Raw genomic sequence first — 288,358 nt, 5'->3', positions numbered from 1 at the left:
CTCTATCCCAGTTTCAGGGGAAAATGCCTTCCTGCTGGTATAAGGAGAAAGCAGGGAGAGAAGGAGTACTTTACAACAAAGAATATGGATAAGGAGGAGACTGTAACACGTATAATCAGTTCACAGTCTCCCTACTGGGTCAAGGCCAAGAAGATTGTTCGGCCTTTGCCTTGCCTACACAGACACACACACACATACACACACACACACACACACACACACACACACACACACACACACACTGCCCTTTTGAGATTTCTTTTCTGCTTTCTGGCTGCTTTTGACTCAATTTGAACTAAATAGAACCTGTGTTGGGTAAGGGCTCTGGTAGTCTTAAATAGTGGTATCACAGCAAGCATGGTCACTCCCTAGCAAGGTCTTGTTAATAGCTACACAGTGCCTCTGCATAGTCACAGATCATTGAATGCAAAAGTTCCAGCGGAATGTTCGAGTGTTCGGTGCGCTAGCACAGAACTGCTGGAGGTGGCAAGGACACACAGGGACCTCCCAGTACTGGTACTCTCTATGAGGGCAAGTAAGAGGGAAACCAATAGAAATGTTATGAACCAGAGAGTAACCCGAAAACACAACAAGAGCCATTTAGAAAGTCTATAAATATAAACATAACAATATATTATGAATATAAAACTATACCTACTGAAAAATTAGAAAGTCGAACTTTCTTGTATTTAAGGAGACATTCATTCATTTATTGGTTCAGTTATCACTAAACACATTTGAGAATTGTATTAATCTATATAATTAACACTAAGTCTTTTGAGTCTAGTCTCTTTTCAATGGAAAAAAGAGGAAGCAAAATTATAACTTAATTTTTATTCTTTGTATTTCAAATATATAATGAATAAACTAGAGTTCCCACTTTGGAAAGGAAGGAAGAGAGAAAGCACATTTTGAAGTTTTCCTCTAAAGGACAATGGAATGCAAACGTTTTGTTAACTGGGACATTATTATGACACACTGCCATAATATGAATGTTATCACCTCAAGACTGACCTGAAAACCAACTAAAGAAATCCCTCAAGACCAGATTGCAGCCTACACCCTAGAACTGACAAATGTTGTGCAAATGTCCTCTAGAGAACCTACAAGTTAGTAGTTGGTGATTATAAAACAATAAAATTTATATTTCTGCTCTTGGCAATAATTATATACCAGTAAATAAATACAGTGTCTAAAAATAACCATGTTTGAGGTCTCATTAAAAGTACAACCATAGGGGCTTCCCTGGTGGCGCAGTGGTTGAAAGTCCGCCTGTCAATGCAGGGGACACGGGTTCATGCCCCGGTCTGGGAGGATCCCACATGCCGCGAAGCGGCTAGGCCCGTGAGCCATGGCCGCTCAGCCTGAGCGTCTGGAGCCTGTGCTCCACAGCGGGAGAGGCCACAACAGTGAGAGGCCCACGTACCACAAAAAAAAAAAGTACAACTATAGATATTAAGATGAGAGGACTTCAAGTTAGAGGGGAAAAAAATTCAATTGAAGCAATATAAAATGTATTACTTTGGGGGAAAGTGTGGTCTGGGGATCCCTGGAGTGAAGACCCTTTCAGAGAGTCTGTGGAGTAAAAACTATTTTCATAACAATGCTAATATTTTCTTGCTACTCTCATTTTTTCCTATATGTATAGTGGGGTTTTTCCGGAGGCTCCGTGATATGTGACGGCATCATCACTTTGTCAGCAAATAGAATATATGCTTGCATGTATCTGTATTCTAACATTTCTCATTTTTAATTTATAATACGTTAAATATTGATAGATATGACCCACACAAACAAAAGCTTTTGAGGATCCTAAATAACTTTTCAGAGTAAAGGAATCTTGAGACCAAGAAGTCTGAGAACTACTGTTTTAGGTGATACACCTCAAGTTAAATGGCACAGCTCATCAAATTTCTTCCTGTTTTATATTGAAGAGACTAGATTGTAGGCTTCACGAAGACAGTGACTGTTTCTGTCTGGCTCACTGTTTTCTCCTCATAATCTAGCATGGTACCAGGCACACAATAGGCATTAGAATGTTTCATAAAATAATAAATGAATGAATACAGTTAACACTCAAACAGCGCAGGGGTTAGGAGTGCCAACTGATCTTCCAGTTGAAAATCTGCATATAACTTTACAGTTAGCCCTCTGTATCCAAGGTTCTTGCATCTGAGGATTCAACCAACTACAGATGGTATAGTACCGTAGTACACATTTAGCGAAAAATGTGCATATAAGTGGACCCTCTCAGGTCAAACCCGTGTTGTCCAAGGGTCCACAGTACATATATACATGCATACATGCATTCATAAGTGAAGGCTTTGCCAAATGACTTATTCAAGGTCACATAAAATGTCAGCAACAAACCCGGAACTATATTCCAGATCTCCTGTCTGCTACTCCTATACTGTTACTCCCGGGCTCAAGGATGCTTTTGTTTTTGTTCATTTTTGTTCTGTAATCTATTGAAAGCATGGATAATCAGGTATTGCCACTGTGAGATGACTACCTCTCTCATGCTGTTATGTGAGTTGAGCACTAGACAATTTTTTTCTGGCCTTAAGCATAATCAGAACAGTGTGTTACCAAAGGGCTATCATCACAAGGAAGTGGCAAGAGTGATCAGATAAAATACAACTTTCTGGTTTTTTCCCACAGCAGAGTTGAAGTTTTCATGATTCATTCTTATTCTAATTCCTAGTCTCCTCCTTTCTTTGGCCACATCATTAAACTTCTGGCAAGCTTTTACGTTAATGCACTCAGTAGTTCCCAGACTGCAAAGAGTAAAACCATAAATGTTTTTTGGGAAATATGCCTTGTACTCTCAAAGTTGTTTTGAAACATCCCCCCTGGTATTTGTAAGAGAGAAGAGAGAAGTTTGCTTCTTACGTTACTTATGGTTACAGAAATGTAAGGCCCACCCAGTACAAAGAAGCACAGTGGGAAAGAAAAATACAAGTCTTGTGAAGAGGTGAACTGGCCACCTAAATTGACTCCTGTGAGAAACTGCTTTCAAAGATGGCAAACCTAAGACAAAGCCAATAAGCTGGTCGGCCATGCCCTCCCAACAACTAGAAGGAATTCTCTACTTACTCATCCTAATGACACAGTCCTATCTTCATGAAAGCAGCCAAAGCCAGACCTCCAGCAGTCAGACCACGGTGAAGGTTCCTACTGCTGGCGAACCTTCCTGCTCTGGGGCCTTGGGAAGGTTGCTGTCACTGACACTGGAGAAGGCGTACATGTTCTTGAAACTTCTTGAGGACCTCTTAACTCATTCATTACTGATGTCTAGAGGCGTTGATTGAATATAGTTGATTCTCAATATTCGTAGTAATTACGTTCTATCAAGTCACTGCCGACACTGAATGAGTGATTACTGAGCCACTGCTCCTAGGGGAAACACAAGGTTACATCCTGTCAGCATCTGGTCACATTTTCGTCAACCAATCAATATATAACCTTGTTTTAGGTGCATTTCTGTTTTAAAATATCTTAGTTAATATATATTGCTGATTCATTAACATTGGATTCACAGCCAAAAGCCCTATAACTGAAGCCTGAACAAAGCTTACATAACACACATATTTTTCCATAAGGAAATTTTTTCCTAAAGTTCTATCACAACCTTCTTTTTCAACAATTGTGGTAAAATACACATAACAAAATTGACTATTTAACCACTTTTAACTGTACAGTTCAGTGGCATTAAGTACATTTACACTGTTGTGCTACCATGAGCAACAGCCATTGCCAGAACTTTTTGATCTTCCCAATTTAAAACTCTGTATCTATTGAACAGTGGCTTTCGTCCATCGCACCCCACCCCTCCTCCAGTCCCTGGCAACCACCATTCTATTCACTTTTCATCACAGCCTCCCTGTGCCTAGGAGCACAGCACTTCAGCACTATGCTTGGGGGCCACTTTGAACAGCAGAATCACCCCAAAAAAACCATGCAAAAATGTGAAAAAAAATGGTGCTATATAGATTGCAAAAAGGGCACTTATTAAGCATGAGTGCTGAAACAAGGCAGAGAATTGCCTTGGTTGACCTGAACTGGGATCCTGTGTGTTGGAGGCCTCAAATTTTTTGCTGCTCTGTGCATGTGCGTGAATGACTATAAAAGCGCTATGAGTATTGATTACAGAGTAAAAAATAAGTTTCAGCAATGAGACAAATTTGCAAACATGGAATCCGTGAGTAATGAGCATCGACCATGTGGAAATGACGACCTTTGTTTCCTCTATTCCAGGTAGTAAGAATAAACAGCTGAAATGTGCCTTGTGATAGGGCTGCCTTAGAACATTTTACTAGAGAGCTAGCCTACGTGAATGGGTAATTGGCAGCTACAAACTGAAGCAGTTCTAGTTCATATGGAGGATAAATTTAAGCATAATCTCAAACCCCTCTGCATGAAACAAAGACCAAGTGCTCAAGTACTAGTTATCAATCACTTACTGTGTGACAGGCAGAATACTCAGCAATTTACGTGTATTATTGAATTACATCCCCTCCAAAACTCTATGAGGAAACTGAAGGTTAGAGAAGTTAAGTATCTCATCCATTATTACATAGTTAGAAGTGGCAAACTTGAGATTTGAACTCAGGTCTATCTGACTGCAGAACCTGAGGTCCCAACTGCTATGCAATTCTAATAGAGTTAAAAAAAAAAAAGATTTGATTTACTCAGAAGTATATAGAAGCATATGTTACAAGCATTATAACATTACAAAGATTTATATGCTGAAAAATAAATTTACCAAACAAATAAAACTTTATAAGCCTGATCTAATACTGCTCCACAACAAACAATATCTGAAATCTTTCAGGGCATCTGGTTTGTGTCTGGTTTTCCTTAATCTTTAATGATGGGCAAATCTAATGCATTATGTAAGGCCATTTTTTCTCAAGAGATGTAGATACCTCTTAAGAATTTGATGAAAATGCATTAACTTTTCAGGCTACTGAGTTGCATTTTAGTGCACTGAGGCAGTAAATTAGTGTACAATGTGCAAAAGTAGTGACCTAAAAAAATGAATATTTGATATGAACCGCTGCATTCTCTTGGAAAAAAAAGTAACGGATTAACTCTCTCAGGAGTCCTTAGCTTCCCCAAAAGAAGTAGGAAGAATAAATCTCCTGTGGCCTGGAAACAGCTTCTTGTTTCTCGCTGGCTATGTTTGTTTAGCTTTTTAATAGTTCATTTGATTAGATCTTGTGGCTCCCAAAGCTAAGGTTGAGAGTTTGATCCCTACAGAGGCCACTTAAATTTAGAGAACAAAAAGCTCTATTCTCTGCTCCCAGACCTTACCCCAAATCCCTGCCAGGTGTCTGCCCTCTGGTCAAATGAGAAACTGGCAAAGGGGTGCAAACCTAGCACAGTATCGGGAAATAGAAAAATGGGCACCCTTTATTATGGTGCTCCTTTCCTTTTATGTGTCCACAATATTTGGATATAATTTATAGAGAGTAGATACTACGGTTTTTCTTTTACCACTGGAAATCTGAGGAAAACTTCATTACCAGTCATAAAATTCATTATCTTAAGCTTATTCTAAGTTCTTCTAAGCTTATTCTAAGTTCAGATAGCTGACATTATCCTCTTGGTAATAAACAACGAAAAAACACATCCTCAGAGCAATATTAATCTGCAACTTTGGGATAGGAAATAATAGTAATCAGTCAAAAACTGAACACAATTTTCATATGAATAAAAGATATTAAATTATTTAAAAATAATTTCATGAGCAGTTTAATATTAAAGTATGATTTTCATTATGTGTTAAGAATTTATTCAGGAAAACAAGTTTCTCAAATTATAGCCAAAAATCTTTTACTAGTAGCACTATTTTAAATTTAAAATTTAAATCTGTATTTCCCTAATTACACAGTACTAAAAATAATTTACTACAACAAATAAAATCCTTTTACTTCAAATCCTTGCCTAAATAATATAAAATCATTTTATTTTTTGAGGAAAAGACATTTCAACTTTTTAAGTATGAAGTGTAAATTAAGATTTACCTATTTAAATTATAATTTTAAAGTTTCACATATAAAGATAAAAAGATCTAAGTGTAGTTTATATTATTGTTAAAATAGATTTTAATTTTTCAAATGTCACATATATCTTTCATTATTTGTAGATTTATTTCTTTTATGAAGTAGTCAAATGAATCAGCTCACCCTTGACTGTAACAAAATACTGTTTGGTGACTTGTGACAGACAGGGTTTTAACCTCTGACAGCGAGATTCATTGTGGAGCAAGAGCCAATCATAGATCCTGACGACACTTGTCTCATCAAAGTTGGAATATAAAAAGCCACTTGGAATACAGTATAAAAGATTCACTGGTGTGGCAAGTTGTCTCTCAGACTGTGCAGGCATTAACATTTTGCTTGGCATTACTCAAAAGCAAAAGAAAAGTAAAAGGAAGAAATAAGAACAAGGGAAAAGATTGTATTGATTTTAAAATCATGCAAAAACTGCAAATCTATGTTTGTATTTACCTATTTATGCTGATTGTTGCTGGTCCAGTGGATCTGAATGAGAACAGCGAGCAAAAGGAAAATGTGGAAAAAGAGGGGCTGTGTAATGCATGTATGTGGAGACAAAACACTAAATCCTCAAGACTAGAAGCCATAAAAATCCAAATCCTCAGTAAACTTCGCCTGGAAACAGCTCCTAACATCAGCAAAGATGCTATAAGACAACTTTTGCCCAAAGCTCCTCCACTCCGGGAACTGATTGATCAGTACGATGTCCAGAGAGATGACAGCAGTGACGGCTCCTTGGAAGATGATGATTACCACGCTACGACGGAAACGGTCATTACCATGCCCACAGAGTGTGAGTAGTCCTATTAGTGTAGAGCAACAGTTCTGCTGACTGTTGTTCTAGTGTTTATGAGAAACCGATCTATTTTCAGGCTCTTTTAACAAGCTGTTGGCTTGTATTTAAGTAGGAGGGAAAAAGAGTTTCTTTTTTTTCAAGATTTCATGAGAAATATACTAATGAGACTGAAAGCTGCTGCATAATTTGTTTCCTTAGAGAGCTAAAAGGCTAAAAATAAAATGCTTGCATAGCATTAATGTTATACAGTTTAATGTGACAACTATAACATGCTTATGCTTTCACAGCTTAATACCACCAAGGTAAGGACTGGGAGATACTACAAGCAATGTGAAAAACTTGAAATTTTTTAACTACATGAAATTTCATAACTGCATTTGGTTGTCTGAAATATGCATTTATAATAACAGGTTTTTTCATAATAAAGAGAACCGGAAAGAAATTTGTAGATGTTGAAGCCTATGTGGGCATTTGCTGAACACCTAGAATGACTTCTGTTGTTCAAAACTATTTCTCACAGTGTTTTTATGTTCTTCACAAATTAGAGTTATCTAATTTTGAAAGCTATTACAACACTGGAAAATATGAAAAAATATTTTTTATAAATTTAATGTATTACTAAGAGCAATGATGAAGTAAACATAGCATAATAATAATCATGAGCTAATTATCAGAAAATGCTAAGAAATAAACATTTTAATTGAGTAGGCTATGGCTCACAAAGTCCCACTTATACCTTGACCATGGTACTATTGTTGAAAGTACCCGATCTGCATATTTCCAGGCAGGCACATGCTTAATAACCTCCTAAAGTATTATTTTACTCTTCATAGGAGGGAGGACTATTACCTGTAGTATCTACATTGCTTCTGGAAGATAATATACGTCATACCATTCCTGTTGCAGGCAGTTCAAAACTATACTCAAGGAAAGCGGGACAGGCACCTTAACAGGGAAGGCATGACAAGAAAGAGTTTTGTGCCATATGTCTGTGATCTTGCTTTATAGAGTGGCTTACCCACTTTAAACTGGACTCAAAACAGTTTCAAAATACTGCTTTTCTTATTAAGTAATTAGGTTATAATGCAACAAATAATTTTCCTTTAAGACTGTGCTATCAGATAATCCTGGAGTAGATCTGCCTTATTTATAAACAATCTTGGAAAACCAAAAGGAAAGAAATTTCTAAGTGCTTCTGCTTACAATGACAGCCTGGCCCTAAAGACAGTGTTTTCTAAGTTTTGAGATAGCCTGAATGCAACATTTAGATTTTGGTGCTACTTACCTGCTAGTTTTGTTCCTTTAAAAGGCTATCCCAGCACCCAAACATAACAGATGTACTATATTTTCTACTAATTCCTGAGGCTCAGTTGCTCAGTGTCTTGTCCCCAGGTAATTCAGGCCTGGGGGAAGGGTTCCTTCTTCCAGACTGATTGGTACAGCTGCTCAGTAAGTGTAACTACTCAGATTCCCAAAGAATTCTAAGTGGATGTTCCTCCACAGTTTCTCTTGTTCTCTCTAATCATCATCATCTTAAAATTTCATCCACTTTTCATTCCTTAATAGAATTTTCCTTAGTCCACAGTTCTCCGGAGAGGAAGTAGGTTCCTCCTAAACAGCTGAAAAAACATACATCTAAGAAAATCTGAAAAGCTATAGTAATTATTTTATTTGATAGTTTTCTGAGTTATGAATGAAATACTACATATTTTTTTCATTTTAAAAGACTAAATGTACACACATTATTCCAATAAACATGCTCATTGATTAATATGGAGGAGTTTATGCATCTGTCATGAAAAATGATTTCAGTAACTCTTTTTTTTTCTTATTCATTTATAGCTGATCTTCTAATGCAAGTGGAAGGAAAACCGAAATGTTGCTTCTTTAAATTTAGCTCTAAAATACAATACAATAAAGTAGTAAAGGCCCAACTGTGGATATATCTGAGGCCAGTCAAGACTCCTACAACAGTGTTTGTGCAAATCCTGAGACTCATCAAACCCATGAAAGACGGTACAAGGTATACTGGAATCCGATCTCTGAAACTTGACATGAACCCAGGCACTGGTATTTGGCAGAGCATTGATGTGAAGACAGTGTTGCAAAATTGGCTCAAACAACCTGAATCCAACTTAGGCATTGAAATCAAAGCTTTAGATGAGAATGGTCATGATCTTGCTGTAACCTTCCCAGGACCAGGAGAAGATGGGCTGGTAAGTGATTACTGAAAATAACATTCTAAAAACCTTATGTTTTTATTCATAATGTGAATGAATAGTAGTGGAAAACAACTACCAATTTCCTATGCTCATAAGCTGGACAAAGGTATCTTACCCCGATGGTAGCCCTGTACCCAATAAAAGTAGGTGTCCAATTTCATATCCTATGAAACACTCTCTTGATACTTTTAGTTTGCATGAGGACTTAAAGAAAAAAGTTACACCATAGTCCTTAACTTCTTAAGGAATTCTTTTGAATTGGGAATGAAATATAAAGTGCTTTTCATTGATGTGCTATATGATTATATAAATAAAAACATGAAGTCTTCATAGTGGATTCTAGGACATACCCAAAAAAACATTTTTTTCCCTAGAAGAGTGCCAAAGGTGTTAACATTTTTTTTGGCTTAATAAAGTGGAAAATAATAAACTCTAAAAATTATAATTGAAATAAAATGCTTTTAATTATAGCAACTAACTAAATACAATATGTTTAGACTTATATGCTATTACATATATTTAAGATCCCTCAAGATAAATGTTCCTTATTTTCTAGGCTGTTAATGCACTGATGTATATGTGGATTACTCTGTGAATTACCCCTAATAAAATTTAAAATTTCCGGGTAGTTAACCTGTACCAACAAGCTTATTTCTGAACTGTCTTACTATTCTTCTGCAAGAGTTTACTTAGGTAATGCCAACTAATTTAATATCAGGTCAAACAGAAGACAATGCCTTATATATTATAAAAATTAATAAAAACCATTTAAAACCTAGTATAAATTTAGAGTTACTCACTCTTCTGGCTTATCTATGCTTGTGTTTACTTCTGTTTTCAAAAACTTATTTAATGTGACCATACCTTTTACTTCCATTTATTGATATAATTTACAACAAAAGATTATACTTGTAAGCAATGTGTTAGCTTTTCAGTTTTTAAATGGTCTTGTTTGTAAAGAATATATAATTAGTAAGCATATCTACTTTAAATGAAAACATATTCTTTAAGAGATTATACAATTTTCCAAGTGATCTATTTTTCTTTAAATATGGTACATAAAATGTTACTGACTCCCAAAATGATGTTATTATTTTTTATAATCTTAAATACCAATAATTACCAGGTCTATTTTGATTTTGATACAGGATAAAAACTATTATTAATTATTTAGGAATATGTTCTTTTTTATAGACAGCATTTTAATGATCAAAGTTGGTGATGTGACAGAGGTTTTATTTATTATTAAACAGATGGTTAATACGATGTATTCCTCAGACTTTTCCATATAAAAGGAAAAATGTCTCAAATGCATGAAAAGATTGGGGTGGGGGAAGGATTAGCAAATTATTGTTTAAATATCTGAACAGCAACATTTTCAGTGAAAGAATAAAGGAAATATTATCGTATCTTCTTCTGAATCTGTCCCTCCCTCTCTTGGAGTTGGTTATTCCAACCCAATATACCTACCACTACCTTCATCACCCTACCTTCCTTTTTCCCATTACAATCTGTACAGTGCTGGGTGGTAACTATTTTGGTTTGGCGTTAATATCCAAGGATCCCTGAATAAGATCTAGTGAATGGAGGATGGATGAGTATACCTATCCCTCCAGCAGTCATCAGACATATTTAGCCACCATATTTAACCAACAAGCAGGAAGAGAGAAGCTAGCTTTTCCCCTTCCTCCTTTCTTCCCTCCTCCCTCTCTCTTCTGCTCCATCTCTCCCTTTCTTGCCATCAATATTTTCAGAGCATCTATTATGTGCCAGGCATTCAGATACTCAAACTGGGGAAAACAAGAATAAGCAGGACAAAGATTTGACCACAGGGGAATCCGTATTGCTGCTATAGTCTTTTGAGCCATAAGGGAAGTATCAAGCCTAGTATAAATTAAAATTCCTTAATGCTGTGGCAACATTAAAACATAAAAACAAATGTGGCAGAAGCAAAATGATTAGTTTCTTTCTTCAACAACGACTGCTTGAGGTAGGAAGGTGTTTCAGGATCTATTACTAACTCTTCTTTCCTTTTCATACAGAATCCCTTTTTAGAAGTCAAGGTAACAGACACACCAAAAAGATCCAGGAGAGATTTTGGACTCGACTGTGATGAGCACTCCACAGAATCTCGATGCTGTCGTTACCCTCTAACTGTGGATTTTGAAGCTTTTGGATGGGATTGGATTATTGCACCTAAAAGATATAAGGCCAATTACTGCTCTGGAGAGTGTGAATTTGTATTTTTACAAAAATATCCTCATACCCATCTTGTGCACCAAGCAAACCCCAGAGGTTCAGCAGGCCCCTGTTGTACTCCCACAAAGATGTCTCCAATTAATATGCTATATTTTAATGGCAAAGAACAAATAATATATGGGAAAATTCCAGCCATGGTAGTAGATCGCTGTGGGTGCTCATGAGATTTATACTTGTTTCATAGCTTCCTAAAAAGTGGAAGGTCTTCCCCTCAACAATTTTGAAACTGTGAAATTATGTACCACAGGCTGTAAGCCTAGAGCATGCTACAGTCACTTACGCACAAGCTACAGTATATGAACTAAAAGAGAGAATATATGCAACGGTTGGCATTTAACCATCAAAACAAATCATACAATAAAAAGTTTTATGATTTCCGGAGTTTTTTAACTTGGAGATCAAATTCCATTTATGTTCATATATATCACAACATATGCAGGTAAATGAAAGCAATTCTCCTTGTGTTCTGGTGAATTAAAGGAGTATGCTTTAAAGTCTATTTCTTTACAGTTTCATTTAATATTTACAGAAAAATCTATATGTAGTATTGGTAAAATGCAGGATTGTTATATACCATTATTTGAATCATCCTTAAACACTTGAATTTATATTGTATGATAGCATACTTGGTAAGATAAGATTCCACAAAAATAGGGATGGTACACCATGTGCAAGTTCCCATTCCTATTCCGATTGATACAGTACATTAACAATTCATGCCAATGGTGCTAATACAATAGGCTGAATGGCTGATGTTATCAGGTTTATCAAATAAAATACATTCAGTAAAGTAATGTTTCTCCTTTCTTCAGGTGCATTTTCATACTCCTCCAAATGGGGAATGGATTTTCTTTAATGAAAGAAAAATCATTTTTCTAGAGGTCTGGATTCAATTCTGTAGCATACTTGGAGAAACTGCATTTACAAGGCAGCCAAAAAGTATTCATTTTTATCAAAATTTCAAAATTATAGCCTGCCTTTGCAACACTGCAGTTTTTATGATGAAATAATGGAAATGACTGATTCTATCAATATTGTATAAAAAGACTTTGAAACAATTGCATTTATATAATATGTATACAATATTGTTTTGTAAATAAATGTCTCCTTTTTTATTTACTTTGGTATATTTTTACAGTAAGCACATTTCAAATTAAGTATTAAGGCATAGAGACATTTCATGTATGACAGAAAAGCAAATGCTTATATTTCGGAGAAAATTAGCTGATTAAATGTGGTCTTAAAACTCCATATGCTAATGGTTAGATGGTTATATTACAATCATTTTATATTTTTTTACATTATTAACATTCACTTACGGATTCATGATGGCTGTATAATGTGAAAGTGAAATTTCAGTGGTTTACTATCATTGTATTCAAATCTCAACGTTCCATTATTTTAATACTTATAAATATTATTAAGCATACCAAAATGATTTAACTCTATTATCTGAAATCAGAAAAATAAACTGATGATATCTTAAGAATTGTTAATTTTATTTTATAATTTGATAATGAATATATTTCTACATATATTTACTTCTATTTTGTAAATTAGGATTTTGTTAATCAAATACATTATACTTATGACTAAGTAAAATTATTTCCTACATCTAATGTGTAGAAACAATATAAATTATATTAAAGTGTTTTCATGTTTTTTGAAAGACACAACAGTTTTATGTTATAATGATTAATTCTGGAGTTTTGGTTTTCACTTTATTGTAAAAGTTTAATGATTTAGCACAAAAGTTTGGTTTAGAAATTTTAGGTCTGCTACTCTAGTTTCTCATGAGTGAAATTCCTGTTAAATTGGTTCTGGTCAAGTTGCTTTAAACATACAAAAGCAAGGGCTAATTACATCTGTTTCATTTCTCTTTATCTTGACCTGAAAACTATTTATATGTTTTCATAGGTTCAATTTCCAAATGCATTGCAGTTGGCAAGGGTATATGGTCCTAGAGTTACAAGTTCTACTGAAGCCACAGGGACACAGGGAAACTGCATTTTTTTCCTAGCACTTAATGATACTGGCACATTTATCTGAGTTTTGGGGGCACAAATTTTCAAACTGAATTGAAAAATAATTATAAAGTGCCTAGAATCCATCCCTGGCCAATTTAATAGCTTAGCTCTAAAGCAGTGACTATGTCTAATGGGGGAGGCGATTAAAATTTTGTTTAGTGTTATGGTTCTTAAATAAATAATTTATAATTATTATAACCATGAAATATATTACAGCAATTTACACTCATACAAACGAAGTGCAGTACTTTTTCTAATTCTGATACTGACATATTTAACACTGACAAGGCTGGAGCTGTAAGGGAGTTGCCCCTGTGGGGGGAGGAGCCAGCTGCGGTGACGGGGTAAGGCCACTTTTCAGTTACACATATCAGAACATACTTCTTCCAGGGCCATGAATATACATGACCTCAAAGTCTGGATCAGCAGGCCCATTAACACACCTTAGGCTCTGGAGCACAAATAACTGGGGACCGTGATCCCTACAGTGGGAACTGTGAGGAAGGAACACCCTCCGTTTCCAAGGACCCAGTTTCAGGACTCCCCAACCTTTATATTCACCCTTACCATGGAGCCCCAGGATCACATCACTAACCTCTCCATTTGGTGGCCCACTTCAAAACCCATATGACCATGAAAGAAAGCATCAGGACCAATTTGTTTTGTGACAAGACCTAGGCATTTCTTTTTCTATTTTGCCTAGGTCCTAGGAATGGCAAAGGTGCTCTGCTATTCTGCCTATGGGCATGTCACTTTCATTTTCAGCACCCCAAGAATATCCACTTGTGATATGTGACACTAACCCCTGAAATTTTCAGAAAACATTATGTAAAGTTCAATGTAGTATATCAGTTTTAATATTCTGAATGTTTTGTAATACTTCTCATACTTCCCACAAACCTGTGTTAGTTAAAAAAAAAAACACAGTAAAAAATAAAAACAAACAAAAACCCTTTCAGACTCCATGGTTCCTTTTGTATTCAAGTTGGTTTTCGCACTTTTGTAGAAAATTTTATTTTCTTAAAATAAAAAGGCAATATTTTGACATTGACAGTAGCTAGATTAGAACTCAATTATTCTATACCCCAAACGAAAACAAATCTATTTCACTTTAAACCACCATATACTCATTTAAGAATGTCAATGACCCTTTTGGGTCTTGTGGGACACTCTCACCAGGAAAAAGAAAACTCACAATTTTGCATATAATTTCAGGGAGCTCAGGGTCTTCTTAGAGCTCATTCATAGAATCTAGTTTATTTTCCTTCTTAAGATAAAAATTATGAAGTAATAAAGTATACTTATAAGGGCCTGCTTCCCAATTAGTTTTAATACTTAACCAATTGAATGTTTGAAAAGGAAAATAAGTATCAAATCAGCCTGGATGTCTTAACATGGCTAAAACACTTGCTAATTACCAAAACATTCTGTTTCTTTTTTTCTTTTTTTTTTTTTTACGGTACACAGGCCTCTCACCGCTGCAGCCTCTCCCGTTGCGGAGCACAGGCTCTGGACGCGCAGGCCCAGCGGCCGTGGCTCACGGGCCCAGCAGGTCCGCGGCACGTGGGATCCTCCCAGACCAGGGCACGAACCCGTGTCCCCCGCATCGGCAGGCGGACTCTCAGCCACTGCGCCACCCGGGAAACCCTCTATGTTTCTTAAAGATCATCCAGTCATCAACTGGCAAGTCTGTGATAGATTAAACTAGACAACTGAATAAAAAGCACTTCAAATTATGAACTCACATTCTTCTTATGTGTCAAAACCAAAATCATAAATCATCAGCGCTTCTGATGTCTGGATGTCAGAATTAGGAGGGTATGAGATGATAATATTCACTGAGCACCAGATCTGTGCTAGGAACTTTCCTGACACACTCAGTGTAGGAGACATTACTGTTCCCAGTTTACATTAGAGAACTCTGAGACAATAGGAGGTACCTCAGTGGCTGGTCTGAATTTGAATTCAGAGCAGTTCAACACAATGATTCATTGCTCTGGTTACACCAATTCTTCAACAAGTACTAATGAAAGACTGAAACTATATTTTTTAATGTATAATTTGTAATATACCCTTATATATGTTCAGCATTGGTTTCTGCAAATGTTGTGTGGCTGCATTTTAATAAGGGAAGTTAGAGTTGGTATTATGAGAAGGTGGAAGAAGAGCAGGTGATTAGCAAAGCAGAGAAATGTACAAACAGATAGAAGTGTGTCAATGTCATAGGATGTGACAGATGGAATAGACCTTAGAGATCATCTAATTTACACATGACAGAACTGAGGTCTAAAGAGAGGGTTGCCCAAAGTCATAAAGTGAATTGGTTCAAAAACTGAGACAAGAGTTCTGAAATGCTAGAGTAGAGTGGATGGTGGGTCAGAGTGAGAAGAATGATTCCAAAAGACAAAATGCAGGAGAGCTAAAAACAAAAAAAAAGCTCTGAGTCATGGTTTGTCAGCTGGGGAATGTCAATACTGGGCACTAACTAAAAGTCCGTAGGATTATAACAGTTCACATCTATCTTTTATCAACCTGGAGATTATCTTGGACAAATAGACTCTAATGGGAAATCTATGGTAGTATGTGATTAAAACCACTACTTTACTGTGTACAGTAATACAAATTGAAATAATAATAACTTTCAAAGTCCCCTCACATTAATCATGTAATTTTATCTTCAGAATGCTGGAAGTATAATTATTATGCCCATTTCATAGAGGGAACGGAGGTTAAATTAAATTAATCAAATTGCCCAAAGAAATGTAGCATTTATATTTGTACATTAATTATATAAGAGATAGATATAGTGAGCTTCCCTGGTGGCGCAGTGGTTGAGAGTCTGCCTGCCGATGCAGGGAACACGGGTTCGTGCCCCGGTCCGGGAAGATTCCACATGCCGCGGAGCGGCTGGGCCCGTGAGCCATGGCTGCTGAGCCTGCGCGTCCGGAGCCTGTGCTCCGCAACGGGAGAGGCCACAGTGGTGAGAGGGCTGCGTACGGCAAAAAAAAAAAAAAGAAATAGAAATAGAAATCAAATAAGTTACACTTGTTTGATCATTCATTCCAATACTACTCATTAAAAATGTAGCATGATAAAAAAATTCCATTTAAAATATCAAATGATCACTTTAAAAAATAAGACACATGGATACTATCCAGTAATATAACTAAGAAATTAAACCATAGGCTAAAATGTGATAAGCAAGTCATGACTTGCCTGGCACATGACGTATAGTGTTGAAATTTCATTTGCATGGTCATTCAGTTCCAATTTACACACTGCAAAACATATCAAATTAAACTATACTAATTTTGGTCATCCCTGAGTACGATGTCGAGCAATGCGAAGTGGTACTAAATTTAGTTCATTCATGCCTAGGTGGAATTTTGCAGAGGAAGTCTTTGAAAAATTAATACATTTTCATTAGATAGCATTCATTTATAGCAAGATTATCTTTGTTACAATTTAAAACACTAGATAGAGGGATTATTTACATATATTTTACTAGATTACCTACCAAAAACTTCAATGAATACCACATCCTGTCAAGAACACAGGATGTTCTTGAATGTAAGACTTGACATATGAAGCTGCCTAATTTATCTGACAAGCATAAAATGTATGTGTAATAATAATGATAGACAACTCCCTAATCCTCTGTTACAATGGTTGAGTAGTTCACTTCAGCTATGGTTTAATATTACACTAAGTATTCTTGATACAGAAATACACAGTTTGGCAATGAAGCAAAAAAATACATATTAAGTTTTCATTGATTATAATTTTAGATTACTGTAAGATAGAAAAGTTTTTTTAACAGTATGATGCTATTATTTTTATTCTATAATAAAGGTGATTATTAAACACACATATATTTACTTTCTTGAAAAACTGACTTTAATAACATTTTCTTTTATTAGTTCTGCGTACTCACTATAGGCAAAACACTATTCACTGGACTTAATTTACAGAGATCTAAAACATATTCCCAGATTCTGATCTTAATGAGATCTGTTGGAGAGTTCTCCTGAGAAGGGCCAACAGATAAACTTGATTCAATTAATCTTAAAGGTAAGCTTTAAACCAAACATATGAAGAGATTAACCTACTAATTCATATTTTTAATTTGTCTTCCTAACCATTCAAGATTATTTGATTAAGAAAATTTTCTTCCTATAATGTTATGTTCTTTTTTTCTTTTCTAACATCTTATGAAGGACCCTATTCAGAACAAAATCTGATTATGCGGTTTTGGCCATGGATCCTCCACAAGACTTTCCCAGATCCGCTCCCACGGACACTAACTCTGACTAAGAAGCCAAACGTCTCTTGGCTCTATTCCCATGGAACTCAGAATTTTGGCATTACCTCTCCACTAGCCAAAAACAAAACATGTCAATACAGGAACGTTTGCCTACATCATGACATCAGATCCTCATAATGCTCAGATAGAATTCTGAAAGTGAAAATCAAGCATAAAACACCAATTTACTGAGCACACTAAAGTGACTGTGGGAGAAAACCCAAATTGTTAAATGGAAACAATCAGGCAGTCATTGAGGCAACTGCTTGGCCTGAGCTCCAAGAATATCTTCCTGAAAAGCTGCATACTTCTCAGCAACTCAAGAAATGGCATGAGTTATGTGGCTTCCTGCACCCTAAGTAAAGGATTCAACTGAGGAAACTTAGCCATCTTGGGCTCTGAACCAGGCCAGGTGCCATGGGATAGAAACTAGAGCAAAAAAGAACAAATGACAGTACTGCTTCCCACTTGTAGATGTTCCCTGGCAGCAAGTAAAATTGTCCCAGCAAGTCTAAAATCTATCAGGACCTATGTCTTATGCGTTAGTGAATTTAAGTTCCTTACAGCTCCAGAGTCAGAAAAAATTCCAAGGAAGTTGCATAGGACTGATGGGAAGGAAGCTAGCTAGGTTCCCATCTACTCATAGGCCAGGATGCTTCCCTATGACTGAAATACCTTGCACCAACTGGGACTCTCCTGGGTGAATAGCCCTGCACTGCAGTGCCAGCAGAGCTCTCTCCTTTGCTGACAGGTGGGTAGACTGTGAATAGTGAGCCCCACCTTGCTTTTGCCAGAGGTTTGAACAAAGAATCCTGGTATTGGCCAAAGAGAGAAGTGTCATTTCAGAATTTGTGCCAAAGGCTGGAATTTGGCTTTATATCTGTTGGTACAACACGTATTGTGTTGACACAATGTATCTGTTAACCAGGTACATTACCTGGTTAGTGTCCTTGGGCCTCATATATCCTGTTCAGACTGGCAAGAAATAAACTGCCTGTTGGACCTTGGACAAGAAGCATAAGCATTTACTTACAAGGGAAAAGCGCATTACATAGATATTAATATCTCCATTTTTAGAATGATGAAGTTGAGGTTCAGAGATGATTGTAATTAAGTGACTAAGACAGGTGCATACATGATGGGAGAAATACACATACAAATGTAGAACTAACACAACATTGTAAATCAACTTTACTTCAATTAAAAAAGTAAAAATTGGGCTTCCCTGGTGGCGCAGTGGTTGGGAGTCCGCCTGCCGATGCAGGGGACGCGGGTTCGTGCCCCGGTCCGGGAGGATCCCACATGCCGCGGAGCTGCTGGCCCCGTGAGACATGGCTGCTGAGCCTGTGGGTCCGGAGCCTGTGCTCCGCAACAGGAGAGGCCACAACAGTGAGAAGCCCACGTACCACAAAAAAAAAAAAAAAAAAAAAAAAGTAAAAATTAAAAAGGGACCTACTCTCCTTGCTAAGCAAATAAGTAAGTAAATAAATAAAACTAAAAAGTGACATACTATATAGTATGGGAAACTATACTCAATATTTTGTAAAATATAAGGGAAAAGAGTCTGAAAAATAATATATATATAGGAATATATAAGTATATATATATAAAATAATATATATATATAAACTGAATCACTGTGCTGTACACCTGAAAGTAACAATATTGTAAATCAACTATACTTCAATTTTAAAAAGATAAAATAGAATAAAATAGCCAAAAAAAACCCCCAAAATGTAGAAGTACAGTTTTTCAGCTATTAGTTCAGGTGTGAAAAAAATGTAATTTTCTACTTGTTGTAGAACTGACATCAGCTTTTACCTCAAGCCCATTTGTGCTGTATCACCATTTCTACTTTACAGAGGCACTGTCATGTCAATGGGAACTGCTCTAATAATGCTTGTCATGTCCATGGATCTCACCCAGAAAATGATGAACGATATCCCCTTACCCTCAAGTCTCCAAACTCAGAGGAGGAGTGTAATGTGTCTCTCTTCTTTACGTCCAGCTCAACCTATGAAGTAGGGCATCAAAAAAGATCACTGTCTAAAACTTCTCTCTTCCCATCAAATTCACTCCTATCATAAGCTCATGAGATCTTTATGTGAGAAGATATAGGAATAGGTTCTGGCTATCTGGATCTATTTACTAACACTTTATATTTCATACCTGAACCCTAGACCTTTGAACTTAAAATTTTGTTAAATACTACTATCTTTTTTTTCCTGATTCTGATCTGAAAAGTACCTCCTGGAAAAATGTAACCTTTTAATAAATCACAGTGTTCATTCTAATAATAAAAATGTAAATTAAAATTACATACTATCCTTTCACCTACAAATGTACTAAATTTTTATGTTAATATCTATTGTTATTAGTAAGGTGATCAGCAATGAACACTCTAAATAATATTGCCTATAGAAAGGCCCTGACCAGTTGCCTTCCAATATTTAACAAGATCCTTAAAAGATTCTATACAGTAATTTTACTTCTAAAATTTTATGCAAAGAAAACAAAGATGCAAATGTTTATGTAAAATCACAATGTTATTTACTATTTTTTAATATTGGAAATAATGTATCCAACAATAAGGAATGGTTACATTGATTATGATAGGTAACAATAGCATATTAAAATTTAAAGTCAACCTGAGGGCCCAGTGAACACCAGGAGGATGAAAGAGAGAGGGAGAAAGAATCTAAGTCTTCACTGATATTATTGAGCTACTGATCTTACTTTACCTAGAGCTGCCTTACATCTGGACTTATATGAGATAATGGATTTTTCTACTGTCTTAAGCCATATTTGAATTGCGGTTTCTATTATTTACAACTGAAAGTATTCCAAATAAATAAACATGTGTATAGCATATGTGTACACACATGTATCAGGTATATATGATTATCTTTAATTCTGATATTGCCAATTTGTACCCTGTAGAGGTTGTACCAATTTATATTTCTATTAACAATGTATGAAGTTACCTATTTCCGCACACCCTCATCATTCTTAGTTCTAGTATGATAGGTAAAAAATGATCATGATTTTCACTGCATTTTTCTTATTTTGAGTGAGGTTATTAATCTTTTTATATTTAAGGATTATCTGTATTTCCTTTTCTGTTAACTATTTGCTTTTATCCTTTGCTTATTTTTTCTATTACGTTGTTAATATTAAAACAAAACCTATATATATATGTTCTTAGGAAATCAGCTACTATTGGGGAATTCCCTGGTGGTCCAGTGCTTAGGACTCAGCACTTTCACTGCCGGGGCCGTGTTCAATCTGTGGTCGGGGAACTAAGCGTTCACAAGCCCCAGGGCCCAGCCAAAAAAAAATATAAAAAATTAGCTACAACTATTTCTTCCCAGATTTTCATCTGTCTTTTGACTTTGTGGTTTATTGTTTTTTAATGCAGAATTTAAAATGTTTGTATGATGTTACATATTTTAGTCTTTTTTTATGGTTTCCAATTTTTTTCTTTTTCTTCTTTTTGGCCGTGCCACGTGGCTTGCAGGTTCTTAGTTTCCAGACCATGGATTGAACCTGGGCCACGGCAGTGAAAGTGCTGAGTCTTAACCACTGGACAGCCAGGGGAATTCCCTGGCTTCCATTTCTTTTGCCATACTTAGAGCTTTTTACACTATGTGTTTATATTTTTAATGTATCTTATAATTTCTTCTAATACATTTATGGCTTGTTATTTACTTTTGAATTCTTTAATCCATCTCAACTCTTATTTCATCATAGTGTGATGTAGGAATCCAATTTATTTTTCTTCAGATGACTATCCATTTGTCACCATTTATAATACTATCTTTCCCCTAGTGATTTGAAATGTGGAATGGTGCTAACTGGCCACTTACCCTGACCACATGGATCCTTAGAGGCAAAAAGTCATTTTTATAGAATTTAGCCATAATAGAGGATGCCTAGGGTCAAATCAGTCATCCTCTTGAAATCTAACTACAATCAGTACAGATGAATATGAAAACAGTAGCATGATTGATGATAACAGGTTTTCTGTCCAGTCAAAAATGACCAGATGTATTCATGCATATTCATATTCACGCATTTATTCCATCAAAATTTTTAAGAGTCTGGTATTGTCATATTTTAATTCCTGCTTCATTTTAGGTGTGGGACATTTAGCCCACAACAACCAAGTCTAACCAGGACAGTGTCCCTCACCTCTCCTGAAGCTAAGCCCTACTCTCCAGGGAAAAAGTATACATCCCTCCTCCCCCAGTCACAAAGACTTCTCGGTCACGCCACCCAATATATCATTCAGCCTCCTGAAGGAGCAATATTTTTCCCTCCACTGTCATCTGAAGAGGAGGGCAAGAGAATTATTCAGAATGTCTCTGGTACTTTTCCTCTGAAATAACATAGTAATTCTGTTCATAGTTGTGTGATATCCTATCAGATTTTACCCATTCACTGAGTCCTAAATACTACTGTAGGAACTGTAGAGAGAGGAGAGGAGAGGAATAAATCATGCTTCTTTTTCGAGGAACTCACAGTCTAGTGAGAGCAGAAAAGCACACAGTCAACTTTACTAAAATGTGACAAATGGTTTACACAGGGTGCTGTGGGAGAGAAGAGGAAAGTCATCTCAGCCACACTGGGAGTTCACCGAAGACTTAAAGGAGAAGGTGACATTAGCAATGTCTTTAATAATGAATAAAAGTTTTATGGATGAGTAAGGAGAATAAGATAAGTGAGAAAGAAAAAGGAAGAAGGGCATTCCAAAGCAAGGCCCCCCCCTCCAACACACATACACATGAATGCAGGCATGAAAGAGCATGATGCCTTCCAGGTCCTGTGAGTATTTCAGAATGGCTGGAGGGATAGGGCCTTGGGCAGTGAGTGACAAGCAATGAGGCTCTAGGGGAAGACTGAATAGACTGAACCAGGACATGCCTTGTATGTCTTTCTTTGGAGTTTGTACTTGATATTGTCAGTGATGAGAGCTAGTGAAACATTTTACATAGGGAGCAACATAGTTAGAAGTGCCTTTTTTTTAAAACTCATTTTTTTTTGAACTTTGCAACAGGTTTTTATTTTTGCTTTATATCTATTACAGTGTTTGAAACCTAATGAAATACATTTTTTCTTCAAATTTGGATGTGTATATAAATAGCATTTGTCTGGACTCAGCACACTCAATGCCATGGTTTCTTGGCCTGTACCTGCTCTGAAATCATCAAGCTTTGTCTGTCTACCCACAGGTCCTGAGAACACGGAAGACAAGAGCCAGAGTAAAAAACCCACTTTAAATAAGGTATTTACAATTTTTTGTGCCAAGGTCTCTCCCTTTCAATGTCAGATGAAGCCTATATATCCCTCCTCAGAATAATGATTTAAATTATTTTTAATTGTTTAAATAAATGGTTTAAATTATAATATATAATTATGTATATAATTATAAAATATTTTAAATGTGTCATATAATAAAATCTGATAGCACAGAAACTTACTAAAATGAATAACAACATCTAGTAGTTAGTTGAATAACCATAATAATTGAAAAGCAGTGACATGACCGAAAGGAGTTAATACCCCAAATACATAAACAATTCATACAGCTCAACATCCAAAAAACAAACAACCTAATTAAAAAATGGGCAGAAGATCTGAATAGACATTTCGTGAAGAAGATATACAGATAATCAACAGGCACATGAAAAGATGCTCAACATTGCTAATCATCAGAGAAATGCAAACCAAAACCACAATGAGATATCACCTCACACCTGTCAAAATGACTATCATCAAAAAGCCTGGAGGGGTGGGATAGGGAGGTTGGGAGAGAGGGAGACGCAATAGGGAAGAGATATGGGAACATATGTATATGTATAATTGATTCACTTTGTTATAAAGCAGAAACACCATTGTAAAGCAGTTATACTCCAATAAAGATGTAAAAAAGACCACAAACAACAAATGTTGGTGAGGATGTAGAGAAAAGGGAACCCTTGCACACTGTTTGTTGGGAGTGTAAATTGCTGCAGCCACTATGGAAAACAGTACGGAGGTTCCTTAAAAACCTAAAAATAGAACTACCACATGATCCAGAAATTCCACTCCTGGGTATATATCTGTAGAAGATAAAAACACTAATTCGAAGATACATGCACCCCAAAGTTTATAGCAACATTATTTACAATAGCCAAGATATGGAAGAAACCTAAGTGTCCAGTGACAGATAAATAGATAAAGAAGATGTGGTACATCTATACAATGGACTATTACTCAGACATTAAAAAAAAATGAAAATTTGCCACTTGCAACAACATGAATGGACCTGGAGAGCACTATGTTTAGTGAAATAAGTTGGACAGAGAAAGACAAGTACTGTATGGTATCACTCATATGTGGAATATAAAAAATACAACAAACGAATATACCAAAACAGAAAAAGACTCACAGATATAGAAAACAAGCTAGTGGTTACCAAGGTGGAGAGGAAAGATAGAAGTAGGGGATTAAGAAGTACAAACTACTATGTATAAAAGAAATAAGTTACAAGGATATATTGTACAGACAGAGAATATAGCCAATATTTTATAATAACTTTAAATAGGGTATAATCTATAAAACACTGAATCACTATGTTGTACACCTAAAACTAATATAATATTGTAAATCAATTATGCTTCAATAAAGATAAATAAATTAAATAAATAAAAGTAGTGATGAGCATATATGAGATACCTGCAACAGCTACAATTTGATATGAAATATTTGTGATTTATGTTGGTGACATGGTGATAGATATTATGAAGAGTTTTGTGCTTTCAAGCCTATATTCAAAATGGAAAGAAATACTAAATTTTAATTAAATGTGAGCAAAAATAAAGATATAATTGTTCCCATCCAACTCTCAGATCCTCTGAATTCTACACAATAGTATAAATTAAGGAGCCTAGGGGTGGAAATAGGGACAATGAATTCAATTAGAAATCTATCTGACTAGTCTAGAGGAGAAGTGATGATGGTATGAGTAATAATAGCTAATATTAATTGAGCAATTACTATATTCCAGGCACTGTTCAAAGTGCTTTATATGGTATTTCATCTATAGACTTAGGGCCATTATTAACCTGTATTTTACAGGCAAAGAGACAGAAGAACAGAGAGCTAAGGAAATTTATTCAGTTCACACAGCTAGTTAGTAACAGAACTAGGTTTTGAACTGGGATAATTTGACTCCAGAACCTCACTCTTATCCACTACTGGGGCAGTAGAAATAGTGGTAGAAAATGAATTAGAAGCATGTGGGAAATAGGATGAACAGGACCCGGAGAAGGAGGGTGAGAGGGGAATCTACAGAGAAGTCCAGGTGAAGTGGGGACATTGTAAAAATATTTGCCACCCATTTTTTTTCCTTCTTGGTAATTCTTCCCTCCCCTCACCCATTTAGTCACTAAGGGTAAATCATGAGGCTGAGGATTATTGCTCCTGGAAAAGTTGAGAAAATACTAACTAGGAAATTGAGATATGATATTATTTTTTTTCTGGACCAAAGGAGAGAGAAAGGGAGTGAAAAAGGGAGAAATCACATCCAAATATGCTTGCTCCTTTTGGGGGTCAAAAATTGGCTGAAAGAGGTAAGTAGAGTAGAAAAATCCAGACAAATCTGAGAGAATCTAAGAACGTTGGGGCTGGTGCCCTGATTCCTATGTAGCAATGGAAAGTCAGAAAGCTTTAAGAGAATTCCTCTGCTTGACATGGTCCTATATCTAATATGATGTCAGAGCAGCTGAGTAGCAATGACTAAGAAGGTACCTAGACTAAGGGCATCCACATTTGATCCTGAACTCTCCAGATAGTTTGTGAGAAATTATCCAAGAGCCACCAGGTCTCCAGGGGAGGATAGCTTGTTGAATGTGCTGCTGGATTGGTTGCTAGGTAGAGATGAGGATGACAAAGTACAGGGGCCTCTTAACTGAAGTCAATAGTGCTGTCATCAATAACACGTGTCAGAACAATGCTCCAAAAACCAGGTGAAAACAGCAATATATCAGTGCCCATACATACAGGATGCTCAGTCACCAGGGAGCCCAGCTAAATTAAAGCAGATGCATCAAGAGGAAAAGATGAGGCCCTGAGACCAGGCAATACAAACCATGTAAAGAAGAAGGCTAGGAGGGAGGACCAGAAAACACTCTTTAATGCCAGGAAGCTGGGTGAGCTTCTCTGCTCAGATTCATTTAGAAAAGCAGAATAGGGGGAGGGGGAGAGCCTTTCTGAAGTGAGACACACTGAAAAAGTAATAAGGCCCCCTAAACCCTAAATTTTTTGTGATGTCTAATTTAGTTGTATTTTTTAAATTGTGGTAAAAAAAACACATAACATAAAATTTACCACCTTGGCTTCCCTGGTGGCGCAGTGGTTGAGAATCTGCCTGCCAATGCAGGGGACACAGGTTCGAGCCCTGGTCTGGGAAGATCCAACATGCCGGAGCAACTAGGCCCGTGAGCCACAGCTACTGAGCCTGCGCATCTGGAGCCTATGCTCCGCAACAAGAGAGGCCGCGATAGTGAGAGGCCCGCATGCTGTGATGAAGAGTGGCCCCCGCTTGCCGCAACTAGAGAAAGCCCTCGCACAGAAACGAAGACCCAACACAGCCAAAAATAAATAAATAAATATTAAAAAAAAAAAAATTTACCACCTTATACATATATACAATGCAATATTACTCAGCCATAAAAAGGAACGAAATTGAGTCATTTGTAGGGACGTGGATGGATCTAGAGTCTGTCATACAGAGTAAAGTAAATCAGAAAGAGAAAAACAAACATCATATATTAACGCATACATGTGGAACCTAGAAAAAAGGTACAGATGAACCCGTTTGCAGGGCAGAAATAGAGACACAGATGTAGAGAACAAACCTATGGACACCAAGGTGGGGGAAGCGGCGGAGGGGGGTGGTGGTGGTGGATGAATTGGGAGATTGGGATTGACATGTATACACTGATGTGTATCAAATGGATGACTAACAAAGACCTGCTGTATAAAAAAATAAATAAAATTAAATTTAAAAAAATTTTACCACCTTAGCATTTTTAATTGTGCATTTTGGTAAAGTTAACTATATTCACATGTTATGCAACGATCTCTAGAATTTTTTTTTATCTCATAAAAACGGAAACTCTATACACATTGAACAACTCCCTATTCCCATCACCCTCCCCACCACCACCACCTACAACCTCTGGTCAACACCATTCTACTTTCTGTTTCTATGAGTTTTGAGTACTTTAGATATGTCGTATAAGTGGAATCATACAGTATTTATCTTTTTTTTTTTAAGTCTTTATTGAATTTGTTACAATATTGCTTCTGTTTTGTTTATTTGGCAGCAAGGCACGTGGGATCCTAGCTCCCCGACCAGGGATCGAACACGCACCCCCTGCATTGGAAGGTGAAGTCTTAACCACTGGGCTGCCAGGGAAGTCCCCAGTACTTATCTTTAAAAAGCCTAAAAATTTCCCTAGAAAACAGGTAACTTTGATTGGCAAGCTTAAGCATTTTCCATCATTAGAAGGAGAGGAGGTTTAAAAGCAAGATGAGATCAGTTAAAGAAAATAATGAAAGCTACATCTCTTCAACCCCAGTTTCTGACATTACAGCTCTAGCCCACTAGATGTGGGGTCACATCACGGACCCTAAGAAAGAAAGTGATTCATCAAACTCTGGCGCTTGACTCTCAGGCTCAAGAGCAGCATGAATATCACTGAGCCCTGTCTCATGTGAAGCTAACATAGCTCCACTATCGTTTTTTCAGTCCTTTTAAACTGTTTTTTAACTCCCACATTACTAGCTGTAGGTATTCCTTCTACCCTTGCTTTGGAATTCATTCTCTAAATATGTCCCAATTCACTGCATTTAAGACTTTAGTTGTCTCTGCCTTCCCCCTCAAAAAGTCTCAATACTTTGAAAATGCAGTGTCCAAGCAAAGGTCCAAGTTCCCCATAGGATTTTTTTCCCCCAAATTTCTGGCCCTGGCCTCAGGCTGACTTGGATCTCTAAGATTTATAATCACTCTATGTTGCAGATGTAGGCTGTGTCTAAAATCTTGGGCATCCTAGAGAGGTTCTAAATGACTACAGCATTTGGTGTAAATAAATATTACTGTGGGACCGTGTCCATCTTCCAGTCTAGGTAGCTACGGCAAAGAAACAGATCAAGTCTTAGAAAGCCAATCAAGTCTGATTACTCTGTGGGTAGACTTCAAGGATGTCTGATCCCTGGGGGTTGAGTCATTTCAGGTCTCACTGGAACTTTCTCTCAGTTCAAGGAATCATTTGGCCTTCTCTGAAAATAAAATGAGACTTCATACCTTCTTAGTTGACAGTTGCATTGTGCTATGGATTTCAAAGATAGATATAATATATAAATGTTTCTTTTATAAATTGCCAAAATGTATTTAATAGCAGAGAGTAATTCCTATGCGTTTATATTGCAGATTAAATAATGCTTCACCTTGCAGTTCCAGCAGTTTTAATTTTATCTGTTATGTTTAGAAGGTACACTAGATACAGATCTTGCATAGGGTCTTATGGTCTGTAGTACTCAAGTAATGGTAGTTGAAAAGGAAATTTTGCTAATAATAATACATCTGAATCCATTCTACACCATACCAAAGGAATAACTAAATAAAGTACTTTTAATTTTCTAATAAAATTGAAAATAGGTCATAGTCTTAAATCCAGGACCTTTCAAAACTTTGATGACAAAAAAGAAATACTGACAAGAATCTGGAACTCTTGACTTAATCAAATTATTTCACCACGTCAAAGGATAATGTACTAGGATGCCACTGTTTACACTTTCTTTCCAAAATACTTAATGAAAATGATAGTGTTTAATGTAAAAAGAACCTATTTTAACGCTACAAATAAGGCTTGTTTCTTCAGTGGCAGCTTCATTTAACCAGAAAAATGAATCTTCTGGGTTCTGCAGTCTTGTAGGATATAGCCTGATGCAAGCCCTGACTTTCCTAAATCCAAACACGCTACAAAGATCAAGTCAGCTGCGCTGTGCTGTGGCTCACCGCCACATTGTGATTTGGGGAGCACATAGTTGGCCGGGTTGCACTGTGCTCTGTCCAAGACAACTCTAGCCAGGATCTTGCCAGCAGTAGGCAGCAATATGTCTTGATAGTTGCCTCAGTGAGTCTTATTGCTTGGAGTAATAAAAATAACCAAGCACTTTAGATCAAAGATTTATTATAACAGAAATGTAAAACTCAAAAAAATTAGATAATTTTCTTAAACTTTTGCACTGAAGTGCACTGAATTTTTCACTGCAGTGGTGTGCCCACTTTGGAAAACAGTTTGTCCATTTCTTATAAAAGTAAACTTATTTATCCTATGAGCTAGAAATTCCATTTACTCAAGAGAAATAAATACACATATCTACGGAAAAGCCCAAATGCGAACATTCAAAGTTGTTTCACTCATGATAGCCTAAAACAGGAAACAACCTGAATGTCCATTACCTGCTGAAAGGATAAACTAATTGTGGTACATCCATAAAACAGAGAACAACTGAACAATGATTGATACATGCAGCAACGTGGAGGAATCTCATAACATAATCTCTTATGTTCAACGGAAGAAGCCAGACACAAAAGGCTCCATACTGTTTGAATCCGCTTATATTACATTCTAGACAAAGGCAGTATACTAGGAACAGAAACAAATCAGTGGTTGCTAGAAGGTGAGGGTGGGTAAAGAGATTGACTGCAAAGTGGCGGGAGGGAAATTTTTATGGTAATGGAAATATTCTATATCTTTAACACATGCACAACTGTGTATGTGTGTCCCAACTCTTCAAACTTTACACTTTAAAAGGGTACATTTATTTTATACAAATAAGACCTCAATAAATCTGCCTTTTGGAAAATTGGGTAGGGACAATGAGTTGGGGAATAGATGAAACAAGACTGGCCATGGGCCGAAAGATTAAATCTGGGTAATAGGTCACTGGGGATTCACTAAACTATTCTACTTCTGAATATGTTTAAACTTTTCAATAATTAACAGTTAAAAATTTTTTTGCACCATAGACTGCTAGGCTTGTGTCATTTATAGTCCTCCAATAATCTTGCCCCACTTTTTCCTGGGCCAAAGTATAAAACTTGTGGAACCCCACACAACTGATCAAAGAAAAAAGTCCATTAGCTATTTTTTCAACATTTGTATATGTATATATACAAATACATATATACACACACACACACACACACATACACACACACATATACAAATTAACAATCATGAAAACTACCTTAAAAGACACAGTCAATTAAATTATGGTCAGGATTTTTTAAATTAAGTTCATTAGAGGCAAAAATACGTAAATACACCTCTATATTTATTGCTATAGGTCTTTAAATTTTGTAAAAATTTTATTTATTTATTTATTTAGTTTTGGCTGCGTTGGGTCTTTGTTGCTGTACATGGACTTTCTCTAGTTGTAGCAAGTGGGGGCTACTCTTCATTGCGGTGAGTAGTTATGGCTCACAAGCTCTAGAGCACAGGCTCAGTAGTTGTGGCACATGGGCTTAGTTGCTCTGCAGCATGTGGGATCTTCCCAGACCAGGGCTCAAACCCGTGTCCCTGCATCGGCAGGTGGATTCTTAACTGCTGCACCAGACAGGAAGCCCTAAAAATTTTTTTAAGTTAGTTGATTTTAAAAGTTTTATTGAAACATATATTTCTTTTTTTCATTTTTACATTTTTATTGAAGTATAGTTGATTTACAATGTTTCAGGTGTACAGCAAAGTAATTCAGTTATACATATATTTATCTATTCTTTTTCAGTTTCTTTTCCATTATCGGTTATTACAAGATATTGAATATAGTTCCCTGTGCTATATAGCAGGTCCATGTTTATCTTTTTTATATATAGTAGTGTGTATCTGTTAATCCCAAATTCCAAATTTATCCCTCCCCCCTTTCTTCTTTGGTAACCATAAGTTTGTCTTCTATGTCTGTGAGTCTATTTCTGTTTTGTAAATAAGTTCATTTGTATCATTTTTTTTAGATTCCACATATAAGTGATATCATACAGTATTTGCCTTTCTCTGTCTGACTTACTTCACTTAGTATGATAATCTCTAGCTCCACCCATGTTGCTGCAAAAGGCACTATGTCATTCTTTTTTATGGCTGAGTAATACTCAGTTGTATGTATATACCACATCTTCTTTATCCATTAATCTGTTGGACATTTAGGCTGTTTCCATGTCTTGGCTGTTGTAAATAGTGCTGGTATGAATACTGGGGTATGTGTATCTTTTCGAGTTAGAGTTTTCTCTGGATATATATGCCCAGGAGTGCGATTGCTGGATGATATAGTAACTCTGTTTGTAGTTTTTTAAGGAACCTCCATAGTGTTCTCCATAGTGTCTGCACCAGTTTACATTCCCACCAACAGTGTAGGAGGGTTCCCTTTTCTCTACACCCTCTCCAGCATTTATTATTTATAGACTTTTAAAAATATTTATTTATTTGGTTGCATGGTGTCTTAGTTGTGGCAGGTGGGTGTCTTAGTTGTGGCAGGTGGGCTCCTTAGTTGCAGCATGAAGTCTCCTTAGTTGTGACATGTGAACTCTTAGTTGTGGCATCCATGTGGGATCTAGTTCCCTGACCAGAAATCGAACCTGGGCCCCTTGCACTGGGAGCGCTGGGTCCAATCCACTGCACCACCAGGGAAGTCCCTATTTATAGACTTTTTGATGATGGCCATTCTGACCAGTGTGATGTGATACCTCATTGTGGTTTTGATTTGCATTTCTCTAATAATTAGTGATATTGAGCATTCTTTCATGTGCCTGTTGGTTATCTGTATGTCTTCTTTGGAAAAGTTTCTATTTAGGTCTTCTGCCAATTTTTTAATTGGATTTTTTAAAAAATGTTGAGCTGTATGAGTTGTTTGTATTGAATATATTTTGGAGATTAATCCCTTGTTGGTGACATCATTGCAAATATTTTCTCCTATTCCATAGGTTGTCTGTTTTGTGTATGGTTTCCTTTGCTGTGCAAAAGCTTTTAAGTTTAATTAGGTTTTATTTGTTTATTTTTGTTTCCATTTCTCTAGGAGTCGGATCCAAAAAAAATATTGCTGCATTTACATCAAGTGTCCTGCCTATGTTTTCCTCTAGTAGTTTTAGAGTATCCAGTCTTATATTTAGGTTTTTAATCCATTTTGAGTTTATTTTTGTACATAGTGTTAGAGGATGTTCTAATTTCATTCTTTTACATGTAGCTGTCCAGTTTTCCCAGCACCACTTATTGAAGAGACTCTCTTTTCTCCTTTGTCATAGATTAATTGACCATAAGTGCCTGCATTTATTTCTAGTCTTTCTATCCTGTACCATTGATCTATATTTCTGATTTTGTGCCAGTACCACACTGTTTTGATTACTGTAGCTTTATAGTATAGTCTGAAGTCAGGACACCCAATTCCTCCAGCTCCATTCTTCTTTCTCAAGATTACTTTGGCTATTCAGGGTCTTTTGTGTTTCCACACAAATTAAAAATTTTTTTGTTCTAGTTCTGTGAAAAATGCCATTAGTAATTTGATAAGGATTGTACTGAATCTGTAGATTGCCTGGGTATTATGGTCATTCTAACAATATTGATTCTTTCAATCCAAGAACACAGTATATCTTTCCATTTGTGTGGTCTTCAATTTCTCTCATCAATGTGTTATATAGTTTTTGGAGTATAGGTCTTTTGCCTCCTAGGTAGGTTTAAACCTATCTAAACCTACCTACAGGTCTTTCAGAATTCATCTATGTATGAGACAAAACATTTATTTATTTATTTATTTATTTACTGAATATTTATTTTTATTTTTTTGGCTGTGCTGTGAAGCTTACAGAATCTTAGTTCCCCGACCAGAGATTGAACCCAGGCCACAGTGAAAGAGCTGAGTCCTAACCACTGGATAGCCAGGGAACTCCCACAAAACATTTATTTAAATGCAACAGAAATGAAAAGAATTAAGCTGTAATTATTCATGCAATCATTCATTCAATAAACAGCTCTTAAGTGTCTACTACATGTTAAACACATAGTAATATCTCCTTCAAGGAACCCATAAATACAAAATACAACCAGCTACAACACAATTGCTGAGTGTGTGGAAAGAAAAGTTAATACTACCTAGAGTGCAGAGTGGATATGGTTGAGGAGAGATGGTGAGAGGTCCAGAAAAGAATCTACAGATAGTCTAAACCTAGAAATTTGAGCTAGAATTTTACTTGGCTGGGAGAGAGGTGTGGATGGGAGGGTAGGGAAGAAGGGAGAAAGAAAGGGAGCAGATTCTAGAGAGATATGAAGTCAGAAGCACAAAGCACATCTGGGGACTGCTTGGAGTAATTACACAGAAGCAGCAAAGCAAAACTGAATAATTCATTTATAATCAGCCCAATCTGTTACTGTCAAGTCCATGAACTGTGCAATTTATAAGTGCATATTGCTAATGAATTCATGAATTTATTCCACAGATAAATTGGTTTTGTCCCATGGTCACAAGATATGTCCACAACTCTTTTTTTGCGGTACGCGAGCCTCTCACTGTTGTGGCCTCTCCCGTTGTGGAGCACAGGCTCTGGACACACAGGCTCAGTGGCCATGGCTCACGGGTCTAGCTGCTCCGCGGCATGTGGGATCTTCCCGGACCGGGGCACGAACTCGTGTCCCCTGCATCGGCAGGCGGACTCTCAACCATTGCACCACCAAGGAAGCCCTGTCCACAATTCTTGTCAGCTAGTCTATGAAAGTATGCTACTAACCTTGAGGCAAGACTCTGGATATACATTTATTGCCTCTGTTGGAAAACCAATGAAAACTTCATGCCATCATTATATTTGCCTGTGAATGCATGTATTTAAGATTTGTTCTTCTTAGCCTTTCCTTAGCATTCTGGAAGGAGTTGTAGAAGGAGAGAATAATTTGCTAGTTAAATTTAAGAGACTACATAACCACTAACTAGGAGTACTACTCAGTCACTTCCTAAGCAGACAATCATGAGAGTAGAAACTTGCAACTGACAAAATTATTAGATTAGCATTAAAGTACTAATTGGCTTCTTTGTTCCACCCGGCTAAAATCTTGTTGTTGGCAGGGTTGAGACTAAATTCATGAATATAGCCCTGCATACCATCATGCTCCTTTACTGAGGAAAAAGAATTATTTTCACTATATGATACCAGTGAGGATGAACAGTTTTCTTTCTCCTCTCCTTCACCCACTACCAACTAGGGAGGATTAAGTGGGCTGCTTTTATTTCTGACTCTCTATTATGTAAAGCAACAATCTTTGAATGACAAATATTAACTACACTGGAAGACAATTCTTTCAGTAATATTTAATTATGAATGAGGTAAATTCTTAAACATTTAAGAGTATCTTGATGCTTCTAAATTAAATTCCAAGGAGAGAATAAATTAGAGGAATGAGTCTACTAATCCCTGTAGGTGATAAGAAGTAGCAACTTGATGCTTTATATTATTTGATGGTTCAAAAGATAGACAAAACATTTCACCAACAAAAAGAACTTCAGATGTAATAATAAAGGACTCTACTGTGAAAAACCACACATGGTCAATTTTAGGAGTAAAGTAATCTAGTCAAAGGAGCAGGCCCAAAGACGCTTTTCTACTACACAAGCACACTTGAGCCTATTTAAAAAGGAACATTAGTAGGGGTGAAGAGAGTTCAGGTCAGTTAGTCCTTGGCACCTCAATCAAGATTGCCAGCATAGTTATCAATTAATGTTGCAGTGGTTTCAGTAATGCATACACGTGTCAAATAGGAACTATACTGAGCCTGCCACTTCATTTTACACACAATCCTGAACACCTGTCAGGTCATGATGATTTTTCAGTCAGTACTGACCCAGGATACATTTTAACAGGTGACAGGCTTTGGATCAAATTACCAATTCCCTGAGGCATCCAGTCCTCCCAATCCTAAGTATTTTTGGCATGATTTATATGTTCTTTAGCTTCCTTTATAATGTAATTTAGAGTTATGTCAATTCTAGTACTATTCTTGAAATGTGAGAAAATGCCTAGTGTTCGTTTTTTAAATCTCCTTAACAGAAAACTATAAGCAATAGGACATAAAGGAAAAATAGTGGTTTTTTATTATTCTTTTAATACTCTACTAAACAAAAGCAGGCAGTTCTTGCTGGTCTCATAAATTAGATATGAAATTTCAGCAGTCTGAATTTAAATGTCTGAAGACTGCTGATTTATAAAGATAAGGTAAAAACTAATTATCATGGGATTCAAGACCCTTCACAATCAGGATTTTGATTGCTTTCCCAGACTTTACCTCTCTATACTGACCTTCCCTACTGCACACCTCATACAATTGACTACTCAAGTATACATAATTTCCAGGAAACACTGATCATTTCCATACCTTCAAGCCTTTGTTAATATTATTCCTTCTGCCTGAAATACCCATCCCCACTCTGCCTGGCAAAATCCTCAAACTTCTTACCTCTCACTTCTTTTGTTTCTTAGCAGATGAAGATAACTTGTACACCATGAGGAAAAGGGTACCCAGTGTCCCCCTTTTGTACATGCTAGAGAACTGAGTTATCCTTGATGACATTCTCCTTTACTGCTCCAAATCTAGTCTATCACTAAAACTTGTTAGTGTTCTTAAAGTCTCAGAATCCATTCACTTTTCATTTCCACTGCAATCTAGCTAAGCAAAGCCACCATCATATCTCGCCTAGACAACTACAGGTAAGATTAACTGGTTTCTCTGCTTTTACACTTCTCTGTCTCCAAATACAAATCCAGAAGGCACCAAAGTGCCTCTTCCAAGGCTGATATTGGAAATCCAGGTTCACAATCTAGGCATATTGCAATGAGCCAGATGTTAAACCTAAGTTAGTAAATCTAAATTTAGCACATCTATAGGAGGAGTTTGATGGAAAGCTAAAGTCTATGTGAGGAGCTGAAAGTAGTTATGGGGAACTGGTGATTTTAAGTAGGTGTGAGTTTGAATAAATTCCCAAGACAGAACTGGCTACCTGTCACTTCCACAAATGTCCAGATGAGTCTTCTTGCCGAAGTGGTATCTGAACCCAAAAGAACGCCAAAGGAAACAATGTAGTGAGAGACAAGAACAAGGACATACTTGGGGGACCCTAATATTAAAGGGATAGGAAGAGAAACCAGAAAGCTGGCAATAAGAGAAAGAGGGGAGGCAAGAAAGTAGTGTGTGTGTGTATTTATTTTTATTATAAAATTCGATTATTCTAGAAGGCCTAGATAATAGAATTCTAGATTAAAAAATATATACTGAGGTAAAGTAAAAAATATTTACTTAGGTAAATATATACTTAGGTAAAGCTGGCATTTGTGTATGGGAAGAAGAAGGGCTATAAAAATCAGGGGCAGGGGTATTATTAAAGAAACAAGTACAATAATGCTGGCATGAGGTGATTCTGTACCAATAAAATGGTGACTATATTTAAATATTACTGTATTTGTTATATACATATGTAGCATAGAGGATCTTAGAAACAGAACTCTCAGACATGTTATCCTATGAACCTGCTTTTCTGAAGGATAAACAGTCTTTTAATGAAACAAGAGATAATTTTTAAAACTTTTTCTAATGCCTATAAAAACCATACAATACAAAAAATAGAAAGTAAAAATCATCTAGAATCCCCCTTACATGGCCATAATGTTAACATTTGGGTAAACATTCTTCTAAAACATGTATATTCTTCCTCTCCGTCTCTGTCCCACCCCCACCCCCCACCCCCCACCCCCCGTGCCCCGCACACACTCTTTTACGTATATCGTAGGGGTCAGTAAGCTGGTTGTCTCCTTTTGTAAATGAAGATTTATTGGAACACAACCAATGCTCACTTGTCTACGCATTGTCTGTGGCTACTTCCGCACAACAGGAGAGTTGAGTAGTATGACAGAGACTGTATGACCCACAAAACTTAAAATATTTACTGCCTGGCCTTTTACAGCAAAAGTTTGCCAAACTTGATAGAATCATACCACACATGCTATATTATAACCTGTTTTTTTGCTCAACAATATATCATTAATATTTGTACAGATCAGTAAATATAGATCACCATTTTAATAGCTGCATGGAATTTCATTATATAAAGGAGCCATAGTTTATTTAATAAATTTCTACTGATGGCTGTTCAGAGTTCTAATTCTTCTATATTATAATCGATGCTGCCACAAAACCTGTACATGGACATCTGACCACACTTGATTGTCTTCTTAAGGTAAATTCTTAGAGATAGGATTGTGGGGTCAAAATCTCCATATATTTTATTGATACATTTGATACATTTTTCCAACCTGCTTTCCAGAATGAATTGAAATAATTTTCATCCTTATCACTAGAGAATGAAAGTGTACATTGTTTCTATTCCCTTGCCAATCCTGAGGATAAGCAAGTATTTTGAATCTTTGAAAAACAAAGATATATCAGTTGTTTCCATTTGTATTGTTTGATTCTTATGAGGTAAAATATCTTTCATGAATGATTATTGGTCATTTATGCTTCTCTCTTTGTGAATTATGGATTGCATTACTTTATATTTACATAAAAATGTACTTCATTTACCTTGCCAATTTTTCTGTTGGAGCATTTTTAAACTGATTTGTAAGTGTGCCATATGTTAAATGATTCAACAAATATCTACTGAAGATTTAGAGACATAAGGGATATGGCTATACTCCATACAAAGAGGAAAATAGGTATGGTTCCTGCCTTCACAGTCACATCTAGTAAAGAAAGGAGTTGTCATTTTGTCTGACATATAAAACGCAAAGACATTCCTAAAATTCAGTGAGTTGTTTTATAAACATTTCCTAGAAGAGCAACATCCTGAAAAAGTCAAATCAATTCATTTGACAATTAATCTAATCGTGGGAAACCTGGCTTTTCTCTAAAGCCTGTACATTAATTAAGAATCCTACTGATCAAGTTCTTAAAAGCTCCTAGCAAGTTAATTGTAGTTTTTTGCAGTCATAATAGTCATTTTTTTTTCATTTTTCTAATTCTTATATACCCCAAACAATACAGAAAAAATATAAGGGAGAAAGTAAAAACCACCTAAAATATGCTTTTATGTTTCTTTTCACTTCTCCTCACTAGTTATCGTCACGTCTGAAGCATATGGCAGGGAACGAGGATAATCAAAAAGCTAATCAAAGAAAGGGAAATTAAGGAAAACCAGAAGATAAGGCAAATCTGTGCAGAGAGCAGCAGAATATAATAGAACAAGCACCCTCTGCTCCTGAGGTTTCTTCTGGGGTTACGAAAAACAGGCAGTTAAGAATTGAATTTCATACACAAAATCACATTTTGAAATTCTACAATGCTTGGTCTGATCATTTGCTATAATTTCACAAAATAAAAGAAATAAAAATGCATCCTCACATTTACATGTATAGATTCTGAACAATATTGTTACACATGAAAGAATTTAAAGAAATTCCACTCTTTCATTACCTGTTATAAAACTTAATAGCAGGCTACCATCTGCTTATAGTTCTTGCAAAATGTATAAGGGAAATTGATAATCAAATGCCACTGATGACAGATATTTATATCAAATTCACATAACTATTCCTAATTATAAATATAGATATACATTCCAGGATTATCCACAAGTATGTACTCCTATTAATACTTATTGCAGTTACATATGCACATTGAAAGGAGATATGCCCTTTCACCTTTCATGTACTACTTAGAAATATTAGAGTATCACCAGCTGCCATAAAGGTCACACTGAATTTTGGGTGCTAACTGTGGCAGACTTATGTATATCACTTTATTTAAAAATAAGGGTGTTGTTTTAAATCTTCATTATAATCTAATTGCTCCTGCTTAAATGGAAACTAAAACAAAGTTTAGTTAGAGGCCATGTTTATATGTACTCCTCCCTCTATGAAAAATGTGATTGGTATATACAGCATGCGAAACCTGATAGAAAAATTAGTTAGCTGAAACCTCAAGTCAAGTTTGATCTCTAGTACATAGCACCACATGACTCCCACTGACTCTCTTAAGAGTAGAGCATTGTGCATGCATGTCCCAGGCTTGGATTTGGAACATAATGTGGCATGTGGGGTGAGGGCAAGGGTTAGGGGGCAAGAAATATTACTCTTTTAACAAATGGTGTTGAGTATAAAGTTAATGCTAAGGTACATAATCTTTCCAAGGGCCAATTTAAGTACTTATATTTCAGTGCATGCAATAACATTGTTCCCAAATTCTAATCGTGGAATTTTGAACCTGGGTTACACTGAAGTTTATAGTTGAAATGTATATAAAGGATGTAAGTAAGTTAATGTTTCATTGAAAAATCAAATTTCTCACATTTTTAGAAACTTAAATACTTTAACATGAAAAAATTCATTAAGTTACAGCTACGCTATACTGACTCCCCCAAAATGCCATTTGCTTTCACATCTTGGTGCCATGGCTCCTGCTTTTTCCTTTCAACTGAATTTCCTCCAATATTCTCTGTTTCAAAAGCCTTTTCAGTGCCTAAAATATAAACCATTTCCTCTAAGAAGGCATCCTCTTTCTGTCCTCCAAGCTGAATTTATTCTTTCCTCTGTCTTCTTTCAGGACTTTACCTGTAATCTCTATTCACCACCTAGTACATTCACCACCTAGTACATTCACCACCTAGTACTACTACGCCTCAAGGCGTAGTTTGCACTTCAGTCCCTCTTGCTAGCTTGGCTTACAAGTAGTAGATTGTAAACTACTTGAAAGAAATGGTTTTCTTAATTTAGGCATTCTGTGAAGTGCCTAGCACACTAAATGACCAAAATGTTCATTCAATTTAATTCAATAAACCTTTACTAAGAACCTGCTGTGTGTAAGACAGCATGCCAGTGTGCCAGGAACTTTTCATTGACACTCAGCTCCTCCATATTCACACTTCTGTATTCCCCCTTGAATCACTGGGACTAGTAGCTTGAAAATGACATTTTCCAAAGCCTATTGCCAAGTTAGTTCTGGTTAGATTCTGTCATTTGAAGGCATTCACATAATATCACAAGGCAGGAATTAGATAGGAGCCATTCCTTTGTTTGTTTCTGGCAGCTGTAAAGCCTCCCAGGTATAATAAGGCCATTAGGAGTGTGGGCTCCCAGTCTCTGTTAAACACAATCTTTCCTCTATGTTCCTCTCACCCTTTGAACCACTCCCCTATGTTAAAACCTTCTATGTTGAAATACCTAACTTGTTTTCCTAACTGAACTCTAACTAATATAGCTGGATACCAGGGATGCAAAAATTTCACAGCTAGCTAGAGTAGGAGATGACAAACTTTTTCTGTAACAGCAACTTAGTAAATATTATTTTAGGTTTTGTGGGCTACATATTGTCTCTGTCATATATTCTCCCTCTCTCTCTTTCTTAACAACTCTTTGAAAAGTTAAAACCAATTAAAAAACAATAAATTGTTCTAAAAAGAAAAATATTTAAAGACATTCTTAGTTCCAGGGTATATAAAAATGGGGAGCAGGGGGCTATGGGATTTGGCCTGTTCAATGTAGCCCACACTCCTAATGGCCACATCAGAGGACAAGAGGATCTGAAGGTAATAAGGGGCCAGATTCTGAAGCACCTGTGTGTCCTGCTTAAGATTTTGAACTTTATCCTGTACTAAATAGTGGGTGACTGAAAATTCAAATTTGCAAGTAGTCCAAATACTTTTAGAATCACTCTAATATTAACATAGAGTATTAATAAAAAAGAGATAAGACTTGAAGCAGTGAGATTAAATTTGATGTTGACACCCTGAATGGATATTTGAGAGATAAAACTGATAGATGTGAGAGCTAAAATGGAAAGAGGTGTCTAAAAAGAATATACCTCCACCATGGACAATTGGATAGAGAGAGTGACATCAAAAGTAGAGACTAGAAATACAGGAAAAGGAGCAGGTTTCACATCTAAGATAAAAAATTCTTTTTCTGAGATGTTAAATAAGCACTGAATACAGAACAACCAAGAGAATATGCCTAATAGAAGGTGAGAAATATGTCTAGTAAGATTGAGCAAAAGATATAAATTTGGCAGGCACTAGTGTGCAGAGGGTAGCTGATACACTGGGGACTTCAACATTCCAAGGAAAGGCTGAAGATGGAAGGTAGAAGGCATAAGAGGTTTTATGAAGACAACCAGGAGAGTAATATATTTCAAAAGAGAAGATATGGTGGCTAAGGAAGATGGTAGTGGAAATCTGAATCACAAAACCTCCCTTCCTTAAAAAACATAATAAAATGAATAACAGCAAAAGCAAAATAAACCAAAATTAAAACAACCAAATCAGAAAAATATATACCAACAGCACTCAGACTAAGAATGACACAAAACCTCATACTATAAAAATGAATAATTATTATCCAGATAAGAAGAAAGGAGATTCTAATAACTAACGGTTGGTAACAAATCCCACTGCCATACTTGGCACAGGAGGAATAAGATGAGTGGGTAAACTCTGAAAACTCTCACCAATACTTCCTAACTTGAAGGGAAGCAAATTGAGAGGATTATTATACAACCAAAGGAAATAGCAGAATATTCCTTTTGCAATACATGCCACTCCCCACTATCAAAGATAAATAACAGAGAGATAAGGGGAATTTGGGGATTTGCCATTTTGGTGTTTCTTTTCCTGTAATTTTAAAAAATATCTTTATTGGAGTATAATTGCTTTATAATGTTGTGTTAGTTTCTGCTTTATGACAAAGTGAATCAGCTATGTGTATACATATATCCCCATATCCCCTCCCTCTTGCGTCTCCCACCCACCCTCCCAATCCCACCCCTGTAGGTCGTCACAAAGCATCGAGCTGATCTCCCTGCTCTATGCTGCTGCTTCCCACTAGCCATCCATTTTTACATTTGGTAGCGTATATATGTCAATGCTACTCTCTTTTTTTGATTGTGTGTGTGTGCATGTGTGCATGTGTGTACACGCACCTGCATGCACGCACTCCAGAAACAGAAATATAATGACCAGAGCTAACTACCTCCAGTAATAAACAGTGATTTGCCAGATAAAGAAATAAAAACAAGAAATACTAAGGGGACAGCCCTTGAAAATAAATCTTCATCTGATAGAATGAATAGCTGTGTACTATAATGTACTAATAACATCTTTAACCAGAACCCTTAGGTTTTTGCTCATCTCCAGAAATGACTATCCTTGTTAGAATCAAAAGTTTGACATTCACCCTGAATAGGAGATTATGAAATCCAAAAGATTTCTGTCTAGGTAAAGTAAAATCTAGTACAGAATTATTAATTAATTACCAAAAAAAGAATAGAAAGTAAATAGTAGAGAGTAAATCCAACTATCATGATTGTCTACAGACACAGCTAAGTATTCTCTGACCACCCACACCTCCACTTTGAACAGCACAAATGAAAAAGAAAAAACTTTTTTCGTAAATGAGTGATGAACACATGGAAGTTCATTATATTATTTCCCAAACCCCTCAATTAACGAATTAAAAAAATGTAATCAGATGGGATATAAGCCACAAATAACGTGCCTTCAAACTGAAGTTCTATGGGAAAAATATAAACATGGCCTTTCAAAGTGGGAAGGAATTGAGGGATGAAAAGAGCACAACTGCTAGAAATAAAGGAAAACTTATGGAGGGAGGGAGAGGAGAGAGGAAAGATAACATGCAATAAACAGATAAAAAATACATTCTGAAAGTAAACATCCCTCCAGGAAACAGAATAAAAATTTCAACAAATCTCTCATATTAAAGAGAGCATGAAATCTGTAAAGTAAGAAAAAATTTAAAAGATCATAACACAGTCGAATTAGGTTAGAATGAAGACTGATGAGCTAAGAAGAGGAACTGAGGATGAAAACAATAATACTATGGTACTAATAAATAGAAATACTAAGATTAAAATAGATAATACTGTAAACTTAATTGCTAAAGAAGAGGAAGGGCTTTAAAAATTGCCAAAGAATGACGGAAAAGGCAGAAAAATCAAATCAACTATAGAGAAAACAAATACACATCTAATAGAAGACAAACACACATTCATTAGTGAATGGGGGAAAAATGGGCTGAGGTTTTATCGTAGAGAACTTCAAACACAGGGCAATAAACCTGCGCTTCATATTATATAGGAAATGAGGATACACCAAGTATTTTGAATGTGTGTGGAAAGGGTAGAGGTGATAGGAAGGGTAGTTAAAACTAACGTGATAAGAGATGTATGTTAACAACAGTAAACTGGCAGATGTATCAGAGAAGGCATGAATTGGAGGTTGGAAGATCAGTAAGCAGATGGTTGAATTTAATAAATTTGTGTGGTTTAAAAGAATAAGTGTGCTTGGGCTTCCCTGGTGGCGCAGTGGTTGAGAGTCCGCCTGCCGATGCAGGGGACACGGGTTCGTGCCCCGGTCCGGGAAGATCCCACATGCCGCGGAGCAACTAGGCCCGTGAGCCATGGCCGCTGAGCCTGCGCGTCTGGAGCCTGTGCTCCCCAACAGGAGAGGCCACAGCAGTGAGAGGCCCGCGTACCGAAAAAAAAAAAAAAAAGAATAAGCGTGCTTGACTTTTATTTTGCCTTGCTTGGTAGTTCCTTATTTGCCCAGACATGGAAAAATCTGGGCTAGTTTCATCTTATCTATAACCTACTGATAAATGATTGGACCTTGTAGAAAAGTATTTTCCAATGCAGTTAGAATAGTTATTTGGATCTTCAAATCTTACTTAGAAACTAGAAAAGTCCCCCAACCAATCTCAACCTTGTATTCCATATTAGTAATAAGTATAGACAGAAGAGATAGCAATGTAAGAAACAGTTGGGAAGAAGTAATTATATTCAACCCAAACTAAGATGTGCAATTCAAACACAAAGATACAAAAAGAAGGATTAATTTTTAAATAATTACAAATTCTCTGGTTTGCAATGCTGCTGATTCCCTGGTTTGATGACATAACTGTAATTTCTCTAGACATTTATCATTTTAAAGGGATTATAAATATATTTAGAGTTTCTCCTTTACAACGAGGCAAAAGATACATAGGTATAGTACATCAAGAGTCTAGGTTAGAAATAATGAAGGATTGGATTATTAGATGTATGTGGGATTAGAACCAGAAGTTTATAGTTGACTCTAGAATCAATCTGACTGAATTCAAGTGCACATTGGGGGTTCTTCAAGCCTAGAATAGGACCTAAACAAATGATATGTGTGCACTGATCTTCAATGACATAATTTTGAATATGCCTCAACATGCTTTTTCTCAGGACCTGCAGTCTAGATATACTTAGTACAGTTTAGCATTGCATAGCATTTGTGCCCATTCTACAGTTACACAAGGTATATATAAATATGGCTTTATTTGTACCCTCGTACATAGTAGAAAGAACTGGGCATCTTGAAAAATTAATATAAATCAGTTTTGCAAATCTTATCTTGGTTTCTCACTCAAAAAGACTTTTAAGATTCCAAGTGTATATCAGCCAGGTAACTGCTTGATCTAGGCTCATATCCCTAGGAAGCCCACATTTACCAGGATGCTGTCCAGTGACAACAGCTCCAGTAGGAACACCATAGTAGTCAGAATGATTCCCTCCCATCTCTTGCTTACACACACATGCCATTTACATTGGCATGACATCAAATACATTTACTACTGTATCTAGTGCCCCCTGGAGGATATCTTGGATTTTATAAGGCAACAATAGTATAGATTTACAGGTATGGGTAAATTATCATAAGGAAAAATGGGTATTTTTCCCTCTTACTTTGATGGAGTTTTGACAGCCTCTCAGAAAACATCTAAAAATTACAATTACAATTAAATTAGAAAATTTTATAACCTAACTAATACATCTTCATTTAAAGCTTTTAAAATACAAACCAGGAAATATATATACATTACTTACAGGATAGTAAATATGATCTTTTGAGGCTCTGTTTATGCTCCAAAAGAAATCTAAGCAGCTTTTCTTTTTCCTTAAATTTCTGATAAAATAATCCTGTTAAAACTAAAGAGCTTGTTCTAGTATGAGAAATTTAAATTTTAAAATTTTGACTTTTTAAAATAAAAAGAGAATATTGGAATAAAAAGAGAAGGATTTTTCTTCAAAATGATTAATACCTATAGTATTTCTCAAGCTTTCCCATCAAAGTATCTCTTTTTTCTTCAATTTTACTGAGGTATAATTGACATACAACATTGTATTAATTCTCGATGTACAACATGATCGTTTGATCCACTGGAAAATGGTTATCACAATAAATTTTAAGTAAAATGTTAGGAAATACAACACAGCAATGTTTCAAAAGAACAGTACTGTATCATCAAGTAAGTTTTTTTTTTTGCGGTACGCGGGCCTCTCACTGTTGTGGCCTCTCCCGTTGCGGAGCAACAGGCTCCGGACGCACAGGATCAGCGGCCATAGCTCACGAACACAGCCACTCTGCGGCATGTGGGATCTTCCCGGACCGGGGCACAAACGCGCGTCCCCTGCATCGGCAGGCAGACTCTCAACCACTGCGCCACCAGGGAAGCCCATCAAGTAAGTTTTAATTCCAAGAATACAAGGATTGGGGTCTTGCCTGGTGGTGCACTGGTTGGGAGTCTGCCTGTTGATGCAGGGGAGGCGGGTTCGTGCTCCGGTCTGGGAGGATCCCACATGCCGCGTAGCGGCTGGGCCCGTGAGCCATGGCCGCTGGGCCTGCGCGTCTGGGGCCTGTGCTCCGCAACGGGAGAGGTCACAACAGTGAGAGGCCCGCATACCGCAAAAAAAAAAAAAAAAAAAGAATACAAGGATCAAGAAATCTATTAACATAACTTCTTTTATTTTCACATCTTTATTGGAGTATAAATGCTTTACAATGTTCTGTTAGCTTCTGCTGTACAACAAAGTGAAGCAGCTATATGTATACATATATTCCCATATACCCTTCCTCTTAAGCCTCCCTCTCACCCTCCCTATTCCATCCCTCTAGGTTATCACAAAGCATCAAATTGATCTCCTTGTGCTATGCAGCAGCTTCCCACTAGCCATCAGTTTTACATTTGGTGGTGTATATATGTCAATGCTACTCTCTCACATCATCCCAGCTCCCCCTTTGCACCCTGTGCCCTCATCCGTTCTCTGCATCTATGTCTTTATTCCTGCCCTACCACTACATTCATCAGTACCGCTTTTTAAAATTCCATATATATGCATTAGCATACAGTATTTGTTTTTCTCTTTCTGACTTACTTCACTCTGTATGACAGATTCTAGGTCCATCCACCTCACTACAAATAACTCAATTTCGTTTCTCCTTATGGCTGAGTAATATTCCATTGTGCATATGTGCCACATCTTTATCATTCATCTGTCGATGGACATTTAGGTTGCTTCCATGTCCTGGCTATTGTAAATAGTACTGCAATGAACACTGCGGTACATTTCTCTTTTTGAATTATGGTTTTCTCTGGGTATATGCCCAGCAGTGGGATTGCTGGGTCATATGGTAGTTCTATTTTTAGTTTTTTTTATTTTTTTATTTTTTATTTTTTTTTATTTTTTTTTATTTATTTATTTTTTTATTTTTAGTTTTTGAAGGAACCTCCATACTGTTCTCCATAGTGGCTGTATCAATTTACATTCCCACCAACAGTGCAAGAGGGTTCCCTTTTCTCCACACCTTCTCCAGCATTTATTGTTTGTAGATTTTTTGATGACGGCCATTCTGACCAGTGTGAGGTGATACCTCATTGTAGTTTTGACTTGGATTTCTCTAATGATTAGTGATATTGAGCACCTTTTCATGTATTTCTTGGCCATCTATATGTCTTCTTTGGAGAAATGTCTATTTAGGTCTTCTGCCCATTTTTGGATTGCGTTCCTTCTTTTTGTGACATTGAGCTGCATGAGCTGCTTGTATATTTTGGAGATTAATCCTTTGTCAGTTGCTTCGTTTGCAAATATTTTCTCTTATTCAGAGGGTTGTCTTTTCGTCTTGTTTATGGTTTCCTTTGCTGTGCAAAAGCTTTTAAGTTTCATTATGTCCTATTTGTTTATTTTTGTTTTTATTTCCCTTACTCTAGAAGGTGGGTCAGAAAGGATCTTGCTGTGATTTATGTCACAGAGTGTTCTGCTTATGTTTTTCTCTAAGAGTTTTATAGTGTCTGGCCTTACATTTAGGTCTTTAAGCCATTTTGAGTTTATTTTTGTGTATGGCATTAGGATGTGTTCTAATTTCATTCTTTTACATGTATCTATCCATTTTTCCCAGCACCACTTATTGAAGAGGCTGTCTTTTCTCCATTGTATATTCTTGCCTCCTTTGTCAAAGATAAGGTGACCATATGTGTGTGGGTTAATCTCTGGACTTTCTATCCTGTTCCACTGATTCATATTTCTGTTTTTGTGCCAGTACCATATTGTCTTGATTACTGTAGCTTTGTAGTATAGTCTGAAGTCAGGGAGTCTGATTCCTCCAGCTCTGTTTTTCTTTCTTAAGATTGCTTTGGCTATTCAGGGTCTTCTGTGCTTCCATACAAATTGTAAAATTTCTTGTTCTAGTTCTGTGAAAAATGCCACTGATAATTTGATAGGGATTGCATTGAACCTGTAGATTGCTTTGGGTAGTATAGTCATTTTCAAAATATTGATTCTTCCAATCCAGTAGCATGGTATACCTCTCCATCTGTTTATGTTATATTTGATTTCTTACATCAGTGTTTTATAGTTTTCTGAGTACAGGTTTTTTGCCTCCTTAGGTAGGTTTATTCCTAGGTATTTTATTCTTTTTGTTGCAATGGTTAATGGGATTATTTCCTTAATTTCTCTTTCTGATCTTTCATTGTTAGTGTATAGGAATGCAAGAGATTTCTGTGTATTAATTTTGTATCCTGCAACTTTACCAAATTCATTGATTAGCTCTAGTAGTTTTTTGGTGGCATCTTTAGGATTGTCTATGTATAGTATTCATTGGCAAACAGTGACAGTTTTACTTCTTTTCCAGTTTGTACTTTTTATTTCTTTTTCTTCTCTGATTGCTATGGCTAGGACTTCCAAAACTATGCTGAATAATAGTGGTGAGAGTGAACATCCTTGTCTTGTTCCTGATCTTAAGAGGAAATGCTGTCAGTTTTTTACCACTGAGAATGATGTTTGCTGTCGGTTTGTCGTATATGGCTTTTATTTTGTCAAAGTAGATTCCCTCTAGGCCCACTTTCTGAAGAATTTTTATCATAAATGGGTATTGAATTTTGTCAAAAGCTTTTTCTGAACCTATTGAGATGATCATATGATTTTTATTCTTCTTTTGTTAATATGGTGTATCACATTGATTATTTTGTGTATATTGAAGAATCCTTGCATCCCTGGGATAAATCCCACTTGATCATGGTGTATGATCCTTCTTTTTTTTTTTTCTGTACGAGGGCCTCTCATGGTTTTGGCCTGTTCTGTTGCAGAGCACAGGCTCCGGATGCGCAGGTTCAGCAGCCATGGCTCACAGGCCAAGCTGCTCCGCGGCACGTGGGATCTTCCTGGACCGGGGCACGAACCCGTGTACCCTGCATCAGCAGGCGGACTCTCTACCACTGCACCACCAGGGAAGCCCTTATGATCCTTTTAATGTTCTGTTGGATTCTGTTTGCTAGTATTTTGTTGCAGATTTTTGTGTCTATGTTCATCGGTGATATTGGTCTATAATTTTGTTTTGTGATAACTTTGGTTTTGGTATCAGGGTGATGGTGGCCTCACAGAACGAGTTTGGGAGTGTTCCTCCCTCCACAATTTTTTGGAAGAGTTTGAGAAGGACAGGTGTTAGCTCTTCTCTAAATGTTTCATAGAATTCACCTGTGAAGCCATCTTGTCCTGGACTTCTGTTTCTTGGAAGATTTTTAATTACAGTTTCAATTTTATTGCCTGTGATTGTTCGGTTTATATTTTCTAATTCTTCCTGGTTCAATCTTGGAAAATTGTACTTTCCCAAGAATTTGTCCATTTCTTCCAGGTTGTCTATTTTATTTGCATATATTTGCTTGTAGTAGTCTCTTACGATCTTTTGCATTTCTGAGGTGCCAGTTGTAACCTCTCCTTTCGCATTTATAATTTTATTGATTTGAGTCCTCTCCCTTTTTTTCTTGATGGGTCTGGCTAAAGGTTTATCCATTTTGTTTATCTTCTCAAAGAACTAATGTTTAGTTTTATTGATCTTTGCTATTGCTTTGTTTCTATTTCATTTATTTCTGCTCTGATCTTTATGATTTCTTTCCTTCTACTAACTTTGGGTATTTTTTGTTCTTCTTTCTCTAGTTGCTTTGGGTGTAAGGTTAGATTGTTATTTGAGATTTTTCTTGTTTCTTGAGATGAACTTGAATTGCTATGAACTTCCCTCTTAGAACTGCTTTTGCTGCATCCCATGGGTTTTGGATTGTCGTGTTTCCATTGCCATTTGTTTCTGGGTATTTTTTAATTTCTTATTTGATTTCTTCAGTGATCTCTTGGTTATTTAGCAGTGTACTGTTTAGCCTCCATGTATTTGTTTTTTTTACTGTTTTTTTTCCTGTAATTGATTTCTAATCTCAGAGCATTGTGGTCAGAAAAGATGCTTGATAGGACTTCAGTTTTCTTACATTTTCCAAGGCTTGATTTGTGATGGAAGATGTGATCTATTATGGAGGACGTTCCGGGTGCACTTGAGAAGAAAGTGTATTCTTTTACTTTCAGGTGGAATGTCCTAGAAATATCAATTAAGTCTATCTGGTCTATTGTGTCATTTAAAGCGTGTGTTTCCTTATTTATTTTCATTGTGGATGATATGTCTATTGGTGTAAGTGGGGTGTTAAAGTCCCCCATAATTATTGTGTTACTGTTGATTTCTCCTTTTATGGCTGTTAGCATTTGCCTTATGAATTGAGGTGCTCCTATGTTGGGTGCATAAAAATTTATAATTGTTATGTTTTCTTCTTGGATTGATCTGATCATTATGTAGTGTCCTTGCTTAACTCTTGTAACAGTCTTTATTTTAACGTCTATTTTATTTTATATGAGTATTGCTACTCCAGCTTTCTTGTGATTTCCATTTGCATGGAATATCTTTTTCCATCCCCTCATTTTCAGTCTGTATGTGTCCCTAGCTCTGAAGTGGGTTTCTTGTAGACAGCATATATAAGGATCTTGTTTTTGTATACATTCAGCCAGTCCATGTCTTTTGTTGGAGCATTTAATCCATTTACATTTAAGGTAATTATCGACATGTACGTTCCTATTACCATTTTCTTAATTGTTTTGGATTTGTTATTGTAGGTTTTTTCCTTCTCTTGTGTTTCCTGCATGGAGAAGCTCCTTTAGCATTTGTTTTAAAGCTGGTTTGGTGGTGCTGAATTCTCTTAGCTTTTGCTTGTCTGTAAAGATTTTAATTTCTCCATTGAATCTGCTATAAACGAATTGGTATAGGAACTGTTCTTTAATTTTTTTGAAATAAGGTAGGAAAAAAAATTTTGTTAGATGAAATTAGGTGATGATTGATTATAAATGGAATAAATAATTCATCAGATTTACTTAATAAAATAGGTTTTAAATACTTTGTCTAATATTACAAAATGTGAAAGAAAGTAGGTGAAAGTCTTATTGGTGAGTTTTATCTAATGTGTTTTGAAAAATTTGGTAGCACCAAAAAATTTTTTTTTCAGTTACATTTTAAAAAGTCAGCACCAGTAAACTTAACTGCTTTGGCTTTTCAAAGAGGCTTTTCTTTTCTGCTACTGACATGTCCCAGGAATAAGTAATGAGAACAGCTAGAATTTTTAATGCTTAACTGTATAAAATCACTGTTTTTAGCTTTCAATATTTCTTAATAATGCTTTCCTTGCTTTGCTCCTTTTGTGTACATATTAACTGATAATAACTGGGGGCATGGAAAAGTCACAGTCCTTAAATGGAAATCATCACTAGTCTCACCATGCTATTCTATGATACATATGCATTCAAAACATCCCAACTTGGGCCAAAATACCACACTCCTAATCCACTTTTTACCCATAACATAAATACAGAAGACAGAGAAATTCCCTGTGGATTGTGGTAACTTGATTAATCATTAAAACTAAGTCCTCCCATAGACTTCCTTGGTGGTGCAGTGGTTAAGAATATGCCTGCCAATGCAGGGGACATGGGCTCAAGCCCTGGTCCGGGAACATCCCACATGCCGTGGAGCAACTAAGCCCGTGCGCCACAACCACTGAGCCTGCACTCTAGAGCCTGCAAGCCACAACTACTGAGCCCACATACCTAGAGCCCATGCTCTGCAACAAGAGAAGCCACCACAATGAGAAGACCACGCACTGCAACAAAGAGTAGCTCCCACTCGCTGCAACTAGAGAAAGCCCATGCGCAGCAACAAGGATCCAAAACAGCCAAAAATAAATTAATTTAAAAAAAGAAAAACTAAGTCTTCCCCTTTGGTCAGAGCTTAGAGTGTGAACCATTTATGTGTGTGCTTTTGTAAAGTGAGACAAGGGCTGTTAGGAACTCAGGCAAGTTCACACTCAAGTTAATCTTTGCAAATAGCTGGAAGTGGAGAATCTGGAAATTGATTCTTTTTAAATGATCCATGTCTTTGTATCCCTAGAAAGTTTTCACATCTCTAATAGGCACCCTACCGCAGCTTGAAGATTCCTGATAAAGTGCATTTCTCTCCTGTGGTAAAATGTATACTGTGTTGTGGTTATCTGATATTTTCAACCAAATCATTGAAAATTTCATAGTAAGATCTTGCTCAGAAGGTCTGCTTATCTAAATTCTTATATTAGGACCTCTTCCTAATACATTATACGAATCCTGTTCCCCAGAATTCTGCTTCCAACTAGCTTTTAAGTAGAGCTGCTCACTGAGTCATCTACTTTGAGAAGGAAGTTGTGGCTTGTTGGCTCATATATTTGACTGTGAGTCTGGGGGAGATCTATCTCAGAAAATGTCTATTACTCAGTTATGCTCCAGAAATGGTGTCAAGGAATGCTAACTCTATAATTGCAATTTTTCCAGTTCTCTGATAGAATCTTTTCACAGATCAATCACTCATTCATCTTATAAGTGATAAGAACATTCTGCTATATTTATTTTTACTTCTAACTAGACATACTGGAATGTTTAAATGGTCATCCTTAGATAATTTTAGTGCTCATTTGCACCTACAGTGGATGATAATAGAAACTCATATGTACTGAGCACCAGTAGAGTACATCAGATATTATAAAGAAAGAAAGCTAAAGGGACAAAAATTCAGATTAGAAACAATGTCTGCCTCCTTTCTTCCCAATCCCAACTAAATTGACCAAGGAAAATGTAAAAGTAAGGAAAAGTTGAGTTGGCGCTTAAAGCTAAGGGAAGAAAACCAGATGCTACAAATGTTGAAAATATTTAGACTTCTAACCTAAAGGAGGACACTCAAGAAAGCTTGGCGTTCACTTCCACAAGAAAACAGCATTGCCTTTTGAGAATACAGGAAGGTACACACTAAACGCTACGGTCATCTCTTCTAATTTAGGAGTAGAGAAAGGAAAAACCATGAGATTAATAGTGAACATGCCCTACAATGAAAAAATATAAAGACTGTGGCAGGACTTGGTAGGTACCAGCATCTGGGGTAAGTAGAAGTCCTGTCCTAACGGGACATTACTGTGGCAGAGATGGGAGTGGAAGGAGGCTGAGGAAAAGGTGGTGAAATTAGTCCCAGAGTGGCAGACCTAATACCTTAAGCAACTAAACCTAAAGCAGTGTCCTTTGACCTGAACCCACCAAAACAACCAATAAAAATCAGTGTCTCTCCCTCCCCGAAAGGGATACCCACTCAAAATTTTGCACTAGAATAACCTCTTCCTCTTCCTCTTCCTCTTTTTGCATCTGCTGCTTCTGCTGCTGCTTCTTTGCTGGTTCTGATTCCTCTGCAAGGGAGGGAAGTAGAGCACAAATGCCCTGAAGCCCATAATAAAATAATTACAATCATATGATATAATCACATAATCATATGCTCTAAATGGAAATCAGGTGACATCTGGGGCAAAGGTATGTAAAACAGGTGCTTTGTTGCTCTCAAAATAAAAGGATGAATAAACATAAACAATAAAACAATATGGTTTAAAAGAAAATATTTCTTGATACAAAAGAAAGAGAATATTATTCCTTAAGAGGAAGGAAGGTACACTTTTGAAATAGATCTGTTGAAGAATTGCAATAAGTGATAAGGTAAGAGATATAAAAAGGAGATCATAAAAGGCCTTAATGGGTCATTGTAAAGGTTTTGACTTTTATTCTGTATTAGATTAAAACCAGAGGAGGATCTGGAGTAGAATACTGAGATTATCTAACTTACATTTGCACATACTCACACTGGCTGCTAGGTTGAATGTACTGATACACTGAGAATAGACTTTTCCACAAGAATGGAAACAGAGAGATGGATCATATGTCGCTGCAATAACCCATGCCAAAAAAATAAATAAATGGTGACATCTTGGACCAGGTTAAATCAATGACAACTGTGAGAAGTGATCAGATTCTGGAAATCGTGAAGTTAGAGTTAAAAAGATTCGGTGGCATAATAGATCTGCGGTGCAAAAGTCAATTAAATTTATTATATAACTACTAATAATAGCTTGGAAGACAATTTTAAATGGAATATATTTCTTTCCCCAGTAATTCTATTTTAGGAGTTTAATCTATGGAAATAGTCATATAAATCCCTGAAGATATACTATTTACAATAGCAGAAATTTGGAAATCATATACATGTCAACAAAGGAACTGTTTAAATAAATTATGGTAGAATGATATAAGTGAATAATATGTAAATATTCTGAAAAAGCATTAGCTCTATAAGCACTGACATGGAGGAATATTAATAAACGTTAAATTAGAAAATATGGAAGAAAAATGTTATCTACATAAGTGTCTTCCTAAATACCCAAAATGAACTTTAAAAAATTGTAAACTAAAAAGGGGTCAGTAAGGAATCCAGATGAAAGAGCAAATTACAAGAGCCAATAGAGTTCCTATTAGAAAATGTAATGAGAGATATCATTTTCCATTTTTAATTGCAATTAAAAACCATCACATATCTCAGGAATAAAACTAACAAGAAACACTGAATACCTTTAAGAAAACACACTAGAAAACTTAATGAATAACCTAAAAGACCCAGGACTCCAGGAAGATGACAGTAATGGAGCAATGGTGGCATAGTTTTTGAATATTTCTGAATCCCCACATGAAAACAGAAAGAACTAAATAGAAAAATTAAAATCCTATGGACACTTATCAGAAAACTGGGTGACAAAGTATTCCCAGAAAACCCAAAAATCAAACACTTGAGGACAGACCTTAAGACCTGTAAAAATTTGGCATCTATGAAAGTAAAGACAGAGAGAAAAATAAACCATCTGATGGATCTGAGAACCAAAGTAAACAACAGGTATTCAATGGAAAGTGGTGAGTCAATTTGAGAAAAGCAGATAATGGGTGAATACAAGGGGTTCATGATAAGGGTTGGAGCTGACTAGTCCTACTGATTCATAAAATGGAGCTACTAGTGTTGCCTTCTGGGATAGTTCTCCACACTGAGGAGAAACTAACAAGACTAAGGATATGAAAAATAGAGATGAAGAAAAGAGAAGGTCCAGATAAAAGCAGAGGGAGGGGTTTCTGGCTATGGTCTACTGATGAACTCAGCAAATACTCTACCCAAAAAGTATCTATAAATCTGGAGAAATTTACAAAAATAACCATTTCGGTACTTTGAAAATCAAAGACATATGACAGTCTGAGAAGCATTTTTATGCTTGTAATACTGCTAAACTTCAGGTAAGAACAGTGGGAATCTGTGGTGTTCTGGTCTGAGGCTGCTCCTACCACATCTCCTGCCTTGATCTGTGAGGAAGTTCTGCCAGATGGGGCAAGTTCTGAGGACTGGCAGCTTCTCTGCTACCTTCAGTGGGGGACCACTTGATTTGGAATGCTGGATGATGCCCATGATAAGTGGTACTTCTGATGGAAGAGACTTCCAAAGACTGACCAGTGGGAGAGGGCAACAGCTTGACTCTACTTGCCTAAGGTTGTGGTCCTGTTTGGGGCAAGCATATTATTGACTGAGGATATATATATATATTTTTTTTCAACAAAAACAGAAAAATATGAGACATGCAAAGAAATAGGAAAGTGAGATCCATACTTAGAAAAAAAGTAGTCACTAGAAACTTTGTCTAAGTGTCCTCAGGTGCTCCAGATGTTGTATTTAACAAAGATTTTAAAGCAGCTATTATAAACATGTTCAAAGAACTAAAAGAAACCATGTATAAAGGAATTAAAGTATGAAAACAAAGAATCAACAGACAGAAATTCTTGATATGTATACAGAAATTATTTTTTAAAAAAGAAACAAATAGAAATTCTGGAGTTGAAGATTACAATAAATAAAATTCACTATAGGAGCTCACCAGCATATTTGAGATGGCAGAAGAAAAGATGAGAGAATTTGTTGATAAGCAATGGAAATTATACAATCTGAAGAACAGAAAGAACAAGGGTTGAAGAAAAGAAAATAGAGCCTCAGAGACCTGTGGGACAACATCAATGGTACTAACATACATGTAAAGGGAGTCCCTGAAAAAGTACAGAATAAAAGGGCAGAGCTCACCAGGAATTCTGGTCTGAAGTGTCGGTGCAAGACCTCTGCCCATGGCAACCTATGAGCAAGTGAAACTAGAGGGAGCACAAAGGAAAACACAAGGTACTACAGACCTGACTCTCTGCTCTGGAAGCATGCTTGCAGCCTGTTTCTCCAGGCCTTCAGACCTGGGTCTTGGACTGGAACTAAACCACCAGCTCTCCTGGACCTCCAGATTGAAGAGGTACTTCTCATCCTCCAAAACTGACCACGTGGCTGACGGGTGTCACAGCCGGGTGTCAGGCCTGAGCCTCTGAGGTGGGAGAGCCAAGTTCAGGACATTGTACCACCAGAGACCTCCCAGCCCAAGTAATATCAATTGGTGAGAGCTTTCCCAGAGATGTGTCTCAATGCTAAGACCCAGCTCCACTCAACGACCAGCAAGCTCCAGTGCTGGACACCACATGCCAAAAAACTAGCAAGACAGGAACAAAACCCCACCCAGTAGCAGAGAGGCTGCTTAAAATCATGATAAGTTCACAGACACCCCAAACACACCACTGGATGCAGTCCTGCCTACCAGAAAGACAAGATCCAACTTCATCCACCAGAACACAGGCACCAGTCCCCTCCACCAGGAAGCCTGCACAACCCACTACCAACCTTACCCACTGGGGGAAGACACCAAAAACAACAGGAACTGCAAACTTGCAGCCTGTGAAAATGAGACCCCAAACACAGTAAGTTAAGCAAAATGAGAAGACAGAGAAACACACAGCAGATGAAGGAGCAAGACAAAAACCCACCAGACCAAACAAATGAAGAGGAAACAGGCAGTCTACCTGAAAAAGAATTCAGAGTAACGATAGTAAAGATGATCCAAAATCTTGGAAATAGAATGGAGAAAATACAAGAAATGTTTAACAAGGACCTAGAAGAACTAAAGAACAAACAAACAACGATAAACAATACAATAAATGAAATTAAAAATTCTCTAGAAGGAATCACTAGCAGAATAACTGAGGCAGAAGAACGGATAAGTGACCTGGGAGATAAAATAGTGGAAATAACTACCGCAGAGCAGAATAAAGAAAAAAGAATGAAAAGAATTGAGGACAGTCTCAGAGACCTCTGGGACAACATTAAATGCACCAACATTCAAATTATAGGGGTCCCAGAAGAAGAAGAGAAAAAGAAAGGGGCTGAGAAAATATTTGAAGAGATTATAGTTGAACTTCCCTAATACGGGAAAGGAAAGAGTCAGTCAAGTCCAGGAAGTGCAGAGAGTCCCATACAGGATAAATCCAGGGAGAAACACACCAAGACACATTAATGAAACTATCAAAAATTAAATACAAAAAAAAAATATTAAAAGCAGAAAGGGAAAAACAACAAATAACATACAAGGGAATCCCAATAAGGTTAACAGTTGATCTTTCAGCAGAAACTCTGCAAGCCAGAAGGGAGTGGCAGGATGTATTTAAAGTGATCAAAGGGAAGAATCTACAACCAAGATTACTCTACCTAGCAAGGATCTCATTAAGATTCGATGGAGAAATTAAAACCTTTACAGACAAGCAAAAGCTAAGAGAATTCAGCACCACCGAACCAGCTTTAAAACAAATGCTAAAGGAACTTCTCTAGGCAGGAAACACAAGAAAAGGAAAAGACCTACAATAACAAATCCAAAACAATTAAGAAAATGGTAATAGGAATGTACATATCGATAATTACCTTAAATGTCAATGAATTAAATGCTCCAACCAAAAGACATAGACTGGCCGAATGGATACAAAAACAAGACCCACATATATGCTGTCTACAAAAGACCCACTTCAGAGCTAGGGACACATACAGACTGAAAATAAGGGGATGGAAAAAGATATTTCATGCAAATGGAAATCAAAAGAAAGCTGGAGTAGCAATTCTCATATCAGACAAAATAGACTTTAAAATAAAGACTATTACAAGAGACAAAGAAGGACACTACATAATCATCAAGGGATCAATCCAAGAAGAAGATATAACAATTGTAAATATTTATGCACCCAACATAGGAGCACCTCAATATATAAGGCAAATGCTAACAGCCATAAAAGGGGAAATCGACAGTAACGCAATCATAGTAGGGGACCTTAACACTCCACTTTCACCAATGGACATATCATCCACAATGAAAATAAATAAGGAAGCACAAGCTTTAAATGACACATTAAACAAGATGGACTTAATTGATATTTATAGGACATTCCATCTGAAAACAACAGAACACACTTTCCTCTCAAGTGCTCATGGAACAGTCTCCAGGATCGATCATATCTTGGGTCACAAATCAAGCCTTGGTAAATATAAGAAAACTGAAATCGTATCACGCATCTTTTCCAACCACAAGGCTATGAGACTAGATATCAATTACAGGAAAAGATCTGTAAAAAATACAAACACATGGAGCTAAACAATACACTATTAAATAACCAAGAGATCACTGAAGACATGAAAGAGGAAATCAAAAAATACTTAGAAACAAATGACAATGAAAGCACGACAATCCAAAACTTATGGGATGTAGCAAAAGCAGTTCTAAGAGGGAAGTTTACAGCAATACAGTCTTATTTCAAGAACAAGAAACATCTCAAATAAACAACCTAACCTTACACCTAAAGCAATTAGAGAAAGAAGAACCAAAAACCCCCAATGTTAGCCAAAGGAAAGAAATCATAAAGATCAGATCAGAAATAAATAAAAAAGAAATGAAGGAAATGATAGCAAATATCAATAAAACTAAATGCTGGTTCTTTGAGAAGATAAACAAAATTGATAAACCATTAGCCAGACTTCTCAAGAAAAAAAAGGGAAAAGACTCAAATCAACAGAATTAGAAATGAAAAAGGGGAAATAAAAACTGACACTGCAGAAATACAAAGGATCATGAGAGATTACTACAAGCAACTACATGCTAATAAAATGGACAACTTGGAAGAAACGCTCAAATTCTTAGAAAGGCACAACCTTCTGAGACTGAACCAGGAAGAAATAGAAAATATAAACAGATCAAACACAAACACTGAAATTGAAACTGTGATTAAAAGTCTTCCAACAAACAAAAGCTCAGGACCAGATGGCTTCACAGGCGAATTCTACCAAACATTTAGAGAAGAGCTAATACCTATCCTTCTCAAACTCTTCCAAAATATAGCAGAGGGAGGAACACTCCCAAACTCATTCTATGAGGCCACCATCACCCTGATACCAAAACCAGACAAAGATGTCACAAAAAAAGAAAACTACAGGCCGATATCACTGATGAACATAGATGCAAAAATCCCCAACAAAATACTAGCAAACAGTATCCAACAGCATATTAAAAGGACCACACACCATGATCATGTGAGGTTTATCCCAGGAATGCAAGGATTCTTCAATATACTCATATCAATCAATGTGATAAACCATATAAACAAATTGAAGGAGAAAAACCATATGTTCATCTCAATAGACACAGAAAAAGCTTTTGACAAAATTCAACACCCATTTATGATAAAAAACCCTCCAGAAAGTAGGCATAGAGGGAACTTACCTCAACATATAAAAGGCCATATACAACAAACCCACAGCCAACATTGTTCTTAGTGGTGAAAAACTGAAAGCATTTCCACTAAGATCAGGAACAAGACAAGGTTGCCCACTCTCACCACTATGATTCAACATAGTTTTGGAAGTTTTAGCCACAGCAATCAGAGAGGAAAAAGAAATAAAAGGAAACCAAATCAGAAAAGAAGTAAAACTGTTACTGTTTGCAGATGACTTGACACTATACATAGAGTATGCTAAAGATGCTACCAGAAAACTACTAGAGCTAATCAATGAATTTGGTAAAGTAGCACGACACAAAATTAATGCACAGAAATCTCTTGTTTCCTATACACTAATGATGAAAAGTCTGAAAGAGAAATTAAGGAAACACTCACATTTACTGTTGGAACAAAAAGAATAAAATACCTAGGAATAAACCTACCTAAGGAGGCAAAAGATCTGTATGCAGAAAACTATAAGACACTGATGAAAGAACTTAAAGATGATCCAAACAGATGGAGAGATATACCATGTTCTTGGATTGGAAGAATCAACACTGTGAAAATGACTCTACTACCCAAAGCAATCCACAGATACAGTGCAATCCCTATGAAACTACCAATGGCATTTTTCATGGAACTAGAACAAAAGATTTCACAATTCGTATGGAAACACAAAAGACACGAAATAGCCAAAGCAGTCTTTTTTAAAATTCTTTTTTATTTACTTTTTATATAGCAGGTTCTTATTAGTTATCTATTTTATACATACTAGTGTATATATGTCAAACCCAATCCCCCAATTCAAACCACTGCCACCCCCCACCGCCACTTTCCCCTGGTGTCCATATGTTTGTTCTCTACATCTGTGTCTCTATTTCTGCCCGGCAAACCGGTTCATCTGTACCATTTTTCTAGGTTCCACATATATGCGTAAACATACGATATTTGGCCAAAGCAATCTTGAGAAAGAAAAACGGAGCTGGAGGAATCAGGCTCCCTGACTTCAGACTATACTACAAAGCTACAGTAATCAAGACAGTATGGTACTGGCACAAAGAAGAAATATAGATCAATGGAACAGGATAGAAAGCCCAGAGATAAGCCCATGCACAGATGGTCACTTTATCTTTGATAAGGGAAGCAAGACTATATAATGGAGAAAAGACAGCCTCTTCAATAAGTGGTGCTGGGAAGGCTGGACAGATACATGTAAAAGAATGAAATTAGAACACTCCCTAACACCATACACAAAAATAAACTCAAAATGGATTAAAGACCAAAATGTAAGGCCAGACGCCATGAAACTCTTAGACGAAAACATAGGAAGAACACTCTATGACATAAATAACAGCAAGATCCTTTTTGGCCCACCCCCAGAGTAATGGAAATAAAAACAAAAATAAACAAATGGGACCTAATGAAACTTCAAAGCTTTTTCACAGCAAAGGAAAGCATAAACAAAAAAGACAACCCTCAGAATGGGAGAAAGTATTTGCAAATGAAGCAACAGACAAAGAATTTATCTCCAAAATATACAAGAGCTCATGCAGCGCAATATCATAAAAACAAACAACCCAATCCAAAAATGGGCAGAAGACCTAAACAGACATTTCTCCAAAGAAGACACACAGATGGCCAACAAATACATGAAAAGATGCTCAACATCACTAAGCATTAGAGAAATGCAAATCTAAATCACAATGAGGTATCACCTCACACTGGTCAGAATGGCCATCTTTTAAAAATCTACAAACAGTGAATGCTGGAGAGAGTGAGGAGCAAAGGGAATCCTCTTGCACTGTTGGTGGGAATGTAAATTGATACAGCCACTATGGAGAACAGTATGGAGGTTCCTTAAAAAACTAAAAATAGAACTACCATACAACCCAGCAATCCCACTGCTGGGCATATACCCTGAGAAAACCATAATTCATAAAGAGTCATGTACCACAGTGTTCATTGCAGCACTATTTATAATAGCCAGGACATGGAAGCAACCTAGGTGTCCACTGACAGATGAATGGATAAAGATGTGGCACATATATACAATTGAATATTACTCAGCCATATAAAGAAATGAAATTGAGTTATTTGTAGTGAGGTGGATGGACCCAGAGTCTGTCATACAGAGAAAGTCAGTCAGAAAGAGAAAAACAAATATCGTGCCAACACATATATATGGAATCTAAAAGAAAAGAAAAAACAAGGTTCTGAAGAACCTAGGGGCAGGACAGGAATAAAGACACAGATGTAGAGAATGGACTTGAGGATGGGGGAGGGGAAGGGTAAGCTGGGACGAAGTGAGAGAGTGGCACTGACATATATACACTACCAAATATAAAATAGCTAGCTAGTGGGAAGCAGCCACATAGCACAGGGAGATCAGCTCAGTGCTTTGTGACCACCTAGAGGGATGGATAGGGATGATGGGAGGGAGACAAAAGAGGGAGGGGATATGGAGATATATGTATACGTATAGCTGATTCACTTTGTTATACAGTTTAACACAACATTGTAAAGCAATTATACTCCAATAAAGATGTTTAAAAAAATAATAATAAAATAAAGTAAAAAAGCACTCCCCCCTAAAAAAAAGGTACTACAAACAAAAATGAGCTTTAAAAAAAAAAGGGCAGAAAAATATTTGAAGTAATAATGGTAAAAGTTCCTGAATTTGAAGAAAAACATAAATCTATAGATCCAAGAAGCTCAGCAAACTCCAAGTAAGACAAATACAGAAAGATCCATAGAAATATCATAGTTAAAATACTGAAAGACAAAAAGAAGTCTTAAAATCAACAAGAAGAAAACAACTCACCATATACAAAGGAACATCAATATAATTAACAATTGACTTGTCTTTGAAACACTGGAGGTCAGAAGGCAGTGGAATGATATATTCAAAGTATTGAAAGAAAAATCAGTCAACCAATAATTCTATATCCAACAGAACTATTTTTCATGAATGAAGGTAACTTTCCAGAAGAGAAAGAATATCCTTACCCTAATATTTCCAAGAAAAGTCACAGAATTGAAACTTAGTTTGAACTGGCCTGGCTAGGGTCACATATGTATGCCTGGACCTCCACTCATAGGAAATGGACACAGAGAGGGTTCATCAAAGAATAATGGGATACTGTTACTCTAAGGGGAAATGAATTTGGGGCAGGCAAAAATAATAAGTTTTTGTCAGGTCACCTGTGGTGTGAGGATGAGCTGACATTGTGAGTTTTGAGGATAGCTGGCTTCGTTGTCTGTCCAGTGTTCATTCTCTCCCTCTTTTGGTAACAGCGAAATTTTTATTTGTGGAAATTATTTACCTCAAGTAGTTAGTGAAACTGCCAATCACAGGATTCTCACCACACAACTTGGTCATGTTACCCAAGTTATCCAATCTCTCCTGGGAAATGTAATCATTAGGTCTGAGGTACAAGGACAAAAGGCGGTTGTAACTAAGTCACTCAACGGTATTGCCAGTAATATCCTGAGGATATCAAAAGGGATGGCTCAAGATATCCTATTTCTAGTATATCCAAAGGTATCTTGAATCCTGTACTTCTAGAAGTCTAGCTACTTAACTCTTACTTCGATTCTGTGAGCAAATAAGTATATACCCATAAATCTCCTTTTATGGTCTATATTAGGGCCAATTTCTGTTGCCTGCAGCCCCAAACTCTTACTACAACTGGACTGGTTTCATAGGCTTTCCTGAGCCCACATTACCTTAGATGTCAAAGAACAAAGTCAGGCTTTTGTTAAAATCCATGCCCTGTCCTGAATAGTAATAAACCAAGAATCATTCTGTCATAGAAGGAGAACTGTGAGAGGTCATGGTCCAATAATGGACAGTACACTGACTTCAAATCTGGACTTGTGTACCCTTTACCTTCTCAGATACCTATTCCCGTGTGTGTCAAAAACAAAACAAAACTAGTCAGAGGCAGGACAAAATCAAATCAAATCAAATCAAATCAAATAATTCCCAGATAAACAAGTACTGAGAATATTCATTGCTAGTATACTTGCTTTACAAAAAATACTATAGAAAGTCCTCCAGGCTGACACCACACTATGACTCAAATCCACAGAAAGAAAGAAAAGGCACTATAAATTGTGAATTTGTATACTAATATAAAAGACTCTAAAAATATTTTTTTCACACAAAGTTATGTTCTGACCGCAAAGGAATTCAATTTAAAATTAACAAAGAAAAATATCTTTGAAATCCTGCAATATTTGGAAAGTAAAGACACTTCAAAATAATCCAGAAGTCAAAGTATAAATCACAAAGTATGTTAGAAAATATCATAAACTGAATGAAAGCAAAAACACAACATACCAAAATTTATGGGATGCAGCTAAAGCAGTGCTTACAGTTACACTGACCAAGAAAATAAAGAGAAGACACAAATTACTGGAATGAGGAATGAAAGAGGTCACATCAATTCTAACTGTCTTACAGAAAGAGACTAAATAAAGGAATATCACAAACAACTTTATACCAATGAATTAGACAACTTTTATGAAATGGAAAAATGTCTAGAATGATACAAATGACAAAAATTAACTTAAAAAGAGGTAGAAAAACCTGAACAGATCTGTAACAAGAAAAGAGATTGAGTTAGTTATAAGTTTTCCCAAAAAGAAAAGTTCAGGCCCAGATGGTTTCTCTGGTGAGCTCTTATCAAATATTAAAGAAGAAATAATACTAATTTTTAAAAACTCTTTCCATAAACAGAAGGGAAGAAACACTTTCCCACTTATTCTATGAGGTCAGTGTTATGCTGATTCCAAAGCTAGACTAAGACATCACATTAAAAGTAGAGATGAATATCCCTCATAAACAAGATATAAACATCCTTAAAAAATACTAGCAAATGCAATCCAACAAGATATAACAAAGATTATACACCAGGACCCATTGGGATTTATCTCAGCAATGCAAGGTTGGCTTAACATTTGAAGATGAATTAGTGCAATATACTATATTAATATTATAGAATAAAAGACAAAAACCACATGATCATCTCAATAGGGGCATCAAAAATATTTGACAAAACCAAATATTTAATTCATGATAAAAACAAAAAACTCTCAACAACTCAGGAATAAGGAAAACATTCTCAATCTTATAAAGAACATTTACAAAAAATTCATAGCTGACATCATATGTAATGGTGAAAAACTTACACCTTCACCCTAAAATTTAAAAAAAACAAGGCAAAAACATCTGCTTTCATCATTTATATCAACATTGTAATAGAGGTCCTGAAAGCTAGTGCAGTGAGAGACAAAAATAAGTTGATGGCATCCAAATTGTAAAGGAAAAAGTAAAATTGTCTTCTTTTTCAAATTCTTTTGTTTATTCTATGCCCTTTGCAAGTCTATATACATTTTAGCATCAGCTTGTCCATTTCTACAAAAAAAATCTGCTAGGATTTTGATAAGGATTGTATTGAATTTGTAGATCAATTTAGACAGAGGGTCATCTTGACAATATTGAGTTTTCCAATCTATGAATATAAAATCTCTCACTACTAATTTAGATCTTTAATTTCTCCCAGCAATGTTTTGAAGCTTTTCATATACAAGTATTGCTATTCATTTCTTAAATTTGAGTTCCTTGCTTGATTTATTTAGAAGTTGTAGTAAGTTTTTTGAGTATTCCTTGAGATTTTCTATATCCAGAATCAAGAAGACTTTCCTAGATAAGCCTGAACCTCTCTTAAAACAATACCCATATATATCATGGCTCTGTTATTAGGGGAATATAAGTTTAGAGTTGTTATACTTTCCTGCAGAATTTGTCTCATAGAAATATAACCACCTCAGTGTTATTTTGATTATTTGCCTCATATTTTTTCTATTCTTTTTACTTTTAATCTTTCTATAATATGATGATTTTAATTGGTGAATTTAGTTCATTACATTTATTGTGATTACTTATATTTATGGACTTGTTACTATAATCTTATTTTGTACTATTTGTCAGTGCTTTTCTCCTTTGCTTCTATTTCCTTCTTGTCTTTTTTTTTGGTAGTGGGGGGGGCGAGGAGGGGAATTAAGATTTTTAGGCTAGAAGTTATACACTGAATTTCCATTCTTTTTGTGGTTACCCTTAAGATTTTATCATAGGTGCTTAACAAAGTCTAACATAAGACACTGTCTTAGCTTTCTGAATTAATTAGGGAAAAGGCTAAGATACTCAAAGACACAGTGGCTTAACAAAAAAACATTTCTCTTTTTGGTCCTGACATGAGCAGTCCAGATTAACAGGATGGCTCTGCTCCATAATATCACTCAGGGCTCTAGCCTGCTTCCATGTCATTGCATCATCATCTACTAGGATGCTGTCCTCATCTGTGTGGTTAACGCTGGATTGCTGCCACATCTACATTCTATAGGAATGAGAAAGAGAGAAAATCCCATGCAGGCAATTTTCTTTCAAGCCATTGAGGCAGAAGTTGCACACAGCATTCCTAACAGCAAGTAGTTAGTCACATGGCAATATCTTCCTGCAAGTCAGAGTGGGAAATGTAGTCTCTTGCTGCTAAGACCAAGGACCTAGGAAGAAGGGAAGAATAGACCTTTTGGGGACAACTAGGAGGCTGGCCATCTAAACACCTATGCCTGCTTTCTTCACACACATTAAAAAAGACTGACTGCCTCTTTATGAACCATAATCCAAGATCCTATCTAGTCCAACGTCCAAGACATCTAGGTGCTGCAAAATTCTCTCCATTCAGTTCATATGAGGTGCCTCTTAGTCCTGTGAACAATATACTAATAGACAACTTATACAAACCTGAACCCTAATATACTATGATCTTTTGGATAAAGTAAGAATTGAAGATCTTTTAGATAAAGGAAGAATTGAACTACAGAGTAGTCACCTGCCCATAGAAAGGAGAAAAATTATGCTGAGCAGGAATTATAAAGAATCCCTTAGCCTAGCAGTAAAGAAGGTTTCTTGGTTACATGCTGGTTCTAATCTATTAGAAAAATTCCCCTATCACCTGTGGACTCTGCCTTTGCCTTCTAGACATTCTTCATTGTTCCCAATCTTCTGTGGCCATACCTGATTTTGGAGAGAATGTAGTAGTGTTAGATTGGGAATGGAAGAGTGTAATGTTTTAATAGCCCACTTCATTGCTAGAGTAGGTTTGGGAGCCTGAGAGTTGCATCAAGGACTGAACAACCACAGCCTTTCACAAGATCTTACTTATTGACTCATTGGCAGTGTAATTCTCAAAACACCTTTTCTGGCTTTGGTTCTATTTATTTCCTATTTGTCTATATGCCAGTAACCCCATCAAAGTTTCTTTTCTGTTCTTTTTCTAGACAAAGTCTCTAAGCCAGCTTTTTCTTATCTTCTTGTTTCCCTCTCTCCCTCTTTCTCATTTTAATGATGGCTACTTTGAGGCTATCTGAACAACAGGTTTAGGTTGGAAGGCAACACCCTCAATCTGATCTTTGTCAAAAGATTGCCTTTCTTTCTTTGAGGAAGATTTATGGAAAGGTTTTGAGTCAGTTTTATCTCATGCTATTTCTTATAATACCTTACTAAAAGCAATAAGGAGTATGTGTTCTCTACCCTTGCTGCTTTATAAGAAAAAGATGAGTTAAGGCAAGAATATGCCAATTTTCAAGCAGAGAAGGAAAGGAATAAAGAATCCAGAAATTTGAGCCTCACAAGCTGGAAAAGCCAACTGCTTCTGTACCCCAAACATAAGATCTATTGCCTCACTGCTAAGCCCTAAATTTTGCTAAGCCAAATGCCCCATAGTTTAGGTTCCTATGATTGTTGCATTCCAGCTTCAGGGACTAATTTAGTTACTGTTAAGGTTAAGCTGTTCTAAGAAATAAATGTAAAAATAGAAAGAGTTAAATAATGTGGATCTCTACCTCATGTGATGGTCCCAAGTCATAGACAGGTTAGCTGTATGGCTCTACTCTACTTAGTCATTTAGGGAACCAGATGATTCCATTTTGTTGCTCCACCATCTCTTATGGTCTGTATTTGTGTGTTCAAAGCTGGGTCTCTATATTGTCCATGTCCAAACATCAGAAAGGAGGAAAAGAAGTCTAGGGCAAACTGTTTCCTTTTAAGAAAATAAGGTGAAAGGTGCACACATGACTCCAACTCATGTAACCCTGGAGAGAACTCAACATATGGCTATCCAGTTGTATGTGAGTCAGGGAATTATGGTCTCTGATAGAATGGCCATTTGCCCAAGAAGGAGGGGAGATCGGATTTAGGATCTGATCCCCTTTTAGGAGGGACACCACACCTACAAATCTCTGCTTCTCAAATATATAGATCTTGGAATATTTTAACTACAGTCAGCCCTCTTTTAGTTTATATGCTTTAGCTCAGAGCTTTGTTTTTGTCATTCTTGAAGACACTCCCAAAGAGATAATACTGTTATTTTTTATACATATATTTGTTTAGATTTACTTACATGTTTACCAATTTATTTGCACTTCTTTGGTATTGTATTAGTTCCCTATTGTTGCATAATAAAATACCAGAAGCTTAGTAGCTTAAAAACAACATCCATTCATTAGCTCACAGTTCTGTAGGTCAGAAGTCTGACAAGGCAAGGAGAGATTCTCTGCTATGAGTATCACAAGGCTGATGTCAGGTTGTCAGCTAGACTGAGTTCTCATAAGGAGGCTTTGGGGCTCATTGTTGGAGCTTGAGGCTTCCAAGCTCACTCGTTTGTTGGCAGAATTCAGTTCCTTGGGGTTGTACAGCTGAGATCCCCTTTTCTTGCTGGCCATCATCCATAGGCCACTCTCAGCTCTTTTCCACATGGCCCCTATAGGCAGTTCACAGAATGGATGTATGTTTTTGAGGCCACACAGATGGTGTCACTCTGACTTCCTCTTTTGCAGCAAGCTGAAGATATACCTGTGTGTGTGTTACACTAGATTCTCAACTGCTCTTTGAATCAGTCATAACATCTTAGTGAGTCAAATAAATTCTTTGGCACTTGTCATTTTTATGTATACGAGCTGTATTCTTTAACCTTTTTGAAAGTTATACTTTAATAGTGGCAGCCAATGAAAAAGCCAGCTTGCTGCAGATTGTCCTATGGAAAACCTGCTAGTCATCAAGCCCATAGATAAATAAGAGACTGTAATCAGATTTTCGGTGCCTCACTATTAAATATGAAAAATGAATTTACATTTAGCCTCCAATATGAAAATATAGCAAAAAGAAGAAATCAAATCAAGAATAAACTAAGAGTATGTTAGGAGCAGAAGAAAACTTTAAAGAAATGATATTTAAATTCTCAGAGAAACTTTCAGCTCTGGACAAGATGGAGTAAGCATATTCAACCCTATTCCTCTTGCTGATTACAGTGAAAAGCTATGGATAAAATACACAAGGCAATTATCAGAAGACTCTGAAAAAGAAAAGAAGATAGATTGACTAGTACCAAGGAACTTGAGAAATGACCTGTGTTGAGTATGATGATTTTTTTTCCCTGTTTGTTGTTTGTCTCCTATGTATGCAATGGGCACAGACCAAAACAAAACAAAACAAACAAAAGCCCCAAGGAAAACCCATTCTCTCTAGTCAAAGGACTAGAAAAAGGATGGCTCTGCAGAATACAACTCGTCTAATTATATCCTCCCAACTGCAGACAAACATGATGAAAGGAGTAGTGCCCCTCTCCCTCCATACCAGGCACTGTGGGGATGGAACTCTGTTGACCATTTCCATCCTGCTAAGCAAAAGAGCAAAGAGCAGCAACCCATCCCCTCCCAAACTAGAGAGGGGGAGGAGGATTAGAGAGAAGAGAGGTAGAGAAAGGGATTCCTGAAGGTCTACGAAGTCCTGGGCACAACCCCAAGTGGCTCTGGCATGAAACCAACAAGAATCAACACAGTAAGAGCTGTGAGAACTGAACTACTATTACCAGGTTTCAAAACTACCTCTGGATAGTACTGAGGCAGATTTGCACAATAATTGCTTTGGAAACTAAATTGACATTCAAGCCACAGCCAACAAAAATGGGTCAGGATGTATGTTCTGAACCTATATAGGATGACTGCCTGCTAGAAGAGAAGACTTAAATAGAAACTATATTCTCATAACATAATACTCAAAATAACCAAAATTACACATCACATCAAGAAGCAGGAAAACCTGGGCTTAAATGAGAAAAGACAATCAATACATATCATTACTGAGATAATACAGCTGTTGGAATTATCAAACAATGATTTTAAAGAGCTATCATACAAATGCTCCAAGAAGCAATTACAAACACTCTTGAGACAAATGGAAAAAAATGAAAATCTCAGAAAAGAAATGGAAGATATAAAGAAGAACCAAATGAAAATTTTAGAACTGAAAAATACAATAACCAAACTAAAATAATTCACTACATGGGCTCAGTGAAAGAATGGAGATGATGGAAGAAGGAATCAGTGAACCAGAAGATAAATCAATAGTAACTATCAAATATAAACAAGGGAGCAAATAGATTTTAAAAAAAGAACTGCACCTCAGGGACATGTTGAGACAATAACAAAAGCTCTCACGTCCATATCACTGGAGTTCCAGAAGAAGAGAAAAGGGAATGCTGGGGTAAAAAAAAATCTCGAAGAAGTAACGATTGAAAACTTCCCAAATTTAATAAAAGACATAAGACATAAACCTACAGGTTCAAGTAGCTTAGTGGACCCACTAAGAAATCAGTAAACAGGGTAAACCCAAAGAAACTGATGCTTAGATATCATAACCAAGTTTCTGAAAAACTAAAAACAAAGAAAAACTCTTGAAAGCAGCCATTGAGAAACAACACAGTATCTGAAAGGGACCAGTAACAGTGGAGTTCTCATAATAAATCAAGAGGCCAGAAGGAAGTGGCACATAGAGGAAAGCCTTTGTGGCATTGGTCTTGATGATGATTTCTTGGATATGACACCAAAAGCATAGGCAACAAAAGCAAAAATAAACAAATGAGACTACATGAAACTAAAAAAGGTTCTATACAGGAAAGAATCAACAGAGTGAAAGGGCAACCTATGGAATGAGAGAAAATATTCGCAAAGCATATAACTGATAAAGGGTAAATCTCTAAAATATTGATACATGAGGAACTCCTACAACTCAATAGCAGAAAAAACTAATAGCCAAATTAAAAAATGGACTTTCAAAGAGTCATACAAATGGCTAACAGGTAAAGGAAAAGATGCTCAATGTTACTAATCACCAGAGAAATGGGAATCAAAATCACTGTGAGATCACTTCACACCTGTTAAGATGGCCATTATAAAAAAACACAGAAAATAACAATGATTGGTAAGGATGTGGAGAAATTGGAATTCTTCTGTACTGCTGGTGGTAATATAACATGGTGCAGCTGATATGGAGAATAGAATGGAGGTGCTTCAAAACAACAACAGACCCAGAACTACCATATGATCCAGTAGCTTACTTGCAGGTATTTATCCCAAAAAATTGAAATCAGGATATCAAGGAGATATCTGTACTACCATATTCACCAAAGCATTGTTAACAATAGCCAAGAAGTAGAAACAACCTAAATGTCCATCAATGGATGACTGGATAAACACAATATGGTATATACACACAACAGAATATTATTCAGTCGTTAAAAAGAATGAAATCCTGTAATATGCTACAACATGGATGAAACTTGAGGATATTATGTTAAATGGAATAAGCCAGTCACAGAAGGACAAATACTGAACACTTCCACATAAATGAGTTATCTAAAATAGTCAAATTCATCAAAGAACAAAATAGAATGGGGTGCTTGGCAGATGCTGGAAGACAGGAGAAATGGGAAGTTGCTGTTCATTGTGTATAAAGTTTCAGTTATGTAAGGTGAAAAACTTCTAGAGATCTTCTGTACAACATTGTGCTGATAGTAAATAATACTGCACTGTATACTTAAAGAATTAAGAGGATAAATCTTACGTGTTTTTCACCACAACTGAAAACAAAAATCGACACAACATTTTTGAAGTGCTGAAAGGAAAAAACGGTCACCCACAATTGTATATATCAAGTGAAAGGTGCAAAAGTGATTCAATGGGGAAAAGATAGTATTGGAACAATTTGATAATTGCCCGTGGGACAATTTCCACAGCAGAGAGAGAAAGAGAGAGAGAGAGGGAGAGGAGAGAGACAGGGAGATATTGCGGAACTCAACCTAAATCTCACACCTTATACAAAAAGTAATGCAATATAGATCATGGATATAAATGTAAATGTATAACAATAAAACTTTTAAAAGAAAACATAAGAGAAAATCTTCATGTCCTAGCATTAAGAGTTCTTAAACATGATAACTAAAGCACAATCCATAAAAGAAAAAAAATTAATTAGATTTCATCAAAATTAAAAACTGCTCAGTGAAAACTATTCATCAGAGAATGATAACACAAGGCAGAGACTGGAAGAAAATACTCACAAATTACATATAGACCATAGGAGAGAAAAAAAATAAGACAGAGAATCCTTTCAGGTGGTCCATCATCTAAAAGAAGTTCCAGAAAAAGAGCAGGACTTAAATTGGAAGAAAAGTATCAAAGAAATAATAAAGAAAACTTCCCAAAACTGGAAAACATAAATCTTAAGCCTAAAAGTACCCAATGAATGTCCACGAAGATGAAAGACAGGAGATCTAGAAAAAGGCATATCATCATAAAATTTTAGAAAACTGAGAACACAGAGAAAGGCTTAGAAGCTTCCTGAGAGAAACAAGTAATATACAAAGGACCAAGAACAAAAATGTCATCAGACTTTGCACCAAAAACACTGGTTTCCCGTGACTACTAGGATAATTTCAGAACAAAAGCCCATTATGTGGCCTGTAGGCTATGCATGGTCTAGCTCCTGCCCACCTCTCAAATCTCGTAATTTTTCCCCTTTCATTTCTCTTTAATTCAGCCACACTGGCCTATTTTCTCTTCCTTCTACCTGCAAAGCACTTGAAGCTGTTATTTCCATTAAATGTAAGACTCTTCTCATACCAACTCTTTTCTTCTCACATTAATAGTTTATCCCATCCACTCGTCACATCTCAGTTCAATTATCCTAATTATCCTAATAGGCATAACACATCTCTCTAGACAAACATCATTTTCAATAGCAGCATTCAGTATCTGAAATTATAACATCAGTCTGAGATAACTTTAATTATGAAAGGCTTCTGGAAGTTAGTCCAAAGGAAAACACTATAAGCTGAAAAAGGTAAAAAAAATCACTTTGTAAGCTCCATTAGGGCAAGGACAGTGGTCTATCTTATTTACTATCATATATTCAGCAGCTAGCACAATGATAGAAGGCACTCGATAAATATTTGATAGATGAACTTGTATTAATACTAGCCTCTCAGTCTATTTTTGAGGACTAAATACTAATGTAGAATGAAAGGCAATTCATGAAGAAAGAAAACCAAATGGCCAATAAATATATGAAAAGTTGATCAACCTCATGTGTAATTAAGAAAATGCAGCTTAGAGTCATAGCGAGATATAATTTCATTTCTGCTATAATTATACATTTTAAAATATCTTACAATACTGAGGATGTATAGAAATAAACTTTTATATGCTAATGAGTATAAATTGGTACAAATACTTTGGTGAGCAAATTGGCAATATCCTATGAAAATGTGTATATTCTATGACCATTTCCACTCATAAGCACATAACTCAGAAACTCTTGATAAGGGCCTAACTATTGCATAGGGGCATATATAGAAAAATATTCATAGCACTATTGTTTAAAACAGCAACATCCGGATAACCTAAGTGACCACCAACAATAGAATAGATTAATAAATTAAGGTAGGGCTTCCCTCGTGGTGCAGTGGTTGAGAGTCGGCCTGCCAATGCAGGGGACATGGGTTTGTGCCCCGGTCCGGGAAGATCCCACATGCCATGGAGCGGCTAGGCCTGTGAGCCATGGCTGCTGAGCCTGCGTGTCCGGAGCCTGTGCTCTGCAACGGGAGAGGTCACAACAGTGAGAGGCCCGCATACCACAAAAAATAAATAAATAAGTAAATAAATAAATAGATTGAGGTAGCATATTAATGCAATGGAATATTACTCAGCAGAGAAAATGAATGAAATAGTTATTTGTTTCAACACAAATATATCTTATAAACGCAATATTGACCAAAAAGGCAAGTTGCCGAAGAATACACAGTGATACCATTTACATTAAGTTAAAAACATGCAAAACGATACCATATTGCTAAGGATACATATTTAATAAAAGTATTCAGAGAAATATGGGGATGATAAATACAAAATTCAATACAGTGGTAACTATTGGAGGAAAGTTTGTTTCTGTTAATAACAGTAGCTCCTTTAAAAGTAGTTTGTCTTTTCTTCTCTTTTTGGTTTTCTGCAGTTACACTCTGACATGTCTAGGTGTATTACCAGTTTAGGGAAACACTAGATGTGTAACAAGGAAAACTAAAAATACAGTAGTTCAAAATGACAGGTGACAATCTAGGCTGTCTATTCCAGGTTGATGCGTGGGCCCTTGTCCACATTGTTACTCAGGAACCCAGCATCCTTCCATCCTGTTTTAATGCCATCCCTATGGTCACAACCAGGTCACAGGCATATTCTTGCTTTGGTTTCCAAGAAGAAAGAAAACAGAAGTAGCCTGTTTATTCCTTAAGGTCCCCAGCTGAAAACATTATACAGGCAAGAAATTAGGCACTAAGTCACACTTAAACATATGGAAGATTGGAAAATGTAGAATAGTTGAAAATCATGTCTTTGGTACTTTACTACTAAGCAAGAAAGGGATATTGCAAACTGGTGAATTTGCAAGTTGGTAAAAGCTGTCCTTACCACTCTACTTGTAGATTTCCTTTATTTTGCTTGGGCTATCTGAGCTCCTTGAATTGTGGAATTTTTCATAATTTCTGGGAATTTTTAGTTATCCTTCATTTTATTTGAAATTGTTGAGATAATTGTAGATTCACATGAAATTGTAAGAAATAACACAGCCAGATCCCATGTATCTTTACCCAGTTTCCACTAATGGTAACATCTTGCAAAACCATAGTTCAATATTAAAAACAATATATAGACATTGATATAACCACCAATCTTCTTCAGATTTCCCCAGTTTTATTTGGACTTATTTGTGCCTTTATTTCTACACAGTTTTATCACTTGTGTAGGTCTGTGTATCCACCACCACAGTCAAACTATAGAACAGTTCCCTTAGCACAGGAATGTCCACCTTTATCTTTCAACACTAACATCTCTTTTCTATTCCCAGAAGTGACTACTGTTAATAGGTTAAGGTGCATATTTATCTTGGATCTGGTCAGATCTAAAAGTTTTTCAGTTGATAATTCTTCTTTTGTGAGAAAACATATTATCTGCTTGTAGTAGTTTTTTCTTTCCCAACATTAATTCTGCTTACATTTCTTCCTTTGTAACAACGCTGAAAGTGAAAAAAATAGGTAGCACCTTTAATTCCTGCCTTTAGTATTTCTAACTTTTACATATTCATATATTCTAATATGGTTTTCATTGTTTGTATTGGACTGATAAAATTCTCTATGAAAAGATTCATGTTCAATCCATTTATCTGAGAATTCACTGTATATCAAAATAGTTTTAAATATAGCCTAGTTGAGTATGATACTTTGTTACAAAGCACCTTATAATGTCAAGACCCTTGGACTGGATGTAATGATCCATCCACTAGGAGGTAGATGAAATCAGGATTTTGATCTATTGAATATATGACCTTTACAGACCTTTATATAAAAGTATGATTTTTCCTGGAAAAGGAGTGACATATCTTTAGTGTGTATATATATATATAAACAACTGTTCTCTGACTTGTATGCAGTCCCTACTTGAAGTAAATTTCGATAAGAGCAATAAGCTAGTCTAAGTGCACTCCTAAGCTGTGAAGCCAGTATACATGGTAATGTCTGGCACAGCAGATTTAGTCCTTTGGGTAGAGAACATGCTCCAGCTCCATCTCCATCTCCCGGCCCTCCACACTCCTTCTAGGGAATACTTGTTAATCTGATTAGTCATATTCCAAAACAAATTTTGGGCTACGTATGTGTGTAAAGATCATGGGTATGGCCCTCCCCGCCCCTTCTCTTCTTTTCTATAAGGCTGGAATTGGTATGAGGGCCTGATTAGAAGGAGTAGAAGGAATCCATGTTTATTCCCTCACTTGTCTTATGTGCTAGACTCCCTCTGATACCCATGAGTCAGAATTTGGGCATTTCTAAGCATTGGCCAAAGACAATAATGGTCAAAGACTGGACAAAACCCCAGTGTCAAATTCTAAAATCTGACGTAGGCTGGAGTGCCAAGCTGAGCATTATTTCAAACAGGAAATAGAACAGGCATACATTTTTGATCTAGTCTGGAGTTGGAGTTAATCAGTAACTTTTTATGGCTGGTTTCAAAAAAGGCATCTCTACAGGCCTGGTATACTTCTATAAAAAGTAGTAATAAATATCAAAGGAGCAGCCACACAGAGGTGGGGTCAGGGACCTCACTATCCTGACCTTACTATCTCCTGGCAAGCCACATGATAGGTCTCACTCAAGAAAATTCGAAAGCTGTTTGCATCAGTGTATTTCTTTTTAAAAACAGAGAGAGAGTCTGCCAGAAGTTAACAAGGCTTAATTAGTGTCCAGGAATCTGACCAATTATGTTAAGTTATTCTCTTCTCCAGAAAAAGGCAAGGAAGAATCTTCCCTTCCAAGGGGGTAGAGTCCCTCTTTTGCTTTACCTTAAGACTGGATACTTGTAATGACTGGGTTAACAGATGAGAATTAAAAGCGTGTGTGATGGCAGGGAGGCAGGGGTAAGGGAGCTCTATCAGTTCTTTTCACTTTCAGCTCACTCCACTTTGCTCTTCCTGAGTTTATTTCTTTATTTTGGAGTGGAGGGGCCATATATTTCACTCCAGTTTGTCTGAGCACCCTAGCTTCACATTTGGAGTTTCAGATACAAGATAATCTAATAGTAAAATGGATTTGGATTTTTCCACTTGCAGTTGACTCTCCTGTGTATATTCTCCCTCAGGAACCTTATGAGAATGGGTAGTTTAGTCAAGAAAGATTTAAGCATCTGGGTCTCTTGAGCTAACACCCAATAGCAAGGTATTCAATAAAGAGTAATTATTTTCAGATAATGATCAAACATATGACACATACCAAAGATAAAAATTAATATAAGTTCAATTTGAACTGGGTTCTGCCAAGGCAAGCTGAACTTTGACTGAATAAAAAGAATATTTTCATTCATTTTTTAAAATTCTTTTTGATACCTATAGGCAGAAGTAGCTCAGTAGCTCTTCTCCTGTGAAAAGAATGTGAAAAAAATCTACACAAATGTTACATTAAAATTCTTTTCATTTTATGAAGAGACCATTGAATATAATAAGTAATGATACCACAAATATTTCTGGGTATGTATTTTTTCATTTCAAATGAATATAACATTATCTACTCCCTCCAATAAAAAATTATAAATGGATTTTTAAGCTAATGAATCGTGAAATATTTTTGTTGAGTTACAAGTGAACCAAATGGTCATATTTATTTTAACACCTGGAAAAAGTCAGGATATGCACAGCTGGCTGTGAGCTTGTCACACATTCCTAAGTTTACAATTACTACTAGTGTTCTCAAACAAAGTCCACTGACAAACAGTTGCAGGTGGCCAAGATGTTTGTGTGCAGGAACAGCTCTACTCATCAAAATCTAATAATGTATCAATAACAGTATTTACTTTTGAAACTATCAGTATTTAAGAATGGCAATTTCTATTTTCTTTAAATTATTTAAAGCATGCTTGGGTCTGCTAATGAGAAATTTACAAATATCTCTAAATTCGAAAAAATTTCAGTAAATAAAAGAAGATTTAAGAACACTGTCAAAGAACAAGTTGATCCGTTAAATAAAGTCTAATTATTTAGACTATTTCTTAGGGTGGAAATAACCACACCCTTATAGTATAATGAAGGTTACCTATAAAACTCATTCTCTAGAGCATTATTTCTAGATGAAATGCAGCTAGTATTCCAGAGTAGGGAAAAACATATTATTTTACAAAAGAGTCATTTTCATATTTTGAGATAATATAAAAAAGCCAAATTTCTACAGTAATTTAAATTGTTTTATATAATTTATTTTAAAAATTAATCAACCCTCTGACAATGTTTTCATTTTGGCAATGCACATGTGGGTTTCATTCATTCATTCAACATCACAAACAATATACAAACAAACAGTGTAGTTTAGTAGTTAAGAGCTAGATTCTGAATCCAGATGCCTTGTATATATCTTAGTTCTGCCAGTTACTTATTGGTGATTAGACCCTGGAAAAGTCATTTAGCTTCTGGGCATCAATTTCCTCATCTGTAAAAATGAGGGTATTAACAAACCTATCTCATTGGTTGTGAAGAATGAATGAATCAATATATGTAAAAGTCTTATAAAGTGCCTAAAATGTATGAGAATCACAAACTGTCAGTTGCCTTTATCATTAATATTATTGCTGCTGCCAATGAGATATCACCTCACACCTGTCAAAATGGCTATCATCAAGAAGACCAGAAAAAAATGTTGGCAAGGATGTGGAGAAAAGGGAATGCTTGTACATTGTTGGTGGGAATGTAAGTTGGTGGCAGCCACTGTGGAAAACAGTGTGCAGGTTCTTCAAAAAACTAAAAATAAAACTACCATATGAGCCAGCAATTCCATTCCTGGGTATATATCACAAGAAAATGAAAACACTAGTTTAAAAAGATACATGCACCCCAATGCTCATAGCAGCATTAGTTATAGTAGCCGAGATATGAAAGCAACTTAAGTGTCCATCAACAGATGAATGGATAAAGAAGATGTGGTATATATTTACAGTGGAATATTACTCAGTCATAAAAAAGAATGAAATTTTGCCATTTGCAATAACATGGATGCAGCTGGAGGGTATTATGCTTAGTGCAATGTCAGAGAGAAAAAGACAAATACTGTATATTATCATTTATATGAGTCTAAAAAATAAAACAAACTAGAGTTTATAACAAAAAAGAAACAGACTCACAGATATAGAGAACAAACTTGTGGTTACAAGTGGGGAGAAGGGCAATATAGGGGTAGGGGATTCAGAGGTACAAGCTACTATGTATAAAAGAAATATGCTACAAGGATATATTAAACAGCACAGGGAACACAGCCAATACTTCATAAACAGAGTATAACCCATAAAAATTTTGAATAACTATTATACACCTAGACCAATAATGTAAATCAACTATACCTCAATAAAAAATATTGTTATTGCTATCTGAGCACCTGTGTGCCAAGCGTTCTACTACACATTTTGATTATATTGGTGAAGTAGACAGACAAAGTCTTTGGGAAAGTCCTTTTATCAACAGATGCAAACTGTCCCCAATTTCCCTATCTCAGACTCTTAAATGGACCCTGGACAAAAAGTCTTTGACTAGGAATGCTATCACACTTAACAGGCACCAAAAATGTTAAACCATCAAGAAAAGATGCAATCCCCTGGACTGATACTGATAACAAAGTCAGCTGACCACCTATTACTTATTTCTGTTGCTATTACCACACTCTTGTCCTCTGTTTTGACATTAATTCTAGCTCATATTTCCCCCCCTTTCCATCACTAGAGCCTACAATTTTTAAGTCCTAAACTGGTGTAACTAAAAAGTAACATTTATAGTGAAGATTGATGATTATTATAGTTATATAAGAATCAATTAAACAGCCAAAAATAAAAATGAAACACCCTCTGACTCTATATTCAATACATTATAGAAGATGTGACCAAAAAAGGGGTGGGAAGGCAAAAGTTCTTAAAAAGATACATGCCTGTAATTATCCAACAGTTGCACATCCTAGGTACAGTGGAAGTATCCTGCTTCAAAATGACCATAAACACAACTGTAATGAGAAGGCTTTAGATATTGAAAGGTTGGTCTTTCCACTCCCTATCGTTCTTCTTTTACCCATTTCTCTTGATTTACAAATATCACCCTCAGGGAAGAGAGCAGATAAAGCCTAAAATAAAAGAACTAAATTCTTGGCTTAGAATTCCAAGACAGGATCTCCATAGCATGGCTTTTATTTCTAAGATCTACGTACACATTCAAGAGAAAATTGGTTTTGTTTCGATTCCTAAAGGGCCTGATTTGGAAGATCAGAACCTCAAGCTCTGAGGATGTATCTATTATTGACCACCTTAGGGCAGAGTAAGAAATAGGGGCTAACCTAAGCCCTTCTTGCTTTGAGCAAATTTTATACTAAAGACTAAGATAATTATGTCTTGGAAGGATGTTTGGGGAAATATTTCAGACAATGAAATGTAGGTAATAGCTGTCTGGCTTACCTACACATCTATTTCCCTACTCCTTAGATCTGGCTTTCAAAGTCCTTAAAGCACTTACCAAAGAGGAGAAATAGGTGCATCGAGGTTACTGAAAGAAGATGATTCAGATAATTAAACTAAAATTTCCTCTAGGGAAGTAGAGGGAAAAAACCTAATACTGAGGAAGCTTGGTGAAATAGTCACAACAGAGTGACAGAAGAGGTCTGAAATAACACCCCCAAACTCACTCTAGGCTTCCCTTATCTCCAGCAAAGTGCAGAAATGATCCAGAAAAGTTCCTCAGTGTTCTACCACTCCTATCCCTGGGGGCATGAAAGACAGTTGAGATTTCAGTCAGCATACTTGCCAGGAGTAGAGAGCCAAATGGCACAGGCTGATAGTGGGCAGCCTCAAACTGAGTAGGACAGAAGGGGCCTAATTAGTAAGGAACAGATGAGCTCTCCAAACAATCACTATACTCTGCTCTTGATAAGATGATGATGAGGACTATAATAAAGCAGATATTTATTATGCGCTAAATTGTTTAAATAATTCACATGGATGAACTCATTTAATCCTCACAATCCTATAAGATAGGTAGTAATATATTCTCCTATTTTAAAGATGAGAAAACTGACACACAGAGAAGTAAGAAACTTTCCCACAGCTAATAAGCGGCAGATTTGAATGAGACTATACCAAGAATTATATTGGCCATGAATATTTTATAGTAGGTAATATAGACAAAAGAGGTTTATTATGCCCAGAGACCAGGTGTGATAAGACACCTCAACCAGGGGCAGTAAGGATCAGATACCCCTTCCCCAATGCCAGACAATATATAAACTCTTCGGCGAACTTAGACCATTAGCGGGAAAAATGGGCAAAAAGGAGAGGGAGAACCCTGCATGCTTATATACACGTAAGATACATTCGTGTTTCATATCTACATCTTTGAACATTTGTTTATTTATTTAGTGTGATGTTTCTAGAAAACATATAAGCAAGGGCTGTCCTCTAGGCTTTTAAAAGCAATGTTGGGAAGTAAACTGTCTCTCTTTGGTGGTCTTCCTTAATCTCTTTCAGACTCAGGCCTTCTAAGCCTGTTTCTTACTTTCAGCAAATGCTGTACTAAAGACTAAGATTTTCAGCATATGCTGTACTAAAGACTAAGATAAGATGATTCTCTAACCTTTGACTTGTAGGCCTTGGAAGGGTACTTAGGGAAATATTTCAGGACAGTGAAATATAGGTAATAGCCATTTGGTTTACCTACAGATACACTTACCTGCTTTGCAGATTTGCCTTGCAAAGTACCTAAAGCATTTACTAAAGAATTAAATGTAAAAATACAACCATAAAAGAACTAGCAAAAATATAAACAAATACTTACATAACTTTGGGATGAAAAAAAATCTTTCTAAGCCTAATACCAAAGTATACCAAAAAGAAAAAAATGATGCATTTTACTGAATAAAAAATTAAAATTCATAAGTCAGGAAAAAATACCATAAATTAAGATTGTTTCAGTACTTTGTTATGTATATGCTATATACATGTTAACATGTTATATATCTTTTATAGAAAGAGCACTTAAAAATAAACTATAAAATAGAGAACCTAACAGAAAAAGTCAAAGGACAATGTAAGGTAACTGATAATTAAAGTGACACTTTAAGTTTAATATATTAACATGGAAAGACATGTTCCTAGCAGGTTTAGTGGGGTGGATATATATGTGTGTATGTATATACATATATAAGTATGTATGTAAATACATGAAAAAAAATTGAGCCCATAAGAGTACAAATATTGACAGTGAGTATTGCTGGGGAGTAGAACTATGTGTACTTTTAATTTTTTTCTCTGTATTACCTAAAGTTTTGTTTTTTGGGGTGGTGGAGAGGTAGTATATGTTACTGTAGCAATAAGAAAAAACTTATTTAGAGTTAAATGTAAAAAATGAAACTGCAAAAGAAAATAGAGATGTACAGAAATCCCTATGTCTGCTGAACTGAGGCAGAGACAACGTAATAATTCTTCTGACATAAATCTCATTTTCAGAATGTGTGACAATTAAGACATGGTAAAAAGGATTTTTAATAATTGTGAATTAATTTCTTAAGAATGCTATACATTTAAAATTCTCCCACCTTACTAGCAATTAAGTTAATATTAACAAATTAATATTTATATACTGCCTGCAATGTGCTTGCTGCTGTGATAACTCCCATAGGAGGTAAAGAAATGTACCGATAATATGATAAATATTTCATAATTCAAACTTTCCACCAAGACAGTCTGGCATGACCCAACAATAATGATAATTTGGTAAATTTCCTAGTCAAGAATCTCAACAAAATAAACATTGTTTCAAATTTAAATGTAACATGCCATCTTTAATAAAGATAGTACTATTGGTCCACCATCAACAAAGTATGCACTTTTGAGTAACGGTAATAAATTCATTATTCACACAAATTTGAACCTCTAGTTAGAATCAGAAATCAACAATAGTCAGCTAACTTAACCCATATAGGACTACATCTGTAACTGTCATCTAGTAATGATGATGATGGTTTATAACTAACATTTTTTGAGTGCTTAGTATGTTCCAGGTACCAAGCTAAGCACTTAATCATTATCACCATCTAATTTCTTGGGAACTTTAGCCTCAGAGGTTATACAAGTAGCCCAAGTTCACATATTTATTGGTACTATGAGGATTCAAACCTACTACTCTCTGGCTACAAAGTACCACACTGTACCTTCATTAAATATTTTATACAGTTAGCCACTAAGTAATGCTAGAGTAAATGGAAATGATTTGAGCACTAGTAAAAGTTTAAAATTGTATGCTTATAAAAAATATCTGAATACTTACAAATCCTTGCTTGAAAACTTCAGAGCCAGCAAAGTGCAAAAAATACAAAAATAGTCACACATCAAGCCTATGCGGATGTACAGGATGGAACTTAAGGGATAAAATTAATCTTTTTTTCTGTTACTAGTTCATCATATGTGGCAAAACAAAAATTCAACTGGTAGGTCTAATAGTTGATGCACTGTTAAATTTGCTAACTTTGGGGAATAAAAGAAAATAGTTTCTCACTCCTAGGTACTTTTGTTATGTTTGCTAACTTAATCCTTAACTAGTCAGCAATTTCATGAGATAGGTATTAGTACTACATTTAAAAACAAAAGAAACCAGATTCAGAAAGTTTGCATAACTCTTACTCAGCTGATAAGTGACAAAGATGAGATTTGATTTTAGGTCTAAATGACACCAAATTTGCACTAGGCATGGCTAATGTCAGTACAGGAAAACACAGTTAGAAAGTTAATGAGCTGTACTTTAAAATAACATTTATGTGCATTGATCACTGACTACTACACTTATGTAACTAACTTACAGAGCAAGCTAGCTTTCTGATATGATATTCAAGACCTAGGAATAAAAACATCTGCAAAAGTTTAAAAACATTTGTTTTAAATTCTCTATTTGAAGATTTAAGAAATAACTCCCTGACCCTGGTACAGGTACCCATTTTCCAAGACTAAAAATCTAGTAATAAAAGAGATAAAATCAGATTATTTCAGAACTTTAAAACTGAAAAGATTTTAATGGCTAAAAAGAGAAACAGGATGTCTAAGGTAAGTGTCAAAATAGACATTTTATTTTTTTTACTTTTTTGTACCACAATGCTCCAATGCTCCAATAAAGCCTACACTTTCAGGTTGTTAAATCAAAATTCTCTCTCTTAAATACTTCTCTTAAAAAACCAGGAATTTAAAAAAACAGAACAAAACCAGGAATTTAGGGACTTCCCTAGTGGTCCAGTGGTAAAGAATTCACCTTACAATGTAGGGGACCCGGGTTCGATCCCTGGTCAGGGAACTGAGGTCTCACATGCCTCGAAGCAACTGAGCCTGCATGCCACAACTACTGAGCTTGTGCACCTCAACTAAAGAGGCTGCCTGCTTCAAACTACATGGTCTTCCCTGGTGGCGCAGTGGTTGAGAGTCCACCTGCCGATTCAGAGGACACGGGTTCGTGCCCTGGTCCGGGAAGAGCCCACATGCCACGAAGAGGCTGGGCCCGTGAACCATGGCCGCTGAGCCTGCGCGTCCGGAGCCTGTGCTCCGCAACAGGAGAGGCCACAACAGTGAGAGGCCCACGTACTGCAAAAAAAAAAAAAAACTACAGAGCCCACGTGCCCTGAAACTCATGTTCCACAACTAGAGAGAGAAAACCCGCAAGCCACAACTAAAGAGAAGCCCATGTACTGCAGTGAAGAGCCTGCATGCCTCAACAAAGATCCTGCATGCTGCAACTGAGACCCAATGCAGCCAAAAATAAATAAATGAATAAATTTTTTTTTTAAAAATCAGGAATTTATTAAAGCACCACCCTGAACTATCTTTGAAGGTTCATTGCACCTAAAATCATCATATAAAATCAGAAATAGAAGCATCTTTTTAATGCTACATACTAAATTCTCATCATCCTTTGTTTCCTAATTCATAGAATTATAGATTTTAAACACGTTAAAACCACCTAGTCCAATAACTTCATTTTTATGAAGGAGGAAATTGGGATCCAGGGAAGTCTGACTAATTTCTCCATGATCGTTTTGTGAATTAGTGCCTGAGTGGAGCCTGAACCCTATGCTTCCTGATATTGAGTCCAAAACTTATTACATTATACCACCATACTGCCTCCATTTCTATTTTGGAAAGTATCAAGCAATAACTATAGCATATTTAAATCCTAGGTCCCCAAGCAAAGGGTTCATAAGTCCCCACTCTTCTACTGGGCAAGTTAGTTAGACATATTCTTAGAGTGGTTGTCTACTTAATATTTAAGCTAAATGTATACTGGTCAGATATAACTTCAGAATAAACAGTATCCTGATGAAAGGGGTGTGGATTACTACTGACCCTACCTACAATGTAAAGGACTCTTGGGAAGTACTTAAAACAACATATTGGACAACATATTTGGATACTGATTTATAATTTATAATGTCATTTCGCATATTATCTTAGCTGAAGACCCTCAAATTTTTTTTAATTTACTTTATTGAGATATAACTTAAATACAATAAAACAAAGCACACTCATTTAAAGCGTTTGGCTTGAGTTTTTTGGTTTTTGGCTTAAGAGAACAAAGATTTATTATCAGTATTTAGGAATTTGGGAATGTCTTAGTTGGGTGCTTCTGGCTCCAAGTCTCTCATAAGCTGCAATTCAATTGTCAGCCTGGGTCTAGAGTAATGTGAAGGCTTGACTGGGGCCAGGAGATTTGCTTCTAAGATGGCTCACTCACTTGGCTCTTGGCAGAAGGCCTCAGTTACTCACTGGCTGCTGGCAAGAGGCCTTAGTTCCTAACCATGTAGACCTCTCCACTGGGCTGCTGAGTGTCCTCACAAAATGTAGGCTGGAGTCCCCAAGTTTGGTGAGTTTAAAAAAAAACATGTGTCACTGAATAACCACTACCACAATGAAGATACAGAACATTCCTATCTATCATCCAAACAGTTCCCTCAGGTACCTCACTTCTGGCCCCCAGTGTGTGTGTGTGCGTGTGCATGTGTGTGTGCGTGTGTGTGTGGTTCTTCTTTAGCATTGTTTCCCGTGTGTGTGTTTGTGTGTGTGTGGTTTTTCTTTAGCACTGTTTCCCGAAACCTGTTGCAGTCATATATACAGTTACAGAAACATCAGTGTACCAGGTTACCATTCAAACTTATTTCTTGCTGTGCAGTCCATACTTGAACAACTCTGCATCAGAGGGATGAAAGAACTTTAATATGCATGGAGTAAGAAGGAAGGCAGGATGGAAGATTAATCCTCCCAACAAACTTGCTCTAATGTAAGCTGCTTAGAAATGGTATTATTCCCCAGTTTTCTAAGTTTTCATCATCAGTTTGTTGACCTGAAATCCTTGCTCCTCTTCAAGATGCTATTCTATTTGGGCTTTCTCATGCTGTGAATACACCCATTTTTTGGTAAAGCTCATTAGTGGGGAATTATTCTTCCTTCTCATAATTTACACCCAGGGTTTCTTTCTCCTTCTGTAAAGGAGAAACTTGGCTTCCTGTTACTGTTGATTAGTTTGCATTTTCTAGAACTTCATATCAATGAGTCACACAGTATGTAACTTCTGTGTAGGGCCTCTTTCACTAAGCATAGTATTTTTGAGATTCATTCCTGTTGTGTATATCAGTAGATCACTCCTTTTAATTGCTCAATAATGTTCTGTTATATAAATATACCACAAAAAGTACTCATTGTTATATTTTAAATTTCATCAGTAAAAATTTGTGGACATTTTCCTCTTGTTATGTAAATACCTATAAATATCCTCATTTTGCTTCTTGTCCTACAAAGTCTAAGATATTTACTACCTAGCCCTTAAAAGAAAAAGTTTGTTAACCTCAGACAGACTAGCAGAAGAGTTATGAGCTGGGAGCTTGCTAGAAATGCAGAATCTCAAACCCTTCCCCAGAACTATAGAATCAGAATCTGGATTTTAACAAGCTCCCAGGTAATTCATAAGCATATCAAAATTTGAGAAGCACTGGTGCTTTCTTCTTCTTTTTTTTTTAAATAATTCTAACAAGAAACAACACATACTGTATATGTAAAAGTGTGTGAAGCTGTGCACGTGTGTATTGACAAGCCTAAAAGTCATATCCATGACTTTCAGAAATTATTACTGGTATCTAAAATAAGCTCATAAAAGAAACAAACAAAATATGGGGACATATACAGGTTGAAAATTCTATTTCTTTTGCTTAAAATGTTTTTTCTAGATATAAAATATTAATTATTTTACAATCCTAAGAGTATAAAAGGATTTTAAAAAATTCCTTGTGAAAGCATTTTCCAAAAGAGCAAATGTAGCACAAATAAAAACTGCTCTGTCTTCTGTACAAGGATGTACCAGTGATTAATAGAGATTAACAGATGATCATGTTCATGCATATGATCAACAAGACCAAAAGGTCAGCAGGGTTTTAATTTACCATATGTTGCAAAATTCATGTGGCAAACCTACTTGGCATGTGCTTCCATTATACACACCTTTTAATTAACGGATTAGAAGAAAAAAATCATTCGCTTGCATTCCTATTAACATTTGCTCAATAAGTATCTGGAATATGACAATTTTTCTCTCCTTTATGTAAAATAGTATGATAAAGACATTTTCAAAACCAGAGAAAACTAGTTTATATATATGATTATTTTAAATTTACAGTAAGCAGTAACAAATAGCATTTTATTACTAAACTCAGATAGACATTGTTTGTAATCATCTCATATAACTATCAGCTGTAAGCTTTTTGGGTTTCTGAGATAATATTTGAAATTAAATTATATTTATTTAGCTGCTATTTTAGATAAAGAGCTTCATACTTTCACTGATTTTATTCTAACAATTCTAAGTTACTATTTGAGGCTCTTAATAAAATTCTTCAAAATAAAGAAAACATTTAAATCTCTTTATTTAAATATTTATTTCATCAATGCTAGCCAGAAAATAGCAATTTTTCCTTTTCAAACAATCTTTTCCGGAATTTCTTGATTCACTTTGTATCTTTTTGCACACATGTTAGTTCTAAATATATATCTGAACTCTAAATGACTTCTGTTCATATTAATAGTCCATAACAAGCTATTAAATCTTCCTTACAGCAAGCAACAATATGCCAAAACACTTACTCTGTATTTTGGTACTTTAATGAAAAGAACTTATAAACACTGAAAAAATAATTATAAAACAATCATTCCTTCATTAATAAATACTGTGTTCTCTTTTCATATGACAAAATTCAACAGTAGTCAGAAACTGTCAAAGGAATTGCTCAAAGATCAGGATTAGGGGTTTTATTCCATAATACATATGAAACTTCACATGTATTATGCCTAGAATGAGATTATTTGGTACCTTTGAGTCCTTCAGATATTCACCTAAATGAGTTCCACTTTGGCAAGTGAAAATTGTTTCCATGTTATTATCAAAATCTTAGAAAAAATGTAACATGAGAGAACATCTTTTTATTACTCTTTGGGGTTCTACTAATATTTATTATTCATTCTTCAGATTGAGTTTAATTTGTGAAATAACAAAATATATATTATATAAGATCTAGTTTAATAACAAAATTTTAATGGTAGGAAAAATGTAATAAAAAGAAGGGTTACATTTAAAACTGATGTGCTTCTCTGGGAAATACAAAGGGGAAATGAAAAAGATTATATGAAGTCAAATACCAACAGAAATGTAAAAAAGGACATAGTAAAATAAAATTATAGGTTTAAATATAGGTGATTGGAGAATCTATAATTCATATGAAATAAGCCCTGATTTTAAAAAGTCAATGAAAGCTTTTCACTCTGAAAGATACCCTTTCAAATTTCTAAGGTAATAATAGAGAACAATAGAAATCACTAATGATGCATGAGTCAGAACATTAGTTTAGAGTAAAAGCCAATTACAATTATGGAATCTGCATCTGTTCATTACAACTTTGTCAGTTTTCCAGAATATGAAGCTAGGCAGTTTTTACAAATGACGTAAATGGAAATGTGTTTAGAAACGGCTAAACAATGTGTGCAACATGCAAAAAATGCGATGTTACAGCTAAAAAGGAATTCACTCTTCTTCACATTACTATTTATATAGACTCCTCTTGGTTCTATTTCTATGGACTTTTTTCTTACTCTGTATAATTCTGCCATTAACAGTCTGACTCAAGATTTCTTGAATGTTTAAAATTTCTGCTACTTTGTCTATTAGAATAGGAAACATCTCCACCATGGTGTATAGAATGGCTTACAAAGAACCTAAATGATTTTGAAAAATCGCATTAAATTTGCCTGATGAGTGTGTGACAGTGTTTAGAGATGGGTAATCTTCTTAAGGCCATTTCCAATTCATGGGCTCAGCTTTTTGGGAAATCAATGGCCTTCCTAGGACATGTCATATTTATCTGAAAAGAGGCTGTCTGGATGACTGAGAAACAAAATTCATTAGGGTCACAACAAGTAGACCCAAAATGACAAAATGATACAAAATAATAAAGGAATCAGCCTAAAGAAAGTTAAAGTTAAAAGAATTTTAAAGATCAGATAAGCATTTTCCAAAGTATGATATCATAGTTCCTTACAAACTGAGAAAAAATGGGTTTTATCATTAAATAAGCTTCCAAAATGCTGAGTATTCTCCTTCCTCTAAGAGATTCACACTGTACATTAACATATAAAAGGCTCTGTGAGCAACGTGCGGGAAAGAAAACCAACCTGCTTTTTGTACATGAAATTCCCAACCCTTTTTGAAAATTTCAACACACATATTTTTCCACAGCAGACAATTTGGTAATGCTTTAATTGATGATTATACATATTTAGGCAGCAAAATGTTCAATGTAAAAATGGCCCACCCATGAAAAATTATTAAGTTAAAAAAATGACCTAAAGGAATTTAAGATTAAGGAAACAGTAGGGAGTTGAGACCTTTCTCCAGATATTATTCATTAATTCAACAAATGTATATTGAGTACTAACAGTGCCAAACATAGTGCTAGGCACAGGATGAAGCTTTGATTTCTAGGAAGTTGCTCCCACCCCCACCCTCACATTCCCCCCACAAAAGACCAGGAATCTTTTTGAGAGATACTTCTGTTACATAAGTAAACTGCCAGTTTCAACTCTAGTGTAGTGATAACCTTGTTTCACAAGCACTGACGTTAGTAAAGGTACTTAATAAACAAAAATTCCTAAATGCTAATAACAAAAGCAAAAATAAACAAGTGAGATTACATCAAGCCAAAATTCTTCTGCACAGCAAAGGAAACCATCAACTAAATGAAAGGCAACCTACTGAATAGGAGAAAATATTTACAAATCATATATCTGATAAGGGGCTAATATCCAAAATATACAACGAACTCATACAACTCAGTCTCAAAAACACCTAGTTAAAAAATGTAAGCAACCTAAATGTCCACTGACAGATGAACAGATAAAGAAGATGTACACACACACACACACACACAGACACACACACAACAGAAGATTACTTAGCCACTAAAAAGAATGAAATAATACCATTTGTAGTAACATGGATGGACCTAGAGATTATCATACTAAGTGAAGTAAGTCAGACAGAGAAAGACAAATGTCATATGACATCACTTATATTTAGAATCTAAAAAAATGATGCAAATTAACTTATTTACGAAACAGAAATAGACTCACAGACATAGAAAACAAACTTATGGCTACTAAAGGGGAGAGTAGGAAGGGAAGGATAAATTAGGAGACTGAGATTAACAGATACACACTACTATATATAAAATAAACAAGGACCTACTGTAGAGCACAGGGAACTATATTCAATATCTTGTAATAACCTACAATGTGAAAGAATCTGAAAAAGAATATATATATATATCTGAACCACTTTCCTGTACACTTGAAACTAACACAACATTGTAAATCACATATACTTCAATAAAAGTAAATAAATTTTTAAAATAAGAAAAAAACATGAAAATGGGCAGAAGGGCTGAATAGACATTTTCCCAAACAAGACATACAAATAGCCAACAGGTACATGAAAAGATGCTCTATATCATTAATCATCAGGGAAATGCAAATCAAAACCACAATGAGATATTACCTTACACTTGTTAGAATGTCTATTATCAAAATTACTAGAGATAACCAGTGCTGGTAAGGATGTGGAAAAAAGGGAACTCCTGTGCACTGTTGGTGGGAATGTAAATTGGTTCACCCACTATGGAAAAAAGTATGGTTTTTTCTCAAGAAACTAAAAAGGGAACTACCATATGATCCAGCAAGGAATAAACTGAAAACAGTAGCTCAAAAAGATATATGTAGCCCCTGCCCCTGGCCATGTTCATTGCAGCATTATTTACAATAGCCAAGATATGAGAACAACCTAAGTGCCCATAGATGGATGGATAAAGAAAACTGTGGTGTGTGAACGTGTGTGTGTGTATGTGTGTATATACACACACAGACACAGATATATATATATAAAGGAATATTATTCAGCAATAAAAAGGAATGAAATCTTGCCATTTGTGACAACATGGATGGAGCTTGAGGGCATTATGCCAAGTGAAATAAGTCAGACAGAGGAAGACAAACACCACATGATCTCTCTTAAACTTGGAATCTATCTATCTGTATACATATATTATAATTATTTATATATGTATAAATAACCACATAGATACAGAGAAAAGATCAGTGGTTGCCAGAAGCAGGGGATAGGAGAAATGGGTGAATTAGTTTTGGTTTTGGTTCTGGTTTTAGTTAAAATAAACTGAATTAGGGGAAAAAAAAAAAGAACCCAGGTAATTTCTTTTAAGCAAGGGAAGCTGAAGTTGCATCACTTTTGCTCACATTTCATTGGTGAAATCTTTGTCATATGACCATGGCCTTGCTGCAAGAAGACTGGGAAATGTAGTCCAGGCTAGGCAGCCACATCACAGGGCTCTATTGTTATTGAAGAAAAGAATGGAATTTAGTGAGTGTGGCTCCTCAAGGTCTGTATACCTATAAACAAAAAGACGAGCTATCTGCTTCCTCCATACCCAATGTCCAATGGTGATATGGGAAAAGAATAACCATAATGAGACTCCTATTGGAAAAAGGAAGAAATAGAAACACTAATAGTCATTGAGCCATAGTGATTGCTAAGCCCACTTGCCAGGTAATGCAAAGACTCCCACCCCTGACAGTAGATTAAATTCCTTGACTAGCCAGACTACTCTGATTTTACTGATAGGGAGAATTCCCATGGGGACCTGGCTTTGTTGGCTTTGTTCTCTAGGAGTTTCTTTTTTGGCCATTATTCTCCATGACCACATATGAAAAGGAAGTTGGGAAAATATTCTTATTGGGAGCTGTATCACTTTCACAACCTCATTCTTGCTGTTGAAGGTTTTTTCAAACATTACCATCCTCTGTTTCATCTGAAGGGTTGGTAATGCTGCATTAGTTAACACTCCACTGTTGTGGCTGGGATTTCCCAGGCCATTGTCACCCATTTCGCAAGTTTTGATGCTGGCACTTCTTGATCCTACCAAAAGAATTGGAACTTTCACTAATATCAAATTTACACCTTGTTTCTCTCTGCCTTTTACCAATACAATTATTTTTCATTTCAAAGGCAAACAGTGGTATAATATTTTTGAAAACTTTTAAAATGGCAACTGACCTGGCAAACAGTGGTATAATATTTTTGAAAACTTTTAAAATGGCAACTGACCTTAACATATATAATATCAACAGTGCATACAACTCAAGCAAAGTGATGACAATATGAATTACTATGGCTAAATTCCTGCATGTTTCAACAATTACAAATACATCAGGATACTTGAAAAACAGGGATTGTAATTCAGTATCAATTGTAAGATACTCCTCTAGAAGGCCAAAATGTAAAAAAGGCATGCCTTAGAACTGATGAAGAGATAGCTGCACCCCCATATTTACTACGGCATTATTTACATTAGCCAAGACACGGAAGCAACCTAAGTGTCCATCAACAGATGAATGGATAAAAAAGATGTGGTACATACATAATGGAATACTATTCTACATAAAAAAGTAAATACTGCTATTTTTGACAACATGGGTGGCCCTTGAGGGCATTATGCTAAGTGAAACAGGTCAGACAAAGACAAATACTGCATGATTCCATTTATATATGGAATCCAAGAAACAAAACAAAAGCCCCCCCACCTCCACCCCCAAACCCAAAATTGGAAAAAGAGGTCAGATTTGTGGCTATCGGAGGCAGAGAGTGGTGGGGTGGGGGTAGCTGGATTCAGGTAGTCAAAAGACAGTCTTCCAATTATCAGAAAAATAAGTACTGAGGATATAACGTACAACACGATGACTACAGTTATCACTCTGTACGGTGTATTGTAAGTTGCTAAGAAAGTAGATCCTTAAAGTTTTCATCACAAGGAAAAAATATATATTTTTTTCTTTTTCTTCTATCTATATGAGATGGTAGATGTTAACTAAACTTATTGTGGTAATCATTTCACAATGTATATTAAAAGTCAAGTCACTATGCTGTACACCTTACAATTATACAGTGCCATATGTCAATTATATCTCAGTAAAACTGAAAGAAAAAATTGATAAAAATAAGTGAATGCTGATTATATGAAAGCTCTTTTCAAAACTGAAAAGGGAATAAATCAGTGAATGTCCAAGTTAAACAGTAATAAAGCAATGCTAGTGAAAACATCTTGTTCTAAGTAATGGGCATGAGATATGGGATAATCTAGAGATTAGATACAGGTAATCATATGATAAATAATCTTTGATTTTTAGGAGTATAGTGATGATTCAGGTATTTTAAATAGCTTTAAGATATTCAGCAGATAAACAATACCATAATCCGTATAACTTTTTTTTTTTTTTTATGGTACATGGGCCTCTCACTGTTGTGGCCTCTTCCGTTGTGGAGCACAGGCTCCGGACGCACGGGCTCAGCGGCCATGGCTCACGGGCCCAGCCGCTCCGCGGCCTGTGGGATCTTCCCGGACCGGGGCACAAACCCGTGTCCGCTGCATCGTCAGGCGGACTCTCAACCACTGTGCCACCAGGGAAGCCCAATCCGTATAACTTTTAATTAAATGTTACCAATACTGCGAAACAATCTCATTTTTATCAGGTGACATGTTCAGTCTGAATCTAAACTAGCCTGAAGGGCTCTCACTGGTCAAGTCTTGGATAATTCGAACATCAAATAACTGAAAATAGAGATGGATTTTAAACACAGAATGAAAAAATCCATAAGTTGATACCAACAGAAGTAAATAAATAAAGAAGGGAAAGTTCTTTCTTTCTTTTTTTTTGTGGTACGCGGGCCTCTCACTGTTGTGGCCTCTCCCGTTGCGGAGCACAGGCTCCGGACGCGCAGGCTCAGCGGCCATGGCTCATGGGCCCAGCCGCTCCGCAGCACGTGGGATCTTCCAGGACCGGGGCACAAACCCGTGTCCCCTGCATCAGCGGGCAGACTCTCAACCACTGCGCCACCAGGGAAGCCCAGGAAAGTTCTTTCTTAAAATAGAATTCCAACTAATAAATGTGGTATAAATGACAGAATTAGAAAAAATATCACTTGTCCTGAAATGAAAAGAAAGACTGAGGGATTATCCCAAAGTGGAGGAGATTAACAGAGACATGACACTAAATGCAAAAAGAGATCCTGGACCAAAGTAAGAACAGTAGGATGTTGAACAAAACTTAAAACAACTTTTTCTTCTGCTACATAGGCTGTTAGTGAAACACCTGACACAATTTGAATGTCTAGAGCATTACTGTCTAATAGAACTTTATGCAATGATGAAAATGGTCCAGACCTATGTTCTCCAATACAATAGTCACTAGACTGCTGAGTGCTTGAAACACGACTAGTGTGACTAAGGAACTAAATTTCTAATTAAAGTTTAAATAGCCACATGTGCTAGTGGCTATCATATTGTAAAGTACAGGTTTATAGTTTAGATAACAGTACTATGTCAATGTTAATTTCCTGTTTTTGATAATCGTATTCAGATTGTGCAACTTTCCTCGTTTTTAGGGAAAGAACAGTGAAATTTTTAGAGGTTAAAGGACATTATGTGTGCAGCTTCAAGACTTTAAAAAGCTTCAGAGAAAAGAGAGAGAGAATGCTAAAGCAAAATGCTAATATTTGGAGTATCTGGGTGAAGGGCATACAAAATTCTTTGTAGTATTTTTGCAATTTTTGGTAAGCCTAACGTTACTTCAAAAAAGTTAAAAGAGAAAAGGATAAAATAGCTGCACAGAGCCAATGTCATTTTCACTAGAACTTAACTTGTAAATATAAAATTAGTGATCAAGTTTTTATTTGTTTCTGTATTTTTTCACTTAGTTTTTGAAATGTAAGTGTTCAACTACTAATTCAATTTTCTTAAAAAAAACAACTCTTCCATCACTCTATAAACAAACTATTCACTCCTTGACCAAAACTGTATAATGTTATTTCAAACTTTTGTAGTTAGCAAAGAAGAAAAGAGGATAGAGCTCAGATTTCAGCCTGAGTATTGAATATGAAAAACAGCAAACTTATTTAACAGTTAAGGCCACTCAGGAGAACACAAACAACATTTTCGGCATCTTTCTGAGGATGTGGGATATATACAGTCATCCCTTCTGAGTAAAATGGAGAGCACTGTGAAGAGTGAGATTTAGTGGGTTCATCCTTGGGAAGATAATCAAGAACAAAATGACTAAAATTCTTCCCATATGTGATCAATCATATGTCAGTGATAAATAATGCAAAAGCTGCTGAACAGAAAACCTGGAAGGTAAGGAAGAAAAGGTATCTATATTAATTTCAAATCAGATTTCTCTTTTTCTACATACTCCTTCATCCAGTATAATAAGGTTTCTATCATCACCTCACTGAAACTATTTTCAGGAGGGTCATATATGTACTTTTCACTCGATCTAACAAATAATTTCCAGTTCTTAATGTTTGGGTAATGTTTGATAATACACACTATACTTTCTTTCTTGAAACATTCCTTTCTCCTGGCTTGAATGATGTACATTTTCCTGACTTTCCTACCTCTCTACACTCTGCTTCCAGTATTGTTTGCATCCTCCTCTTCCTTTATTCATTTCTTAACTATTGTTATTTCTCGAGATTCTGTCCTATACCATCATCTCTGTTCATTATACATGTCCCTGGATGATTTCATCCCACATTCCTGGCTTCAAAAACCATGTATTGTGGGGCTTCCCTGGTGGCACAGTGGTTGAGAGTCCACCTACCAATGCAGGGGACATGGGCTCATGTCTCGGTCCGGGAAGATCCCACATGCTGCGGAGTGGCTGGGCCCATGAGCCATGGCCGCTGAGCCTGCGCGTCCGGAGCCTGTGCTCCGCAACGGGAGAGGCCACAAGAGTGAGAGGCCCGTGTACCGCAAAAAAAACCCCAAAAAAACAAAACCCATGTAGTGCACATAAGGGAATGAATCCAAAGAACATCCTATCCTAAGCCAGTGCTGAGGTCCATATCCACAAATGGACTCATGGGCATATCTAGCTGGATGTCTTTTAGGAACCTCTAACTCCACCTATCAAAAACTAAACTTATTATCTCTGATCGCTATGGCTACAGCCTCTCCATAAACTGCTGTTCCTCTATTTCCTCTCTTAAAAAATGGCACCACCTTCTGCTCAAGATAGAATCTGGGAGTTACCTTCAATTTTTCCTTCTCCATTATCTCTATTTAAAGGCTCATCAAGTTTTGTACATTATACCACTGAGAGTAGATTCTTGTTATATAAGTAGTTATACACCACTAAAAATATAAAGTAAATGTTATCAATCTGGAATTTTTCTCCCTTTTTTTTTTTTTGCAGTATGTGGGCCTCTCACTGCTGTGGCCTCTCCCGTTGCGGAGCACAGGCTCCGGACGCGCAGGCCCAGCGGCCATGGCCCACGGGCCCAGCCGCTCCGCGGCACGTGGGATCCTCCCGGACCGGGGCACGAACCCGCGTCCCCCGCACCGGCAAGCGGACTCGCAACCACTGCGCCACCAGGGAAGCCCTCTCCCTTTTTAATGTAGGCATTTACAGCTGCCAGTAGCTTCTTATACTTAAGAGAACGAACGCCAAGAGCAAGAGCAAACATACTGCTTCAGATGGCCTGTTAGTTGAGGCAGGGAATGGGCAAAGCAGAAAGGCCTGAAATAAAGACCAGAGTTTTTAACTATAAAACCTATTTAGGCAGTCTCATCAAGAAAAAAGGGAGAGGATTCAAATCAATAACATTAGAAATGAAAAAGGAGAAATTACAACTGACACCACAGAAATACAAAGGATCATAATAGACTACTACAAGCAGCTATATGCCAATTAAATGGACAACCTGGAAGAAATGGACAAATTCTCGGAAAAGTACAATTTTCCAAGACTGAACCAGGAAGAATTAGAAAATATAAACAGACCAATCACAAGATATGAAATTGAAACTGTAATAAAAAATCTTCCAGCAAATAAAAGTATGGCTTCACAGGCAAATTCTATCAAATATTTAGAGAAGAGTTAACACCTATCCTTCTGAAACTCTTCCAAAAAACTGCAGAGGAAAGAACACTACGAAGCTCATTCTATGTGGCCACCATCACTCTGATACCAAAATAAGACAAGATATCACAAAAAAAGAATATTACAGACCAGTATCACTGATGAACATAGATGCAAAAATCCTGAACAAAATTCTAGCAAACCGAATCCAACAACACATTAAAAGGATCATACACCATGATCAAGTGAGATTTATCCTAGGGATGCAAGAATTCTTCAATATATGCAAATCAATCAATGTGATACACCATATTAACAAACTGAAGAATAAAAACCACATGACCATCTCAATAGATGCAGAAAAGGCTTTTGACAAAATTCAACATCAATTTATGATAAAAACTCTCCAGAAAGTGGGCATAGAGGGAACTTACCTCAACATTATAAAGGCCATATATGACAAACCCACAGCCAACATCATTGTCAATGGTGAAAAGCTGAAAGCATTTCCTCTAAGATCAGGAACAAGACAAGGGTGTCCACTCTCACCACTATTATTCAACATAGTTTTGGAAGTCCTAGCGACAGCAGAGAAGAAAAAGAAACAGAAGAAATACAAATCGGAAAAGAAGTAAAACTGTCACTGTTTGCAGATGACATGACACTATGCATAGAGAATCCTAAAGATGCCACCAGAAAACTACTAGAGCTAATCAATGATTTTGGTAAAGATGCAGGATATAAAATTAATGCACAGAAATCTCTTGCATTCCTATACACTAACAATGAAAGATCAGAAAGAGAAATTACAGAAAAAATCCCATTTACCATCACAATAAAAAGAATAAAATACCTAGGAATAAACCTACCTAAGGAGACAAAAGACCTATATTCAGAAAACTGTAAAACATTGGTGAAAGAAATCAAAGATGACACAAACAGATGGAGAGATGTACCATGTTCCTGGACTGGAAGAATCAATATTGTGAAAATGACTATACTACCCAAAGCAATCTACAGATTCAGTGCAATCACTATCAAATTACCAAGGGCATTTTTCACAGAACTAGAACAAAAAATTTTATTCTTTGTATGGAAACACAAAAGACCCTGAATAGCAAAAGCAATCTTGAGAAAGAAAAACGGAGCTGGAGGAATCAGGCTCCCTGACTTCAGACTACACTACAAAGCTACAGTAATCAAGACAGTATGGTACTGGCACAAAAACAGAAATATGAATCAGTGGAACAGGATAGAAAGTCCAGAGATAAACCCATGACCCACGGCCACCTAATCTATGATAAAGGAGGCAAGACTATACAATGGAAAAAGGACAGTCTCTTCAATAAGTGGTGCTGGGAAAATTGGACAGCTGCATGTAAAAGAATGAAACTAGAACACTCCCTAACACCATACACAAAAATAAACTCAAAATGGATTAAAGACCTAAATGTAAGGCTGGCTACTATGAAACTCTTAGAGGAAAATATAGGCAGAACACTCTTTGACATAAATCACAGCAAAATCTTTTTCGACCCATCGCCTAGAGTAACAAAAATAAAAACAAAAATAAACAAATGGGACCTAATTAAATTTAAAGGCTTTTGCATAGCAAAGAAAACCATAAACAAAATGAAAAGACAACCCTTGGAATGGGAGAAAATATTTGCAAACAAAGCAACTGACAAGGAATTAATCTCCAAAATATTCAAAACAGCTCATGGAGCTCAATATCAAAAAACAAACAACCCAATCAAAAAATGGGCAGAAGATCTAAGTAAACATTTCTCCTAAGAAGATACACAGATGGCCAACAAACACATGAAAAGATGCTCAACATCATTAATTATTAGAGAAATGCAAATCAAAATTACAATGAGGTATCACCTAACACTGGTCAGAATAGCCATCATCAAAAAATCTAGACACAATAAATGCTGGAGAGGGTGTGGAGAAAAGGCAACTGTCTTGCACTGTTGGTGGGAGTGTAAATTGATACAGCCACTATGGAGAACAGTATGGAGGTTCCTCATAAAACTAAAAATAGAACTACCATATGACCCAGTGATCCCACTAGTGGGCATATACCCTGAGAAAACCATAATTCAAAAAACACATGTACCACAATGTTCACTGCAGCACTATTTACAATAGGCAGGGCAAGGAAACAACCTAATCGTCCACTGACAGATGAATGGATAAAGAAGATGTGGTACACATATACAATGGAATATCACTCAGCTATAAACAGGAACGAAATTGGGTCATTTGTAGAGATGTGGATGGACCTAGAGACTGTCATACAGAGTGAAGTAAGTCAGAAAGAGAAAACAAATATTGTATATTAACGCATATATGTGGAATCTAAAAAAATGGTACAGATTAACCTATCTGCAGGGCAGGAGTAGAGACACAGACATGGAGAATGGACATGTGGACATGGGGCAGGGGGAAGGGGACGGTGGGACTAATTGAGAGATTAAGATTGACATATATGCAATACTGTGTGTAAAACAGATAGCTAGTGGGAACCTGCTGTATAGCATAGGGAGCTCAGCTTGGTGCTCTGTGATGACCTAGATGTGTGTGATTGGGGGTGTGGGAGTGAGGTCCAAGAGGGAGGGGATATATGTTTTTATATAGCTAATTCCCTTTGTTGTACAGCAGAAACTAACACAACATTGTAAAGCAACTAAAAATAATGAAGAAATCTTGGACTATCAGGAAAAAAAGACTACAGTCAGCAAAAGATATGGTTAAATTCAACATATTTTACTTCTCTTGAGTTTTCTAAATTGTATTTGATGGCTGAAGTAAAATAACATTGTATACTATATTTCTAAATGTATGTAAGGAAATACTTAAGACAATTACATTATAAATGGGAGAAGGTAAAAGAATATCAAGGGAAGTAAGGTTTCTACACTTTACTTGAACTGGTAAAATGACAGAACCAACAGACAACAACAGGGGTGTGTGTGTTATGTGTGTATACATATACAGCAACCTCTAAAAGTTTATACAAAGAGATACTCAAAAACAATAAAGATAAATCAAAATGCAATTCTAAAAATGTTCAAGTGATCCAGAGGAAATCAGAAAAAATAAAACAGAGAAATGAAAAACAGATTTAAGTCTAATATATCTACAATTATATTAAATGTAAGTGGTCTTACTACATCAATTAAAAGAGATGAGCAGAGAGGATTAAAAAACATGACCCAAGTATATGCTGTCTACAAGAAATTAAACCTCAAATATAATAATATAGTTAGGGTGAAAATAAAAGGACAGAAAAAGATACACTGTGCAAACACAAATCAAAAGAAAGCAGGTGTGGCTATATTAATATCAGATAAAGTAGTCTTTAGAAAATTACAGAGTGACATTCATTCCATTAAGACAACAAAACAATTTGAAATGTGCATGCACTGAACAACAGAGCTGCAATATATGTGAGGTAAAAGCTGATAGAACTGAAAGAAGAAATAGACAATCTACAACGACAGTTGGAGACTTCATCATCTCTTTCTCAACAGTGATAGAACTAGACAGACGATCATAACGAATATAAGATCTGAACAACACAATAAACCAACAGGATCTAATAAACACTTATGGAATTCGCCACCCCTAACAGCAGAATACACATTCTATTCAAACGCCCACAGAACATATGCCAAGGTAGACCATATCCTGGGCTGTAAACCAAACCTCAACAAATTTAAAAGAACTGAAATATTTTAAAGAACTGAATCTAACTAGAAATCAATATCAGAAAGATAACAGGAAAATCCTCAAACACAATGGAAACTACAAAACACACTTCTAAATAATAGATCAAAGACAAAAGTCTCAAAAGAAATTCTAAAAAATACATTGAATTGAGTGAAAATAATAAAACATATCAAAATACACATGACATAGCTAAAGAAGTGCTGAGAGGGAAATTTATACCATTAAATGTATTCATGTGAAAAGAAAAAAAATCTCTTATCAATAATCTATGTTCTCACCTCAAGATCCTAGAAAAAGATCAAAATAAACCCAAAGTAAGTAGAAGAATGGATATAATAAAGAGCAGAAATCAATGACATTGAAAGCAGAAAAAAATAGAGAAAAATCAAATAATTAGTTGACTCTTCAAAAAGAGTAATTAAATTGACTAACCTCTCACAAAACTGACAAAGAAAAAATAGAGAAGACACCAATTACCAATATCAGGAATGAAATAGTGATATCATTATAGACTCTGTAGACATCAAAAGGATAAAAAGGGAATATTACAAAGAACACTGTATACATAAATTTGACAACTTAGGTAAATAATACAATATCTCAAAAAACACAAACTACCATAACTCACCAAATATGAAACAGATAATTTTCATAGTCCAACATATCCATAATCACATTGGGTTGAATAACCCAATGACTGTTAAAGAAATTCAATTCATCATCTTAAAAACTCCCATTGAAAGAAATCTCCAGGTCAGCATTCTACCAAATGTTTAAAAAAGAACTGACACAAATTGTGCACACAATCTTTTCCAGAAAGCAGATGAGGATGGAACACTTTGCAATTCATTTTATGAAGTTAATAATACCCTGATTCCAAAACAAATACAGTACAAAAAAAACTATAGACCATTATCCCTTGTAAATACAGATGCAAAAATCCTTAACGAAATATGTATCAGCAATTAAAATTCAGCAATATATAAAACGATTTTTTCACTATGGCCAAGTAGGGTTTATTCCAAGGACACAGGCTGGTTCAATATCTGAAAATCAATGCATGACTCCATATTAACAAGATAAAGAAAAATCACATGATAATACAAATCATGCATAAAATGCACCTGGCAAAATTCAACACCCATTTCATCATTTAAAAAAAAAAAAAAACAACTCAGAAAAGTAGGACTAGAGAAGACTTCTTCAACTTGATAGAGTATCTACAAAAGCCTACCGCTGATATTACAATTAATGGTAAAACAACATGTTTTCTTCCTAAGACAGGGAATAAGGAAAGAATGTCTTCTCTAAATCACTCCTATTTAAAATAGTGCTAGAGGGACTTCCTTGGTGGTGCAGTGGTTAAGAATCCACCTACTAATGCAGGGCACATGGGTTTGAGCTCTGATCCAGGAAGATCCCACATGCCGTGGAGGAACTAATCCCATGCGCCACAACTACTGAGCCAGCACTCTAGAGCCTGCGAGCCACAACTACTGAGCCCACATGCCACAAACACTGAAGCCCACGTGCCCAGAGCCCGTGCTCTGCAACAAGAGAAGCCACTGCGATGAGAAGTCCACACACTGCAACGAAGTGTAGCCCCTGCTCGCCACAACTAGAGAAAGCCCGCACGCAGCAATGAAGACCCAGTGCAGCCAAAAATAAATTAATTAAACTAGTGCTAGAAGTTACAGTCAGGGCAAAAAGGTAGGAAAAAGAAACACACAAAGGGGGGCTTCCCTGGTGGTGCAGTGGTTGAGAGTCTGCCTGCCAATGCAGGGGACACGGGTTCGAGCCCTGGTCTGGGAGGATCCCACATGCTGCAGAGCGGCTGGGCCTGTGAGCCACAATTACTGAGACTGCACGTCTGGAGCCTGTGCTCCGCAGCAAGACAGGCCGTGACAGTGAGAGGCCCGCGCACCGTGATGGAGAGTGGCCCCCGCTTGCCACAACTAGAGAAAGCCCTCGCACAGAAACGAAGACCCAACACAGCCATAAATAGATAAATAAGTAAATTTTAAAAAAAGAAACACACAGAGAATGAAAAGAAAGAAAACTGACTCTATTTGCAGATGACATGATTGTCTACATAGAAAATCCCAAGGAATCTATAAAAAAAATTCCTAGAACTATAAATGAGTTCAGCAAGGCTACAGCATACAAGATAAACATATACAAACCAATTGTATTTCTAGCTACTGATAATGATCACACAGACATCAAAATGTAAAAATACAATACCCTTAAAAATCATTCAAGAAAAGTGAATGTTATAAATCTAATAAGACACAGAATACTTGTGTGCTAAAACTACAAACTGCTGATAAAAGAAATAAAAATTCTAAATAAATGGAGAAACATGCTGTGTTAATGAACTGGAAGACTCGATACAGTAAACATTTTAATACTCTTCACATTGATATACAAGCTTAATTCAATTCCTATCAAAATCCCAGCAAGAATTTTTGTAGATATAGATGAGATTCCTAAAATTTATGTGAAGGGTAAAGGAGCTAGAAAATTTAAACAATTTTGAAAAAAATAACGAGAGAGGAATAAAGTATTCAATTTTAAGACATTATATAGCACAGTAATCAAGATTTTATATTGGTGGAGGGATATACACACAGATCAAAGGAACACAAAAAGAATCAAGAAACAGCTACACAAATGTGCTCAACTGATTTTTATTTTTACTAAGGTGCAAAAGCAATTCAGTGGAGCAAATAAAGTTTCAACAAATGGTGCTGGACTAATTTAGTGTCCATTAGCCCCTTGCCCCCACAAAGACAAAACAAAACAAAAGCCTGGACCTAAGTTTCACATCTTATACAAATATTAATTCAAAATTAGTCACGGACTTAAGCATAAAAATGGAAAAGTACAAAACTTTAGTACTGTGGAAGAAACCAAATTTATGTTGTTTTGGAAACAACCCAGATGTCCTTTAATGGGTGAATGGTTACACAAACAGTGGTACATCCATATTATGAAATACTAGTCAGCAATAAAAAAGAACAAGCTACTGATATGTGCAACAACCTGAATGAAATTCCACAGAATCATGATGAGTGAAAAAAAAGTCAATCCCAAAAGGTTACACACTGTATGGTTCCATTTACATAACATTCTTGAAGTGATAATATTATCAAAATAGAGAACAGATTAGTTGTTTTCAGGGTTAAAGGAAAGATGTGGAAAGGAAGTAGATGTGGCTGTGTAAGCTTTACACGAGGAATCCTTGTGGTGATGGAAATGTTCTGTATCTCGATTATTTTAGCATCAATGTCCTAGCTGGGATATTGTACTACATAGTTCTGCAATATGTTACCACTGAGGGGAAGTGGGTAAAGGGTACATGGGATCTCTCTGTATTATTTCTTAAAATTGCATGTAAATCTATAATTATCTCAAAATAATTTTTCATTAAAAAAAATATCTTCAAAATCATAAAGAAAAAACCAAACTACCGAATAATTCAAACTGATCTCTGTACTATACAAAATAATAATTTTATTGTCTATCTCTTGCATTCTCTGTGTTAGGTAGTTCGTTTTGATGGAGACACTCATAAAAATAATCTGAATAAAATATTAATGTTGGATAACTATAGGACAGCTGATTAAATTTATCAAAATTGTAAAATCTTTATTCATTTAAGGCTCTGGTAACATGAAAAAGATGTGTCTGTTCTTCTTTTGATACTTCCGACAGCTTGCATGCAACAACGTTTTGCCTCTTAAGAACAACCTTATAATGCATTTCTACTATATTAAATTTTTTCCAGCAATACCTCATGACATTGCTGATCCTAGTTAATCTTATAAGCATTCTCATCAGTGTCAAGGGAAACTACAAGTAGCCATCTGTTAGAGATGGAAATCTTAAGGCTCTCTACAAAAATAATTAGCTGGACACTTTTAGATTTCCATGTAGATTTTTAAAGAAAAAAATCAAATGCTTACAAACATCATTTGCTAGCTGTGATCTTGACCAATTTATTTACTACCTCTGAGTCTTAGTTTCTTCATATATAAAATGGGATACTTCCTACGAAAAATGACACAATAAACTGAGTATGTTAAGTAGTTAATAATAATATCTGACAGATATCAGTCATTTAATGAGTTTCAACAATAAATGATAGTTCAATTCTAGGTTAAGGTATAAATAAAATAATATAACATAGGTAGAAACTACATCATGTTGCTCTTTAAAATCTTTTGAACCAAAGACAGGTTCTTTTTGGGAAGGGAAATAGATTGTTAGAGTTGTCTCCACAAAGTGGCACAATTAGAGTAAAATTATAAAGCGGTATTTGAAAACCTTAAACTATGTCACGATACCTGTGTTACGGGACATTCCTGATGATGTTGGCAGAGCACTGACACAGTCATCATGCGGTGAGGTACCAAGAATTGGAGCGCTCCATCTTTCCATACATGTTTTGATTGTGTTTTCTTTTTAGGCAAGAGGACTAAATGATATAATTATCACTTGGGGGTGCACACAGGGCTTCAAAAAATTACCCCTCTGTATAATGTTGACATTAGATGCTAAAGGCAGGAAAAATGCAAAGTCGTTAAGAACAAGAGGCTTGAGAGTGAAAATGCCTGCGTTTAAAAGCAATCTCTACCACTTCCCAACTGGAAGACCTTAGTCAATTTACTTCATGTCTCTTAAGATTGAATTTCCTCACCTACTAAAAGGGGCAAGAATGTTACAATACATATAAAGTTCTTTGCACAATACCTTTCAGATATTAAGAGCACGATAAATGTTAGCCATTAGTCATAATAATAATCTTAGCTAATACAGTTGTTCCTCAAGCTTAAGTATAAAAGTGATAAATACTGAAGTGGTATCTAAAATATATTTTGTGACAAAGTGAGATGTGAGGAATAAAATATAATTAAACTGCAAAAGGGTTACTAGAATTGAAATAACTTGCAGGGTGTTTTGCCTGAATATACTCATTATTCTAAGAAAGTATTATGTACTCTGCTTCATAAATATTTGATAAAAGAACCATTATTTCCTCTTTAGCTCATTGGTGGCAGTTTTCAAGCGTAAAATTAAACAAAATTTGTCATATTTAATAATTACCTTCATACTCATAAACAATTTAGTTTTAAAAATACTTAAAAATTGTTTATCCTGCCTAGAATATTAGTCAATTACCAAAAAAAAAAATAAGAACTTTATGAGCATATTAATTTGTCTCCATAACAAATAACTTATCTTTAGAAATCAAATTGTAATAAACAAACTACATTAGAAATTAGATCTCTAAATATTAAAACATTTGGGCATGGGAAGGAGAAATTAACTAAGAAATTCTATAATTGTAAGTAACAGCTGCACAGTCAATATTTAATCACTATATTGTGAGACAGTTCAGTAGTGGAAGACAGGATTAACATATTGCTTTAAAACATTCCATTACTTTCTCCATCTGTTTACTGATAATAAAAGACACAGCTGTTCTAAACGAAACGCACTAACAGGTGTAAAGTGCCAATTTGGCATTTTACATAAAACGTACTCATTATTTCCTTTTGGAATACTCTAAAATTATACTCTAAGCATAGCTACCAATAACTTAAAGAATTTTTTTTATACTAACTTGGATTATTCTAGTCATTGAGGAAAAGATACGCTTCTTTCTCCATGAATTCAAGATTATTTTTAAACAGTACACATCCTGAACTAATTATAATTACCCCAGATGTTTTCCATAAAAATGGTCACACATCTGAACTGGGTTTCGTTAGCAACTGTTCTATATCAAATGTACTGCAAAGAGCATCAAAATTATGAAGGAACGCCGTATCAGATTCACTATGTTTAAGCTACAAATGATAATGAAGCTTGAGCTTATAATTTATTTTGACAAGTACTCTAGCTAATCTGTAGCCATATGTAATCCAAGGCCACCATGAGGAAATTCAGTATTATTTATAATAAATTCTCTATAATCACTAACTTAAAACATGTGAAAGTTACCAAAATTTGTGAATACTATAAATGTAACTATAGTTTGAGGATTTTGTTTGTTTTTAAAACATAATATACACCACAAACCACTAAAAATGTCCTGAGTAAAAGAGCTGACCCCATTCTAGTAATTTAAATATCTTTGATAACAATTTTTAAATTTTATAACAGTGAAATTTTAAGACAATTACAAAATCAATATTAATGATTAATGTATTGGTGATAAAAAAGAGCACTGTGAAATATTTTCATTTGGCCGTTATATTTACTTTAATATATAAAACTTGAAAAGTTAAGGGAGAATGTCAAAGGAGTCCAAAGCATTCCAGTCGCTTTCATTTCTTTCCCTAAAATAAAAACATTTGTCAAATTAGCTTTAGAAAAAGAGGTTCACTAACACGTACATTTAAGAGTCCTTGAGACTATGTCTGTATTTTGAGATATACACCTGAGGAAAAACATATAAAATATACACATTTTGCTTAAGATTTTACAAATCATTAAGTTTTTCCTCCAACAGTTCCTTTTCTTTGGTGGCTCAGGTTTACATGATTTTAAATTCAAATAAAATACCCTACAGCTTTGCAGTAAGGTATCCTCAGCCAGGTCACTTGGTGACAACAGTTTTTCTGGTCCTCTGGAAACAAATTATGATCAATACAAATTCTATCCGTTTGCTGCTTAACTTTTGAAAAGAAACATAGGAAGAATTTTTTTCAACATCAAAAGAATGAAGAAAAACATTAATTTTATTGTGCAATCTAATAAAGCTTAACTCTGCCTATTATATGGTAAAATGATGACATGTTACCTTAGAAACACACCATCAGATTTTCTGATTTGTAAAATAAATCAGAGTATATAATCCAAATAATCAATAATCCAAATCAGATGATTCAGAAATTCGTGAGTTGTTTATACAGACTTCATAAGGCTCTTAGTCTTCATAACGAAGACAACCCACAGAACGGGAGAAAATATTTGCAAATGAAGCAACCGACAAGGGATTAATCTCCAAAATGTTCAAACAGCTCATGCAGCTCAATACCAAAAAAACAAGCAGCCCAATCAAAACATGGGCGGAAGATCTAAATAGACATTTCTCCAAAGAAGACATACAGATGGCTAAACAGCACATGAAAAGACGCTCACTAATTATTAGAGAAATTCAAATCAAAACTATAATGAGGTATCACTTCACACTGGTCAGAATGGCCATCATCAAAAAATCTACAAACAATAAATGCTGGAGAGGGTATGGAGAAAAGGGAACCCTCATACACTGTTGGTGGGAATATGAATTGGTATAGACACTATGGAGAACAGAATGGAGGTTCCTTAAAAAACTAAAAATAGAGCTAACATATGATCCAGCAATCCCACTACTGGGCATATACCTGGAGAAAACCATAATTCAAAAAGATACAGGCACCCCAATGTTCACTGCAGCACTATTTACAATAGCCAGGACACAGAAGCAACCTAAATGTCCATCAACAGAGGAATAAAGATGTGTTATATATATACAATGGAATATTACTCAACCATAAAAACGAAAGAAATAATGCCATTTGCAGCAACATGGACAGACCTAGAGATTGTCACATTGAGTGAAGTAAGTCAGACAAATATCATTTGATATCGCTTATATGTGGAATCTTAAAAAACGATACAAATGAACTTATTCACAAAACAGAAATAGTCACAGATGTAGAAAACAATCTTACAGTTACTAGGGGGTAAGGGGGAGAGGGATAAACTGGGAGATTGGGATTGACATATACACACTACTATATATAAAACAGATAACTAATAAGGACCTACTGTATAGCACAGTGAACTCAATACTGTGTAATGACCTATATAGGAAAAGAATCTAAAAAAGAGGGGATACATGTATATGTATAACTGATTCGCTTCGCTGCGCAGCAGAAACTAACACAATGTTGTAAATCAACTATACTCCAATAAAAAATTTTTAAAATAAAGCAAACACAATATGAGTGAGCTGGGGAATCACTTCAAGTGGCAGAAAATACATGTAATTGGATTCTTTGAAAGAGGTGGAGAAATGGACAAAAAAATTTGAAAAAATAATGACTAAAGTTTTTACAAATTCAATAAAAACTTTAAATCAACAGATACAAGTTCAATAAACCACAAGTGCAAGCAATATGAAGAAAACAAAACAAAAAACCAACCAACAAAAAACCCCCAATGCTCTAAAGCAATTAATTTAATTCAGGGAAAAATAAGACAAAATGGCAACTAAGAAGGACAAAATGACATGTCAGTTGATTAAACATAGCAGGAATGACAGTTTAATGCCTTTAATAAACCTGTCTTTAAAGAAATTAGAGAATGGGTATTTCTAATAACTAAAAAACTGAACTTTAAAAAACCACATTTTATAGTCAAATTTCTAGATTAAACTAAATTTAGTCAAACTTCTGTATATTTCTACTCTTGACTCTTTTCCTAGTACATATGAGTATGGTCAGAATCATGATACATTTGCATAGGGTTTTACTTAAGTAACCATTGCAGTCCATCTAACAATCAAGAAACACGTTACAGCTGTGGCTCGATGTTAAGCGATCAATAAATTCTCTAAATCTCTCTCATCATTTAATAATCTTATTGCAGGTATCTCCTACTTCAATCTCAAAAGCGGATATATTTCCTCCAAAATTAGTAACAATACATAATTATAACCGTATGTTCAAATAGGTTTTAATAAAATGGTATATTAAGACTAATAAAGCTCAGTTGTCCTGTAAAACTCCAAAAATTGCGAAGTATTGATTTTAATTCCTACAAGCACAATGTGGCTGTCCATCTGGTAAATTCTGAGGGAATTAATTTAAAAGTCTAAGTGGTGTGCTTTCCTTCCATCTTATGCAATATTTCTTCAGATTTCTTCTTCCCGTTATTTTCTAGTTTTCAAAGCTTTTCAAAGTTTTCAAATAAAAGGTTTCCTCAATATGTAAATCCATATAGAGTAGCACACAGGGAATTTTATTTAGAAAAGGTATATTAGAAGCTTAACTTAAATCCATGGAATGAATTCTGTCTCTCCTTTATTTGAGATGTTAACACTCTAACACTCTAGTGCTTAAAAAGGAAATAGATATGGAGGTATGACATCAGATAACACCCAATTTATAGTGAAAGGAATAAATTACAAAATAGTGCTTATAAATATTTTTTAAAAAGTTACATATGCTATGTATCACCTTGTCTTACACCCAAAAATAAAAGTTGTGTCCTTGTTTTCACTGAGAAATAAAGAGCTTTTATTGCCACCATATTCGCAACTTAATTTCTGATTCCAATTTTAAATAATGATCAACTGTAAAGAAAATCTGGTTATGTGTCAATTTTTACAATTAAATAAAACAAGACAATCAATACAATAATAGATTAGTAATGCATATTAATCCAAAGAAACCTCTATTTTATGTAGTAAATAAGTGAATTTTAAAGAATTAGAATTTTATTGTTAGGTACCTAGTCTCAGAATAGGTCAAAATATTACCTATTAAAAATCAAGGGCTTCCCTGGTGGCGCAGTGGTTGAGAGTCCGCCTGCCGATGCAGGGGACACGGGTTCGTGCCCCAGTCCGGGAGGATCCCACGTGCCGCGGAGCGGCTGGGCCCGTGAGCCATGGCCACTGGGCCTGCGCGTCCGGAGCCTGTGCTCCGCAACGGGAGAGGCCACGGCAGTGGGAGGCCCGCGTACCGCAAAAAAAAAACACCAAAAATCAAAAGGAGTTTTCAAATTGTTCTATGACTGTGTGTTTTGAATTTACCCAGGTTTAAAAAAAGAAAAGAAAAATTTAAAACTCAAATGTCATATATGACAGAGTAGAAGATCATTAATGCATTATTTGGTGTGTTAAAGAGGGGGGCAGAGAGAGAAAGATGAGAGTGGAGATCAAGAGACTGAAAGAGAACAGATACAGACCTTGGAATATGTTTTCTTTTTCTGTTTGATGATCTCTGCAAACATTCCAAATTCTTATGACAGTACAGTTGAATAGAAAAGAATAGTCTGGCATGAAGTTGTTGGTTTAAATTCAGATTGGTCTGCCCAGGTCCACTCTCAGGAGAATATTCAAGTGAGTGTAACAATACTGTGAATGAAGACTTTTGTCATACTATAAAGCCAAAATTTTAAAAACTATAAGAAATATACTGCATCCCATGCTGACTAAGGCTGCAAGTGTTACCTTAACCTTGCTAAATTAGCTCCTAAAAACATTCTCTTATTTTCAGAGATTTCCTATATAAAAAGTAGATGTTATTAATTAACATGGCTTTTATGCAAAGAGTGGTTTTTTCTAAAGTAATTGAAATATCTTTCATTTGCATATTAATTTAACAAAGTTTCATAATTCAAATGTAAGTGTCTGCCCTATCCATTTCAAATGATAAATTCTTAAATGAATAAAAGTTGGACCATAAGGCTAAATTCAGAATATGTCCAATTTCAGAATAATATATACATAGGAAGCTAATCCAAGCATAGAGCTAAAGCAAAACATATACTCTAGATATCTGACCTGTGTTACAGAAACCATTTTTATAATTGAAAAATACCTTAACAAATTCTAAATGTAAAATTATTATAATTATCACTATTGAAATCAGTACTTACTCATAAAGGGTTTGAGGTACATGAAAACATAGTAATTAACCATTAATAAAATATCAATTCAAATTTTTTGTACATAAATATTACAGCTTACCATGTCGGTGATGACTTCTTTGCCTAAGAATAAAAGATAATTCAGAAATCAAATGATATTAAAATACTGTCAAAAAATGGGTTCAGTTTTAAAAAGGCCTGGGAGAAAAAAACCAGTATTTACACATGCAACCTAAGCTGTTCCTTGATACCTACCATTATTGAGCATGTACTATGTGTGAAATACCATCTATAACTCTTTACGTGGATTATTTGTAACCCTTAAATCATCCCTACAAGACTGGAATTTTCCAAATTTTATAAATAAGGTGACCATGTGATAACAAAATTGGTACATTTCTGAGAATAAAGGCAGTGGGCATAATTAACAATTATGCTAGGAGGACAGGTGTAAATCATTACTGTTATAGAAAAAGTATGATACATGATCACTATACAAATGAAGAAACTGCCTCAGAGAGGCCTATTTTGAAACTCACTCTGAAACACAGTATGAGATAGGGTTCAGTCTTTTTGTACAAATTGATAATGTAATGCATGAATATGGTTCTGAATAATCCATTACACTTCTCCAATGAATTATAGTACTTGCTTTTTACATTCTCACAGGTTAAATTTGAGTCACCTACTTAATTACATTGATACCTGCTTAATCTCATGTTATTAATACACTGTCTCATTTACTGAAACTATATAATTATTACTTGGCCCCACCACTCCTTCTACACTTGATATTGTGGCTTATTTGTTTTTCCAGATTAAAGTTTGAATCTAGATAATCAAATTCCAAGAAAACAAAAAAACAAGATTGAGAAAATAAAAATTCAGAGAAAACAAGAAAGTTGTTAGAAACAATGGTAAACAGAAACTGATAAAATGTTGGTTAATTTAACAACTGACATGATATTAAGTTTTGGGTTAAAATATTGAAGTAAATTCTGGGTAATTATAATAGGAAATTGCCTTGGAGGTTCTGTGGGTTAAGTTAAATTTGTCTTATTCCAGGGCAAGAAAGATGATAAATAACTTCGCTAAAAAAAATTTATGGTCAAGAATTTATTTTAAATATTTAAGGGTAACCATTAAAACAAACAAACCACTACCACCACCACCAAACAAAAATCAGAAATATAAACCACTACATCCAAACCAGGGGACATTGAAACAGGAAATTAATTTTATTATTTCCAACAGAAAGCATTAATAGGAGAAAAGAAAGACACAGACATGGACACATACAGACACACACACAGACACACACAGACACAGGCTTGATAAACAAAAAGCACAAAATAAGATGATGGCGATATGTCCTAATAGATCAGTAACCACAATAAATGTAAGTATTTAAATTCATCCACTAACCAACAATATCACACTGTCAAGGAGATGAATAAAGCTATATACCCAATACTGCTAAAGGGCTGGAAGTAGAGAAAAGCCATGCTGCCATCTGGTTTCAATCTTCTACATAAAAAAGGATGACAATCTAGTATAAGGTGGTATAGACTCTCTTTTATAGAATAATATTATTATATAATATAGAATAGAATAATATAGAATAGAATAATATTCCCACTTTCCCCACCAAAATACTATCATCCATACTGAACAATAAGATCTCCCAGCCTTACTGGGTTTCCAAAATGCTAGTAACCAGGCTTACCCATTAGGAAGAAGATTAAAATATTCTTCCCTTGGGAACATGACCAGCCCAAACAAAAGGCCTTAAGATACTTGTATCCTGGACTCCCCAAAGAAACAGACAGATAACCTTCTAATGAAGCCTTCAATAAACAAGCCCCACCCAGGCAGCTATTTAATACCTCTTATTCTTAGTATAAGCAGGCAGCCAAGGATCAGAAGACATCCGAGAAAAGCCACTAACAAAAGACTGAAGGGAAAAACTGAAAGAACAACTTGTAGGGAACAAAGGAATATGAAACCTTCAAAAGAACCAACACTGCCTATGGAGAAAAAGGCAGGCTCAATGGTACGATCCCTATGGATGAGAATTTGGGTATATCTAACAAAATTACAAATGTATATACCCTTTGACCTAGAGGTCTTATGTCTAAAATCCATCCTGAATAGACATCTCCACCAGTTAAAAAAAAAAACCAAAAAAATCCAAAAACATATACACAAGGTTATTCATTGGGTCATTACTATAATACAGACCAGGACAACAGAAATCACTATGTCAGGGTACTAGGTGAAGAAACTGTAAAATATCCATATAATATGACACAGCTACAAAAAGAGTGAGGAAACTATGTACTGATTTGGAACAATCTCCAAGATACATCGTTAAATGAAAAAAAGCAAGGTACAGAACAGTGAATAAAATGCTGAACCTTCTGACTAAGAAAGTAGGGAGAAATTATATATGTATGTATGTATACAAGTATGTCTCTGTATATTTTTTACAGAAGGAAGCAATGGAAAAACACAAACTAATGAAAATACAAAATGTCTATAAGAAATAGGAACAGAAAGGGATGGTGGAGGAGAGAGATGAAAGCAAGACTTCTCTAAATATCTTTTTATTTACGTTTTGACTTTGAACATTATACAAATGTTTTACATAGCTTAACATGAAATTCAATGCAAGTAAACTCTGAAACTGAGAACTGAAGCAAAAACAAACAAACAAAAACTCCAACTGTATAACAAAACCATTAGTAAAACCAGATGAAAACCTTATTAAATATTCTCAGAATGCTGACTTTCAGACATATTTAAGGTCAAACAAAACAAGCAAAGAAATCTTAAATTTCATTCCGTACTTTTATAGTTAGTAATAACCTTGGTATTAACTTTTAAAAACTATTGTACATATATTGTAAAATAAAACAAAGTAACATGTTAATGTTAGAAGAACCAAGATTTTTAGGATAAGAGAAAATTTTAAAAATATAAAAACAAAGCAGTAAAGGAAAACCCTGAAATATTTAAACTGAGTTGGGAGTATACGTCTGAACTCATGGTTTTCTTTAAAAATTATATATGTATGTGTGTAGAAGGGTGTGAACGTGTGTGTATATATATACATCCACCCTAGCTATAGTCATTGAAAAAGCTCAGAATTATTAATATCATCCTAGTAAACAATGAGTACACTTAAAACACACCTGGCATTAGTATCTATATGTCATGCTGACAAAAAGGAACCAGGAAAAACGGCTAATTGCCAAGGTCAGAAAAAATACAAGATGAGCCTGGGACATCATGTATGTGAAAAAACTAATGTGCTCAACAACTATAAAAGGGTATGTCAAAAGGACACCAGGGCTTCCCTGGTGGCGCAGTGGCTGAGAGTCCGCCTGCCGACGCAGGGAACACGGGTACGTGCCCCGGTCCGGGAAGAATGCCGCGGAGCGTCTGGACCCATAAGCCATGGCCGCTGAGCCTGCGCGTCTGGAGCCTGTGCTCTGCAACGGGAGAGGCCACAACAGTGAGAGGCCCGCGTACCGCAGAAAACAAAAACAAAAACAAAAACAAAAACAAAAACAAAAGGACATCAAACCAGCCTGAAGGAACTCTTAATGGTCAGATCTGAGACTATTTTAGGGTTAAAAAGTATAATCGATTGTAAGATACTGAATTAATAAGTACTCAAGAATCCACAGTGCCAGTAAAAGGGAAAGGAGAAAAAACCTCACTTGCCACCAAAGGAGATGACTGTCACCTCACTTTTAGAGTGAAAAATGGTAAATATTCAAGAATTAGGCATTTACCCTACCTTTTTCACCCTAGTTGATGAGGGGGAGCTCTACTTCACAGGAAAAAAAGTCAGCTAATAAATATCAAAGGAACAATAGAATTAGAAAATTAGCATTTTGTAACCTCCAGTGTAATAACTGATTTAGGAACACTTCCATGATGTCAAAGTATCTTCCCACAGATTACCTGCTAATTGCAAAGGGAAAGTATATCTTTATAATGCAGAGATCAAGTAGTCACCACCTCCACCAAATAATCAAACTTGGCATCATCAATATTGGAACAACCTGATATTACATCCTTCAATCACATATGATGAAATACCCAGTATCACCTACAAAGTATTCTTAACAAAGAGGTTTAAACTGAGCCGAATCAAAATGCTAGAGTTTACAGAGTATAGAACAAGTAAAAGAAAACCAAGAGAAAACAATGAGACCAATCCAGAATATGATTCCTTCCTCAAGACAACTTTCTTGGTCTCTTTAAAAGGGCACTCTGCCATTTAAAAAAAAAAAAAAAAAAGGTGAGAGGGTAGTGGTCAAGATGAGGGAGTAGGAAGACCCTGAGCTCACCTCCTCCCACAGGCACACCAAAATTACAACTATTTATAGAGCAACTACTAATGAGAAAACATGAAGATTAGCAAAGGTTTTCTACAATGAAAGATAAAAAGGAACCACAACAAGATAGGTAGTAGAGGCAGAGACACAGTATAGTCAAGACCCATACCCTGGGTGGGTGACCCACAATCAGGAGGATAATTACAATCACAGAGCTTCTCCTCAAGGAGTCTTGCCTGGGGGTCTTGCACCAGGAAGATGAGCCCCCAGGACGTCTGGCTTTGAAGGTAAGTGGGGCTTATTTTGGGAGAGTCAGAGGGCTGAAGGAAATAGACACTCTACTCTTAAAGGGCACAGACAAAATCTCACACACTCTGAGACCCAGGACAGTAGCAGTAATCTGAAAGAAGCTTGGGTCACACCCACTGCTGATCTTGGAGAGCCTCCCAGAGAGGCAAGAGGCAACTGGAACTCACCTTGCGGACAAAGATGCTGGCAGCAGCCATTTGGGGGAGCTCATTCTACCATGTGGACACCAGTGCTTGTAAGCACCATTTTGGAATCCTCCCTCTAGCTTATTAGGCTTAGGACCCAGTCCTGCCCCCAGCCACCAGCCTGTCAGCACTTGTATTGGAATGCCTCAGGCCAAGCAGCTAGCCGGTGAGGGACACAGCACCACACACCAGCAGGCCAGCGTTCATAGAAGCCCCTGAGCCCACAGCCACACCAGTATGCTGCCCCACCCACCAGAGAACCCAGGACCCGTCCTGCCCACCAGTGCACCAGCACTAGCCCTGGGACCCCTGGGGCCCTGCAGCCAGCCATCGGGATGGGTTCCTGTACCAGCAGGCTAACACCAGCTCCAGGACCCCAGGACCTGCAGCCAGAGACCTCAGGACCTGGCTCTGCCCACCAGGCACAGACAGCAGACCCAGGACACCCTAGACCCAGCCCCGTCCACCAGCAGGCTGACACTAGCTCCAGAAACCTTGGGCCCTCTAGCCAGAGACCCCAAGATGTGGCTCTGTCCACAAGTGTGCCAGCACTAGCCACAGGACCCAGCGTCAACCACCGGCAAGCCAACACCAACTCTGAAACACTTTGAGACCCTCAGCCAGCTACCCTAGGATCCAGCCCCACAGTGGGTCAGCACCAGCTTGGGGGTATCCCAATCATGAAGACAGCTGTGTCAGGAACTGGCCCTGGCAACCAGCAAGCAGACACTAGATCTGGAACCCCCAACCCAGAGTCAGCCATGCTGAGACCCAGCCAGTGGGCCAGGACTAGCCTTGGGACCCGCCCACCCCCGCCACACACACACCCAGGACTCTGTAGCCAGTCTCCTTGTGACCTGGTCCCACCCACCAGCAGCTAGCACCCTCTGCACAAGGCAGGGCATGGCAACCAACCAGTATGGGGGCCAGCCACACCTACCAGCACACCCACAGTAGTCAGCCCACCACAACAGAATGACCTACACAACCCACATAGAGGGTACTGCTAAGGCATATAGCACGTGTGACCAGAGGGGGTGTGCTACTGGGCCCATAGGACATCTCTTACAAAAGGCCACTTCTCCAAGATGGGGAAATGGAATAAACCTACCAAATACATAGAAATAAAACCAGTAAATTAGGCAAAATGAGGCAACACAGAAATATGTTCCAAATGAGGGAACAAGATAAAACCCCAGAAGAACTAAGTAAGGTGGAAACAAGCAATCTACCCAATAAAGAGTTCAAGGTAATGATCATAAAGATGCTCAAAGATCTCAGGAGAAGAATGAATGAAAACAGTGAGAAGTTTAACAAGGAGTTAGAAAATATAAAGAAGAACCAGAGATGAAGAATACCTGAAATGAAAAATATATGAGAAGGAATCAATAGTAGATTAGGTGATACAGAGGAACAGACAGATGAGAGAGCTAGAAGACAGAGTAGTAGAAATCACTGAAGCTGGACAGAAAAAAGAAAAAAGAAACAAGGACAGTTTAAGAGATCTCTGGGACAACGCAGAGCATACTAACATTCTCATTACAGGGGTCTCAGAAGGAAAAGAGAGAGAGAAAGGGGCAGAGAACATATCTGAAGACGTACTAGCTGAAAACTTCCCTAACCTAGGAAAGGAAACAGATATCCAGGTCCAGGAAGCACAGAGAGTCCCAAATATGATCAACCCAAAGAGGACCACACCAAGACACACTGTAATTAAAATGGCAAAAATTAAAGATAAAGAGAGAATATTAAAATCAGCAAGGAAAAAGCAACAAGTTACATACAAGGGAACTCCCATAAGGCTATCAGTTGACTTTTCAGCAGAAACTCTGAAGATCAGAAAGGAGTGGCTTGATATATTTCAAGTGATGAAAGGCAAAAACCTACAACCAAGAATACTCTACCTGGCAAGTCTTTTGTTCAGATTTGAAAGAGAGATCAAAAGTTTTACAAACAAAAGCTAAAAGAGTTCATTAACCAAAACCAGTTGAATAAGAAATGTTAAAGACAACAAATAACAAGTGTTGGTGTGGACTGGAAAAAAGGGAACACTTGTGCACTGTTGGTGAGAATGTAAATTGGTGTAGCCACTATGAAAAACAGTATGGAGATTCCTCAAAAAATTAAAACTAAACCTAACATATAATCCAGCAATTCCACTTCTGGTATCTGAAGGAAATGGAAACACTAATTTGAAAAGATACATAACTCCTACTTCATGGCAGCACTATTTATAATAGCCAAGATATGAAAGCAACCTAAGTGCTCATCAACTGATGAATGGATAAAGAAGATGTGGTATACATATAGAGTGGAATATTACTCAGCTGTAAAAAAGAATGAAATCTTGCCATTTGTGATAAAACAGATGGGCCTAGAGGGTATTATGCTAAGTGTAGTAAGTCAGAGAAAGACAAATAGTGTATGATTTCACTTAAATGTGGAATCTAAAAAACAAATGAACAAATATACAGAGAACAAACGTGTGATTGCCAGTGGGGAGATGGGCAGGGAAGGAGAGACACAGGTAAGGGAGATTAAGAGGTAGAAACTTTCAGTCACAAAATAAATGAGTTACAGGTATGAAATGTACAGGTGGAGAATACAGTAAGTATGTAATATCTTTGTATGGTGATCAATGACAACTACACTTATCATGGTGATCATTTTGAAATGTATAGAAATATCAAAACATTATGTTGTGTACCAGGAACTAACATAGTATTGCAGGTCAATTATACTCCAAAAACAAATAAACAAACAAACTCACAGAAGAAGAGATAAGATTTATGGTACAGGGGAGTTGAGTGGGCTGGGGGCAAGGGGATGTAATATGCAACATGATAAAGATAATTAACACTGCTGTATGTTATAGATGAAAGTTGTTAAGAGAGGAAATCCTGAGAGTTCTCATCGCAGGGAAAAATATTTATTCTATTTCGTTCTTTTTTTTTTGGCCACATCATGTGGCCTGTGGGATCTTAGTTCCCCGACCAGGATTGAACCCGGGCCCTCTGCAGTGAAAGCGTGGAGTCCTAACCACTGGACCACCAGGGAATTCCTGTCTATTTCTTTAATGTTGTATCTATATGAGATGGCTGTTCAATAAACCTACTGTGGCAATCATTTCATGATGTATGTAAGTCATCATGTTGTATACCTTAAATTCATATTGTACTGTATGTCAATTATATTTCAGTAAACCTGGAAAAAATACCATTTTTTTCAAAGAAAGAAATAAGAGAACTCAATATGAAATGAGACTAATGAGCCAAAAGTAATGCATCAATCTGACTGGATTCTGATTTTTAAAAAACAGCTCTAGAAGGCATTTTTGGATTGGGAATATCTGAATATGGATGAATACTAGATGATTTAAGGGATTAATACTAATTTTCTTACATGTGATGGTAGTTTTATTTTTGAAGAAAAATATTATTTTTAGGGAACACATTCTTTTGGGAAATATATTCTGAAGTATTGAGAGATCAAGTGTCATGATGACTACATCCGTCAAATGGTTCAGAAAAAAAATACAAACACATGGATTACTCTGGCAAATATTAACACATGTATATCTAGAGGGTGAGTATATGGATAATTATAGTACTGTTCTTTCAGTTCTTCAATATGTTTTAAAATGTTCATAATAAATTATTTGAAAAAATACATTAAACATCCCCACAAAGAAAATATACTACATCCATGAATACAATGTGAGCACTTGGTATTAATACCAGATTAGCAAAAAGTTTTTTTACAGTTGGAAAATAAATTTGAGGAAATCTAGAAAGTAAAGCATACAGGAAAAGAGACAGATAATTATCATTCATATATATATGTATATGTGTATTTGTATGTATGTGTGCTTCTGTATATGTGTATGTATGTATATATGTATATACATATACACACACACACATGTATATCTCCAACAGAAGTTTCATAAAACAAATCAGAGAAAACACCTAGAAAGCAACCAGCTAAAAAATAACTCAAGAAAATACCTCAGAACGAAAGAACATGAATTTAAAATTGAAAAGGCTGACGGAGTGCTCAGCACAATGATAAAATCAAATCCTCACCAAGACACATTACCATGAAATTCCAGAATATTAAGGATAAAGAAAAGATCCTACAAGTTTCCAAAGAGAATAAACAAGTCAGATAATAAAAGACCAAGATTTAAATGGTTTCAGATAACACTACTTCTGGAAGCCAAGACAAAAAAAGAGTAAAGTCTTTAAAGTTCTGTGAGAAAATTTTTTCCATACTAGAGTTCTCTATCCTGCTGAGTATAAGCAGTCGAATGTGATTTCAGATATGCCAAGTCTCAAAAAATTTAATTCTCATGCACTATTTTCCAAAAAACTACTGGAGGATGTACCTCCCTAAAATAAGGTAGTAAAATAAGAAAGAGCAAGACATGGTATCCAGGAAATGGAAATCAACTCAAGACAGATATAAAATGAATCCCCCAGATGACAGTATTATAGATCCCTGGATATAAGCTGTGTATGAGGCACTGATGTCAATCAACTGGTTAGCTGACTTTAAGAAAATAAAAACAATAGGCTACAAGATGTATGTAAACATATTGAGAAGCAATTTAGACAACTGGGCAGATTTGGGGGATGAATGAATGACAGATGTAAAAATCTCAAAACAATGCATAGCAAATATATTTTTATTTACTCTTAGAATTTAAAAAAGGGCTCTTTAAAAAACTGCTATTTATTAAAGCTGTTACACTGTACAAGTAATAGTATTTGCCCAACATAGCAAAAAATGTTAGAAAGTATAGAAAAGTATTTGGGAGAAAATGAAAACCACTTAAAGTTCTACTACTCAGAGAAAATATTCATTCATTCAATAAATAATTATTGAATGCTCTTTACATGCCCTACTCTGTTTTAGAGTCTATGATTCAGCAATGACTAAAATCTGTTTTCATGAAGTTTAAATTCTAGTGAGTAGATGATTAAACATAGACTAGGTCACTGGTGAAAAGAAAAAGTAGGATAAGTAGCACAGAGTGATGGAGAGAAAGTAATGCTATTTTCTATAGAGTGACTAGAGAAGTCCTTTCTGATAAAATGACATTCAAGCAGAAACTTCAAGGAAGTCAGTCAACAAACAGTGCAGGTATCTAGAGGGTTTTGGAATGAAAAGCAGCTGGAAAGAATCTGAGAAAAGAACATGCTTGATACTTTGAAGGAACATCCAAGGGGCTAGTGTGGCTAGAGGAATGAAACAGCGAATCAGAGGTAGAATATTAGCATCAGAGAAAATGCAAGTTGCAGATGGGAGGCATAAATAATGTAAGACTTTGCAGGCCAGTTAGGACTCTAGATTTTACTCTGACAAAGTCACTGGAAGTTCTGTGCAGAGAAATGATTTTAAATGGTTTCTGTAGTTAAAAGCAGCTCTGGCTGCAATGTGGAGACAGATAAGGAAGAAGAGTGAAATTAAAAGGTCAGTTAGGAAGTTGTTTTAATAATCCAGGTGAGAGATGATAGCAGCTTGTTAAGACTTTAGTGTAATTCCCTCTAGTCTTTTCTGGTGTATGTATAATTAACACAATTGGGATTAAAAGATATGCATAGTTAAGTGCCGTACTTACATGAGAAATTAAAATTTTCATATAATTTAAAACTCTCATACAAAGTAGCAATTATGTATCCAACAAATATTTTTCTTGGTTTCTTGTTTGTTTGCCAATTTAAGCATTAAATGATGTCCAGAACGTTTAAATTAAAAAGTTGGGGAAATTATAACTTAAATATTAAGAAATAAAGGAATGTTTTAAAAGATGATAGTATATCTGTATGCTAGAATACTACACAGCTATTAAAAATAATACTTAACGGCTTCCCTGGTGGCGCAGTGGTTGAGAGTCCACCTGCCGATGCAGGGGACACGGGTTATGCCCCGGTCTGGGAAGATCCCACATGCCACGGAGCAGCGGGTCCCGTGAGCCATGGCCGCTAAGCCTGCATGTCCGGAGCCTGTGCTCCGCAACGGGAGAGGCCACAACAGTGAGAGGCCCACGTACCACAAAAAAACAAAAACAAAAACAAAAACCACTTAAAATTACTTTTAAAACATAGAATAATGTTTGTATAATAGAAAGAACAAAAAGCAGAATAAGACTCTATATACCAAATGTTCTTAACTATGTAAAATATATATATCAAAAATACTGGAAGTAAACATTTTTTTATGTGGTAAGATTATGGATATTTTATTTTCTTTTGTATCTGTAGTCTTCAAATTTTCTACAGTGAACTGGAATTAATTTTATAATTAAAAAATACTTCCATATTTTCAAAAATTAAGTAAAGGGGAGCAGAATCTGTGACCCCCAAAGTATGCCACTTTGGCATGAGGATTAATTTGAGCTAAAGGCAATCAAAACTCCAGCAGATTTAAGAAAAGCTATTTTCCTCCCCCTAAACTGCCTAAATTTACACTGGAAAGGGGGGCCTGTACCAGGAAGGGAGCTATTATCAGAGACACTTTTTACCTAAGAAACTTATCTGCATAACAGCACAGCTTTTGTTTTCTAAACATCTCCTCTGCTTCCTGTGAATGGGCCTTCCTCCCCTTTGTATCCCCAGACCCCTACCCCTTTCTTTCTCTCTGGATGTTTGGCTGCCTTTTGAGTCTTTACATTTTTATGGGGATCCTGTACGTATGTAATTTTGTTTGTTTTTCTCTTGTTAATGTCTTTTGTCAATCTGATTATTAGATCAGCCCAAGAACCTAGAAAGGTGGAAGGAAAAATTTTCCGGCCCTTCATAGGAACACAGAATTGAAAGACATAGGTTAGGTTCAAATGCCTGATATGGCACTAATCAGCTATTTCTTGGACTAATTTCTCCCTTAAACATCCATTCCCTCACTTTTAAAATGAAGACAATATCATACTCAAAGAATAACTCTGACGATTACACATATCAGTGTACTCAACTCAGTATAGTTCTTAACATATTAAATGCTTGATAAATATGTTTAAACAAAAATGAAAATTTGACAGTCTGAGAATTCATATTTCAAGTAAAATGCAAAATCTCACTGTTAGGGAACCACCGACTGAAACTGCCCATCCTTGCCAGGCAGGATAATAACTGCTTGCATGAATTATCTCACAACAGGAGGTCCCGATAAGGAACACAGAATTGATAAGCTACCTACCACCAGCTGGAAGAATTCTGGAGGGGCCAAAAGGAGGGAGGAGATGCCAGCCCATAATATGTCCTGCCAACTTCCCAGAAACCCTCATGCTGGAAACCATCCTGACTAAGAGATGCACACACTGCCAGGAAGGGCCTTGAATCGGACCAAATATGGGCACAAGTGAGGTGATTGGCCAGAGACAACCCAGAAAGCTAACCCCATTACCATAAAACCTGAGACTGGGAGCCACATGGCAGAGCAGTTCTTACCCCGCTGTTCGCTGCTCTCCGTCTGGGCGCCCCTTCCCAATAAAGTCTTTTGCTTTGTCAGTACATGTGTCTCCTCGGACAATTCATTTCCGAGTCTTAGACAAGAGCCCACTCTCACACCCTGGAAGGTGTGAGAGTAATACCATCATGAAGACCTGATTTAAAATGAGTGAAAAATGTTATTTGCTCTTTTACTCTGCTCACTCTTGTCTGCAAACCAATTCAAACTGGAGAAAAATATATCACTCTAAAATTAATGTAAAAGGTGAACCAAATTGTCACCTTCCTTCCTTGAGACATCTGCTTGCCTAAAGTCCTTCCCAATACTGGAAAGAAATGTTCAACTTTTGCTGTAAAAATCTATATTCCTAAAGCTGAATGTAAATGTCAGAGAGGAATTCTCAAGTCCCCTCTTGTTCAAACACATGCTAAATGAGTGATTAAAGCACAGCTTCCCACTGCTGATGAGAACTTAGAAATCCATATGTTGTTCTGACTCAATTTAATAGATGATTATCAACTGACTATAGATTGGAATAGGAAGCACTTTTTAACACAATAAATATCCAAAATCTCAATACTGGCCAAAGATTCAAGGTAATCCTGTAGACTATAAACCTTGAAGACAAAGGATAAAAATTTCCTTTCACTAGAGGAATCTAAAACTACCTTAACAGCTACAGATTTTTTTCCCAAATGGATGAGGTTAGACTTTGATGAGTGTGGCAGGTAGGGGGATTGTGAATATCAGTCTTGTCCTAGGTACCTACTTCTAGCGATATCCTTTATTCTGTCAGCCTTGGACTGAGGTAAACTCCCTCATTTTCACATTTTTAAAATAAAATAATAAACAATATTTAAAGTTCAAATTATTTCTCTAAGCAGCTTCATATGAATGGAAACATGGTATACTGTGTTTGGCAACTAAAATATCGACTTCTTAGGAAAAAAAAAACTGTCCTTACTTTCAAAAGACTAAAATTCTAGATTTTGAGAACAAATAAATTATGAAATAGTTGTAGTACCCAATGTATCTTATTCTTTTTTTTTTTTTTTTTTTTGCGATACGCGGGCCTCTCACTGTTGTGGCCTCTCCCGTTGTGGAGCACAGGTTCCGGACGTGCAGGCTCAGCGGCCATGGCTCACGGGCCCAGCCGCTCTGCGGCATGTGGGATCTTCCCAGACCGGGACACGAACCCGCGTCCCCTGCATCGGCAGGCAGACTCTCAACCACTGCGCCACCAGGGAAGCCCTATCTTATTCTTATCAAAGACTATATCAAGTCTTCTTTTAGGTGGAAACTTCAGTCCTGTATTTAAGTATTTATTTGTAAATCTTACTTATTGGTGACAGAGTTTTAGAATCAGAGAGGCCTATTTAACCCCGTCCTTCTCTTTTGGATAGAAAAGTGACAGAGATACATAAATATATACCCTTTTGGTAGCAATAAATTAAAATAACTATATAGTGCTTTGATATATATGCTCTTGTTCCATCGAATAATCCCGTCATATGATAACAGTATTCTTTTCCCCATTTTTCAAGTGAGAAACTAAGGATCAAAGGGGATAAATGATTTTTCTACAGTCACTGAACTAGTAAGTACCAGAACCATTGTCTGAACACAGGCCTTATCACTCTAGATCCAGTGTTATTTATAGTACACAAAATCATCCTTCTTTGCCATATTTTCTTTTAATGTATGTTCTCTTGTAAATGTGAGGATTAAGGACTGAAATTCACTACAGTCAGTTATAGCACAAAGATTTAGAAAACCATTCCTTCTTTTCAAATATCTTAACCCAAAAGTAACTTTAAAGAACAGGTTCTGCCTTCAACATGGCCAAAATGACTCCCCAGGAAACTGTGTTTACATTTCACATTAAGGAATCCAGTTAGGTGATCTTTTCCCATGCTGTGTTAACAGCTTTAACACATTTAGAGTTAACTAAAAGAAACAAATAATTTGTCTTTATAACAAAGTATAAATGGGACCATAATTCTGTAAGCAACTCTGTAGAAGAGAAGTGAACCAAGAGTACAGAGATTTGCAGGGACAAACCTTGGATTAGTCATTTAAACATTTTGTGCTTCATCTGAAAAACAGTAATACAATATTCCTGCAAGGATTACATAAAAATGTATGTGATGGCAATTTGTAAGCCATCAAGCATTATCCATAAATGTGAGGCAATGGAGTTACTGATTTGCTCATTATATTTCCTAATGTAAATACTAATCACAATTCAAGCAACATGAATAGTTAAAACTTATTTTAAGCTATAGAAGTGTTACTGAAAGTTGTACATAAATCAAAGAAAACAAGTTTTGAATAATCTTCTAAATAATCACTCTCACTCAATACTTGTAAATTAAAAGTTTTACATAAAGAATGACTATAATATACAAAGTTTACTTTCCAAAAGTCATATACATATTCAGTCTTGCTGCCTTATCATCTGAAGTATCTTTATAGGCAATGTATCATCCCCCTTTCCAATACAGAATGCTCTAATAATTTAACTTAATGTTTACATATAAAAGACATTCAAATATTTACTGATTCTAACAGTGATGATGTTGGCTACCAATTTTTAAAGAACTAAAATACAATGAATAAAATATACTTAAAACAAACTACAATGAAAAAAATTTAATCTTCCTTAAATGATTAAAAAATTGCTTCAAGATCTTGTCTTGCTCTAAGAATCCTCATCATGAATGTAAATTATTGTGTAGTATTTTAGCAATAATTCAGCTATCTAAGCATAGTGGTAAGGAATTTATTTTAAAATGTGTTTGGCACAAGTTAAATACATGCAATCATATTATTTTCCATATTGTTCATACTATTTTGGATTAATTTTATCAACCTATAATCTACTACCATAATTAAAATTAAACCTAATAACATATTCAGTATTTAAAGCTTTTATATCTTTCAAGGAAAACTATTTAGTTAAATATATAGTTATATTAAGTTTTAGCTATCTTGCTCAATTTTTACTCCTTGATCTTCCATTTATAAATGCTTCCTCTATAGTTCACGCTTCTAATTTTTCTTATACTAAAATCCTCAAGAAACCTATTTTAAAATACCTTCTACTACCTATCCTGTTAAATCCATAGTATTTCCTTCCTTCCTCATCTCCCAATGGTTGGTTTCTATCTCTTTAGTTTACCTCATTAGCTCCTTAAGAGATCACTAATAATCATTTTTATTTGATGCATTTGAACAATGAAAGGGAAGGAAAATATATATGCTGCCAAGTTGTGCAGTAAAAATTGATAACATTCCTAATACTAATCTATATTGGTTAAACGCAAACAAAATTTTTTGATTCATGAAAAAAATAGAAAGCAAAAGTTGAACACTGAAGTATGGATTTTTTAAGGCTGACCAAAAAAGGATAATTCTGAGACTTATTTACTTATAGTGTTTATGTCCTACACAAGTTTACTTTAACAGCATATTTAATTTTTTTTTTTTTTTTTTTTTTGCGGTACGCGGGCCTCTCACTGTTGTGGCCTCTCCCATTGCAGAGCACAGGCTCCGGACGCGCAGGCTCAGCGGCCATGGCTCACGGGCCCAGCCGCTCTGCAGCATGTGGGATCTTCCCGGACCGGGGCACGAACCTGTGTCCCCTGCATCGGCAGGCAGACTCTCAACCACTGCACCACCAGGGAAGCCCCTAACAGCATATTTATAAGCACTCATACAATCCTTTTAATACTGACAGTACATACCAGTTGACATACTGAATCCAAAGCTTTAAAGAAAAAATAAAGAAATGCTTTATGAGAAATTTCTAATTATGCAATAAGTGTAGAAAATATTTTACATGTTGCATTTTAAAAAAAGACTTTAAATTAGAAAAGCAGAAATTACCAAGAGTTTCCTAGTGATTTTCTGAATTCTTCATTTGTAACTGTACCAAATTTCTTAATTCTCATATTAAGCCTCTGAAAATGTATGAATAAAATATTTTATAAATTTAAGAAACTGTAGCATTGGAAATAAAAGATAACTAAAGAAGACAACATATCTAGTAATCTTTCTACGAAAAATAACATATCTAGTTATTTTTCTCAGGAAAAAACAAAAAATAAGATAATTAAGAACAATATTTAGAGCATCTGGTATCAATATAACTTATACACAATAAGCAGTTAATAAAGATAGATGAAATTTTAACATATGAAGATGAATATAATCTCCTAGGCTTCAAAGAATCATAAAGTTGGAAATTTTGCCCTACCAGATATTAAAATTTATTATATGGCAATAATTATAAAAGTATGGTTCTGATAACAAAATAGACAGACTCATCAATATTAATAACAAAAATAAATAACAATAATAACTCATTTATTGGGTATATACTGTGGGTCAATCATTGTGTTAAATGATACATGTTTTATTCATATTTGCATTTTATTTTAGGACTTATATTTAGTTCTTACAATAAATTTATAAGTATTATCTGCATTTTACAGATGAGAAAAGTGCAGAGGTTAAGCAACTGTCAAGCACACAGAGCCAATATACTTGAGTATATATAATTGTATATAATAATTTAGCATATGATAAAGGCAGCATTTCAGTTAAATGATGATTTACCTGAGTTATTTATTAAGTTAACGGGCTAATATTTTAGAAAAAAAAGGTAGATACCCATGTCACTTCTAATACCAAATTAATTTTCATATGAATTAAAGATTTTTATTAAAAAGTACTAGAAGAAAATATAAATTTATATAATTTTGAACTGTGATTATTTTCTCTGAGAATACCGAGAATAAAAACCTAAGAGAAACTTCTAATACATTTGGTTACAAAGAACCCCAAAACATCTACGTGGCAAAATATGCCATCACCAAGTTAAATACACAAAATGAACCAGCAATATTGTTTCCAATATATAGAACAAAGTCTATTCTCTCCAGTATAGGTGTTCTTACAAATAATTAAACTACTGGCACTCTCAATAGAAAAAAAAAAATGGTAGAGAACTGAACAGGGCATTACAAGAGAAGAAACAGAACGACCAATTAACGTGTGAAAATATTTTTATATTTAGTAGTAATCAATGAAATGCACATTAAAATAATAGGGAGGTATTTTACTTGCCTGATGAGCAAAGATGGCTGGTGTTGGCAACAGTATGGTAAAATCTCCACTCACAATTATTGCTGATGTGGGAGTTAACTGATACCATCTTCTAGGGGGATAAGTGTGTGATGCATAAAATATCTTTTTTAAAGTCATATTCTTAGATCCAAAATCTCATATCTTATGAATTTAGCCTAAGCAAATAAACAAATAGGCATACATTTTTGTAAAAATATGTCTGTGGGCTGCATTATTTAAAATGGGGAGAAATACTTGGAAGCAAACTAAACTGCAACAATTCAATACCGTTTAAATAAGTTCTAGCAAATCTGTATGTATAAGAATGTACTATGCTATGAATAAAATAGTGATTCAAATCTCTATTTACTGACATAAAAATGGGTTCAAGATCATTGATAAGAAAAGCAAGATATAGACCAACATGTTTAATACTATCCTAATTTCATGAATACTGTACATGTTCACAGAAAAAAATCTAAAAGGACAGAAATTGAGTCTGGGTGGGAATATAGATAATTTTTTCCTTTTTTTAACAAAATTTCCTACCTTTTCTAAAATAAATGATAGCACTGACACAATTCATAAAGTAATCTAAAAAAGTCAACAGGAGGTAAAAAGAGAAAGAATATAGACAATTTTTTAGGATAGCAAGTTATAAAGAGAGAAGGAAGGTAATAACGAAAGGTATAATATACAAAGAAAACAGAGAGACAGCAGACTCATAGATAACAGGGATGAGAAAGGGCAACAGCCAAACAAAGGAAAAGACACGTAGTTTGGGTCGTAGAAGTAAGATTTCAAAATTATTATAGAAACAGGTTTGAATCTATGGTCAAAGATCTTGACTATGGATCAAAAAAGAGTGGAGGCTGAAAAACATTTTTATCCCATTTCTGATAATACAGTCACCAATTACCTCAATGAAAATAATAATGTGGTGACTCAGGAAACATGAGTTAATATTTTTTCCAAGAGTCTATACAAAGAACAGAAAACAAAATGATTAAGCTGACAATACATGAACGTACTTTGTATACAACTGCTCATATTTACAGCAATGACATTACTAACCTACAAAAACTGAGTCCTTGAAGTTAGCCCAGAATAAGAACTGCTTATGAAAAATATTTGAGGCAATATAAGAAACTTTTTAGATATGCTTAGAATAAGAAGGTGAACAAAAAAGGCCTATTTGTTTCTAATGATACATAACTCTTAGGAAGTTGACAGAGACAAAATACCACAGATCAGCTTCTGCTTTGCTTCTCTTTTCTTGTTATATAAAAAAATTCAAATTGGTAAAGGTAGAACAAATATGCAAAGCTGATACTACAGATAGTATGTAGATACATTACAGAATTCTTTAAATTCTTCGAATTAACAGTTGCCAAGTAAAGCCCAATCACCCTGACATGAAATATAAGTGGTATTGAAACAATGGCAGCTCAGCCTGATCCTTACACCTCCAGAAACAGGGTTTTATATATGATAAGCCCAGTTCTCTACAAAGAAAAATGAATAAATGGTATCATCTAGAACCACTGTAGGTTTCATGTTCATGGGTACTTGGGCACAATGCATTGCCTAATTGAGAAGAATAACTAAATCTTGGGACCCTACATGACTGAGGTCTAAAGAGAAATCTCCATTTCTCACAGCTAGGGCTAGTTAAAAGTACTGTAAAGAAGCTAGACAGTCATGAAGAAAAATGAGAAAAAAAAAAAAGCTAAAATCTGTTCTTCCTCTGCTAGTAGTTAAAATGTTTCCCCCAAAGTAAAGGCACTATATGACATACAGCACTCCACAATTAAACATAGCTAGGGTATGTACCTGACCTTGGAGAGAAAGTCGTCCTCAATACTCCATTCCTGTAATCACTTCCTATTTTATCTCCTCCTACTCTGTTGAATCCCATCTCTATCTTAGTCTATTAATGATTCTCTCTTGTAGACAGTATATATACAGGTCTTGTTTTTGTATCCATTCAGCTCGTCTGTGTCTCTTGGTTGGAGCATTTAATCCATTTACATTTAAGGTAATTATTATTTTTTAAGATTTTATTTTATTTGGTTGCACCAGTCTTAGTTGCAGCAGGCTGGCTCCTTAGTTGCAGCAGGTGGGCTCCTTAGTGTGGCATGCAAACTCTTAGTTGTGGCATGCATGTAGGATCTAGTTTGACCAGGGATTGAACCCAGCCCCCTGCGTTGGGAGCATGGAGTCTTAACTGCTGTGCCATCAGGGAAGTCCCTAAGCTAATTATTGATATGTATGTCCCTACTGTCATTTTCTTAATTGTTTTAGGTTTGTTTATGTAGGTCTTTTTCTCCTCTTGCGTTTCCCGCCTAGAGAAGTCCCTTTAGCATTTGTTGTAAAGCTGGTTTGATGGTGCTGAATTCTCTTAGCTTTTGTTCGTCTGTAAAACTTTTGACTTCTCTGTCAAATCTGAATGAGATCCTTGCTGGGTAATCTTGGTTATAGGTTTTTCCCTTTCATCACTTTAAATATATCTTGCCACTCCCTTCTGGCCTGCAGAGCTTCTGCTGAAAAATCAGCTGATAACCTTATGGGGGTCCTCTTGTATGTTACTTGTTGCTTTTCCCTTGCTGGCATACGGGAGGTGCTATTGAGTGAACAGGCAAGAAGTTACTGACTGGAGGAGGGAGAGGAGGTGGGAGATGATAGAGCTGAAGGATCATCAGCAATAGGAGATGGAAGGCAAGCTGCAATTTCTCTCATGCCTGACACTGATGAAACACACATCCGCATCTTTGAAAGTTCGCAACTTGAAGGTTTGTACGAAGGGGACTTACTATACAGGAAAAAGCAGTAAAAAACAAACACGTGGAGGCTAAACAATATGTTACTAAGCAATCAATGGATCACTGAAGAAATCAAAGAGGAAATGAAAAATACCTAAAAACAAATGACAACAAAAACACAACAATCCAAAAACCTATGGGATGCGGCAAAAGCAGTTCTAAGAGGGAAGTTTATAGCAATACAATCCTACCTCAAGAAACAAGAAAAATCTCAAATAAAGAACCTATCCTTACACCTAAAGCAACTAGAGAAAGAAGCACAAACAAAACCCAAAGTTAGTAGGAGGGAAGAAATAATAAAGATCAGAGCAGAAAAAAATGAAATAGAAATGAAGAAAACAATAGCAAAGATCAATGAAACTGAAAGCTATTTCTTTGAGAAGATAAACAAAATTGATAAACCTTTACTAGACTCATCAAGAGAAAGTGGGAGAGGACTCAAATCAATAAAATCAGAATGAAAAAGGAGAAGTTACAACAGACACCACAGAAATACAAAGGATGATAAGAGATCAAGCAACTATATGTCAATAACATGGACAACCTATGGGCTTCCCTGGTGGTGCAGTGGTTAACAATCCACCTGCCAATGCAGGGGACACAGTTCAAGCCCTGGTCCAAGAAGATCCCACATGCTGCGGAGCAACAAAGCCTATGTGCCACAACTACTGAAGTCTGTGCGCCTAGAGCCTGTGCTGTGCAACATGAGAAGCCACTGCAATGAGAAGCCCACACACTGCAACGAAGAGCAGCCCCCACTCACCGCAACTAGAGAAAGCCCGCATACAGCAATGAAGACCCAACGCAGCCAAAAATTTAAAATATTAAAAAAAAAAAAAAAGGACAACCTAGAAGAAATAGACAAATTCTTGGAAAGATACAGCCTTCCGAGACTGAACCAGGAAGAAACAGAAAGTATGAACAGACCAATCACAAGTACAGAAATTGAAATTGTGATTAAAAATCTTCCAACAATGTGCATAAGAGATGTCCTTGCCCCTGGGTAATAGGACACATGTTCAGAGCAGCACTGCCATGGACTGAATGTCTGTGTCCCCCTAAATTAGGTTAAATTAGGTTAGGTTGAATCCTAACCCCCAATCTGATGGTGTTAGGCAGTGAGGCCTCTGGGAGGTGATCAGGTCATGAGGGTGGAGCCCTCATGAACGGGATTAGTGCCCTAATAAAAGGGACCCCAAAGAGCTTCCTCACCTCACACCATGTGAGGACACAGCAAGAAGACAGCCGTCTATGAACCAGGAAGCAGGCTCTACCCAGACACCAAATCTGCTAGTGCCTTGTGTTAAGTTCTAGTATTCATGGACTTCCAGCTTCCAGAACTATTAGCAATAAATTTCTCTATGCCACCCAGTCTGTGGTAGTCTGTGATAGGCAGCCCGAGTGGACTAAAAAACCAGTGCCACTCACCAGAGCATACCCCTGACAGCAACCCAATGCCAAGCATAGGAACCCAGGTGAATAAACTGTAGAATGTACTCTACAGTTCCATCATACTCCATGGAATATGATGATGCAGCCAAGAGAATGAGCAAATGAAAAATATGGATGGGTCTTCACAGTAGAATATGGAGTTTAAAAATGTACCAGAAATAATATTAAGTAAAAAAATAAAAAATAAGTCCCCAAACACTGTATACAGTATGATACCCTTTGAATACAGTTAAATGCAAATAAAATAAAGATACATTATGGGAATTTGAATAGATACAATAAAACTACACAACATGGAAAGCAAGGTAATATTGAGTATAAGCTTGGAGATGCTATGGTGGGAAGGATTATAACAATTGGTAATTATTGTTAAGGACTTAGCTGTGTTGTGAGTGGTGACTGACAGGTGCTTATTTTGTTGTTAAAAATAACGAACTGAACCAAGTAAATAAAAGCATGCTAAAGCTGGAAAGAAAACGTTTTCCAACAAACAAAAGTCCAGGGACAGATGGCTTCACAGGCTAATTCTATAAAACATTTAAAGAAGAGTTAACACCTACCCTTCTGAAACTCTTCCAAAAAACTGCAGAGGAAGGCACACTCCCAAGCTCATTCTACAAGGCCTCTATCACCAATACCAAAACCAGAAAAAGAAATCACAGAAAAAGAAAATTACAGGCCAATATCACTGATGAACATAGATGCGAAAATCTTCAACAAAATTCTAGCAAACTGAATCCAACAATACATTAAAAGGATCACACGCCCTGATCAAGTGGCATTTATCCCAGGGTTGCAAATATTCTTCAACATACACAAATCAATCAATGTAATATACCACATTAACAGACTGAAGAATAAAAACCATATAATCATCTCAGTAGATGCAGAAAAAACTTTTGGCAAAGTTCAACACCCATTTATGATTAAAAAAACTCTCCAGAAAGTGGGCATAGAGGGAACCTACCTCAACATTTTAAAGGTCATTTATGACAAGCCTACAGCTACCATCATACTCAGTGGCGAAAAGCTGAAAGCATTTCCTCTAAGATCAGAAACAAGACAAGGACGTCCACTTTTGCCATTTTTATTCAACAGAGTTTTGGAAGTCCTAGCCACAACTATCAGAGAAGAAAAAGAAATAAAAGGAATCCAAACTGGAAAAGAAGTAAAACTGTCATTGTTTGCACATGACATGATACTATACATAGAGAATCCTAAGGATGCCACCAGAAAACTACTAGAGCTAATCAATGAATCTGGTAAACTTGCAGGATATAAAATTAATGCACAGAAATCTCTTGCATTCCTATACACTAACAATGAAAGATCAGAAAGAGAAATTACAGAAAAAATCCCATTTACCATCACAATAAAGAGAATAAAATACCTAGGAATAAACCTACCTAAGGAGGCAAAAGACATGTATTCAGAAAACTATAATACACTGATGAAAGAAATCAAAGATGACACAAACAGACGGAGAGATGTACCATGTTCCTGGACTGGAAGAATCAATATTGTGAAAATGACTATACTACCCAAAGCAATCTACAGATTCAGTGCAATCACTATCAAATTACCAAGGGCATTTTTCACATAACTAGAACAAAAATTTTATTCTTTGTATGGAAACACAAAAGACCCTGAATAGCAAGAGCAATCTTGAGAAAGAAGAACGGAGCTGGAGGAATCAGGCTCCCTGACTTCAGATTACCCTACAAAGCTACAGTAATCAAGACAATATGGTACTGGCACAAAAAGAGAAATATGAATCCATGGAACAGGATAGAAAGTCCAGAGATAAACCCACGGCCCATGGCCACCTAATCTATGATAAAGGAGGCAAGAATATACAATGGAGAAAAGACAGTCTCTTCAATAAGTGGTGCTGGGAAAATTGGACAGCTACATGTAAAAGGATGAAACTAGAACACTCCCTAACACCATACACAAAAATAAACTCAAAATGGATTAAAGACCTAAATGTAAGGCCAGAGTCTATCAAACTCTTAGGGGAAAACATAGGTAGAACACTCTATGACATAAATCACAGCAAGATCCTTTTTGACCCACCTCCTAGAGAAATGGAAATAAAAACAAAAATAAACAAATGGGACCTAATGAAACTTCAAAGCTTTTGCACAGAGAAGGAAACCATAAACAAGGCCAAAAGACAACCCTCAGAATAGGAGAAAATATTTGCAAATGAGGCAACTGACAAAGGATTAATCTCCAAACTTTACAAGCAGCTCATGCAGCTCAATAACAAGAAAACAAACAACCCAATCCAAAAATGGGCCAAAGATCTAAATAGACATTTCCCCAAAGAAGATATACAGATTGCCAACAAACACATGAAAGCATGCTCAACATCATTAATCATTAGAGAAATGCAAATCAAAACTACAATGAGATATCATCTCACACCAGTCAGAATGGCCACCATCAAAAAAATCTAGAAACAATAAATACTGGAGAGGGTGTGGAGAAAAGGGAACACTCTTGCATTGTTGGTGGGAATGTAAATTGATACAGCCACTATGGAGAACAGTATAGAGGTTCCTTAAAAAACTACAAATAGAACTACCATACGATCCAGCAATCCCACTACTGGGCATATACCCTGAGAAAACCATAATTCAAAAAGAGTCATGTACCAAAATGTTCATTGCAGCTCTATTTACAACAGCCAGGACATGGAAGCAACCTAAGTGTCCATCAACAGATGAATGGATAAAGAAGATGTGGCACATATATACAATGGAATATTAGCCATAAAAAGAAACGAAACTGAGTTATTTGTAGTGAGGTGGGTGGACCCAGAGTCTGTCATACAGAGTGAAGTAAGTCAGAAAGAGAAAAACAAATACCGTATGCTAACACATATATATGGAATCTAAGAAAAAAAAAAAAAAGTCATGAAGAACCTAGGGGTAAGACGGGAATAAAGACACAGACTTACTAGAGCATGGACTTGAGGATATGGGGAGGGGTAGGGGTAGGCTGTGACGAGGTGAGAGAGTGGCATGGACATATACACACTACCAAGTGTAAAGTGGATAGCTAGTGGGAAGCAGCGCGTAGCAAAGGGAGATCAGCTAGGTGGTTTGTGACCGCCTAGAGGGGTGGAATAGGGAGGGAGGGAGACGCAGGAGGGAAGAGATATGGGAACATGTGTATATGTATAACTGATTCACTTTGTTATAAAGCAGAAACTAACACACCATTGTAAAGCAATTATACTCCAATAAAGATGTTAAAAAAAAATACTGTTCAGTGAAAAAAGTTGCAGGAAAAAAATCTATGTTTATATATTTTCATAAAGTTTAAAAACAGTATGTGTGTACATGTATTATATATAATTAGGGATACAAACCTATGTGACAAAAATATAAAAATATGGACAGGAAGAATACATATCACCTTTAGGATAGCTTTTGTGAGAGAGGGAGGGGAATAGGGTGGGAGAGGAGGAGTTTAGCCGGAAATATATCTTCCTTTTTAAAAAGATTTACAGCAAAGTTTCAAGTAACTTGGGAATTTTGTTAAAATGCAGATTCTGATTCAATAGGATTGAGGGTAGGGGTGGTATTGAGATTCTGTATTTCTAATAAGCTACCAGGTAGGTAATGCTAAAGAAAATATGGCTAACTTTATTAAACCTATGTGATGAGCACAAAAGAATCTATTATTTTTTACATGTGAGAAATAATTCATTAACAAATATAAAGTTCAGGAGAATTTCTAGCAACCTCCATAAGGTGCCACCAAACAGTAGTAAATAATCCCTCTTTTAACTGTACATACAGTTTAAGGCTGCTCTCCTTTTGTGAAACATAAATAATATTTAGAAATATACAAACACATAAAAATAAGGAAAGCATTTGGGATTCTAAGAAAAAAGTCAGAATTGTAGCTTAAATTCTTATAAAACTAGTTTATAGTGAATTATTAATAAAAATTTTACTGTTTTGTCATTTAGTCCCTGAAAGTTGACAAATTTCTCAGTTAATTTAATCCTAACCTCTTCATCTGTCATTGATGAGATACTCCTGAAGGAGACTTTTTGAGGTGTTCTTAAACTATTAAAAACAGAAAAAAAGAATATAATAGCATTAATTCAGATTAATATTTAGAGGAACATAAATAAACGACCCCACACACAAAAAGAGCAAACTCTGCTTCATGAATGGATATTAGCAAGTTTACATTAATTATACAATCGCTAAGCATAGAATATAATAAGGTCTATAAAGGCCAGGACTTTGGTGTGATTTGTTTTCTGCTATTGTGTCAGCATCTAGAATGCTCCTGGTATATAAAAGCTCTCAACAAATACCTGTCAAATGAATAAGTAAAATTTCATTTAGTGACTTCAATATACCAGGATGTTATAAGACATATAAAGATAAAAACAAAAGATGGCCTTACCCTTCAGGGTGTCAAAATCTAGCAAGGAACATAGACACATAGACTTAATACATCATACATTACAATATTATATGTGTAATATATAATACTATTTAGAAATCTATTTATATAGTTTTATATAGTAGAAAGAAGTATGGTCATGGGAAAATGAAGGAAAGAGTATTCAGAGAGAGGATCTACATATAAAAAAGTATATAATGTGAAAAATAAATGAGACAGCATGGATGGTAAAAGTATATACAGCTGCTATGAAAACACATTAAGGAGTGAGTGTTCAATTTGCTCAGGGAGATCAAAAATTAATTCTCAAGAATTAACATCAATTCTGAGTCTTGAAGGATAAGTAAAAGTTTGATAGGTGGCCTTGGATTGACGCGGGGTAGAGCAGGAATTAGGTAGCAGGAAATTGGAGACATATTCTGAAGAGAGGAATATATAGAGAATCAGGAAAAACAGGTTTATTCTGGAAAGCTTCAAGTAATTTAGCACTTCAAAGTTCAGGGTAGAGAAAAAATGATTGGAAATGAGGCTGAAAAGAGATACAGAGGCCAGACTATGAAGTATTTGATATATCATGCTAAGAAATTTGACTTGTAACTGATTATAATCAAGAGAGTGATTTGATTAGATTTCTGTTTGAGAAAGATTCTTTGGTAGCAACATGAAATATGGACAAAAAGTGGCTAGGACTAGAGGAAAAGAGACTAGAAGTTTTTAAAAATGGTTGAGGCCAAAAGTAATTAGAGCTTGAACTAGGGCAGTGGCCTTGGAGGCTGAGAAGACAAAAGAGACTCAGGAGATTTTAGGAAGTAGAACTGACAAGATCATCAGGGAGGTGTTAAAATGGCTCTCATATCCCTGACGTGGGAGATTGCCTGGAATGTGTAATAGTGATTACATGTACACACATGCACGTGTTTGTGGAGATGCCTTTTTAAAAGCAGTCCTCATTTTAATTTCAAGCTGTACTTACAATTCAGGCAACACCTAGTTCTCTGAGTTAATTTATATGTATGTGTGTGTGTGTGTGTGTGTGTGTGTGTGTGTGTGTGTATATATTTATATAGATAGATAGATAGATACACATATATATATGGTTTAGAATAGAATCTAGCAAATAGTAAGTTTTAAATGAATATTAGCTATTTTATTATTACCCTGAACCATCAAAGAGATTTAGTCCCTATTCTAACTTTTCTATTTTATTCAATTCTGAGTTCTAAAGAGGATATGGTAAAATCTCTGGGAAACATAAAACTTTCAAATTCTTCAACACTGTCAGCCACTTAAAGCTTTTGTTGAAATAAAGATGATCTGTTTACTCAAAACAAGAAGCTGGAATAGGAGCTTTCATTAATTACTTATATGCCCCAGGAAATATATAAAATTTACCCACCCCAAGTAGGTATTACAATAACAAGAGTTTCGGATCTACCTTAAAAAGATACTTTGTGTCATTGAGAGTTGATGTAATCTGTTTCTAAAGTGGAGTTGTGAGTGAGAGAAGAATTTGAGAAGAAAAGGATAAAGAAATGTAATAAATTTCCAGAGTTGCTTGAGTTGGACCTTCAAAATGTTCTCAGTATTTTCTTTGAAGAACTATAAATAATCAGACCAAAAATATCCATAATCTAAAACAAACTTCAAAGAAAATATAAATTATTTTTAACTATGCAGGGGCTCTCTTTCATTAGCTTAATAAAAAGTTAACTATAAATTCATAGTATTGTTGTCAGTATCTAATTATTAAGATGGCATCTGAATAAGATACTGTTATGATGAGTAACTTACCAAAAATGATATACATCTGTTATACTTAGGTGCACAGACTGAGCATTTTTAAAATGCTTTATTTTTTTTAAACTGTAAAATTTCCTTCAAAAATAGATGAAAACATAAGGGATGGGCACTAATAATTGCTGAGTATCTACTATGTGGTAGGCATTGTACTAGATGCTTTACATTTCCTCTCACTTAATCTTTACAAATCTCTGCAAAGTAAATATTATCTCTATACAACACAGAGGAAGCACATAGAAGTTAGTCTATAGTAACATAGCTAGTAATGAACAGAGCTGAAATTCAATCCTGAAGCTGTCCAACTCCAAGGCCCACAGCCTTACATTATACTGTATTATTGATTCATAAATACAGAACATATGTGCATTATATTTGAATAAAAGTTATAAATTTAAAAGCAATTTATATATTTATTTCACTGACATATCATGTACTTCTTTTGAACTACTATCTTCACTTATAGTTTCTGTTTCTTCTTCCTTTAAGGAAAAGAAAAATGTAGTATTAGGGCAGTCTTAAAATGTATATAAGAGTAGGTAGTTTCCCCAAAAAACGTATATCCCTAAACTGCCTGAAATTCAGTCAATCAGAGATTAATTCAGGGAAACTAATTCCTTTTAAAATCCAAATATCCAAGTCACTCACATTATAGTTTTTCGCCCTTCATGTATCTTTATATCATTCACATTGATATAAATACTTTTTCAATCTAATTCCTTTTCCTTTAACACTTAGCCAGGATCAACCAAATTAAGGGAAAAGGAAGTATACTTGGTGGTTGGGAAAGAGAGAAAAAACAAGAGGTTATCTGGAAATATTTAGGCCCGTGTGGAATGCGGGAGAAAGTACAGGAACAGCAGTAAGTATAAGGAACATACAAGATCTACAAAGAAGGATAACAAAATATGCATTTTCCCCCAGGCTACATATCAGAATATTTGCTGCTATGAAAATCAAGATAAAATTAAATAAATTTAAAGCATCTTTTTGTCCATGTGCACCATAAACTCAACATTCTTGTTAAGTATGGTTTTGTCATCCTCCAAAGTCACTAACATATTTTACTGGAAATATTAGGACTAGAAAATGGAAAATAAAAATATATGCTTTAAAATTTTACTTTGATTGAGTTTAAGTTTAGAAATAATATATTTTTACACCTCAAGAATGTCAAATTCTTCTTCAAGTTCTTCTAAAGAAACTTCTTCTTCTATGTTGAATGAACATAATGAACACGAGATGACTAAGACATTTATCCATAACAAAAATGGAAATTTACGTTTGACTTTTTTTCAACTGACCTCCCCATCTCTATTCTTACTCATTTCAATTCATTTTCAACACAATTTTAAACTAATATTCCTAAAGTTCAGTTCTGATTATTTTATCTTCCTGCTCAAAAGCTTTTAGCTGCTCTTACCAAAGTTGAAAATCTTTAGCCTTATATTCAGGGCCCCTCAAAGTCTGTTTCCAAATGAACTTTTAATTTTATTTCCCACGACTCTCCTTTGGATGGGGAGTAAGACTAGTATTGCTTTGTCAATATCAGCAGATTTGAAATTGAAGGGAAAGAGCGCTAAATAAAATGCCATCATTCAAATTTACAGAAGACTGTAGATGGCCTTCTAGGTTAGGCACAACTTTAGGTGATGTAGATAAACAGGTAAAACTAAACCCAAGAAAGTCACGATACTTAGTGACTTTAATGCTAAGTATACCAAGCATTGAATATACACAAGTGGTAGGGTACAGGAGTTATGTCATTGCTCCGGGGGAAAAGAAAGAGGAGATTTTGGCCAGCTGAAGGATGTCCAGACAGTGGGAATAATTATTAGTGCATTGTCCCATAAAGTATGAGTGATGAGGAGAAAATGAGAGAAGAACTTTTGTGGTGATCAAACAACAGAGTTTCCCCCAACTCTAGGGCTTCTTCCTTTTGACTCTGGCTGTAGCTCTCCATTCAGATTAGTTTCATTTTGTCTTTTCTGTATTCTTCCACATTCTCTTTCCTTTACTATTTAGAATTTTTTTTCTACGTTAATGGTTTTGATCTCATTCTATTTGTTCTTTAACTGTAACCCACTGAAAATCCTTTTTGGAAATAAATGGTGTTCAAGTCCACCTTTTCTTTCCTCTTGCAGAGACTTATTTTTCTCCTCATAAGTGTTGTTGTCTTAGTTGACTGAAATTCAGTACTGAGATTTTTTTTTAATTTTTTTTTTTTTTTTATTCCTTGGCCGTGCCGCATGGCTTGTGGGATCTCAGTTCCCGACCAGGAATTGAACCCGGGCCCTCACTGGTGAAAGTGTGGAGTCCTAACCACTGGACCACTAGGGAATTCCTAGTACTGAGATTTTTAATATTAATTTTAATGTTTAGTATTCAGTATTTTACATTTGAGTCTAAATTTTCTAAATTTCAATTGGTTCTTTTGATTAAGAAAGTTTTTAAATGTGGGTTTAAAATTTTAAAAAATATAAATCACATTATAGGGAAAGCATAAACCTTTCTGACATCTGAAATAAAATATTATGAAAGAGAGGCAATTTAAGGAGAGATGCCAAAATCCTTTCACATTAGGAAAAGGAGACTAATTTAGGCATAAGAAACAATTTAGGAGGAAAACTAAAAGTAGAAGAAGGATTATACAAATAAAATTTAATTGGTATGGTTAGTAGAAGAAGGAGAACATATGAAGTGATATGAAAAGAAATGGATCTAAAATTGATGCAGGAGCCTCAAGTACCATTGAAACACTGAGCTTTGGTTCTTGGTTCTAATTCAAAAAAGAAGATTTTATTTGGGGATGCCCAAAAGATGTGGATGTCAATTCTACCTGTAGATGATATAAGCAAAATAGTAAAAAAAAAAAAAAAGCTATGAATATTCATTCTAAGGGGCACTATGATGTTCAGAGAGATTACACTGAATGTTTGTTCATAAATGTATTACAATGTGGAAAAAATTATTTTTATCTACCCTTAAGCTGGTGCAAAGTTCATCCATCTTTCAAAGATTCTCAGTATAAGTATCCGATGTTAGGAGTGTTTATTCTGTTTTAATAAGACATGAGTGGTCATACTAACTTTTATTTTTAAAAGCATCTAAAGTCATTTTTGCTCTATTTCCTAATGTATAAAGGATACATTTATATGGAAAACAGGTTCATTTTCTGAGAGAGCTACTTTTATTGCACCATCACTCTTCCACCAGTGCTCCTTCTACATAATGTAGTCTTCCCTAGTGGTACTATAATTTATGCACAGACTCAAATTGAGCCGGCTGTAATGCCTAAGATGCACTGATCATCTATCTGTCTATCTACATACATAATTAGGCATTAAGTTCAATTGAGTCTATTTCCATTTCTTTTTTCCTCCTTTTAATTTCCAAGGTCATTGCCTTAATTCATGCATTATTTATGTTCTGCCTACAGCAACAGGCCTCTAACTGAACTTGACTTTCTCTCTCATACAAAGAATGTCACACCTGGCTGCCACAGTTAATCTTTCTAAGTCATAATTCTAACATGTTTCATCTCTACTATCTCTACCCTTTTCTCCCCTATGTCTAAAATATCTTCTTTGATTTCTAATTAAAAAACATGCATTTTATTTGGAACTCTCTGGGCTTCCTAGATCTGGATGTCTATTTCTTCCCCAAGTTAGGGAAGTTTTCAGCCATTATTCCTTCAAATAAGATTTTTGTCCCTTTCTCTCTCTCTTCTTCTGAGAGCTCTATGAGAATAATAGTCTATTTCATGTTGTCCCATAAGTCCCTTAAACTATCTTCATATTTTTTCATTCTTTTCACTGCTGTGATGAGGTAAGTTCCACTGTCTTGTCTTCAAGTTGACTGATCCTTTCCTTTGCTTCATCTAGTCTCCTGTTGAACCCCTATCATGTATTTTTCAGCTCAGTTATTGTATTCTTCAGCTCTTTGACTTCTATTTGGTACTTTCTTATGTTTTCCATCTCTTTGTTGAGGTTCTCACTGTGTTCATCCACTCTGTCCTTCTTTTCCCCAGTTCAGTGAGCATCTTTATGATCACTACTTTGAATTCTTTAACAGGTAAATTACTTATCTCTGTTTCATTAAGGTTTTTTTCTGAGGTTCACCTTGTTCTTTCATTTGGAACATATTCCTCTGCTTCTTCATTTTGCGTGACTCTCTGTGTTGGTTTCTGTACAGTAGATGAAACAACCACCTCTCGCAGTCTTGAAGGAGTAGCCTCATGTAAATGAAAACTTTCATTCAGCCCTGTCCCAACTCTTGATTGACTCTCAAACCTTTGTTTGTCCAAGCAGCCTATTATGTTTTTAATAGCTCCTAGTTGTTGAGGATATGCCAAGACCTGTCAGTGTCCCTAGGGGAGGATCTCAGCACCTAGATTCAGGCTGACTGGAAGCCAGACAGTCAGGCAGCAACTTTTAAAAGTATGCAAATATATATTGTCTTGAGGGGCCACAAGTGTAAGCCCTACCAGCCACCAGAGCCAGATGATCTGGAGGTGGCCCCTGGGCAGCAATCACAAAAATTGAAACTCCAGACAAATGAATAAATTCCTTTCTGGGAGACACTGGTGAGCGGGAACAAGGCAGCAGGGGAGTGTCAAGACAGTGTCCACAGCCTATGTTCCTTGAGAGCAGCTCTGTAGGCCAATAAATGTGTGCCAAACCTGAGGTCTGCCCCTCAGTATGAAGCTCCAGGAAAAGCAAAGTGCCCTTCCTTTACAGAAAGACTGGGGGTGTATGCCTCAGTCTGCTGTCTGTGCAGTGTCCTGGTGGTGGTAGCCTGCCAAGAACCATTCCTCTGATTGCCACAGTCTTCTGGGACCCTAAAATGCCAGCCTTTCTGGCCACCAGAGCCAGTGATCAAGGGGTGTCTCCCAAGCCATCAGTCATAAAAACTGGGCACCAGACATTTGCAAAGCTCCTCTCCAGGCAACGCTGTGCTCTGGAGCTTGGCAGAGGGTGAGTGTGAAGACAGCATCCACCCTTTGAGGTCTTTGAGAAGGATTACGGTCAGCCCCTAGATGTGTGTTTAAATAGAAGCCTGCCCCGCTCCCCTCTCACCTACCCCACCGAGCCATAGTTATGATGATTAGCTAATAGATCTCCTTCACAGAAACACCTAGCTCTGGGTCTGTTGCCTCTTGAAGTGCCCTGAGATGGTAGCTGTTTAAGAACTCTCCCTCCATTGGTTACAGTCTTGTGGGATCTGTGAGTATAAGCCCCACTGGCCACCAGAGCCAGGCAATGTAGAGGTGTCTCCTGGTAGGAATCATAAAAATCAGGACACCAGACAGGGGTATGAGCTCCTTTTTGAGTGACACCATTAATTACAGTCCCATGTGTAGAGAAATGCAAGCTCCCCTGGCCTCCAGAGCCAGGTGATCAGGAGGCATGCCCTGCATGGCAGCTGCAAAAATCAGGGCACCAGACATGTGTAAAGGCCTTTTTCTGGGAGATACTGGCTCTGTGAAGCATGGCAAAGGGAGAACATGAAGATGGTGCCTGCAAGTCTCCACCTGGGAAGAGTTCCAGCAGGCTCACAGAAGTGTATGTTAAATTAGATGCCTGACCCTTAGACCAAGGTTGTAATATAAGCAGGTGAGCCTCTTTCACTTTAAGTCTAGGCACAATCAGCTAGCTTCCTCTGAGCTGGGCCCTGGGGTGGTGAATCTGTGTTCATGAGCCTTTTAAGAGCTGTTTCTTAGATCACCACCATCATGTGGGTCTCCGGATGTGAGCCCTGTTGGTTTTCAAAATTAGATTTTATGGGGGGTCATCTCTCACGCATATGTCTTAAAAACTGGGGAACTCCACTTGGGGTTGAACCCTTTGCTCCTCAGAGAGAAGCTCTGGGTTTTGAGTTCCCTCCAGTTGTGGGTCATCACACAGGGGGTGAGATTGACGGCAAAATCGTGTCCCAGCCTCTCCAGCCCATTTTGATGTGGATTTCTTCTTGTCTGCCTGGTGCAGAGTTGTCACTCAGTCAGTCTTTAGGGTTTTTTTAAAGAGGAAATCGTTCCATATGTAGCTGTAGACTCAGTGTGTCCGTGGGAGGAGATGAGTTCAGTATCTTCCTATATCACCACCATCTTGAACTGGCCAGTTAAGTAAACCCAAAGAAACCACACAAAGACACATAATTGAAATATCAAAAATCAAAGACATGGAGAAAACCTTAAAAGAAGCAAGAGAAAAATGACTTGCTATGTACAAGGGAACCCTCATAAGACTATTAGCAGATTTTTCAGCACAAACATTGCTGGTCAGAGGGAGTGGCATAATATATTCAAAGTGCTGAAAGAAAAAAATTCCAACCAAGAATACTATACCTGACAAAGTTATCATTCAGAATTTAAGGAGAGATACAGAGTTCTTCAGAGAACCCAAGCTAAAGGAGTTCATCACCACTAAACTGGCTTTACAAGAAATGTTAAAGGGACTTAAGTTGAAAAGAAAGGGTGCTAATTAGTAACAAGAACACATATTAAAGAATAAATCTCACTGAAAAGTAAATATACAGTAAAGGTAGTAAATTAAGTACTTATAAAGCTACTATGAAGTTTAAAAGACAAAAGTAGTAAAACTATGATCACAATAATTAGTTAAGGGATACACAAGATAAAAATATATAAAATGTGACTTTAAAAACATAAAACATAGAGGTGGGGGAACAGTAACAACTTTGAGTTTCAGAATCAGATCAAATTTCAGTCATTATCAACTTAAAATAGACTGTTATAGATATAAGTTGTTATATGTAAGCCTTATGGGAACCACAAAGCAAAAACCTATAGTAAACACACAAACAAAAGAAAAAGGAATATAAGCATACCACTAAAGAAAGTCATTAAACCACAAAGGAAAAGTAAGAGAAGAAGGGAACAGAGAGAAACTACAAAAACAGTTAGAAAACAATAAACAAAATGGCAATAAGCACAGATCTATCAATAATTACTGTGAATATAAATGGACTAAATTCTCTAATTAAAAGACATAGACTGGATGAGTGGATAAAAAAACAAGACCCACTCATATGCTGCCTACAAGAGACACACTTCAGATGTAAGGACACTTGCAGACTAAAAAGGAAGGGATGGAAAAAGATATTCCATGCAAGTGGAAATCAAAAGAAAGCTGGAAAAAAAAAAAAAAAAAAAAAAAAGAAAGTTGGAGTAGCTATTCTTAAATCAGTTAAAATAGACTTTAAAACAAATACTGTAATAAGAGATTAAGAAGAGCATTACATAATGATAAAGGGAGTGATCCAACAAGAGGATATAACATATGCAAATAGTTATGCATCCAACATAGTGGCACCTAAATATATAAAGCATATATTAAAAGACCTAAAGGGGGAAATTGATAGTGATACAATAATAGTAGGGGATTTTAATACCCCAGTTACACCAATGGATAGATCACCCAGACAGAAAATTAGAACGAAAACATTGGCCTTAAACAACATGTTAGACAAGTGATTAACAGATATTTACAAAGCATTCCATCTAAAAGCAACAGAATACACATTCTTCTCAAGTGCACAAGACAGCTCATATGTTAGGTCACAAGACACATCTTAACAAATTTAAGGGGACTGAAATTATACCAAGCATGTTTTCTAACCATATGGTATGAAACTAAAAATTAATGAAAGAAAACTGGAAAATTCACATTAAACACATTAACAACATTAAACATTAAATACACTAAAAACATTATACTGAATAACTAAGGGATCAAAGAAAAAAATAAAAAGAGAAATCAAAAAATACTTTGATACAAATGGAAATGGAAATGTAACATACTAAATTTTATGGGATGCAACAGAAGCAGTTCTAAGAGGGAAGTTCATAGTGATAAATGCCTACCTCAAGGAATAGGAAAAGTCTCAAATAAACAACCTAACATTACACCTTAAAGAACTAGAAAAAGGAGAACAAATGAAGCCCAAAGTTAGTAGAAGGAAGAAAATAACAAAGAGCAGAAATCAATGAAATAGAGACTAAAAAGACAATAGAAAAGATCGATGAAATTAAGAGCTAATTCTTGGAAAAAATAAACAAAATTGATAAAACTTTCCCTAGACTTACCAAGAAAAAAAAAGAGTGCCCAAATAAATAAAATCAGAAATGAAAGAGAAGTTATAATTGATACCAGAGAAATACAAAGAATCATAAGAGACGACTATGAACAATTATATGCTAACTAACTGGACAACCTAGAAGAAATGGATAAATTCCCAAAAACATATAATCTTACCAGACTGAATCAGAAAAAAGAGAAAATCTGAACAGACTAATTACCAGTAATGAAATTGAATCAGGAATCAAAAACTCCAACAAATAAAAGTCCAGGACTAGACGGCTTTGCAGGTAAATTCTGCTAAACAGTTAAAGAAAAGTTAATACCTATCTGTCAAATTATTTCAAAAAACTGAAGAGGAAGGAATGCTTCCAAATTCATTCTACAAAGCCAACATTACCCTGATTCAAAACCAGATAGAGACCCTAAAAAATAGAAAATTACAGGCCAATATCCCTGATGGGTAAAAATCCTCAACAAAATATCAGCAAACCAAATTCAACAATACATTAAAAAGATCATATACTATGATCAAGTGGAATTTATTGCAGGGATGCAAGGATAGTTCAACATCCACAAGTCAGTCAATGTGATACACCATATTAACAAAATAAAGGATAAAAATCATATGATCATCTCAACAGATGCAGAAAAAGCTTTTAACAATATTCAACATCCATTTATGATTAAAAAAAACTCTCAATAAAGTAGGAATAGAGGGAACATACCTCAACATAACAAAGGCCATACATGACAAACCCCAGCTAACAAGCTATTGGTTAAAAGCTGAAGGCTTTTCTCTAGGATCAGGAACAAGACGAGGATGCCCACTCTTGCCACTTTCATTCAACATAGTATCGGAAGTCCTAGGCACAGTAGTCAGAGAAGAAAAATAAAAGGAATTCAAACTGGAAATGAAGAAGTAACACTGTCACTGTTTGCATATGACATGATAATACATGTAGAAAACCCTAAAGACTCCATCAAGAAACTGTTAGAACTAATAAACCAATTGAGCAAAGTTGCAGTATGTAAAAATCTGCTTCGTTTCTTTATACTAATAATGAACTATCAGAAAGAGAAATTAAGAAAATAATCCCATTTATAATTGCATCAAAAAGAATAACGTACCTAGGAATAAATTTAACCAAGGAGGTGAAAGACCAATATATTAAAAACTACAGGGCATTAATGAAAGAAATTGAAGAAGACACAAATAAATGGAAACATATTCCATGCTCATTTGAAAGAATTAATATTGTTAAAATGTCCATACTACACAAAGCAATATAAAAAATTCAATGCAATCATACCAAAATTCCAATGGTATTTTTCACAAAAATAGAACAAACAATTTTAAAATTTATATGGAACTACAAAAGACCCCGAATATCCAAAGCAATCTTGAGAAAGAAGAACAAAGCTGGAGGCATCATGCTTCCTGATTTCAAACTATATTACAAAGATTAGTAATTAAAACAGTATGGTATTGGCATAAAAACAGACACATAGATCAATGAAACAGAATAGCCCAGAAATAAACCTACACATATATGGCCAATTAACTTATGATGAAGGAGCCAAAAATATAACAATGGGGAAAGAACCATCTCTTGAAAAAATGGTGTTGGAAAAATTGGACAGTCATATGCAAAAGAATGATACTGAATCACTAACTTACACCATACACAAAAATTAACTCAAAATGGACTAAAGACTTGGACATAAGACCTGAAACCATAAAACTCCTAGAAGAAAACACAGGCAATAAGCTCCTTGACATAGGTCTTGGCAATACTTTTTGAATCTGGTACCAAATGTAAAAAGTAACAATAGCAAATATAAACAAGTGGGACCACATCAAACTAAACAAGTGGAACCATATCAAAGCTTCTGAACAGCAAAGAAAACTATCAACAAAATTAAAAGGCACCCTATTCAGTGTGAAAAAATAATTGCAAATCACATATCTGATAAGAGGCTAATAACAAAATATACAAAAAACACATACAACTCAATAGCAAAAAAAAAAAAAAAATCTGATAAAAAATCTGTAGAGGGCTTCCCTGGTGGCACAGTGGTTGAGAGTCCGCCTGCCGATACAGGGGACACGGGTTCGTGCCCCGGTCCGGGAAGATCCCACATGCATGGCTGCTGAGCCTGCGTGTCTGGAGCCTGTGCTCTGCAAGGGGAGAGGCCACAGCAGTGAGAGGCCTGCGTACCGTTAAAAAAAAAAAATCTGTAGAAATCTAGAAAAATGGTACAGATGAACCTATTTGCAAAGCAGAAATAGAGACACAGATGTAGAGAACAGACATATGACACCAAGGCAGGGAAAGGGAGGGTGGAATGAACTGGGAGATTGGGATTGACATATATACACTGCTATGTATAAAACAGATGACTAATGAGAACCTGCTGTATAGCACAGGGAATTCTACTCAGTGCTTTGTGGTGACCTAAATGGGAAGGAAATCCAAAAAAGAGGGGATATATGTATACATATAGCTGATTCACTTCGCTGTACAGCAGAAACTAGCACAACACTGTGAAACAACTATACCCCAATTCAAGAAAAATTAAAAATGAAAAATGGGCAGAAGATCTGAATGGATGTTTTTCCAAAGAAGACATAGAGATGGCCAACAGGTACATGAAAAGATGATCTATGTCATTAACCATCAGGTAAATGCAAGTCAAAACCACAATGAGATGTCACCTCACACTTGTTAAAATGCCTATTACCAAAAAGACAAAAAGAAATAGCAAGTGTTGGCAAGAATGTGGAGAAAAGGGAATCCTTGTGCATTGTTGGTGAGAATGTTAACTGATACAGCTGCTGTGGAAAACCATAAGAAGGTTTCTCAAAAAATTAAAACTAGCATTACCATATGATCTAGTAATTCTACTTCTGGGTATTTACATGAAGAAAATGAAAACACTAATTCGAAAAGATACATGTACTCCTATGTTCATTGCAGCATTATTTACAATAGCCAAGATATGGAAACAATCTAAGTGTCCATCAATGGATGAATGGATAAAGAAGATGTGGTATATATAAATACAATGGAGTATTATTCAGCCATAAAGAAGAATGAAATCTTGCTATTTGAGACAACCATGGATGGACATGGAGAACATTATGTTAAGTGAAATAAATCAGACAAAGAAAGACAAATAACGTATGATGTTTCTTACGTGTGTAATCTTAAAACAAAAAACCAAGCCCATGGACACAGAGAACCAATGGTTGTTGCAAGAGGCAAGGGGCTGGGGATTGAAGATATGTATGAACTTTTTCTTTAGTTTAAATAAATTAAATTTAAAAAATTTTAAAGTACACTTAACATAACATAACCTGTGATGAAAGAATGTAAAAATATTTCATGTAACATAGGAAATGTGAAAAAAAAACCATGCAAACAAGAAAACTTCCCCACTCCCACATCCCAGCTCAACTGCAATTTTCTTCATGAAGCTGATCACCCTTGCTGTTGTGATTTTTCTTTATTCTGAACCACCCCTGCATTTTCATTCCTTTCATTTAGCATTCATTCTAACAGAGTTATGTGTGGACTATTCTTTTAACTGACTACATGTTCCTGAGGAGGAGATTATGTTTTTATTTAATTTTGAATCCCTGTGTATTGAGTTTCCCAGGGTGTTTCTGATAGATGTCTGGTAAAAACTGAGTGAATGAATATGTCTTTACATGTCACTAAAATCATTTTTTATGAAAGAAATAAAGCCCCCTTAAGAAGCTATTGTGGGGAACAATATCTAGACAAATCATGGCATGAATCTAAGATACAAGAAAAGTTAATATTCAGTAAAGAACATTAACCTATTTCTCACTCATAGTTTGATCCCATGGATAGGTGACAGTATCGACTGGTAAGAATGGGAAATTCTAGTGATTATGTGGAAGAGCTGAAAATCAGATCTATAAATAAACAATCCTCTAAATCAATATTATCCCTAATCTCAAAGGCATGATCATAAAACATGACTCAAATATGTTATTTAATACTAGAACATTTTAATGAAAATAAGATGCTAGACATTACATGAGTAAGTTTATAATAAAAAACCTAGACTGCAATATTATTTATGTGAAAATTTCAGATGAATCTGCAACCTCTACACTGATCATTTTCTGCAAGAACAACATGACATTTCGGTAATAACACTCAAGTTGGCATAACGTAAATGTTCTGTTTATCTACCTCTGATAACAAACCTCAAAACTTTGTGGTTTGACAATTTATCTTTCATGGTTCTGGGGGTTGATAAGCTCAGCTGGGCAGTTCTCACTTGGGGTACCTCAAATAATAAGATGGCAGCTGAGGCTAGAGTTGTCTAAAGGAGTCTCCACTCAACATCTGGCACCTGAGCTAGGATGGCTGAACAACTAGAAACCCATTAGTCAGGCATTTCTTTCTCCACACGGCCTCTTCACCTGGCTACCTTGTACTTTTTTACATAATGGCAGACTCAGGGTAGGCTGACTTCTTATGAGGTGACTGACCTTCCCAGAGAAAGGTTCAAGAGAGCCAGGAGGAAAGTTGCAAGGCGTCTATGACTTCGCTTTGGAAGGCATATAGCCTCACTTCTGTTATAATCTAATTAATGATCAGAGTAATCAAAAACTAGCCCAGATTCAAGGGAATGGAGGAGTGGACTCCACCTCTTAATGAGGGGATGTCTTGTGTGTATAAGAAGGGAACAGTTGATGGTGGTCACTTTGAAACCAATATTTTGAGAATATAGTTGACCCTTGAACAACATAGGTTTGAATTGTGCAGGCCCACTTTTTTGGGACTTTTTTTCAATAAACATACCTTAGTATTAGCAGGTTCCACATGTATGGAAACAGAGGGCCCACTCTGGGACTTGAGCATCCATGGATTTTGGTATTCCCCCCTGCACCACCCGCTGCCCCATGGATACCAAGGGACAACTGTATATAGAATGGGACAACTTTATAAAGAATGATGTTCCAAAAGACATCCTAAATCTGTCTTCCCAACAAGAATGGAGAGCCATTAACACACTCAATTCTGATTATTTGACTTGCAGCACGTTTGGATTAAAAACATACCTGTATTCTATTGCAAGAATCTAGCATTTGGCCAAAAATTATGTGCACTCTTCTTAACCCAAGTATGGTTCCTGAACCAGCAGCACCTGGGAACTTGTCAGAAATGCAGACTATTAGACCCTACCCCAGACCTACTCAATCAGACATGTATTTTAATAAGATGCCTAGGAGATTCATATGCACATTAAAATTTGAGAAGTGCTGACTTAGGCCATACTCATATATAGTCATCCCTCGGTATCCGTGGGGGATTATTTCCAGGACTCCCCACAGATCCCAAAATCCAAGAAGATGCTCAAGTCCCTTACAAAAAATGGCATAGTATTTGCATATAAACTATACAGATCTTCCTGTATATTTTAGATCAACTCTAGATTACTTATAATATCTAATACCATGTAAATACTTTGTAATAGTTGGAAGTACAATGTAAATGCTATGTAAATCGTTGCTGGTGTATGGCAAATTCAAGTTTTGCTTTTTGGAACTTTCTGGAATTTTTTTTCCCGAATATTTTTGATCCATGCTTGATTGAGTCTGCAGATGTGGAACCTGTGGATACTGAGGGTTGACTGTACTAGTATACACAGAGTAGCCTCAAACTTGTCATCTGAAGAAACCTAGGAAACATGGGGTACTCTTCTTCACCTTTGGGGACAGAGAAGGATTGTATATTTCATTTGGGTTTTAAATGGAAAAAATAGCTAAAACTTGATTGCTCCTATAAAATCTTTGACAAGTTAGAAACCGCATTGTGTGAAGGTTTGTGTTTTAATCTTGCTTTTATCTGGGACATCAAGGATCTCACTATGTATGGGGGAGAATTTTTGATTTATGAGTTTTTTATATGACCAGGGAAGCTAAGAAGAAAAGACCAAAAAAAGTGCAAAGGACTTTCAAATAGATAATAAGTACATTATACACATGTAGTTATTTACACATAAAGACACATGGAAAAAATTTTCACTATTATTATTAGCGAAATACTTAAAATATTTTTTTAGGCAGGATAGCATCATAGTTTTGTCATAGATAAAACGAAAGCAAATTTAGAAACAAAAATGTTCTTTTTAAAGAAATAAAGTTAACTTTTGAAAACATACCATTTTCTTCCAAAAATACGTTCAATCCATTCACAGTTTCTTGCCTGTTCTTCTTAATTCATCATTCATTTCTATGATCTAAATTACAAAACATAATTAAAATGCCTATGAGAAAGTTCTTAAAAATCAAATAAGTTCAACATTAAAGATAATTTAAAATTTTCCAGCCATTACTTTATCTTGTTAAGTATCTGTCATGTTATCTAGAAAATTACATATGAATATTTAAGTCCTTTATAGATAAAACTATTTCATTTAAGGTATAACTAGAAACTTTAGGTTGGTTTCCAAATGGCACTTATACAAGCCTAGATTAAAATTTAAGCACCGGATTTAACAATTTTTTTAAAAGATACTGAATTTGAGTAAGGAACACAAAAGGATTAGCCGAAATTATACTGACTTCTTATATAGACAAGAAAGGGAAATGACTCTACATTCTTCCAGTAATCTATTATCACCACAAATTAGCCAAATGGAGAGAGACCTCATTTTCTACTTTAATTCTATTATGGCATTATCCTAGAGAATCTAAACTGAAGACCACCACAAGGCTATGAGGGCCTCAATAACTATCAAATAGACTTTCTCTATTTGTTACCACAGAGTCAATTATCTCTTTTTGTTTGGATCATTCACATTGTCTGAATTCTCAAGTAGCCTGCTTTCTTTATCTGCTTTTAACTTGGCTAAAGTATTCTCTAAACCTTAATGTGTACTTCCCTGCTGAAAAACTTTATTGGCTTCCCACAGTCCTTGGGATAAAATCTACAAAATACTTAGAGGCCTATGAGACCCTTTATGATCAAGGTACTGCCTATCATTCTACTCCAGTCTCCATTTACTTCTCAAGATACAGCAATGTAGAATTCCTTGCACTCACCAAGGCACTGGCACATGCTATTCCTCCTGCCTGAAATACCTTTCTTTTCTTTCTCCTCCTGGATAATCCTTAACCTTAAGATCCAACTTGCTAGCTTCTTCCATAGGTTTCTCAAAGGCAGTGGGTGGCCCTCTACACTTCTGTACTACATACTATTGATACATAGTCTCATAACACTTATATTACATTGCAGTAATTTTTCTCAACTGGAGGGCAAGGAATGTCTTTTCTCTGTATTGTGTTCAGCACTGAGTATGGCACTCAATAAATGTCACTGAATAAACAAAGAAATGAATATACAACTAAAATAGAGATGAGGGAGTTATAGTGACTCTGAGTCCAATTTGAGTAGGGTGGAAGAAATCTACTCCTCAACCCCCACTGATTAGTTTAAAAGATTTTATGGGGAAAAATGGACCTCTTCAGAAGTAGTTAAATACGGTCAATAGTAATAGAGTGATAATTAACTGAAAATAGGTCATTCCAGGTCCTGCTAATGAATATTCATGACACAACAGGAAAAAACAAAATTACAGAATGTTAGAAATAACTGTGCACTTCAGGGTCAGGTTCAGCATCTTCATTGCAGAGATGAAAAAATATGGGCTAAATGAAATGGACTTGAGATTGTTAGGGGAACTTTGATATAGGATAGGGCAGTGGTTCTCCTACTATGGCTCAAAGTTGAAAACTACTGAAACAGGATTTTAAAAACTAGAAAAAGTTTTACATTAATTTGCAGTCGCTTAAGGAGGAATTAAAAAGTGTGATTAAAAAAATAAGCAAGTAGGGCTTCCCTGGTGGTGCAGTGGTTAAGAATCTGCCTGCCAATCTAGGGAACACAGGTTCGAGCTCTGGTCCAGGAAGATCCCACATGCCGCAGAGCGACTAAGCCCATGTGCCACAACTACTGAGCCTGTGCTCTAGAGCCTGTGAGCCACAACAACTGAGCCCACGTGCCACAACTGCTGAAGCCTGTGCACCTACAGCCCATGCTCCACAACAAGAGAAGCCACCACAATGAGAAGCCTGCACACCACAATAAAGAGTCGCTGAAACTAGAGAAAGTCCATGTGAAGCAATGAAGACCCAACACAGCCAAAAATAAATAAATAAAATATAAATAAATAAAAACAAAAACGAGCAAAATACCTGAATAGACATTAAAAAAAAAAAAGCCAGCAGAGAAAACAATCTCAAGGCAGAAGTGGAGAGTGCTCAGTACTGTGTTGTTAGCATTACTGAAAACAATGAAGGTTTTGAAGATTAAAAATGTTTAGGGCTTCCCTGGTGGCGCAGTGGTTGAGAGACCGCCTGCCGATGCAGGGTACACAGGTTCGTGCCCCAGTCCGGGAAGATCCCACATGCTGCGGAGCGGCTGGGCCCGTGAGCCATGGCCGCTGAGCCTGCGCGTCTGGAGCCTCTGCTCCACAACGGGAGAGGCCACAGTGGTGAAAGGCCCGCATAACCCAAAAAAAAAAAAAAAAAAGTTTAAAGCTTGGGTGAGATCAACCAAACGCTCTAGAATAAATTAATAGGTCACTTAATTATTCATGTTTATGAAGAGAAGTAACTGACAATCTTGAGTCACTTTTTATTTGGTTCTGCAATAAAATGTATGATTTTTCTTTCAGTACTTACCCTTCTTTGTTTTGTTTATGGTAATATCAACATTTGAAGTGGAACTGGTAAAGTACTAGATCAGCTGTGGGTACTCAGGCAACTCACAGTTAAGTATTCTGGTTTCTATTTTCTCATCTGTAAAATTGTTTGGATTATATCACCTCAAAGATTCTTTTTAGCAACTATGAATCCAAGAACACTGGTTTGCCAAAATTAATATAGAATTGATTTCAAGAACAAGTCTAGTTCACTTAAATACCTTAATATCATTATTGGTATTTTTAATTTGCTTGGCAACGTCGGTTTTTAAGTTAGTGAGTCACCTTGGGTCTCCAATAAATAGATCATATTTACATTCTTGGTTAAGAAACATAGGCTGCAGTGGAATGGCCTATAATTCCTGCAGTCTGAAGCCACAAAATGTGGATGATCATCGAGAATCAAACAGCCAATGAAAATAACAACAAAAATCTATCCACCTGAATTCAGGTCTAACACTTTTCAGTACGTTAAATATCTGAAACCTCGTAGGCACTGCGAGACCGCACACGGCGGGACCACACAAGGTGAAAGGTCCATCCAAAGGGGACTTCAGGCCTCACCACCGCATGGGTTCGGCGTCACCCCTGTTATGGCCGAGGGTGGAATGCTAAGCAAGGCCCTTGGGTCTCAAGAGCACTTTGGGAGGATCAAACCTTAAGAATCCTCCCTCTTCCCGGCCAAGCCGTAACCTAGCGAGAAAAATGGGCAATTTGGGAGGCTTTCCTTTCCCTCCAGATCTCCTCGCATCGCCCTTAATCCCCACCATCAGCTTCCTAAACTGCAGCGGCCGTTACCTCCATCCTAGGAGCCAGAGCTTCGCAGACGCTTCCGCCTCCTCCAGCCATTTTGTCCCGTGGCAGCACCTACTGCTGCCAATGCTGCTGCTGCGGCTGCCGCCGCCGCCGCTGCCGTCAGGGCCTATGGGGGATGGGGAGGGTGGTGCGTGGGGGCGGGACTTCTGCGCCCTCTTCGGGAGCCAGGAGGCGGGGCCTCAGCAGAACTGGCCCCGATCCTGCCCACCAGAGTCAGTAAATTGCAGCTCAAAGTTGATCTAGTATTGCTTAGAGTGGCATCAGGGGCTGCTTTATAATTTTCTTCTTTTCCCAAATACTTCCGTAGACTCTAACGAATAGGGCCTGCTTCCCATGGCAAGCAATGAACGTGGTAAGGAACACGAGCTCTGGGATTGGAGACTCAATAGTACCTACAATCCTAAATCTGATGTGAACATTAATGAGATCATACAAGGTAAGTGCACAGTGGATCTAGTGAACAAGTGATAAATACCTGCTGTCATAATTACTACCTTGACCTGATAGAATCCAGGACTGGAAAGAAAACGCAAAATGAGTTTATTCATCTAAGAAGCCATTGTAGGACCTCTTAACAGATTACGTCAGCTGGAAAATGACTCCAAAATTTTGCTTAGGATTGGTACAAAGGATGATGCAAATTTTGTCTTTCTCAGTATCTCTCTGAACTTCTCTTTCCTCAATTTACCCAGTAAATTAAAAAGGATTACTCCCAGAAAGGTCTTCCAGAGAGGGGCCCCAAGTAATTAAAGGGATTAATGGGGGAAAAAACCTCTAGTATTTGGGTTGTTGGAAACAGGACAATGTTAGGAAAAAAGTCCTGGCTACAGGTATAAATTATCACTATTTGTACCTCTTAACACAAGTGTCTTTAAGAATTTTAAAATTCTCCTTGAAAACTACAGGTGGTGTGAATGTGGGGACACTGTATCCTGTATATTATTTTATATAACAAATATATTCACTAAAAATCATGTTGCAACTTTTTGTAAATTAAGTACTTTGGTGCACTTGTGGGATCTGTTTTTTTATTTAACTATTTTATAATTTTTTTTTAACATCTTGGGATCTGGTTTTTGAAAGGACACATGCACAATGAATACTCAATCTAAATTTTGTTAAAAATCTGGATCTTCCTATGTTCTGACAAATTTTAATCCCAGAGCCCAATAATTTCCATATAAGAGACAGCAACTTCTCAACTGTTACTCCCAAATAGAGGTAAATAGCAGGGTTTTCGAATCTATGTTTTATCTTCTTTCTCTGAATTTCATTTTCTTACTTTTTCCCCACTCCCTCTCAATCCTACTTTACACAAGATTGATAACTTCTGCCATATATACCAGTTGAGTCTGTGATTCTCCCTGCACAGGACTGACCCATTGTATTAGATCAGGCTGCCATAACAAAATACTATAGACTCGTGGCTTAAAAGCACAAGACATTTTTTCATAGTTCCAGAGGCTAGAAGTCCAAGGTCAAGGGGCTGACATGGTTGGTTTCTGGTGAGAGCTCTATTCCTGGATTACAGAGGGCCACTTTTTCTCTCTGTCCTCACATGGCAGCTGGGGCGGAGTGGTGGTGGTGGTGGGGATGGGGGGGTGGGAGAAGAAGAGAGAATGGGCAAACTCTCTGTTATTTCTTCTTATAAGGGCACTAATCCTACCATGAGGGCACCACCTCATGACTTCATCTAAACCAAATTACCTCTCCAAAAGGCCCATCTCCAAATACCATCACACTGGGGGCTAGCGCTTCAATGTACAAGTCTGGAGGATACAATTAGATCCATAGAACCTAGCAAATCAACCACCCAAGAACAGTAAGTATTTTTCAATTTGGAGTTTACAACCAATAATTATTATGAAGGCTGGTTCTTGAGAATAAAATGAATAGTCTATATTAGTTTATTTAAGATTTTTACAGTTTTGGAAAATTTTTTTCAGTATACAAACAGGCCAGTGAATCCTTACTTATAAAACAACCATTTGACACATGATAGTACAAAGACAGTTTGAAACCCAACTCATATTATTTTATGACCATATCGATTTCAATAGTAACAAATTTTCTTAAACATATTTAATCATGTAGCTTCTGGGAGATGGGTTAAATGATGAAAAAATGGGCGACCATGAACACAGCCTTTAATTTCATTTCCAAATTGGTGCTTCATTCTGTAGATAATATCCTGGATGTCCTCTTTTGATAAGTACATGGGTAACTGTCTAGACAGACGCACTGCTTCTCCCTGTGGAGAGAAAGCAATACATTTTACTGTGATATACCCTGAAGCAGAAAAACAGGTTTTTACTGGCAAGGAGGAAGACAGAAAATTGATTATATTCTTTTATTATTTACTCACTCAACAAATATTTATTAAACACCAATTATATGCTAGTCACTGCTGTAGGTTCTAGGAATACAGCAGAGAACAAGACAAACAAGATCCTTGCTCTTCTAAAACTGACATTCTAGTGCAGAGAAGCAGAAAGATAAAAATACAAAGACAATTTCAGCGACTAATAGTGCACAAAATTAAACTGGGCAACGTGATAGAGAGTGATTGTGTGATTAGGAAAAGCTTCCTCCAGGTGACAATTAAGCTTCAATTTAAGGAACTATGATGCAAAGATGATGGGGAAAGAAAAGCATTTCAGACAGAGGGAACAGAAAGAACTGAATGGTCAGTGTGGGAGCAGCAGAGTTACTAAAGTGAAGAGATAAACGAGAAACGGAGTTAGGCAGGGGCCCCATCACCCTTTGGGACAGGGTAAGCAATTTGGGTATTAATCTGAATGCACAGGGAAGTAACCAGAGGGTTTTTAAGCAAAAGCCTGACATTCGTTTCACATTTTAAAACCATCAGTCTGGCTACTTTGTGCAGTATGGCTTGAGGCAGGTCAAGAAGAGAAGCAGGAGTCTTGCAGGCAATCACTGCAGTCCTGGTGAGAGCTGTTTTTAAAAATTAATTAATTATATATATATATATATATTTTTTTTATTGAGTGTAACATACAATATTATGTAAGTTACAGGTGTACAATATAGTATTCATAATTTTTAAAGGTTACACTTCATTTACAGTTACTATAAAACCTGGCTATATTCCCTGTGTCATACAGTATATCCTTGTAGCTTATTTTATAAGCTAATCATTAATCCCATACTCCTATATTGCCTCTATATTACCTCTCCCCACTGGTAACCACTCAATTGTTCTTTATATCTGTGAGACTGTTTCTTTTTTGTTATTATATTCACTGGTTTGTTGTATTTTTTTAATTCCACATATAAGTAATATCATACAGTATTTGTCTTTCTCTGTCTGACTTATTTCACTTAGCATAATACCCTCCAAGCCCACCCATGTTGTTGCAAATTTTCCTTCTTTTTTATGGCTGAGTAGTATTCCATTGAATATATACCATATGATAACCTCAACAGATGCAGAAAAAACTCTTGACAAAATTCAACATCCATTTATGATAAAAACTCTCTAGAAAGTAGGCACAGAGGGAACATATATCAACATAATAAAGCCCATTTATGACAAACCCACAGCCAACATCATACTCAATGGTGAAAAGCTGAAAGCATTTCCTCTACCATCAGGAACAAGACAAGGTTGCCCACTCTCACCATTTTTATTCAACACAGTATTGAAAGTTGTAGCCACAGCAATCAGATAAGAAAAATAATAAAAGGAATCCAAATTGGAAAGGAAGAAGTAAAACTGTCACTGTTTGCAGATGACATGATGCTATACATAGAAAATTCTAAAGATGCCACCAGAAAACTACTAGAGCTCATCATGAATTCAGCAAATTTGCAGAATACAAAATTAATATACAGAAATCTGTTGCATTTCTATACACTATCAGAAAGAGAAATTAAGGACATAACCCCATTTACCATTGCATCAAAAAGAGTAAAATACCTAGGAGTACACCTACCTAGGAGTACACCTACCTGTACTTGGAAAACTATGACACTAATCTAAGAAACTGAAGATGACACAAACAGATAGATATACCATGTTCTTGGATTGAAAGAATAGTTAAAATGAACATACTACTCAAGGCAATCTATGGATTCAATGCAATCTCTGGTGAGTTTTTGACTAGGGAGATAGTAGTGGAGATGGAGGGAGTTATAAAAGACTCCTGACATGAGTTGGAGGTAAAGTCAAGACTTGCTGATGGACTGGTTATGAAGGATGCAGAATCAAGGATAATTTTTGGTATGGTAGTGCTGTTTTCTGAGATAGGGAAGACTGACAGTTTGGGGGTAAAATAGCATTAGTGAAGTTGGCTTGTTTTAAGATTTATTTTTTTCAAAAACTGTTTTACTTCAAAGATCCTGAATGCTAACATTATTCTAACCACATACTCTCTCCCATTATCTTTCAGATCATCCGGCTTCCTTTATTCCAACTAAATCTATTCTTCTTCTTCACTTTGACCTTTAATCTCCTCAATCCTTCCTAATTCTCCTGGCCCACAAGCACCCTTCTGTCATCTTTCCATACTTCAGGTGTGAATAGTTAGTGAGGCATTAAAGATACTATCTCTAGCTTCGCTTCCTGCATTCCCTCTAGATTCCAACTAGAATCTAAGGGCAGGTTCTTACTAGAATCTAATTCATCTTTATATCCCTCTAGGATTAAACAGTTTCTTATGTATAATATGTGTTCAAATTTCGTTACTCACCCTTTTTCTCTTACACCATATTCCTCTTGCTAATCCTTACACTTGGATAAATTCTACCGAGCATTGTTGGAGAATCACAAAACTCGCTGGCTGGATCCAATACCAATATTAGCTCTTATGAGCCTTTAATGTCATTTGAATATCCTATTCTTCTCTAATCAACCTTCTCTTGAAGTACCTGCAGCTCTTATTTTCACATCGTTTCCAATATACTCAAATCCTCAAGTGCCTCCCCAGCCTCTTCACTCTCAGCAGATAACCTCTCCTATTTCATTACCACATATATCATACATGACTTCTCTCAAGTTTACCTCAAAATATTTTTACTTTCACTTTAAAGCTCTCCCCCTCGTCTGCTCTTGATTCAGAGAATGGTTTCACCTCTCTAAAGCTTATATTGTTAACTCATCTCCCTTCCTGCCTCTTCTGGAACATCTGCTCTTCAATCTTTTACTGTAAGACTTTTTCAATGAATTCAATACAAACATGTTCTCTTTTTGTCCCTTCACCACCATGTAACTTGCTGCCTACACTTTTCACCACTGCTCCCACTCTTTCACTATCACTACTACTTTTCCGTTATGGCTCTCTTGTAGGATGTAACTGCCATCTAGCAGCCACACCTGCTGGTCTTCTAGCAACTATACCCTATAGAGAATGTGATACTACTTATTTATTTTTAAGTTTCTTTCCTCCCTTGACTTGTATATCCACTCCTCCCTTGATTCTTTTTTTACTCTTCTATCGTTATCTTCGATTCATCTTATTCAGCTTGACCGTCAATGGAAGTATAACTATGGTTCTGACAGAAGTTCTCTTTTTCCCTTAGACTATCTTCCCTAAGAATCACATCCACTATTGCCTTAACATAATGAGAGGTACAGTATTAGTAAAAGTATTTGTAACTAATCCCAATCATTTTTTTCCTCTTATTTCTGAAATCTTACTTCTTCCCATGTTGTTCTTTGATACACAAAACACTACCCACAACTCCCTCAACCTTTATTTAGTTTATACCAACTCCTTCACAAGAAAAGTTTCAGGTCCCTAGAAACTATCAGTGTTGAATTGCCTCCACAATAGGTTGGCAAGTTCCATAGGACAAACCTCTTGAAGTATTCACAGAATGCTACTGACTATAATCTTCAGGAAGGGTAAAGAATGGACTTTCCTGTTGAGGAAATCTGACCCTCAGAATTCACGGCCCACCATGATCACAGTCTAAACAAAAATGACTCATTTTTTAAAAGGAAGAAAATAAACTTTATTATAAAGTTCAAAATAACACGAGTCAACCTTGAGGGACAGAACCTCAATACAGAGACAATCACTATTGTTTTACCACCAAATGCCCAACACTTGGACATTTAAAACTTTATAACCTGCCTCCATCCTCTATTACTTTTGAATTTATTTTTTAATCCACTTTTACTTCTCATCTGTGGTAGATACTGCTAGAAAATGAAAATTTCCATTTATTCAATAATCTACATTTTTCATTCCCCCTCCCCTCTTTTGCTCTTGAAGAGATCAGGGCTTAAAAATCACATACATTACAGTTCTTTTTAGACAAGTGTTTGGCATCAAGGTGGAGCAATTTTGAATCCCTTCTAAACAAAACAAAACAAAACAAAACAAAACAAAAAACTTCACAGAGTGTCTCATGCATAAGGCTCTTCCTCAATATGTATTCAAGAAATAATGTTATAGTAAGGATCCATGATAGAGTTTACCACAACCAGTCCATGATGTGAAACTTTTAATGGAATTTTTTTTTTAAAATAGTATTTCCTCTTGCAAACAGATAATAAGCCTTATAGAAACTTTACTATTTTGAAACCATTTACTATTTTATTAAGGAAAAGTTAAGTATCTTAAAACCTAGACAATCTACATAAGCTAATAATGCATACCTCTAAATAACTTATCACTTTGCGAGGTCTACATTCATAAACTTCCTTTGCATTTTTGTTTAATATAGCGTTAAGAATTTCTTTTAAATCCATCACTCCATAGAATGGAAGACAATTAGCCATTCCTTCTATTTCCAAGTAGTTTTCAGCAATGGAAACTCCTAAAGGAAAAAAATAAATAAAACCACATATATAGTTAGTTTTGTTTAAACTATATTCCAGAAAATGTCTATTAAAAACAAAATCACTGTTAAAATATTTAGTTAACCTTCATTAGAATTTAATAGAGTCAGGAAAAAGTTTTGTTCCTTAGTTGAAGAACAAATAATAATTTCGCATAGGATTTCACATTCACATTAAGTCGTAAGTGCTCAAGTGCTTTACATCATTTAATTTAATCTCAGTTACTGTTGTTCTGTTCCCTACATTTATTTAGAACATTTCTTACTTTGGAGAGAAAATGGAGCCCCATTATTATTTATTAAAATAAAACTGGTTTAAATGTTTTAACAACTGCTGCTGTTCAAATTCTAGCCTACTGGTTTAATATCTAAAAACCTGAATTATTTCTATGATTAGTTTAACTTAACAGGTTATTATAAAAATACTCACATAGTAACTTATTTTCTTCCAGCTTTATTGAGATATATTTGACATATAATACTGTGTAAGTTTACGGTGTACAAAGTGTTGATAAACACATATAAACTACAAAATGATTACCACTATAGTAACTTATTAATATATTAGCAATTTGAGGAAATGAAATACTAATGTTTATTTTACTAGAATAATGTTTAAATCTGACATATTATCTATTATTTAAACTAAATGATTTAGTGATTAAAATAAAACTAAAAAGTAGCAACATGAGTGGATATATAGTGGGGTAAAATATCCATAACAGCATATATTCCCAAGCATCAAATTTGGCTTTAGAATGCATTTTATGATTTTAGAAAATAGCAGAAATTTGTTTTCTTTGGTTATATCTGTGTAACAGTGTTCTTAATATTGGAGACCACAAAATGTTACCTATAAGTACCTATAAGTAAAAAAACAAACAAAAAAAAGAGACAGTCCCATGTTGGTAAGTGGTAGCTATCAATGGAAAAATTTTAAAAGAGGAGTGATGTAGCTTGAAGAGTTTCAGGTCCTGAGATGTCAACGACCCTATTCCTAACCTGTTCCCAGTTACAGACTAGTTCCTTGACCTGAATGGCAGATGAACTGGTGGTATACTAAACAGAGAAGGCATCCTAATGTTATTCCCTGGAAACAACTGGAGAATAATATAAGAAATACGTAATCAAGTGTTAAGGGGTAAAATACAGAGCTCAGTGAAGGAAGACAAAATGAGAGTTTGAGCAACCAGGGGAACTTAAATGGGACTTGAAACAGGGTTTAGATAGGCAAAGAGGAAGTAGCAGAATATTCCAGTTCACATCTTTTTATACAGATAGTAAAATTTATCAGTCAAGAGACTTTTCACTATTGTTGCTTCTATACCATTTACAGTATGATTTGACTGAAAAGTCTAATACTGTCTACATGAATGCTGGAAAATTATACACATTTCACAGAATTATTTGTGGATATGGGTAAAAAGTATATGGCAACAAACAAGGAAATGGAGCAATATTTTAATATCTGTGCTTGCAAAATTTAGATATGGAAAACTTAGAGACATTTGGAATCATGTTCAAGAAGTTTCCATAAAATTCTGTGAAATGCTTCCCAATTTCCCGAAAATACTTCAATAAGTGGTTTGACAAGTTTTCAGTTCCTAAAATGTGTAATTCTTATTGATACAGAACAAAAGCTATTCTCATTAACAAGCAAAGTTCTTAGGGTCACATTCAGAATCTTTTTCCTTAAAGCCAGATGTATTCTTCCTCTTTCAAGTGCTTTTATCTAAAGATGTTTTATGACAACTGGCAAACTGCTGATCAAAAGTTAGTCCAATACAACAAAACTCTCACTAAAAGACGGAGAAATGGTCTTTAAGAAAACATGACATAAAAATTAATGAATGAAAAAATGGTTTTAAAAAAATGAAGGAAAAAAACGAATGCCTTTAACTTGATCTGTTACTGAGAAGAGAAATAATGCTGATGATAATTGAAGTAAAGTTAATTCCGATCAAATCAAGTCAGTTCGCAGATGACTGGCTTATTCATTTCCATATCTTTGGTACCATGCAAAGTACCTGGCATTTACAGGACTTAAAAACATTCTCTACAAGCTGAGAGCTGAAAGCATCTGTGACACAGAAACTTACTGGGTAACTCAAAAACAAACATGCTCTTGGAACAGGCAGGTAGTTATCCTAACTTAAAAAAAATTGTTGTGATAACATCTTTCATGAAAAAAAAAAGTACCTGCCACCAATGCCACATAATTATGAAAATAGATTAAGAAAAAAAAATCTTGCTACACACACACATACACATACATAAACTCCTTGCTTCACGCTTCAAATAAATTTTTAAAACGTCAGAAGTCCTGAGGATGAAAGATTTCTAGGAGGACCAAAAAAATGACTACAAGTCAGTTCAGGTCAGAAAGGGGGTGCTGGAAGAAAAGAGAATATCTGAACACATACCATTGCCAAGTACTATGCTGATTTACCTAAGTACCTAGTTTAGTGCTAACAACTTCATGAAGTAAATACATCAATTTTAATAGGAAATCAACATAAATTAGTTAAGAGTTGGTTTTAAAGGCAGATTGCTTGGGTTCATATCCTGGTTCTACCACTAGTCTGTACCCTTAGGCAAACTTAGTTTCTCCATGCCTCAATTTTTCTATTTATAAAAAATGGGCACAGTAACAGAACCACAGGGCTATTAGAAAGATCAAATGAATTAATACATTAAATACTTAGACTACTGCCATGCACATAATAATTATTAGTTGTTATTGATGAGGTAACACTGAGGCCAACTGACTTTCCCTACAACATGTGTTTTTAAATGGCAGAGGTGGGATTTGGACTAACTCTTTACTCCAAATCTAAATATCCAGGATTGAGGTTAGGAGGAAAGAAGTTCTGGGTAGGTTTTCTTAAAACTGCTAGTCAATAAAGTTAAAGTTTGGAACACCAAAGCATTTTCTGTATATATTCCATTTCATGGTTTTGTACATTGTTTTTACTTATTTTCTTTTCATGTCTCAGTAAAACAATCCTTTAAAAATTTTCTACATTGTTTTGTTTTTGTACACTTTGGTCATGGCAAGTTTAGGGGAGGGTGGAGGAAGGGACAGTGGAATCACTCTTCCTGGTACCTTTGTGCTGCTTGATACCAGATGAAAGCAAAGTAATAGGACAAGACTGGCCTAGGTAGCTAGGGCAGAAGGCAGTTAAGTATGGAAACTATGAAAGAAGAGAGGAGGGGCCAGCCAGGAAAACCGAAGTCTCCTAGCCAGAAGAATTTTCTTTTTTCTCCCCACCTAGTGAATTTCCACAGTAAGCAAACAGTATTATGACAGGTTTTTTAGCAAAGCCATGGAATCAAATCATCCACTCTCCAAACAGTAAGACTGTTGATGCTACACATCTAATTGGCAAAACAAGTAAATGCTTTTAAAAAAGGAAAAGAGATGTTTCATTTTGTTAGTCAATTCTAGTACCCTACATGTCTATTTCTGCTTCATCATCTAAGGAGTATTTAATAATTTAGTTAAACACTGCAGGCAGTTTGCATATTGTGACAAAGGATGGCAAAAATTACAATTACTTGATTAGTTATGGAAATGCTAAAATACAAGGCAATGGACTGAAAGAGATGCTAAACTTGCTTGTTTCAGGCAGAGGTGATCTTTCTGAAATATGACTGTTTTTACAAAGCTGACGCTGTACTTTTGGTGAGACAAAAATATACCGTGATATCTGTAAATTACACAACTCAAAAGTAACTTTTGGAACAAGACTTATTTTTCCAAGTCAGGAAGTATTAAACCGCATTATCATACCTGGTATCAATTTTATCTTGAAACCATTTGCTGTGAGACGAGGATCGGACAGGTAAGTTGATCCACTGTATCTTTGGTCATCTGCTGTCATTTTATGTAAAATCTCTAAATAATGAGATCCATTAAAAAGACTGAAAAAGAAATTATGGCCCTTTAACTTATTAAATACGTAAAGTGAAATAAGAGAATTTACGGAGAAAAGTTAATCCGACGGCCCTTTAAAAAGTGTTATTATCACTAACCAAAATACAAAGGTATAAGGAGCCCTGTGAGAAACTTTACCTTTTTACATTTCTGTTAATACTTCGTAGACCTACCATATATACAGTGTACAGAAAGGAGGAAGAATAGACACAAAAGACAGAAACTATCTTCTAGAATGTTAGTTAGTTTCACAAACTAAATGTGAAATTTAAAAAGTACTCTCTCTATAATACAAATGAAAACTTTATTTATAAATAACGTCATTTTATACCTTTATTTACAAAGACACATTGTCAAGTTATTGATGTAGCCCATCCTGTGTAATAGTCTATTGCTAGTCAAGGTTTCTTCAATAAGAAGATAAGCATGTATCTTTTTCTCCCAAGAACTTATAAAAGTAATTCAGGGCTTGGGAGAGATACCTCCAGTATACTATAGGCATGGTATGTTTGCCAAAGGTGGCATACGCTGAGTGGTACTAGCCCAAAATAAAATTTTGAGGTGGCCAAAGATTATCTAGGGCACAAATTAATGTTTCATGCTGGTTTTAGGCTTGGTCAGGTGCTTCGTAACATGTTATTTACAATAATGTGTCAGTTACAGTTGACACCTATGTAAATAAGGCACTGTTCTATATTCTATCCAGTGCAGGATGATGAGCTGCTACTTCTTCATTAAAATCTTGTCCCCCTTGAAAATTAAATGAATAGATGATGTCTTTGCTTATCACCTCTGAAAGGTTGAGGACCCCACTGGCTATAAGAGCAGATATCATGGAGAGGAGAACTTTGGCTATATAGCAGATGTGTGCTGTCTGGTCTAACCCAACATTGAGAAGATCAATCTGAGAGCCGGGGGCAGTGGTAGTGGTGGTGATAATGATATAGTATAGAAATTAGTGGTGCAGGGTCTACAGTTACTGTCAAGATTGGAATGCTGGATCCACTGCTTATATACTGACTGTATGAACCTTGGTAAGTTACTTAACATTCTGTGTTTCAGTTTCCTCGTTAAAATGTGGATACCTCTCATATGGTTATTGTGAAGATAAGATCATGAAAGCAAGGGGCTTAGTAAAGTTCCTATCATATAGTAAGAGCTCAATAAATATGAGCCATTATTGTTATTATTATTGAGCTCTTTGTATTTTATAATCTCTAAATTATATACTCCGTTGAGAGATAAACTACACAACCTGCATTAGAACTCTGACACGAAAATTGAGCCCAACCCATAATTACCTTCTTTATGACTCAGTTTTTAAAAACTTATATTATTAACTGTGATGGGGATGTCATATTTCAGAAGAAAGGTGAAAACAATTTTGAATTAAGCTTTGTTACTGTCCATGTTCAAATAAGAAAGATTTATTCTCAGGCCAGTATGGACCCCAAATAATAACTTTTATTTGTTTTTAAATAACAGAATGCCACAAAGAAGAATATTTTTAAAAACCTATAATTCATAAAGCACAAAAATATTTTTGAGATCTAAATGAAAATTTATGAATACCATTTAGAAAAGCAGTGGAGTATACAAATACACCCTAGCTCTTTTTAAGTGAAGAAAAAGAAAAGTACTATCAGATTTTTGAACTGTTTTAATTAAGCCTAAGGCTGTATTAATTCTTTTTAATTCTTTCTTTGACAGTTTCCTAGCCGGTCTTAAAAGAATACTGTAAAAGACACTGGGTTTTAATTACTGTGATTACTATTGCCTTAATTAAAAAGATAGCTTTATCAAATTTTTTTTGGTCTGGCCTGTTTTTCTTTCTGGAGGCAGGGTCTTTAACACAAGGGTTTAAATACATTTTTTAAATGATTTCTGATTTATTCTTGGAAGTCTGAAACAGAATGTTGGCCTCCAAAGCAAATTGTCATCTTTTTAATTTCAGGTTTTTATCTCCTTTGTCATAAATATAATTTCTTCTACCTACGTCACACTAAAAAAGAAATATTAAGTACAAAAAAGTAAAATGTTAGATTATTTAACAGTTATTTGTTTTTACAGAAAACAATTTGCTCACATAGGATATGAAAAGGAAATACCCCCATTTTACAATCTATCATAAAGTTAGTTCACGCAACAATCATCAATGGATAAAACCATTAGATGGAAAGGTTATTGGGGAACTTTAAGATGGAACATCAGGTTGTCAGCAGCTGAACCCAGTGATAAGTGCCTTTTGATGTGATGAAATATGAAGTACATAGCACCACCTATTAAGCAGTCTTACCAGAAAGTAGAATCTAAATCTATTCAATCCTCCTGAGCTAACTTCCATTTAAAAATGGGAGAGGGGGGCTTCCCTGGTGGCGCAGTGGTTGAGAGTCCGCCTGCCGATGCAGGGGACATGGGTTCGTACCCCGGTCCGGGAGGATCCCACATGCCGCGGAGCGGCTGGGCCCTTGAGCCATGCCCGCTGAGCCTGCGCTCCACAGCGGGAGAGGCCACAGCAGTGAGAGGCCCATGTACCGCAAAAAAAAAAAAAAAAAAAAAAAAAAAAAGGGAGAGGGAAAAACAAGTTAAACACCATCACAAGAAAGCAAGAGAGACAAATAGAGACAATGGGATATTCCAATGAACAAGCAACTAAGAATCTACAATACATTAACGGTGTGATATTAGAAGAGATTTAAAATACAAAGCAAAATGTAATGGTTGGACCTCGTTTAGATATAAATTAAACTTAATTTAAAAACTATAAAAAGACATTCTGAGACAATGAGGAACAATTCCAAGGAATTAGTATTGTGTAATGCATGAAAAAAGGCATTGTGGCTAAGAAAATGGCCATTTTAGAGAGAAACATACTGAAAATTCTAAGGATGGGAATCATTCTAAATCCTTTAGCAAAAGGAAAAACATACATGTGTGTATGTATGTATGTATGTATATATATACCAAGGACAGACAGTAAATGTGGCAAAATCTTGATAATTGTTGATAAAGGCATTCATTGAATAATTCTGTTTTGGTATATGTTTGAAATGTTAAAACAAAGAGTGCACAATGAAGAAGAGTCATGGTGATCCAATGTCAAAACTACCCTGGGGAAATCACTAATGTACAGGGGGGAACTGAGCTTGATATTTATTAACTGCAGAAGTAAACTACCTAGAATATTTTAAAATTATTTATTTAAAAGCAATTCCATTAAATATTTGAAATCAAATTACAAAAATTTCTTTAAATAAATACCACTTTTCCCTGCTAGGAAACACTTTCAACTTTTTACCTTCAATTTCAATAAATGTTCTTAGAGTAAAAAAAATTATATTACTTCACCATACCTCTCTGTTAATATAATTGGCTTTTCGAGTGGCTCTGCAGGAAGTCTGTGATTCTCAAGAAGTCTTTTAAATAGGAGAGCTTCTTCCACTCTGTATGGATTTAATAACATTATCTCTGTTTTGGATGTAATTAGCCATGCATCAGGAAACTTGAGATTGTGGATCAAGTAAGATTCATCCGTTTCTTCTAAGTCAAATTTCCTATGTTTATCAGAATTCTTTTTTAAGTTTTCCATAGAAAATGGGATCTGAACTTTTTTAATGTTTTGGGTTTTTTTTTCAATTTGGGACTGAAAGAGCTCATCAAGTTTTGGCTGATTAGATAATGAAGTTTTCAACTTGTTCTGTGCCAAATTCCATGCACTGGTGGGTTTTATCCTTCTTTTTCCATCTTTTAATGATACTTGCGACTCCTGTTCAATGGCTCTCTTGATTTGCCTATTGTATCTTTCCAAGTCTTTAGTAGCCTTCTCTTCATATCTATGAATAGAGATAAAAAAGAACTAATGAAGTCATAATGAGAAATACATTAACCATCCGAAGCAAATTTTATAAAAAATAAAGAGCTGGTATTCCAGGTTCAGTAACGACAAAGGAGTTCGTATTGGATTAACCCACCTTACTATAGCCATAAGATCTGAACAAAATACAGAAATCAACCATTTAAAATAGGCACTGAAAAGCAATGAAAAGCATGCAGAATTTGTAATGGATTCAACCCTTGAAAAAAAAGAGATCCACATTTATACCACTTTTACCCAGAGAGTAGTCCCCAGAGCATTAAGGAAGAGTAGCAAGAACTCAGTCAGAAAGCTGCACTCTTATTAGACTGAGTCATCAGAACACAGAACTCCCTGCTTCCAAAACAGCTGGAAATTGAGGGAGAAAATCCTGTGTGAGAATCTAGAAGAAAATAACCACTAGAAGGCTAAATAAGCTAAACAGAGATTTCAGTGGTTGCCTGCTGCAGGAGAAACAGTTTGGAGTTTAAATCCCACAAAATTAGATGACTTGGAAAACACTTTGGGCTTTCAATTAAAACTGGAGGAGGGCTACATCTTACATCTTAGGAGTAAGGAAACAAAACAAAAACAAACAAACAAACAAAACAAAAAACAATGTTCTAGAACTAAGGAAGCTGCCCTAGGACTAACAGCAAAATTTAAACAGTCTTTGCCTAAGGAAGTGTAAAACAAAGTCTCCTTAAGCTCCAGGTGATCTGTCAGCAATTTAAATGCGTGGTAGAACAAAACCCAACACTTTTCAGAAGATAACAGAATCCAGAGTTTCTACAACGTATCAACCACAATGTCCATTATACAAGCAAAAGTTACCACTCAAGCAATAAAAAAGGAAAACGTGAGTTATGGTAAAGAAAAACAGTGGACAGTAAGAACCAACCTCAAGATGATGATGTAGATGTCGGAACTGCAAAAAAAATTTTTTTTAATTGGTCTTTACATATATTTAAGGACTTAAGAAAAAGATGATCACAATGAGAGACTAGAAGGGGTAATCTCAACAGAGAAGGGAAATTATAAAATGAACCAAATGGAAATGGAAATTCTAAAACTAAAAAATAGAATATCTGAAATGAAAAATTCACTGGGTACACTTAACAGCAGATAAGAGATGGCAAAAGAAAGGATCAGGAAATTTGAAGACAGATCAAAGGAAATTATCCAATATGAACAACAGAGAGAAAAATGATTGGAAGACTGAAAAAACACTTCAGTGACTTTGGCAAAACAAGCAACCTAACATATATGTAATGCGAGTCCCAGATAAAAAATATGAAAGTAATGGGGTAGGGAGTTCTCTGGTGGCACAGTGGCTAAGAATCCGCCTGCCAATGCAGGGGACATGGGTTCAAGCCCTTGTCCGGGAAGATCCCATGTGCTGCGGAGCAACTAAGCCCATGAGCCACAACTACTGAGCTTACACTCTAGAGCCTGCGAGCCACAACTACTGAGCCTGTGTGCCTAGCGCCTGTGCTCCACAACAAGAGAAGCCACTGCAATGAGAAGCCCTTGCACCACAATGAAGAGTAGCCCCTGCTTGCCGCAACTAGAAAAAGCCTGTGCACAGCAACAAGACCCAATGCAGCCAAAAAAAAAAAAAAAAAAAAAAAAAAAAGTAATGGGGTAAAAATAGTCAAAGAAATTATGGCTGAAAGTTACCCAATTTGGATAAATGCAACATTTTACAGATTCAAGAAGGTCAGTGAACCCAAAGCAGGAAAAATGCAAAGAAATCCACAGCTTAAGTACATTAGAATCAAACTGCTGAAAACCAAAGATAAAGATAAAATCTTAGAAGTACATAGGAGGAAAAAAAAAGATGTTACAAAAAAGGAGCACCACAACAAATGATGGATATAACTTCTCATCATAAGCAATGTAGAGCCAGATAACAGTGAATAACATCTTTTAAGTGCTATAAGAATCCAGGATTCAATTATATCCATAAAAATTTACTTCAAACTTGAAGATGAAACATTTTCAAAAAGAAAGCTGAGATCTGTTGCCAACATAATTACATTATTAAGAAATGTCACCACATGGAAACTCAGATGTATAGGAAAAAATGATGAGCACCAAAAATGGTAACCATGTAGGTAAACGGGAAAAAAAAAAAAGATCTTTTGAAAAATTCTCTTATGTCTTTGAAAGATAACTGTTTAAATTTTAAAAGTAATATTTAAAGATGCGGTGTATTTTTACGTAGATGTAAAATATATGACACCAACTATGTAAAGGACAGGGGTGGTAAGTGGAATTATACTTGGAACATTTTTATAGTTTATGTGAAATGGTACCCTATTTTTTAAATAATTAATTAATTAATTTTATTTATTTATTTTTGGCCACGTTGGGTCTTCGTTGCTGCATGCAAGCTTTCTCTAGTTGTGGTGAGTTGGGGCTACTCTTCATTGTAGTGCATGTGCTTTTCATTGCGGTGGCTTCTCTTTTTGTGGAGCACGGGCTCTAGGCGCGCAGGCTTCAGTAGTTGTGGCATGTGGGCTCAGCAGCTGTGGCTCGTGGCCTCTAGAGCACAGGCTCAGTACTTGTGGCGCACGGGCTTAGTTGCTCCGTGGCATATGGGATCTTCCTAGACCAGAGCTCGAACCTGTGTCTGCTGCATTGGCAGGTGGATTATTAACTGCTGTGCCACAGAAGTCCCTAAAATGGTACCCTATTAACTCTAAGTAGATTATGATAAATTAAGGATGTATAATGTATTCCCCAGAGCAAAAAATAAGGCAAAGCCAATAGAGGAATTAAAATTAAATATGAAATTATATTCTTTTAACCCTAAAGAGGCTGCCTCTCTCCCAAAACAAGGAGGAACAGAGGAACAAAACTGAGAAGGAATAGGAAAATGGTAGACCAAAACACAACCATATCAATTAATACATTACATGGACTAACTATTGCATTTGAAAGGCAGAGTCCGTCAGACTGAATTCCAAAAGCAAAATCCAGAGATGTAAAGATGTGACCAACAAGGTGGAGTAGGAAGATCCTGAGCTTACCTCCTCCTATGGGCACAACAAAATTATAACTATTTACAGAGCAGCTATCGATTAGAATGAACTAAAGACTAGCAGAGATCTTCTACAACTAAAGATATAAAGAAGGAACCACAATGAGATGGGTAGGAGGGACGGAGTTGTGGTATATAGTCAAGACCATACCCCCAGGGGAGAAGACCCACAAACAGGAGAATGATATCAATCACAGAGCTTCTTTCCAAAGAGCACAGGGTCTGAGCTCCACATTAGGATCCCCAGCTCAGGGGTCCTGCTCCAGGAAAGAAGACCCCAGAACGTTTGGCTCTGAAGGTTAGTGAGGCTCACTTTCAATAGAGTCAGAGGGCTGAAGGAAATAGAGATTCCACTCTTAAAGGGCACACACAAAATCTCACACACTCCAAGACCCAGGGCAGAAGCAGTAATCTGAAAGGATCTGGGTCAGACCCACCTGCTGATCTGGGAAAGCCTCCCAGAGGCAGGAGGCAAATGGAACTCACTGTGGGGACATAGATACTGGCAGTAGCCATTTTAGGGAGCTCATTCTACCATGTGCAATGCTGGTAGGCACCATTTTGGAATCCTCCCTCTAGCTTACTAGCTTTGGGATGCAGTCCTGCCCCAAGCCACCAGCCTGTCAGCATCAGTACTGGGACACCTCAGGCCAAGCAGCTAGCTGGGCAGGGACACAGCACCACACACCAGCAGGCCAGCTGCCACAGGACCCGAGTCAACAGCCCCTTAGGACCCAGCCCCATCTACCAAAGGGCCCGGGATCCGGCTCCCCATACCAGTGCATGGGCACTAGCCCTGGGACATTCAGCAAGCCACTGGAACTGGTCCTGGCACCAGCAGGCAGAGAACAACTCTAGGACCCCACAAGGCCCTGTAGCTGGAAACGCTAGGACCCAGCTCTGCCCGCCAGGGGTTAGACAACAGACCCAGGACATCTTGGGCCTGGGCCCATACACCAGCCCTGGAAACTCTAAGCCCTGTACCAAGAAATGCCAAGACGCAGCTTTGCCCACCAGTGTGCTGGCACTAGCCCCAGGACCCAGCCTCACTCACCAGTGGGCCAATACCTACTCTGGGACACCCCAGACTCCACAGCTAGCCATGTCAGGAACTGGGCCCACTCACCAGCAGGCCAACAGCAGCTTTGGGACACCACAACTATACAGAAAGCTGTGTCAGGAACCACCTCTGCCTACCAGCAGGCAGACACTAGATCAAGGAACCCCAGCCGGCAGCCAGCCACCTGGAGACCCCGCTCCACCCACCAATGGGCCAGGACTAGCCTCGGGACCCCCCAGGACTCCACAGCCAGTCAACTCATGACCTGGCCCCATCTACCTGTGGGCAGCCCACACCAGTAACCAGGACTCCTCTGGCCATACCAGGACATGGCCCTGCCTACCATCAGCTGGCACTCTTTGTATAAGGCAGGGCATGGCGACCAACTGGAATGGGGGCCAGCCACAACCACCAGCACACCCACAGTAGTCAGCCCACCACAACAGAAGGACCCACACAACCCACACAGAGGGCACCACTAAAGCATATAGCTCTGGTGACCAGACAGGAGTGTGCTACTGGGTCCCATAGGATGTCTCCTACAAAAGGCACTTCTCCAAGAGGGGGAAATGGAATGAACCTACCAAATACATAGAAATAAAAACAGCATATTAGGCAAAATGAGGCAAGAGAGAAACATGTTCCAAACGAATGAACATGATAAAACCCCATAAGAACTAAGTAAAGTGGAGATAAGCAATCTACCCAATAGAGTTCAAGGTAATGATCATGAAGATGCTTAAAGAACTCAGGAGAAGAATGGACAGACACAGTGAGAAGTTAGAAGTTTTTAACAAAGAGTAGGAAAATACAAAGATAACCCAACAAAGATGAAGAATACAATAACTGAAATAAAAAATACACTAGAAAGAATCAATAGTAAATTAGATGATACAGAGTAACAGATCAGTGAGCTGGAAGGCATAGTAGTGGAAATCACTGAAGCTGTACAGAAAAAAAGAATAAAAAGAAATGAGGACAGTTTAAGAGACCTCTGGGAGTCTCTTATGTCAAGTGTACTAATGTTCTCATTATAGGGGTCTCAGAAGGAAAAGAGAGAGAGAAAGGGGCAGAGAACATATTTGAAGACATACTAGCTTAAAACTTCTCTAAACCTGGGAAAGGAAACAGACATCCAGGAAGTCCAGGATGCACAGATAGTCCAAAACAGGATCAACCCAAAGAGGACCACACCAAGACACACTGCTATTAAACTGGCAAAAATTAAAGATAAAGAGAGTATATTAAAATCAGCAAGGGAAATCAAGAAGTTATGCATAAGAGAATTCCATAAGGCTATCAGCTGACTTTTCAGCAGAATCTCTGAAGGCCAGAGGGAATGGCATGATATATTTAGTGATGAAAGGCAAAAACCTACAACCAAGAATACTCTACCCAGCAAGTCTTTTGTTCAAATTTGAAGGAGTGATAAAAAGTTTGACAGACAACCAAAAGCTAAAAGAGTTCAGTACCACAAAACTAGCTTTGTAAGAAATGTTAAACACAACAAATAACTTGGTGTGGATGTGGAAAAAAGTGAACCCTCGTGCACTGCTGGTGGGAATGTAACCTGGTTCAACCGCTATGGAAAACAGTCTGGAGATTCCTCAAAAAATTAAAACTAGACCTAACATATGATCCAACAATTCAACCTCTGGGTATTTATCCAAAGAAAACATGATAAATATAACTAACATCGATGTATGTTGTATATTAAAGGCGTTAAGAAAGTAAATCCTAAGAGTTCTCATTCCAAGGGAAAAAAACATTTTTTTCTAATTCTTAATGTTGTATATATATGAGATGATGGCTGTTCACTAAACTTATTGTGGTAATCATTTTACGATGTATGTAAGTCAAATCATTGTGCTGTACACCTTAAACTTATACAGTGCTGTATGTCAATTATATCTCAAGGAAAAAAAGAGTAGACGCCTAAAAATTTTAAATATTAATATTTTAAATGAAGTGACTACTAATATTAGTAGTCACTTTTATATATAAATATATATACAAATATATATTTATATATAATATAAAATATTTTATAATATTTTATAATAATTATCAACATTTAGAAAATGAACTTTGTCAGAAACACCTTCACCTTCAGTATAGTTGAATATTTTTGTTTCACTTTCACATTTACTTTTGCTTTTGCATACTGAAATAAGTACAATGTTCTTTATTCTGCTAATCTATGCTAAGCACAATTTGCTAAGCTGCTTTCAAGTATTTGATCAATTTCCTATGCAATACTCTGGTCTAATTTCTTAGGGAAAAGCACCAAGAGATGGGCAACAGAATCTTTTTCTATCAAAACATCACTAACTCTCAGGGGGAAAAGTACTAAAATACAATGAAGGGTTAAAAAAACCCTTTATAATAATTAAAATTTATTTTAAATCTAGGAACATAAAGCACTATCCAATACAGCAAAATTAAAATGCAGTCCACTTAAATAAAAAAGCAAATTCCAGCTATATGTGTCTACAAGAGTTACACAGCACGGGGGAAAAAGACAGATAGTTTGAAAGTAAAAGAATGGAAAAGATAAACCATGCAAATCATAAGCATAACAGCAGCTTATAGTAATATACGATGAAATAAATTTCAAAACAAGAAATAATTCCACAGATAACAGGAATATTTCATAATGACCAAAGGGAATCATTAGGAAGGTATACCAATCACAAATGTGCATGGATCTAATAACAACAAAGCTTCAAACTATGTGAAGCAAAAAATTACAGATCTAAAAGTAGAAATACATCCAGAATTACAGTTGGGGACTTTAATGCCCCTCCCTTAGGCACTGACAGAATTAGACCAAAACAAGAAAATCCGTAAAGCCTTAAGAAGATTTTAGCAATACTATCAACTACCTTGACTTAATTGTCATTTTAGAACACTACATCTAACAGCTACAGAATTCAGATTCTTTTTAGGTGCCCATTCTTCGAGATATGCTGCTGGGCATAATTCTCAATAAATTTCTAAAGATTTAAATCTAACAGTATTTTCCCTGTCCATGACAAAATTAATTAGAATTCAGTAGCAATAAGATATTTAGAAAAACTCCAAATATTTGGAAACTAAACAATACAGCTTTATTTGTAATATCCCATATCTGGAAAGAACACAATGTTCATCAACTCGAGACTGAGAAAACATTGTGGTATACTTATACAACTGAGTATTACTTACTGATTAAAAAAGAATAAACTATATGCATACATTCAACAAACATGGATGAAAACGACAAAAATATTTTGTTGAGGGGAAGAAGCTGGACATAAAGGAGTACATATCATTATGATTTTATATATAAGAAGTTTAAGTACTGGAAAAACCAAGCTAGTGCGACGGAAATCAAAATAGTGGCTGAGAATGGAGACTGGTTTCTAGGTAGCATTAAAGAACCTTCTGGGCTGATGGAAATGTTCTATATTTTGTTTGCAGTGGTGGTTTCATCATTGTACACATATGAAAATGCACTGAGCTATAGACATTTAAGATCTATGCATTTCACAGCAGCTAAACTTTACCCAATTTAAAAAACCATTTAAGGTACAGGCAACTAAAAAAAAAAAAAAAAAAAAAAAAGGAAATAATTAAACAATAAAATAAGGAGTCAGGGCTTCCCTGGTGGCGCAGTGGTTGAGAGCCTGCCTACCAATGCAGGGGACACGGGTTCGTGCCCCGGTCCAGGAAGATCCCACATGCCGCGGAGCAGCTAGGCCCATGAGCCATGGCCGCTGAGCCTGTGCATCCGGAGCCTGTGCTCCGCAACAGGAGAGGCCACAACAGTGAGAGGCCCGCGTACCGCAAGAAAAAAAAAAAGTCAATTTTAGATGTGAAGAGCTCCTTAAATATGTGCTATATCATCAACATAGAAGAAGCAATTCCCTGAGCACAACAAAAGAAAACTTACATACATTTAATAATTATATACTAGTAAAGTTAAGGTCACTATAATAATGACACTCAAAATAAAAATTATATGATTAAATTTGTAATGGTTTCATAGCTAAATGTTAATTTTTTTGTTACTATTTCTCACTTTAGCGTCAACAATAAAAAAATAAATTCAAATAAACTGAACACATCCAAACCACCTAATTTAATTCAATTTCAAACAAGGTAAGGGACCTTTTAAAATTATACTGGGTAAGGGCTTCCCTGGTGGCACAGTGGTTAAGGATCTGCCTGCCAGTGCAGGGGACACGGGTTCGAGCCCTGGTCTGGGAAGATCCCACACACCTCGGAGCAACTAAGCCCGTGCGCCACAACTACTGAGCCTGTGCTCTAGAGCCCGCAAGCCAAAACTACTGAGCCCACGTGCCACAACTACTAAAGCCCGTGCACCTAGAGCCCGTGCTCCGCAATGAGAAGCCCGCACACTGCAATGAAGAGTAGCCCCCACTCACCGCAACTAGAGAAAGCCCACACGTAGCAACAAACACCCAATGCAGCAAAAAATAAATAAATAGATTTATTAAAAACAAAAATTATACTGGGTAAAAAGTTAAGAGGTCTTTTCTTTTTGGTTAACAATAACAGAAGTAAAATGAAACTCCTGGGGCCAAAGACAGCAGTCTGGTATAGTGGTTATATCAACCCTTTTCTAAAAAATGGAGATGCCTGGGTCCTACCCTCAGAGTTTCCAATTCTCCACACCTAGGCTGGAGTTGGGCAGCATTATCTTTAAAATGAGTTTTAAGTACTTAGAATAGTGCTTGGCACATAGTAAATGATAATAAATGTTCGTTGTCATTATTTTCTATCAAGAAACACCTATCTTATAATGAACGGGGCACACAATTGACTAAACGTTGGTAATTATTTGAGCAACCTTGCTAAAACGTTCTTTAAATGCAGTTTTAAAATTGAGACCAGAAAATGTTATTTCTAATCTTAAGAAACTCTTAAGAAACTGAGTTCTATTGTAGATAACATATATACATTTTTAAGGAGAAATCTGAGTAGTTATGTACTAGGAAATAAAAATGATACTATTGGGAGAATGGAATTAAATGTTAAAAGTGAGACTAAAACACAAGAAACAAGCGCTTTATGTAATTTTTACTCAGCATATGTTTGTTAAATAAAGAAATGTTAGCTGGAGGAGAATGTAAAACAGCCTTTATTTCACTGTGAACTAGATGAATGAAAAATGCCTCTTTTGGTTACTGACCAGGCCACATTCATAATTTTTTACATTATTTTTCTCCCATTTCCGCTTAGAATCTGAAGTTCTGGATTATAAAACACAAAATTTTCAATACAGTTTACCTTAAATAAGTACTATAAATAAGTATTTTTAGCTCTTAGACATTCAAACTCAAGATTTCCTCCTACGGTGGAAAATGAGTTCAAGATGAAGGTTACCATTTGTAATTAATTATGATGTGCAAATTTTCACATATGGTACTAATCTTTTGATTTATTCAAGAAGTCAATTTAATTAGTTCCTTGGGAAATATAAAAAGTTATGTCCAAAGGAATATTAAGTAAATGTTAAGTAAAAACAGCTGTTATCTTCAACTTTATATCATTAAGGGATTTAGTAACTTGAACAAAAAATATTAATTCTGATTTATCAGTAATCAATTCAAATGTTTCTGTGTCTCAAGATTACATGTAATTATAAAGTTTACTTACCATTTTTCAATAATATCCCAAGTACAGTACTGTTCTAAGTTATTTTAAGTAGAAATATGTTCATAGCTACTACAAATGAAAGTTCAAGTTCACATCAATTGTCTGAGAACCCAGTGGGAGGACACAGTGGTTTCTAATCCACTAGAGGAAAGGAGAAGAAAGCAAGGGGGAAAAAGAATCCAGAAAGGAAAAATTTTTAAATATAGGTACCCTCTATTGCAAAGTCTATCCTAAGCTCTCGGTAGAAAACCCGGATCCAATGTCTTATTCAAAACTGTTTGAACCTTCCATGATCTGACCAGCCTACCCCATCTTTCTTTATCACACTCCCCCATGATCCATTCCTGTCATAAAGGGCATCTTCCAGTTCCTCAATAACTATTTTCCTTCTAGCTTCTGGGCATTCTTACATGCTGTTCCTTCTACAAAGAAAATTCCCTACACCATTTTGATTAATTTCTACTCAGGGAAGCATTTCCTGTCCCATAAATATGATTAAGCCCAACTGCTAACTGTTTTCATAACTCTTCTGTGTTCCTTTTATTTAAAAACTCTTCATATTCTATGATTACTATTTGTTTAATAGTGTCTTCCTCACTAGACTGCACTTTTATGAGTAGTAAAAGTATCTTTTATTTATAATTTATCACTGTATCTGAAATGACTAGCTAGAGTACATAGGGCCTTGTACACAGAATGGCCTCAGTAAATAGTTCCTAACTGAAAGAAACAAGGAAGGGAAAGAGAAGGGAAGGGAAGGGAAGGAAGCAAGGGAGGAAAGAAAAAAGGGAAGGAAGGGGATGGAAAAAAAACAGGAAACAAGAAGAGAAAAAAAGGGAAGAAAAGGAAGAATGGCTGGAAAGACTGATTATCTGTAGAACAGGAGTCTACTCTCATATCCCTTCACACTCCTTGTAGAATTTAAGACCATGGCAAGAATTCTAAGATAAAGATCAGAAGACAAATGGTAGTTAGTGTGATTCTTGTGTTATAACATATTTACTCTACCTTTTCACTAATCATGATTTTGATTCACAGATCCCTGGCTCTGGAAGATTCTAATAGAGCTTTTTGTGACATACAGTAAGCTCTCTGATCCCAAGATACCTATATTTTCTTCACAGGTTTCTATTTCTGGGCTCCAAATTAAATTTAACCTTGAATAAGCAAATGAAAAATAATATCTATCACAATAGAGAAATTTCCTTTTCACAGATTAAAAACTCTGATTAACATCATGAACAATTATTTACTATGTGCTAGTCATTTATCTTGTATCATAACACACAATATATCTTATTTAATTTTCAAAACAATCCGGGAGATACTGTCCACACATGTTTACAAAAAGCTATCAAAGAGAGGAAGTGAGGTTAGAACGCAGGTGTAGCTTCAGAGGCCTGCTCTTGACCAACAATGCCTCTTTTGTACACCTTATGGCAATAGAGAAAATTCTGAATTCCAGAATACTGCCTGATGATTAACAAATTTTTAGATGAGACCTATTAACCATAACCCTTGTACCTTAACACCTTGAGGCCTGCAAGGAGAAACAATGCCGACATTCCTTGAAAGGAAACTGGAGTAATACCTGCTATTGTGAAGCTGCAAGGGAACAGCTACCTTGAGCTGTTCCAATGTCAATACTTCCATGAGAACTGGGAACATCTATGCTTTTTTAAATTTTCTCAGACAGCTCTCAATTCATCACCTCCCTGGTCAATGCAATTCAACTTCTGAGGGCTTACTGTATTAAAACTCAAGTGCTCTCACCTTTAAACTGAATGTGTCATTTATGTAAGACAAAAGATAATTAACAATGTGTGAACCTTATTTGCATCTTAATTCAAATAAACTTTTAAAAAATTTGACATTTATGAAATAATTAGAAATTTGAACAATGAAAATTAAGGAATTCATGTTTTAGAAAGTGGTAACAATTTGTATTATGGCTCTGTTTAAAATAAGAGTATATTTCTCTTTTATAGATATATATTAAAGAACAAAAACACAACCACCATCCCCACTTAAAAAAAAGTTAACTTGCAGAGGTTTTGCCTATTGGTGTGTTAATAGTGGTCTTTATTACTTTAAATTAACAGTGTCTTTATAAGATTGAAAAGCTAATGAAAAAATGAAAAAAAAATTGGTCAAGTATCCATGTAGTTTATCACCAAATATAAACTCTGGATGACAGGTTACATTTAAAATTTTTTCCAGATGTTTGACATAGTATTGTGATGCCTTAGGTCAGGGGTCCTCAAACCCCGGGACACGGACCGGTATCGGTCCACGGCCTGTTAGTAACTGGGCCGCACAGCAGGAGGTGAGCAGCAGGCAAGCGAGCAAAGCTTCATCTGCCATTCCCCATCACTCGTGTGACTGCCTGAACCATACCCACCGGCCCCCACCAGTGGAAAAACTGTCTGCCACGAAACTGGTCCCTGGTGCCAAAAAGGTTAGGTAGGGACCACTGCCTCAGGTAACAATATGTGACTGGAAGTATAATTGCACTCTTTCATTTTCTTGTGAGCTAAATCACTCAAAACATAATATTTTGTGTTTACAGCAAGTGCCCTAAGTCAATTAGAAACACCCCTCATATTTTTTGGGAATATTTATTCAGATATCTGATCTAAAAATGGCAAATAATGTGTAGTTATTTTAATCAGAGATCAAACCACCTATTTACCTAGCCCCCCAAACCCACCATAGTTTATAAGTTGTCAATAAATAAAAGATTTTATAAGAAAGCCTTGAGTTATACTGAATAGGAACAGTATTAACATCACTAAATTAAATCTGCAACAATGTTACAATTTTTTGTATTGTGTTACATATTTTAGAGACCAATTTAAAAAGGGAATAGTCAAGATCTTAAAAACACCACTGTTCTAATGCAAAAGTTTAAAAAAGAAAAAGTCCTGTCATAGGAAGATAAACGTAAAAATAAAAAAGAAATAGAAGAAAATGGTAGTTTTTAGTTAAGAATGGAAAACCTTTAACTACAAACTTAAATCAGAAAGTAGTTAAGGCTTGTACCAAAATAAAAAACAAACAAACAAAAAAAACCCCATAAAAACCTCTAAATTAGCAAAAAAGTAATGCCAAAAAAGGTACTTTAGTCAAGCCAAAAGCCGTTTTCCGTTCTGCTTTTCCATAAATAAGAAGTTAAAAAAAAATTTTTTTAACTCAGTGAGTCATATAGAATGGAAATATCTGAACATTCAGGTCCCATGAAAGCTTTGGAAACTTACTTCATTTTTTCCTCTTCACTCAATGTCTTCCACAGTTCTTCAATTTGTACTGTTGCATCTTCCAAACTGGTCTTGGAATTGTCTGTGAGAAACTGAGCACGATGATCTTGAACAAAAAGGGCACTTGCTGACATGGGTTTCTTGATTACTCGATTGCTAATTAAATCATAAGCTGTAAGCTGTCCAGATTTGTTATCTACCACATTTGATTTTTTGTTATAGGAACTTTCATTCAAATTCTTCTGTTCAGGACTTGGGTTATTATTATTATTACTTACTTTACATGCTAAACTTTCTTGAGGTACTAAAATTTTCACAGGTTCAATGTTTTCTCCTCTTGAATCTTTAAGTACATTTCCCTTGCTCCAGTCATCTACACAAATTTCCAAAGACTTCTCAGGAACTGCTTCTTCCTCATTTTCCCCACTCTCATCTATATGGCCTTTACTGCCATTTTCTGATTGGGCTTGCTTAACAGAACCTACAAAACAAACTTCACTATGTTCCTTTTGGGTGTCCTCACATGATAAATTATTCATTGGGATCTCCTGAAATGTATTCCCACTGTTCTTATCAATGCTAGAATTTTCACTATTAAAATGATCATCACAATGGTCACCAATATGCATATGATGATTCAAACAATAATTAGTGTTTAGCCCAGATTTATCATTATGCACATCATTCTGGAAAGGAATGGCTGAAGTATCAACATTTGGATAATTATTTCCAGATGTTTCCATCGTAGTAAAAAGCACATCTGTTTCTGTTGTTTTACTAACAACCATGTCATCTGAGGAAACATCTGTTTTACTACTTTCATAAGAATTTGTACTAGTTAGTGATCCATAATAAGTTGTCATCAGATTTTCAAGAGCAATCAACACAGATTCCTAAAAATACAAATTAACAAATGTTAGAGGAAATTATGAAAATAATATTAAAAAATCTACAGAAACAAGCGTATCTTTTTCACATGAAAATGGTTAGGACTGCATAAATTTGTAAATAGCATAAATACAAAAAAAAATCTGAAAAAGATTACCTTATTCTGTAATAATACTTGACTTTTATCTGGTGTTAAATTCACATCTACATCAGCTGTAGGAACATCAATTTTCAGAAAGAAAATGGGATACAAACGAGTAGATTCCTTTAGGCATTTCAGATTGTAATAATGTCGGATTAGCTAGAAATATATAGAAATATATATAGAAATATATATATAGAAAGACAAAAAAAAAAGACATAAAAAAAGATAGTATTGCCATCTTTAAAATACCACCAAAAGAAGCATATTTAACTGAGAAACTGAGTGGATGTAACTGCTTATTAGGAAAAGTAGTATCTAAATAGTAATGCTCATTTAGAGGCTTTGAACTTACATAAAGCACAAGCATTCATTAAGAAGTACAAATATCCAATGCAACTGGCTTCATGGTTAAAAGATCATAGTGTCATGGATGTTTTGAAAGTCCTGAGTTCAAATCCAAATTGTGTTACTTCCTCGTTATGTGGTCTAAGATAGTCACAAACATTTCAGTCTCTTCACTATAAATAAGGATAATAATTCACCACAGAACTGTTGTGAAGAGTCATATGTAAGGTACCTAGCACAATGCTTAATAAATGATATTGTATCTATTTTTCCTTTTCCTTATTTTGGAACAAATTCTTAGAAGTAGTCCTTATAAGAAGCTGACAAGTGACAGAGTTTTTATTTCTGATCCAAGTGATACTTTTTCTTAAAAAGATTACCTTTAATATATCTTTTTGGTGTACTGGTCGACTGTTTATAAAGATGAAACTCCTTTCTGGGGTTGAAAGACTTGTAAAAGAGTGGTCTGCATCATGCTTTGGAAGAAATCCACTTAGATAAATCTATAATTGTAATAAATAATTACAGAATTTATATGCAATGTCAATGATAAATGTGATTCCATGGGTCTGGCTATATACAATACATTAAGAGGTATAAAAAAATTGAGATTTCCCTGGTGGCTCAGTGGTTAAGAATCTGCCTGCCAATGCAGGGGACACAGGTTCGAGCCCTGGTCCGGGAAGATCCCACATGCTGCAGAGCAACTAAGCCCGTGTGCCACAACTACTGAGCCTGCGTGTCACAGCTACTGAAGCCCGCACACCTAGAGCCCGTGCTCTGCAACAAGAGAAACCACCGCAGTGAGAAGCCCGCGCACCACAATGAAGAGTAGCCCCCACTTGCCCCAACTAGAGAAAGCCCGCATGTAGCAATGAAGACCCAACACAGCCAAAAATTTAAAAAATGAAAAAAAATAATAAAGTAAAAAAAATTAAAAAGCCTAAATAACACTGTATATATTTTTTAAAAGGTATAAAAAAATTAACAAACAAATGGATTTCGATCTTAAAGTCTAAAGAGCCATATATTTCCTGATAACCATGTCATGAGCATTAACCTTAAATAAATTACTGAAGCGTGTTAAATTGGTGTTCTCAGCCTCTGACTCTCCCTTTTTGCAATTCTATTTTAAGGAAAAACTGGCATTCATGAAAGTTTCACCAACGGCCATATATCTCATTGTCATAGGACATACAGCATAAATACTGCTCTTTGCTCAACCTGATCTTCTTTCTGTCTTCTAAAAATTTCTTTCCTCATATTGTGACTTTCCTCTGGCTCTTTATCCTTTTCTTTTCAGCAACCGTTCTCTGTAAAGAAGTGGCTGTTTCTATCTTTATTCTGAGTATGCCATGAAGTCAATCTGACTGGGTTTTCATTACTGAGGGAAAATAAAAAAATCTTTTACTCTTTGATACATTGCAGCGTTGTACTTTATCTTCATTTTTGTTTAGAGAACTATTTTACAAATGTTTGAAGAGGGAGAAAATAAAGAAGAATCCTAGAAAAAATACCAGCGAGAAGACTGATTGATTTAGGGAACAGAAGGCAAGGAAAATGCTCCTACTTTTACTTTTAAAGATAATACAGAGAATTGTTAGGAATACCGAATAGAGCCAGACTGACATGATTTAAATCCTAGCTCTACTACTAGTGTGATCTTGGTCAAATTATTCAAAATACAGGCCTATAATAATCTCTTATCTGAAACAACTGGCATCAGCTGTTTTATTAACCTGTTAAGAAACAGTAATAATGGGAAAATTTCAGCTTAGGTTTAGAAAAGCAAGAGTGTCAGTGGGGGTGCTATTTTTAGTTAAGCAGAAACCATGAGGCTCCTTACCAACGTATCCTGCAGGCTGCCACCTATGTCTACGGCTATCCCTGCCCTTGGAAATAAGTGCTTAAGGAGATGCAGTACCAATTTTAGAACACTAAGCGCATTACCATCACAGTGCCAAACTGTGCCAATTAAAATTAGTTAATAAATAAACCTAGATAATCCATTATAAAATGAAAATACTTAATTAACTGTAAAACTTCACAAGACTTATAAATGGTTGTATAATTTACCAAGTAACATGAGACCCTTCTTAAAGCACCTGCTGAGCATCAGGGAGAGCCTGTTTAGCCTCTGAAAGACTTATGGGGCTTGTTGATGGAAAAAAAATACCCAGAATAGGGAAGAATGAAGATTAAAATGAAGAAAAAATTGGTAATATTGCTAGTCTTTTCCTTCCACACCATCTTGGCTGGCCACTGAATAAATACTATTACTTCCGAATACGGAGCTTTAAAAATGGCTTAAGACAACCTTAAGAACTAACAAGCTGTAAGTTATATGGAATAGTAAAATCAAATGGCAAAGTCTTATAAAATGCTATAAAAAGTGAAAATCCTGGCTTCCCTGGTGGTGCAGTGGTTGAGAGTCCGCCTGCCGATGCAGGGGACACGGGTTCGTGTCCCGGTCCAGGAAGATCCCACACGCTGCAGAGCGGCTGGGCCCGTGAGCCATGGCCGCTGGGCCTGTGCGTCCGGAGCCAGTGCTCTGCAACGGGAGAGGCCACAACAGTGAGAGGCCCGCATACCACAAAAAAAAAAAAAAAAAAAAAAGTGAAAATCCATCTATTTCGAGTGAAGAAAAATGTCTGTAAGAGACCAAATCAGTGCAACAAAATAAAAAATTAGATAGACCTTGTAAGATTCTATACCCAACTATTAACTAAATAGCAAAACAAAAATCAAAGGCAAAATATAAACAAATAATTCTCCCCTGATTGTCCTTCAGCTATGGACCCCTCTCTCCTTCCCTTCATCTCCAATACTCTATAATCTGGCTTCTACCTCAGTGACCAACTCCAATGGACACTTAGTTCTACCCTTACCTGACTCTCTACAGACCCTGATAACAATGACAACTCTCTACTTTGGGAAGCATGACACTGCTTCAGCCTTCTCTTTCTGTTTCCTCTCTGACACTTCCTCTTTAGTATGGTTTGCTGGTTTCTCTCTCTTTGCTGACAGTCTATAATGATGATGGTCCCCTTGAGTTTCATCATCAGATCCTTTTTTCTTGCTCTCTATACTCTCCCTGAGTAATTTCATTCCCATCTATACACATACACCAGTGACGCTAAGATACAGATGTAGAACCTTTATTTCTTTCATCCCCAAATGCTTACTATCTTTAACTAGCTGTCACACAAATCTTCTCAATCTCACCACATTCAAAACTTGATAAAATATTTAAGCTCACTTCTACCCTGCTGTCCAACTAGCTCCTCCTGTATTCCTTTACCATGATAAACAGCCCTGCCCCCTACCTAGTTTGTCAAACCCATCTCTTCTTCTCTGCCCCGATTCTGCTGAAGTAACCTTGACGTTCTTCTCTTTCGGTAAACCTCTAGAACCCTATGGGATTTATGTTTCTAAAGTAAAAATTTAAGTACTTCTGATCAGGATAGTGGAATAAATTCACAACTTATTAATAATTCCCTTCTCTCCATCCCAACTGCAAATACATAGCAGTGATAGATGAAATTAATTCTTTTTTTTTTTGGCGGTACGCGGGCCTCTCACTGTCTCCGGACGCGCAGACTCAGCAGCCATGGCTCACGGGCCCAGCCGCTCCGCGGCATGTGGGATCTTCCCGGACCGGGGCACGATCCCGTGTCCCCTGCATCGGCAGGCGGACGCTCAACCACTGCGCCACCAGGGAAGCCCTGAAATAAATTCTTACAAAAATTTTTAAAGACCTAACCGTTTAAAAATAAGACAAAGGAACCACAAACATAAAGATGTTATGAATGCTAAGCATAACAGGGAGTGATGGCTGAAATCAAAAGCCCTTATGTGCTCTATGATCAGAAACCAGCTGTATCAGAAAAAAAAATTGTAATGATGTGTGATTATGGATGTAACTAGACTTACTGTGGTGACCACCTCACAACGTATACATATAACAAATCATAACATTGTACACTTGAAACTAATATGTCAACTGTATATCAATTAAAAAGAAAAAAGGAAAAAAAGAAACCAGCTGGTCAATTGGAAATTCAATTCTGGTATGGAAATAAGGACAGAAAACACATATAGTTAGGGGATTTAAATCAGTCTTTCCCTTTGAAATGGGCAAATTTCTCCTCCCACACCCACAAATGTTTAAAAAATACTGTGACCACTGTTTGGAGCTGCTTGCAAAGATCACCAGAAAGAACAGAGACAACTCCAAAACCAAAAATAAAGTTAAGCCAAGTCAGCTAGGAAAAAGGGTCTGCAAAACATTGGCAGGACGAAAGGCATGAACTACTAATATTAATACCTAGCTTTGAATTGGAGCTGGGAGGGCAGTGGTATCTGCCAAACTATGGGAAGGGAGAGGAAAGTGGGAGGGAAAAACAAAACAATAAATCTGCATTCAAAGTGATTTTGTAAATTAAAATTTCAAAGCATATAAAATGGCAGAGAATGAGAATATTCTCTCAGGAATAAAAATGATAGAGCGATATGAAAATGACTGAAATTAGTATGTGTACCATGCTTTCAAAAGAGTAAATAAAAAACATTATTAAAAAAAACCCAGAAGATAAAGAAATCAAAACTGGTAGCTATAAATCAAGTTTAGAAGAAAGAACAGAAAAGTAGATATTGTTTTGGGAATAAAAATCAGGCAGCACTGAGGAATTCACCCAGAACTTAGCATGGATTGATGCAGAGCTATCAAAGAGAAGATAGATGTCAAAACAAACAAACAAACAAAAAAACCAACTTGAGGAGTTCCATCAAACCAACAAGGCCACACTGGGAAACTCCATAAGAAATGCCACCACAGCAGTGGTGCACCTGGGATCACCATCCATAATTAGGAGATTCTTCCCATATGGAGTTGCTATATAGATAAGAAAGGGACCCTCAATATTACAGAAACAGATATTACGAAGATTTTCTGCACCCAAGGTTCCCAATGACTTATGCATCTGCCACCCCAGTCCAGTGAAGGGCCTTGGTGGCCAAGTTTCACAACTTGAATGTATGTAATGAGGACAAAAGTGAGGTGAGAGGGGCAACCATTAGCAGTTGGTAAACAACTTAAGATTGATTTTGGCTAGGAATGAGAATGGGTCAAGGAAACTCTGAAAGCCCAGAAAGCATGGAATAGTGATGGGTAGCTGGTGGCAACATAAATACAATATCCATTTAGACACACAGTGCATGAACAAAAGAGAGATTTGGTTAGACGATCATTCTCACCAGGGAGACACTCAAAAAGTCTGTCCTTCTGACAGCCCACTGGAGTGGTACTACTCAGCAACACATAGTTTCCAAGTACCCTCATTCCCCCATGCAAGAATAACCACGTGAAGGTACAGCAAAGTTTTGGTATCTGTCGAAGATTACCAACAGCCCTTGTACAATTCTATCTCAAGATAAAATTTAAAAATCAATGGACATGGGGCTCACTGGTGGTGCAGTGGTTAAGAATCCACCTGCCAATGCAGGGGACATGGGTTCGAGCCCTGGTCCAGGAAGATCCCACATGCCACGGAGCAACTAAGCCTGTGAGCCACAGCTACTGAGCCTGCACTCTACAGCCCATGAACCACAACTACTGAGCCCACATGCCACAACTACTGAAGCCCCACACCTAGAGCCCGTGCTCCGCAATGAGAAGCCACGGCAATGAGGAGCCCGTGCACCGCAAGGAAGAGTAGCCCCCGCTCGCCGCAACTAGAGAAAGCCCGCACACAGCAACAAAGACCCAACGCAGCCAGATAAAATAAAAATAATAAAATAAATTTATGGAAAAAAATCAATGGACATGCACAGATCTGGCAACATATCTCAATACAGATCAAAGAAAAGAAATCCAAACTGCAGGAATGACTCATGTTCCAATCACACATGGAATCATAACTAACCAAGGTCTACATCAGTGCTTTTCCTACTTGAATATGCACTCGGAGACCACATTAAAATGCAGATTCTTGGGCTTCCCTGGTGGTGCAGTGGTTGAGAGTCCGCCTGCCAATGCAGGGCACATGGGTTCGTGCCCCCGTCCGGGAAGATCCCACATGCCGCGGAGCAGCTGGGCCCGTGAGCCATGGCCACTGAGCCTGCGCGTCCAGAGGCTGTGCTCCACAGCGGGAGAGGCCATGACAGTGAGAGGCCCATGTACCGCAAAAAAAAAAAAAAAAAAAAAAAAAAGTGCAGATTCTCATTCAGTATGTCTGGGATGAGGCCTGAGATTCTTCACCTAACAAGCTTCCACGTAATGGCAATGCTGCTGGTCTTCAGACCAAACTATGACAAGTAGAATCTCTAAAGCACAACACCACAGATATCATGTCTGGATCTCCTGTCACAAGCTTCCTGGGTTACCAGCATAGGCAACAAAGTTCCAGGAAGCCACAGGGAACCCAGGGGAATTTAGACAGTACCCTTATTATCCCAAGTCAGCCACCATGACCAGTCCAAGGTGGCACTAGTGTCTAAACTATTAAACAACTATTAAGAGAGCTCTGAAAAATAGAACCCATGTCAGATCATGGCCACTAAGGGTGGCCTGAATTGTTCCTCAGGAGAGAGAACTCTTAACACATTAATTGAGCACAAGCTCCCATCCAAGACTCCAATAAGATGATAATTAAGAACTCAATACTGCAAAAAAGGATAGGAGGGGAACTAGTAGCAGAAAAGAGATTGCAACAAATTATAAAAAAGAAAAGGAGAACAGAGAAGTCATAGTAATGTATACTCCATATAAGCGTTCAACTTTTAGAATGAATCTTCAAATAAAAGATGATTACATAATTAAAATTCTTCCAACAAACAAAAGATGGTTACATAAGAAAATAGGTTATTAAGCTAGATAACATGAAAGTGGAGCTGACATGACTGAGAGGGAGAAGAGCAGGTAGAAGTAAGATTGGGAGTGTTAATAACCTCATCCAATATTATTGGGACTGAAGAAGACTGTCTGAAGCTGACAGATCAAGAAAATAAAGCTGGAATACATATATCTAGGATGGGAAAGGGAAAACAAAGGTAAGAGAGCTCAACTTCTTTTCTTTCATTGTAGAAAGTAAACAGATGAAGATTCTAAATTGAAAATCACTTAAAAAATTAATGTAGCCACGATACTTAAACAATAAACAGAAAAGATAAAAACAGGAAGCAGGGCTGGGAAGAGAGGTTTAATATGAGCTCTGTGCGTATTTTCCTTTTGTACCTTATACACATACTTCGTTAAAATTTTAAAAGAAAAACTTCTTGCAACCCCAACCCCACAAAAAGGAAATAATTTAAGTTTCATTGGTAAATTAGAATTATTAAAGAACATTTTTGTTGTATACCTGAGATTCTTCAGAGTGGTACTGAAAGGGTTCCATGTTGCCCATAACAGCAGTCCCCAGAACAGACATGAGAGCCATTTTATGATCTGATACTCTAGTTTTCTGCCAAATAACTGCCTAGGGACAAAATAACACAGACAACTTTTGACACAATTTGGATTTAGTAAACTCAAGTACTTATACAAATTATTGCTATATTTAGCATTCATCCCTAGCTTATATTTTCTGCATCATTTATAAGATATGCATGTCTGACAGAACTCCGTTTCCAAATTTTAGTAGCTATATATGCTGCAGTGTAGAATCTATTTTAATTTCCCTTAACCTCAATTTTCTTCTCTCTGTAAGATGACTAAGAATAATTATCTCCCTGAGTTGTTGGAAGATGAAAATATATGATGTAGGCAAACACATAGGCAGTGTCTGGCATAAAACAGTTTCATTAAATATTAATTCTCTCCCCTCTTCTAATCCTAAACTTCAGAGTATATACTTCAGAGTATATTTAAATTAAATCGCTACTCCAAGTAAAGTATTACTGTTTTATTGAAGACAGACACCTATGCTATAAGATTTCTGTAAATAGTCAAACTGGTATAAAAATTTAGGATAATGCATGCTTTTTAAAATTACCTTTATAATTACCTTTTACACACAGAAAACTTTAAAAAAGCTAACTGAACCTTACAGACATAAAAGCTGAATAATGAGCTTGGATTTTTTTCACTGCAAGCATCCAGTAGGGTAGTTTAAGAGAAGCATAGTCCAGAGAGACCGCACCAAAGTTTGGCTGTGAAGTGTATGATCAGGTACCACATACTGAAATTTTTTCAGTTAATGAGGTTCAATTATAGTCAAATCTCTTGAGAAACCACCAAATACAGACACATATCATTCATTCAACAAATATTCACTTAGAACCCCCTAAATCCTAAAGAAAATGTGTAAAGGGCTTAGGAGAAAACATCAACATTCAAGAGGCAGACAGAGGAAGAAGAGGAGACTGAAAAAGATTGGCCACAGAGGCAAGAAGAGTCACAGGGCATTATGGTGCATAGAACAAGGAAGTTTTTTTAAGAAGAAAGAAGTAGTTATGTGTGACCAGTGTTGAGAGACCAAGGTAAAAAAAGAGATGTGGCCACAGGATTTAGCAATCAGGAGGATGAGAGCAGTTCTCAGGAAGCAGAGTAAACGAAGCCAAATTTTACTTACTAGACAGTGACTATAGGGGGAACATATGAAAGAGACAGCTCTTTTAGGAAGTTTGGCTGTAAAGTGAAAGCAGACAGCAATAACTGGAGGCAGGTGGATCAAGGCAAGCCTTGATGACACACTTGAACAAAAAGCAGTGAGGGAAGAATGGGTATACAAACAAGTAGGTTTGTAGAATCAATGGAAGGAAGTTGAGAAAGTTCTCCTTTGTTCTCTCTTTCTCTCTCCCTCTTTTTTCTGTAATGTAGAAAGGTTATTTGTTCCAAGTAAAAAGACACTGATTTAAATATGTGATTGTACAGAAGGTTTAAAAGAAAGAGAGACACTCCGGCTAGATCAAAGGATCCTAGCCAAACAAATTCCTTAACATGACCAGGAACCTATGTAGGCAGGAAGAAGTACTAACAATATTATGTATAATAAAATGAAAGGGGAAGTAAATGAATTCATGTTGTTCTCTAACTGGCATGTCAGGGGATAGCAGCGAAGTGCTGTTCTCTTCTGGACAAGATGACAATAGTCACTGACTCTGCTTCTTGATATGTATCATCTGTAAGCCACTTTTGTTTTTAGAATCTCAAAGACCAACCTGCTGGGGAAAACAGATAGTGTAACAACTGCTCAAGAAGACAAATTGCCCAATATTTAGTGTAACAGGAAAACCTTTTACCTATTCCCAGGGTTTTATTAATACTAATCAAGTAGGAGTTACAATTTATGAAGAACTTACTTACTAGGCACTACTATTCTAGAAACCATTAATTTTCACAACCATTTCAGGCAGGTATTATTATCTCATTTTCCAGATGAGGAAACTGAGGCTCAGATTGATTTACCCAAAGAAACAGAGATATTAGATCATGGAATCATGATTCATACCCTAACCTTTCTGGTTCCAAATTTTTACTTTGCTAACATCTCTCTCCTCTCTAGTCAAGGATAGTAATAAGTTACAGCCAACTTCAGACTCTAATTGGGAATTCTCAAATAGTGTCTCTGACAAATGCATTTTCATGTATGAGTATGTGATATGTTATGAAATCTCCAGTTGTTTGAGGGTATTAATACACTCTCAAAGCAAAATTATTTTAAAAATTCATTTAAAGTTAAATACATAATTTACCTTTAGAAGAGGGCAAGGAGAAAAATCGGGGTCTCCAAATCAAAGAAACCACACCAGAATAACAGAAATCCAAAAAAGACTGGGAGCTACTCTTATAGCATCCTGAAGTCAGAATACTTTTGAGAGTGCAGCTTGTCAGTACCAACCTTAACCGTATTATGCAGATCCTTATACCTAAGGATTTCTAAACTTCTGATAATTTTTATTTATTAATATTCATATAAATACAGATGTGTAGTAATTAGTCCCAGCAAAATGACAGAACTAGAATTTAGGTACTGTTCTGTCCTAGATGCCAACTTTTCACTGTCTATTGCTTTGAAAGTGATCTCAATTAGAAAAAAGGACCTAAAGTACATGAAATCAAATAGAAAAGTAAATTGTAAACAATTAAAAAATTAAGGTATAGGTTCAATGTGTATATTTCTAAAAATATTACGTTTTGGTAACTACATTTCCACTTAAAGGCCAATATGCTATTTAAAATTGGAACTGCTCCAGGAAACATGGGATGTCACGTAAGTTTTTTTTTTTTTGCGGTACGCGGGCCTCTCACTGTTGTGGCCTCTCCCGTTGCGGAGCACAGGCTCTGGACGCGCAGGCCCAGCGGCCACGGATCACGGGCCTAGCCGCTCCGCAGAATGTGGGATCTTCCCGGACCAGGGCACGAACCTGTGTCCCCTGCATCGGCAGGCAGACTCTCAACCACTGCGTCACCAGGGAAGCCCCACATAAGTATTTTTAATCTTTATTTCAGCACATATTATAATATATAAATGCTCTGGCTAAATTAAAATTTTTGGAAAAACTTCTAAATTTATTCAGCAAATATTTTATTGAACATCTACTTTGTACCAGATTCCATGCTAAAAGCTGGGAATACAAAGATAGAAGGACAAGGTCCCAGCTTTCAAGGAGCTAAAAATACCAAAGGAAAGTAAGGCATTAAAATAATTATAATGCATTATGAAAACCGCTAATACAAAACACAGTGGGAACACTGTAGAAGAAACCTAAGTCTACTCCACAGAGCCACTGCATGTGCGGTGAGACTTGAAAAGAGTCTGCCACCCACAAATTATGGGAAGGGCATTCCTGACAGGTAGAAGAGCACATGCAAAGGTATGGAAGCATAGAAAATATGCCTTGCTGGAGATGAAGCTGGACAAGAAGCTGGACAAGATAGATAGACAGGAACAAGATCGTGAATGACCTAGCATATCATGCAAAGAAGTTTATAGTTTCTCTTATATGCAATGCAGAATCAATGGACAAATCTAATTGGGAAAATGCCATGATCAGATATGGATGTTAGATCTTTTGACCTTGAAGACTTTCTGTTAAGTGAGATAAGTGAGACAAAGACAAACACTGTATGACATCACTCATATGTAGCATCTAAGGAAAAACTCACAGAAACAGAATAAAATTGGTAGTTACCAGGGCATAAGGGTTGGGGGGATAGGACAGATGTTATTTAAGGGTACAGACTTGCAATGAGTAGTAAATAAATCCTAGAGATGTAATGCACAGTACAGTGAATATAGATAATAATATTGTATTACATTCACCAAACTTGCTGAGAGACTAGAACCTAATTATTCCAACCAGTAAAAAGAAAAATTAGTTAATGTTATAGAGGTGCAATTATTGCTACAATGGCAATCGTATTATATTCAATAATACAGTATCAAGTCAACATGTTATATACCTTAAATTTACACAATGTTTTGTGTCAAATATATTTCAATAAAAAAAAGAAAGAGATCTTTGGCAAGAACGATTTAGTGAGAATTGAAACTAAAGCAATATGGATTAAAAAATGTGACTGTAATAATCCAACTCAGAGATTCTCAACTTTTATTGAGGACACATAAAATGGATGAGGTTCACATTCGCAAAATAGTCTCATAGACACTGACGATTGTGTGTTTTTCCTGGCACACTAGCTATAACACTATCGCTTTCTCTTCTACTCACAAAAATACAATGGAACGCAAGTCAGTAAAAGTGACATTTACAGGATTATTTATCTTATTTTTTTAAAGGTAAAACATTTGCAAACTTTGGTATCTTACTAATATTAACACTGTGGCTGAGAATCACTGGACTGGGTAACAGAACCAAGCACACTGCTAAGAGTAAAAGAAAACAGATAGACTAAAGGATATGAAACAGACTTGATGTGATTTTGTGACTCAGTGCATAGGGAGAGGAAGAAAAGGAGAAGAATCAGGAATGTGATTGAATCCTTGGTACCAATAACAGCATCAAGTACTCAGAAGGGCCCAGTAAACGATTTGTTGAAGGAGTGAGCAAATGAATACATTTTCCTAGAGAAAAGTAACCCTAGTGGAGTTGAAAACTAGCTCTTTATTTTTAAATATTAAGACTGCTGGTTCTCACACCACTACATGGGTTAGAAATTATAGTCTTTGTCTATTCCTTTAGGAAATCCAAAACAACTTTGCTTTTCCTTCTTTTCTTTAAAATACTGGTTTTATTCTGATAGAACTGACACATGATACAATTTAAGTATACAAGTATACAATTCAATGGTTTTTAGTATGTTTACAGAGCTGTGCAACTAAATCCCCACAGTTTAATTTTTTAAAACAATTTTATCATTACAAAAAGAAACCCTGTACCCATTAGCAGTCATTCCCCATGTCCCTGCACCTTCACCTTATGCAATCACTAATCTACTGTCTCTATAAATTTCCCTACTTTGGGTATTTCATATAAATGGAATCATACGATACATAGTGAGTGGCTTGTTCACTTATAGCATACCTTTGTCAAGTTTTATCCATGCTGTATCAGTACTTCATTCTTTTTTTAAAATCCAGTTTTATTTAGCTACACAATGCTAAAGACTACAGACTGTCTCAGGTGTATCTTACAGTAATGATACAATTTAATTTACACGAAAGGGTAAAACATAAAATATATGAATTTAGTTTTGAGTTTACAGTAAGGGAAGAAGCTAGCATAATTAATATTATATGATCTAAAGAAAAAATAGGAGCTAACAAATTCTGTAACTGAGTGTTAATTTGCATGAGATGATAGATTCTCCAGATGAGGGACTTTTATGCTGTTCAACTCATAAATTTAGTGTCTGTCACATAACGAATATTATTTACATGTTTTAAAATGAGATGGATGTAGAAAGCCACCAGCTATATACCCCACTAATGATGATTCTAACTCAGCTCAGGTCACAGGAACTTCCAATATTCTCTCCCTTCTAGATGGAGGATAGCAATAGGTGACTGAGGTTCTTTCCAATTTCTATAAACAGATACTGATAAAATGATTCCTACCAAAAAGTTACAAATAATACTGACAGCAGCAAGGCTCTTTGAAAGAAGATCATTTTGAATGACACTGCTTCCTAGTTCTGTTTATCTTTTTCAAGTGAATTTTGAGTCACTGCTTTTTTAACACTTCTGAACAATTTCAGCTTAGATATAATTTTTATGCAATGCCTCTGAATTCTGACCATTAAACACAATGTGTTTAGGTAAGAATCACATTAAGTCATTAGTGTGCTTCATTTCATTGGCATCTGGAATAGTCACTGATTAGCTGGGTTGACTGGTTTCATATGTAAAAATGTGCAGAGTTCCTTTTATCTTCATCGTCCATACTAGAAATTTTAAAGGTAAAAAAGCTATGCTCAAGTGATTTCAGGTTAAAACATGTGATTTCAAGTGATTTCAGAGTTTGGGCACTCAAACTTTAATCAAAGGCTCAATCTCCACATATTTATGTGCAAAATTCCAAAGTGACACTTATCAAATAAAGAAATCTTAATGTCCTATTAACAGCTATATAACCTACACTTCTGTATGTCACATAACATTTAATTCTTTTTGCACTGGGAGCTGCACTGCAAACATAAATCTATTTATATAAATACAGCCTTCCTGAAAGATTCCAAAAGCACTAGTCCACTCAACATGCCTATACACATCGAAGTACTGAGGTCCCATCACAGAGAAAAGAGCAATGGGTTACGTAGACATACAAGGAAAAAAATGGTCAGAATCCTTGCCCTCTAGGAAATTAAAAGCTGGCTGAATTAGAATGCAGTATTGGTATCAATAGGATAATTAAGGACATGGAAATATTTGGTTGATAACGAGCAATAATTTCTTTTTTAAAATCTTTTTTTCAGCTTTGAGGTATAATTGACAAAAACTGTATATATTTAAGACATACAATCTTATTGTTTCATATAACATTGCATATTGTGCAGTGATCACCACAATCAAGCTAATAAGCATTCATTACCTCACATAGTTACTATTTTTTGTTTTTACTTTCATCCCACCACCAACTCCCCTCTGGTAAACACCTGTTGGTTCTCCATGAGTCTTTCGGTTTGTTATGCTTGCTCATTTGTTTTGTTTTTTAGACTCTACATATAAATGAAATCATACAGTATTTCTTTTTCTCTGACTTATTTCACTCAGCGTAATACCCTCTAGGTCCATCCATGTTGTTGCAAATGGCAAGATTTCATTCTTTTCTTATGGCTCAGTAGTATTCCATTGTATATACGTACCACATCTTCTTTATCCATTCATCTGTCAATGGACATTTAGGCTGCTTCCATATCTTTTTTTCTTTTTTGCAGTACACAGGCCTCTCACTGTTGTGGCCTCTCCCGTTGCGGAGCACAGGCTCCGGATGCGCAGGCTCAGTGGCCATGGCTCACGGGCCCAGCCACTCCGCGGCATGTGGGATCTTCCCAGACCAGGGCATGAACCCGTGTCCCCTGCATCGGCAGGCAGACTCTCAACCACTGTGCCACCAGGGAAGCCCCATTCCATATCTTGACTATTGTAAACAGTGCTGCAATGAACATAGGGGTGGATATATTTTGTCAAATTAGTATTTTTGTTTTCTCTGGAAAAATACCCAGAAGTGGAATAGCTGAATCGTGTGGTAGTCCTATTTTTAATTTTGTGAGGAACCTCCATGCTGTTTTCCTTAGTGGCTGCACCAATTTACATTCCCACCAACAGTGCAGGAGGGTTCCCTTTTCTCCACACCCTCTCAAATAACACCTGTTATTTGTTGCTTTTTGATAATAGCTATTCTGACAGGTGTGAGGTGATATCTCACTGTGGTTTTGGTCTGCATTTCCCTGATGATTAGTGATATTGAGCATCTTTTCAGGTGCCTGTTGGCCATCTATGTTTTCTTTGGAAAAATGTCTACTCAGGTCCTCTGCCTTTTTTTGTTAACATCTTTATTGGAGTATAGTTGCTTTACAATGTTGTATTAGTTTCTGCTGTATAACGAAGTGAATCAGCTATATGTATACATATATCCCCAAATTCCCTCCCTCTTGCATCTCCCTCCCACCCTCCCCATCCCACCCTTCTAGGTGGTCACAAAGCACCAAGCAGATCTCCCTGTGCTATCCTCTGCCCAGTTTTAAATCAGTTTATTTGGTTATTAAGTTGAGTTCTTTGTACTTTTTGGATATTAACCCCTTATCATATATATTGTTGACAAACATCTTTGTTCATTCAACAGGCAGCCTTTTCATTTTGTTGACAGTTTCTATCATTGTGCAAAAGCTTTTTAGTGTAGTCCCATTAGTTTATTTTTGCTTTTGTTTCCTTGCCTGAGGAGAGAGATCCAAAAAAATACTGCTAAGACCAATGAGTGTACTGTTTATGTTTTCTTCTAAGAGTTTTACAGTTTCAGGTCTTACATGTAAGTCTTTCATCCATTTTGAATTTACTTCTGTAAATTGTGTGAAAAAGCAGTTCAGTTTGGTTCTTTTGCATGTAGCTGTCCAGTTTTCCCAACATTATATGTTGAAGAGGCTGTCTTTTTCCCATTGTGTATTCTTGCCTCCTTTATCGTAGATTAATTGACCATATACATGAGGGTTCACTTCTGGGCTCTCTATTCTCTTCCATTGATCTTTGTGTCTGGTTTTGTGCCAATATCATATTGTGTTTTTTTTTTATAACTTTTATGTTTTATTTATTTTTGGCTGCATTGGGTCTTCGTTGCTGCATGTGGGCTTTCTCTAGTTGCGGTGAGCGGGGGCTACTCTTTGTTGCAGCATGCGAGCTTTTCATTGTGGCCGCTTCTGTTGTTGTGGAGCACGGGCTCTAGGCGCGCGGGCTTCAGTAGTTGTGGCACGTAGGCTCAGTAGCTGTGGCTCACAGGCTCAGTAGTTGTGGCACACAGGCTTAGTTGCTCCGCAGCATGTGGGATCTTCCCGGGCCAGGGCTCGAACCTGTGTCCCCTGCATTGGCAGGCAGATTCTTAGCCAGTGCACCACCAGGGAAGTCCCTATCATATTGTTTTGATTGCTGTAGCTTTGTCGTATAGCTTGAAATCGGGGAGCATGATAATTCCAGCTTTGTGCCAATATCATATTGTTTTGATTACTGTAGCTTTGTAGGATAGCTTGAAATTGGGGAGCACGATAACTCCAGCTTTGTTCTTCTTTCTTAAGATTGTTTTTGTCATTTTGGGTCTTCTGTGTTTCCATACATATTTTAGAATTATTTCTTCTAGTTCTGTGAAAAAAGCCATTGGTATTTTGACGGCAATGCACTGAATTCATAAACTGCCTTGGGAAGTATGGTCATTTTAACAATATTAATTCTTCCAATCCATAAGCATGTTTTATCTTTCCATTTGTTTGTGTCATTTTCAATTTCTTTCATCAATATCTTATAGTTTTCTGAGTACAGGTTTCTTACCTCCTTGGTTAGATTTATTTCTGGGCATTTTATTCTTTTTGATGCAATTGTAAATGGGGTTGTTATCTTAATTTCTCTTTCTGATAGTTCATTGTTAATGTATAGAAATGCAACAGATTTATGTATATTAATTTTGTATCCTGGAATTTTACCAAATTCATTTATTAGTTTTAATAGTTTTCTGGTGGCATCCTTAGGATTTTCTATACATAGTATCATATCATATGCAAACAGTGAAAGTTTTACTTCTTCCTTTCCAATGTGGATTCCTTTTACTTCTTTTTCTTATCTAACTGCTGGGGCTAGGACTTCTAATACTATGTTGAATAAAAGTGGTGACAGTGGGCAACCTTTTCCTGCTCTTGACCTCAGAGGGAAAGCTTTCAGTTTTTCACCTTTGAGTATGATGTGAGCTGTGGGATTGTCATATATGGCCTTTATTAAGGTGAGGTACATTCCCTCTATACCTACTTTGTTGACAGTTTTAACATCATAAACGGATGTTGAATTTTGTGAAAAGCTTTTCCTGCACCTACTGAGATGATCCTATGATTTTTATTCTTCAATCTGTTAATGTGGTATATCACACTGATTGATGTGTGGATACCGAATCATTCTTGCATCCCTGAAATAAACTGCATCTGATCATGGTGTATGATCCTTTTAATGTATTACTGATATTGGCTTGCTAATATTTTGTTGAGGATTTTTGCATCTGCGTTTATCAGTGATATTGACTTGTAATTTTTTTTCCACTACCTTTGTCTGGTTTTGGTATCAGGGTGATGCTGGTCTTGTAGAATGAGTTCACAAGCATTCCTTCTTCAACAGTCTGAGAAGGACAGGTGTTAATTCTTTAAATGTTTGTTAAAATGCACCTGTGAAGCTGGCTGGTCCCGGACTTTTGTCAGGAACTCATTCCTTTTTTAATGGCTAAATAATATTCCCCTATATGGATATACATTTGAAGTATCATTGCCTCTTATGACGGACGTGTGGGTTATTTCCACTTTTTGCCTATTACGAACGATGCTGCTATAAACATTCACGTACATCTTTTTGTGTGAAATATATTTTTATTTTTCTTGTGTATATACCTAGGAGTGAAATAGCTGGGTAAAGTGGTAACTCTGTTTATTTTCTCTGTTTATTTTTGTCAGACTGTAATCTTTCCATTTCCTCTGCACGTGTTTGTGTTTGTATGTGTGTGAGTGTAAAAAGACAAAAAGGTGCTGGCTTCTGCTATGATGGTTGTTATTTTAAGCCAGCCAGTAGCTGGTGATTTAAGGAAAAATACTCAAAATAAGAGAAGCAGGTTAAGGTTCTTAATAATCTGCAACTGTATATAAATTAAGTGTCATCTGCTTCATACTTTCTATATCACAAGTTATTTTTAACAAGGAGTAGTTGAGCAATAAAAACTTACTCACAAAAAGTTTATCTCCTTAAAGCTAGCCAGCTAGCTCTCTGATTCATACATATGTATAAAATGTATTTAAAATGAGTAGTCATGAAAACATTTCAAGAAAACTAATGTTTTAAAATTCCTGCACTTAATATAGCTATAAAACCTGTGATTTTTCTAGTGGAAACGTCATCTTGTGTGTTTTAGTTTGTATTAGAGTGATGCCTCAGATAGGAATCTTAGCTGCTGATTAATGCAAACATGCTATTGCACTGCCTGACCTATTGAAAAGCTAGTATACAGAACTGCAGAAAGATCACTTGAGGAAATGGGCTCTAAACAAGCTGTGAAACACAAGAACCACTGAATGTGAATTGTTTTTTTTTTTTAATGTAAATACTACTAGCAGTTCTAGAGCATTATTTCACACTGGGCAATTATTGCATCAGATCAGGGGGCTGATTTAGAAGCATTTTCTAAGTAGTTATAGTTAGGCTAACAATAAATAATAAAGAGGTCTGCCAATAAATTAAATCTTCACTATTACTTAGGCAATTAAGATTCATTTTCAAAACAGGACCCATTATTAAAGAACTAAACAATTAAGTATAGTAATTAAAAATTAAGGGTATAGAAAGTACTGAATTTTTAAGTGCTACAGTTTTTACAGCAAGTAGTTTTTAGTTTGCTTTCCCCACCATTTCATCAATCCTGTATTATTTTCTAAAACAGAGATCTTCTTTTCACTTCCGGAAGTTTTTCATATATTTTGCCCTTAGGCTGAAAGCTTAATGTGTGCTAAAAATACACACACATACCCCCATATGTTTTCTATCTAGGTCACACAAAGTTGGAGCATCTGGATGTGCCAAGTAAGAATCTGACTCTAGTCAAGATGATGACAGCGAGAAAACACCTCAATAAAAAATATATTACATGCAAGCCATGTAGTTGATTGAAGTTAGCCAAATATATCTTGCCATTTTTCCTACTTCATTGACATATACTATTTGAAGTTAGATGAGAATATTCAGTATTTAATTAGTAAACCTCAACTGTGAAGGCAACTTGTGATAATGGGAAAAAGGAGGTTACACATAGATAATAAACAATTAACTAAAAACTATAATGCTAATAAGACTGCCTGAGCAAAGGTGACTCCTAGAATATGAAATCAAAGTATACATATTGGCATAGAGTGCCACCAAACTTTTCACGCAAATTATTTGCAGACATGTACTAAGAACTTCATGTTTCAATTTCTTAAAAATCAGAAGTTTTAACTACTTCCAAGGTCTTACAATAATAGATCTGTATCTACTGCTATCTACTCCTGGGCATGTATTTGTACTGAATGATTCAGAAAAGGGCAGAGGCACAAACACAGTATAAGAAAAGGCAATCTCTTTCCACACTGGCAGTATGATAACAACATTAGCTATAGAAGCTTATAGAAACTTTATTGCTGAATGTTTTGAGTTTAGTATAAAATTATGGATTATTCCATCACAATACCAAATACTATTGTTAAAAGAATATCATGGGCTTCCCTGGTGGCAAAGTGGTTGAGAGTCCACCTGCCGATACAGGGGACACGGGTTCATGCCCCGGTCTGGAAAGATCCCACATGCCGCGGAGCAGCTAGGCCCGTGAGCCATGGCTGCTGAGCCTGCGCGTCTGGAGCCTGTGCTCCGCAACAGGAGAGGCCACAATAGTGAGAGGCCTGCGTACCGCAAAACAAAAAAAACAAAAAAAAGAATATCACATTCTATTAACATAATAAGCATTAATATGATTTGATTCTTACTAAGCAGCCCTAGAGTTTAAAACAGGTAAAATTTATTTAGAAGAGTTCAATATTTAAAGTCTCTTATGTGGGAATTCCTTGGTGGTCCAGTGGTTAGGACTCAGTGCTTTCACTGAGTGGGGTGGAGGTGTGGGGGCTGAGTTCAACCCCTGGTTGGGGAACTAAGATCCCGCAAGCCACATGGCACAGCCAAATAGAAAAAAAAAAAAAAAATTAAAAAAGACCCCTCCCTCCCCCCTTAAAAAAAAAATATAAAATCTTTTATGCTTAATTTACTCTGCTTAAATGTTTATTTTATATTCACGTTTTGAAATATAGTATGCATAATTATTTTTTCCTACGGTTATAAAGAAATTAGTGACTTTACCTATGGGAGGGGGGCTTATAGGAGCTAGGCATATGAGAGACAAAGATGAGATTAATTTTTTCACTCTACCTTTTCATACTTTTTGGGTTTTGAATCATGTAAAGAAGGTATGGTTCAGTCAAAAAAACTAAGCAAAAATTTGAAAACATAAGTTAACCTCTGCATAATTTTCAAAGGGAGATTATAGATACTCTTTGTAGCCTTTAAAGCAAGAAAGATTATTTCCAATTGCTAATCAAATCTTATCTACATCAGAATGTTTTCTTTACCATAATTCCAAAAGATGCATGTACCACAATGTTCACTGCAGCACTATTTACAATAACCAGGACATGCAAGCAACCTAAATGTCCAACGACAGATGAATGGATAAAGATGTGGTACATATATATAATGGAATATTACTCAGCCATAAAAAGGAACGAAATTGAGTTATTTGTAATGAGGTGGATGGATCTAGAGTCTGTCATACAGAGTAAAGTAAGTCAGAACGAGAAAGACAAATACTGTATGCTAATGCACATATAAGGAATCTAAAAAAACAGTACTGATGAACCTAGTGGCAGGGCAGGAATAAAGATGCAGACGTAGAGAACGGACTTGAGAACACAGGGGTGAAGGGGAAGCTAGGATGAAGTGAGAGTGGCATTGACATATATACACTACCAAATGTAAAATGGATGGCTAGTGGGAAGCTGCTGCATAGCACAGGGAGATCAGCTCGATGCTGTGTGACGACCTAGAGGGGTGGAATAGGGAGGGTGGGAGGGAAGATCAAGAGGGAGGGGACATATGTATACATATAGCTGATTCACTTTGCTGGATAGTAGAAACTAACACAACACTGTAAAGTAATTATATTCCAATAAAGATATATTTTAAAAAATGTTTTTCTTGCCTATACCCTTTTCTACATGCTCTGTGCAACTGCTTGGACTACTGAACCAGCTTCTTCTGTTACACAACTACTACACATAATTTGGTTCATTCTCCAACTGCCATGAGAATTATCATATCCTGTTAGTCTCCTACTAAATGTCCTTATTATGTTCCCATTAACCACTTGGCAAGAAGTCCATATTCCCATGTAAAGTCCGTAAGATCCCTCAGAATCTAGACCCAAGTAACCTTTCCAGCCTCATCTATTTTCCTATACTGGCTTTCTCTGACCTCTCATGACTCCTTGATCTGGCATGTGCTTTGAATGCTTTTGCCCACTAAGTCTTTCTCAAGAACCAGTTCTAAAGCCACCTCCTCTGAAAATTCTTTTTGAATTCAACCAGTTTAATGACTGCTTCCAGATTACTTATATTCTTAATACTGTTTATAGAAATCTTTCAGATCAGTCTTTCTGATCAGCTCTTTAATTGTGGATCTCTGAGGCAATCACTACATCCTCCCATATTTAACTTTACAGAAAAGGTTATTTGCAAATCAAGCTGCTACTGCTTTATACAATATTTGATTTCAGCTTTTCTTCTTTATTCGAACTGAATATATCACCTTTCTATTACATTTTGTTTTTCAAGAGACTTTTCTTCTCCAAATTGACTCTTACTTCTCCCTAACACATTTTTTTTGTGGTACGCAGGCCTCTCACTGTTGCAGCCTCTCCCGTTGCGGAGCACAGGCTCCAGACGCGCAGGCTCAGCGGCCATGGCTCACAGGCCCAGCCACTCCATGGCATGTGGGATCTTCCCAAACCGGGGCACAAACCCACGTCCCCTGCATTGGCAGGCGGACTCTCAACCACTGCGCCACCAGGGAAGCCCTCCCTAACACATTTTAAAGGAAGCTACCCCAACCACCTCTTCTACAATGCAACTCCATCCTCTACATGGTTCTCTAGTTGTTCTTTTTTTCAGATCAAGACCAATAATGGATAGAAAATCTAGACAGAAAATCAATAAGGAAACAAAGGACTTGAACAACAGTATAGACCAAATAGACCTAATAGACATATATAGAACATTCCACCCAACAGGAGCAGAATACACATTCTTCCCAAGCTCACTTGGCTCTTTCTCCAGGATAAATCATATGTTAGGTCATGATACAAGTATTAACAAATTTAAAAAGATTGAAACATACCAAGTATTTTTTCTGACCACAATGCAATGAAGCTAAAAATCAATAGCAAAAGGAAAACCGGAAAATTCACAATATGTGGAAATTAAACAACATACTCTTGAACAACCACTAGGTCAAAGAAATAAAAAAGGAAATTATAAAATGCCTTGAGATAAAGGAAAATGAAAATACAACATACCAAAACTTATGGGTGCAGCAAAAGCAACACTAAGAGGGAAGTTCACAGAAAAATCACCTACATTAAAAAAGAAAGATGTCAAACAGCCTAACTATATACCTCAAAGACCTAGAAAAAGGGCAACAAACTAAGTCCAAAGTTAGCAGAAGGAAAAAAATAAAGATTAGAGTAGAAAATAAACAAAATAGAGAAAAAAACCAGAAAAAGAAATCAACAAAAATAAGAGTTGGTTTTTTGAAATGGGACAAAACAAACCGTTATTAGCTAGACTAACAAAAATAGATCCAAATAAATAATATTAGAAGTGAAGAGATATTACAACTAATGCCACAGAAATAAAAATAATCATGACAGACAACATGAACAATTACATGTCAATAAACTGGATAACCTACAAGAAGGGTTCAATTCCTAAAAACATACAACCTACGAAGATTAAGTTATGAAAGAAAAGTCTGAAGAAACTTATAACTAGTATGAAGTTTGAATCAGTAATCAAAATCCTTCCAACAAAAAAAATCCTAAGACCAGATGGCTTCACTGGTGAGTTCTACCAAACATTTAAAGGAGAATTAACACCAATCCTTCTCAAACTCTTCCTAAAAACTGAGAAAGAAGAAACACTTCCAACTCATTTCATGAAGCCAGCATTTTCCTGATACCAAAGCCAGAGAAGAATACTATGAGAAAATCAAACTACAGGCCAATATCCCTGATGAATACAGATGCAAATATTCTCAACAAAACACTAGAAATCAAACCAACAGCATATTAAAAAGATCATACACTATGGTCAAATGGGATTTATCTCTAGGATGTAAGGATGGTTCAACACATCCATTTAAATTAATGTGATACACCACATTAACAAAATAAAGGATAAAAATCACATGATCGTCTCAATAGATGCAGAAAAAATATCTGACAAAACTGAACAACCTTTCACAATTAAAAACTTTCAGCAGGGGCTTCCCTAGTGGCGCAGTGGTTGAGAGCCCGCCTGCCGATGCAGGAGACACGGGTTTGTGCCCTGGTCCGGGAAGATCCCACATGCCGCGGAGCAGCTTGGGCCCGTGAGCCACATCCGCTGAGCCTGTGCGTCCGGAGCCTGTGCTCCGCAACAGGAGAGGCCACAACAGTGAGAGGCCCACGTACCGCAAAAAACAAAAAAACCAAAACTTTCAGCAAACTAGGAATAGAAGCAAGGTAACTCAACATAATAAAAGCCATCTAGAAAAAGCCCATCATATTCAACAGTGAAAAACTGAAAGCTTTTCCTCTAAGATCAGTAACAAGGTAAGAATGCCCATACTTGCCACTTCTATTCATTATAGTTCTGAAAGTCCTAGCCAAGCAATTATGCAAGAAAAAGAAATAAAAGGGATCTAAATGAGAAAGGAAGAAGTGAAATTGTCCCTGTTTGCAGATAAGATCCTATTTCTAGAAAACCCTAAAGACTCCATAAAAAACCCGTTAGAACTAATAAATTCAATGAAGTTGCAGGATACAAAATTAATACAAAGATCAGTTGTATGTCTATATACTAACAATGAACTACCTGAAAAGGAAATTAGGAAAACAATCTTATTTACAATAGCACCAAAAAGAATAAAATACTTAGAAATAAATCTAAGGAGGTAAAAGACTTGTATGATGACACTGATGAAAAAAATTAAAGATGACACAAGTGGAAAGGCATCCTGTGTTCATGGGTTGGAAGACTTAACATTGTTAAAATTTCTATACTACTCAAGTGATCTACAGATTCAGTGCAATCCCTATTAAAAAAAAAACAAAAAACCCAATGGCATTCTTTACGGAAATAGAAAAACACAATTCTAAAACTCATATGGAACTATAATAGAGCATGAAGAGCCAAATAAATCCTGATAAAGAACAAAGTTAGAGGCATGACAGTTCCTGAGGTTGAAATATATTACAATATATTGTAGTATTTGATTACTACAATAATCAAAACAATATGGCACTGGCATACAGACAGACATAAATACCAACAGAAAAGAATAGAGAGCCTAGAAAAAGATCCATGCATATATGGTCAACTGATGTCCGACAAGGGTGCCAAAACTACACAATGAGGAAAGGATAGTTTCTTCAATAAATAGTGTTGGGAAAACTGGATATCAACATGCAAAAGAATGAAGTTGGACCCTTATCTCACACCACACACAAAAATCAATTCAAAATAGATTAAAGACTTAAATATAACACCTGAAACTGTAAAACTAGAAGACAACATACAAGAAAAGCTTTATGACACTCGTCTTGGCAATGATTTCTTGGATAATACACCAAAAGGACAAGCAACAAAAACAAAAATAGGCAAGTGGGACTACATCAAACTAAAAAGCTTCTGCACAGCAAAGGAAGCAATCAATGAAGTGAAAAGGCAACCTATGAAATGGGAGAAAATATTTACAAACCATATATCTGACAATTAATTTCCAGAACATATAAGACACTCCTACAACTCAAAAACCAAAAAACTAATAACCCAACAAAAAATGGGCTAAAGACTTGAATAGACATTTCTCCAAAGAAGAAATACAAATGGTCAACAGGTATATAAAAAATGCTCAGTATAAAATGCAAATCAAAAAGCACAATGAGATATCACCTCACACCTGTCAGGATGGCTACTGAAAAGACAACAAGTGTTGGTAACAATGTGGAGAAACTGGAACCCTTGTATACTATTTGCGGGGATACAAAATGGTGTAGCTGCTGCAGAAAACAGCATGGAGATACCCCAAAATATTAAAAATAGAACTATCAAATGATTCAGCAATCCTACATCTGAGTATTTTCCAAAATAATTGAAAGCAAATTCTCAAAGAGATACTAGCACTCCCATGCAGCACTATCTACAATGGCCAAGATGTGGAAACAACCTAAATATCCACTGATGGATGAATGGATAAAGAAAATGTACTATATACATACAATGAAATATTATTCAGGCTTAAAAAAGAAGGAAATTCTACAACATGTGACAACATGGACGATCATGAGGACCATTATGCCAAGTGAAATAAACTAGTCATAGAAAGACAAATACTGCATAATTCCACTTATATGAGGCATCTAAAATAGACAAATTCATAGAATCAAAGAGTCAAAATGGTGGTTAACAGGGACTGGGGGGACAGGGAAATAGGAAGTTACTAATAAATAGGCATAAAGTTTCAGCTAGGGTTAGTAAGTTCTAGAGATCTGCTGTACACCATACCGCTAGTCAACAATACTATATGGTACACTTAAACTATTTGTTAAGTGTGCAGATCTCATGTTAAGTGTTCTTAACACAATAATATTTAGAAAAGAAAAAAGACGACCAAACCTACAGATTTTGAATTGCCAACACTCCTACAATCAGCTGGCTCTCTGGTCCTTAACTGATGGCAATTCTCTTCCCATACACCCTATTCAGGCAAATATGCCAACAATTACCTTATGGTTCTTTTTTTTTTATTTCTAATTTTGTCCTTTTATTAAAAAAACAAACAACAAGTTTTAAGGCTAACAAATAATATGCAGCCTGGAGTTGATGAGCTTTTCTTTCTTAATTGATTAGTTAACAAAAACTTTCTACTGATGAGGTAACAATAACTTCACTTTAAAAGTTTGCTTTGATTCTATTAGGTTTTTCCGGAGTGAAATCAAAATTATGCCAGAGTAATTCATGAAGGTACTACATATAAGAGGAGAAAGACAGATGCACCCATCCAAGAATAAAAAAGGCATGTATACAGTATTATCATTTGCCTAGGCATTAAGTTAACTAAATCAGGTATCCTCACCTCTTTTCTGTTCTTCATTTTCTATGTGCAGTCAATCAGTCTCATTGATTCTTCCTTATAATAGCAATCACACTGTTTTCTATGCCCAATCTGCTTATCCTATTCAGACCCACAGTGCCTGAACGTTTGTTACAGCTTCCTAACTAATGTCACCATTTATAGTCTCCTATAATTTCTCCCAGCACACTACTCCCAAACTAACTGTCTGAGGTAACACCCTGATCAAGTCACTTCCCTACTCTCAATTTTCTATTTAAAAAGAAAAAATCAGCCTAGCATTAAAGACCCTTTATAATCTAGCCTCAAATTGTCTTTCAGGATTTATCTTCCTGTATTCCTTTATATAAAATACTTACTCACCTAAATTGACTTATTCACTGCCTCTAAATGTGCTCTGTACTTTCCTACCTACATCTTTTATATTCATACTATTCCTCTACCTAGAATGATCTTGGTCCACTTATCTATATTAGCAAATTATACTGTAATAGAATTAGCCTATGACCCACCCACTTGTGGAGTTCTAGGTGAAATCACTTTTACAGGTTGCTCCTACTTCACTGCCAAGTGAAGTAACACCCACCTGCCAAGTGGCTAAAGTCAGCCGTCCCTCTTCGGTGACTTCCTAGGAGCCCTCCAGAAAAAAAGGGAAATGTCTCGAGTATAAAAGCTGATACTTGCTGTTTTCCCACCTCTCTTTTCCAGATGCTATTTCTGATTCTAGTGACACCATTTACCACTGTATCTTTGGTGCTTTAATACCTATGTTCACAATCCCGTATGGGCTAGTGCCACCAATGTGATAAGAGTACTCCTGTCCTCCATGCTCTCAATCCTTGATCACACTCATTATTTTAACACATATTTTTTGAGTACCTACGTGAAGTACTACCATCGACTAGGGACACATCGGTGAAAAAATAGTCAAAAATGCTTCCCCTCATGGAAATTATATTCCAGAGGAGGAGAGAGAGAGACAATAAATTAAGATAAGTACAACAGGGCTTCCCTGGTGGCGCAGTGGTTGAGAGTCCACCTGCTGATGCAGGGGACACGGGTTTGTGCCCCGGTCCGAGAAGATCCCACATGCCGCGGAGCAGCTGGGCCCATGAGCCATGGCCTCTGAGCCTGTGCGTCCGGAGCCTGTGCTCCGCAACGGGAGAAGCCACAATAGTGAGAGGCCCGCATACCGCAAAAACAAAACAAAAACAAAACATAAGTACAACATACAGTGTATTCGATTTTGAGAAGTTTTAAGAAGCAGCAGCAGGAAAACATGTGTGGGGCGGGAGAAATGGTTATAATTTTAGGGTGGCTAAAGAAAGCTTCATTGAGAAGTTTTAAGAACTAAAAGATGAGGATTGAGCCAGATATACAGAAGGATGTTCTAAGCAAAGAACTACAAATACAAAGGTTCTAAGTTGGAAGTATGATTAGTACGTTCAAGGAAAAAACAAGGAGGCCAGGTAGCTGAAGCCAAGAAAAGAAAAATATGAGATCAGACATAATAGTGGATCAGATCATCTATAACAGGGGTCAGCAAACTATAGCCCAAGGACTGACTCCAACCCACTGCCTGCTTTTTAAAGTAAAGTTTTAATACCTACGGCTGCTTTCATGCTACAACAGCAGAGCTGAACAGTTGTAAGAGAGCCTGTATGAGTTAGAAAACCCAAAATATTTACACTATGGCTCTTTACAAAAAAAGGTTTACTAACCTTTATGTAGAACTCACAGGCCATTTATAAAGACTTTGAGATGGAAACTCACTGAAGAGGAGTTGCATGACCTGAATTACATTTTTACAGGTCACCCTAGCTGTTGGGCTGGGAACAGACTAAAGAGAGAAAGGTAGGAAGTGGGGAGATCCAATTAGAGTACTATTACAAAAATCCAGGTGAGAGATGATGGTGGCTTGGACGACAGTGGTAGTCAGACATGGTGAAAAGTAGTTAGATTTTAGATATATTTTGAAGGTAGACCAACAGAATTTACTCTTTTATCAGATAAAAGTGTGAGAGAATCAGTAGTCAAGGATAACCCTAAGGCTTCTGGTTTGCCAACAGGAGAAACAGAATTCTCACATGCTGATGCAGAGGATGTGGAAAGAGCAATTCTGAGAGACAAGGTAGGGAGCTTACTTTTGGTCATGTTAAATGTGAGGAGCTTATTACTAAACATCCAAAGAGAGATTTGGGGTGGTAGTTAGATCTATGAGTTTGGAGTTCAGAAGAGAGCTATAGAATGGAGATAAAAATTGAGGCATCATCAGTGTATAAATGATATCTAAAGGCATAAGCCTGAATAAGCACATCAAGAAAAGAATATATATGAGAATAAATTACACACACACACACACACACACACACACACGCACACACACACACATATGAGGATAGATTCCAGAACTGAGCCACAGGACACTAAATGTTTACAAGTTAGGATATGAGGTGGAACTAGAAGACTGATAACAAATGGTAGAAAGATAGGAAAAAAACCAAGTATGTGTGTTGACCTAGAAGACAGGTGAAAAAGTGTTTCAAGGATGCGGAGATCAACTGTGGCAAATGTTAAGTAAGATAAGATCTGAGAAGTGACCACTGGATTTAGAAATCTGAAAGTAAATGGTGACCTTGGTAAGAGTTGTGGACTGGCAGAAAGAGAAAGTCTGACTAGAGTGGGTTCAAGAGAGAATGGGGGGAAAGTAATTGGATACAATGAATACAGACAAGTATTTTAAGAAGTTTTGCCCAAGTGAAGGAACTGGCCTTGCCTAGAAACATGACACATACATCTATAGCAACAGAAGGGAAGGCTGAATGTATGGGCACAATTGCAGACAGGTGGGTAGTTTGTAAAAGTTCTCTCTTGATTGCCTCAATCTTCTCAGTGAAATAGGACGTAAGATCACGTTATGTCCTAGTTCCCTGTACTACTCTTGTGAAGATAGGGAAGAAGGACTTGACTATCTGAGAAGAGAACACATGAAATAGCCCTTTGGGACTTCCACTCAATGTGTGGATCATGGGCCAGCAGCAACTGCACCACCTGGAGACTTGTCAGAAATGTAGAATCTCAGGCCCTCCCTGGCCTTGTAAATCAGGATCTGCACTTTTAACAAGATCCCCAGGTGATTTGTATGCACATTAAAGTTTGTTTAAAGCACTGATATAGGAGACCAGGAGAGAAAATGGGCGAGAGAAACACAGTATGACTACCAGGCAGTACAAAGATTAGTGATCATGAATTTAAAGTGGTACTAGTAATTTTGATTTGCATTTCCCTAATAATTGGCAATGTTGAGCATCTTTTCATGTGCTTTTTTGGCCATCTGTATGTTTTCTTTGGAGAAATATCTATTTAGATCTTCTGCCCATTTTTTGATTGGGTGGTTTGGTTTTTTTTTTATATTGAGCTGTATGAGCTCTCTGTATATTTTGGAGATTAATCCCTTGTTGGTCACATCATTTTAAAATATTTTCTCCCATTCTGTAGGTTGTCTTTTTGTTTTGTTTATGGTTTCCTTTGTTGTGCAAAAGCTTTTAATTATGTCCCATTTGTGGTATATATATACAATGGAATATTACTTGGCCATAAAAAAGAATAAAATAATGGCATTTGCAGCAACATGGATGGACCTAGAGATTACTGTACCATTAAGTGAAGTAAGCCAGATAGATAAATATCATGCAATACCACTTATATATGGAATCCAAAAAAAAAAAAAGGATACAAATGACCTTATACAGGTCATTTGTACAGAACAGAAATAGACCCCACAGACCTTATACAGAACAGAAATAGACCCCACAGACATAGAAAACAAACTTTTGGTTACCAAAGGAGAAAGTGGGGGAAGAGGAATAAATTAGGAGTTTGGGATTAACATATAACATATACACACACATATGTGTGTGTATATATATACACACACATATATATTCTTTTCCATTATGGTTTACTACAGGATACTGAACATAGTTCCCTGTGCTATACAGTAAGACCTTGCTGCTTATCCATTCTATACATAATAATTTGCATCTGCTAATCCCAGACTTCCAATCTCTCCCTCCCCCACCCCCTCTCCCTAGGCAACTACAAGTTTGTTCTCTGTATCTGTGAGTTTGTTTCTGTTTCGTAGATAAGTTCATTTGTGTCATATTTTAGATTCTACATATAAGTTACATTATGCAGTATTTGCCTTACTCTTTCTGACTTACTTCACTTAGTATGATAATCTCTATGGCATTATTTCATTCTTTTTTATGGTTGTATACTCAAAATTTTGTAATGCTAAGTGAGCATTAAGAGGAATACAGATATAAGCAAGATGCAGCCCTCCCTTCCACAAGAGGCTGTTGGGATGGGGAGAGAGAATGCAAATCACTTCCAACAAAGCAAAAGTGACATAATAGGAATACACAGAAAATGCTATGGAAAAAGCTACATAATAACTAAGTCTTGCTGGCGGATCGGGGAAGACTTCAAAGTCTTTTTTAACAGTGTGAGCAAACATCAAAATTAGAAATCAACTAAACTAAAATTTGACTTATATATGGCCCTCATCTTTTCTATATAATATTTCACAGAAGTTAGGTGAAAAGTAAAAGAAGTTAATATAACAAAGAAGAAAAATGAGAACCATTAAAAAAATTATCATTAATTTGCAAATAAAAACAAATAAATGAACAACCAATCATGATTGATAATGAGCCCCAAGCTAACCTTAAAATATATCTGAAGGAACATCCACCTTCACTAATTAAAAAAGAAATAAAAACAAACCACCCAAACTTTCAAGGTTAGTACTGGAAGAATATATTCTTCAGAAGGAAGAGGCATTTGAACCATAGTCCTGGACTGGAATTTCTCTTTGATTATACTGCCTCCACAACACTGGCTGTGATGGGCGGGGGGAGGGGTGACCCTTTAATACTGGTCCAGTTATGGGCAAAGGACTTTTCCTTGATTCCTCACGGCACAGGTGAAACAAAACTGGGACATTCAAAAATACATGAGTAAGGGCTTCCCTGGTGGCGCAGTGGTGGACAGTCCACCTGCCGATGCAGGGGACACGGGTTCGTGCCCCGGTCCGGGAAGATCCCACATGCCGCGGAGCGGCTGGGCCCGTGAGCCATGGCCGCTGAGCCTGCGCGTCTGGAGCCTGTGCTCCGCAACGGGAGAGGCCACAACAGTGAGAGGCCCGCGTACCGCAAAAAAAAAACCCACAAAAAAACATGAGTAAAAGGCTAAAAGATGCAAAGTAGAATAAAATGAACAAAGGGAATAACATGAATGTAGGGCATACAGATTATAAGCTACCACTTATTTATCTTTAGTTTATAATCTAATAAATGTGTCCCTTCCTTCTCATTCTTGGTCATCATTCTTCCAGACTTCAAAAATAAATAAATTCATCCCAATAAGCCTTAACATTCATGTCACATGTAAGCGGGATAGGTAGAAAGCCATTCCTTAAATTACTTCTCTCTCTCTTTTGTAAGGGACAGATCAGACCTTCTTATGTCAATAGTATCCAATACAGCTTTTTTTTTTTTTTGCGGTACGCGGACCTCTCACTGTTGTGGCCTCTCCCGTTGCGGAGCACAGGCTCCAGACGCGCAGGCTCAGCGGCCATGGCTCACGGGCCCAGGTGCTCTGCGGCATGTGGGATCTTCCCGGACCATGGCACAAACCCGTGTCCCCTGCATCAGCAGGTGGACTCTCAACCACTGCACCACCAGGGAAGCCCTCCAATTCAGCTTTTGCAATAACAGCAGGACTCTAATTATCAAGACAGGATTAAATTCAAAACAATTTTTTAAAATACAAATGATATTTTAAGCAAAGGAAAATCACGAAAATCCACAAGTATGAAGTATCCCTTATCTGAAATCACGTATTTACCATTATGTTCTAAACTAGTGGTCTATAAAATTACTCATGCACTTATGAAAGAGCTAATACTACTAAGTGGGTTTCAGATATCACCACATTGAGAAAAACTTCTAATTCGGGGAAACAGCTACTTTATAAATGAAAATATATGTAGCAGGACCTCACAGGGATTCAGTTACAAAACAAAAGTTGAAGACTGTAGTGCTCATCTAAGAAATGGCTCTAGCATTTCTCCAAACAAAATCTACTTTAAATAAAGTCACTGAATCTACTTGTAAATTATTTCTCTCTGGCTGTCTCATTATTCAATATGCTTTCAAGGAACATGGTGATGAAAGAAGAAAAATACCTCTTTCTAACATAACCATACTGGCAAGAACATCAACATTATCAGTATTCAAAGAATGTCTTGGCAGGTTAAACCTTCATAAAAAGAAGGAACACTATCTAATCCAAGATGTCAAAATAGCAATAGTACTTCTCATATTATGTGCAATATGATTGTTTCTAATGTAGAAAAAAATTTCAAAAAAAGAAGAGACAACAATATTGCCATCTTTAAATTTTAAGCTAAAGCCAAAAAGTTCTTCAGAAAAGCACATAAAGAATGACAAACATAAGCATGTTTGTAAGAGCAGAGCAGGACTCAATGTTCAAAGAGATTTATGATAATGTATCAATGCTATTTTAGGACATTTAACAATATAACATTTGAGGCACAAGAGCACTATTAATAAATAGAAGAGTGAAAAAATAATTTATACTAAAAGAAAAAAGCTTGAAAATATAATTGAGTCCATGATTTCCTTGTGTCATAATAGCTAATACTTAATTTTACTATAAAACTTTTGATAATCTTACATTACTTGCATGGCATAACACTCTCCAGGATTTGACCTGCATCTGAAATTACTGAAGACCACCGAGAGACCTGTGTTTGCTCAGTATAAGTTCAGATACGGTGTCTTCCAAAAATTATAAAATACAGTGTATTAAAAAATACTACTTTCCAGTTTCAAAAGAAAATGCCTACACTGATGATCTTACACAGGTTGGGATAATAATATAAACTTATTCAAAGCTTAGAAGATATATATTTGACTTTAAATATGCATCTCCATTACACAGGGCAATAATATTCTTCTGTTTTCTCTTAAAACTTTTCTCTTTGGTTGTAGTCACTTTTCTTTTATAAAAATGTAGCTCCTGTCTTCATGTTTTACCTTTTTCCATTTGTTTTCCCTTCCTGTTCACTGTTTCTTCTGCCCTTAATATTTTCTTAACTTGGGTAATTCAACTTTTAATGACTAAATGTCCTTTGGATCAAGAGGTCATAGGGTTATTTATATTAACAGGATGAGTCTCTATCTATCAACATCCTGAGGAATCCTAGCATGATAGAGCTGGAAGGGATCTCAAGGTATCATTTGGTTGAGCTCTATGCCAGCAGGAACAGGTGGCTGACTATTCTTAATGTTTTTCTTCATTTTTTTAAGATGACCAAAGATTTTGATCATAAATATTCCACCATAACTTGGTTTAATATGGAATCTTCTTAATAACAAGTAAAAAGACATGGAGTGGAAAGAAAACTGGATGAAAAAGGGTTCTGACCTCAGTAGTATTACTTACTGTAAAATAGAAAACAATTCCTTAGATCATTCTGAGCTTCAAGTTCCCCATACAAATAGAGATAAGGCTGTCTAACCCACAAGGTTATTGTAAGTGCTCTGAAACCTGGAAAAGAACTACACAAATGTAATGTAGTATTAAAATGGGAAGACAAAACAGTAGAGTGTGAAGAACCTATACTCTGTAGGCAGGTAAAGTTTTGAAACCCATCTCAACAATTTACCAGCTTTGCAACACTGAGCAGAGTATCAAACCTCTGAGTTCAGAGGACAACTGCAAATTGATATAATGTCTACCTCACCTGGCTGTTGCTGTGGATATAGGAGTTTTACACACCTAGCATAGGCCCTGGCATTGTGTACACTCTTAATAAATGTTAACTCTCTACTCCCCATCAGGTTTCCAAACTTCTGCTGTGTGGTTGGTTCTACTCACCTTACATTAAATATTTTGAAGTGCATGTGTGGAATTTTATGAAAAACATAACAATCAGAAGATATGTAAACCTTTCTTTCCCCTAAGATTCATCAAGCAACAGGAGGAATTCCTTATCAGCCCTGCTTTGAAAAATGGAAATGAGGTAGTTTCCTTTAAAAACTTAACAAAAAACTCTTCCAAAGAAGAAACAGTTTAGAATAGAAGGTGGAAAATGTTACTAAATTGTGAATTCTTTAAAGGAAAAGAACAAGTCTTACTCATCGTCATATTTAGGAAGCAAACATTTCTTGGATGGAAAAGTCTCTTGGTAGAATCACCTATCTTAGAAATTAAGAAATAAAAGGTTCAATCAGATTTCATATAGATACAAGGTAACAAAGTAAAGATGCTCTTTAAACAATAAAGAAAAAGCTAAACAAATGTGGACAAATTTTGAAAGAAGACTCTTTACATATCTGATTTAGATAAAATACATTGTCCCTTTATTATATCATATACCAAAAAAGTCCTGTAGAAAGTACAGTAATGCTTACCTTGTTATGTACAAAAACAATCCTTACGTCAGGTTTAAGTATACCATAGTTTATGAGGAGATCTTGGACCTTTTTTATTTCCTCTTTACATTTTTTAGCAGTTGAGTAAAATTGCTTTCTTACAGGTAGATTCTTAAACAATCGTAAAGCAGTTACAGTTGTACCTGTTGGCAGATAAGAGGAAAGCATATTTAGATGTGGAAGGAACTTCACACATCTTCAAATCCACCTACAATCAGTAATTAATCCCTTTTATCACTGAAGGCCAGCCCTCTTCAAACTCTGGGAACACAAAGAAGGCTCAACCTTGCAAGCTATTCTGATCCCTTGCTAGGCTCTCCTATTTTAACAGGTCTGACCTGCTAAGTATGATCCCTTCTATGTGATCTAAACAAGAATAATCTTATTTCTACCACTGCAGAGAAACATGGGCTTACTAGAATGTACAGTATCTTAAGAAATCTGCTGATATTCAAACTACCTGGTGATGATGCTTATTCTGCACTTTGAAATACATAGGTGGTATAAGGCTAACAGCATATGTGATAACCTTAATTATTCAATTAAAAATTCTTATCTGATGCTCAACATCGCTAATTATCAGAGAAATGTAAATCAAAGCTACAATGAGGTTATCACCTCATACTGGTCAGAATGGCCATCATTAAAAAGTCTACAAATAATAAATACTGGAGAAGGTATGGAGAAAAAAGAACCCTCTTACACTGTTGGTGGGAATGTAAACTGGTACAGCCACTATGGAAAACAGTATGGAGGTACCCTAAAAAAAAGTTACCATATGATCCGGCAATCCCACTCCTGGACATATAGCTGAAGAAAATTCTAATTCAGAAAGAAACATGCACCTCAATGTTCACAGCAGCACTACTGACAATAGCCAAGACATGGAAGCACTCTAAATGTCCACTGACACATGAATGGATAAAGAAGATGTGGTATATGTATACAGCAGACTATTACTCAGCCATAAAATAGAAATAATGCCATTTGCAGCAACATGGACAGACCTAGAGATTATCACACTAAGTGAAAAAAGTCAGACAGAGAAAGTCAAATACCGTATGGTATCACTTATACGTGGAATTTAAAATATGATATAAATGAACTTATCTACAAAACAGAATCACAGACTCACAGACATAGAAAACAAATTTATGGTTACCAAAGGAGAAAGGGCAGGAGGGAGGGATAAACTAGGAGTTTGGAATTAGCAGATACAAACTACTATATATAAAACACGTAAACAACAAGGTCCTACTGTACAGCACAGGGAACTATATTCAATATCTTATAATAACCTATAATGGAAAAAATATGAAAAATAATATATATATGTAAAACTGAATCACTTTGTCGTACACCAGACACTAAGACAACATTGTAAATCAACTATACTTCAAATAAAAAAAAATTCTTATCTGAAATAATATCTAATTGCCTGGTTTAATTTACCTCATCTCCTGAACAACAACAAATACGCAAAACACAGGATAATCTAACGAAAGGATTTTTTAACTTTGAACTTATTTAACTAAAAAGTTGAGGGGTGGGATCAAGATAGCAGAGAAAGAGGATACAGAGCTCACTTCCCCTCTCTAACACATCATAAATACATCTACTTGTAGAGCAATTCTTACTGAAAACAAACTGGAGACTGGCATTAAGACTCTTATACAACCAAAGGTGTAAGAAAGATGCATACGAAATCAAGCAGGAGGGGAAGAGAAGCAAGTCTGTGTAATCCCCCTCCTCTTCTTGGAGGGGGCACAGATGTGGAGGGAGTACACAGGCTCAGAGATCCTCCCTGAGGAGTGAGCGGTTTGAACCACTTACTGGGTACCCCATCCCTGGGGTCCAACACCAGGAAGAGGAGTCCCTTCAGGTGGTTTGAAAACCAGCAGGATTGACAGTGGGGCTATAAGAAACCTAGACTCCACTCATGAAGAGCACGCACATGCTCGCTTACTCCTGAAATAAGGCAGAGGAAGCAGATTAAAACTGCCCAGGTCTCTGGCCTGTTTCCCACTACCACCCCAGCACATACCTCAGACAAGCTGAGCATCCACTCTGGCTTGGGCTCATTCTGTGGCACAGCTCCACACTGTGACAAGGGCTGCCACAGCCAAAGGGAGTGCACCGTTGTAGGGGATGGGGCTGGCTTGGACCTGGGGCAGCATCCAAATGGGGTAGGGACAATCATTGCTGGCACTTGCAAAGGAAGTGGATTGGGAATAGTCCAGAACTCTGGTGCCAGGACAGCCATGGTGCATGCCTAGTCCACACTGAGCATCGGCCCTGGTCCCTCTTGCTCTGCAGCATAGCTCCACATTAGGGCAAGGGCTGTCCTGGCTGAAAAGAATGCACAATTGCAGAGGGTGAAGCCAGTTCAGGCCCGATGCAGCATCTGAGCAGGGTTGAAGTCAGCCACTGTTAGTGCTCCTGGAGAGAGTAGATCAAGAGTAGTATGGAATTCTAACTGGTGCCAGGACCACCACAGCCTGCACCCCGACCCATGCGAAGCACCCACACCAGCCTCTCTTGCTCCAGCTCCCCTTGAGGGCAAGTGTGCCGATGCTGGGAGGGGAGAGCACACACTTAGAGGGAAGAGAGCCAGCTCAGACCTGACCCTCAGACCTTCTATTCCAGCAACATGGGACCTGATCCCATCCCCAATAGGGTGGTATTGGCCACTGAGCAGAGGAGAAGCCCCAGCTCACACGTGACTCTGGTTCTAGCCCATCTATCTCTAGCCCTACTCCCCAACCAAGGTGAAAGCTGCCACTACTCCATAGGGGAAGATGTAACTCATGCTCATATAAAATCCAGCTCTCCCACCAAAGGCACCTGGCACACACAGACAGTATAGGGATGCTCCCAGACAAGGATGCCACTACAAGACCAAGATAAGTAACTGTTTCACCAAATTCCATAGTGACAGAAAAAGTTAAGCAAAATAAGAAGACAGAGGAATTCGTTTCAAATGAAAGAACAAGAGAAAACCCATGAAAAAAACAACTAATGACACAGGTAAATAATTTACTAGATAGAGTTCAAAGCATTAGTAATAAGAATGCTAACTGAACTAGGGAAAAGAACAGATGAACAAAGTGAGAACTTTAACAAGGAACTAAAAAGAAACAAAAAAGAACCAGTCAGAACTGAATACAATAACTGAAACAAAAAACAAAAAACAGTGGAAAGAATTAAGAGTAGACTTGGTGATACAGGAAGAATGCATAAGTGATCTGGAAGATGAATAATGGAAATCACCCAATCAGGACAATGAAAAGAAAAACAAATTTTAAAAAATGAGAAGAGTTTAAGGGACCTCTGGGATAACATCAAGCATACTAACATTTGCTTTGTAGGGGTCCAAGGAGAAGACAGAGAGAAAAGGGGTCGAAAACATATTTGATGAAATTATGGCTGAAACCTTCCCAAACCTGAAGAAGGAAAGAGATATCCAAATACAGGAAGCATAGAGGGTCCCAAACAAAATGAACCTAAACAGACCCACATCAAGACATATCATAATTAAAATAGAAAGATTAAAGATAAAGGGAGAATTCTAAAGGCAACAAACCCCCCCCCCACAAAGAGTCATATATAAGGGAACCCTCATAAGGCTATCATTTGATTCTTCTGCAGAATCTTTGCAAGCCATCAGGGAGTGGCATGATACACATAAAGTGCTGAAAGGAAAAAACCTACAACCTAGGGTATACTACCCAGCAAGATTACCATTTAGAATTGAAGGAGAGATAAAGAACTTCTCAGACAAGCAAAAACTAAGAGTTCATCAATAATAAAATGACTTTAAAAGATATGTTAAAAGGTCTTCTCTAAGAAAAAGAAAACGCTACAACAAGAAGTAATAATCTGTTGGAAAGTAAAATCCCACTATTAAAAACAAATATAGGGAACTCCCTAGCAGTCCAGTGGTTAGGACTCGAAGCTTTCACTGCCGAGGGCCCTGGTTCAACTCCTGGTCGGGCCTGGGTTCAACCCCTGGTCGGAGAACTCAGATCCTACAAGCTGCATAGCACAGCCAAAAAAAAAAGCAAAAACCAATATATAGTAAAGGCTGTCCATCAACCACTTAAATATGCATGCTACTATGAAGATTAAAAGACAAAAAATTGTAAAATTAACTATAACTACAATACAGTTAATGGATAAAAATGAACATGTAAAATATGACATCAAAAACACAAAATGTGGGAGAAGGGAGGAAAAAAATGTAGATCTTTTATAATGTGTTTGAACTTAAAGGACTACCAGTTTTAAACAAGTAGATACAGTTATAGGTCAACATATATGAACCCTACGGTAACCATAAATCAAAAACTACAATAGAGGGAGTACCCTGGTGGCTTAGTAGTTAGGATTCCAGGCTTTCACTGCCATGACCCAGGTTCAATCGCTGGCCAGGGAACAGATCCTGCAAGCGGCATGCGCAGCCAAAAAAAAAAAAAAAAAAATTCAATTCACAAAAACTAGAGAAAGGAAGACAAGCATACCACTAAAGAAAATCATCAAATCATAAGGAAAGAACCTAAAAGAAGAAGACTGAGAAAATATACAGAAACAACCAGACGATAAGTAACAAAATCGCAATAAGTACGTACCTATCAATATTATTACTTTAAATGTCAATGAACTAAATGCTCCAAGCAAAAGACACAGGGTAGGGTCTTCCCTGGTAGTGCAGTGGTTAAGAATCCGCCTGCCAATTCAGGGGACACGGGTTCGAGCCCTGGTCCAGGAAGATCCCACATGCCATGGAGCAACTAAGCCCGTGTGCCACAACTGCTGAGCCCGCGTGTTGCAACTACTGAAGCCCATGTGCCTAGAGCCCATGCTCTGCAACGAGAGGCCACCACAAAGAGCAGCCCACGCACTGCAACAAACAGTAGTTCCCGCTCGCCGCAACTAGAGAAAGCCCGTGCGTAGCGATGAAGACCCAACGCAGCCAAAAATAAATAAATAAATTTATTTAAAAAAAAAAAAAAAAAAGACATGGGGTAGCTGGGAATTCCCTGGTAGCCTGGTGGTTAGGATTCTGGGCTTTCACTGCTGAGGGCCCAGGTTTGATCCATGGTAGGGGAACTAAGATTCTACAAGCTGTGGGGCATGGCCAAAAAAAAAAAAAAGAGAGAGAGAAAAAAAGCCATAGGATGGCTGATTGGATTAAAAAACAAGACCTGACTATATGCTGCTTACAAGAGACTCACTTTAGAGCTAAAGACACACATAAACTGAAAGTGAGGGGATGGAAAAGGATATTTCATGCAAATAATAACAAGAAAGCTGGGGCAAATAATACTGATATCGAACAAAAAACACTTTAAGACAAAATCTGTAACAAAAGACAAAGAAGAGAATTATATAATAATAAAGGGATCAATACAAAATGAGAGTTTAACACTCATTAATATATATGCACCTAACAGAGGAACACCTAAATATATAAAGCAAATATTAACATATATAAAGGGAGAAATTGACAATGATATAATAATAGTAGGGGACTTTAACACCCCACTTACACCAATGGACAGATCATCCAGAAAAAAAAAAATCAATAAGGAAATAGTAGTTTTAAATAACACATTAGACCAGCTGGACTTAATAGATACCTACAGGACATTCCATCCAAAACAGCAGAATACACATTCTTTTCAAGTGCACACAGAATGTTCTCCATGCTAGAGATCACAGGCTAGACCACAAAACAATTATCAAAAATTTAAGAGAACAGGGCTTCCCTGGTGGCACAGTGGTTGAGAGTCCGCCTGCCGATGCAGGGGGTGCAGGTTCATGCCCTGGTCTGGGAGGATCCCCCATGCCACGGAGCGGCTGGGCCCGTGAGCCATGGCCGCTGGGCCTGCGCATCCGGAGCCTGTGCTCCGCAATGGGAGAGGCCACAACAGTGAGAGGCCCGCGTACAGCAAAAAAAAATTTTTTTAAATAAAAATAAATTTAAAAAATTTGAGAACAGAAATTACACTAAGCATTTTCTCTGACCACAACAGTATGAAACTAGAAATCAATTACAGAAAGAAAAGTGGGAAAAACACAAACACGTGGAGACTAAACCACATGCTACTAAAAAACTGATGGGTCAATGAAGAAACTAAAAAGGAAATTAGAAAATACCTTGAGACAAATGAAAAAAAAACCACACCTTTACAAAATCTATCACATGCAGCAAAAGCAGTTCTCAGACAGAAGTTTATAGCAATCCAGGCCTACCTCAAGAAATAAGAAAAATCTCAAATAAACAACCTAAACTACCATCTGAAGGAATTAGGAAAAAAAGAACAAGCACAGCCCAAATCAGCATAAGGAATGAAATAATAATGATCAGAGAGGAAATAAAGAGTCCAAGAAAACAATAAAAAAGATCAATGAAATCAAGAGCTGGTTTTTTAAAAATATAAACAAAATAGATAAGCCTTTAACCAGGTTCATGAAGAAAAAGAGAACCCAAATAAACAAGAAAATGAAAGAAGAGAAATAACAACCAATATCACAAAGATACGGAAAAATCTTAAGAAAATACTATAAACTGTCATATGCCCACAAATTGGACAACCTACAAGAAATGGATAAATTTCTAGAAATATAATGTTCCAAGACTGAAGCAGGAAAAAATAGACAATCTGAACAAACTGATCACTAGCAGTGAAACTGATTTTATAATAAAAAACTCCCAGTAAACAAAAGCCCAGGACCAGAGAAGCTCACATGGGAATTCTACCAAACATATAAAGCAGAAATAATACCTATCCTCTCAAACTATTCCAAAAAATTGAAGAGGAAGGAATGCTCCCAAATTCATCCTAGAAGGCCTCCATTAACCAGATACCAAAACCAAAGACACTACAAAAATAAAATTACGGGCCAATATCTCTGATGAGCATAGATGCAAAAATCCTCAACAAAAGATTAGCAAACCAAATTCAACAATATATAGAAAAGGATCATACACCATGATGAAGTGGGATTTATTCCAGGGATGCAAGGATGGTCTGACATCTGTAAATCAATCAATCTGATACACTATATTAACAAAAAGGATAAAAATCGCATGATCATCTCAATAGACACAGAAAAAGCATCTGATAAAATTGAACAACCATTCATGATAAAAACTCTCATCAAAGTTGGTATAGAGGGAATGTATCTTAACATAATAAAGACCATTGATGACAAATGCAGTTAATATCATGCTCAACAGAGCAACACAAGGATGCCCACTCTTGCCATTTCCATTTAACATAGTATTGGAAGTGCTAACCACAGCAATCAGACAAGAAAAAGAAGTAAAAATAATCCAAATTGGAAAGGAAGAAGTAAAACTCACTTTTTGTAGATGACTTGATATTACACATTGAAAACCCTGAAGTCTCCCCTCAAATAACTACTAGTACTAATAAATGAATTTAGTAAAGTTGAAGGATACAAGATTAATATACAGAAACCTGATGGTAATAATGAAATAACTAATAATTAACTATCAGAGAAAGAAAAGAAGAAAACAATCTTATTTAAAATTGCATCAAAAATACCTAGGAATAAACTTAACCAAGGAGGTGAAAGATCTATATTCTGAAAACTATAAAACACTGATGAAGGAAATTAAAGATGATACAAAGATATGGAAAGATATCCCGTGTTCATGGATTGGAAGAATTAATATTGTAATGTACATCCTACCCAAAGCAATCTACACATTTAATGCAATCCCCATCAAAATACCCCTTGACATTTTCACAGAATTACAACAAATAATTCTAAAATTTATATGGAACCACTAAAGATCCTGAAGAGCCAAAGCAATCTTGAGAAAAAAGAACAAAGCTGGAGGTATCAGACTGACTTCAGACTACACTACAAAGCTTCAGTAATCAAAATAGTATGGTACTGGCACAAAAATAGACACATAGATCAGTGAAACAGAATAGAGAGCCCAGAAATAAACTCAGTCACTTATGGTCAATTAATGACAAAGAAGGCAAGAATATACAATGGAGAAAAAATGGTCTCTTCAATAAGTGGTACTGGGAAAACTGTACAGCTACATGTAAAATGAAATTAGAACATTTTCTCACACCACTTACAAAAATAACCTCAAAATGGATTAAGTATCTAAATATAAGACTAGAACATCTAGAAGAAATCACAGGCATAACATTCAGACATAAATCAGAGCAATATTTTTTTGAATGTGTCTCCTAAGGCAAAGGAAACAAAAGCAAAAATAAACAAATGAGGCCTAAATACACTTAAAAGCTTTTGCATGGCAAAGGAAACAATTAACAAAACAAAAAGACAACCTACTGAGTGGGAGAAAATATTTGCAAATAATATGACCAATAAGGAGTTAACATAAAAAATATATAAACAACTCAAACAACTCAAACAACTCAATGTCAAAAAACAACACACCTGATTAAAAAGTGGGCAGAAGAACTGAATAGACATTTTTCCAAAGAAGATATACAGGTGGCTAGCAGGCATGTGAAAAGATGCTCAACAGTGCTTGATCATTAGAGAAATGCAAATCAAACCACAATGAGTTATCAACTCACACATGTCAGAATGGCTATCATATGACTACAAATAAACTGGTAAGGATGTGGGGAAAAGCAAACCCTGACACACTGTTGGTAGAAATGTAAATTGGTGCAGTCACTATGGAAAACAGAATAGAGGTTCCTCAAAAAACTAAAAATAGAACCACCACATGATCCCGCGATTCCACTCCTGGGTATGTATCTGAAGAAAACAGAAACATTAATTCTTAAAGATACATGCACCCCAACGTTCATAGCAGCATTATTTATAATTGCCAAGATATGGAAACAACCTAAGTTGCCAAGATATAGAAACAACCTAAGTGTCCAACCACAGATGAATGGATAAAAAAGATGTGGTGTACATATAGAATGGAATGCTACTCAGCCATGAAAAAAATAATGAAATTCTACCATTTGCAACAACATGTATGGACCTAGAGGGTACTATGCTTAATGAAATAAATCAGACAGAGAAAGACAAATACTGTATGATTTCACTTATATGTTGAATCTAAAAACAACAACAAATGAATGGAAAAAATAAAACAGATTCACAGATGTAGAGAACAAAATATTGGTTACTAGTGGAGTGAGGGAAGGGGGAGGGGCAAGATAGGAGTAGAGGACTAAGAGGTACAAACTGCTTTGTATAAAAGAAACTACAAGAATATATTGTACAGCACAAGGAATATAACCAGTATATTTTAATAACTTTAAATGGAGCATAATCTATAAAAATATTGGATCACTACATTGTACACCTGAAACTAATATTGTAAATCAACTATATTTCAATAAAAAAAGAAAAAGAAAAAACGTTGAATAAATGTATAAAAATTATATTGCTTAAATATCAGGTTAATAATTAGCTTTTGTTGGGGAAAAAAACATGAAATTACTACTGGATGCTTTCTCAAGGCCATAAACCGTTAAGTCTGTGTTTTTTCAAACACTGAGCAACTTTTAAAACTACCAGTCACCAGCTAATCCCGACTTATTAAATCAATCTCCTCACATGATTCTAATGAATGTACCGCAGGGTTGAGATACAAAGCACTGAAAAGTCAAACAAACAATTTAGTGCATGGTTTCTCAAACATTTACTGTGGGGGCTGACTGGTGCATTTCAAGATGTGTAGCTGCATCCCTGGGCCTCTACCTACTAGATGCAATCAGCACCCAATCCAGTTGTGACAATCAAAAATGTCTCCAGAAAATGTCAAATGCCTCCTGGTGGGGGTAGGAAATTGCCCTTGGTTAAGAATCACTGATTCAGTATACAGCAACTAGCATTAAAAACAAACAAACAAGAAAAACTAAAATACAAATAGACTAAACGAGAACAAAAATAGAATGCATCACACATAGTAAGTGTATATATTGCATTAAGAATTTTTGTTTTGATTAGATTTGTATAAACTGGGTTGCTATGTAAAATGTATTTCTTACTGTGAATTGGAATCAAAAAACCTGAAAGTTGCTGCAAAGGTCAACCTTTGACCTACTGCTCATAAGAAATGGCAAAAACACAAAGAAATGACAATCAAGAGGGAAATATAAGACTTAGAAGCCTAGCATAAAATCAGGAGTTCCAGGAAGAGAAAAAGAAACAAATGCAGATATAATTAAATAAATAATAGAAGAAAATCTTCTTGAGTTAAAGGCTTGAGTGCAGGTTTCAAGAGCTTAGAGCATTACAAGTAGGAATTAAAAAAAAAAAAAAAAGACACCACAATCCACTGGAAGTCCTAAATTTTAAGGAGAACGGAAAGGTTTTCCAAACCTTCAGAAAGCATAAGTTCCTTATGAGGAAAGACTAGCATCAAATTTTTTATCTATAACAGTAGAAGACAACCTCAAACTACTTAGGTGTAATTAAGAAACTTACATCAAGATATGATATGTATATGGGCAAAATGTAGACAGTTTGGGACCTGCAAGGATTTGAAAGTATATCAACCAAAGTATATATGATGAAAACAGTGGAGGATGAACACTAACCAAGTGACAATTATATCAAAACAAGAGATTTCACAATAAGAGAAGAAAATAAACTTGGTGATCAAAGAATCTTAAGACCTGAATGTAAACAGAAGATGGCAATGTAGCTGGCATTTACAATATAACTGTTAAATAAAGATTTTTAAAATGTAAGAGATATCATGTTGGGGAAATCCTACCAATAGCTTGGAACTCAATGTTTTAAATGATTCTTAGTAACATTGGGTAATAACTGCAGAAAAGAGTTAAGAATAAAGAGGGATAAAGCTTACAGGGTCCTATATAACCTTCACTATGGCTATCTTCTTTCCTCTCAATGTCCTTCCTTCTGTTATTCCAGCGCATCAGATTTCTTTCCACCTGAGGGCTTTTGCACGCGTTCTATCCCCTACCCTTTGCACAGCTAACTCCTTTATCAACCTTCAGTCTCAATCTAAGTAACACCTCTTTAGAGAATCCATTCCTGAATGCCCTATCAAAGGCTGTTGCTCCCAAAGTTAAATCACGTTTTATTTCTTCCTAGAAATGATCAATATTTGAAAAAACTTGTGTCTGCCTCTTCTTTTAGAATACAAGGAGCATGAGAGCAAGTAACTGTCTACCATGTTTGCCATTAAATCCCCAGCACTGCAAACAATGACTAATAAGCTGTGGGCAATTAACTAAAAATTTTTGAACAAATGAATGAATGCACTGAAGAAAGAAAATAAAATAAATAAGGTAGTAAGTAGAAACTTTGTTTAAATTGTTTCTGTAGTTAAAGAAGCACACATTGTATTTTTATAATTTTTGAAAGGGAATTTACTATAAAAGAAAAAAACAAAGAAAACAAGGTTAGGGAAAAAAAGATCTTTGTGGAATAGGACCAAAGGAAAAGCTGTATTTCTACTTTGCTCACACCTCATGTTTTTCTGCTTTTTTTCTCTTGATTAGGTGCTTCATTAGCATATCACAGTCAGCCTTCCATATCAGTGGGTTCTGCATCAGCAGATTCAACCAACCACAGATCCAAAATAGTTGGGAAAAAAAAATCCAAAAAGTTCCAAAAAGCAAAACTTGAATTTGCTGCATGCAATGGCAACAATTTACATAGCATTTACAATGTATTAGGTATTATAAGTAATTTAGAGATGATTTAAAATATATCGGAGGATGCATGTAGGTTATATGCAACTACTACACCATTTTATATAAAGGACTTGAACATCTGAGAATTTTGGTATTCGCAGGGGGCCCTGGAACCAATCGGATACTGAGGGATGACTGTACTAACAATTTAAAGTGTTTTTTTTTTTTTGGCCTCCCTCCATTTTTATGTAGGGTATTTTCTCGGCCTAAATGTACATGTCACTTCCACCAAAGAACAAAAGTCCTAGGAACACCACAGTATTCCTCACTAGTAACACCGTGGTGCTGGTATTCTCTGCCTTAGGGAAGTAAAAAAGCTACTGTTAAGTTCTGAGGTAAAGCTGACAGATCAAGGAATGCACGCAGAACAAGTATGCACTCTGCCTCCATTGCTAAACAGAGGTCACACTCACAAAAGAATTCACATCACACCCTATTCTGAAACCTCTTATGCCTTCTGCTCATCTCACGCTACGTTCTCCCTAGATTTTTCCTCCACTCCAACAGCTTCAACTGCCTTTCATATGCCAATGATTCTTTTCATCAAAACTGTAAGAAACACCATACGGTTATGAAACTCTAAAGAAGATAAAACAGGCCAATTAAAGTATGCTACAATGCCTTAACAACAGTCCCATGCAACACAGAACTAGTCACACCAGACTTTCATGCTTCGATATTACTTTTAACTAGCCCCATGGATAAGGCAATTTCCTCTGGTGTCTTCAATTTCAATGCTTGGCATGTGAAATGCCAACGCTTTGCATTTAACACAGCTTTTTTCACTTGTGGCTATTTCCCCTTTTTAGGTCTCATAAAGCATTTGTTGCTTCAGAAAGAAAATACAAAATTGTTCATTCCTGAAATCAACACACAAATTACAAACAATGCAAAACTGCTTGTCCAAAAAGGATTTGAGGAAGCCATTTATTATAAGCCACAACCTGTTTTCAGAGATGTCAAAACGTGCATCTTATAATTAAGATATATATCTTAGACCTGTAACACTCAAGTTATATACAGATGCTTATTCAAAATTATTACCTGGATATCCCAAAGATACCTCAAATCACCACACACAGACCTAAACTCATAATCTTTCTTCTTGAGTCTGATACTACATCTATCCTCCCTTTCTCACATAACACTGACATCCAACAGTTTCTAAAAGCAGGTACTCTAGATTTCCTCTACCTCTTACTACCAATATTGCTTAAGTCACCTAGCCCTATCCATTCTATCCCCAAAATATCTCTCAAATTTATGTCAAGTTCCTTCCTTCTCCTCAAACCTTAGTTCAGGATAACATCTCTTACAGTAAGACATAAATTACGGTAGGAGTTATAATGTCTTACTGGTTAATTTTTTAAATAGCATGATATCCATCCTCTACCTAAAAAGTTTCAGGGGCTCATCACTGGTTGCAAGAAAGGGTACAAACTCCTTACCATGATAAAACAGGCCCATCATAACCTAATATCCAAGCTACCATTTTCTTACCTAATCTGCATCTACTACCTCCAAACATTCTCACAGAACTTTGCTATGTCATGCTTAGTATACCAGTTTATCTACTTTATTGGCTTTTTAGCTATACTTCTTTGTATTATTTTTAGTGGTACATTTTTTAGTTCTAGAATTTTCATTAGGTTCTTTTTTAGAATTCCATTTCTCTGCTGATATTCTCCACCTTCTTACCAATTGACCATCTTTTCCTCTACATTCTTAAACAGTTTCAAAAGTTCTTGTCCCTAATTCAAACATCTGCAAGTTTGCTTATATCAACTATTTTTTCTCTTGACTATGAACCTCACTTTCCTTTCTTAATGTCTCTCAATACTTCTATTTTCATCAGACATAATATATAAAAGAACAATAGATATTGAAATAGATATTTTCCCCCAGTGAACGTACTTCACTTTCTCATCAAACAGCTAGAGTGAAGAATAGAGCTCTTCAATATATAATTAGAGGAGTTCATCTGGGTTGGAGCTGAGTTGCTCCTTTATTTAGTTCCAGTTCACTTCTGGTTTCAAATGTATTGAGGATGGAATCAGGTCTCTCTCTGCCTCTAGCAAGGCTTTGGGATCTAAGTACTGTAAGACTTTAAGATATTTCTCTCTCTAGCTCAGTCCCAACTTTCTTCACCACTGCTTACTCAGCAAAAGTCCTGATGAGATTTGGCTTCTTGGGTGAACTAGCTCTGTGTTTGAGGATCCTATCCTCCCATCTGTCATGTCAGCTCACATGTGGCTGATAAAGTTCAGCTGGTTTCTCCTAGGGCCATAAAAGATCCCTTGTCTATAGTAGGCTTGCTCCTTTGCATGCCTATGCCTCCAGGCTCAGTTAATGCTCTCAGGGATACAAGCAGCCACCAATCTCTTTGTGCCTAGGTGCACCTAAGAAGGGTCATCTTCCTCTTGAACTTGGTTCATTTAATTTCTTTGTGACACAGTTCTCCAATGAGTTTTTAAAAATACAAGATTTAAAAAAAAAATACAAGATTTTAAATTATGTGTTTTTCTCCCTCATTGTTACACAGAGAGCAATGGTCTCCCGAAATCTTCTAGAGCCATCATTCTTCTCTTATTGAAAGGTTATGCTCTCACCCCTCCTTACTACCATCTTCAAACTCAAATGTTATCTTTTCTGAAAAATTTGCTCACCTTCCTCTAGGCAGCTGGTGGCTTCTTTTTACTGTCATTGCCTGTTTACTCATCTGTGTTCTCCACTCGTCTGTGAATTCCTTTCACTCACCTGTGTTCTCCACTAGCCTGTGCAAATATAATGACATACACTGTAGCTGTGGACAGATGGTGGGAAAGGAAGGTAGGCAGAAATCAGTAGGGCAAAATATGTGTTCATGAAAGGAAAAGATGTATGTTGGCTTTTAAATATATCTCTGCATCCAAGACCACACTGTACCTAATCCATATATTAATTGATAAATTATTGCTTCAACAGCTAAAACTGTTTTCTCTGAACAAACTGAGAATTACCAGTAAGCCAAGAATTATATATATGTTCAAATAAAACTTAATGATGGAAAACTTTGCTGATCCCAAATGAAATGTATATCCTTAAAAAAAGTACCAAGTAATACTACTGGCCAATAGGGAGGAGGCCCTAGTATACTATCATGTTTTACAAGAGAACTGCTCAGCGCTCTAACTTTAGCACATTCTATAAACACCAGAATTAAACTGCAGTCTGTAATATGCTCTCTGTTATATTTTTACATGACTCTATGTTATGCCATTTATAAAAGCAGCTATTTATACTCCTAATGTAAAGAGGTATGATTGCTTGACTGTATCAGAGTTTTCTTCAACTATTTAATGAATAAAGTTCCATTCTCAACATGAAAAAAAAATCCTTCAACACCTGCACAATCACACATAGCAGAGATTTACAAAGAACATGATGCATTACTCTAATAACAGAGTAGGGAAAGGATATACCCTGATCACAGTACTTTAAATATACTACTTTTGATATCTGAGAAATTCCTAAGGCAGAAGTAGTAGGAGGTGTTAAAAGAATTTGTCCAGGATGGTAAATCAACTTAGAAAGCTTAATGCTGATTATCTAGGGTAAAGAGAATAGAAGCGATGACAGAAAAAAGATACGGCCAAAACAAATAATTTAGTCAGAGTTCTTGGTAAAAAGAATTTAAAAGCTAGAAGTTTATTTTTACATTTCTTGTTAATTTTAAAAATGTCTTAGAACTGAACAGAAGGGTAATTTAAAATGACATTCTATTAAACACATAAATCATTTTAAATGATTAAATTAATCCATAAAACAAATACCTACATCTGGAAAAACCAGAACTGGAATCTCTAGTAAAACTATTATTAAACATTTTAAAACATGTTTTAAAGGAGTAATGGATTTTCCAATGCCTAAGAAAGATTTTGTCGTAAGTTGTCCCTGCATCTACAGTTAGGCTATCTACAGGTGTCATCATCCTATCAGATGATATGAGGAGTAACTGCTAAGCAAGTATATTCACACCACAGCAGAAATTAATCTACAAGGACCCTAAATGCACAGGTATTAATTAGGATGGTTGTACTGTAGTTTTATCTTACACAGAAAATATTTAAATGACAGGTGGTGAAATGTGAGTCTGTGATTCAATCACTCAAAAACTATCAGCACTAAGGCAATATAAATGTAAAAGACTTTTGAAAGTGCTTGTGGATTTTTATATGTCTACATAGAGCAATAAGAAACTAAGAGTTTGACTTTTTGTTGTTTTCCTAGGCAACCAGCTGTAATTGGGGGAAAAAAGTGAGTTACGAAAGGCAGTGACTGGTTTCGCAAATGTTGACCTTCTAAGCGGGTAGTTTCTTAAGATAAAAGGAATATGCTAAAGAAAATAAGGTTCATTTACTGACTGTAGAAATTTCTTAATATGCTTATGTGGTCTCACTAAAGTAGAGAAGACTCACGTCAGCAAGAAAAAAAAAATCAATAAGCGACTGGGCAAAGATCAGAAGGATACCATATTTAAGGATTGTTATTTCATAGTTCCCATGGAGATGGATACAGAAAAGCATGAGCAGTATGAGTGATGCAGAGCCACTGGCCATCCAGATTAGACTGGCTACTACCAAGATAAAAATAAATACAATTAAGTTTTATAAGGTGACTAGATTACTTCAAAGTACTCCATAGGCTAGCCACTCAAATATCTCCTAATGGTTTCTTAATCTCAACTCTCAAGAACTGGGGTCAGAGCATTTCTGAATAGGGACAATACTAAAAAATGCCTTCTCCTTGTCTTTATCTTCAGTACATAAAAAAGAAAAAGAATCACAATCTATTACTTTTAATTAAAACATGTACAATATAATACATCAAATTATATCACTATTAGACTTGAGCTCATTTTTATTAACTGAATAAATGAGAAAAAATTGTGTTTTCTTAAGAATTCCTATTAACTCTTTTTTTGCAGTACACGGGCCTCTCACTGTTGTGGCCTCTCCTGTTGCGGAGCACAGGCTCCATAAGCGCAGGCTCAGCGGCCATGGTTCACGGGCCTAGCCGCTCTGCGGCATGTGGGATCTTCCCGGACTGGGACACGAATCCGTGTCCCCTGCATCAGCAGGCAGACTCTCATCCACTGCACCACCAGGGAAGCCCTATTAACTCTTTATGTAGATGCAAAAATAATTCTTAATGGGCAAAAGTAATCAGTAACTAATTTGAGGATTTATAAAATAAGAGAAAGGATGAGAAAATTTGCTATCAGTATTAAGATACAAGAAAATAAATTTCAATGAAGACAAAGAGAAGTCATTTAAAAAAAAATAAATCCAATAATTTAACATGAAAACTGGAGGGAAGAAACCACAGAAAAACATATAGTGCTTTGACAGGGAGATCAGCTCAGTGCTTTGTGACCACCTAGAGGGGTGGGATAGGGAGGGTGGGAGGGAGACGCAAGAGGGAGGGGATATGGGGATATAAGTATATGTATAGCTGATTCACTTTGTTATACAGCAGAAACACAACAATGTAAAGCAATTATACTCCAATAAAGATGTTTAAAAATATATATATAATGCTTTGATAAATTACAATGAGGAACCCAAAAATTTTAAATGAACTTACAACAAAATTGGAAGGACAAATGACAAAAACAAACCCCCAACAACAACAGAAGTCCCTTTTCAGATCTAATCATTCTTTTGCACATGACTCTAAACAGGGCATATCTTTAATATTCTCTCAAATTTATAGATCCCATTACCAGAAGTTAGCAGCATGAAAAAGATTAAAGGAAATATGTGAAACTCAAGCCTGAAGAGATTTTTTTCTTTAGAAGTAAATAAGTAGTAGAGGAACTTAAAAATATAAGATGTCAATTAAAACGTACTAAAATTACAGAAGTGTATAAAACACTAGAGAACTAAATTACAGGACCTCCCTGGCTGTCCTGTGGTTAAGACTCTGCACTTCCAATGCAGGGGGCGTAGGTTCAATCCATGGTTGGGGAACTAATGTCCCACAGGCCGTGTGGTGTGCGTGGCCAAAAAAATTAATAAATAAATTTAAAAAATTTTTAAGTTAAAAAAATGTAAAAAAAAGAACTAAATTACAAATAGAATATTATATTTATATATGATATAATTTATAATATATTTATTTGCTTCAAATAATATAGAAAGGAAGGAAGTGGCTGAGAGTATTAGATGAAACATTAGTAATGAGTTGATAACTATTGAAACTGAGTGATGGTTACTCCATTCCAGGGTCCTCAACTCCCAGGCCGTGGACTGCTACCAGTCCACGGCCTATGAGGAACCAGGCCGCACAGCAGGAAGTGAATGGCGGGCGAGTGAGCGAAGTGTCATCTGCCGCTCCCCATGCTCGAGTTCACCCCCACCCCCACGCCCATCTGTGAAAAAACTGTCTTCCACAAAACCGGTCCCTGGTGCCAAGAACATTGGGGACCACTGCTCTATTCTACCTACTTGTACATATGTTTGAAGTTTTCCATAAACAGGTATATTTTAAATTAATTATTTAATCATAATATCTTGACAGGACGGTTTCTTATCATGATTAATAAATCAATAATGTTTTAGGCATTTAAAGAAAATATTATCCTTCATATGTAAAGAAGACACTAGCGATCCAGCAATAGTAAAACAACTGCTCTTAAGAGTTTTACAGAATAACTAATCCATATTGTCGCTCAAAGTCTTTCACACAGTTCCTCTTGAGGACAACTCTATGTATTTAAAAGATTAGCAGGTAAAGTAAGGCTGAACGTTCACTTGGAAGTTAACCAGCCTTTATCAGAAACAAACCCAAAGCAATACATTTGAATTTAAGGAGTAAACAATTTTTTTAAAACAAACAAGACAGAAAAGGCAAAGAATGCTACAAAGCTTCTCTCTTACCTTGACCAAGATGGGATGGTTTTTGAGAAATTATGTGGCCACTGCCATCTAAAACATACTGGGTGCTAAAATTATCAGCAGCAGTCCTTGTCGTAATTAAAACCTGGAATAAAAAAAACTCTAATAAAATTATGATTTTAGTTATTGCAGTGGGCTTATTGTAAAATTAGATTTAAAATAATAATTATATATTTCCTTGATTGATAGAAGTTTTACTTAATAAGGTCTTACAACCATTTCTCTTGAAATATTCCTTAGAGTTAAACTAATAAGCAATAGGCTAGCTTACATTTTCTATGTTGCAAATTACCGATTTTTATTTCAAATATTTTACTTTAATTAAAACATACAAAAATCAGTATACTTGAAATGGCTATTTGTATTGTATGTATTAAATGACTTACATCTGTAAAATCAAATCAACTGCATTAGGGAAGCTTGCTTTTTAACAGACAATTCCCATAAATTTGTTGGCAAAGTGAAATATCTTTTTGTAAAGTGATCATTCCCTCCTTCCTTTATATTCTGATAAAACTGCACTTCTCTATTTCAGTTAATGGTTCAAAAGAATAAAAATAAATAAATTATACATATATGTATATTTATGTGCAGTTTTCTTAAACCCAAGCTTTGAACTCATTGTTTTAAACGTAAAATTTTTATCAATTAAAAAACTAGCATTAAAACATGTAAGAAAGGATTCCATTCAGCATGAAAATATTTCCTAAGATGTTACAGTCATAGAAATATAAATTTTAAGAATGTCTGAACTCTTCTGAGCCATCCTCACCCTCAGCTTTCTATTTACCTACTCTGTGAGATTACTAGAAGTGTACATGCTATAACAGTAGTAAAACATTCCATTATCAGAAAATACCATAGGTGGGCAGTGGGAATGCTGGCAAAAAAAAAGCAGGGTGGATTCAGAAAAGGGTAGCCTCCTCACATTTCTAGTGAGTAATGTTGATCCAAAACTGGGAGCAATCTTTCTCAGCCATCCATGAACTCAGCAGAGCTAGCTTAAAATAAATCTATATAATTTAGAAAGAAGCCACAAATATATAGCTCCACTGTTGGAACTCATCCAGGTCCAGTTGGGTCTACATTTAATGGTTCTGTCACCAAGTCCTAACCATGCCCTGATTTCTGGTAGGCCAAATGGCTCTGTGGAACATGTCGGTACCATGAAGGGAAAACCAGAGTCACCACAAAAAAAATTTGGTTTCTCTAGCTTACAGTCCTAGTAGAGTCTATTAGGTTGTCTAAGGGTGACGTCCATAAAATCCTTATTAGAGGCTCATTGCTGCAGGCTGCTATTTCTGTCAAAACTGTTCCCTCAAAGAGTTGTACCTGAAACAAAGTTGTGAGCCTCTGTATACTCTTAAGTGATTATTCTACTTCTTCTAAAAATATATTCCATGGTTCAAAAGTTGTATTTTAAAAGTTTTCCTGATAACCAATCTCAATCTTCCTACCTACATCCCAACTCTATTGTGTCCAACAGTGATTTCCTCTAGTAAAGTTTGTTTAAAACAAAGAAGACAGAAATTGCTAGAGATTTTCTTTCCTGTTTCTAATTTAATTACTCTATGATTGTCCCTTTAAAAACAATTCTACATTTAACCAACCACTTCTCCAAAATGCCAAGGTCAACTGAATTCCATTTCTATTCTCCAAAGAGCTAGCCACCTGACCTAAAGCTGGTGTCACTGAGCAAAGGCAGCCCTGAAACTCTGAGTTCTTGTACTAACCCTGCCAGTGGCTTGCTAGATGGTCCTGAATAAATGATTACACTATCATTTTAAGAGGACGGTGATGGTAAGATGAAGATGATGCTAATACTTTATAAGGTTACATGGGTTTTTGTGTTAACTACTTAAGGGCATTTTACAGATATCAACGTGTTCATCCTTTAAACACATTAGTGAAAAATAAATATACTCCAGCCAAGATAAACTAAAGTGCTAAAAAACAAAATAGGACCTTAGTGGTCATAATGTAACATTTATGTTATGGTAAAAAAAAAAAGAGAACACAATATTGTTTTCCAATGTCAAATTTTAAAAAACTAGAATGTTTAGGGTACTATGAAATTTATTTAGATAGGAAATGCTTTGCAATTCACTTCAAAAGACAGTGAAAGATAACACACCTAAGCACGTTTCACAAATTCATGAAATATAGTGTGTTCCTCAAAGCAAAAAATTGTATTTCAAGAGTTCATTTCATCATATGACCCTGTGTCCTGGGCAGGAAACCTTTTTTTGGATGAGGCACAGGTTCAGAATGTGTTAGCTGTGAAGCAGCTAACACATTCGAATCTGTAGCAACTCCACCATCAGGAGCATCTCCAATATTACAAATTATTACTGGTGCTTCCTACTAGAGACATTGAGGAATTGTGGCAGTGAATGAATCTAGTGGTGTCAAGAAAAGAAATAAATAAATTTATTTTAAATAATTTTAAAATGAGAGGTTTATTTTAAAAGAAGTTTTAGAAGTCCTTAGAGGTTATATTAGTTATCAGTTATTAAAAACTGACTGTCTGGTCCAGTTACTGAGTTTCAAGAAATTATAGTACTATTACAAAGTTAAAATTACATAAAAGCATTAAAATTTTAGATAAGCACAATTTTTCTCAATGTTTTAAAAAGAAAGTAAATTGAAAAGCTTAGGATGTATCCTAGCAATTCATGAGAAAAAAATATCCTCTCTTGACAAAAATTCATTGAAGATAATCATATTAAAGTTTTGTGGGTTTTTTTGTTTTGTTTTGGCTGACTTTTGGACAAATACTTTGGCACAAAAACACAAATCTGAAAACTAAGGTAAATGGTCCTCATGATTCCGCTAAAATGTGGACTGTGCATGGATCACTGAAATGTCTTTTTCTTTCTCTGTGTGAGTATGCCTGCCTGCCTGTGCATAACTATACTATGATTTCAGAGCCTTCCTCCAGATGGTCCACTGAGGGAGACTAGCAACAGGGAGATCTTGGCCCTGGCTTTTCTCCTTTCAGCAGAGTTTTATTATTTGTGAGAAGGTGCATTTATTTAGGAAGCAGGATAAACCAAGTGTTTCAAAACTCCTGTGCCTATTCTAATTAAAGCCCTACCACAATGGCTCTAAAGGACACAGGAGGTATCCTACACTGTGGAACAGGAAGCAGGAAACAGCAGAATGAAGCTAGAGGCTTCCCTCTACTACTCTTTTATAGCTATGTGGAACCACAAATAAGGGCACCCCAACTCCCATCTTCAAAACAGAATGACTTAGCTTCTCATTCTGCCCCCCTTCAGCCATGGAGGTTTAATGTAACATAAAACAAAAACAAATCTATACATCCCTTTTCATCTCATCACAAAATGTATAATGAACTTGATAGATCAAAATAACACATAGCACATTATAACCACTTTAAAAAATTTGGATGAATGAATCAATAAACATGAGTTTTATGCAAGAGGATGGCTGGCAACTCTTCTAATTCTTCCCAAGGAAAAACAAGAGAAAAAAAGTGAACTTAAGCTACAGAATAAAGACCATTGGTGAGAATTAGAAGGAATTTACCTAGGAATGGCAGTTAAATTTTAGAAAGGATTTCCTGAAAATGTTGAGGAGTCTGCATAAACTTTGAAAGTTAAGGTGAAATACTGCTTACCAACAAGAGAATGAGCAAGGCTGATGATGCCATCACCTTACGTGATACAGACGCATGCTACTTTTCACATTCAAGTCCAGAATAAAAATAACTTTCATCTTCATGGTACATGACCATATTCTAGATACTTTAATACATATCATTTCATTTAACTCTCAAATCATTATCTGCACTTTATAGATTAAAAAAAAATTGGCTCTCGGAAAAGTCAACCTGTTTTATGCCTTTGGCCAACTCTCTTATTTAAACTCTTGGAAATGATAATTAGGCTTCTGAATCTTCGTCCAGAGTGTGTTCTAATTTGAAGAAAACAAAACAAATCAAAACTGTTTTGTATTCCTCTGAAAACTGAGATGTAATTTAGCCTCCATTTAAAATCTATTTCAAAAAACTTACACGAGTTTCTCATACATTTCCTTGGAGGAAAAAAAGGTCATTTTTAACATAATGTATACAAAATATCAGCCTAAAAGGAAATAAAATCTTTTATTGTGTGTTTTATTATGTAACAGGAAGAATATATACAAACAGTCTTCTTAAAAAATTTTATGAACAAGTCAAAACAGGATTTTCACTATCTCTAGCTCATTCTAGTCAGTATGCTTAGTAATTAGTATCAGGAATTTAACACTGAAGACTGACAAATATCTCAAGATTATTGCTCCACAAACAACAATAAATTTCAAGAGAAGTTATGCTTGATGATACAATTTTTAAAAAATCGTATCAATTTGTTTCAGTCACTGACACCTTCATCACAGATTATGGAAGCAGTAATTCCAGTTTTAAATACCAATAGATCACTCTGTAGATATAAATTTTTTTTTTTTACTCTTTTGGACTGTTTAAGATTGGAAGTCATTTTATAATTGACAAATTAGGAAAACTGCCCATTCTTTTAAAATGTATAAATAAAAAAACAGAATTAGACGTATTTTAAATTTCTTCACCCAATTTTGCTGAAAGTCTACTTAATTTTTTCTTTTTATAACTAAAATTATTAACATCTTTAAAATAATCTAACAAAAAATAATTTCAACGGTTTTGGGTGATGGCTGTTTAACAGTGTGACAAAACTATATACCAATTGCGTATTATCAATCTACCGAGTCTGAGATGATTTACATCTGTATGACTTTAAATTATCTACATCAGTTAGTTTGGCAGATAAAATGACCAAATCACTAATTTTTATTATGTAACTGCAATCTCTATCCAAAGATTTTCAAAATAAGTTGGAGCCTTTAAAATAAACATGCAACTTCTATACCTGAAACTTCAATTCTTTCTGAATGGTAAAGAATATTGTTTAAAAAGTTGAATTTTGGGCTTCCCTGGTGGCGCAGTGGTTGAGAGTCTGCCTGCCGATGCAGGGAACACGGGTTCGTGCCCTGGCCCGGGAAGATCCCACATGCCGCGGAGCGGCTGGGCTCATGAGCCATGGCCACTGAGCCTGCGCGTCCGGAGGCTGTGCTCTGCAGCAGGAGAGGCCACAACAGTGAGAGGCCCGCGTACCGCAAAAAAAAAAAAAAAAAAAAGTTGAATTTTTTCCCCAAAAAAGCACTCATTAATTTGCCTTGCTGAATAACAATTTTTAATTTTTAAATGTAATTGACCTTAACAACCAGGTATTACTTTCTGTGTTTCTGAAATACTATTCAGAACCCTCCCATATAATTTTTAACTTGACTACCCCTTGATAACCTCTCTATTGAGCACTGTGGGCCCGAGTATATATTTACTATTTTAATATGAGGTTTTTTGTGGGGTTTTTTTTGTGGTACGCGGGCCTCTCACTGTTGTGGCCTCTCCCGTTGCGGAGCACAGGCTCCGGATGCGCAGGCCCAGCGGCCATGGCTCACGGGCCCAGCCGCTCTGCAGCATGTGGGATCCTCCCGTACCGGGGCACGAACCCGCGTCCCCTGCATCGGCAGGCAGACTCTCAACCACTGCGCCACCAGGGAAGCCCCAATATGAGGTATTTTTAAACTTATAAATACCTTTATAACCATGCTAGTAAGAAAGCAGCATGACCTACTGTGGAAAACTCATTACTGAGAGGCATGAGATTGTAAATGAATTTTTGGCTTTGCCATGGATACATTATGTGTCTCTAAACAGGTCACAATTTTAATATTCCATTTACTTCACTGTGCACAGTTCCTCTGAAGTAAACTACTTAGCACAGAACCCTGCATACAGCAGATACTGAAATATTAGCCGACTGATTATTAGACTGTGTTTTGAAGTTGAGGTGAGAAAACCTGGCATTTGGCTTCACAAGACCTCGTTTTCCTTATCAGTAAGATAAGGAGACTAAACCATAAAAGACTGAGATGGAGACCAGCACTGGGGAGTGCTCCAGAGATGATCACTTGTGGGGGCAGGGCAGAAAGAGAAGTGAGGCTGTGCCATAGTCACAAGGCCTTGGCAGACCCCAGGGGGGCACTCTGGAGCAGAAACAGCACGGCAGAGCTGCTTCTGAATTGGAATAAGGCCTTTACAACCCCGCATCAACTAGTTATTGGATGGCAGGTTGCCCTGTATGAGGTGGGTAAGGGTCCACTACTAATACAAGAGGCCCCTGTATAAGAAACAATCAAATCTAAATCATCAAAAAATCTGTGACAAAATAGTACTTACTGTAAGATTCCATTCAAATCAAGTTCAAGTACAGGTATGACTAATCTATGTTGATAGGGATCAGAATAGCCATTACTTTTGAGGTGTACTAAATGGGAGGGGACATGACAGAAAACTTCAGGGATGCTGATAATGGTCTAAATCTTGATCTGAAGTATACATACTTAAATATTCACATACTCACACACACACTCACACTTATCTATGCGTGATTTTCCCAGACTTACAAGAAAAGAGAGTCCACAAAATACTGGAATATTTTCTAAGATAAACACTTGACATTGCAATATGTAAACTGAACATAATTTTTTTAAAGCTTATAGTTTTCTATTATTGTGATACTTTGACAATTTTTTTATTCCTTTTGTGATTTTGATGAACAAAATTATTTTAAATATTTATACTTAAGGCATTCAAATGCTTCAAAAATAAAACAAGGCAAAATGATAAACCTGGATATCAAATGGGCTTAAGTAATCAAATAAAAAAACAAGATAGAGAGTATCGCAGGATAAGGACTTGCAAAACTGCCATCTAAAATCAGAACTACAGTGAAAATTTGGAGAAATCATGGCTGATGTACAAGGTATTTTAAAAGACTAAGTATAGTACTGCCACCTAGCAGACAAAGTTGATAATGACCAACTTCAGTTCTGAAAGGTTACTATATACATCTTATAGAAAATACAGAAACGCTGAACAATATATTTTTGAACGATACTTGCCAAAATAAGGCTTAACAACTATAACTATCTGCCAAATTTGGACGACTGCTAAAAAAGCGAATACTTTTATTCTCAAACAAATTATATGATTTCTAAAATAGCCACTGAGAACTCCAACAATAGTACTAGCACTGGGAGCTTCAAAGCTTCCTTGGTACAAATCCCACCCCATTTTAAAAACAGACTCTTTGTACAAGATTCTAGGGCTATAGGTTCCCATACACAGTCTCTGGGGATAAAAATGGGCAATGGCCAGTTGTACCCTCTAGTTGCTCTTCCCTAAAATCTATCTGGAGACTCAGTGAACTCTAAATAAAGCAAGAGCTGAGAAAGATAGAGAAAGCACACGGTGTGCTAGATTTTGGATAGAGATTTTAAGCAGAATGCACTTAACGAATGACAAGGTCTTTCCTTCTTTAGTGATGTCTGAACATCTGGATTCTAACAAGCAAGGGCCCTTAGTCCTCTGTGCCAGAATAGCAAAACCTCCCACTTTAACCTCTACCTCTTCGCCAACCCACAATTCTTCTTTCTTACATAGGCATCAGCTTACAGAGTCCCGAAGTAAAGAGTAAGTGAATACCTAGCTGGGGCCCTTTCCACAGAAAACAGAAAATCTACACTTTGCCAGCATTCTAAAGGCAAAAGGGCCAAGGGAAAACCAAAATAAGCCTGAAGAATATATCATTGCCGGGGAGACTAGGCTACTAAATAGATAAAGAAATAGCAACAATATCTCATGTCCTTGCCACTTTTCTGGGACAATACGTATAAAGTCCTAGCATTTTACTGCACCTGTGCACGCTCACCCAAACAGGGTCTGCCAGCCTAAGCACAAAAGAAAGGATACACAGCCACTGGGCAAACCTAGGTAGCTAAAGAGATCCTCACAATTACCATGTCACTCACTGGCACACAGATACTATCACACTATAAAACAGAGCCTAACACACACAGAATAACAGTACAGCACAAAGAAACTAGTGATCAAACATAACTGAGATACATGGAAATGAAGAGATCAAGGTTCTAGATGGGCTTTGCCACAAACTAGTTATGTAACTTAGGGCAGAGGCAGTGACGTATAATTGGTACTATGCAATGGAGTGGGTCAGGCACTGAACTTAAGGGTTCATAGAAATTGAAAACATCTAGCAATCAGGAGAGCAAAGTTCTAGCTAGGGTTTAGCTCAAGTCAATGCACATCTCTAGAGCACAATCCAGTTATCTGTATTGACTAGAGTAGTATTTCCAGAGTGCATTCCACAGCACAACAGAATAACAGTGATATGTGTCTCAATAAAAGAGTTTCATAGACAAGTAAGTGCAGGAAATGTCTGTACTGTAAACCACCAACCTCAGAGATTCACAATGCACTTTAGTACAGTAAAGGCTCTGAGAAGTGCTTATAGTTAAGATACCTGTTTAATTTTAATACTTTTCCAAGTCAGTGGATCACTAAACCATTTTTTCCTCTTATTAATGTTACCACTGAAAAACACTCTTTGCCATTCCTCAAAAAATTAAACAGAATTATAGTAGTCCCCCTTTATCTGCGGGAGACATTTTTCAAGACCCCCAATGGATGCCTGAAACTGCAGATAGTATCAAACCCTATATATACTATGTTTTTTTCCTATGTATACATACCTAAGACAAAGTTTAATTTATAAATTAGGCACAGTAAGAGAATACCTGAATTGCTGGCATCACTGCTCTTGCACTTTGGGGCCATTATTAAGTAAAATAAGGGTTCCTTTGAACACAAGCACTATGATAACCCAGATGGCTAGAAAGTGACTAACCAGCTGGTAGTATATAATACGTGGATATGCAAGACAAAGGGATGATACACGTCCCAGGCAGGACAGAGCAGAACTGCACAAAATTTCATCATGCTACTCAGAATGGTGCACAATGTAAAATTTATGAATTATTTGTGGAATTTTTCCACTTAATATTTTCCGACAGTGGTTGACTGTGGTAACTGAAACCATGGAAAGCAAAACCATGGATAAGGGGGGACTATTGGACCATTTGGTCCAGCTATTCCACTTCTGGGTATATACCCAAAAAAGTGGAAGCAAGGACTCAAACAGACATCTGTACACCAATATTCACAGCAGCATTATTCACAAGAGCCAAATAGTGGAAACAACCCAAATGTCCATTGACAGATGAATGGATACAACAGAGTATCATTCAGCCTTAAGAAGAATGAAATTCTAATACATGTTACAACATGTATGAATCTTAAAAACATTACACTGAGTGAAATAGGCCAGACCCAAAATGACAAATAGTGTATGATTTCAATTATAAGACATACCTAGAACAGTCAAATTCATAGAGACAGAAAGCAGAATACTTACCAGTTACCTGTGGACAGGGGAAAGGAGAATAGAGGTTTATTGTTTAATGGGCATAGTTTCAGTTCGGGATGATGAAAAAGTTCTGGAGATGGATGGTGGTGATGCCTACACAACAATGTCAATGTATTTAATACCATTGAATTGTACACTTAAAAATGACAAAAATAGTAAATTTTATGTATATTTTACACAATAAAATGTATATTTTACGCAATAAAAAAAACTCTGCCAAATTCTGGGTAAGTTGTCTCTTAATTCTAATATTGTGTTATTATGAAACCACTAAAATAGTCAATACAAATTACCTCACCTCAGCTACACAACAAATGGACCCCAAGGCTTCTCCACGAAAACCGTAAGTTGTCAAATTTTCAAGATCTTCATGACCTCTTATTTTTGAGGTATAGTACTTCACTGCCATCACGGGTGCATCATCAGCCTTGATACCCTCACCATTGTCTCGCACCTCAATCTTATCAAACCCATAGTTCTCCTATGAAAGTTAAACAGTACTTTTAGTATATACAGACATTAAACTATTATCACATTTACAAACAGAATGTAACACAAGTGAAATGGTTTTGTCATTTATCTATCTTTTATGGAAACTTAACATTTAAGAAGTAAGAGTTTAAATTCTTAATTCTACCAATTCCTAGCTATGGTACTATGGGCAAGTCCCTTATTTTCCTTGCACTCAGATTCAACTATAAAATAAGGAGATCAGTATGATCTTCAAGGTTCCCTAGAATTGTTTCAGTATGATAGGTATATATGTTTAAATTTATGTTTAAACTTGCCCAGAAATATTCTTCTAAGTTATATACACTTTTGTATATATAATCTCTCAAATAAAACAGATTACCATCACCATCAAAAACACCACCTGGGGGCTTCCCTGGTGGCGCAGTGGTTGAGAGTCCACCTGCTGATGCAGGGGTTCGTGTCCTGGTCCGGGAGGATCCCACATACCGCAGAGCGGCTGGGCCCGTGAGCCATGGCCGTTGAGCCTGCGCGTCCGGAGCCCGTTCTCCGCAACAGCAGAGGCCACAACAGTGAGAGGCCCACGTACCGCAAAAAAAAAACCCAAAAAAACAAAAACACCAGCTGGTTCTACCCACCAAGAGTCTAGCAATCATCATTATTCAATCTGACTTTTAATACTTTGTCCCTGAACTACTTATTGCTTTCATAAATAAATAAAAATCTGCTACATTATAGCTTTCTAATTTTCTTTCTGCAAATAGTCACCTAACAGACTGCTGAGAAAATATAGCTAACTGGCAATCTCAGAGTTTTTAATTTGAAAATGGAGGGAAAAAAACAAATCATAGCTTAATACTGGTAATTTAATACTAAAAATATGCATACATAACAAATACAAAGCCTAAATTCCTAGAGTGATCACACTTTCTATGAATACCATATTCTAAATTTGGTAGCAAGCTTCTATCATAAGCTTTACTTCACAAAGTTTATGTGTATGGCCTTAAATGCATGTTATAAAGGGAAAAAAATCTTCCTACAATTATAATGACTCTGCTATTTAAAAATAATACTTTTTAATAACCTAGAATTATATACTGTGTCACTACTTTTTAGATAAATTAGAAATAAAAGGTGTTGGGGGGAGACACCTAAGATTTAGTTTCTTATCTCTCCCTCGATCTAAACATTATCTTTCTGGGAATAGCTTGTCTGCTTCATTTTATAGAAAAATAATTATAGAAATGCAAATCTTTCAATATAAATAAGAACTGCAGGCACTTGAGTAAAATAACACAAAGATCTGTTTAAATGTTTAAAATAATATCTACATGTTTAATTTACTAATTACAAAAACATTCCTAGTCAGAACAGTTATTACTGTGTTAAACTATAATAAAACAGATCTTATTATGTAAAGCAACAGACTTGTTTATTCTAAAATTCTACAAAGCAGGAACTGGCAAATGTCAAGAGACTTAAATATGCAGCAGGATAAAAATGTGTACTTTAATTTACTTTTTAAAGAGGACTTCTGTTGGCTCTGTAAAACGATTTCTAAAAACTATGTTTTTCTTCCAAGAACTTTGAGAATAAGACATATGTTTGCCTGCCTAAGATTCTTAAGTTAAATTTGTCAGATATAATTATATAATCCTATTTAAGTATTATCAACTGTATTCTAATCAGACTGAACTGACTACATAAAATGTCTAAGAAAAAGAAAATGTCTTTCTTTCGGTTTAATTTAATTTTTTCGTGTTTATAAAGCTTTTACTATATTATTTAAAACCAAAGTAGTGGTTTGATAGACTATAGAACAGCGGTTCTCAGCATCAACCAGAAACTTGTTAGAAACACAAAGTTGGGGCCCTACCTAGAATCTGAAATTCTGCGGCCCAATAACTGTTTTAACAGACTCCCTAAAATTACTGATGCACCCAAATGTTATGAAAACCACTGGCATAGAGGAAAGATCCTGAATGAGTTTTAGAGTCATAAAGACCTGGATTGCAATCTCAGCTCCAGTACTTACTACTTACATGACTTTGGGAAAGTTCTCAGAACCTCAATTATTTATAAAATGAGTATAGCAGTAGCTAATTCATAGAGCTTTTACAAGGAGCAAATGGGTAACATATATATAATATATGTATATGAAATGGGAAGGTCTCTTTCCTACAAAGATATTCATATCAGTAGTCTTTCTAATGCCATAATACCAGAAATAATATGAATATCTGATAATTAGGAGATTACAAAAAAATGTATTCTTACGTTCGCTCAAATTTATTTACCATTTATGTACCAGATACTGGACAGGTATAGAGGACACAAAAAAATATAGACCTTACCTCCATGAGCTAGTAACTTATAACAGGGGAGGTAGACCTGAAGACTAATTGTAATAAATCATAATAAGAGTCATAAGTCATTATTAACTCAAATGATTTAATATGTAGCACTTAAATTTAAAAATGTGAAAACTATGAAGCAACAAGGGACACAGTTCTGAAATAAGATTAGGTAGAAAAAACAAAATGCAAATGAGAATCTATAAAACAAGTAAACACAAATAACCAAGGATAAGTATTAGAAAATACGGACAAACTAATTTCATGTTTTATGATAGAGTCCTTTAGAATAAGCTCTCCTTTATAATTTCCTTTAATGTTACTGTAACACTGATCTAAATTAAAACTTATTTTTAAGAATTTACTCTTAAACAGGAAAAGGGGTTCAATGTCCTAAGAATAATTTACTGTTATATAAAGAAAAGAAAGGTAATAATTGTAAGGAGAAAACATCTGTCCAACCCTTTTTTGCTTTCAAAGTACTTGGCAGCATCTCAGGGACACTCACCAGTTTAACATCTATGCTTGTGGCACCAGCATCCAAGGAGTTTTCTATGAGCTCTTTTACGACACTGACCACTGAAGTGATTATTTGAGAACTGGAAAGGAGGCGAATTGTTGCTGCCGGCAGCTGTTTCATTCTAGCTTTTAGCAGAGTAGCTAGAAAATAAAATATAAGTTGTAAAAATAAAAATTGTTAAACATTCCTAACAGAACGGATAGCAACAACAGCAGCAATAATAGCAACGCATATTTATTGAGCCTCACTGTATGTCAGGGTCTACTGTTGAGCACATACAGTATTAAATCATTTATTTCTTACGAATACCCTTTAAAATAGATGCCATTATCATCTCCATATTATAAGACTAAGGCACAGAGAAATTTGTTGGTAAATCACACTATGTTACTAATTAAAGAATGATAAGAATAATTGTGCAATAAGTGTAATATATGTGTCTGGCTAGGAATCACCAGATGGTGCTGTCAACTGTTATGCAGATAATGTCAGTCATGTGCCTTAATGGCAGTTGCACTTGAACATCATTAGTCATCTACACATTTTGATGAATTACAATATCTCTTTCAATTATTGAGCTCTTTTAGAGTTAGGAAATCCAGACTCTAGAATTACTCTTAATCTAAACTAGTCATACTCAGACACATCATATCAGATTACTATCCTATGCACTACTGTGTCTAAAACATCTTTCTAGTCATGTGGCTCCCCAAAGCCAAATTATGATAAAGCTCAAACCATATGCTGGCATTCAAGGTCCTTTACATGCCGATCCAACTTGTACATCCAAAATCTCTCTGCCAGTAATTAGTTTAGCCATGAAACCCTTTGTCTGAAACCTTTTCAAACAAAGAAACAAAAAAATTTCATATGGAAATCACGTATGTAAAATTTGCAGGGAGTGGGGTTTGCAACTACCTTAATGCCTAACTCAGAAAAGATTTCAGGCAAATAAAAAATACTAGCTTGACAGCATGCAATTCCTCTAGTCATGATTTTATTTGACAATAAAAAGGTGGGGGGAGGGGGAGGAGCCCTAGGTACTTCCTTAATTTACCATGACTAGTTACATGCTCACATGATGATCTGACCCTATGGAATCTAGATCCAAACGAAACAACAATGCCAAAGACAAACCAAACCAAATAAAAAGGTTTCTGTTTAGGATTCTTTCTCAGGCAACTTAAGACATAAAACAAGCAGAGTCACATAAAGTTTAAGAATAAGTAACTGAGCAAGAAATGGAGTTTAGCCATTACAATGATTACATAAAACTTTAAGGGATGCATTTCTGGGAAGAAGTCAATATACTGAGTTCTGAATGGTGTTAACTGTTCACAATTCATAACTATATTTTGCTTTGTACAAGGCAAAGCTGATTAACACGATGGAAAAATATGCCACTAATTATTATTATACACTAATAGCTATATAATGTTGAGGAAGTTAAAATTAAACTCTAAAACTCAATCACCTAACCTAAAATAGAGATAATAATGATATCATATGGTTGTGGTGAGAAGTAAATAAGATAATGTATACAACGTATTATAGTGCTTGGCATATACATGCTAAAAAATCCCAGGATCTCTGGACTAAATTGAGTTCCTCCAAACTACATGAATACCACACCCCCCAACACACTTCTAACTCTAGCCCCACAGGAGCTAACCCAGTGCTTGGTATCAGGTTAGGCTTGGGTTTAAGAAGTCTTCTTCCTTAGTTTGAGAGTCCCAGGGATCTAAGAAAAACATTTATCAAGCAAGCTTTGGCGTGTAAACCTAACCTCACCTCAACCTTCCCTCCTTCTGCAGAGATTAATTAATCTCTTTATTAATCTCATCATCTTTGTCTCATTCTCTATAACCTCTCTTCCAAAATCTTCTATTTCTCCCCAGCAAGTCCCTAATTTCATCCCAACCTACCCCCTCTTCTAGTTTACTGAGATCAAGGCAGACCACAGCATCAACTCTATCTTCACACACTTTACCTCCTCCACCATACTGTGTCCTCTGGTTTCTTAAAATGTCTCCACCTCTACCCATGTTCTTCTTTACTCAGTCTCAGACCAATGTCTTTCTTCTAAACTAACACTTCCACCTAGTTTCTTTATCTAGTCCCATCCCTCCTCCAGGCCTCTTGGTCTTGAAAACAAAAACAAAAAATTCTTCCCTCAACCTTATTAACTCTATGATTATCTTCTTTATGAAGCCAAACTTGAATAAGTAACCTGTATTCACCATCACCAATTCCCTATCACCAACTCACTTCCAAAACCCTTGCAAAATAGCTTACACAACCACTGTTAGGATTTTGCTTTCTTCAAGTTCACCAATGAGATCTTAAATCATCAAATCCTTTTCTCAGGATTCACATTCCTATCCCTGAAGCATGTGACATTGATGTGACATTGATGTGACATTGATGATACTGCCTATTCTCAAGGATTATACCATCCATCAATACCTCTTGGATCTCTTCGTGTTTTCTTCACTCTCTTCCCAGAAAAATGGGCATTCCCTAATTCCTCTCCCCTCTTCTTATATACCCAAAACCCTATAACCTTAGATGTTATAGAATAACATCTAAATCTACATCTCAACAGTGATCTCTCTCTTCCCGAGTTAAGACAGGCATTTCTTACAATCAGTGTCACTACTACCTCAAAATGTTTATAAAATAGAACTTATCTTCTTGTTCCGCCCTCCATACCTCCCACTTAACTTTGCTATTTCTCTTAATAACTCACTGTTCTTAGTGACCAAGTCAAAAACTTCAATCTTCCTTTGCCAGCAATCCCGCCCTATTTGCACCTCCACTTTCTCCTAATGCAATACTATCTATCATTCTAGACCCGGTTTCAATATCATTTGTAACATGGTCCTTTCTGATCACCCAACCAGGAATGACCCTTTCCTCCCATTCCGAAAGAACTTGGCTTGCTTATCACACCCCTGTCCTGACCTATACAACCTCTAAACGCACGGAATTATATACTTCTGGATGCAACACAGAGTAATCAGAGTACTTCACTCAAGGTGAGTACTTCATAATTATTAATGAAGTGGCCACGAAAAATAATTTCATCGGCACCTACCTCATGCCAAGGTAAAACATTAGGAAAAGTGACCTCCTTCCCATCAAGTCACCATTGCCTTAACTCCTTCCCTTTATGTATTCTATTTTAACTGGACTCCATATCATCCCCTTCATCACTTGTATCTCCTAACCAGGCTTTTTTTCTAGAATCCAGGGCCTTATTTCCAACTACTTTCTAAATATCATCATTTAGATGACCGAAAGGCACCCTAAACTCAACATGTCCCAAAGAGATCAGATCTTTCTCTAATTGTCTTTCTTGCTATACTTATTTGATAATAAAAATAAGAGCTAACATAAGTTACTTAAATATATATAATTATTCCAGTTAATCCTCACAACAAGCTTATGTATAGTGTCATTCCTCTATCACAAACAGGATTTAAAAGCTTGATCGCTTGTTCCAAGATCACACAACTATTAAGTGACAGATGCACACCTGCATATTTTGTCATGTTTGACTCCAAAGGCTATGCTCATCCAGTCTCACAAAGCAAAATTAGAAACCTTGAGTCATCCTTGAAATTCTCCTCACTCTCTATATCCTGCCACCCACTCCTCCCTCTCTTACTACCTAAATATTTCTCAAACTAGTTCTTTCCTCTCTATCCCTATGGCTACTGCCTCTGTTCAGCCCTTCAACAATTTTCCCCTGACCTATTGCAATAACCAGCTAATTGACAGCTTGCCTGGAATCTCAACCACCTACAGGATTCTTCCTATAATTTACATTTAATCATGTTGCTATCCTACTTAAAATTTTATAAATATTTCCAATTACTAACTATGTTAAATCCAAACTCCTTACAATTGAACCTCTGTCTTTCTAATCTCATCCCACTCTTCTCCAAATGCACACTGGGCCAGTCATACTATGCAACTTGTCTCTCTTAATGTGATGGCAGTGACTCCTTCCTTGGCTCATAAGGTTCCCTTTCTCTACTGATGACTTCTCACCATCCTTCTAGATTTAGTTCAAGTATCACCTCCTCGAGGAAGCCTTTCTTACCAGCTCCAACCCCTGCCCCAACAGATTAGGCAGTCCTTCCTCTGTACTCCCAGAGCACCTTTTCCTTATTTCTAACCCCAAACTCATCACAGATTATTCTAAGTATTGGATTTCTGTCCCTTCCTCCTGGCTGAGAGTTCTCTGAGGATATATTAATCTCATATCCCTAGCACAACCTCTGGAACATAACAAGCATTCCACCGTATGTGTACCAAATGGCATCTTTTGAAAAGTGGAAGGGTTGATATCAGGCTTACGACTCACAGCAAAGAATGTCTAAGAATGCCAGGAATCAGTCTTCTATATTTGCTGAGAGGTAAATCAAACACTACTGAAAGAGTGCTGATGATCAGGAAATTCAGTTAAGGCTAACAGTGTACCTAAAAAAGAAGTAAAGATCAGAGAACTCATAAACTTTAGGAAGCACACAATGAAATAATTATTTTTTTAAAAAACGTAATAAATCTAACCTAATTGGTTTTATAAGGCCATTAGAAACGCAATATATGTACACATATATGTGTATATACAGTCAACATTCTCTTACACCAATTTTGAAAAGCCATTGTAAGTTATTTCAGCAATATGAATAAAAAAACCCCACATTTCCTCAGCATATAACACAAGTACCTGTCTTCAGCGTGTAGACAGACCCAGAATGACACCAGTAAAAATCATGGTTAACCGAAAAGTTTGCTTCCGCCACTTGTACGATGCCACAACCTACAATATTATAAAACCCCTCACTCACACTCTAGACAGGCTGAGTTACGGCCGTCAGGGGTTAAAGTTTCTTCCTGGCAAACAACAACTTTAAGATCTGCACCCAGAAGGATCTGAGGAATGGGCTGCAACAAAGGCCTAAACACCATTTAGTCAGGAAAGTCCAAATCAGACATTAAGCAGCCCACACCTGCTGGGAGACCGCTCTCCAGGTGTGCGCGCTCGCTAGCCGGGCTTCGTCCGCTTCCCGCCCCGCGAGGGGAGCGGGGGAGGGGCGCCCACTGCGGCCGCCGGCGCTCCCGCCCAGACCGGGACAAGTGGAGGGGAGGAGGCTCTCGAGCTTACGATATAAGAATGAATACCCGTTAGCCACACGACACTACCTTCTTGCTCGCGCGAGGTGGGCAACAACAATCCACTAGCAGACCAGCCAGCGTCCCACCCGGAGCCCAGGCCCGGCCTGGCGGATCCCCTACTCACCCACAACGTACGCGGGGCGGGGCAGGCACCGAGCACACCGCCCTTAATCCCTCCCTGCCCGGCGAACGTGTGATTGGCGCCGTCCTCAGCCAATGCCCTGGCAGCGCGTTCCGCCCTGAAAGCTTCCGCAAGCTGCGCCACGCCGCGCCGCGCTGGGGCTGACCACTCGCGTTCTGCCTGAGAAGGCGCAGCCGTCGGCACTGCAGCCACAGCGGAGCTGATAGTGCTCCGAGCCAGCCGCCGGGAGTGGGGCGGCGGGTGAGTGGGCACGAAGGGCCGCCGGGACTGTGCTGCTGCCCGTGCAGTGGGGAGCTGCTGGCGGGCCCGGGTCGGCTTGAGGGGAAAGAGTGGACTCCTGCTCCGTCCGCGGCGCCCTGTCAGGACGTGCGGGCCAAGTGGCCCCCAAGGCTTGCCCCCCAAATCCTCGTCGTCGCGTCCTGGCCCTGACGGGATGTGCAGCTCCGAGAGGAAAGGGGCGGGGCGGGGGGCACTGTGGCCGTAGCAGCGGCGGCTTTTGCTGAGCTTCCAGTAGCTGGGAGCTCCGGCCGCCTGGGAAGGCTGCCGGTGATGGTAGCGGGGGGGAGGGGGCGTCTCTGTGGGTCGCCCGGCATCGCGAGGGCAGAGCCGAGAGGCTCTTCGCTCTCTGAAGTCATTGTTTGCCAGTCCTGAAGTGGCGTGGCAGACTCCGTGGAAGGGTTTTCTGGCCTGGGATAGTCAGTCTTTGCCTTCCAGCTCAGATGTAAATTTTAAGCCTACTTTCGAGCTTTTTTTTTTTCTATCCTGTCGAAAATGGGAAAGGCATCTTGAGTGGAGGCACGTTCTAAGTATAACTTATAGCGTATAAAAAGAATGTAACATGCACGGTGGATGTTTGGATTGGAGGAACTTTTTACACATTTAAATCTGAGGCTTTTGCTTTGTTTCAGTGCAGCCAACTTTCATCACCGTAAGCCTACAGATTTTTGCAGGGAGAGGAGGGAGAAGGGCCATTGTACTCCGAAACACTTGATGGACGGGGTTCGGAGAAATTCCTCTCTCAGGGCCAACTCTGTAATAGAAAGGGTTTATATATTTTTAAATCAGAGCTGTTCGAAATATAATGTAGCTCTGCTGCCCCCACCCCCAATCTCAGAAAGAAAGGAAGAAGAGAAGGAGGGGAAGAAGGAAGGAAAGAATGAGAGAAAACCAAAGTTTTAGGGAAGGTGACTAGAGTTAAAATACGCAGAAGAAAGACTCCTTGTTTAAACCTAATTGTATCACTAGGTTGAGAAACAAACCTTATCCCTTGACCATGTAAAATTTCCACCTCATTATGTTCCTCGCAGGAGTGATTTGAACTCTGACCACTCTTTATGGACACAACACTACATTAAATGTAAGTCTGGCTACTCAGAACAGACTGGTTAGGTCAGCTTTGCTTTTTAATATATTATTCTGTTGGTAAATTTACCTCCTGAGTTTTCACTTTACACTCTTAAGAAAATGTAGGTTTTCTCTTTCAGTTTGCGTTTTAGTAAAACAAACATGCTTGAAGACAAGCTTTAGGAAAGGCATTTTAACTGTTTATTTTTTCAACAAGAAGCATGCTTGTCTTACTGGGGAGTTAGATGTTAAGAATTATTTACTGCCCTCGTCAGCATCTGCAAGTAGCATATTTTGGAGGGTCTGTTTGTTCTATTTCAGAGTGATGAGGTAAAAAAATAATCCCAGTAACACTTATTTTGTCATGTCAGAATTAGGAATATTTAGATTTCCAGTTATATCAGTGTTGATTCATCCCATTGCTTTCCTACAGCGCAAACATGAATGTTGGAGTTGCCCACAGTGAGGTGAATCCAAATACCCGTGTAATGAACAGCCGGGGTATGTGGCTGACATATGCTTTGGGAGTTGGCTTGCTTCATATCGTTTTACTCAGTATTCCCTTCTTCAGTGTTCCTGTTGCCTGGACCTTAACAAATGTTATACATAATCTGGTAAGAATTTCACCTTATACTGAATGCTTAAGGTTTAATGATTTTACAGAGAGACTGGGCGAGGCAGGAATGGGAAGGTACTGTTTTGCAAGATGAAAAGAGTTGTGGAGATGGATGGTGGTGATGGTTGCGTAACATCGTGAATGCACCGAATACTATTGAACTGTACACTTAAGAGTGGCTAAATGGTCCATGTTATGTTAGTGTATTTAAACACAGTTTTTTAAAAAGCTTAAAGTTTTACGTTACAAAGAAGAAAAACACATGACTCAGTTTTTTTAAACAGTTTGATTGAGATATAAAATTCACCTATTTAAAGTGTACAGTTCAGTGATTTTTAGTATATATGACAATTTTGAAGAATTCTTACCTGGAATAAGATTATGTTTTTCCTATCACTTTATATTTAAACATTGGACCCTTTTTGTAAGTAAGACATTTTTTTCTCCTGTTGGTTTTGTGAAATCTGAAAAAAAGTAGGGCATTTTAGCAAAAATTATAAGACACTGTAATTCAGGCCACTATAATATATTGATTAACCAAAATGTATCAGAGGAAGTAATTATGTTTTTTGGTTAACTGGAGTCTAATGAACATCTTTGGTTTAAATCCTTTCTAAATTGTATATATATACTTTTCTATTTCAGTACCAAAATTTTGAGCTTAATCATATCTTATATGATTCAGAAACTTATGGTGCCTTAGCTTCTTCCTGTTGACTATTGCTCTTTTGTATTATATGATAGCTCTACAAAGTACCAGAGGTTAGATTGACTCTACTGACCATATTATGCAGTCCTGGAAATTGCCTGTTTAAAAACAAAACAAAACAAAACGTGATAGTGACTTTTCTTGTCTTTAACAGCCTATTAAAGTAGAATGAAAGGGGAGAAATCTGGTTGAGACTTTTAATTGAATCCAGATTAACTATATATTTGTTTAAAGATCTAACCAAAATGAAGAGCTTAGAACTTTAAGACAGAAAAATGTAGGAGCAATAGGTTTTTTAAAAATTGATATTATTTATATCTTCTGGAAAGCATTTGAAGTTGACTGGAGGATGACAAAGATGATGTGGTAGAGATCAGTGAATGTCCCTTTAGTCCATTTTATGTGATAGACTTTGGAAGGAAGTGTTTAAAAACACAGTTTTTAAATAGTAACTTCTCTGAAATATTTGACACTAATCATATCCCTTTTATTGGAATTCTTTTCCTTTGGCTTCCATGGGATTGCTTTCTCCTAGATATATTTCTGATCTTTCCTTTACTATTTCCTCTTGCACAGTTTTCTCTTTTCCTCTCTTAAATATTGCTGTTGTCAAGGTTCTTTTTTTTTTTTTTTTTTTTTTTTTTTTGCGGTACGCGGGCCTCTCACTGTTGTGGCCTCTCCCGTTGCGGAGCACAGGCTCCGGAAGCGCAGGCTCAGCAGCCATGGCTCACGGGCCTAGCCGCTCCGTGGCATGTGGGATCTTCCCGGACCACGGCACGAACCCGCATCCCCTGCGTCGGCAGACAGACTCTCAACCACTGCACCACCAGAGAAGCCCTGAAGGTTCTTTTCTTCATCTCTTCTTATGATATATATTTTATCTAGGTTACTTCATCTATCTGTATTTTCAGTTTCTACCTGTTAAATGATGATGACCATATTAATATTGCAAGATCACCTTGCACCTTAAACCAAACAAGTATAAATTGAATTCATTCCTGATATATCCCTTACCACCCACCACAATCTGTTCCTGGATTTTGTTCCTAATCTAATCTAAAGGTACCACTATCTGCCCAGTAAGCCAAGCCACACAGCTGAATGTCAGAGGTAAAGTGATTAATATAATGTATTATCCAAACTGAGACTGTTTTGAGAGTAAAAGAGAGCTCTAGTAATAACTACTCCAAGAGAGTAAGTGTAAATCAGGACCACCCATGGCAAACTATATAGTCACCCTAGACTTAGGGTAACTCTTTTTCCTTTATATTCCACATCCATTTAGTCAAAGCCTTGTCTATTCTACTGCTTTACTGTCTTCAACTTGATCCTTATGGGCATTGCTATAATTTCATGCTCTTCTTTCCCCTCAGGTAGATTACACCAGTAGATCAAGTGGTCTCTTTGACGCTTCTCTACTCTACTTTCCTTCCTTCCAATTTGGCAGGGTGATATTTTTGAAATTCATGTTTGTTCAGGTCACACTCTTAAGTCCTTCAGTGATTCCTTGTTACATGCATAGTAAAATGCCAAGTTCTTTGTGTGGCATACAAGACCAGTTGATAATACTACAGAGGCAAGAAAGAGACCCAACCTTAACATCTCTCCAAACACAAGCTGTGCTCTACAATAATAAAAATCGTCTTCTCTCACCTTTTTGCTTTGGCTTAGGCTCTTCTTCCACTATTTTAATACCTCTTCCTCCTTCCTACTCTGCCTGGCTAATTCCTGTTTCTCCAGGAAAACTACTCAAGTGTCACCTCTTCTAGGAAGCTACAAAAGTCCCATGCTGCATTTTTTTCATGAATTTATTATCCTTTTATAATTAGCAGTTTATCTTTCTTTTGTTTTTTAATTTATCTCTAAAGACCTATTTAAATGTTTGCTGAATAAATTAGTCTGTTCTCACATAATTTTCCCTTCTCCAGTGGCACATGTATTAAATGTACTTTAGAAGTCATCTCCTCCCTTCATGTTTTCAGTTAGTTGACTGAGACTGAGGCACAGTATATGGCCATGGACAAAGGACAGGTAATGAGAACAAGTAGGGAAGCAAACTTCTGACTTCTTAGTCCTCCACTAAAAACCTGACTAACCAGCCATAGATGTGGCAATTACATGATGCCAAATGTAAATTTCTTTTGAAGTTAGCCTACATTAAACCAATTAAAAATGTGAAATACATACTGCATGCTTTTAAACATGGGAAAATAGACCAAATATGGGAAAAAAGAAAAAACATGGTCTCTGTCTTTCTGAACCATATAGTAGAAACCTACAGCAATTGTTTTTACTCAGTGCTACAGTTCACTCTTAGAAGTTTTAATACTTCACAAAATTCTTATCCTAGCTTTTAAAATGAAAGAGAATTCTCTTCATTTTGAGTCAGTAAATATTTGTTAAGGGCTAACTATGAGCTATATATACTTTTTTCCCTAATTCTTTTAATGTGGGTATAAATCATCCATCACTAAAATTTTATAGAAAAACTATTAAAAATAAAAGTGGAGTAGAAGATAAATGGTTAGATAAGATTTTATTCTTAATCATTAAAAAGAATACATAAACTATTTGAATACTATATTCTGAACACTGGTGAGTGTATGTGGTTTGAAGTAAATAATTAGAGGACTGTTCTTCTTTCTCTTTGATAATTCTAACACATGTATGGTCTAGAGTAGAGATTCTTAACTTTTTTGGGTCACATTCTCCTGAGAATTTGAAAGCATACAATTTCTGTTTCATAGTCTCTTTTAAAACCCATGTGAAAATGGTTTCTTGTGCTTACAGAATAAACATTCCTTGGCTTAATGTCATCTTGGTTTAATATCTAATACTTGCTTTGTATGAGCCCTTGTTCCTGAGGTAGTCAGGCTAATGGGAAAACAAACATTATGTAAACAACTTTAAGACAATATGTTGTGCTATAGTAAAAGTATTTTCAATAAAATTCTATATATGTACATAGGCAACAGGTTAATTATTGCTAATGAGAAGGGCTTCACTAAGGAGTTATCATTTGAGCTGAACCTTCAAGACTGAGGTAGGTGACAAGGAACCATCAAGGCTTTAGCCTCAGCAACAAGGAACCTTTCTCTCCTCTGCATTTCCTGAGTACTTTGATTGTACCTTTGATAGTAATTTCTGCCCTACATTGTAGTTGTTTATGCATATCTTTTTTTTTTTCTTACCATCTCTTAGAAGATTGAACTTTTTCAAGGCATTGGACATGTCTTGTTCAATTTCATATATGCATATAGGTCCTGTGTCCTGTACATTAGCCACTTATTAAATGTTTGTAGAGTTATATCCAATTGAACATGAATCCATTCCTCTGTTGCTTAAGTGTTACTGTAAGTAAACAACTTTTAAATTGCCTAATGGAATAACTAGGAAGCAGACAGACTAAACTTTGAAAAGAAGGGCTCTCTTAACCTAGTAGAATAATGTAAAATTTCAAATCACTAATATTTCTATTTTTTTCCATATATTTATTAAAAGTTGAAGTAAAACAAATGATATCACATCATGACTTTAATAAGTAAAGCTATTTCATGACCATATATAGGCTTTATTCTGTTACCAGTGCCTCAGACAGTGATCCTGCAATGAAGCATTAACTATCAATCTAAATGGGCATCTCAAGTAAACCACATCTAGTATACATTGGTTTTTTTCCCCTAATTAACCACAAAATTAGATGCTTAAACATATCGCTGGACAGAATGGCTTTTAGTAATGTTTTTTACTTTGATTTTTAAAAAATAACTTCAAAAGACACTATTGAGGTACAGTGGTGATTTTAAAAGTAAATTGTGTTGAACATTATACTTACTACATCAAACCATCTTTGTTGCTTTGGAAAAGAACTATTGAGACAAAAACAGTCCTAATATTAAATATTTTCAAAACAATTTTCCCCGATACAGAGATTGTTTATTATTATTTTCCAACTTGTATGTTTTTATCATTTTATAAGTATCATCAGATTTACTAATATGACACTCTAAACTTTCCTGCACATTGGAGAAAAGGTAATTCTATCTCCCAACAGGAAATGTGTTAGAAAATCTAAATGTAATGATGCAGAGCTACCCTGATGGTACTTTTCGTTTCTTTTCAATTTAATAGGAGATGAAAACAGGTTACTTTTAGTTGACTTAGAGTGGTTTTCAGCAAATAATATTTGCATGTAAGCCCCTGGAAGTTTTGTTTTACTCTGAAGAAATTGGCCAGTCTTTCACAATATGAAATCTTATAACTTGAGCTGTCAAGTTAATCACGCTCTCTGTCACAGTCTGCAACTGTCTTAATGCTAACTGGCAAATACTAATTTTGTATTTGATATTTATTATATACCCCCTTGCTTGTTTTCCAGGGGATGTATGTATTTTTGCATGCAGTAAAAGGAACACCATTTGAAACTCCTGACCAGGGTAAAGCGAGGCTCCTAACTCATTGGGAACAACTGGACTATGGAGTACAGTTTACATCTTCACGGAAGTTTTTCACAATTTCTCCAATAATTCTGTAAGTGGTGGAAATTTTCAGGTATGAGGAGGATTGGATGAGAGGAAGCCATCCTTTTATTAGATTAAATTTGAAATAGAAACAGAATATTTTGTTGGTAACCTATATCAGTAAATTGCTACTTCATAGAGATTATAAAATACAAGCAAAATTTTTAACAAGCTGGTAATAAACCAGTTTTCACTTCAGTCAAATATATATGGAGACAACCTTACATGTTTATCAGTATGAAAAGACATTCTAGAATACAAGTTAAATATATTCTAGTTCATGTCTTTAAGCTGCTTGCTAAACAATACTAAACACATAGTCTTGTTCTGTATTCTACTATCAGATTAATCTCCATAAACAAGGATTTGGATGATTTCAGATGAATTTCATTGACCACCTGCCACATTTGGATGTTCAGACTCCTTGGGAGAGACAGTGTGGTTTAGAGAAAAGAGAGGTTAGGCTTTCATTGTAGGACAGACCCGGGTTGAATCCTGTACCTATCACTCAGCCTGCTTGGTTTGCTCATAAATAAAATTCTAGCCAATGGTACCTAACTCAATCTGATGCTGTAAGAAATAAATGAGATAATACCTATCTGTAAAGCATCTAACCTTATATATGGCATGTAATTTCCTCCTATTACCTGATATTCAGGGTCCTCCACAAAATAGTTCCTACCTCATTTTTCCTTTTTGTGACTATTTTACCCTCACCCAACTCCTACCTGGTCACACTCTTCTAAGCAGCATTTCTTAAATACTTCATGTATAGTCCTATTTCTATGCCTTTGTTCAAGTCATTTTCCTACCTGAAATGCCTTCTCCTTTCTTATCTGTCCTATTTTTCTTTCAAGATTTAAATTGTGACCTTACCAGTGAGGTCTTTTCCTTAGCAACCAGCCTTCAATGATAATGCTCTGCTTTGAAATCCATAGCAGTTGTTACATATCCCTTATTTATTGCCACTTTGTATTATTTCTCTATTATTATGTTTATTTCTGCAAAGAATTTGTAAGTACATAGATTGCTTTGAATTCCACACTCAGTTGCTTTCATATAATGGATGTTTCGCATATATCCTAATCAAACACTCGATAGCACAAAGGAGATACATATATATAGATATATATCTTTCTCTATATATAGATATAGACATAGATTTATATATCCATTATAGAATCAGTGCAGTCTGCAGCAGCTGGAAAGACTTCTTGGAGGCATTAGAATTCCTTAAACTAGGACTTAGGGTAGGTTTTAGACAGGTATTTAAGTTAGGGAAGACATTTTCAAATGAAAAGAATAAAGTAATCATAAAGTGGTAGATTTCTTTTTCCTTATATTTATAGCACTTGGGAGGAAATTTTTTAAGTTTTTAATTGTTTTAGTCCCACATAAAATTCATGTCAAAAGAAAAATTATTTGTATGGCCTAACAAAGATTAATGCAATAACAAGAATAATGGTTATTCAAACAGCCCTAAATTTGTATTTTAGCTCTACTACTCTCTAGCTATGTGACTTTTGGCCATATTATTGAAAGGCTTAGTTTCCTCATCTATAAAATGTTGAGGATTGCATTATAAGACAGTTAACCCTTGAACAACGTGGGGGTTATAGGCACCCGCCCTCTGTGCAGTTAAAAATCCAAGTATAACTTACATAGTCAGCCTTCTGTATCCCCATTTCCACATCCTCGGATTCAACTAACTGCAGATTGTGTAGTAACTGGATCATGTAGTACTGTGGTATTTACTATTGAAAAATACCCATCTGTAAGTGGACCTGTGCAGTTCAAACCCTCATTGTTCAAGGGTCAGCTGCACATGTAAAGAGCCTGACATATGCTGAATTTTCAATAGAAGCTATCACAAAAAAGGTGCTATCACTTAAAAGGCTATCGCTTAAAAGCCTAACTAAGAGGTACCTGTGTACAACACCCATATTTCTTAAGGTGTACTTTTGACCAACAGGTATGATTTTAAATATTCTGTGATTAAATTCCTTATATAACTTAGGAAACAGCATTAAAGCCATCTGTGTAGCATTGATATTTTTCAGAGTGCATTTACATTTTCTTACTTGATCATTTGTCAGGTAGGCAGGATGAGTAATATTATCCCAGGTTTTTAGATAAACAGATTCAAATGCATCATCTTCATCCAGATCTTGTAGCTAGTTGGAATCAACAGCCCAGGTTAAACCCTAAACTTCTAGCTTCTAATACAGGTCTCTATACCCTTTGGCAGATAAATGCTACCACACTGATTCCTACCTGGGTTTTGCATCCCCTTGGAGGGTTGTGTAGGTTTTTGTAAGAGTCATGTAATTTTCATATGATCCACACACACAATCAGTTTTTATTAAAAGACATAAAGGAGACATATGCTATGAGGAGGAGAAACCATTCCAAGAAGATTTATTATTTCTAACATATCAGATTACAGATTAAACCTGTAATGATGATGGGAAATTAAATGAGCTTACTGAATGTAAATGGTATCCTATATTGTTCAGTTAAGGAAGTATGAACAGTCTTCAAGTATATGAAAGCAGGAAGACAGGATTTAAAGTAAGGATTGAGGAATATGGTTTATTCTCAAGAATGAATTTTCTGACTATAGTTTGTGAAATAGGTGGAAGAGTATAGAATTTCTCAATTTAGATGGTTCTCAAAATAATGTGTACAGCTCTCTGATGTTTTTAGTTGTACTTGGAAAACAGCTGTTCTTTTCTAACCATATTACAGAAGATATTTATCACTCCTTTAGAGGAAACACTATTAAAATACTTTTCTGTGTACTCTAAAAGTACTAATTAGACAAACACCCTTGTGCATAGTAACTTCTTAGTTATCATCAAGTAAGGTATGATGTTTTAGGATACTCTTTTAGTGGCCTCATGATGTATCTTCATTTTGATGTACCCTTGGGTCAAACTAGGCATTCTGACTCAATGATCTGTGGTCTTAAAGGTGGCTTAGGCTTCTTAAAACAAATTCTCGGATATTGGATGTCTTTGAATATATATATACATACGTTCAGTTATAGCAAAACAGCTGGAATTTTACAACAGTGTCTCTCAAGTTTCCCGTTATACTGGTTATATACCTGTTAACTTCAGTATAGAAATCAGAACATCAAAAGGGCAGTCAAGTATTTGTTTTCTTTCAGAGATGCTAAACTCTACTAATGCACTAACACCTGTTTTTCACAACTTTACAGCAGTAGTTTTTAACCTTTTGGTGGGTCACAAAACCGTTTGAGAATATGATGGATGCTTTGAATCTGGACTTTCTCTTCAGATATATACACATAGATACAAAACTACACCTGAAGTTTCAGGAAGCACATGACCCCTAGTTTGAAAGCCTTCTGCTTTAAAGACTATAGTAACTGTCTTGCATTAAATACATTTAACACGATTGCAGAAAAGCAAAATATGCATATATGCCCCCATTAAACAAATGTTTAAATCCCAAATAAAATTAATTTAGGCCCCCAAACTAAAACTTTTGCTCTTGTTTTAGTGCTCAAAGAAATGGTTCTGCTTTTAGGTATTTATGTTTCAGTGGCCTTTTTCCTACCTTTAAATATTTAAAAAATTGTAAGTAATTTCACTTTTAGATGTTATATATATATTCTTAACTTTTATTTCTACAGATATTTTCTGGCAAGTTTCTATACGAAGTATGATCCAACTCACTTCATCTTAAACACAGCTTCTCTCCTGAGTGTGCTAATTCCCAAAATGCCACAGCTACATGGTGTTCGGATCTTTGGAATTAATAAGTATTGAAATGTGTTTTGAAACAACAAAAATTTTTACAGCTACTGAGTTTTCTGTAAGGAAGGAGTGGTTACTAAACTGCACTGTTTCTGTGATAATGTGAAATGAGAGGTAGCTACATTGGAGAGCCAATTGTTGCTTCTTCATATTGCTGTTTTGAAGTGCAGATTCTTATGAGAAGATGCCTTTGTTTAATGCATCTGGTATCCTTCTGTAGAGAGGCTTCAGAGGCAGGCTGGGCAGGCCCAGCTTATAAGTTAAATGGCTATAAAGTAAAGGTGTAGTAGATAAATCCAAGGAAATAAGAGATTTATAAGAAACTAAGTCCATCTTAGCTTATAATGAATGGGCATTATGTTAAGAGAAGAAAATGTTTAATCATTCAGTCATGGTCAGTTTAAGCAGAGTTACATGTAAACCAGAATCATTTCTTTACAAGTTTATTATAGATTGTTTTTATTACCATGCATATTCCTTTTGTGTTATATAAGAGGATATATATCCTCTTGTTTTATACAAACCAATTCCTACCTTATGAATGTACTTTTTTGGTTTTGCAGGCTCAACATTGTGTTGATGGATGAGTTCATTTTTACATTTATTAAGTTACTGAGTTCATGAAGGTCCATGACTGATGGATGATAGAAGATAGTTAGGCACCTTAGAAGCAGCCTCTGAGTCGGCCTTCTAATTTTGGAACAAAGTGGGTTTTGCTGCCTTTCCAGATACAAGGCTGCTAACCTAATTAAGAAAATAATTTATTTCTCGTAATTAAAGTATATGGTAACTTAAAGGTCTGCTGATTTGGTTGAGCAATCTAATTGTTGAAGTCTGCCATTCTTTAGCGATGGAAATTTAAAATGGACAACTACATAGCCAACCTGTGATCTGGCAGAAACTGCTTCTCTAGCAATACTATCAGAGTAAATAATGGAGTCTTTTTTTAGCAGGTCTGCAGTAAAAGATATCTTTTCTTAGTCATCCTGCTCTCAATCTCCATACTTTGCCCATTAACATTTTGCCTGTCAATACATGAGTCTTAGTATAGATAACTCAGAATGGTAACTATTTCCAAAGCAGCAACCGTATATACTGAATCTTTGTGACTTAAGAGAAGCTTTCTATAGTTGCTGACATTAATTGCAAGAAATAACTGTATTCTACTTTGAGAAATAAACATGTCAAAAAAAGTATATGTGGCGAAACTGAAAAACCTAGTAACATTTGTAAGCAAAATTGAGTGAAAAGAATTATAATACCAACTTAAAAATCAATTTGTTTCAAACTGACTTTTGAGGGTAATGATCATTGTTTTGTATTTCAAAAGTATTGAGTTTAGAAATCAGTTGTATGATAATGCTTTTGTATGTTTGTCTTTTCTCATGTATTTTTAAATAACCAGTAATCTATACTTTAATAAATTTTTCTTTGGTGTAAGGTTATTGCAAAAGCTTTCCAAAGTCAGTCATCGAGTTACACTTAAATTTTTCAAGTTTTTTTTAAAGCAACTGAATTTGTAAAATTAAGGTAGCTAAAAAATATTCTTTTGTTTTTCTTCATTTTAAAGTTTATTTCAAAAGGCTTATATTTTTTGCACAGACTTCAGAGATAGAAATCTGCCTCTAATACAGGTCTTCTGCTGTTTTCCCTACTTTTGCCCTTCAGTGTTTTAAAGATATTTATTCAGTAGATATTTGAGGGCCCACTCTGTTGTAGGAATTTTTTTTTTTTTTTTTTTTTTTTTTCCGGTACACAGGCCTCTCACTGTTGTGGCCTCTCCCATCGTGGAGCACAGGCTCCGGATGTGCAGGCTCAGCGGCCATGACTCACGGGCCTAACCGCTCCGCAGCATGTGGGATCTTCCCAGACTGGGGCACGAACCTGTGTCCCCTGCATCGGCAGATGGACTCTCAACCACTGCACCACCAGGGAAGCCCACTCCTGTGTTCTTTTGACTTGCCCCATCCTTTTTTTTTTTTAAACATAGAATGGTATTTTTTAGGTTTATGTCACTATTGTCAATTAAACTAGAAGGATCCTGAAGGGGCATAGCTATCTCCTTAACTAATATCTGTATGAATTAGCCTTACAAAACTATATGATGCTAAGAGTTGGAAAAAGATCTTAGAGGCTATAATTCAGCCCCATCCTTTACCTTGAATTTTCATCAACCCTCTATTCAGTTTCATTGACACCTCTATTCAGTTCTGTGTTAGCACTAAGAAAGGAAGACTTACAACTTACAAGGCTGCATTTTTGTTATGGAATTTATAACATGTTTTACAATGAGCCAAAATTTAAGCCTTATTCTGTATAACTCCTCAATTAGTTAACTTTTAAACTGTTATCAACAGCACTGAGTATTACCAGAGCCTTCACCATTTTCCATATGATATGGTTTCATATTTCTCCCATGATCCTGGTAATTCTGCTGTAAGTTGCAATTTATTATTATATAGCCCTAAGCTAATTACAAGAGGTGATAGATGTGATGTCACTACAACAGTACCACTTCCCTTGTTCTGGATACTTTTTATCTTTAATGCAGCCTATTATTTTAGCTATTTTGAGAGCCACGTATCACTGATTCACTTTATGGTCTCTAAAACCTCAAGTCCCAACGTGTAGCGCTGTTCAATGGTGGCTTTCCCTTCATGTACGTATTTAATGGATTTATTAAAACAAAGTCTAAGATTTCTTATTTTTTCTACAGATCCCCATGTTGTTAGATTTTAGCCTATTGATTCATCTTGTCTAGCTGAAGGTGAATCTTCTCATGCAATATATTTCTCTTATAGTATGTTTCCTATTTTAGTATATATCACTAGTAAATATGACTCCAAAACACCCTCATGCTAATCCTGCAAAAGACAAATGCAGCAACCCAGTATAGACCAATGCAGTTTTCTTTCTAACAGGACAGATAGAAAAGTGTAATTCCCAAAACAGTTACATGGATATTACATATTGATGTTGGAAATGTAAACAAATTTAGTAGTGGGAAGACAAGTCTAGGTAAAATAAAAGCAATTTTTGAGTAGCACTGGGCAGGGAAGTAAGGTAGGTAAGAGAATAGCAAAGATAAACCCTTTATTTTGCTTGATGTCAAAAAGTGAGATGTCTCAGGTTTTTATTTTACTCCCTGATTTCAGTTCCAGTTAAAAATGATTCAGCAGATAGTTTGTTATATGGGGTTTAAAAGCTTTTGTTTAGCTACAGGTGAATGTATAAGAATTATAAACATCAAATTTAGAATACGGAATATCTTGGGTATACAATACCCAGAAAGCTCAACTGTATTGGGTGATACTTTAGCTCTTAAATTGGGTGTTGGGTTCACAAAAGTTGATTATATTATTCTTGACACTTTTTCATAATCTAAAATATTTCATAATTAAAAAATAGTTTAGTAAAAATATATTTGGATTTTATTTTATGTTCAGTGTAGCAGTGTAATTTATTCTATTTCTTGACTCATTCAAGTCTTTAATAAGCAACTAATGGTTATGAAAGTGGCTCAACCTGTAGCTCTAAAGTTCTATATAATTTTAAGTTAGCAGATAAGCCAATTTTATTACTATGTCCTTTAACTGCATAATTACATTGATAAAAATACATTCTTCTCAAATTCAAGAATATAAGTAAGGAAATTACATCATTAACACTGGAATGAACTCTAAAATATGAGAGGAATTTTATAATATATAAATATTCTGACTTTCCAACTATATAGTTATAAATTTTTTGACAACACTTTTTTGAAAAACTTGAAGATTTTGCAAGATAAGCATGCATTATCTTCTTCATTTTGTAATTTTTTTAATGGAAACAGAAGAGCAGATGATTTATTGGCTATTGCCCAGGAAAGTACGAGTATACCAGCTACTACATGAAAACCTGATACAGTGATCCTGCTTTGAAACATCTGTCCCTCCTTTGAATTATCAAACGCATGCTTCTATCATGGTGCTTAATGGTCATAGGGAGTTTACGGAAGCAAGAAAGAAATTCACCCTCTCCCTCTACTGCCAAAACATGTAGACCCCACACACTTGAAAAATAAGGTCATCTGAGTATGGCAAACTCTCAAAAAAATAAACACAATTACCATATGATCCAGCAATTCCACTTCTGGGTATATATCCCAAAGAAGTGAAAGCAGGGACTTGAAAAGATACTTGTACGATCCACGTTTATACCAGCACTATTCATAACAGTCAGAAGGTGGAGGTAACCGAAGTGTCCACTGTCAGATGAATGCATAAACAAAATATGGTGTATGTACACAATGGAATATTATTTAGCTTTAAAAGGAAGGAAATTCTGAGACATACTACCACACTGGATGAACCTTGACATTAATGCTAAGTGAAATAAGCCAGTCACGAAAGGACAAGTACCGTGTGAGCCCACTTACATGAGGTACCTAGAGTAGTCAAAGTCATAAGGACAGAAAGAATGGTGGTTGCCAGGGGCTGAGATGAAAGGGAAATGGGAAATTAGTGTTTAATGGATACAGAGTTTCAGCTGGGGAAGATGAAGAAGTTTTGGAGATGGATGGTAGTGACCGCTGCACAACAATGTGAATGTACTTATTGCCACTGAACTGTTTAAAATGGTGATTTTGTTAACATATATTTTAACACAATTTTTAAAAAGCAGTAAATTTGTAAAATAAGCATAATCGTTCTGCAAACGAAATAAAAAGCAAAATATCTTCCAAAGATGATACCTGATTGATGGTATTACCATTAATGAAAGAATGTTCCACATCAAAAAATATTTGTCAGCAAAGAAACTTTAAAAAGAGAAAGGCAAATGACAGTGTATTTTTAGCACAATCCAACCTATGAAGAACATAAGGCAGGTATGTGACTCAAGTGGAGAGGGGTGCATCAGGCCTGAAATATTAGCTGTTAAAAGCACCAAACTCATTTCTATTGCTTCCATTCCATTGTGCTAAACAATCGTTATAATTTGGATCTGGCTTTCATTGTAATTTGATCAACACAGAGAAGGTAAGGATCAGCAAGCTCAACTATCCTAGACCCTCCATCATTTCTCTTGTTAATACATTAGTATTATGGGTTTTACATAGCAGTTTCTTAGCAAATTGAGTGTGTGACTCAGCACTACAGAGTCCAGTCACTTCCAGATCTGATAAACCAATTTCAACCTAAGAAAAGAATCAGATGTTGAAACCCAGTCATCACACCATGGTCCTGCTAGACTGTGGATACCGCCTTCCCCTGCAACTTTTCTCTCAATGCACATTTTCCATAATGCTGTATTGTAATTGCCTATTATTAGACTCAGTTCCTTGAAAATAGAAAATGGATTTTATCTTTGATCCCTAACAACTAATAAACTGCCTAGCACAAAGGAAAGAACCAATAAATATGTGATATGTGAAAATGAAATCCAGTTTAGTAAGACATAATTAGGGAATGAGTATTGTAGAGATTCTTCTATATAAAGTTTTCCTCTTAAGTTTACAAATGGAAAGCTAAGCAATAGCAGAGACAAAGTGAACATATTTAGATTCAGAGCTTTCAATTCAAGCTGAAGTTCCAGTGGTTAAGCCATATTTTCTTGAGAACGCCCATGAATGTGGCATTCAAACCATATGATGTGATCTGCATGAAAGCTCAGACAAGCCCCAGAGAGCATTCCTTTCCCGCAATAACTTCTCCAGTACGATAAAGAACATGGAAGCTTTATACCTTCACTTGCCAAATATGTGGGACCTGGTGTAAGTACCACTTCTTTCTACCACCCACATGCACTCAAAGAATAAAATATCTTCCTAATGTGTCCTAAAGTTTGGCTCTTTCACATAATGCAGCATTCAGACTCAGCACCAGCCAAGAGTGCCCAGTTAAGGATTCTACTATTGATACTACCAAACGCAACAGGGATAACTCTTGACAGCACAGGAGAGTACTGGAACAAAGTAATTAAAGTTGCAAGAAAAACAATGCCAGACAGGAATGATTTTATGTTCAGAATAGATCACAGTGTATAAGAAAATAACTCCTGACCTATCATATGCAATCAGGATGACTACTTTTTCTTAACCTTTAGGTCTTAAGTTTTCTTTTTTCCTCTTTTGGGTCAACAACACATCCTAGGGAAAATATGAACTATTTAATCTTCTGTCAGTTTGAAAACAGACTCCAGAGCAGATGGCCTGACTTCTAATACTAGCTCTGCACTTACAAGCTGTGTAATCTGCAAATCACCCAAACTCTATGGTCCAGTTGTCTCATCTGCAAAATGAGGACAGTAACTACTTCATGCGATTGTTGTGAGGATTAATTAATCTGCAACAGTGCCTGGCACATAGTAAGTGCCACTTTATTGTTAATTATAGTTATTGTCACATAAATGAAATTTTTGATAAACCTAAGTTCTACCTTAAAAATTCTTACTGATGTCCTGATAATTATAAATTTACATATCTGGAAATCATGAATTACACATGTGCCACTAGACCATAACTGTGACTTCCCTACCTCATACCAAGAACTTCACAGCATGCAAGGCGCAGATACATGTGCCAGCCCTGTCCAACCTTGCATTTATAAAGTCCTTGTTCAGTAAAATCTTAACGCCTAGCAGGGAAGAAAAACAGATTGGGATAAATCTATTCAAATGGTAACAAGTTCACATACAAATAAAAACAAAAGAAGACTGAAGGAGGTACAAGAGGTACAAGGAGGTACATACTATGCTGACGTACATACTTTACCTCCAGAGTAAGCAAAGTCATACTTTTCTCTCAGTGGTGTCCAAATTCCAGCCTAAGGCAAAAATTTTTTTTCTTTTAACGTAGTATAGTGTTTAGAACTAAATGTTATGTAGTCGAATCTGTGCTCGGTCTCCACTAGATCAGTCACTAGCCGTGTGACCTTATAGAATTCTTACCTACAAATCTGGGAGAATTGCTTGAGCGCACGATCTGGGGAATGAGCGCCTCTGTGCTTATATTTACTCGAAGAGTGACGCCTTCTAGGAGAATACCAGCTGACCCTGGCGACGGGACGCGGGCTCCGTGTTGATGACATCACTTCCGGGGCGACAGGTTCGGGCTTCCTTGCACCTAGGAAAGGGCGGTCGATCGGCTTTGCTGCGGAAAGTAGACGAGTACTAGTTACTGTTGTTCACGAGGAAGGTGGGTGAAACAGCTCAGCCGTCTCTCCACTGATGCTTTCGCGCGCCTGGAAAAGCGGTTCCAGTCAGAGTCCTTCGCCTTAGAGCAGACAGAGACCAGCGCTGGCCAAGTGCCCAGGGTTCGCTTGGGATCCTTCCTGGCCCGAACGAGGAGGGCTTCGCACAAGCCTCCTTGGCTGGATTTAGTGACTATAAGTCTAATTTCTCGTGGCGCGTCTGTTGGGGCTGCATCCTCTGCAGGGGTCCTCTGTGAATAGGTCGCTTATCTCTAATCCCTGGATGCCCTCTGCTCCTGTGGAACAATAAAAGTTCCAATATTCGCTCTTTTATTTTTTTCCATTTTGTCCATTAGTGTGATAGGGAAAGAGCCTACTTAAATATCTAGAAGGTTCTAGAACAGGTGATTTGGGAGGCATGAGACTAGATATTTGGCAGTGTGAAAAAATCAGGGTGCTTTAATGATGGACTGCTGTTATTGGGGGCAAAGAAGATTTGGGGAGATCCCTATTATGATAAACCTGTGGCAAAAATGGAGATTTAATTCAAACAATTGTAATTAATGGATAAAATAGGTATTAGGTTACGGTCGTTTTAGTTGAGATGCTCTTTTAAAATGAGCTTTATGAGGGCTTCCCTGGTGGCGCAGTGGTTGAGAGTCCGCCTGCCGATGCAGGGGACACGGGTTCGTGCCCCGGTCCGCGAAGATCCCACATGTCGCGGAGCGGCTAGGCCCGTGAGCCATGGCCGCTCAGGCAAAAAGATGAGCTTTATGAGAACACTTGTTTCTAAACTTAGACGACTAAATCTTACTTTGTGTTTTATGTGAACTATTGTTTTCCGACCAAATGATTAAATTTTTCTTTTGAAAGGTGTTTCTAGGAAATGGAATGCATTGATTTTCATCAGTTCCATTTTGCCCTTATTGATTTTTTTTAAACCACATTTTGTCTTAATTTTAGCTATAAAAAATGAATAACACTTTTCAAAAGACTATCCATGCAGCTGTTGTACTGTAACATTAGCTGTTTTATAAAGAATAATCAATATTTGGTAAGAACAGCATGCAAGTAATAGTAATAATAAAAATTTTATATCTAACTTCCCGTTTTCCCTCTTAAAGAGCATTATATTCATTCATACTGTTATTTATATTAACAGATTTCTACAGACTAAAATTTTTTTGCTGACTTTTACAAACCTTTCCTAAATTTTTATAAAACTATATATTGAAAAATAAACCGAGTTTTTGGAATTTTGCTTTACTGAATGGGCTAGTGGCTAATGTCAGTTCCAAATAATAGTTTGTTTCTTTAATTCTTTTCCAGGAATTATCTATACAGTAAATATGCTAATATTGAATAAGACAGCAGGAGTTTTTTCTAAACCATCAAAAAGGAATATGTATGAATTTCTAAGAAGTTTTAATTTTCATCCTGGAAAACGATTTCTTCATAAACTAGTTTTGGGAATTGAAACCAGTTGTGATGATACAGCAGCTGCTGTGGTGGATGAAACCGGAAATGTTTTGGGAGAAGCAATACATTCCCAAACCGAAGTTCATTTAAAGTGAGTAGACATTATCTTGGTAGTTTCCACTTTTTTTTGGAAAAATAAAATGAAATAATTTTTTTTTTTATTTATTACATACAAAAGTTAAATTTTAAGAACTAATTTCTTCTTTCATGCAAAAGTTTCTAATAACTGCCATAGAAAACCTTAAACCCCTCAACCTGGCTTTTAAGGAGCTCCACAATAAGGTCCCAGCCTTAGCTAATCCTGTTGCCAAAAAGAAGCTAAACTCCAATATTTATCCATGATTTCCCCTCATGCCTTTTTCTCTTTCGTCCACCTGTTATGTTTCATGGTCTCAACTGAAGTCCTAGGAAAGTATGACCTGACCTCTAGCCTGTGTTAATCACTGCAAAAGAAAATCCTATTCACATTTACACATATAATTCATATTGGTACTTAAATAACAATATACTGTTGTATTAAAGCACAGAATGGTGCCAGGTTTATAAACTCAGATTTTTCCAGAGGGCCACCAGGCAGGTTACATAAATAGGTGGGCTGGGTATAATGTGGAAAATATCTATAGGAGGTCACTACTCAGCTCCAGCCAGTTGTTGCCATGCAAGAATGTAGGCCTTATGTTATTTGATTATCAGAATTTTCAAGAGAAAATGGAAATCCAGAATGTTATGGTAATATCTCCCAGATTTTAAAAATTAGTAGGTAATTCAAATATATTAAAATACCATACAGTTCAGATATGCCGTCAAGCCATTAATTTACAACATCTGAATAGTGAAAAGGTTTGGTGTTTTGAGATCACAAACCTGTGTGTGAATCATGAATTAGTGATTGGTATTGGCTCTGACTTGGGAAGTTCCTGATCCTCTCTGATTCTGTTTTCACATCCATAAAATGGGAAAGATAATGTCTATCTTATAGGATTGTGGGGTGCATAACAGAAATAATACAGGATATTAGAAATAGTATACGTGAAGAGGCAGAGTAGGCCTCTGATGGTTACGTATTATATGAAAGGGACTGTGTTAGGTCTTAATAAGACACAGTGAAATACTAGCAAGTCCTTGCCTTTAAGAAGCTTAACCTAATCTTTGAGACATGGTATGTAGACCTACAAGGAAAGTTAGCAGTGCAAGGCAGCATAAAGTGAGTATCAAAGAAGTAGTGCAGACAGTAACTTATTACCATGCCTCAGTTTTACAGTTCTTTCATTATTTTGGGGTGTATTGGACATTTGAACATGTTAATGTTAGCTGCACAGAAAGGCCTACCCTAACTACTTAATCTAAATTAGGTACTGCCACCCTGTTTATTCTATATACCATATCCTGCATATTTTCCTCATAATTCTTTTCATAATTTTTATGTTTGTTTACTTATGTACAGTCTTTCCCCCAATAGACTCTCAGCTCCATGGTGACAGGGGCTGCGTCTGTATTAACCACTACACTATGCCTAGTGCCCAGCATAGCACCTGACATGTTGCAGGGGTCAGTGGCCTTGAGAGATAGTTAGGCCTTCAATGAAAGAGGATGGAAAGAATATTGTAGGCTGAGAGAGCATCACTGGCAAAGGCAAAGAGGTGAGAAAGTACTGGGCAAACACTTAGTTTAGCTAGTACGTGAGTCACTTGAGAGGAATATATAGGCAAATAAACTATTTGGTACCATCTCCTCAGCGCATCTCATTATTTATTGAATACCTACAATTGCAAGGCAGCATCTGAGGCACTGTGGGTACATATATATGATCCTTTCCTCTGAGCAGCTTACCATATAAAGTGGTTTACATTCTGGTTCAGCCACTGACTAGTTTTGAGACCTTGCACCATTTTCTATGTTAGTGTCCTTATCTGTGAAATAGGGATAATAATGACAACCAGCTTATAATATTGTTGTGAAGGTTAAATGTGAATTCTTTTAAAGCATTTAGTGCAGTCTTGACAAATAGCAAGGGCTCAAAAAAACCTACCTATTACTAGTAACAATAGTACTTCTCTTACTACTATAAAGTGAAGAAGGCAGATAGGTAAATAGGTCATTGTAAAACAGCATGGAAAGTGCAATAATAGAGGATTGCTTGGAAGAGGAGTTCTTTCTTTCAAGCCAGAGACCTGAAGGACAATCTTGACTTCTCCCTCACCACTCTGTACCCAAATCAGTCACCTAGTCATAGTAAATCTACCTCCCAAATATTTCTTGAAACTTTTCCTCCCACTTTCCACTTAGTTCAAGACCTTATTGTCTCTTGCCTGGACTCTTGGCTCCAGTCTTGAGGCTAAATGGTTTCACTGTCTCTTTATTAGCTTTGTTCTTTAATCATCCACTTTCCATACTGTCTACAAATTATTATTTGATTATTAATTAATGATTTTATTAATCATAATTAATTCTTTGAGAATAAAGCCATGGTCTTATTCATGTCTTCTGTCTCTGATGCTTAGTATAATCCTTAGAAGATAATACATAGAAGAGGCACAGAAAGGAAGGGGAGTAGGCAAGTGGGAGGAGGAAGAAATGAGTAGGAGGGAGAGGATTTGGATTTAAAGTCTCCCAAATTCCAAGAAAGTAAAAGCTTTTGAGTAGGTGAGTGATGAGGTCAGCACTGTGCTTTTTCTCTGGCAACACCATACAGAACAATTCCAAGGATCAGAGAATGTATCTAGGGAAGTACAGTTACAAGGCTTTGAATAGACTGAGTTAATGAGAGCTTTTCGAACTTGGTGGTGGCAGTGGGACAGTGCTGACCTTATCAATGGTGATAAACTTAATTAAATGTGGAAAGTAAGGGAAAGAAAGGAGATAAAGATAAGCCTGGAAACCCAAGTGATTAGGAGGTTATTGATGCCATTAACAGAATTGAGGAATATAGGAGAAAAAGTCACTTTGAAGAATTAAGGAAAATGGTATTATATTATGGATGTGTTGAAATAAGATCATTTCTTTTAAATATTGCCCTCATTGACTGACACAGTACATATTTTAACTATTAAATATTCATTGAATGCCATGTATATAGATCTTACAACATCAATATTTGAAGGGTTTTCTTTTGAGATTAGAGGTACATCTTGCAGACCCTCTATATTTTTGCTCTGCCTTTCTGATCAGTCACATGCTGGCTAATTTTTTGCTAACAACTTTGCCTTCTAATTCTTTATTCTTGACATTTGGAGTGGTCATCCACTGCTTGTCCTATATGGACCAAAAATCAAAATTACCAATCCAATTAAACACTGGATTCCCAAACTTTATTTCAGGATTTCAAGCTGTCTGCTGTCCTACCATGAGCTCAAGTGCAGTGTGTTTAAAAATAAACTCGTCTTCTTCACAAAACTGTCTTCATGTTTCTCTCTGTATTTCTTTTCTTCCAGTCAGATAGATTAATTTTCCTAAAATCCAGTTTTATCCTGTCCTTTCCTTATTCAAGACTCCTTCCTTAGAATGCTTCTCAAAATTATTTTGGTGGTTTCATTTATCAAGAAACAAATCCATAGGAGTTTGTTGTATACAGTTTTGAAAAGTTAGAGACATTAAATAACATCCTTAATCACTGCATGGTGAGTTCTTATAATGTACTGTACATTATAAGGCACACATACTTTGAAAATACTTGACTTACTAATGTGTTTAGCTATATAATGGTTAATTTGAAAACATGCCTTCAGCTATAATATATACTTTTTCTTTCTCTATTTTTATAATCTTAAAATTATAAAAAGCTGTTTTTTTTATATCTTTCAGAACAGGTGGGATTATTCCTCCAGTAGCTCAACAGCTTCATAGAGAAAATATTCAACGCATAGTGCAAGAAGCTCTCTCTGCCAGTAAAGTCTCTCCAAGTGAACTCTCAGCAATTGCAACTACCATAAAACCAGGACTTGCTTTAAGCTTGGGTGTAGGCTTATCATTTAGCTTACAACTGGTAGACCAGTTAAAAAAGCCCTTCATTCCCATTCATCATATGGAGGCTCATGCACTTACTATTAGGTTGACAAATAAAGTAGAATTTCCTTTTTTAGTTCTTTTGATTTCAGGAGGTCATTGCCTTTTGGCACTAGTTAGAGGAGTTTCAGATTTTCTGCTTCTTGGAAAGTCTTTGGATATAGCGCCAGGTGACATGCTTGACAAGGTAATTATTTAAGAATTAATATCTCTATTCTTTTTTGTTAAGGTGTCTATTTCAGCTAAATAGTAATAGATACACTACTGCTATTCATCTAAATATTTCTGAATAATATTAGACTGAAAAAACTTATGTGCAGTAGTAAACAAAAAAAGAGTAGTACATAATTTTATAAAAGATCCCTTCTTACCCATTCCGAATAAAATGATATGAGGTTTACATCAGTATATAAAGGCTCAAATGGTTTGTATATACACTTTTTTTAATCAAATAACATAATATATGAAAGAAAGTGCTTTGTGAAGTGTAATGTACCTTTAAAAAGTGAAAAAAGAGGATATATAAAGATAACATAAGGACATTAAAGATGCACAAAGTTCTATTATTAAATGTTACAATTGCTGACACCACTGACAAGCAGATTTCTTTTCCTTTGTTTTAGAATCTTAAAGCCTACTGCCTTATAAAAAAAAAACCTGTTGCCAACAGCTGAAATGATTGGAAGAAATAGGACAGGTTCTTATTTTTGAAGTTCATCATTAAGCAGTCATTGTCATTTTCAAACCTATTTTCCATCCCCAGTAGAAGAGCAAAAGTAGATAGGAAGGCAGTGATTGGCCACTATTGATCAGGTTGTCAGAAACAGCAAGATTGTCTGTCTTGACTGACCACCAGCTCTGGTCCATGTTTGTAAAAGTATTGCATGTCTTATTCACCCAGGGTAAAATTCATTTCCTTTGCACCCTGGTTTCAAAATGTACAGTTTCATGACATTACAAAAATTTTTGTTTGTTTTTGATAGGTAGCAAGAAGACTTTCTTTAATAAAACATCCAGAGTGCTCCACCATGAGTGGTGGGAAGGCTATAGAACATTTGGCCAAACAGGGAAATAGACTGCATTTTGATTTCAAACCTCCCATGCAACATGCTAAAAATTGTGACTTTTCTTTTTCTGGACTTCGTCACATTATTGATAAGATGATAATGCAAAAGGAAAAAGAAGAAGGTATATTTCTAATTAGTAAAGTTGGACAAATAAGTAATACTGGATTGTACCTAAAAATACCTGCTCATTCCTGCAGGTATTGAGAAGGGGCAAATCCTGTCTTCAGCTGCAGATATTGCTGCTGCAGTACAGCACACAGTAGCCTGCCACATTGCAAAAAGAACACATCGTGCTATTCTATTTTGCAAGCAGAGAGACTTGTTTTGTCAAAGTAATGCAGTACTGGTAAGTTTTGTAATTTCAGAATAGTAGTAATCCTTTATAGTATGTTACTTTTCTTCCCAGAGATTAATTGACCCTAAGCATAGGATGAAAAGATCTTTATGCCATATGCTATCCCAGACAGTATGAAATCACGTAGAATAAAAACTAACAGCCATTGGGATTTCCCTGGTGGTGCAGTGGTTAAGAATCCGCCTGCCAACACAGGTGACATGAGTTCGAGCCTCGGTCTGGGAAGATCCCACATGCCACAAAGCTGCTAAGCCCGTGCACCACGACTACTGAGCCTGTGCTCTAGATCCAATGAGCCACAACTACTGAGCCCGCGCGCCTGGAGCCCGTGCTTCGCAACAAGAGAAGCCACCGCAATGAGAAGACCTCTCGCCGCAACTAAAGAAAGCCCACGTGCAGCAACGAAGACCCAATGCAACCATAAATAAATAAATAAATAATTAAAAACAAAACAAAACAAAACTTTTAACAGCCATTCCCTGTACAGGCCTGGCAGCTTTATAGGACATCTGTACAGCCTGTGTGGCAAAAAGGTTCAAGGCTGCATCTTACTGAATTTAAAAGAGGGTTTACAGTATGAAACAAAATGCAGTATAACTGCTGTCATTATTGAAGGAAAAATAGGCTGTTTCCTTCAGATTTATGTTCCTTTGATGAAATCTCTTTAAATGTGCTTAAAAGCCTTGATAAATTTCCTGTGTATCTTAAACTTCATTCTTTGGAAAATTGTAAAGAGAAAAATATTTAAATGGTAGGTTCACAAAATGGAATATTACACAAATATCAAAGGTAATAGTTTAAGAATTATGTAGTAAAATGAAAAAAATGCTTATAAGTGAAAACTGCAGGGTCTAAAATACTGTACTATGATTGTAATGAGAAAAGGGTCAGAAGAAAATACAAAAATGAAAGTGATCATATGGTAATATTGAAATTGTTGGTGACTTTTGTTTCCTTTGCAAATGTTTATTATATAGATATATCACTTGCTCATTACCCACCTACCAAAATGTGATATTGTCTTATTGTATAATGCTGGTAATTTCCCCAGGTTTAGCTCACAGCTTAGCTCATATTCATGTGTGATATTTGTTAATTTTGGTTTTCTCAACTTTTTCAGGTTGTATCTGGAGGCGTTGCAAGTAACTTACATATCCGAAAAGCTCTGGAAATCGTGACAGATGCAACACAATGCACTTTGTTGTGTCCTCCTCCCAGACTGTGCACTGACAACGGCGTTATGATTGCGTGGTAAGCCATGGATGCTTGTGCTTCACTCATAATTATGTGAATATTAATTGCCATTTCATCATGTTAAATTTTCTTCCTTTAAATCTTGGGCTAGTTATTTTATTTTTATTGATTCTTATTTAGGAACGGTATTGAAAGATTGCGTGCTGGCTTGGGCATTTTACACAGCACAGAAGGCATCCGCTATGAGCCAAAGTATGTGGTACCATTCATAATCTTTATGCAAGTTGCATTGTAAAAGTCAAAGCCTGGATTTTGCTTTTATATTTGAGGTTTTCATTGACACTCTGGTGGTACTTGAAGAAAGAGTACATTAATTTTTTTCATCTAACCTAAGCGTTAGATACCCTATAAGAAATATTTTTGTTATAGCTTAAATTATATAAATGTTGACAAAGCATAGGTTAGAAACAGGCAGTGGGTAAGGATGATGAATTCCCTCATTGGGGACCAGAATGGAAACCATGTCCATGACCTGGACTTTTGCAGTGTTAGGACCATCTCAGCATCAGCTGCCGTGCTGGAAACTTAAGGAAAATGTGCAAAAAGCATTCAGGTGTGAGACTGGGTTGTGAGTATACTTCTCCACAGGCAGCTGAGAAATGGCCAAAAGATAGCTGTTTTCTGCAAGCCTTATTTCCTCTCCCAAATCAAAGTTCCTAGGAGTAGCACAGTTTTTCAATTTGTTATCAAGTTCTGGTCTTAAGCTAATTCTGGAATAGTAAAAACAGTAAAGCATGATTATGTTTCATAATCTAACATAATTCTATTTTCAACAGTGTTTCATCTGCTGTTTTAAACTTTTCAGCATTTTAGTACATAACTATACCTATGTGAATCATAGACTATTAAGGCTGATCATAAATGAACAGAGTTTAGTTAGTAGTGACTAAACTACTAGTAGAAAGAATCCCTTAAGTTGATGGCCTAGCCTCAGGTAGAATCTACCATCTGATCCAACACTGCCTTCTTGTGGGCAGTGTTGAGGCTGGAGATGATGGCTTTTTTTAGGTTGGGGTCCATTTGAAGCTTTGTAAAGGGCAACATTGTACAAAAGCAGAAATCTGAGGCCAAAAGTATTTACTGAGGAAGAACAGAGAAAGAGGGTAGGATCTAAGACCTCTCCTGCCACCAGTGACAAAGGAAGGTAGAAAAGGAGCAAGCTAGCTTTTGAAACCTGGAGAATTTCTGAAGTTGGAATAAATGCAGGTCTGACTTTGTATGGTAAACTGTTTTTACCCTGTTAGTTTTGTAGAGCATTATAAGGCAACTTTTTGTTATTTTTTTCTGTTTCAAGTTTTTATTTATTTACAGTATGTGAGAGAGAACTCTTTCAAAAACATCTCAACCCCAAACTCATTGAATTGTATGCATTAAATATGTATAGCTTTTAACATGTCAGTTATACCTCAAAGTGGTTTTAAAAAATTGTCCAATTTAGATTTCTAGCCTTCCTTCACCCATTATTCTGGTTTGAGGTCCTATTGTATTTTTATGGATTCAAGAACCACCATCACATATAATCAGTTATACACTAGATACATATATTGTTTGTCAGAATTCTAAGCAGATAGTTTGCAGAGCTAGTAACAGATCAGTAAACAAATAATGTAAAATAATTTGAAATAATGTGATTTGTCTGATTTTGATGCAGATGTCCTCTTGGAGCAGATATATCAAAAGAAGTTGGAGAAGCTGCCGTAAAAGTACCACGATTAAAAATGAAGATTTGATTTTTGCTTTTCAAAAAAATCCCTAAAGGTAGTAGTAAAGTTTTGATTTTTTGTATATCAAATATATAATACTAATTGTTCATCAAGACTTTCTTTGTTATCTTTTTTATGTTTGATGTTTAACCTGTTCTTCTGAGAGACTATAATAATATGTTATAGTCTTATAAGGGAGTATAGGGTTTTTTTTATTATCAAAAACCAAATAAAACATCTTGTGGGAAAAAGAATATACTGATATAGGCAAGTAGAAAGAAAAACCTTGGAAAAAATATAGCAATTCTGCTAAATCCTGGCCCCATATTATACAGGCATAGATCTTTACCCCCCTTTTTCATATCAGGATACATCACCCTGACTTTTCTAATGAGAGAGCAATTTTAGAAAGGTAGCCAGGTCAAAGTCATGTCAACTCAAGAATTCTAAATCAAAACAAAAGAATATATATTAGTAATTATAAAAATATATATATTATTCGGTATCTTCTCTGGAGCAAATGGGATTTCTATACATTTCTTAAAATGGGATTTTAAGAAATATGACATTTTAAGAAATATGACACCAGGGAAGCATGGGCTTCCCTGGTGGCGCAGTGGTTGAGACTCCGCCTGCCAATGCAGGGGACACGGGTTTGTGCCCAGGTCTGGGAAGATCCCACGTGCCGCGGAGCAGCTGGGCCCATGAGCCATGGCCGCTGAGCCTGTGCATCCGGAGCCTGTGCTCCGCAACGGGAGGGGCCACAACAGTGAGAGGCCTGCATACCTCAAAAAAAAAAAAAAAAAAAAAGAAAAGAAATATGACATGCAAGTAATCCCTCGAGTGTATATTGTACTTTTTAGTTGCCCACATCTATTCACATTCATTATTTTAGAAAGTATATTTAATCAGTGAAAATATATGAGGTGAAAAGGGCTGTTTTATTTTTGGGTAATGTCCTTTGACTCTGACTTTTACTGCAGATATTATGACTTTTTTTCTGCCCAGATTAAAATAACTGAATGTACTGTCCTTTGAATATAAGGATGATACTACTAACTATTTAATGTCCTTTGAGAGATTTTGCTATGTTACATCATCCATACTGGATCAAATTGTTAATTTTCTAATCAGTGACTTGCTTTATTGAGAAACTAGAGGTTAAGGATAAAAATCTAGAATGAAAAGATTTCTTATTTTAATCCTTCCTTATGGTGACCTTCCCTTTTGGGAAATTCCATAAGTAATTCTTTTTTCTAGAATTGTGATCGTAGGATATTGCTTTATGATCCTCCATTTTATCCTGGAAATATAATTTATATGAGAGAACATATAGAAACAGCAACATTTATAAAGCTTACATTCTTTGATGTTGAGGTATAGGTATGATATAATTGGTTTGTAACTATAATTTAGAAGAAACTATTAGTTTGTGAATTCACCTTTTACATTTGGATTTGTATTCTGTATCATGTGAATCTAAATTCACAGAAAGTGTATTTCCTTTGACTGTTACAATAAGAGTGCATATAAACTAATGAAGAAAATTGACCAAAATTTTTTCCCACCATCACAAATTTTATAAAATAGGAATATCAGGCTTCCCTGGTGGCGCAGTGGTTGAGTCTGCCTGCCAATGCAGGGGACACGGGTTCAAGCCCTGGTCTGGGAGGATCCCACATGCCACGGAGCAACTGGGCCCATGAGCCACAACTACTGAGCCTGTGCATCTGGAGCCTGTGCTCCACAACAGGAGAGGCCGCGACAGTGAGAGGCCCGCGCACCGCGATGAAGAGTGGCCCCTGCTCGCTGCAAGCAGAGAAAGCCCTCGCACAGAAACGAAGACCCAATGCAGCCAAATAAATAAATAAAATAGGAATATCTATAATCTAAGTTCTTAAAATTTCAAAGTATCAAAACTATTCCAGATGCTACAAACACACGTCAAAATTAAGTTCATGATATAAATCAGGTAAACTACAGATAAAAAAAACAAGCAAATTCTGGAAGCATTCCATATATTTAGGTCTTTCAGTATTTAGCCAGAAGGAAGAGAAAGGGAGAAACATTGAACTCTATATTGGCAAGCATGTGTGCCAGTTAGCTTATAGTACAGGTAAGAGGCAGGCAATTTGCTGAAACTCTCTATATATTGAGGCCTTTCTCATCTTACGTATAATTTTTAAAAATAAAAAGCAAGTGCAGGGTAATAAACGTAATCTGTGCTTTGGGGCTGTACTTAAGGAGAAATACTGTAAAGTTTTAAGCGTGGTAGGTTGGCCCGGCTAGGCCTAGATACTCAGGAAATGTCTATGTTATTGAATGCAAAAAAACCCTGATCATCAACTTTGAAACCACCTGAAGCCAGTTTTAAAGCTCAAAGTTTGCTGTCTAAAGGCTTTTATCTTTTGAATGTCTAGAGAGGTTTAATGTTTCCAATGATATGAATTAACAGTGCTGAATAAATGACACAGGTTTGTATTATTTGAATTATTTATCCCTTTCTAGTATAAAATATGCCATTGTTCTCAGAATTCCACCAGGAAGTTGTGACTCAAAGCGATAATTTTGAATCAAATTTGAAGATTAAAGAGGTCTCTTATTGTACAGTGGTTAAGAGCACAGGCTTTGGACTGTGGCACACAGAAAGCCCTGAGTACCTGTAGCTGCAGTCACCACCATCATTACTGTTATGTTAAGGCATGTTGGAGAAAATAACTGCTAATTAATGTATGTGTTCACTGCAGCCCAGGTAGACTATAGAGACAATTGAGCAAAGTGGACAGAGAAAAACGGTGGCTCTTTAAAGGACCCACTGAAACCTAGTTAGCTTTTATATCAAATCCATTTGCTGCTGTATGTGAGAAGCAGACATACATACATCAAAACTTGCACCTACTGGAAACAATACTGGTTGGGCAAAGACATCACATGATTCTAAGCCACAAAGAATGTCATCTATTCCAGCTGCAAACCAAAGATACTCTGTACGTATGGAAAATGGTCAACAGTGGTGGCCACACTTTTTAGCCATACTTTTGTGCTTGATGGGAAATGATTTCAGATTTTTCTTTAGTAAAATGTTTTTAAAAGCATACATTTCAGATTTTAGAAGACTCGTGTACCTGTAGTATTTATCATTAAATATCTTAAGGTAGTACAGTGAGTGTTAACATGTAGGCTACTTTGAATCAGGTCTTTTTGGCCCAGCATACCAATTTAAAAATGTTTCTTATTTTAAAATGTTTCTAACACTTGATATATACACTAATTGTGCCACTTGTGTGAGGTGCTATATCTTAATAGTTTTTTTTTTTATTTTTCTTTTCTTCGCTGTATGCAGGCCTCTCATTGTTGTGGCCTTTCCCGTTGTGGAGCACAGGCTCCGGATGCACAGGCTCAGCGGCCATGGCTCACGGGCCCAGCCGCTCTGCGGGATGTGGGATCCTCACGAAGCCAGGTCCCCTGCATCGGCAGGCGGACTCTCAACCACTGCGCCACCAGGGAAGCCCCTATATCTTAATAGTTTTAAGTGCAGGCATT

The 288,358-nt window shown here is 36.3% G+C and overlaps 4 protein-coding genes across 10 annotated transcripts; 3 read left to right on the top strand and 1 right to left on the bottom strand.

Annotated features, from left to right (window-relative positions):
• The first annotated feature begins 6,274 nt into the window (after nt 1–6,274).
• On the top strand, nt 6,275–13,061 carry MSTN (myostatin). Its single transcript, XM_065880615.1, has 3 exons — nt 6,275–6,855; nt 8,701–9,074; nt 11,123–13,061. The coding sequence occupies exons 1-3, from the start codon at nt 6,483–6,485 to the stop codon at nt 11,501–11,503; spliced, it is 1,128 nt and encodes a 375-aa protein (XP_065736687.1). The 5' UTR covers nt 6,275–6,482; the 3' UTR covers nt 11,504–13,061.
• Nucleotides 13,062–158,343: 145,282 nt separating this feature from the next.
• On the bottom strand, nt 158,344–256,767 carry PMS1 (PMS1 homolog 1, mismatch repair system component). Of its 6 annotated transcripts, XM_065880250.1 has the most exons (13): nt 256,695–256,767; nt 251,469–251,620; nt 248,431–248,613; nt 238,720–238,822; nt 220,065–220,228; nt 192,817–192,933; nt 185,839–185,961; nt 185,126–185,269; nt 184,081–184,973; nt 170,554–171,033; nt 167,057–167,187; nt 163,082–163,242; nt 158,344–158,707 (listed from the first exon to the last, which is right to left on the bottom strand). In XM_065880250.1, the coding sequence occupies exons 2-13, from the start codon at nt 251,598–251,600 to the stop codon at nt 158,543–158,545; spliced, it is 2,796 nt and encodes a 931-aa protein (XP_065736322.1). In that variant the 5' UTR covers nt 251,601–251,620; nt 256,695–256,767; the 3' UTR covers nt 158,344–158,542. The 6 variants fall into 6 exon arrangements, with proteins under 6 accessions (XP_065736322.1, XP_065736325.1, XP_065736323.1 ...); XM_065880253.1 differs by lacking the exons at nt 170,554–171,033; nt 256,695–256,767 and having other exon boundaries at nt 158,543–158,707; nt 251,469–251,600; XM_065880251.1 differs by lacking the exons at nt 192,817–192,933; nt 256,695–256,767 and having other exon boundaries at nt 158,543–158,707; nt 251,469–251,600.
• Nucleotides 256,768–258,592: 1,825 nt separating this feature from the next.
• ORMDL1 (ORMDL sphingolipid biosynthesis regulator 1) lies at nt 258,593–269,224 on the top strand. Its single transcript, XM_065880631.1, has 3 exons — nt 258,593–258,767; nt 263,857–264,008; nt 267,660–269,224. The coding sequence occupies exons 1-3, from the start codon at nt 258,594–258,596 to the stop codon at nt 267,793–267,795; spliced, it is 462 nt and encodes a 153-aa protein (XP_065736703.1). The 5' UTR covers nt 258,593; the 3' UTR covers nt 267,796–269,224.
• A 5,623-nt stretch (nt 269,225–274,847) lies between these two features.
• Nucleotides 274,848–284,922, top strand: OSGEPL1 (O-sialoglycoprotein endopeptidase like 1). 2 transcript variants are annotated; one of them, XM_065880645.1, is made up of 9 exons: nt 274,903–274,960; nt 276,285–276,525; nt 278,505–278,666; nt 280,236–280,623; nt 281,420–281,624; nt 281,701–281,849; nt 282,979–283,109; nt 283,233–283,304; nt 284,764–284,922. In XM_065880645.1, exons 4-9 carry the CDS (start codon nt 280,456–280,458, stop codon nt 284,840–284,842), a joined length of 804 nt encoding a protein of 267 aa, XP_065736717.1. In that variant the 5' UTR covers nt 274,903–274,960; nt 276,285–276,525; nt 278,505–278,666; nt 280,236–280,455; the 3' UTR covers nt 284,843–284,922. The 2 variants fall into 2 exon arrangements, with proteins under 2 accessions (XP_065736716.1, XP_065736717.1); XM_065880644.1 differs by lacking the exon at nt 278,505–278,666 and having other exon boundaries at nt 274,848–274,960.
• The last annotated feature ends 3,436 nt before the right edge of the window (nt 284,923–288,358 follow it).

Source organism: Phocoena phocoena, chromosome 7 (assembly GCF_963924675.1).
Source record: "Phocoena phocoena chromosome 7, mPhoPho1.1, whole genome shotgun sequence".
Classification (NCBI taxonomy): Eukaryota; Metazoa; Chordata; class Mammalia; order Artiodactyla; family Phocoenidae; genus Phocoena; species Phocoena phocoena.
This window is presented reverse-complemented; position numbering and strand designations above follow the sequence as displayed.

Coding starts and splice junctions, on each gene's coding strand:
- MSTN (XM_065880615.1), top strand. CDS start 6,483: ATGCAAAAACTGCAAATCTATGTTTGTATTTACCTATTTATGCTGATT. Junction 6,856..8,700: donor CATTACCATGCCCACAGAGT/GTGAGTAGTCCT, acceptor ATTCATTTATAG/CTGATCTTCTAATGCAAGTG. Junction 9,075..11,122: donor GACCAGGAGAAGATGGGCTG/GTAAGTGATTAC, acceptor CTTTTCATACAG/AATCCCTTTTTAGAAGTCAA.
- OSGEPL1 (XM_065880644.1), top strand. CDS start 276,305: ATGCTAATATTGAATAAGACAGCAGGAGTTTTTTCTAAACCATCAAAA. Junction 276,526..280,235: donor CAAACCGAAGTTCATTTAAA/GTGAGTAGACAT, acceptor TATATCTTTCAG/AACAGGTGGGATTATTCCTC. Junction 281,850..282,978: donor GTCAAAGTAATGCAGTACTG/GTAAGTTTTGTA, acceptor CAACTTTTTCAG/GTTGTATCTGGAGGCGTTGC.
- ORMDL1 (XM_065880631.1), top strand. CDS start 258,594: ATGAATGTTGGAGTTGCCCACAGTGAGGTGAATCCAAATACCCGTGTA. Junction 258,768..263,856: donor CAAATGTTATACATAATCTG/GTAAGAATTTCA, acceptor CTTGTTTTCCAG/GGGATGTATGTATTTTTGCA. Junction 264,009..267,659: donor ACAATTTCTCCAATAATTCT/GTAAGTGGTGGA, acceptor TTATTTCTACAG/ATATTTTCTGGCAAGTTTCT.
- PMS1 (XM_065880250.1), bottom strand. CDS start 251,600: ATGAAACAGCTGCCGGCAGCAACAATTCGCCTCCTTTCCAGTTCTCAA. Junction 248,614..251,468: donor CAAGCATAGATGTTAAACTG/GTGAGTGTCCCT, acceptor TAACTTTCATAG/GAGAACTATGGGTTTGATAA. Junction 163,243..167,056: donor CAAGATAAAATTGATACCAG/GTATGATAATGC, acceptor TTTTTCCTTTAG/GAGTTTCCATTGCTGAAAAC.